Source organism: Carcharodon carcharias, chromosome 7 (assembly GCF_017639515.1).
Source record: "Carcharodon carcharias isolate sCarCar2 chromosome 7, sCarCar2.pri, whole genome shotgun sequence".
Classification (NCBI taxonomy): Eukaryota; Metazoa; Chordata; class Chondrichthyes; order Lamniformes; family Lamnidae; genus Carcharodon; species Carcharodon carcharias.
The window spans coordinates 144,107,834-144,396,191 of NC_054473.1; the positions used below are offsets into that span (position 1 = coordinate 144,107,834).

At 42.4% G+C, this 288,358-nt stretch overlaps 1 protein-coding gene across 2 annotated transcripts; it reads left to right on the forward strand.

The window, feature by feature from the left end:
• The first annotated feature begins 68,641 nt into the window (after nucleotides 1-68,641).
• si:ch211-212o1.2 (uncharacterized protein LOC492735 homolog) lies at nucleotides 68,642-191,250 on the forward strand. Of its 2 annotated transcripts, XM_041191769.1 has the most exons (6): nucleotides 68,642-69,578; nucleotides 99,046-99,165; nucleotides 148,743-148,834; nucleotides 166,249-166,393; nucleotides 186,313-186,525; nucleotides 188,198-191,250. In XM_041191769.1, exons 1-6 carry the CDS (start codon nucleotides 69,410-69,412, stop codon nucleotides 188,317-188,319), a joined length of 861 nt encoding a protein of 286 aa, XP_041047703.1. In that variant the 5' UTR covers nucleotides 68,642-69,409; the 3' UTR covers nucleotides 188,320-191,250. The 2 variants fall into 2 exon arrangements, with proteins under 2 accessions (XP_041047703.1, XP_041047704.1); XM_041191770.1 differs by lacking the exon at nucleotides 99,046-99,165.
• Nucleotides 191,251-288,358: the final 97,108 nt, after the last annotated feature.

Here is a 288,358-nt window from a genome sequence, read left to right on the forward strand (position 1 = left end):
AACACGGTAAAGGAAGCATCTGCAGTAAGTGTCAATGAAGGTGATGGTTGATGTATGGTGTTATTTGTTTTTAGTTCTCGACATCCACCAGAGGGAGACTTGGGCTAAGCCTTTGTTCAGTCTTATCTGATGGCTGGGAGGGAAGGGGTGATTATGGACCTAGCTTGAATTGCGAACAATTTTGCTCGGCCTCAAGAATAACTAGTTGTAACTTTCATTTATGAAGTCCTTATGCAAATATTCGAATCCTATTTCAACAGAACAGTAGCTGCTTTTTCTGCCTCTCCAGCAAGGAAATTTTTATGTGGTTGGGTCATTTGGCACCTCTTCAGTTTCCTGGTCTGAGTTTTTTGCAGTTGAACCTTTTTAATAATTTGTTCTTAGGATATAGGAGTTGCTGAAGGTCAATTATCTCTCTAAGTTACCTCAGAGAACATTAAGCATCAACCACATAATGTGGATCAAACCAAGTAGAGAAAATGGATCTTTACAAATAACCCTGCTTTGTGTACCATTGTAGAATTTTAACTCACAACTATTGCTATTGCTATTTCTGCACAATAATCAATACATTATTCTATCCTGTGTTATAGGTCTTCTTGCCTTTAGAAGGGGGAGGAGATGTCTAACTAGCCAGTTAGGAGTGAACACTGGAAAGGGTGGAATGAGAAATCATTATTAAGGTGATCAAGCACATTCTCTTCTTAGATCATGTACAATTTGTCATCTATACACACATGGAATCATTAGAGATGTAATTAGGCTGCCATTACTGGCAAGACATTTAAAGATCCCTTGTGTTTGAGGCTGGACCAAAGGGGAACACTACGTACTAGTAACAGATACTCCAGGGATGCCAACCTTCTTGATTGAACCACAATTAACTACATTTAAGGGAATTGAATTCTGTCATTATTGGTTTTAAATGAAATTGTACTTTTGTGTTGTATTATATAAATGGATGGTTATGGGTCCTCTTTGTGAATTTCTTGCATTTAATTTAGAAATGCTATAATTTGCGAGCATTGGAGTATATTCAAAATATTCACAATGTTCAAAATATTGACAATGGGAAAGATTTATGTATGAGTAAAATCTCATTAAAAAATTGTCAATTGAATACAATTGGACCATGAAAACAGCTGCCCATTGATGCAAAGATTGAAACCTAGGGCAGTTGGCAATGGAATACAACAACAGTGTACATTTGTGCCTTTAAAGCAGTAAAAACATCTCAAGGCACTTCACAGGAATGCTAACGTGGTGGGTAAAAAGACTGCCGCTTCTCTAAATTTCAGGTTAAGAGCCAAGGGAAGATTTAGATATTAAGGATCATATTGCCTTATTTAGAAATTGCAGTGGTTTGAGATGGCAGCTCACCACCACCTTCTCAAGGCAACTAGGGATGGGCAATAAATGCTGGCCCAGCCAGCGAAGCCCACATCCCATGAATTAATTTTTTAAAAAATTGCCACAAAGAAATGCTGAATGAGGAGAGGAGCATATTTGCCTATGAAGGACTGAGATGATGCTGAAAATCAGCAGTCAGACTGTATTCTGTATCCCATGAGGGGCAGAGTGAGTTCTATGGTCTCGGAGCTTTCCCTTAATAAGCAGACGCTTTGATGCTGCCTCTCTGGTTTAGATTTATATATCATTAGCCTCACCGAGAAGAAAATAGACACTAAGTAAAAAATACTATTAATGCACCAAATTAGCAAGAAACTGCAAATTGTATGAAGAAAAAATAAAATTGCTTCAAAAATTGCAACAATAGAAAAAAAAAGAATGAAAACAGGCCAAATAACTTACTTGACTGATCCTGATATTTGATCCTTTATTATATTAGTTCATACCACTACCAAACCCTGGACAGCAGCTCAACTCCTATCACTGGATCATTGTTTTTCTAATCATACTGTTGGCACCCCTGGTACTCACCACCTGGTTTCTGAGGAATTTCCTGTGGCTTTTCCTGATGGCTATGTGGGGAAAGGATGCAGATTTGAGTTCTATGGCTCATGGCCAATATTTTAGGCACACTGCCTGAATGATGGTGAGCAGAGTCACCATTTTCAACCTTTGTTGCATAAGGAACTTGTTGACCGAGCTGTTGAATGCAAGAGATGGTGATAGAAATCATAAAGGCTAGAAGATTCCCTCATTGTTACTTGTTGCTGCTTACGAAGTAAGTCAGAACCATTATGTCTTCCCATGTTCTTTGCTTCTCCTTGGGGTTGGACTGAACCAAATTTTTCACAACTCAGGATGTGGTTTTAAGTGCATGGATAGTTGTGACTCTGCTGGCACACACATCTCACTGGTCTCAGCTTGGACAATGACTGAGTCCTTGTTGAAGCAGCAAGCCCACCCTTCCGCCAGATTTCCAAGTACAATGTCACCCTTGTCAGCCAAAGATGGAATATAGGTTTCTCTATGTTTAAACTGTTTTTAGCTGGTTAGGCCCAAAATTTGGAAATCTAAATGCCTGTTTGTTCCTTATGGAATTCACACTCGGCAGCCCCCAATTCTCAATTAATGGCCGGCGCTGAAAGGCTCAGCACTGCCTGGATGGGGGTGGAAAGAGGGTGGGTGTGGAAAGAGGGTGGCTGATGACTTCAGCACCACGTGGGCCAGGGCTGACAGAAAGCTCCTGAAAGCAGACAGCTGCCTCAGGGAGCTGAAGACCTGAAACAGCAAAAATAAAGGCTTCAAAAGCTGAGAAAAAGAGTCCATGCATCATAGTCAGTCACCTGAAAATTTAACTAATGAAACTGCTGTCCACAGAAATTTATTTACATTTTATTTCATCACGGAAATCTCACCCCGCCCATGATGAGGTTTGTTGAAAAATGCGAAGGCCGCCTGGCCGATTCGCCCATCTGCCAAACCTAAGATTGGATGGGCTACATAAAATGACAGACAATTGCACAGTTAATGGGTTTAGTTGCCCTCTTAATTGTCGGCGGGTGCACTACTGGCTTTTGTGCATGCCCGCCGACTGCAATATCGCCCGTCATCTCACATGATTTCATGCCCAATCGGGTTAGGCGTGCGTCCGCCTGATCAGCGTAAAATTCAGCCCATAGTGTCCAAGCTTCAGCATGAAGAAGGAACCTGAAGAAGAAGAGAGTTGGTAATGCTAATTTATGCATGAAAATACCGTATCATCCAGCTTTTCTTTTAGCCTTGAAGATAAATTGCCAACTCTAAATAAATATTCCTTTTTCTTTATTCAGGTCTCTTCTGGATTAAAGTGATTGCTCCAGCTGCTTTCATTGAATAACATATCTTTTTCATTTCTTCGTTTCCCTATAACTAAAAGCCATAAACTATATTTTAATTGCTGAAGTCGCATTTTTACATGTCAATGTTGTTAGTATTTACTCATGACCTGAGCAAGGTAAGGATCACCTGCCATCTCACTTGAAACATGACTGAGAAGCTGTTGCACTGAACAGGGGTTGAATGCAATGTGAAGGATATGTAAAAATCACTTACAGAATTCCAATCCAAATTCTGTGATAAAGTCATGGGGCGGAATCGTCTGTGCCCACTGGCGTCGGGCGTGTTTGGTGGCTTGAGCGGACAATATGGTGAGGAGGCCAAAAATTGGTTTCACGATGTCGTGAAAACAGTTTGCGATCATCCACTCAATCTGTTGAATGCTGGGCCGCGTCTCCAGCAATCCGACATCGTTGTAATACATCTACATATCATTACAAGGCTAGCTCACTGGACTCATCCCCCCACGCTGGATCATCTGCCCACGTATGTGTTTCACAACACCACATAAGCAACATGCACCTGGCGAGCTGCACTTCACTCGGGACCTTGAGGTTTGTTTTGCCTACTTTGCTTCGGGCAGCACTCGCAGTCATCAGTGCCAGGCTTCACAGGCAGCACCACATCACTTTCAGGGGGGCTGAGGGCAGGTCGGTACCTACCAGACCACCCATAATGCAGGGGTAGCTTTGTACAGTTGCAGAGCTCAGGGTTGCTTGGGGAAGGAGGGGAAGTGGGCTCAGGCAAGGGAAGAGGCTGCAGGGTGAGGGCTGTACTCGCGACGGGGGGTATCCCAATGTGTGCGAGGGGGTATAAGGTGATCTGTGCAAGTGGCCTCAAGATGGTGAGGGTTGAGGAGGAAGTCTCCAGAGCAGATGAGGCCAGATGGAGATGTGAGGGTGTGTGTGAAAGAATGAATGGTGATGTCCCTTGAACTGGCAGTGAATGAGATGCCAGTGTTTGTGTGGTGAGCTTGAGTGTGTGAGTTTAGAGTGATGAGATGGTTGCCTTACCCTGGCTGCACGGATGAGTTCATTCATCCTCTATCTGCATTGGATGGCCAAACTCTTCTGTGCAGCATTGGCACTGATCACCACTGCCATTGCCTACCAAGCTGGAGTGGTAACATTGTTGTCCCTCCTGTGGCCAGAGCAGGGGTAGATGACATCATGGCGGTCCTCCACGGAATCCAAAAGGTGCTCGAGGGATGTGCCACTAAACCTGGGGGGCTGCAGTCTTTTTGCCTTTCGGGGCTATCCTGTCTTCCGTGCAGCAGTTGCGGGCTGGAAGCACTGAGAGGTGTGTGCACGGCTGCATTTATCTTTGGTGCCTGGCGTGCTGAAGCAGTGAGGTGATGTTGTGGCTGGTGAATGAGAGCCAGCCCAACATGGAAAAGGCGTGGTTCCCGGGAATGCATAATTAATGTGGCGAGTTTGGGGAGATATGATGTGAAAAGCCGCCATTGCGGCCGGCAGGTAAAACATCTTTTTACCCGCCCGCTACCACACTTAGTGCAAATCTGGGATGATTCTGCCCATGGAGTTTTTCTAGTTTAAAGTGATGACTACAAAATTAGCTCATGACATATGACTCAGACATGTATTCAAAAAATGACAAAAACATTTTATAAAGTGCCTTTCACAACTCCAGGATGTGGTATGGGGCTTCACAGCCAATGAATTACTTTGAAGTGTCACTGTTTCAATACGTGGCAGTCAATTTATGCACATCATCTCAACATTGTAACCACATAATCTGTTCTAATAGTGTTGTTGAGAGATAAGTGTTGGCCAAGATTGTTGGATAATTCCTGTGCTCTTTGCAGTTCTTTATCATCTTTTATGTCCACTTGAAGAGGCAGACAGGGCTCTGGTTTAATTTCTCATCTGAAAAACACATCCTCTGAAAATGCAGAACTGCACGAAATGTGAGTCTCGATTATGTGCTCAAGTGATGGGGCTGGATTTTATGGGACACTGCGATCCTCAGCTAAATGGTTGATGGGGAGCCCACCCACAATCCCGATGGCTGCCAGGCAGCAATTTAATGCCGGGAGTAATGCTAATTCCTTTAAGGCAAGACTTCCAACCCGATCTCAGGAGGAAGTCCAGCCTTAGAAAGTTGCTGGCCAATCTGATTGGCTGTAATTTCTGTAGTTCCTCCAGTGCCGTGGTCACTGCTGGGAATAAAGGCAGTCCCATCTCACTGAAGGGCCCAGTGAAGTCTGGGGTTTGGGGTCTTGGTGAGGCAAAAGGGGGGCTGGTTTCACCAGGGGTGCAGGGGGATAAAGTGGGGCATTGATCTTTGTGGGAGTGTGCCCCCCAATGGATGTTTACACCTTGCAGCTGAGCTTCCCACATGGCATGGGTCTTACACCCATTCGGGTAAAACACCAGTAGTGGTGGGATGAGGCCCTTAAGTGGCAATTAATTGGCAGTAAAATTTCAGACAGATTGGGGTGACGGGTAGGCAGCGGGAAGGCCATCCACTGGATCTTACTTGCCCCCCCCACCAACCCCCAATGCCTCCCACCACCACCTTCAAACCCATCAGCAGGGAGAGTAAAATCCAGCCCATGGGGCTTAAATCTGCAATATTTTGACTCAGAGGCAATGAAGAGCGCTATCAACTGAGCCAAGGTTGATAAAGAATAGTGTTCTGATATAGGTCATAAATCCTGAAACATTAACCTTACTTTCTTTCTCCAGATATGCTGTCTGACCTATTAAGTGTTTCCAACATTTTCTGTTTATTACAGAATGGGGTTTATTCGATCAATGTAGAACATCTGGCTTATTTACCCAAAATTTGGCTGAAAGCCATCTTGTGACATCCCAATGTCCTTGTTGGGTCATACATGTGGAAAGATGACTTTTATTTCATTGTCAACTGGAGTTTCACAAACCCTTTTAATAAAGGACTGTGGGTGGCGCCATATTCCAGTTCGCTCAGTTTTTAAACTGAGGAGAGAAGGTGTCTTTCACGACATGTAGTAAAAACATCAAAGCCTGCATTTGTGAGAAGTACTTCACCAATGCTTTTTCAATGTTTGAAGCAATACTCCCGTTGTCGGTGTTAAACCTTATGAGCAATTTGTTATCTTTTTTAGTAAACTATCACCACACCAAGTCTCAAGAACAGATCAGACTAAGTGAATGGCTAGCTGAAGGCCATAACATAACTGCTTGATGGTTTATGAAGGAGCTCATAATATAAGGTCTAGTAGCAGAGAGCTGCATTATGAATTGTGATGTACAGCTACTGTGATATGTGCAATTATAAATACAATGCAATTGTAGGACAACAATTGGTGAAATGCAGCTGATTAATTTTTAATTCACATTGACCATAATGGAAATGGTTTGTCCAGAAATAAAAAGTAAAATAACATTTGCTATCAAATTAATACAAATAATGCTAGTTTATGACACACTCTTAATATTACAATTCTTTAGGAAATAACCTAACTGCATTGGTCCACTTGAAATAATATTGTCAATTTGAAGCAAATCATTATGAAAGGATCTTTAACAAACATTTTATTTTAGAAGACTTTAGGACAATGCAGGATTTTCATCAGAATGACACTAAACTCCAAGGGCAGAATTTTACGCCAACAGGATTTTATGGTCCCACTGAAGTCAATGGACTTTTGAATGGCCGTAAAATTCCGCCCCAAGATATATCAGGGATGCCTGGGATGCCTATTAACAGCGCTTGGGCTTTGATTATGGCCACATTGGTAGATAAATACCTTATCCTTTCCCTACAGAAATGTTTATGCATATGATGCCACTATGGAGGTCTTGTGGCACAGAGGTAGTGTCCTTCCCTCTAAGCCAAACGCTCTGGGTTCAACTCCCACTCCAGGTCAATAAAGATGCATTCGTAACCTGACCAAACAGGTTGAGTATCAACTTGGAAATCTGACATATGGCAGGTGGTAGGTGGTAAGAGCAGCAGCGATTCCTAGTCAGCCATGTAATGGAAATAAAGCTCTACCATGGCTACAACATGCATGTAAAAGTGCATCTTTCCATAGAAATTTGGACTTCTTTGGAGGCCAGTTGCCTGCGTGATTGGTCTGGACCAGATTGGTGCCAACAGTAGGGGGTTTGTTCCTTATTCTGGCTGGGGTGGATTTAGCACCTGTCACCTTGCCCTACCTGTGGTGGTGCTGTGGGTAAGACCTGCTTTTAGAGAACAGAAGAAGAATGTCATTATGGGCAGAATTTTCCTGTTGGTGTGTGGGGTGGGCCCCGCATGCACCATGTAAAATGACGTGTGGTGACATCGGGCAAATGTCCCAATGTCACTGTGCACCATCATGATATTTCGATGGGCGGGCACGCGATGCTGTCCAATGCGCACCCGCCATTAATTAATGGGCCACTTAAGGCCCTTGACGCTCCAGTCAACCACAATTTTTCAGTGCCTGTGCAATCTTCGGGTTGGTGCACGGGCGCAATGGGCAGGCGGGTAGGACACATTTGTATAAACCTCATCCACGGGTGGGATAAGAGGGCTCAGTGGGGTCCTGAGTGTGCACTGTCAAACATTGATGTTTCAAAGTTACTGATATTTGCCTGTGTGATGTGCAATACTTCAAAATGCATACCAGCTGCTTGGTCTGGACTCACAACCTTCAGGTCAGCACTCTGCAGTGAGGAATCATTTTGGGCCTGCAGGTTTCTGGAAGCCTTCCCTTAGGTGCAGGCACAAGGGATGCAGGGCCAAGAGGTAGTCCAAGATGGAAGGGGCTGCAGAAGATGCCACTATCCTGCTGTCAGGGTTTACAGGCAGCGAAGCAGCTACCTCAATGTGACTGAGGTGCAGTGCCGAAGGAGGCTCCATCTCTCAAGGGAGACAGTCAACTATATCTGTCAGATGATTGGCCCTGAGATCTCTACTAACTGTGTGGGTGGACACCCCATGCCATTGGCTCTAAAGGTCACAGCTGCCGTCAACCTCTATGCTTCCAGGGGTTGGTGGGTGATCTTTGCGGTGTCTCCCAATCAGCTGTCCACACTTGTGTTAAGCAGGTTACAGACGCTCTGTTCAGACGGGCATTGACCTTCATCCACTTCCGTTGGGACCAGGCAAGCCAGGCACAGTGAGCCAGAGGCTTCGTGGCCATTGCTGGCTTCCCCTGTGTCCGGGGTGCTATAAACTGCACACATGTGGCCATCAAGGCGCCAGCAGGTGAGCCCGGTGCCTTCGTCAACAGGAAGGGCTTCCACTCCATGAATGTGCAGATAGTGTGTGATCACAGGATGCTGATTCTACAAGTCCGTGCAAAGTACCCAGGCAGCTCCCACAACACCTACATCCTCAGACACTCCCAGGTGCCGGGGCTCTTCAGTGCTCCAGCCCAGCTGGATGGATGGCTGCTGGGTGACAAAGGCCATCCCCTCAGAAGGTGGCTCATGACGCCTCTCCGCCATCCAAGAACAGAAACTGAGCGGCGCTACAATAGAAGCCATGCCTCCACAAGGGAGAGAGACATTGGTCTTCTCAAGATGAGCTTCCGATGCCTGGACCGCTCAGGGGATGCACTCCAGTATCCCCCAGATTGTGTCTTGCTGATAGTGGTTGCATGCTGCACTCTCCACAATCTTATGCTGGAAAGCGGGTATGAGAATGCACAGGGAAAAGCTGAGGGGTAGACGCTGACCCGGGCATACTCCAGGGAGGCACAGACAACCGGAGGCTTTAATCCAACGAACCTTCAGCTAGCACATCACATATGGACCTCCAGGACAAGCCTGGGCTGTATGCTCCATATTCGAGACCAAGTGCAAAATCTTCCTGGTTAGGAACATTAACTAAGGTCCTTGTTAATAAAGCTGAATGTCCCACAAAGCACATATTACATTATTAGAAACCGTACACCTGCAGAACAAACGAGGCAACCTCAGCCATGGTAACATACCTGAATTTATTTTTGCAAACAAAGAAACTTAATGAAACAAAATGAAAAAGGTGTTTAAAATCACACCAGCTCACAAAGACCTCATTGCAGGCCAATACAAAAGCACCAGTGATAAACCTGTGGTGTGTCTAAGGTGCCTTATGTTTACGCTTTTGGTTGCTATGGCTAGGTGCTGACCCCTCGCTGGGAGTGGTATCTGAGACAGTGAGACAGCCTGCTCACTCTGCTGTCTTGTTGGCCTTGATGACCTTGGCGGTCGTCCTTTGGCCCGTGGAGCCTGTGTTAGCCCTGCCTGGGAGGGAACTGCTGGTTCCACAGCTGGCATCTCCCCAGTCGTCGCAGACTCACCGGATGCAATGGTCACTGGGAGAGGGGCGGAGGAGCTGCCGCCCTCCTCCGGAGTACACTGAGAGGAGCCCGCAGAGATGACAGGCAGCTGCTACACTGACGTGAGGTTGCTTCAGACCTCCCTGCTCACCGTGGATGGATGGGCTCAGACCATCTCCCACACTGGCACTGACCAGCTGAGGTCAATGCCGATGTGAGGGCTTGCTGGTCCGAGGGCATCCCCTGGAAGCCCTGATTGGTCTCCTGGAGGAGCTTCTCCACGATAGTCGCCACTCTCTCCATGGAGGACGCACGGAGCTTGGACATGTGGCTCATTGCTTCGGCGATCACCCGCGTAGACTCCTCCACCATGGAGACCAGGCCAAGCATAGCCTCATGTATCTCCCCCAGACCAGGTCACATTTCCTGCCCCTGCTGCATCACGGACGACTCCAGGGGCACATCATCAGGCACCGACTGAGCATGTGCCTGGTCCCCTGCAGTCCTCCACCTGCTGGCACCATGGGCACTCTCTGTCTCTGCCAGCTCCTCCAGCGACTGTGAAGGGCCCTCACCGCTGTAACCTGGGACACCAACTGATGTTCTACTTCCCACTGAGGTGCTATTATCTGCACTGGTGCCTGCCTGGCAGAGATGGTGTGATGCTGGTGAGACTTCAGGCCCCTCAGGTGTGAGAAGGGGCCTCTGCTGCTCCTCCTCCCGGCCCTGCTCCGCTGATGCTGGAAGGAAGAACAAGGACAGTGGATCAGTTAGCGTGGAGACAAGGTCAATGTGCATCCGTGTCCCCCAGATCATTATGTGCTCATCCTTCCATAAGCAACGGTCAAGCCATGTTGCAAACTTCAATCACTGAACATTCAGCACTGCCATGGCTGCTGGGAGAACAATGGTGACCTCACTGCTGGGCAAACATACCTGCCCGTGGCACTCCAGCCTCACTGACACCAGTGGACCTGGGCCCATGGCACCTCTCCAAATCTAGGGCCTCCTGCTCGAAACAGCTGAGAATCGCTAAGTGTGCTGGGCCGCTGCCAGTCCTCACCCGCTCGGTGGCATTATGTGCTTTCTCCTCCTGAAAAGGAGAGAAGAGCATTGATTAGTGCTAATTCATGCAAGGCCCACCCCAACCAGAGTGATACATTGCAGGGCTCCAGTGCCTCCTCACCCCGCTGCTGCTGAACACTCACACAAAGACGCTGGGCCTGTCCCCACCCTCTCATCACCTTGGCCAAATGCTGCCTCCATCACGTTAGGCACCACAAGGTCTAACCTTCCATAGCAAGGAGGCGCAAGCATATGGAGCGCAGAGGGCAGCAGATCGATTGGTGCCACGCCACCTTGAAACTCCCCTCCTAGCATGTCATCACCCTGACTTGGACATGACCCGGAGTTCCAGCTCTGCACCTAGCTGCAGCTCCTCCAGGTTGCCCCCAAAACAGTAATGTGGGTCTCAGTGTACCACATGCTCCGGGAGCAGAACCCATCTCATCACCACCCTCTCAGGGTGACCTAGGCGCTGGCCCACCCAGCGAAGGACACATGCTGTCAGTGATTCAGTGCAGTCACTACATTCAAACTTGGGTGGGGGCTGGGGCACCAGGGGGGAAAGCCTACCTGCTGGGTTAAGTGACCAATGCCAACATGGTACTTGCCCTTCCTGAGCACAATAGGTCATTGAAGCGCTTGTGACACTGGATCAAGGTGCACCGCACCACATTGTGGGAGCCCACGATCTCCGCTACCTCCACCCAGGCATGGTTGGTCATGTTGCGGGGGGCCTCCTTCTCCTGTCCTGGGGTACCAGGGCCTCCCGCCGGGATGCCACCTCCTTGAGGAGGGCAGCAAGGTAATCATCGGAAAAACGAGGGGCACAGTGAACCCCTGCTCTACCCTCCTCCTGTCCTGCTCACCAGCAGCGCTCTGGGGAGCCCTTCCACTGGCCATGATTCACAGCCTTGGAAAGGCTGCAGCAACTTTTTAAAAAAGGCTGCGGGGTTGTCATTGGACCTGGGGGTCATTGCAGACCCGCTGCCACCCATCCACTCCTGCTGTCCTCGGGAACAACGATTCATGCTGGGCGGGCCTTAACTGGACCGTCCGCGTAAAATGGCGGTGCCCCCCCCACTGCAAAGCTCCCCCCACCCACCAGCCAGAAAATGCAGCCCTATATCTTTATTTTAATTCCCTTCTTGGAACAAGAAATCTTAAATTTAGAAAAAAAAATTCAAATTTGAATAGATATTAGGTACCATTTTAAATTTGTTGTCTTTGCACTTACTTAGGCTGTTTATATTTTGTCATGATTAAATGTTAAATATTAATGACATTATTTAAACAAGTCCTTTTTTAGCTCAGCAACATGAGGTGATTATTTGGGATTTGCAGTTTTGATTGAAACACATAAGATCCTGAGGGATCTTGTGGGAAAATCTGGAACTAGGGGTCACTATTTAAAAACAAGGTGTCACCCAATTTAGGCAGAGGTGAGGAGAAACTTTTTCTCTCAGAGGGCCTTGACTGTTGGGAACTCCCTTCCTCAAAAGACAGTGGAAACAGAGTCTTTAAATATTTTTAAGACAGAGGTAGATAGATTCTTGATAAGCAAGGGGGTTAAAGGCACTTGCAGGTCGGCAGGAATGTGGAGTTGAGGTTACATTAGATCAGCCATGATCTTATTGAATGGCGGTACAGGCTCGAGTGGCCAAGCGGCCTACTCCTGCTCCTAATTCCTATGTTCGTAGGATTGTTTCAGCATTCTTCAACAAAATTACAAGAGGACAGAAATAACGTGGTAAAATGTAGCATAACAATTGACATTGTGCAAAGGTCATCCAACTTACAGGCCTGAATTTGTCAGGCGGTGGGCGGTCTCAGCAGGAGTGGGCGGGGGCGGTCACGGAGCTGATCGCTGCCCGCAGTCAGCAATGCGCCGCCATTTTACATGGGCGAGCCAATATGCTAGCGGTAGCACTCAGTGCTACCTGTGCAGGTGAGGGGAGGATGGGGAGTTGGGGCCAGCGCTCTTTCACGCATGCGTGAGAAAGAACACTTCAATCTCCCTGAGCTTCAGGGAAATTGAAGGGCTCCTGAAATTACTAAGTAAAAGGTTTATAAATTTATTTAAACATGTCCCCTCCTGTGACTGTGTCACATGAGATGGGACATGTTTTTATATTTATGAAAAAAATTATGAAAAAAAGTACTTCAATTAATTTCTTAATGGCCTCAATTGGCTGTTTATATATCGGCAGGCACGCAGCCGGCTCTGGGACGTGTCCACCGAACGAAATATCGTGGGACTGCGCGATGACGTCAGGACGCACTCCCCACATTGAAAAATTCAGGCCACAGTTTTTAATCACCTGTTTTATTTTGTGCTTTTTTAAAAAAAATCATCCTGCAGCTGACACTCCACCACCAACACCCAGTAGCAGCAGTGTGTACCATCTACAAAAGGAACTGAAGGAACTCACCAAGGTTCCCTAGGCAACACCTTCCAAACCCACAACCATTAACATCTAGAAGGAGACACATGAGAACACCGCTGCCTGGAAGTTCCCCTCCAAGTCACTCACCATCCTGACTTGGAAATATATTGCCGTTCTTTCACTGTCGCTGGGTCAAAATCATGTAAGTCCCTCCATTAAACAGTGTGGATGTACCTATACCACAGGGACTGCAGCAGTTGGTCCATCTGAGATGGATTGCCTAGCCAGCGATGCCCACATTCCATAAATGAATAAGAGAACATGATGCATTTACTCCGTTACAATTTCTCCCTCTTCCCATACATCAGATAGACTATTGAAAACAGCAGCGGGATAAGCTGGCCTGCAGTAGTGTCGTACTGACTTTGTCAATGAATAGAAATGCTGCACCCCCAATTAAATAATGTGGAGCAGCAAAACTTTTTCAATATTCTGTGAAAAAAATGTTTTAAATTACAATGCAAGGCAATTCTGATTTGGACGTAAGCAATGTGCATTCAATAGAATGTGGAAATTCTGCTGAAGATCCAGTTAAGATCTTTAAAACAATCAGCATTGAGGAAGCTGAAGGGCTGTGGGTGTTAGACCAAAGCGCTGAAAGCGTATTGGCAACTGTTTTACTTTATATTGAATTAACTGGGGGGAAATATCAGACAAAGTGTAAAACAGGTTGTCAATTCGTTTACGACCATTTTGCACTAAGAGTTAAGGTGAATTTCACATCCATTAATAGAAAAGCCATCACCTAATACATGATTCATCTTCTTGATATCAACTATTCAAGACTGTAAACCTATTGCTTTGATGTAGTGTAATTCTGACAGTGCCATAGGCAGTTGTGAAGATAATACGAGTGCTCCCAAAAGCTCCTTTCACTTAGAAGGTAGCATGACTTTCCTGAAAAGACATTAACATTACCTGCATTTACCTCTTACCTGCATCCCCTCCTCCACTGTCCACTATCTTAATTCAGTTAGTGTCCAATGACCACTATACACAGAAGAAATACGTTTCTCACTGTCTTGTTATGCGTAACAACATCAAAGGCTAAATAATAAACAGGACAAGTCAACAAATGATCACAAACCTTTTCTCATTTGATAGCTGTCACGCTTCACTAAATCTACCTAGTGGGAGGGAAGGAAACTAAATCATAAGCACCAATTATTTAAAAGCATTCTAAAGTAGGACAGTTGGTCGTCTCAAGTGTTAGGACATATTACAGGCTATAAAAATGATTCAGGAGGCTAATCTGAAGGCAGGAGTTCCTGACCTCCTTATTCTGTCTCCTTGATTACCTCAGCCAGAGTCCCTGATGAGAATCATTTTAAGTACACAACAATAATCAGGGATCTTGGCTTCTAGTCCCTTGTTTAAAACAACAGTAGTCTTTTTTAAAAAAGATTATAAGGCAATATGATAAATAGATGTTAGGTTTAAGATTTTTAAATGTGGCTATGGTGCACACTTAATATTATTAGTCATACAGTGCTTTGAAATAAACACCATCAGGAATAACGTTAAATTTCACATTTGACAACAAATCTTAACACAGTGGAGCCAGACTATAGGAAGAAAACATTATAAGGTGACAAAGTCCTTCTTGCATACTCCAGAATAAAAAAACACTCTTATTTAAAACCATAATATACAATTTAATTTGCACCACCACCTGCTTCAAAAACATTAAAGATTGCCGTAATGTCTTTCTAATCTTGAAATATTTTGAAGGATGCTGAATGAAGATCAGAAAGCTCCCAATCACTTTTGTAAACACTGCCCCATCCACACATTCTATTCCCCTTTAACAGTTAATCAATGCAACATCAGCATAGGATCTATTTTATTGCTATTTGTTACAAAACAAATGTAAACCATTAAGTTAAATGGTCAGGGCATCAGATATTGGGGCAGGTTTTTCCCACGTCGGGCTGGCGTGGTGGGTGGGCCTGGGAATGGCTGTGAGACAGGCCACTGTCCGTGATTGGCCTCCAACTGCGATTTCATGCTGGCTGGCTAATTAACGGGCAGCCAGTGTGAAACACGTACTAATAGCCTCAGTGCTGCCAGGTTGGGGTTGGGAGGAGCACGAGAAGGCACAGAGCTGCCTCAGGTAGCTGAAAAATTTTAAATACAAAAATAAACTTTTTACAAATGATATAAACATGTCCTCACATGAAGAGGGACATGTAAAAAAGTACGTTAAAAATTTTAAACTTTTTTTTAGTAACCGTTAGAAACCTCATTCTGCCCATGGATGAGGTTTTGAGACAAATGCAAAGGCTGCCTTCCCTATTCGCCTGCCTGCCAATAGAATGATTGAGCAGGCAGCGAAAAATGTAAATTAGTTAATTGCTTAAGGGCCTTAATTGGCCTCTTAATTGTCGGCGGGTGTGCTGCTGCCACTCGCGCGCACCCACTGACTGAAAGATCGTGGGAGTGCACAATGATGTCAGAACGCTCCATCGACATCATCACGCACTAATTCACTCCTATTTGTGTAGGGCACGCACCCACCCGTGGGACAAAAAATTCTGCCATAGGTATTTTCCTTAATGGTTGAGTCACTCAAAGGTTTGAGTCTTCCGACTGCAGATATAAACAATGATGCAATAAGTGAGACACAATCTCAAATGTAGTATCAGGACAATATAGGGAAACTCCAGAATTCACTCTTTGAAATGCCTGAAGTTCTGCTCTTCATGTATCAGCTTTCTCAAGGGACGGAGACAAAATATATCACTGAGATCTAATACTTTCATGTAGCAGTTGATGGCTCAGTTCACAGGGGAAAACTTTTATTATTTTAATGATTTATGAAGCAGAGACATAGCAGGTTTAATTAGACCAGAAAGGATAGAGTTAACTGAAGGTACTTTGCAATTCAACAACCAACATCTAAAACATACTATTAAACTGCCATCTGTGAGAAAATCATGTCATCTATAACATACAGGATTATTGTGACATTATTTAGATTATATCTGTCATAGCACTTTAGAATTGAGATATTTTGTTGTTTTATACTGTCAGTGGGTTTTCAGTGTTGAATGCTGTAAGCCCTACTTCAGCTTTGTTTGGAACAATGAACATGTAAAGTTGTAATTCATCACTTTTTTTCTTTATGGAGTAGTAATTGTTTCAGTAAACTTTTTGATGCTAACTATTGGTTAATCTGTATGTGTGATGCACTTTAAATGCCATTAGTATCAATTGAGTTCAATTATCTTATTAACATGAATAACTGGAAATTAAAGAGCTTCCAATATTCTTCTTGTGATGAGAAGAAATTGTGGCGATTACTAACTCAGGTTATATTTGTTTAAATGTAAATACAGACACTGAATCTGAAAAAAAATCAGATGCTTGAGCGTGAGTGACTAAGCAAAGTAGATTTTACTTTTCTTAAAATAAAACAAGCACACCTTTATTTAACACAGTAGCCTTGCTTTTTCTGCTTGTAATCTGGGTGTTCACATTTTTCCTGGTATTGTTTGTATTGAGTCACTCTCAAACCTAAGCTCAGCTATCGAGTTGTACAACCACCTGGCAGAGGCAAACAGACCTATATTCTAGTTATTTCCCTGTAATCTACATTGATAGAAGACAGGGCAAAAAATCTGTGCCTTTCTAAAGGAAAAAGACCAGCTGAGAAATTGGATTTGCATTGAAAAGTGGACAGAAGGAATGTCTGTCTAAAACCAAAGCCTGAGGCTGGCTTCAAATTGAGCTTCAGGCCTCAATTCCGTAAATGCAGCAAATGTCAATTGGGCATCCTGCAGCTTGCTGGCCAGGGCCTTTGTACAATTGGCTGGATCAACCTCCAATTCGCAGGATAACTCTTACTCCTCTGAGCTCTACATTAAGTAAAAATAAACCTTTCCATCAATGACTCCACCCAGTTTCCACTGAATTTGGGAGCTGGGTCCTAAGAATCTGTTAGCCCACTGGTAGGTACATTGAAGGAGTCTATTTTGGATGGGTGCTCTGGGCTGAAAAATGTCACTAGCTTCTAATTTGATAGCCAGCACACTTCTGAGTGTGTGGGTTTGGGCATATGACACCATGCCCAAAATTCATCCCCCTTAACACATGTCAGACCCAGAAATTTGGTGGGACATGAGCCAATTTCTTCCTCAATATTTCTTACAATGAAGCTTTGATGTTGTTGCTTAGTTGAGGGGAAAATTGCTGTCATTTTTACACATATTTATATGTTTGCTATAAATAGTAAAACCTGAAAATCACACAAGTATAGAAACAGCTCATCTCGTTCATTGCCCATTGAAACCTACAGTATTCCGCTTATTACAGCATCTAAAGACCACTTAAATGGCTCCAGAGTTTTGCTTCCACTTCGCTACCCAGAAGACTATTTCAGGTATTAACCACTTTCTTTAAGAACTCATCTTTTAGTTGTACCTACGTTTGTTCCCCTACCATGCAGTCATCTTTTAAGTTGAAATGGTGCTTCAGTTTAACCTTTTTTGTTCCCCTTTAGCAGCATATACCTCTGTAAGATTCCATCTCAAGGGTTCAAGAGTTCAAGAATTTTAACCTTTCCTCATAACACTGATCCTATTCAGTCTCATCGCTATTCTCTCTCCATTTTTTTTAGTATTATTTGACCTCTCAAGAAAGCAGTAATTCATAGAAAAAGGACAAATGAAAACTGCAGAGGTAGGGGCAGCAAGTCTATGGAGAGATTTAGAAATGAAGTTGGGAGTTTTGAAATTGATCTATTGTGAGGCAGTGAACCAATGGTCGTTGCTGATCGTTGTGTGGACTTAGCTTGGAATAGGATGTAAGTGACAGGGTGCTGCATGAATTGAAGTTAGAAAATATTAATAATACATCCACTTTACTGAAAAGCTAAATTTTCAGCTGTGTTTTTCTAATTCTGACCAGAGGTGTGTGGCCATTCAAGTGCACTAGTGAACCATTTAAGGGCCATTTCCCACTGTTGCTGGCATTTTACCAGCATCGGCAGAAGCACCCACCATGTGAGTAAACTGTCAGGTAAACCCTGGCAGCTTCTCAGCAGGTTCAAAGGGGGTTAGAGGCCAGGGTGGGGTGGGGTGGAGGTGTTGGTGGAGGGAACTTTCCTTAATGGCCACTCCATTAATGGCTTACAGATGGACCCTGACGGCAATGCCTCTGATGCCACAGCTAGAGGGTTCACCTGTTCAATTGACAGACCCTGCCTGCCTGGCGCCTACACACTAAAAAAAACTGATGAAAGTCACTGACCTGAAACGTTAACTCTGTTTCTCTCTCCACAGATGCTGCCTGACCTGCTGAGTATTTCCAGCATTTTCTGTTTTCATTTCACATTTCCAGCATCTGCAATATTCTGCTTTTGAAATATAAAAAAATACTCCTCTGGCCTCTGTGACACCTCTTCTTTTTCCGACAGCCTCAGCAGTAGCCATCGCTTTCAGTGGTGCTGCCGAGGCTGCTGAGTTGTCGACCCTCCGGCTGGGCTGGCAGCTCTGGACAGTGGGCCGCCATCTTCAATTGGATAGCATTCCCAGCGGCAGCATTTTAACTGGCCGCTGCTGCTAATATCTTGCCTGGGATTCCACTGGCCTTCCACCCGGGCCCGCAAGCCACTTTCAGTTCTAGCAGTGAGATAACCCTGCATTTGAGAAAACCCTGTCCAATATTTTTCTGTTAGACCATTATAAGACAATATCATTCTAAGTGTGATGATTCGCATGTGCTGAAGTAGATATTGTGTTTGCTGTTTAATTTACTTTTTGCGGTAATTCTGCATTTCTATCTGATTGTGAATTTTATAACTGCAGATAAAACTGTTTAATTTAATTGGCTATCCAGCCTTTGACTTGAACTATCTATAATATGTTAAAGATATATGTCTCTTATAGGGTACATTTCTTCTAACTTGCTTCCGGTGTTAATTTCCCCATCACACTGTTCATAACTTACCTATTGCTATAAAACAGTGCAACTAAAGACCTGGCTAACTATGGTTCTGCATTGAATGACTTAAGGAGTTCTTGAGCATCAATAATTCAGGACCATATCATCTTGTCTTCCTCTTGTGCGTGAACACAATTACTTTTTCTGTTTCAGTGCTAATCAACGTTGTCAACAGTTTCCTTTGCTCAGGTATTATTGATTTTTTTAATCAAAAATCAGCAACCAGTTCTTCCAAAAGACCATCTCTGATTTGTCTGTCACTTGCAATTATTATTCCATTTGTAACCTTCCTTCCCTACAAAAGTCCTTGAACAAGTCATTGTCTCCCAACTTTGTGTTCATCACTTCCCTCCCTGTTCAAATCCCTCAGTCTGGATTTTCACCTTGCTCACAGCATCAAGAGCCCTGGCTAACCTCACCAACAATATTCTCTGAGATTGTGATAGCTACACATTATTCCTCCTTGATGTCTCCATAGTGTTCAACAAAGTTGAACATACCATCGTCGTCTGTGATCCAACTCTATGAGATTGCTTTTCCATTCCATTCCAACCTATGCCGAAACTGCGACTGCATTTACAGCTTATTCCCTTATCTACATGCTAATCTTCAATTACATTTTCTAAGTACACAAGGTCAGCTTTGTCACATATGTGGATGATTTGGCTTAAGGAGGGACAAAAATGGCAGCTCACCATCCTTGGATATAGAGATTTCAGGTAGGATAGGGAGGGGGATAAAAATGTGGGGGTGTAGCATTGTTGGTTAAAGCATCAATTACAGCTGTGAGGAGGGATGATATACTAAATGAAGCAACAAATGAGGCCATATGGGTTGAGCTCAGAAATAAAAAAGGGGCAGCAACACTGCTAGGAGTGTAGTATAGACCCCCAAATAGTGGAAGTGAGTTAGTAGAGCAAATATGTAGACAGATTTCTGAGTGCAAAAACAATAGGGCAGTAATCATTGGGGACTTCAACCACCCTAATATTAATTGGGATGTGAACAGTGTGAAGGGCACAGAGGGTGCAAAATCCTTGAACTCCTTTCAAGAGAACTTTTTTAGACAACACATAACAAGCCTAATGAGAGAGGGCACAGTTCTTGATTTAGTCTTAGGAAATGAAGCTGGGCAAGTGGATGAAGTAGCCATGGAGGACCATATAGTGACCATAATATAGTTAGATTTAGCATCATTATGGAAAAGGATAAAGAGAGAACAGGAGTAAAATTTCTAAATTGGGAGAAGACAAATTTTACAAAGCTGGGAGGTGAGCTGCTGAGAGTGGACTGGATACAGCTATTAGAAGGAAAAACTGTGTCAAATCTGTGGGAGGCATTCAAAGGCGAGATTCTACGGGCACAGTGTAGACATTCGTCACAAGGAAAAAGGGTGGTATTGCCAAATCTAGAGCCACCTGGTCATCCAGAAGCATACAGACAAAGATAAAGCAGAAACAGAAAGCTTATGACAATCACAAAAGACTTAGGGCTACATTTTTCAGTTGGCATGCTGGGGCAGGCCTGACACGCCAGCATGTAAAACGACACGCGATGACATCGGGTATGTGTCCCGACATCATTGCGATGTCTCATGAAATTTCATTCGGTGGGAGTGTGCCGGAGTCGGCTACACATCTGCCAATAGCTGATAGGCCATTACCGAATTAATTAATGCAATCGTTTACACTGCCTGTCCAACCTTAAGGCAGGCGAACTTAAGCCAAGCGGCCTTCACGTTTTTTAGGAAACCTCATCCACGAGCAGGATGAGGTTTCCTAAAGCTTTTACCACTTAAATAAAAAGTTTTTCTGAAATATAAAAACATGTCCCATCTCATAAGACAGTCACATGAGGGGGACATGTTTAATTAAATTTTCAAACCATTTATTTATTTATTTCAAAAGCGCTTCAATCTCCTCGGGGCAGCTCCGTGCCTCAGGGAGATTGAAGTGCTCTTTCGCGCACATGCTCTCCCTCCTCCCCCCGCCCGCACAGGTAGCACTGAGTGCTCCAGTTCGTGTCATACGCTGTCTGGGCCTCAGTTGGCCCGCCTGAATAAAATAATGGTGCAAAGACAACTGCGGGCAGCGGTCGGCTCCACGGCCGCCACCACCCGCTCCTGCAGAGTCCGCCTGCCGACTAAAACATTCAGGCCTTAACACTGTAGAAAGCCTAGAGTAGTATAGAAAGTACAGCAGTGGAGTAAAAATGGAAGTTAGGAAAGCAAAGAGAAGATAAGAATAAATATTGGCAGGTAAAATCAAAGAAAATCCTAAGATGTTTCACCAGTGCATTAAGAGCAAGAGAATAACTAAGGAAAGGGTAGGGCCTAGCAGAGATGCACATGGTAACTTGTGGTTTGATGCAGAAGATGTGGGCAGGATTCTCAATGAGTATTTTGTCTCTGTCTTCACTAAGGAGAGGGCTGATGCAGACATTCTAGTTAAAGAGGAGACTGTGAAATATTAGATATAATAAGCATAATGAGAGAGGATGTACTGGAGGGACTGGCATCATTGAAGGTGGATAAATTACCAGACGGATTACATCCCAGGCTGTTGAAGGAAGCCATGGAGGAAATAATGGATGCTCTGAGGATCATTTTCTAATCGTCACTTGATAAGGGCAAGGTCCCAGACGATTGGAGACCTGCGACTGCTGTACCATTACTTAAAAAAGGTGCAAGGGATAGACCAGAAAATTATAGGCCAGTCAGTCTGACTTCGGTGGTGGACAAGTTATTGGAAACAATTCTGAGAGACAAGATAAACTGTGGCTTGGAAAGGCATGGATTGATCAGGGATAGTCGGCATGATTTTGTTAGCGGAAAGTCGAGTCTTACTAACTGAATAGATTTTTTGAGGAGATACCAAGAAGGATTGATGAGGATAGTGTGGGGATGTTGTCAACATGGATTTCAGTAAGGTATTTGACAAGGTCCCACTGGTCAGGAACATGGGATCTCATGGGATACAGGGGAAGGTGGCAGGTTGGATCCAAAATTTCTTCAGTGACAGGAAACAAAGGGTAATTGTCGATGGATATATTTGTAAATGGAAAATGGTTTCTAGTGGTGTTCCACAGGAATCAGTGTTGAGGCTTTGCTGTTGTTGTACATATTAATGATTTAGACTTAAATGTGGGAGGCATGATTGGGAAATTTGCAGATGACATAAAAATTGTTTGTGTAATCAATCGTGAAGAGGATAGCTGCCGACTCCAGAATGATATCAATGGTTCAGTTGATTGGGTGGAGAAGTGGCAAATGGAATTCAATCTGGAAAAGTGTGAGGTAATTGCATTTGGGGAGGGCAAACAAAGCAAGGGAATATTCAATAAACGGGAAGTTATTGAGAGTGGTTGAGGAAGTGAGAGACCTTGGAGTGCATGTTCACAGGTCCTTGAAGGTGGCTGGACAGGTGGACAAGATGGTCAAGAAAGCATGTGCTTTCCCTTATTGGGTGAGGTATTGGAAACATAAGCAGGGATGTTATGATGGGACTGTATAAAATGAATGACCTTTTAGGCCACACCAAAATTTTGTGCACAGTTCTAGTCACCACTTTACAGGATATAATTGCTCTGGAGAGAGTGCAGAGGGGATTTACAAGGATGATGCCAGGGCTTGAAAATTGCAGCTATGAGGAGAGATTGGACAGGCTCGGGTAGTTTTCCTTAGAACAGAGGAGGCTTAACTGTGGCGTACAAAATTTTGAGAGGCCTAAATAGGGTAGACAGGAAAGGCGTGTTTCCCCTAGCTGAGGGGTCAATTACCAGAGAGCATAGAATGAAGGTGATTGGTAGAAGGATTAGAGGGAAGATAAGGAAAAATAGTTTCACCCAGAGGGTGTGGACATCTGGAATTCACTGTTTTTGTTGAGGCTGAAATGCTCAACTCATTTAAAGGTTACCTGGCTCTGCATCTGAAGTGCTGGAACCTGCAAGACTACGGACCAGGTGCTGGAAAGCGGGATTAAAATGAGTGGCTAGTTTATTTTTTCTCTTTTTGGCTGGTGCAGACAATGATGGGCTGAATAGCCTCTCTCTGCACCTTAATCTTTCTATGTTTCTATGGACACTCAGCTCTGCCACTCCACCGCTTCCCTCAATTCAACAATCAACTCTGCGCTAATAGACTACGGTCTGACATTAAGATGAGGCAGGATTTCTTCCAATTAGACAAGAGGAAAATCAAAGCCATTGTTTACAATTCATACTAAAAACTCTGATCCCTTTCTAGAGGATCAATCTTCTCCCTGTTTGCTCACTCAGGCTGAACCAAGCTGTTGAACCAGAGCTCAGCTTCAAACCAGTTTGTTTTTTCACTTTTACATGGGCTGTGGGCATCAATGGCCAGGCCAGCATTTGTTGCCCATCCCTAATTGCCCTCCAGAAGGGGCAGTGAGCCATCTTCTTGAACCACTACAGTCCATCTGGCGCAGGTACACCTACAGTGCTATTTGGAAGGGAGTTTGAGGATTTTGACCCAGCAACAGTTCAGGAAAGACGATGATGTGTGGCTTGAATGGGAATTTGCAGATGGTGGTGTTTCCATGCAATCTGCTGCCTTTGCCCTTTTAGGTGGTAGAGGTTGCGGGTTTGGAAGGTGCTGTTGCAGGAGTCTTGGTGAGTTGCTGCAGTGCAGTTTGTATATGGTGGAGGGAGTGAATGTTTGAGTTTGTGAATAGAGTGCCGATCAAGCGGGTTGCTTTCTCCTGGATGGTATTGAACTTTTTGAGTGTTGATGGAGCCACACTCATCAGAGTATTCCATCACACTCCTGCCTTGTGCCTTGTAGATTATGAACAGGCTTTGGAGTATGGGGAGCAGAGCTAAAAGAAGCCAATAACGTCTGCCTTGTACATTTTTTTGTCATTCTGTTTAGGGTCAGACGCAGAGGGTTTATAAGTCATAGATGTAAGATAATTTTCTTGATAAACTTAGCAATAGCTTTATTAATAGTTAATTTTGGACAACAAACAGGTAATCATAATACAATCTATGTATGGAGCATTTCAGCATTGAAGATGACGGACTGATTGAACCCTGGTCTTTGAATGGTTGACATCTAGACAGCAGTTTCTTACTATTGACTGCAGCCATAAGGAGAGCCAAACAGTTTCCTTATATTCACCTTTTACTGCATGTTTGGTGCACGATCACTTGCATGTTCTTCTTCAATCCTAAGCCTTGTCCATGTCAATAGAGACATAGAGTCATGGAGGTATACAGCACAGAAAAAGGCCCTTTGGCCCATTGAGTCTGTGCTGATCAGACAAGCACCAAACTATTCTAATCCCATTTTCCAGCACTAGGCCCGTAGCCTTCTATGCCATGGCATTGCTAGTACACATCCAAATACTTCTTAAATGTTATGAGAGTTTCTGCCTCTACCACCCTTTCAGGCAGTGAGTTCCAGATTCCTCCGGGTGAAAAAAATTCTTCCTCACATCTCCTCTAAAACTCCTGCCCCTTACCTTAAATCTATGCCCCCTGGTTATTGATCCCTCCACTAAGGGGAAAAGTTCCTTCCTGTCTACCCTATCTATGCCTCATAATTTTATACACCTCAATCATGTCCCCTCTCAATCTCCTCTGCTGCAGGGAAAATAATCCCAGACTATCCAATCTCTCCTCATAACTAAAACTCTCCAGCCCAGGCAATATCCTTGTAAATCTCCTCTGCACTCTCTCTAGTGCAATCACAAGCTTCCTATAATGTGGATTCCATAACTGAATGCAATACTCTAGCTGTGGCCTAACCAGCGTTTTATGCAGTTCCAGCACAACCTCCCTGCTCTTACATTCTATGCCTTGGCTAATAAAGGCAAGTGTCCCATATGCCTTTTTAACCACCTTATCTGCCTGTCCTGCTACTTTAAGGGACCAGTGGACATGCACACCAAGGTCCCTTTGATCCTCAGTTCTTCCCCAGAGTCCTACCATTCATCATGTACTCCCGTGCCTTGTTTGTCCTGCCCAAGTGCATCACCTCACAGGTTTTGGTAACCCCCAACCTTATTTGGAGTAAATAATTATGAAGTGTCTTATTCATAGCCCAAACTGTTTGTGTGGTCAGGACCATCTGTTGTGCATGTTCTGTTATCTTTCATTTTGGCTAATCCTAAATATCACCGTTTCCTTACCTGATGGTGATCTCATACTGCTGTTAGCTTCTTGCTGATGAACCAATTCAGATTGCAACAGTTTAGCCGTCCATGATTTTATGTGTTAAGCTTCCTTCTTTTTATCTCAAGGGAACTTTATCTTGCTTTTCTCCTTCAGATATCTGCAGTCATGGGTATTTATTCCCATGAAGTGTGGCTTGGCTTGAGGCATGTATCAGACTTTTAAAGGAATCATATATTCCTGGAAAACAATGTGATGCTCTGCTGCTTTTCATATATGCAAGAAATTATTCCAAGAATAAAATAATCAATGGAAAAGTTTTCCTGTTCATCATCCTGGACATATTACTGAAAGCTCTTCAAGGTATCACGGTTGGTGAAGATACTCTGGAGGTGCTACTTAAAGATGCCCTGAAGGCTTTATCTATAAATGCGCACCCAAGGGATTTTGTATTCAACTGTGACAGTGGTCTAGAATATGTTTAACCAAAAGACTAGGATAAGAAGGGTATAAATGACACAAAGATGCGACCTTTACCCAAATAATTATTTTGTTTTTATTTTGCATTGGTTTTCTGTGGCATTAAGGCTAACAATCACATTTGCATGAAAAATTAGAATCTAGATCCCCATAGAAAGATGTCAATATCTGGTAATACTATTTAATCATAAAAATGTTCATGTTTCCACATTTATCTTTTTGCTATCACTGATGTTGGTTTAACATCAGCTCCTAGTTTTGATTGACACTATCAATGACTGCGATCACTAATTTTCTCACATTAGATTTGTTTCCATTTCACTGTTTAACAGAATGCATTGGTGGCAATGAAATTAACATATGATTGGATCCTTTCAGTTCCACTGTTCAGCATGGTTGATTAGAATGTCTTGGCCTGTTAAGACCTGTTAAAGCATTTTCACCTAATTTGTGGACAACCTTGAAAGTATGCAAGCTGATAGTTTTGATTTTGGTTTTTGTAAATGTGCCTAACATTTTGGCTGGAATTTTCCAGCCCCTCACTCCGACGGGATCTTCCGGTCCCACCAATGTAAACAAAGATTTCAATGGCTTGCTGGCCCCGCCGTGGGGGACCCTACTACGGGGGATGCTGGAAGATTCCAGCCTTTGTGTTAGTGATCAGTGATCATTATAAGCAGACAGCACCCTTTAGATATAAATGAACGCATTTCTAGTTCCACCTAATTGTTCAAGCTTTACTTTATTTACAAGGAACATTGTCTAATTGCCTTTAGTTGTTTTAAAGTAGCAGGCCAGGCCTTGCAAAAAAAACAACCGAACTGTATCACTACCCTGCATTTATGCCTTAAGGGTACAAGTACAGTCTTTTTGGCATCAGCATCAAGTAATCCTATGATGCCAGTGCTGTATGAAGAATTGTATGTGTTGTCATTGTGAAGCTGTGTCGTGACATGATCATCGTGTTGTGGGAAAAGTGTGCTCCCTGACCAGAGAAAGACTATTCGCAGTCAGGATGGCTCAGTGAAAAATCACCTTTCTAGCCTGCCAGTTTTAAAAATATGTTGTGTGTCTAGCTTTGGTTGTTGTCAATTGCACAAGATACTTACATTGGCAGCTGGTGGAAATACAAAGCAGTTTCTGTTGCCTATCTTGAAATGGCCATCTTTAAACAAATGTGATCTCCATGTGGACTTGCATCCATTTAATTTCTGTCATTTTGACTTCATCAAAACCACTGTGTTCTTCATTAATTGGTTCTTTAGGGCCTCAAGTGCAGTTTGATGTTTCCACTCCCAGAACCAAGTGCCATTTTTCTTGTTAATTGCCACAATAACTGTGAGATTGTGACACAACAATTTACCATTCTCAGTAGTCTTCCACTTTCTTTTCGTAAACTTTGCACTCATCAGGGTGAGGAATGGTACTATTCAGGCTCTACAATACTGCTTTCCCTTTGAAGGTTTGCACTAGACTTTCCTTGAGTTATGTTCCTTATGTAACTGGGATGTGTACAGTTTACAGTTGCATATGATTTCATCAACAATTGGTCAGTAACACTGCACCCTAGAACTTACATAGATTTCTCACTCTATCAGGTCAAACCTCAAAATATCACACCAAACTACACTTGTAATATATTTATTTTAAATAATACAGCATCAGATCTTGGCAGTATGCTACACTGTATAAGGCAGCATTTTATTTAACATAATCTAGAATGCTTGCTAAAAAGCCAGTTGCTTTTCAACTTATCTCCTTCAAAAGCAACAATCTTCACAAAAGCTGCTTTTATGATGCCTGAAACTGCTTCTAATGTTGCCGGTTCCTGGAAGCTCAGTTCTGATGCAGCCAGCACCCATTCCCAAAGTAAATCTCCTGAAATCCAGTAAGGTCACTATGGGGTTGCCAGCAGCAATACAAGACTTACCTGTTGGTAGCCAGCAGTATTAGAATGGACATTCAGCAGTATAAAAGGAGCTTTAAAGTCTCTCTAAAGGTGCAAGTACTGGCGAGTTCCTTTAGTACTGGTGTTGTCGAGCCAACTGCAAGCCAAATGTAAAACTACCACTTGTTAAATCTGATGGCTCAAGTCCGGCAGCATACGGTAATTTAGCCATTCAAAAGATATTTAATTGAGTTTGTGGCTAGTGTATTATCTCTCAGTAATGATTTCCTCATGTCACTAATCTACTTGGTAAACAAAATAGGGTGAGTAAGAAGAAGGGATAAGTCTCTGAAACCAGAATTAAGATGAAATGACACTGCACATGCAGCTGAGCAATTGACCACAATTGATTGTACAACATGTTGATTATTCCAGGGAGGTATGTGAGGCTATCCTCATATTTTGCAATGAGGTTGTTCATGACAGTAGAATCCACACAAGCATGATTGCATTGCCTGACAGTATGTCCTTTAACAATCATGAGGAGTAGTGTTTAAGTGAACATGAGCCATGTATTTTGAAAGAAAACATGAGAAAGCATACCTTCCCTGTTAAGGTAATTTAAATTAACTTTGATGGCTTCATGATCCACTTGAAAACTTTCAAAGCATAACTGATATATAAAGTAGTATGCACACTCTGCTATTGGCTACCTGTCTTACAACAAGTGATGGCTCTGTGCCTTGAAGCTGTACACATCCAAATGATGCCAAATCAATTGAACCAGCGCTGGGAACTTCAATGTCACTAGACAGAAATCAGAAGTGTCCCTGTAGGAGGGAACCATTAAAATAATCAACCTATGTCCAATCAATCTAAAAGGAACTCTGTGTGAAACAAATCTGTTTTTTGTTGTATTAATAATTAAATAATGAACATCCTGAGGTGCTCAATGGTTGCAGAAGGCCACGAGCAAACTAGTGGACTCCAGAAGTTGTCTCTCTGGGGCCACCTGCCCATGGACAAGAATGTGAAATCTGCCAGGTCAATACTTTCTATGAGCCTTTGTGTCCTACATCTGTGTATGGTTATTTTGGACCTACAGGAAAGTCCTCCTACTTACCACACAACCAACCTGACTGGCTGAGAATCAGGATTGTGGGACTAAAGGGGAACCAGAGGTTGAGAAGCAGCACCCTTAAGTAGCAAAATAGGGGACTGCAACCTCTAACATTCTGCAGTACCACTTCTTCTAGGCCTCAGATAGGCCCTGTTGGAATCATTTTACACCCTGCTCCTCACCTCCCAGTTGTCTGCAACAAGACGTGCATATTAGAACAAATGTTTTAAAAGACTTTTAGTGTTGTGACTTTTAGTGATAGTTATGAAGCAGGCTTTCAGGTAAGTTTATATCAGAAGGCAATGTTTATTCACACAACACCCTGAAATGTAAACACAATAAAAAAAAACATACAGTCTCGCACATATAGAAACACGCACATGAACAAAGATGGATTCTAGAGATGAAGCAGGCATATAGGTTTTTAACAGAAATACAAGAAGCAAATCACCTGTTTAAATTTAGTCCTTTAAAATACAGGCATTGCAGGTCAGGATGGGTTCTCTCTCATGATTCTTTGGATGAATGGGAATTGTAGGTCTCTGGGTTTCCAGCCAAAATCATAGCAGAGTTTTTGTCTATATGAATCTTTGAAGGTTAAGTCAAATTAACCCCTTGATCTCACTGCCTGAGTTGACTGGTTGTATTATATTCTTGCTGGAGGAATGGTCCCTATTGTCCTATTGGTTTCCAGATTGACCAGTCTCTGGCTGGTTCTTGTAATAATAAGATTTGTTATCTCAAGTCAGTTTCAATCATGCGACCACAAGATCTTTTTTCTATTGTCCACACATAGGATTTAAAGTTAGAAGCCATTGCTACACAATGGGGGAAGATTAGTGGCTGTTCACACCTGCTTATGATAAACTGGTTTCTCCGCAACTCTCTTTGTTAAGTGTCATGCTTGTAGACACTGAGTCTGGGGGCTCTATTCATTTTGAGTTTTGGTAAGTATCCAGTCAATAAGGGATGTAAACTCACAAGTGGCTTCTCATTTTGAATGTCTTCAATCGAGGGAATTCCACTGTCATTTACATTTTAAGAACTTTCCAGGCACTTGAGTTAATTTTATGTCTGTGCAGAAATCACTAAAGGTCACTTCACCCCCAGTATCCATCTTTGCACCACATTGTCCACTTTTTAAAGTCAATTCCTAAAATTGAATAAAGTCTGTATCATGAAAGTTAGGAATATGATATCTCTACTGTGCATGATATGGCTTGGTACTATGTTAGTTGGCAAGATGGTATCTTTTGATTGAAGATGACAACCAGGAAATGAATGGTATTCTGGAGCCACATCCAGGTTATGAGATGGACCTTATGTCAATCTTAATTTTATCCAGGTTAAACATCAAAAGCTTCTTTGTGCTCATAGTCCTTTATCATCAATATTTCTCTGTTTTTTAAATATCGACACTAATCCAAAAGTAAGAATTATTCCAGAAACCCTGCAGAATATTCATTGTAAAACCTCTAGCCAAGGATTTTGTTTGCACAGAAAAGCAAATGCGCAATGAGTGGGCTCCTTGTGTTGAGGTTTCGCATAGAGCATAGACCATTCTGTCCACCAGTGCAGGACCTGAATTTAAATAAGTTACTTAGTGTTTCCTGTAATTCTGCCAAGTGTTCTATGTGGAGGCCTGTTCAAATGTAGCAGACACCACATTTCCAGCTTGAAATGAGTGTGAGTATTTTGCCCACTATGGTGCCCAAATAGTTCCCGAATAAGAGGTGCAGCTCAATCAAATTTCCAGGTCTCCATGTTTTTGCCATATGGCTGCTTGTGTTTTAATTGGCACTGCTTTCTTCCAAATGTGGCAAGCTAAAAACTATCTCAAGCCTATTTAAATTAATAAGAGTTCCAATTTTATTAGCATCCATGTCATGGTTTTCATGAGAAATTGTCATTCTCCCTGTTCTCTCTGCCTTGATGAGCTATATGTAGGTCAGCAGCAGTTGAATTGAAGAGCTCGACCTAACAGGCTTGCAGTCTTTATAAAACTTAACTTCAATTGGCAACTCCTTGATCTTTTCCAAAACCTTTCTTTTGAAATGATTCAGCACATTCTGTAGAACGTTAAGGAATTTTTAACCCTGAGAATCCTGGCAGCTAATGGCAGGTGAGGACTGCTGGACCCAGCAGCAAAGTGTCTTTCCAGTTACCTGCTAGATCCTGTTTACCAGCTTCACTTGCTGCCTGCTACTGCACACCCTCACCAGACATTCTGATCCCCCCGACTAACACTTCCAATCTCCCCCCAACAGTTCTGATCTCCTCTCGATTTCTCTGACCTCCCACTGATCCTTCCAATCTCTCCACAGCAGCCCCTCCAGCCTCACCACCAACACTTCCATTCTTCTCCATCACTCCTGGTTTTTCCCTGACCCTTCCAGTCTGCCACCAAACTCTTCTGCTCCGGTTTACTCCATCCCCATCTTAAATCTCCCCTCTGTTCCAGACCCTGATCTACACCCAAGCCCAGCCTCCGATGTCTCCTCAATCTTTCCTGCCCTCCCCAAATCCTTAGCCTTTTTGATCTCTCCATCCCCCCCCCACCCCCAAGCCCCCCCCACCCCTCTGCTCCCTGGCTATGGCCTGGTGTCAAAGGCCTGTTTGCCTATACATCCCCACCACCCACCCACCACCCCCCACAAGACCCCCACTCTACAACAATCTGCTAGCTGTGCAATTTGGCTGGCTGTGGCCAGGAAACTAGAATACAAAATGATAATCAGGTCCTGCTGTTAAATTCATTGAAACCTGGGCCAGAATTTTTCTCTCGTTGCGAGGGCTCAGCAGGAGCGGGCAGGGGCTTTTGGGAAGTTAACCACTGCCCGCAATCGGCTTTGTTCTGCGATTTCACACGGGCTGGCCAATTAAAGCCCGCTCTACGTGGATCACGAGCGGCACCGCTCAGCGGTACCTGTGCAGGCGGGAGGAGGAGGGAGAGTGGGCCTGGCACACATGCGTGCGAAAGAGTGCTTCAATCTCCCTGAGGCAAGGAGCTGCCTCAGGATGATTGAAGCGCTTTTTGAAAAAAATTAATAAAGACAGTGTCACATGAGCTGGGACATGTTTTTAAGTCAAAAATAAAGTTTTTATTTAATGTTTATTTGCTTTAGGAAACCATATACCACTTGTTGATGAGGTTTCCCAAAAAATGCAAAGGCCGCTTGGCCTTTTTGCCTGCCCGCTGACCATAAGGTTGGACGGGTAGCGTAAATTTGATTTTAATTAGCTTGTTAATGGCCTTAATAGGCCTTCTGATTATTGGCGGGCGCGCAGCCGACTCTGGCACGTGCTCGCCGAATGAAATATCGTGTGAATGCCTGATGGCGTTGGGACATGCCCGACGTCATCGCACATTATTTTATGCTTGGAAGCTTGGTGCAAACCCCTAAAAAACTAAGGAAATGATGAAAGATTGGGTAAAGCTGCACAGAAATTCTAGCCCTTGCGGTTAGCAGTATTGAGGGCAATTGGGCTTAAATTATGTTGCTGGGAGTTCTGTGCTATACTAACAATGGGAGCAGTCCTGGGCTTTCATCGTACTAGGCTTGAGCAGAACTGGAGTGGGAAGCATGGAGCTTGTCTTTGAGCTGCTATGGTTTAGCGACATTGTGAGGTCCTTTGTGATATCACTGTGAAGAGAAACCTGGGATTGGGCAGATCTGTTGTCAGTGGAGCTGAGGTACAACTGGGGATATGAATCAGGTTTTGATTATTGTTGCATTCAAGTGGCTGAATTTTCATGTCGTGGAGTGGGAAACAGGAGCCAGGCCAAAACCCAATCTTGAACCTGTCTCGGGGGAAACAGATCCTGACCTGGAATTTTGAATGGGGAACCCACTTAATTGGCATGGAGACAGGTTGTCTGTCCAATTCAGGATGGTGGGTGGGCTCTCAAAGCTGGAGGTCCAATCAGAGGGCTGGAGGGCTGCAGTATAACAGGGAGGGTGCTTCAAAAAGGTGCCCTCTCAGCCACTTTTGTAAAAGCCTAAATTTAAAAAATGCAGAAAGCAGCCACTGTGTGGCGGGTGGAGAGGATGGGGTAGCCCCTCTACACGCCGGCCTCTGGCTTGACCCCCACACAGGCAGGCATGGAGGGTTTTAGGCTTGCCTGGAGTGTTTGGTACTCCAGCCTGCCACAGGTAATCTGACACCCATCATGCTAGAATTGAGAATCCCAGACAGCCTCTTAATCACTGAGGCTCTTAATGACCTGAATTTCCTGCCCACCTTGTGGGGGTGGGTGCCTAGCCGGGCCCCAAATCGATGCGAGCTGAAGTGGCCAACACCAGGAATGGGGTTGGAAAACCAGCAGGCTGGCTGGCCTCATAATTTTTGGGCCTTCGATATTGACCTCAGCAAGGCTCAAAAATTCAGCCCCTGGTGTCTGTCCAGCATTAAGAAAGGGACAAGGCATGGGTTGCCCACTGTTCCATGTTGGCAGCATTGGTTTGTGACTTTTTAAGGGATCTGTGTAAGCATTGAATTTGGTGTTGTTAGGAATTAGAGATAGATTAAGTGAGTTATATTTGTATTTGTGGGTGTTAGGAGAGAGTTTTAACTTTAAAGTTTAAGGTTGATTTGTATTTCTGTAATGGTTTGTTAAGAAAAGGTCAAATTGAGTTTTAGTTTCACTTTAAAAAGGTGCCTGCATTTCTGATGAGAGTTTTACGACTTAAGAAGTTAAACAAACACAAGAATAGAGAAACTGGGCTGTTTCAGAGAGGCAGGTCCCTCCCACAGACATGCACAGAAAAACTAAAGAATCAATAGTTTTGAGTTCAGTTTGAAGCTAGGACTCCAGAGAGACTGGACACTGGGAGAGGGAACTGCAGAGCGAGAGCAGATTTCCCAAAGGAACCAAAAGGTCCCAAGACAAAAGGAGTGAGACAGAAATGGGAAAGTCCCAAGTGGACCTTCTAGTCCAAGGATTGACATAAGAACATAAGAAATAGGAGCGAGAAGAGATCATTTGGCCCCTCAAGCCTGCCCCGCCATTCAATAAGGTCCTGGAAAAAGTTCTGTTAACGAAGTTAAGCATGAGAGGCAGACATAAAGGGTTCAAGCTTTAGATTTAAAGAGACAAAAGCTGCAGAGAGCAGATGTAAAGCAAGAACAGCTTGCAAGAGGCCAGAAGGTTCAAAGAGACAACTGAAGGTCTGTAATTCTTTGCTACAGGCATGTGAAGCAGTGGTGTACTGTTGACAGCTGAGTCAGTGAGGGAGGATGCATGGAGGAAAGATTGAATGCATGTGGTGACCCAGAGGAGAGGAACATCAGAAGGAGAGTTTGAAACCCTGGAGGTGAACCCTTGTAGAAGGTGTCTGAGAGAAAGCGTCAGTTTGGGAGAAGATTCCAAAGCGAGTTCTTGGAGAGTGGAGATTGGAAACCCTCATGTGAAAGATGGAATTCAGTGAGATCGGTTGCCTCATGATGGGGCAAGCATCTGGGGGAAGTTGATGAGAGATCCATAGCATCTGTTTGAGGTGGCATCTGGCACTTGGTTTCAGAGTGTGGTGTGCCTGACCAATGATCACCAACTGGTTTGCATGGACTGTACTTTGAACATGAGAGTATAAGTTAGCTTTTGTAACTCGTGTTATCCTTTACAAATCTCTACATATCTGTAAAGATATAGTTCTGGGTGGAGGAGTACTGTAATATAATCCATCTTTTCTTGTTTAATAAATGTTTTATGCTTTTGTTAAAAGTTTATTAGCTGACTCTGGTGACTCTGTTCAGTAGCCCTTTTCCATGTCACTAAACAAACAAATCAAAGGTAAAATCTATCAAGCTGTATTCCACCCTGGGATCAGGCTTGTCCAGGGGTAACCTCAACTGGGATCATAACAGTGTCTGTGCCTGGTTCCTAGACATGTATTTCAGTATTTATTTCTCTCTCTCTCTTTCTCGCTCTCTATGTAATCACACACTCTCTCACAAAGACAGCTATAAGAACATTCTGATTAATAACTATGAACAAATCACAGATGGCAATTAAAGCTTTCAAAATTCAACTGGTTTCTTTCTTATTTGTGAAAAACAAATTAAATAAGGAAATATATTATGTGTTCCCTTCTATGTTTCTCTTTGTTCTGTGCCTGACATAGTGATGCGTTTATACAGCATATTAATATGCAAATAAGAATTTATAACAGGAAAAGGTTAGCACAAAAATGTGGCAGAAATGTACTAACAGAAAATCTGGTTGTGCAAACAGGAAGTGTGTGTGGTTGTAAATTTTTAGTAATATGTACAGACATTAATGAACAATTAACCTAAATATTTTGATGGCATTGGCAGGACATCAGAAACTTGTCATGTGGAGAAGACACTCTCTGGAACCAGACTTATACCTTCTCTCTATATTTAACTTTTTCTGCTAATTAGGGCAGAAGAAAATAGCTGGTAAGATGACATAAAAAGAAAGGGATAGAGGTGAAATCCGGCTCGGAGGAGAAAAAAGAGAGAAATGGGCAAGAAGTATGACAGGAATCACCAGGAGGCAAGGATCAGGAGATTGTAAAGCTGGTCATAATTTAGCTGCAGGGTTTTGGGCTAACACAGAGGGAGCAGAAAATCAGTGAGGAGTCGATAGAGTAAGTTAAACAGTCTGAGACTGGTTGTTTCCTGTAGTTGAACTGGAAAAAAAGTGCAATTAAGAGAATCAGTCAGTGTGCAGTCAGAGATGTGTTAGATGACTGGAGGCACTGATTCTACTGATCTATGAACAGTTTCTTCTGTTCCTTGTTGATCAAACAATGGAATGTTAGTGCTGTTGTTTTCAGCGTTTAGTGGAAATAATTTAATTATAACCATTGAGCCATTCCATTTATGAGGTCAGTGAATTAGTATATTGGAATTTTTTCACTATTATTTCCCATGTCCAAATTTGAGCTCTACTATAAATTACTACTTTATAGCGGCTTAAAAAAGCATACAAACAAATGCAGAGAACAACACTGAGAATAACATAATGGTGTCTGTCAATGAATACACTACAATTAATTGGATATCCAAGCCCATAGTCTTTCATTGCTATCTTGAGGTACATTTAATTGGATATGAAATCTAGGTGCAGAATTTGCCGTGCCCGCTGGCGTCAGGCGTGTTTGGCAGTGTGAGTGAACAATATGGCGAGAAGGCCAAAAATCGGAGTTTCCTCTGACCTTGATTGAAGGCCATGTGTTGTAGACTTCGTCAGCTGTTTCCCAGATGTGCCTGCGGAAGCAAGGGGAGATAATTAGTGCATGGCAGTGGCCTGTGAAACAGGACACACCACTCACAGCATGGCTGTCTGATAGATGTTGCATTGCTGGATCCTCACTTGGTAGAGCACCGCCGACCTCACTGTCAGCACAGGAAAGGTCCAGATCCTCGCCAGCCAGCTGGATGGCTCTGTTTTCAAAGTCCGTGAGGATCTTGATTTCAGGTATTCTTCCACCAGCCTGCGACCTCTCCCTGTTGTTGTGTGCCAGCTTGTCCTACATGGATAGAGATGTAGAGAGTGTAAGCAGGACGCCTGTCAGGCCAGATGATAAATATCCCTGGCCTGTGTAGGTGGTGAGTGGTCCCATGGATGGGATGAGGACAATAAAGGTGTGTGTGAGAGAGTGAATGGTGATGTCCCTTGAACCTGCAGTGAGTGAGGGCCCTGTGGATGTGTGATGGGTTTGTGAGCGTAGGAGTTGGAAGTGATGAGAAGAGTGACTTACCCTGGCAGAAGGGAAAAGATCATTCATCCTGTAGCAGCACTGGATAGCTGTCCTCTTTTGCAGGGCATTGGTGCTGACCACTGCTGCCACCGTGTCCCAAGGTGGCACTAGTGCGGCCAGAGCGGGCAGACATCATAGTGAGCCTCCATGGTGTCCAAAAGGCGCTTGAGGGACGCATCACTGAATCGCAGGGCTGCAGTCTTCTTGCCTTTTGGGGCCATGTCCTCCGTGCAGCAGTCATGGGCTGGAAGCACTGAGAGGTGTGCACTCTAAATATGGCAGCACCCGGCATGATGAAGCGGTGAGGTGATAACATTGGGGGGGGGGGGGGAGTTGCAATAAGCACCCACCCATCATCAAAACGGTGTGTTTCCCGGGAATGCATAATTAATGAGGTGGGATTGGCGTGATAGGGCATTAAAACCCGCCATTGTGGCCAGTGGAAAAAAAATGTTCCGCACTTAGTGTAAATCTGGGATGATTCTGCCCTATATCAGAAGTCCTACCCAGCATGCTGAGTAAATGTACCACATCGTGTGGTGCGAAGCCTTACAGTTAGGGAAGGTCCCAACTTCAGTTCCTAGCTTGCTTTGAGACTAATGGGGCTCAACTAGATTGAAACTGGCCTTGCAAAACTGACTTCAGTGATCTTAAAAGTGAACAAAAATGACCAATGTTAACTTCTGACCTCTATCCTTTATGCTGGAAACAAGGTGAAGCTGCCATTGAGATTTCCATGATCAAACAGCCCAGTGATATTCACGTCTAGTTCTACATATGAAATGAGGGGCTGGATTTTACGTGCCCTGCTGGGCATCTTTTTGGTGTTGGGATGGAGGGATGGGGGGGCAAGTAAAATAGGTTCCCGCCCACCCCTGAGCTGATCCCCATAATACCCCCAAAACCAGGAGCCACATGTAAGTAAATAATTAAAGGTCAATTAGACCTGTTAACAAGCCTAATATGTTGCCCATGCCAAACTGCAGCTGGCATGGGCAGATGGGTGGGAGTGGACATGCCAAATTTTAAGGCCTAGATGAAAAGGGATAGGAAGGAAGGGGAGGGCACCTCATTCCGGGGGTGGGGGGGGGGTCGTTGCCTTGCCTTGTGCTCATCATGGAGATCCCCTCACCCAGGCTGTCACACACACCCTCCTTTCTGTGCCGCCTGCTCTCCAAAACCTGGCCCTCCCTCCCTGAAAACCCTGGGACTTATTTTTCTTGGACAACCATGGGTCTTCTTCATCCTGCAGTCCTGGCACTGCCCACTACTGAACTCTGGTGCTGCTGGGACTGCTGGCCAATCAGATTGGCAATAACTCCTGAGGGTGGGACCTCCTCCCACTGAGGGGTGGAAGTCCCAGGCTCAATCAATTCAGCTCACCCCATCGTATAATGGCTGCAGGGCACTCTTTTTCGGTTGTGTCAGCTTCCGGCTAACTTTCCTTCGGGAGGGGGTGAGGGGCAAGGAGTCTGCCACTCTCCCTCCCTCCTTAAAATGTAGCCCATGGTATCATGGATGAAGTACTACATGTCCCATTTCAGCTAAAAGAACAACACTTGAAATCAGATTTAACCAAAAGAACTATAACATTAATTTGCAATGCTAGCTAATTCCCTAACATGTGCTATCTGACCTTCAACCCCCAGGTCAGGTGCCCTCATGTGTAGCATAGAGTGTCTCTTACAGCATCTAAGTACTGTATAGTATCTAATGTTCAAGCCCATACACACAATCAGCTATCACCATGACACCCCTCCCTTACCAGGCCAAAAACGTGTCCATGATTTTTCTGCTTGGACAATGTAGCTTAGACTCCATCCCTTACTAAACATTCTGCAATAACTTTGGAAAACAGACTGAGCAAATCATTGGGGAGGATTTTCCCCTCCTCGGCCAGGCGCGGTGAGCGGGCCCAGGAGCAGCTGTACAACAGTCCACCGCCCGCGATCGGGCCCCGACTGTGATTTCACGCTGTCGGGCAAACTAATGGCCAGCCAGAGCGCATCGCATGCTGCAACACTCAGTGCTGCCTGGGTGGGGGGGAGGGCGAGTGTGGAAATCAGCGCATGTGCGCTGGTGCACTCAGTGAAAGCTCCCTGAAGGCACAGAGCTGCCTGAGGGAGCTGAAGATTTTTAACATCAAAAATAAACAATTGAAAAATAAAGAAAACATGTCCCCTCATGTGACTCTGTCACATGAGCAGGGAGATGTTAAAAATGAGTTTTAAAAGTTTTTATTTTTTTAAATCACTGGTTGAAACCTCATCATGCCAGTGGATGAGGTTTCTCAAAAAATGCAAAGGCCGCTTGGCCTATTTGCCTGCCCGCCAACCGTTAGGTTGGACGGGCAGGGAAAAATTAAATTAAATTAATTAATTAATGGGCTTAACAGCCCTCTTAACTGTTGGTGGGCGTGCTGCCGACTCCCACGCACGCCCTCCGCCCAAAACATCACGCGAGTGTGTGATGACGTCGGGACGCTCACCCGACATCACTGGGCACCATTTTTCTCCCATTCGAGTTGAGTGCGCACCTGCTGACAAAAGAAAATCTCGGCTCATTATTTCCCTAACTTGCTGAGGAAATGGATTTCTACAATTATGAATGTCAGGTAAATCCGGTGCATCACTGTCCAAAATAGTTTCAGTCTTTTGTTCAGTATTTCACTTTCTGGAATTGCTATTTCCAATTTCATGTCCTGTCACTAAATCACATAAAATCTTCACATTGTTTTGGTGGTCTCCTCTCACGCTGTGATCTACATCCTGTCTCAGAAGCTCTGGTCATCACATCAGGGTTAGGAAGTGTTGTTATCCCCTCTGGAACCAATAGTTTTCCTTCTGGATAGTAAGCTGATCGTCTGTCGTCAGCATCGCTGGCTTGGGCTTCACGATTACTGGATGTCAGCTTCACCTCAGCCCCTACGTCTGGTTCATCTGCTGCTGTGTTTTTGTCACCAAGATACTTCCTGATACATGAAGAATTTCTGTCATACAGTACGCCTGGTGACTGCACAGTCACATTGTTTCCACTCTTGGTGATGACAGAAACAGCTTGGAGTAAAATGGTATATCCATCTTTCTCAGACTCTCCCGTCTCAGCAGTACTTCATCACCTGGCATCATATCAAACTGTCTAGCTCGCATTCTGTGGTCTGCATAAAACTTTGCAGTTCCCTTTTCTCAGCATCATGATCTTGAACATTCTGGTCAACACTGATGTCCCCCAGCTCTTCCATCTTGGTGCACATTTTGCGTTCAAATAGCAGCTCAGCCGGGCTCTTTCCCATTGTTGTGTATGGAGTTGCTCTATACATGGACACATACGACAGCAGTACCTCCTTCCAACCTTTTCCCTCAGCCTGAGCAATCCTCATCTACTTCTCTAAGGGTTGGTTTTGTTGTTCCACTTCCCCCTTTGCCTGTGGCCATTTAGTGGTCACTCTGTGACGGTGAATGCCTAGAACTCGCATGTAACCTGCAAAGGTCTGTGAAATGAATTGTGGCCCACTGTCTGAATACAAAGTAACTGGTAGACTGTATCTTGCAAATATTTCAGTCAATGCAGACACCATTTCCTTTGCTGTTGTAGACTTCATCACCTCATACTCATAATAAAGGCTGTAATAGTCAATCACCACTAGTATGGACTCTTCTGATGAAAGAAGTCAACTGCTCCATCCCCCCATGGTCCAGCCAGTAATGATGTGTAGTGTGCTGGTTCTGGTGGTTTGGCTCTGCTGACAAATTAAAATCTACGACAAACTGCTCCGTATCTTGCTCCATCCTTGGCCATCATACTTTGGTTTGTAAGTTTTACTTAGTACCAACCACTACCTAGTGACCCTCATGAGCTAGCATCACCAGTCTAGGCCTAAGCTTTTGTGGCACTACAAGTCAGCCTTTGTGAATACATTTCCCAATTGTGCAGTTTATTGTGCAATTTCCTAGTTTATCTCCGATATATGCCTGGAATGGGCAATCCTTCCAATTTCCAACTTGGATTCTCTGTCTACTGTCATCCAATGCTGGATCTCTCTCTGACTCTCTTTTAATCACTCTGGTTCTCATTACTATGTGTGTAGCATGAACTATCATAAACTGCATGAATATTTCAGCGTCCTTCTCTAGTGAGGATCTATGTGTTTGATCCTCCCTCAGTAGATGTGACAGTGGGTCAGCGATGTTCATCTTTCCAACAATGTGAATCACCTTGTATTTGTACTGCTGGAACATCAAAACCCAACTTTCCATTCTGTCACACGGTTTGGATCTGAGAGAATATATTATCTCTAATGGTTTGTCATCCATCACTAATTCAATGCTGAACAAATATGCATGGAATCTTTTACATGCCACACCAATCCTGGGGCCTCTTTCTCTGTTTGAGAATATCTCCTTGCCACACCTGTCAGAGTTCTCATATTGGCAATGATTCTCGGGCCTTCAGCTTGCATTTGCACCAGCACTGCTCCTAATCCTACTGGACTAGCATCTGCTATGACTTTTATGGTGCATTTGGATCATAGCATCCTAGGATTCAATCACTTGCCAAGCTGCCTCTCAAAGCTTTCTGTTCTTCATCAAATCTGAACCATTCATTCTTTCTGGTCAACTTCCTCAATGGATCAGCCATGGTAGTGAAGTTTGGGATATACTTTGTAAAATAGTTCACAAGTCCCAGAAAACTTCTTACTTCACTGGCATTTTGTGGTTGACGTATCTTTGCTATTGCTTCTACTTTGTCTTCAGCTGGATTGATCCCACCAATCATGACTTTATGCCCCATGAACTTTAGCTCTGTCACATCCACCAAGCACTTGTCTGCATTTACCATAAGATCTGCTGACTGCAATCTAGCCAATAATAATCTCAACCTCTCACTCTATTCCTCTCTGTTCGTTCCATGAATAATTTTGTCATATTAGATATTGGCTGTCCCTGAGATCCCTTCTATCACCTTATGGCTTTTGTGTTGATAAATCTCTGGTGCCTCATTGATGCCAATTAGCAATCTCTTGTATCAGTAAAGTTCATAATGAGTGACAAAAGTTTGTCACTTTCCTTGAATCAGGATGAAATTCCAGTTGGTGGTATCCCCATTTTAAGTCTAATTTGGAAAATACCTTGCTTGTTGACAACTCTCAAAAGACTCCATCCACAGTAGGAACTGAGTGATGTTCTCTCACTACCGCTTCTTTCACCCATCACATATCAACGCAGATGTCACCATTTGGTTTAGGCACAACCACAACAGGGCTCGCCCATGGTGTTTGTCCTTCAGCTGAGCGCTACGATGTCTTGGTCAATCAGTTCCTTAACTTTCCCTCTCAGGCCAAAAGGTGTTCTACATTCAGGATGAGTCACTGGCTTCATATTCTAACCAATGGTTAATCTCACTTGGCAGTTGTGTAATTTCCAAATTTCTTGAAACACTGCTCCAAATTCCTCTCTAAGCTTCGGATAGGATTGCACAGAATTCACTTTCAATCAGTTATGTAGCACGCCAAAGGCTTGGGCAGTTTCTCTGCTCTGAAGAGGCTCACCATCCTCCTGAATCACTACAAATTTTGTCTCTACATTTCAATTCCCAGCTCTCATATCCGCAATGAAGCATCCAACAGTTTGAAATGGGGTTTTCGATGTCAATGGATAGAGCTTTTTGACACATTTTTGAGATGTCCATTTGATTCTCTTTGTTTTCATTTTCTCCTACAGTGCTCTGTTGATGACATTACTATCTCTGCATCAATGCCTGAATCTACAATAATGCTTACTTCAACACCATCAACAATCACTGGAACTTTCTCGTGTTTGCTGCCGTTGACAGAGAACATGTATTCATGATTGCTTTTCATGTCCTCACTCTCTGCATTCTCTTCAACTCATCTCACAGTTGTGCTACTTTCATTTCTCTTTTCTTTACATGGTTTGCCAGGCATCCCTCTCTGTTCAGATTTGCTTCTGCACTTCTTGGAAAAGTGTTCTTTGCCTCCATATTTGCTGCATATCTTTTCAAAACATACAATCAGCTATCATCATTACACTACAGGGCTGCTGGAATGTGTGGAACCATCCTGTGTGACTACTGCATTATGAAAAAGGGAAGAAAAAGTGTTGTCATGAAGATCTGATGTATGAATATGTAATATTAATCTTTAATTTCATTGGCTGGTCAAATATATATTGAGCTTCTCTCAAAGGACTTTTTGAAAGCAAGCAGACACAGACTTAATATGGCTGCCACAGGTCACCTGACACATCTGGTATTACAAGTTGGTCAGTTTCTGGAGGTTTTCAATGTCAATTATAAGTAGGACATGCCAAGGCAAACCTCCTATGGAATTTCAGAGCTGCTGATATCAGGAATTACTTCCGGAATGAGCTGAACTGCAACTGGTTCTCACCATTTGTACTTCTATAAAGTTCCCTCTCAGTCAGAGACAGAAAATCTACTGGCACAATAGCTTTGTAGATGGTGTTAATATGTTCTTCCTAGCTTATCACAGGGAAGAATGGTCTATTCAGAAGTGATGGCTGGAACATTGAAGAAATTAATCACCTAGGCTATAATGCAATAGCCAAGGTTTGTCCACACATGAACTAATCAATTACCCAATGCTGTTCGCAACAGGCAAAGTACAGACTGTACCCAGCTAGGCTGTGCTTGCAAAACTCAAAACACAGCGTCCAACATTAGATATGATTCTGTGATTGGATAACATTTGCTAAATAATCTTCAATATGCTAAGAATTACACTGACAAGCAATTTAAGATTGTAAGTTGGCTTGCAATATGGTGCATTTACATGTACTGGAAGCTACACATATTAATATGCAGAGCCCTGTTCTTTGCAGACAAAAAGAACATGTACATACATTGCTCCTGTTTCAGCTAAACAAAATAAGTGACAGACATTTGCGGACTCATTCCTCAGGGCAATGTCTTGACCAATCAAGCTCAAGTTGCCTGGTTTAAATTTCAAACAATGCTTGGAAGTTAACTGTCAGTCAACACCACTGGTGCAATCTCCATGGCAATGCCATTTGCCAACCAATCAGCACTCTCTTCACCTTATTTCCCTCTTATATTGGTACTCTTGCGAGTGTCCTGCTGAATGCAAGATGAAAAGCTTAGACATGTCTCTTTTTTCAGAAATACACAAATTATCTTCTATGGAATGCCCAACTCATTACGGGGAGGGAGGTCATGCAATCCGAATAACCATTTTGAATTGCCTTTTATTAGAACACCCTGGTTGCTTTTGAGCAATCTAAAAGAAGGAGTCTTCAAAAGTAACACCATATCTCTCTTTCTCCCCTGTTCTCAAGTTCAGAGCCCTGTCTCTGTTACATTGTGTAATCCATCACAAAGATAGAGAGTTTCGAAAGGAACCTCAGATACAATCGCACCGACTTTTGGAAAAGACAGATTATAATTAAATTGCCAGAAGTGGCAGTTTACATTGACCTCAACCCCACTGGAATTTCAAGCCAATCATGAAAAAAATCTGCCTCAGCCACAAACGCCAGTAAAGGACTCAATCATTGAGCTCTCTATTTTTCCTGCCTTTTATCACTGAATTTTAAGTTGACCAAAAATTAACCTCCTCTACTGCATGACTTGTAATTTTGCATGTTTGTGTGTGTGTGTGTGTGTGTGTGTTGCAAAATTCAAACATGCTTACCTTTTTAAATATCTTTATATTTTTACCAGGGTGAGTGTTTTAGCACAATAGAAACTAACTCCTTTGCCTTTAAACTCAAGAATACCTGTTGGACTGAGTTTTTTGCAATCAGCAAATAAATGCTGAAGTACAGACCTTCATCCTCATAAATTACAAAAAACCCTATTACGATCAATCGAAGCATGGGAAAGAAAGGTCAAGTTCTGATGTGTCCTCACTGGTTGTAACAGTATAGACAAACATTACAATTAAAAACAACACAGATTTATGGGCTCTGAAACATTTGTAGATATTCTGGTGTATCATCCTCATAACTCCAACAGCAGCATGTCAGAACAGCCAGAAGGTAGGCCAGGACTTGGATAAACTGACTCTATTGAAGTAACTGAAACGGCCTGTTGTGGGAGGAGCTCCATCCACAGCAATGGTGACTATATTTATAAATAAGGGCCAGGACAGGAAACAAAGACTCTCTACACCAGCCATCCTGGGGCCTGGTGCAACCTAGTGTATGGTCAGTGGAGATATTGATTGGACCAGGAATACCTCCTGACAATTGGAGCCATATGCCCTACCTGGAGGTCCAGGCTGGGATTAAAGTCAGGGGCACTAAAAAAGGGAAAATGATTGTACAGCAGTGCATTATTATGAGGGCCATGGGGGGGAAGCTGTATACTTACAGTGGAGGAGGAGGAGGAGGAGGTGGGGTGGATAGCTCCTGGAATCTGCCTTAATTGGGCCACCTCCTCCAAATTTCTGATGTAGTTTCTGTAATGAACACTCCAGATACACCCCTAGTGGCATGGGTGCTTGCAGATGCCATTAAAAACAATGGAACTCTTCTTGACCTTGTGGACTTTGGCATCAGCAACAGAAGTCATGAGCAGGTACATCTCTTCACTTACTCCACCCCCCACCACCAACCAACTGCTTCATGGATTTTCAGGCCTCCATGTTTCATTATTTGAAGGCTAATAGCCAGGTTTCAATAAACTCTGCTAGTACAACATTGCATTTTGTAAAGAAATCCTTTTTTTTTGCCTTATGCCTCAAATTAAAAATTCTCAGTGCAGTGTTTGAAGCCCTTTATGGTTTTACTCCTCTCTTTCTCAGGTGCTCATTTTGTTTCATCTCTGTGAAGTGCCTTGGGATGTATTTTCTACATTGAAAGCTCTATGCAAATATAAAATGTTTTGTTTTCTGCAAGTTTGAAGTTTCCATCCTATGTTTCTCTGAGTGAAAATGTTTTCCATCCACCAGATGTGGCCTTACATCTCAACAGGGCCGACATTACAATCCAGCTTGTTGCGGCACTGGGAGAACATGATTGACCTTGCTCTATTATATCAAGATTTATTAGGTAGTGCATGAAATACTGGAATCTCAAAGGTTGGGGCAGATTTTCTTAAATGGTTGCTGACTGCTCTTAATGGTGTGCTTCTCTAAATGTGAAAAATGGTTGGGGACACTTTAGCCTGGTTAAGCAATCAGGCATTGTAAGTGTTGCTGCAGGAAGTCCTACAGCAAGTGATGACCCCACTTGGAGGAAAGGACCATCCTGCTATAAAAGACCATTGGAGCATTGTGGATGTTGGCGATGAAGCATGTCTAACCTTTGGCCTGAACTTGGGAATCAGATGAGGAAAATGTTTTCTACACCAAGTTATTAAGCAGGTGTCAACATCTAAACAGGTACACCATCATAGAGGAATAACACACTGTTTACCTTTCTAAATCCATAGGCATGTACAATTTCTTTGAAGACAATTGTATAATGTTGCGATTTCAAAGTGCTAATCATGTCTCCCAAGCATGAAATTGTCTGCTGTACAACTTCTTCTGTTCTTTAACCCTTTTCTACTCATGTCTTGTAACACTTGCATATTCATGGAGTATTGTCCTTTCTACCCATATATGGACTCAGAACTTCCAATCTCTGGATGGTCGTACCCCGGATGTATCCCCCAAGATGTGCTACGGGATCCCTTGGAAGTCCTGCATTGACTTTGTGAGAATTGCCTACGAAATTTGGACTTTTGATGGGCAACGTCCCTCCATCTGGAATCCTCTGAAAAAGTCTCCTATTCTGAGTTAGAGTTGGAGACTTTGGAAGGTTCTGACTCACTTACCTGGATAGTTACCCAGGAAATGTTAGGCAGAGAAAAACAGTTCTAACTCTTAGATAACTATACATAATCACTCGCACTGACCCTTGAACTTCCAACACCCCTGACATCCCTACTAACTGCCCGCCCTCCGATCCCCCCAACCCCCTGACTTCTCCTGACCCTCCAATTACCTCTGACCCTCCAGTACCCTGGCCTTCCGATTCCCCGATACTCCTACTCTCTCCCAACCCTCCGACTGCACCTGACCTGATCCAACCTCACCACCTTACTAACCCTACCCACCTACCATCCTACCCAGCCTGCCAACCTACCCAGCTGGCACCCAACCCACCCTGTCATGTACTACCCTGCCACCCTATCCACTTTGGCACCTACCACCCTACCCACCCCTGCACCTACAATCCTGCCACCCTACCCACGTACCTCACTCACACTTATTCACTAACATACTGAAAAAGTATTTAAATGTATCAACGCTTTTCACTGTGTTAGTGAATGAAGACTTACCAAAATACGGCCGCTAATGCTGTAAAAAGGGGGCACGGCTTGGCTTCCTCCAATTATCCCTTCCTACGAGGAATGATTCCCAGAACAGATATGTTCCACATTTCTAATGAGGCCCGATTCAGAAGTCCAAGACAGAAATGTGGAGCTCCAGCACTGTGTAAAAAAATGGAGTGGAATGGCAATCTGACGGTGATCGATACTGCTAGGAGGTTTTGGCCCATGGCGTCACATTGTGGTAGGGGAAGGCATGGTGACATGAATACAATAAATAATGCCCTGCACTAGTGGGGATTCTGGCCCCCAGCAGCTGGGGGCTTTCACCAAAATGAAAGTTGATGAAATAATTGACTCTGACAAACTATGCATCAATGATCAGCTTGTGATTTTAGTGGTTTGCTGTAATTTCTGCTTCTCAAAAAGTACAAATGAATTTGCTTCACTGTTTATATATTAAAAATAACACACATTATAAAATAATTTATTTTACTGCCGGAATTTGCAACACTCAGACAAACATTAACAAATTGCCAATTTAAAAACAGAAAATGCTGGAAATACTCAGCAGATCAGGCAGCATCTGTGAAGAGAGTGTCGTAGTTAATGTTTTTGGTCAAAGACCTTTCATCAGAACTGAGATTGCATAGGTTTTGAGCAAGTGGTGTGTGGGACAAGAACAAAAGGAAGGTCTGTGATAGGGTGGAAGGTAGGAGAGATTAAATGGCAGAAGAGTTAGTCTTATGGAGCCAAATCCCTTATTTTTGAAAACAAATACTGAATTGTGACACCATTTCACTAATGTTTCCGTACCCAATGCTTCCCCTTGGTTGCACCGTATGATAGATATACTCTGCAATCTAATTTCATGCTTACATATGCTTCCTAGTGCCATAATTACGTGCTGATAGGTTGCTGAGTGTCTTGGGGATGCCATTGTGCTCTGTGCAAAGAGACCTGTGACAGCTCAGTTTAGCTTTTGTTCCAGCCACGAGGTGGTCAACCCCTAGCTGACTTTTGATATTTGTATAGTTATTGAAGTAGGGGAAGTAATAGGGTCAGGACACGTTGTCATGATGAGGCACAGTTCCATCATCTGGGCATGCTTCTGTACTGGATACTGTCTCCTTATGTCTAATGATGTGCATGTCAATAAACCAGATGTTGCTGAAGTCCTCATGTATAGCTTTTTCCATTGTGGTCCTAAACTATCCAGTGCAGAAGAGAGAACTTGATGCGCACTGGACCGCTTGGCCCTTTAACAAAACAATCTGAGCATTTGTGAGAAATGGTGTAACTGACTTTAGGATTTCAGTAATGGAGGCTGCACTACAGAAATCCTAGGAGTTACCTTAAATACTCCATGGTGAACTGCACACAGTGCAGCAGAACACAGTTGTGTTAGTGGATTCTCCACAATTGACTGTCATTTGTTGAAGGTTGCTTTGGCACTCTCTTCGGTTACTGTAAAACCTTTGATTTTTCAAAATCGTACTTCCTTTAAGAGCGTGTGGGTAAGGATCTGTATCCCCCTCAGTTAAGGATGGATGAAAGCTGATCCTCCAGAAGGAACCTTCTGCTCTTCCTTTGTAACCACTCCTTCATTGTTATGACACAGCAGATAGAAAATGCTGAGCTGTTCAAATCCCAGAAGGAAGCTTTAAACAACTGTCACAACTAATTTTCAATTTGTATATTTTAAGGTGTGGGCTTTGAATCCAGTAATAATAAGGCCACCAAGTTTTAAGAGGTTTTTATAAAACTAAATTAAACATTTATTGCTAAAAGAAAACATTGTAAGCACATGCATATTTCTACAAATTACTGCTACAATAACTTATAAATCTCCTAGTTAATCTGATTCCCAGTTACAACTTCATTAAGGCAACAGTAAAACACATAGATTTTAAAAGACACAGGCAAAGTAAATGATACCCTGAACAGTTGAATTCAAAGTAAGTTCTCTTAACTTCAGTCCCTGGAGGCAACGGTTTGGCACATACAGGCTGAAGGCATTCCACATTTGTTGAATTTTAGACTGTCTACCCTTACACACAGCCTTTGCTCCTTTATACATTTTTTCCCCTTTGAATGCAAAGACTCACACAATGTCTTTGGACTTTACCTTCCTGATAATAAAAATCTCTCATAGCACTAAGTTTTACCAGTAATCTTTGGGAAAAATAAACACACTGTTTCTAAACTTCACCTGCCAGGTGACACATTTCACCTCTCCTTTGAAAACAATCTAGTTTTATTTAAAAATGCAAATGTCCTTTTACCCCCTACATTCTAAACATCCCCCATGTTTACATAAAAGCCTTCAGACCAGCTGCCTTTAATCCAATTAAGTCACACACACATGACTACTTTACAATAGATTCCAATAACATTATGAGAATTATTATATCTTCCTGACATTCATGCTTTCACTTGAGTAGAGGAAAGTGCACCATCTGTTTATTACCTACTGTACACTCTTCGACCTCAATCTAAAAGTCAAATGAACTGATACTTTGTTGATGAGGGCTGCTGCAAGTTATGAAATGCTGACTTCTACCTTCTCCTAGTCCCAAATTCAGCTTCAAACAAGGAAAAGATGCACATGGGTTGCAATGATGCTTTGATGACAACTATTTAGATTTATATTTCAGCAGTAACATAAAACTGTCCCCCTCTGTGTGTTTTAGTATCTGTGATTAAGGAACTGACTAAGAACAAAAGCATAGACTTTTATTACAAACCCTGAGCTGGGACCAGGCTTCCTACTTTTATTGGAACAAAGGAGCAGGAATAGGCCATTACCCCCTGAACCTGTTGTGCTGCTATTCAATGAGATCATGGCTGATCTGCAACCTAACTCCAGAAGCCCACTGTTGCTCCAAATCTCTTAATATGTTTGGCTAACAAATCTAACAATCTGAGATTTAAAATTTATAACTGATCTTGCATCAACTTCTGTTTGTGGAAGAGAGCTCCAAGCTTCTACCACCCTTTGGGAGTAGAAGTGTATAATGACTTGATGTACTGGACAGGTTTCAACAAGAAACAGATAAACTTTATTACAGAGAGCTTTTCAAATGCTACATGATTGAACAGGATCCTTAACAGGAAGCCCCGTCCCCGGATTACCCAAGCTTAGGGCTCATTGGTTAGAGCCTCCAAGAACATAATGTGACCCCTGATAGACAGTAGGAGAGGCTATACCTTCAGTTACTACATTTCCTCCACCTTTAGTTTTTAACAGTTTCTATTTACAGAGAACATTTGACTATCCAACAACATATAAAACTCAGGTGACTAAAGATCAAGTCTCTGAGAACCTTTCCTTATTTGGTTAGAACGGTGTAGCTCTAACACTGAGGTTCTTCTACAGGAACAACATGATCAGGAACTGTAGCACCAGATATATCATTAGAAAGGGGAAATTCAGGGTTAGCAACTCTTCAGAGACATCGGGCATGTCTATTCTAGGTCAATCTGTCATCTCAGGAATTGATAGCTCAACATTAATCACAGGTGGAATAGTAGGTAGTTGGAATGTCTCTCTGTCATGAAAATGGTCCATGTCTTTTCAAACAATTCCATCTTCCACTTGCACTTGGAAGAATAAGGGATCAGTTTCTGAGACAATGGTTCCAGGAACCCAATAAGGTCCACTTCCAAAATTCCACACAAATACTGTGTCTCCTACAGTGAATCTGTGAGCTTTGCTATGAATATCATGATTCAATCTTTGATTACTCTGATTCCTCTCTACCTTCCCCTCCAAGTTTGGAAATATCAGAATTAACCTTGTATTTAGGCAGCATTTCATCAATAATTCAGACATAGTTGAATGAGGCATTGTACAATAGCTAGAAGAAAGTGGGACAGTCGAGTTTCTAGACTACCCTCTAATAACGACTTCATCCCAGACTTGAAAGTTTGCACAGCTCTCTCAGCTAAACCATTTGATGAAGGATTGTGTGGGGCTGTTTTAATATGTATGATTCCATTTAAGCTCATGAATCTCTGAAACTGACTGTACCATTATCAGAAATGATTATTTCCAGTAGGCCATGTATGCTAAAACAATGACGCAGTTTCTCAATAGTTGCACTCGATGTTGGTGACCTGACTTCACACACATCCATCCATTTAGAATGTGCATCTACGATCAATAAAAATATGGCACCTAAGAATAGTCCTACATTATTAATATGCAGTGTAACCCAGGGTCGACCAGGCCACTCCCATGGATGCAGTAGAGCTGAAACAGGCAAACTTCTGTTGTTGCTTACACTGGAGACAGTGCTTGACCATGCTTTCAATGCCACTGTCAGTACCAGGCCACCAGACAGCTTCGCACAAGCATTTTCATCTTATATATGCCTGGATGAGCACTATGAAACCCTGTCAAGAATGGCTTTCTTCCCTGTGAAGGGACGACAACTCTTGATTCCCACAACAAGATTACATCTTGACAGCTTAGCTGTTTTTTGGGAATGGAATGGTCTTATCTCTTCAGATACAGTTGAATTTGACCACCCTTGCAATACAAGGTCTCGGACTTTCTACAAAATTGGATTTCTGTTCATCCAATTTCTAATTTGCTTCGTGTACACAGGCGAAGAATCCAAGAAATTCAGTAATAGCACAACTTCTTGTGGTACTAGAGCAAGTACAATGCTATCTGGTAACGGGAGACGACTGAGTGTGTCCACATTTGCAATATGTAAGCCAGGATGGCGCATAAAATATACTCATTGCAGATAATATCAAAGCCCAATGTTGTATTCTTGCTGATGTTATTGGCAGAATGGCCTTACTCTCACTAAATAAACCCAATAACGGTTTATGGTCCAGCACAATGGTGAAATGTTATACATGTAGATACTGGTGGAATTTCTTCATTCCGAATATCACTGATGAACCTCCCTTTTCTAGCTGAGAATAACCTTTCTCATTGTGGAGAGGGTTCCCGAGACATAGCCAATAGGCTTTTCTGATTTGATTTCTGGCTTTTCTTTTTCTGTTTGCCACAGAGTTTTTGTCTTGTCCTTCATTTTGATTTCACTGTCGGCCAAGTTTCTCTGGTTAAATCTTAACTCGGTTCAGTTTGGTACTTGAGCTACCCATGACTTCATTATCCACTCGCATCTTGAAAAGTTCCACGACTTTTCCTTCTAATGCCTCTTTTGTTTCATTCAACTGATTCTCTAGCTCTCTAGTCTCTTTCTTGGATCTCTTGCCTTCCTCCTGGAATATTGAAGATTGTTGACTCTTCTCTGCCAACTGTTCCTTCAATTTGTTCAGAGTGGCACTACATTCATTTTGTTTCTCTTCATTATTTTCCAGAGGAACCAACTCTGACCTAACCAGCTCTGACCTGAGGGATCCTTGCGTCATGTGAAGATCATTCAATTCTCCTTACCCATCCTGTCATATTTCTTTAGCAGCTCAGGAGCTCCTCCTGTTCTCAGGTGAAATATTTCAGACCAGTTAAGGTTGATTTTTTTGTAACCAGTCTTGGCCCAGAAGACTGGGTCCTTCACCTGGCACTGTTATCACTGGAAGTTGAGCTGTCTGTTGCCTATAAGACACAGGTACTGTGGTGATGCCTTTTGCTTGTATAGATTCTCCAGTGTATGTCTTCAATTTAGCGGTTGTCTGCTCCAGATTCATTGGCTGGGTACCTTAATTTAGGTAGTTAAATGTATGCTCTCCCACCACTGTGGTTGAGGCTCCTGTATCTATCTTCATTATTAGTGGCTTCCTTTTGACTTGGATTGTGACAGTGATAAGTTTGGCTTTTACAGCGGTGATGTTATCAGGGAATAGATGTCGGTATCGGCAGTTTCAGGTTCTGCTGTATTTTTCAATTCAGTCATGTTGGTTTGCTGCTTTACGTGCTGTTTCAACTTTGCACTGCATTGCCATACTACATGACCTTTCTTAATGCAGTAATGGCATTCTGCCTCCTTGAATCTGCAGGTGTTGGATACGTGGTCACCCCCATATCTATAACAAATTAACCTTGGAGTCACTGCTGAAGTGTTTCTACGAGCCCTTTTCGTGTTTCTAACAGCAGACGTTGTCTCTCGCTTTGCTGCTGTGTCTCTGGTTTTTATGCCTGGCCTGGTTGTAGGTTCTCACCTCACATGAAGACAGTGCCATGTTGTATGTGTTGTAAAGTCTCTCGCAGCACTTTCCAAAGCTAGTGTTATTTCCATGGTGCGCTTCAAATTGATGTCGACCTCTGCAAGTAAGCGGTGCTGAATGGCATGTCCTGAACTCCACAAACTAATCGGTCCCACAGCATATCATTTAGTATGGCCCGAAGTTGCAGTGCTCTGTCAACTGCTTCAACTTCGCTATATAGGTTGCAGTGGGCTCTCGCAGCCCGAAGTGTGGGATTAGATTTAAACCTCTGCATTGTTATGGAGGCTTCATCTGGAAAAATGTTTTTACAAGGTCCACTAATTCATTAAAGGACTTGGAATTGGATGCATTCAAGGTTGTCAGACTGTGGATGAGATTGTATGCTTTGGTACAGCATACACTCAAAGGGATTGCTTTCTGCTTTTCATCCATGGTAATGTTGTTTGTTACAAAATAAAAACCAAGACACTCTACATGCTGGTTCCAGTCTTCCATAGTCACATCGTAAGGATTGATTCTGTTGAAGAGTGGCACGACTGGTGAGTAGTCCTTTTTTATTCTTAAGATTCAATGTACTCATGTTAACAAGGTAAAGTGCAGCATCGGAGCTATTTTACCCTCGTCGCCAAATGTAATGACTTGACAGACAAGACAGGTTTCAACAGGAAACAGATAAACTTTATTACAGAGAGCTTTTCAGATGCTACATGCATGAACAGGATCCTCAACAGGAAGCACCCCCGCCACCCCCGGATTACCCATGTTTAGGGTTCATTGGTCAGGGCCTCCAAGAACATCACATGACACCTGATAGGCAGCAGGAGAGGCCGTACCTTCAGCTACTAAAAGTGTTTCCTAATTTCTCTCCTGAAGGACCTGACTGTAATCCTTAAACTATGGCTCCCAGTCCTAGACTCCCCAAACAATAGAAATAGTTTCTCCCAATCTACCATATCTGTTCCCCTTAATAGCTTGAAAATTTCAATCAAATCATCCCAAACCTCTTAAATTCCAGGGAATACAATTGTGATTTGTATAATCTTTCCTTGTAATTTAATACTTAGAGTCCAGGTGTCATTTTGGTAAACCTGCACTGTACTTTCCCCTTCCCTGTGCTGTCAGTGTACGCTCTGCCAAGGATCTCATGCAGCTACATTAGTGAAGGGGTAATGTAAGCAGGCAGGGACAGGATTTGAGGCTATGCCCCATCTCCTGCCCATCATAAACTCAGCTGGAATTTGGGATAGTCACATGATACAGCTGGCCACAGAAAGAATGCATTTCCTGTGATTTGCACTCCAACTAATGCTGTGCAACAGGAATGGCTGCGTGTTCCTTGTAACGAGTACTGCTCAAGGCTCTGAGGGATTTAAATTTAAAAAGGATTATTTCAGCAACATAGACAAATCACAGAGCAATTAATCCCATTATTTTCAATTGATGGATCCATCAATGTTTTTGTTGACTTCTCAATGGTTCTCAAACTCACTTATGCTGTTGTAGACAGCTGCTCTGTTGGTGACATGTAAATGCCCTGACACTGGTGTAAGGGGTGCAGCAATAGCTGGATGGAACTTCTGCTGTGCCCAAGACCCTTGCTTCTAAAAGGCTTCCCCTGGAATATCTGGGCTTGTTTTTTTCTAAACTAAGCAGAAGTGATACTCAAAATATCTTTGACAATTGAAATAATCATTTGGCAGTGAATTTACACAGAGTATAGCTTTAATTTTTAAGTAACAATAATTCTATAATGTACCTGCCTTAGAGTAAATTAGCTTATTTTTCAATATTTGTAGAACCACTAAATTAATCTAAATGTAGCACTGTATCAAATGGAAAGGGGAGGAGGAGCTGTTACACTTCTAGCTCTTAAACAATCAGCAAAGAAATAAAGTAACATTGCTGGCATCGTCAGAAAGCAGAAACCCTTAGTGCTATCAGCCTTTACAATCATTCATTCGAAAGCACCTTGCAAACCCACAATCTCCACCAACTAGAAGGACAAGGACAGCAGATATATGGGGACACTGCCACCTGGAAGTTCCTCTCCAAGCCCCACACCATCCTGACTTGGAACTATATTGCCGTTCCTTCACTCTCACTGGGTCAAAAATCTTTACCTACATCACGTGACTGCAGTGGTTCAAGATGGCAGCTCACCACCATCTTCTCAAGGCAATTAGGGATGGGCAATAAATGCTGGCCTAGCCAGTGACACCCACATCCCGTGAATGAATAAATAAACAAAAGGAAAGAAGCCAGATAGTAATTGGAAGGTCATCTGCAGACAAACAGCCAATGCTGGTGACTGTATTAAAGGGAGGAAATGAGAGAGAGAGTGGAGAGAGATGAGAGAAAGAATGGAGTCAGAGGGAAAAGAGATGAAATTACAGGCAAGGAGAGGCAATGGAAGAAATAGAGACAGGAAAAGAGATTGAGCAAGAGGGAATGAGACAGAATAATCAGATAATGAGGTAAAAAAACAATTTGCGTGATATAGAATAAGAGATTGAATAAGAATGGGAAGTACCTGGGCTATCCAGATTTTAATTAAAAAATTGGATGTCAATTCACAATCTTCCATCATTAACACACAAAGTGACCTATTGTCTATAAGACATTTGATAGGTACCGTTCCACATTACTCTTTTCCATTCAAAATTTCTGCCAGTATCTTTGATATAAAGAATGCTATATCTACCCATCTCAACAGAGGAGAAATATTATAAATCGTTCCACACTCGAAAATCTGTCACATTTGCATGAAATACATCACTGGACATAGTTTCATTTTTCTAAGCTCACCCAAAGATAGGAATTTCAAAACACACTGCTCCATTTTTAATTTTGTCAATGTTTTGTTTCCCGAATGATTTCTTCAGCCATGGGGTCGTTCATTTTAGTGCACAATTCCAAAACATCAAAACAAAATCTTATTTATTTGCTTAGCCAATTTGTTGCTCAGTTAGACTTATGAGTTCCTCTTTATCCGTTTCAGAACCCGATGCATCTTTCTGGGAGGCTCTACCATGACTAATTGCAGTGCGATTGATATTCTCTAAGTAGGAGTGCTGATATAAAAGGATGTGTGATCTGCTCTGCCTGATTTCCAATCCAATATGCTTAAATGCACCAGAAGCGTGACTTCCAATTTTAAACTCCGTTTTGAGCCCATTAATGACAACCACTTAAAATTCGTTATTACCACCCCACAAAAAAAATCTACATGCATCATAAAGACGCCTGCAAGTTTCCCTCCATGGTGTCAATAAAACATTGTTGGGTCTGCTTCCAAATGAAGACAGCCCAACTTTAACAAAACTGACCTCACTGAGAAACACTAAACTCTGGAAGTGTCATTTAAACTATATATGCATTTATTAGTTTCCAGAGAGTTCCTTCCCTGTTTGGCGCCTCTTTCAGTGGACGGAGAAAAACTTTCCTTTGAAGTTGATGTCCCTGCAAAAGGGCAGCTGTAAAATCAATGGAATAACAGTCCCAAGCATTTGTAGCTAACAGAGCCAAAAAGATCTTCAGTATAACTTTTTCTGCCATAGGTGAATCTACTCTTATATCCTGATCACCCAATTTTTCTTCAAACCCTCGTGCCACTAGCCTGGCTTTAGCTTTATAAGTCCTATCAGGAAGTACCTTTTCCATGCATATCCATCGATGAGACAGAGCTGGTTGTCCCCTATCTGGCGCCTCTCTGTATATCCCAAATTCTTACTAACTATGTAGTTCTTGCTGTTTGGCATAGTTTATGAACTTATCGTCTAATTTGTTTGAAGTTGCTAAGACTTTTGATCACATGGGCTTCTGTTCCTTGTAGCATTAGCAGTCTGTGCCACACTCCTGACCTTGTTAAGCTCTATCCTGCCTTTTATCACGTTCCAGACTGTTACTGTTTGATCTCGCTCTCCCATTTATAGATGTTCTTTCAATAGTTTGAGATCTCTTCTTAGAGGCATGTTCACTCCCAGACCTACTGTCTGAATTGATACTGCTTTTCCATACCTTCCATTTTTGTACTTCATGTTCCCAATCCATAGGCCTAACCTCCTGTCCTTCATCTCGTACATTTAAACAGTTTTTATGTTTTCCAGTGACCTTCTCTGCTCCACCTATAATTGTCACATTTGCCATTGAGTGTACCCTTCTGGCAAGTAAGTAACTTTAGTGCCAGCTTTCGGCAGTTGTCCTCTGGGACAAATTGCCTCATCGCGTTCGTCCAAATTACTGTCTCCATCTTCAGATACCCTGTCAACATCAGCTACCTGGTCCTCACAATCATGCAACATATGGGTATGAGAAGTACATAATTTGTCGTCCCTTCCTACAACACTTCCCAAACCCGCAAATTTGTAGTCCACGGCAACTAACCTTAATGAGATTACCCGAATAATCTGGTTCCCATGTTGTAAAATGACTGTTTTTACCATCTTTACCTATAACCTTTCCTGGGCCTTACCACTCGTTAAGTCCTTCCCTTTTATAGTGTACCATGTCTCCCTGACTGAAATTAATTTCCGCTGGTTGCACATTGTGTCTTAGAGCTCACCGAATTCTTTCTGAAACTTCAGCTTTAAGGAACGCTCTTCTATCTGTGTGCATTTAAATGCTGAGAAAAGGTAGAGCTAGTCGTAGTTCCCCCCCAAGCTGGAGGATGATCACTCAGGACTGAAGGAATTTTTGAGTTTCCACCAAAAAACCAACTATAGTCCCCAACCATCTGCAGTGAATTCATGGCATGGACAGCCCCATGTTAGAGTTGATTTTAATTTACAGCTTGGTCTATCTGCCAATATTTTATGAAGCATCTCATCTAGAGCCGTGTGATTCCTTTCACACACTCTGTTACTAAAGTGGCTTTCAGCTGTGGTGTTCATAACTATTACGTTTTTGCACATATCCCAGAACTCATCATTAGCAAACTCCCCCCCACTCCTCCCATTATCAGTGAGGAATTTCACTGATGGTCCCAATCCGGTCCCTATCTACTTCTCCATTTCCTGATCCACAATTACTTTCTCTTCTTTACTGTATATGATCATCGGCTGGCTAAACCTTGTTGCCAAATCTACGAAATGTAAAATAAAAATGCTCTTTTCTTTATCCCACACTTTTAAATCCATTGCCACATCTTCATTGAAATCTCTTGTTAAGGGTAGACGCACTATTGGCTGTGACAGTGTCCTTCTGTATTTCTTACATATATCACATCTATCGCTTATGTCCTCTATAAGTTTAGTGTACTCTCCATCCTTTATTCCTGTTTTCCTTCGCCAAATTTTTAATCTTTGTTAAGGAGGGTGGGCAAACTGCTGATGTAATTTTAACACAATTTGCTTTTTGTCTTCTAAATTCCTACCCCGTGCTAATAACACTTCTTTAATCTCCTTAGTAGAGAAGTTTACTTAATGGGCCGAATGGCCTCCTGCACTGTAAAGATACTATACTGGGATAAGTTAGGTTTTGTTAAAGGAATACAGTATTGTCCAGATTGCATAAATTGCAAATCCACAGGTTTTCCAAATACAATAGCCTTGTCGTTCTCCATGCCCAGCTTAATTTGTGCTTTCTTCATCGATGGCCTGCTCAACAGTAATAGTATTTCTCTAGACACTACATCTATGCTGATCAAATGATTGACTCCAGCTATCTTACAGGGAATCGTTAATCTTTTAAAATATTTTAGGATATTATCATCTCCAGATCTAAAACTGGTGGAACTCTCAAATCCTTTAACTGTATTCCGATCCTTGTAATTTAAGGAGTCCAGGTAGCATTTTAACCAGTCTGTTCCACAGACTGTAAACATGTACCCACTATCTAGCGCCACACAGTTGAAGGACTCTGCAACCAAGACATTCATCACCAGGCTGAAACTTATGCCCTCTCTTTGGTCAATATCTCCATTTTCTTCTTCTGAATCTTCTGTCTCATGTTTAATTTCGAACACCTTATTATATTATTTAGGACAATTCATTGCATAAAGGTATTTTGAATCACATCTAAAACACCCACTGACCTCACTCTGGGCATCTCCGGGCTCCATTCTTTTGTTGTAATTCCTCAAGTCTTTTTTTTTCTACCATAATTGTCAAAGTGTTTCTGTCCTCAGGGCTTCTAGTTACAAATCTCCTTTCATACCGACGCCTGGGTCCTGTTTTTAAACGATCTCACCATCCTGCTAACATTGTATCCTCCATTTTTTGTCTTACTGCGAATGACTCATTTGCACCACGAACACTGCTGGAAAGGAATATTTTCCAAGGAATCGTTTTAGAGCTTCTGACATCTGTTCTAGTAGTGTGTCTTTCTGCAAATTTAACTCCTGTCAGAACTAGAAGCCTGTCCATATTCAATACTCTGGCACAGTCTAGTAACTTAAATGCCAGCACTGATTGGAGATTTGATCTGATGGTTGCGGGATTGCTTAGCCCTGTCTGTCACTTGCTGCTTCTGCTGTTTGGCACGCAGGTAGTCCTGTGTTATAGCTTCACCAGGTAGACACCTCATTTTTAGCTATGCCTGGTGTTGCTCCTGGCATGCCCTCCGGCTTGATGGTAATGGTAGAGTGGGGGATATGGCGGGCCATGGGGTTACAGATTGGGTTTGAGTGCAATTCTGCTACTGACGATGGCCCACATGGATGCCCAATCTTGAGTTGCTAGATCTGTTTGAAATCTATCCCATTTAGCACGGCCGTAGTGCCACACAACACGATGGAGGGTATCCTCAAAGTGAAGGCGGGACTTCGTCTCCAGAATAAGTGTGCTGTGGTCACTCCTACCGATACTGTCATGGACAGATGCATCTGCAGCAGGCAGGTTGGTGAGGATGAGGTCAAGTATGTTTTTACCTCTTATTGGTTCCTTCACCACCTGCTGGTGCAGACCCAGTCTAGCAGCTATGTCATTTAGGACTTGGCCAGTAGTGGTGCTGGTAAGCCACTCATGGTGATGGACAGTGAAGTCCCCCACCCAGAGAACATTCTGTGCCCGTGCCACCCTCAGTGCTTCCTCCAAGTGGTGTTCAACATGGAGAGTACTGGTTCATCAGCTGAGGGAGGGCGGTATGTGGTAATCAGCAGGAGGTTTCCTTGACCATGTTTGACATGACTCCATGAGACTTCATGGGGTCTGGAGTCGATGTTGAGGATCCCCCGGGGCAACTCCCGCTCAACTGTATACCACCTCTGCTGGGTCTGTCCTGCCGGTGGGACAGGACATACCTAGGGATGTTGATGTTGGAGTCTGGGACATTATCTGTAAGATATGATTCTGTGAGTATGACTATGTCAGGCTTGACTAGTCTGTGGGACAGCTCTCCCAATTTTGGCATCAGGCCCAGATGTTACTAAGGAGAACTTTGCAGCGTCAGCTGGGCTGCAATTTCCGTTGTCGTTTCCGGTGCCTAGGTCGATGCCGGGTGGTCCGTCCGGTTTCATTGCTTTTTTGTGACTTTGTAGTGGTATGTTGCAACTGAGTGGCAATTGCTGTATGTCTGGAGTCACTTGGGCCAGGTAAGGAGGACAGAGTTCCCTAAAGGGCATTAGTGAACCAGGTGGGTTTTTACAACAATTAACAATGGTTTCATTGAATCTGCCGTGGTGGGATTTGAATCCGGGTCCCCAGAGCATTACCCTGGGTCTCTGGATTACTAGTCCAGTGATAATACCACTATGCCATCGCCTCCCCAATTCCATCTGCCATATTCTTGTCCACTCACTAAGTCTGTCAAAATCCTCCTGTAGCTGCTTTACATCTCCCTCACAACACACATTCCTGTATAGCTTTGATTCATCTGCAAATTTGGAAATATTAAATTTGGTCCCCACATCCAAATCATTGATATATATTGTGAACAGCAGGGGCCCAAGTACTGATCCTTGTGATACCCCACTAGTCATCGCCTGCCGACGCGAGAATGACCTGTTTATTCCCACTCTTTTCTGCCTGTTAGCCAATTCTTAATCCATGCCAGTACATTGCCTCCTATCCCATGTGCTTTTATTTTGCTAATGAATCTCCTGGACCTTATCAAAAACCTTCCGAAAATCAAGGTATACTATGTCCATCGACTGTCCTTTATCAATTTTATTAGCAACATCCTCAAAAAACTTCAAGTTTCTCAAACATGATTTCCCATTCGCAGATCCATGCTGACTATGCCCAATCAGATCATGATTGTCCAAGTATCCATTTATCATGTCCTTTATAATAGATTCTAGCATTTTCCCTAATATGAATGTAAGGCTAACAGGTCTGTAGTTCTCTGTTTTCTCTCTCCCTCCCTTCTTAAATAGTGGGGTGCCATTTGCTACCTTCCAATCTTCAGGAACCATTCCAGAATCTATAGAATTTTGGAAAATGATCACCAATGCATCCACTATCTCTATCTTTCAACACTCTGGGATACAGAATATCAGGCCCCGGAGGCTTATCAACTTTCAGTCCCATTAATTTCTCCAATACAACCTTCTTACTTATACTAATTTCCTTCAACTCCTCATTCTCCCTAGTCCCTTGACTCTCTGAATCTGGGAGATTGCCAGTATCTTCCTTAGTGAAAACAGGCACAAAGTAATTATTTAGCTTCTCTGCCATTTCCCTGTTCCCCATTATGAACTCTCCTGACTCTGCCTGTAATGGACCCACATTTGTCTTAGTCAAATGCTTCCTTTTTATATACCTATAGAAGCTTTTACAGTCCATTTTTATGTATTTTGCTAGATGGCATTCATATTCTATTCTCACTTTCTTTACCAGTTTCTTGGTCTTCCTTTGCTGTATTCTAAAAACCTCCCAATTCTATGTTTTACTACTACTTCTGGCAATTTTATAAGCCTTTATTTTAATCTTATACAATCCTTAACTTCCTTTGTCAGCCACGGTTGACTGACTTTTTTTGCACCTTAACGGAATGTATAGGTGCTGGAAGCTATGCTGTTCTTTTTGCAGTTCTTGAGTTTTGGAAAGCTGTCCACGGTATCAAATACTGTTCACTTTGATGTTAATCCAACAAATTAAATAATGGTGTTTGATTTTCTTTATTAGAACATAGATTGGATTTCCAATTACTAACAAAAAGATTTCTGAGCTCACATGCTATTTTGGATTTTCTGAATAATATGTTTTAACTTTGGGAGTCCTCAGCAATGGAGCGAATTAGAGACTCAGAAATTAAAGATGTTTAGAAGGCTGTAGCCTAATCTCAGAGTACAGTTTCTAATGGCAACTGAATCTGTGATCATATTACACGTTATCTCTCTGTATCATGTGCTCTGTTTCAATCAGTTCTCTGGCTTTTACTCCAGCAGATATCACACTGGAACATTCACGATTGGATACTAATCAAATCCAATCTTAGACTAAACACTGTGTTGCAACACTTCAGTAAAGGAGCACAGTGACCTGCTAAAGTGCCCCTACAAGCACTTCAGCAAGTTCAAAATAAAATTGACTGCAAATAAATGACTGATAAGAACGTGTGGAATAGAAGCAGGAATAGGTCACATGGCTGCTCAAGCCTGATGTCCCATTCAATAAAATCATGGCTGACCTTTAACCTCAACTCCACTTTCCTGCCTGATCCCCAAATCCCTTTATTCCCAGTGTATCCAATAGTCTACCCATAATTGGCCTTAAATGTACTCAACATCTGAGCTTTCAGAGTCCTCTGGGGTGCGGATTCCAAAGATTCACAATCCTCCAAGAAATTTCTCCTCAGCTCAGTTCTAAGTGGCCAACCTCTTATCCTGAGACTGGGCCCCCCTTAGTTCTAAATCTTTCAAGCCTTCTAAACCCTCAGCATCTGCCCTGTTCAACCCTCTCACAATCAATGAGATCACCTCTCATTCTCCTAAATTCCAAAGAATATAGGCCCTTTCTAGTCAATCTCTCCTCATAAGCCAACCCTTCTCAATCTACGACGATATGATAGAACTATTATGACAATAATTGTCTCAATTCTCCAGAACATTGGCTTCCTTGCAATCAAAGCCCTTTCCATCTACTTCATCTGTGAGTGCACTGGTATGTTGGACTGCAATTTGGCTCACGGAGCGTTACTTCTCAATCCTCACAGAAAGCTGACTACATATTCCATCACATCTCTACCCAAACAGCTAAGGTGGTAACATTGCTGACATTGGAATGTCCCATCTTGTTGTTTCCTTATCCGGTTTGACACCTTTTTCTATGCTTCATCATAATTTACCCATTTTCAACTCTCCTGCCTCCACTTTAAGGTCCTTGTTATCTATCACACTCTGGAGCTTCATTACGATTTCTTTGCTGAGAACTGCTTGTAACTCTTTGCTCAGTGTAGTGAATAACTTCTCCTCCATCACTTAAACGTTTATCTAAACTCCCCTAGCTCCTTTTTCACTTACTCCTCTTCCCCATGTACTCATTGAACATTATCCTACCCAGACCCACCGGCAGTCCTATGACTTTACCATCAAGGGACAGGCCTTACCAAATCCAAGGTTTTGATTTTGACAGGTTGATCTCTCACCTCATCTTTGTGTTGTTTTCCATCTACATATCCATGCCCACTGCACGATTCACAGTACCCTCCCCACCGACCCCTGTGCCACCCCCACCCCCTGATCCCAGAAAAACGCTTGCTCGAACTCCCTTAGCAATGCAGCCTCTAATTCCAATTCCCTACACTCTGGCCCTCTACTCTCTATGATACTGATGTTATTGTTGATTCTCTCAACAGATCTCATGACTTTTTTTGTGTACTTGCCTCCTTTCCCAGTCTCATATTCCTCCATTCCTCTTACAAACATATGAATTAGGAGCAGGAATAGGCCACTTGGCCCCTCGAGCCTACTCCGCCGTTCAATAAGATCATGGCTGATCTGAATGTAATCTCAACCCCACATTCCTGCTGACCCCCGATAATCTTTTACCCCCTTGTGAATCAAGAATCTATCTATCTCTGCCTTAAAATTATTCATAGACTCTGCTTCCACTGCCTTTTGAGGAAGAGAGTTCCAAAGATTCACAATGCTCTGGGAGAAAAAAATTTCTCCTCATCTCTGTCTTAAATGGGTGACCCCTTATCGCTAAACAGTGGCCCTCTAGTTCTAGATTCTCTCACAAGAGGAAACATCCTCTCCACATCCATCTTGTCAAGACCACTCAGGATCTTAAAGGTTTCAATTAAGTCGCTTCTTACCCTTCTAAATTCCAGTGGATACAAGCCTAACCTGTCCAGTCTTTCCACATAAGACAACCTGCCCATTCCTGGTATTAGTCTAGTAAACCTTCTCTGAACTGCTGCTAACACATTTACATCTTTCTTTAAATAAGGAGACCAGTACTGTACACAGTACCCCAGATGTGGTCTCACCAGTGCCCTATACAACTGAAGCATAACCTCCCTACTTTAGTAGTCAATTCCCCTCACAATAAATGATAATATTCTATTAGCTTTCCTAATTACTTGCTGTAACTGCATACTAACTGTTTTTGATTCATGTACTAGGACACCCAGCTCCCTCTGAATCTCAAGGCTCTGTAATCTCTCACCATTTAGATAATAAGCATATTTTTTATTTTTCCTGCCAAAATGAATGATTTCACATCTGCCTACATTATATTCCATTTACCAGGTCTTTGCCCACTCATTTAACCTATCTATGTCACTTTGGAGCCTCCTTACATCCTCTTCACAATTTACTTTCCTACCTATCTTGGTGTCGTCAGAAAATTTAGCCACCATTCCTTTGGTCCCTTCATCCAAGTCATTTATATAAATTGTAAAAGGTTGAGGCCCAGCACTGATCCCTGTGGCACACCACTTGTCACATCCTGCCAACCAGAAAAAGACCCATTTATGCCAACTCTCTGCATTCTGTTAGCTAACCAATCTTCTCTCCTTGCCAATATGTTACCCCCTACACATTAGCTTTTATTTTCTGCAAAAACCTTTGATGTGGCACTGTATCAAATGCCTTCTGGAAATCTAAGTATAGTACATCCACCGGTTCCCCTTTATCCACAGCACGTGTGACTCCTTCAGAGAACTCCAATAAATTAGTTAAACATGATTTCCCTTTTACAAAACCATGTTGACTCTGCCTGATTGCCCTGAATTTTTCTAAGTGGTCTGTGAAAACATCTTTAATAATAGCTTCTAACATTTTCCATTTGACAGATGTTAGGCTTGGTGGCCTATAGTTTCCTGCTCTCTGTTTCCCTCCCTCGTTGAATAAAGGAGTTATATTTGCTATTTTCCAATCTAGTAGAACTTTCCCCAAATCCATGGAGTTTTGGAAAATTAAAAACAGTGCATTAACTATCTCACTAGACACTTCTTTCAAGATCTTAGGTTGAAGTCCATCCAGACCTGGGGATTTGTCAGCTTGCAGCCTCAACAATTTGCTCAATACCACTTCCCTGGTGATTGTAATTTTCCTGAGTTCCTCTCTTCCTTCTATTTCCTGATCTACTGCTGTTTCTGGGATGTTACTTGTGTCCTCTATAGTGAAGACTGAAGCAAAATACCTGTTTAATTTGTCTACCATTTCCCTACCTTCCATTATCAATTCCCCAGATGTACTCAGTAGGACCAATGTTCACTTTGTTAACTCTTTTCTTATTTAAATATCTATAGAAACTCTTACTATCCGTCTTTATATTACTAGCTAGTTTTCTCTCATACTCCAATTTTTCCCTCATTATTAACCTTTTTGTTATTCTTTGCTATTATTTATATTCATTCCAATCTTCCGACCTGCCACCCGTCTTTCTGCTTTTTCTTTAAGCTTGATGCTGTCTTTAACTTCTTTAGTGAACCACGGATGGTGGACCCTCTCCTTGGAATTTTTCTTTCTCATTGGAATGTATACATTCTGTGTATTCTGAAATATCCCTTTAAATGTCTGCTACTGAACTTCTATTGACCTATCCCTCAACTTCATTTGCAAGTTCACTTTGGCTAGCTCTACTTTCATGCCCTCATAATTGGACGTGCTCATTTCTCCCTCAAAATGTATGTAAAATTCAATCATATTATGATCGCTGCTACCTAGGGGCGCCTTCACTAGGAGGTTATCAATTTATCCTATCTTGTTGCTCAATACCAGGTCTAGTGTAGCCTGCTGTCTGGTTGGCTCCAGAATGTGGTGTTCTAAGAAACTATCCTGAAAACATTCAATGAACTCCTCATCTACACTACCTTTGCCCATCTGATTTTTCCTGTCTATATGTAGATTAAAATCCTCCATAATTATTGCTGTACCTTTCTTGCAATCTCCCATTATCTCTTCATTTATGGTCTGTCCAACTGTGTGGGTACAATTAGAAGGCCTGTACACCACTCCCACAAGTGACTTCCTACCTTTATCATTCCTCACCTCAACCCAAACCTCTTCTACATCCTGATTTCCTGAACTTAGGTCATCCCTCTAATGTGCTAATGCCATCATTTATTACAGAGCTACTCCTCCACCTTTTCTTAACCTCCTGTCCTTCCTAAATGTCACATACGCTTCGATATTCAGGCCCTAATCTGTGTCATCCTCTGGCCATGTCTCAGTAATGGCTATCAGATCATACTTATTTATTTCCATTTGTGGTGTCAATTCATCTGTTTTGTTTCTAATGCTATGTGCATTTAGTTACAGAACCTTTAATTTTGTCCTTCGATTTTATTTGTGATACTCTTGATACAGCTTCTGCCTCAGTACCTGTTTGAAGGCTGCCAGATCTGACTTCAGGAAAGAGCTTCCTTTCCTTTGCATGGCCAATCCTTTCTGCTACTGCAGGATCATCACTGAGGGTAAAGCCAATCCCACACTCCAACCTTAGCCATTTTTTCTGACTCTCTCATTCTGCTCCTTTCGCCCACTCCTTCAGCACCAGATATAAGGATCTTAGGGACTTCCTTGTCTGAAAATCAAGACTGTTTGCCTTAACTCCTGTCTCCTCTTCCTCCCACTATAGACTTCCTGGTACAGCCTTTTCTTCATCTTATTCCTGACTCAAAGACTCATAGATGATTACAGCACAGGAGGAGGCCATTCAGCCCATCACGTCCACACCAGTTGACAAAGATCTGACTATACAGATCTCATTTTCCAGGGCTTGGCCCATAGCCCTGGAGGCTATGGAAATGCAAATGGATATCTAAATACTTCTTAAATGTTATGAGAGTTTCTGGCTCAACCACCCTTTCAGGCAGTGAGTTCCAGACTTCTACCACTCTCTAGATGAAAAAATTTCTCCTCAACTCTCCCCCTTAGCCTTCTACCTCTTACCTTAAATCTATGCCCCCCTGGTTTTTGATCCCTCTACTAATGGAAAAATGCTTTCCTATCCACCCTATGTCCTTTGTAATCTTATACACCTCTATCAGGTTCCCTCGCAACCTTTGCTGCTCCAAGGAAAATAACCCCAGCCTAAAATAACACCAGCCTATGCAATCTTTCCTCTTAGCTCAGACCTTCCAGCCCAGGCAGCATTCTGGTAAATCTCCTCTGCACCCTCTCCAGTGCAATCACATCCTTCCTATAATGTGGTGACCAGAACTGCACACAGTACTCCAGTAGTGTGCAGCATTTTATACAGTTCCAGCATAACCTCCCTGCTTTTATATTTTATGCTGCAGCTAATAAAGGCAAGTATCCCATATGCCTTCTTAACCACATTATCTACCTGCCCTGCTACCTTCAGGGATCCGTGGATATGCACACCAAGGTCCCTCTGGTCTTCAGTACTTTCCAGGGTCCTGCCATTCATAGGGTGATCCCTTGCATCATTAGCCCTCCCCAAGTGCATTACCTCATACTTTTCCAGGTTGAATTCCATTTGCCACTGCTCTGCCCACCTGACCAGTCCATTGATATCCTCCTGCTATCATCCTCACTATTTACTACCCTACCAATTTTCATGTTATCTGTGAACTTCTTAATCATATCCCCTACATTTAAGTCCAAATAATTTATGTACACCACAAACAGCGAGGGCTCCAGCACTGAGCCCTGTGGAACCCCACTGGAAACAGACTTCCAGTCACAGAAACATCCCTCTACCATCACCCTTTGCTTCCTGCCTCTCAGCCAATTTTGGATCCAAAATGCCACTTTGCCTTGGATCCCATGGGCTCTTACTTTCTTGACCAGTCTGCCATGAGGGGCCTTATCAAAAGCCTTGTTAAAAGTCCATGTAGACCACATCAAATGCATTACCCTCATCAATACTCTTGGTTACCTCCTCAAAAAAAAATCAAATTTGTCAAACACGATCATCTCTTAACAAATCCATGCTGACTTAATCCGTGTCTCTCCAAGTGCAGATACGTTCTGTCCCTCAGAATTCTTTCTAGTAACTTCCCCACCACTGAGATTAGACTGACTGGCCTGTAATTCCTGGTTTATCCTTTCCTCCCTTTTTTGATAATGGGACGATACCATTATCATTCCCCAGTCTTTCTTCTACCTCCTCCTCGGTCTCAGCAGTTTATCTACATGACACCTACCTGCCTCTCTCTCTTAACCTTGTTCCTTGCAAATCCTCCATATTCCCAACATTGCTTCAATGCTCACTGAATATCAATGATGGTCATCCTGCTCCAGTATCCCATAACTTCTGCCTCAATAGCAGATAGGTCAGCTCCCTAGAAATATTCAATTCCAGGTCTTATTTTACATCAAAATTGTTTAGGCTATAGCAAACTGCAAATACGTGGGACAGATTAGCTTGAGCTGTACTGAACAATCTCCCTGCACTACACAACGGGTGGTCAGGCTCCCTAAACACACCATCCTGCTGTAATGCCTCTCCGCCCAGCTGGGACTGCACTCATTTGCTACTCTTATTCACCCAGTCCGAGTGAGGGAATCACCTGCAGTAGCTTCTCTTCCCACATGCTTCCCAATTCCGGGAGACTCCTGGGCAATTTAGGAGTGCAGCTGTCCACAATCGGAGTTGGGACCTGAGCAAAGGAAGCATGAATTGCTCACTTTTACATTCCAGCCTCCCTTCAGACACAGAGCAACAATCTATCAGCCTTTTTAAGTGCTTCCGTAGCAGGGCAAATTATACTTTGAAACCAAAACGAGCATTTACTTCTGGGTTGGGCATGAAATGTCATAGAGAATGTAAAGAAGCCGTACATGCAAGCCTCCTGGAAACTTTTGTGAATTGAACCTGTTTATCCAAAGGGAAGGACATTGACTGATTTATGATCTAGAACTTTTGGAGTTAAGAGGAAGCTGGCTCCCCAACTTTCTTGCTGCTGACAGTGAGAAGCAGGACTTACACTCGGTTTAAAGTGCAGCAGACACTCCGCCCTTAGCCTGCACGCACGGGGCTGCACGTCTTTCCGTACCGGGAGGCTGGAGCTCTCCTCCGAGCCTGATCTTCAGCCTCTTCTCCCCCGGCCTCGCCGCCTTCGGAAGAATCGGCTTGGAGAGTGAGCGCTGCGGACGCCGCAGCCTGGCTGGCAGACTGAATGCGGGCTCCGTGCCCCTGCTGATCGAGACAAACTCCCGGGTCGCCAAGCAGCCGAGCCCGCGGGGGCGGGAAGGTCGGAGCCTCCGCCAGCCGCTCGGGCCGCCCGCCCGCCACCTTTCTCCGGATGGAGGAGACGGTCACTGCCCTGTCCGAGGCGGACATTCAACGGCGGTCCATGGCGGAGGAGGACCCGAACGGCAACGAGCACGGAGCCGGGGCGAGGAGCAGCACCGCGCCGCGCTGGGGACCGCAACACGCCGGGGCCAGGGAGTTGGCACATCTTTACTCGCCAGGTAAGCAGGGGTGGGGGAACCGGGCCAGCGGGGTAAAGGTACCACTGAGGGAGTCGGGGTACATCCACCCAGCCTGGGCCACGGCCAAAGGAACACAGCCCAGGAGCTGGCTGCATTCATCCAGCCAGGGGAGAGACCAGGGAGTGGCCACATCACAACATCTCCAGATGAGCCTGGGTCCCACACATGATATTATGTATAGCTGGGAAAGCCTGGGTAACTCGAGAACAGTGCAGCAATACCATTACAACAGGTAGTCTCTGGAAGTTTACACAGGAGGAAGCCATTTGGCCCATCCGGTTCTGCTGTCCCCTGGATCAAACCAAAGCTAATCCCATTGTCCCCTTCTTCACTCTTATAGCCATCTACTTCCCTCTAATTCAGAAGTTTAATTAGCTTTCTTTGAAAAGATGCAATGGTACATGTTTCAACGGCTTCTTACTGCCAAGGCATTCCAACTGAAAATAGACAAGAGATGACTTTAGTATTCTGATCTCCGTGGCATTGTCAGGATGTTCCCTTAGGAACTGCGACTCCATGTGAAGTTATTCCAATGTGCAGTATGGATAATTCTACAACAACATGCATAATGGTGGTAGTGCTCTATTCTTTGAGTCAAAAATTTGTGTGTTCAAGTCCCACTCCAGTGCACTGTAGAGGGAATGCTGCAATGTCAAGGGTGCCATTTTTGTGATGAGATATTAAACCAAGTCCCATCTGCCTTCACTGATGGAGCTTTCAGAGATCCCATGCCACTATCTTCAAGTGCAGGGGAGTTCTCTCTGTTCTGCCCAATAATTATGCTTCAACCAACACAAAAACAGATTATCTCTGGTCACTATCATACTGTTATTTTTGAGAGCATGTGCAAGTTAGCTGTGCAGTTCCTATATTATAAATGACTACACTTGAAAAAGACCTTTGGCTGTAAAGTGCTTTGAAAGGTCCTGATGCTGTGCAATGTACCATATAAATGTAAGTATTTCTTTAAAAAAAAAAATCTTGTTTATAATATTGCTGATGGAAAGTGGATTCTTAAAATGCAATTCATTAGTGGGACAGTTTGGGCATGTAACTTCTATGATTGCAACAGCTTGCAATTCTGTAGCACCTTTACCATAATAAAACTTCCCAAGGTACTTCACAGACGCATCATAATACAAAATATGGCGCCAAGTCATGTAAGATATTAGGGTAGATGGCCAAAAGCTTGGTCAAAGAGGTAGGATTTAAGGAATGTGTTAAAGGAGGAAAGGGAAGTAGAGAGCTAGAGAGACTTAGAAAGGAAATTCCAGAGCCTTGGGGCCTGGGCATTTGAAGGCATGGCCACCAGTGGTGGACCGATTAATGTCAGGGATACTCAAAAGGATGGAAATTGGAGGAGCCCAGAGAGTTGCAGGGCTGGAGGAGATTACAGAGACAGGTAGCAGTCAGACTGTGGAGGAATTTCAAAACAAACTTGAGAATTTTAAAATAGAGGTTGTGTTTAACTGGGAGCCAGTGTAGGTCACTAAGCAGAGGGGTGATGGGTAAATGGGACTTGGTGCAAGTTGGTACACAGGCAGCAGAGTTATGGTGAGTAGAATACACAAGACCAGATAGGATTGTATCAGAAGAGTCGAATCTGGAGGTGGTAAAACATTAATTTGGATTTTAGGAGCAGAAGAGTTAAGGTAGGACATCGACAGGTGATGTTACCGAGGTGGAAAAAGGCAATCTTTGTGGCAGCATGGATATGTGGTTGAAAGCTTATCTTTGGATTAAATATGCGACCAAGGTTGTGAACAATCTGGTTCAGCCTCAAATAGTTGCCAGGGAGAGGGATGGAATCGGTCGTGAAGGAATGGAGTTTGTGGCAGGGACTGAAAATTATCTACTTGAAACCTTGTATGTTGCATAGGAACAATGAATAAAAACAAATTACATCAAAAGTTTATGAACATTGTGGATATTAAATAGTGAGTACGAAGAGGCAAAAATGGACTCATCCAATGAAGGTGAGCAAGGATACTGTACATAGGGTTTCAGGTAATCTAGAATGAGTTTGGAGCTTTACATAAGTCTGTATAGTTTGCCTTCCCTCAGTACAGTTATGTGAAGTGAATTCAGTCCATCCACGTTATTGTAAGGGAATCCCTTTGGATTGCACTCCCTTCCTATCTTTGGTGTGAAAATACATTAACACTGGTGGTGGGAAGTGGATGAATGACTTCTTATTGTTTAGGATACTTCCACTTTACTGTAAAATGGAGAGCTTATCGATATAGGACTCTACAGAGGAGTCCTATAAACAATAAGCATTATTATTTGGAAAACAAATAGTCTTAATAAATAACTAACTACAAGGGATACACCTCTGAGTAACGTCGCAGTTCTCATTGACTTTGAATCTTTCAGTATTGTAGCTAAGCTATATATTTTTCTGAGTTCGACTTGTTCGGTCTCAATTTGTTATGCTGGAGGATCTCTGGTGTATCAAGCATCAGAGGTTGACAGAATCTCTGCCACCATAAAAAAATTAGGCTCTGACTTTTGACTTAATTTTAAATACGAAGAGCTGCAAATTTTATCTAATTTAAGAGCCTAACATTAAAACTGACAATTTTATTTAAATACATAGTCTAAATATAGAGCAAGACAAATACTACTTGTAATGATTAAATTAGGATTCTTCATCAGGCATGAGAATTGTTTTGCCTTTTAACTAAGATTAGATATCTGGTATTTTAAATATAGTTGAAGATGTCACTAATTACAGGGTTACATCCAATGTTGTCATTAAATTAATTCACTGCTCACTGTGGAAGTGAGACTGCAAAGATCACATTTAATTTCTGATCTGTGCTAAATTAGATGATCTCAGCTGGGGTGATAGTTGGGGCCAATAATTGGCCTCTGCACCTTTGGGCTATGGAGAGGAAAATCTCCCATGGTTCTAGTTCCTGATTGCAAATCCAATGCATCTGCCAAGAAAAGCATATGTATGGATGTTGGACAAGAATAGGATTAGACATGGTTATGATGCATCACAAAGTGAAATAAATTACAGAACTCCCTCATGTTCAGGTAAGGCATATGAATCTTTGAAGAGACAGACAGACAGGAAAGGACTAGATAGTCCATTGGGCCTATTCCAAACAGTCATGGTGCAACTAAACATCAAGGCCCACAGTAATGCTTCCAATCAGTAATTGCCTGGGAGAGGCGCAGTAACTGATTTAAAAAAAACATAAGCTAATTCAGGGGTTAAAACGTATTTGAGAAATTCACCTGGAAGCCCTGAAGATGATCAAAACAAGTTCTGGGAGATAATGGAAATTGTGAGGTACATCATCCAACATCCCAACTATCTTTCATACACAGTGATATCTGCAAGCAACTGATCCAGCTCCCTATTCAAGGCTTGCAGGGAACCCACACTTTACTGCATGAACTGGCAACTTGTTAAGACAGTTGCTGACTCTCTGCAAAAAGAAACTCCTGATATCTAACCTGGACTGTGCTTGCACACATGACACCTCTCCCCTCTTTCTCCACCCACCCAGCACTCTTTTACTTAAACCTTTTGAGCTCAAGTACTCAATCCACACTGTCTAAGCTTAGCCTGTTCATCATTTTCAATACTTGAATCAAATTACCTCAGTCTTTGCTATTCCAAAGTAAAAACACTCAACCCTCCTAAGCCTATAGGATCATTCCAGTGGCCTTACTTTGAACTTTTTCAAGGATCACTCTAATCCTCCATGTGAGTTGCCCAAAATTGTAAGCGGTATTCCAGATTAATCTTAACCAGGTCTGGAACAAGAACAAGTTTTTTTACTTTATACAAGATTGGCCATGCTATCTATCCTATTACTCCAATTGTCTTCACAATAGTCTCTTGGCCCTGGTGGTGCCCCTTTAGAGACCTGTATACTATAATGCTAAGTTCCAATTACGTTCAAAATACTGTACTCAACATTCTGTGCCAAGCATGGTAAATGTGTTTGGCACTTGTCCTATCCACGTACGAGGAGCTGCATTACACTTGAAGAATGATTATCTTAAGTTGTACCAGAAATTACTGAGTTCCTGTGGAACTATACACCAACGTGAATCAGCACTGTAAAGAGAGGAAAGTAAATTGAAGGAGCAAAAGAAAGATGAGTTCTGTGAAAACCAGAGTGTGATACTGTGTAAATTGGGAGATTTTAAGGTGCACAACAATTGAGTTTACTATGGGATAAACATACTTGAATGTGTTGATCAACTGCTGATAGCCCTTCCGATGGAACTGCCACACCTAGATACAATGAACACTCTGACAACCTAACATATTAATAACCTTTAGCTGGTATTTATTTGTAAGCTGATTAGGTAATTCAACTGGCATTGTATCAGTTTAATACATTATGCAAGGAATCAAACCTGATTTATTCAGGTTTGAATAAGTTAGTAATTAAAATGAGCTTCATGTAAAATGCACTAATATGCTGTTTCCCAAGACAGTGATTACTTTCATGCAGTTTTTAAAAGGCAGAATATTTTTAAAATTCACAATTTGCCACAACGAATGTGTGGTATGTGAGCCACTGTTTGTATGTAAAGTAACTAACACCGACATAACTTTGCAACCAGTTAGTTTAATTCCAAAGATCGACAAAGAAGTAACATTTTATATATAAAGAATGATTCACTATTTTATACCATACACAGTTCATTTAAATGTTTTATTCCAATAAACCAGCTATTTGATTGGAACTTGAATTTCAGCCTGATAAAACTATTTTATCCTAATTTTTTAAAATGAGATAGGATCACAGGATGACACATGACTTACTGATTTTTTTTTTGTAGAAGCTGGTGTAGAGTAAGAGCTTCTGAGTACAATCATGGTGTCATACCATTATTTATCCAGTCATTGGGCAGAGAAGCTCTCCCTTGGAGGAGCCATGCAATCAGCTTACAGGTGATGCTGAATTGAAAAAAAATCCCGATATTGTACATGACAGCCGACCTCAGGTAGCCTACTTAATTAAAATATTAAACTCTGAAGTTAGAGGAATACTTCTGACTGCCTAAATTGGAGAAAAAAACCCACAATTTTGCTACCATATAAAATGATTTGATGATCTTAATTCCTTGCTCTGTTGCTTTCAACTTGTTTCTAAATCCGCTGTGCTGCAGGTAGATTGAGTTTATTATAGATCCCACTCTTTGGCAGCCAGAGAAAAACTATTAACCAAGTGCTAGTTATAGGTTCTATGTTTTATTACAATAGTGATTGATACTGGAATGGAGCTCAGCTAAACACTTAACAATTGCAACCTGAAAGCCATTTATTAATCAGCCATCTTAAGCTTAGTGTGCTCTGGAGATGTAAGTTAGGTATATCGCACTTAAATTGTCATGTTCTACAAGGGTCTCTAATGATGTGCCATCAGTTTACAATTTCCTCCAATGTTTAGGAAAAGCATTAGGATGGTACCTACTTACAATAGAGTTGATCAAGTGAGGCAGCCTAATTACATTAGACTAGCTGTGCATGTGATGGATTTCTTAAGCCTTTTGTAATGGTGATTGAAAAGCATATTGGGATGGTGCATTGTAATAAACTATTAGTTTTAAAATTGTCTTTATGAAGTTTTACACAATTGATGAAAGAAGTATATATTTCTTTTGAATCAAGAACCTTGGATCCTGTGCTTTAGGTTTGTAGAAAGTTTTGGAATGCAAACCAACACTGGGCACACATCGGGGGAGTTGGTGGCATAGTGGTATTGTCACTGGACTATTATTCCAGAAGACCCAGGGTAATTCTCTGGGATTCGAATCCCACCATGGCAGATGGTGAAATTTGAATTCAATAAAAATCTGGAATTAAAAGTCTGATGATGACCATGGAACCATTGTCGATTGCCGTAAAAACCGTGACCAATAGAGAAGGCGATCTGTTACCCTTGCCTGGCCTACAGCATTGTGGTTGACTCTTAAATACCTTCTGAACAGGGCATTAAGGATGGGCAATAAATGCTGGCCTAGCCAGTGATGCCCACATCCCATGAACTAATAAAAAAAAAATAGTGTGGAAACTTATCCCCATAAAGAATAATTGAGGGTGGGAGCGTTTCTGAGACCCACACTTGCTGAAAACGTACCTGCCGGTGTAATCTTCTGGCCTCTGCATCTGCCATCCAGTTGAGGATGGTGGACAGGTTCCTGAAACCCAGGCCCAATCAGAGGGCCTGCAACCTTGGGAGGGCGGTACCTCCACTAACAGAGATGGCTGCTGCTGCTGCAGGATGGTCATCAGGACAGCCAGTCCATCTTGAGGATGGGGACGTATTTGCTCTTTTAAATTTAAATGTGGCAACAGCTGCCAGCCCACCCCCATGAAAGGGAAAACCTCTCCACAGCCAGACCTGAGGTCACAGCTATAGCTCCGTGATCCCTGTGCCTATGGTTGGGAATGTGAGTGGGTGGGAGAGAGGGGTGGGCTGGGGTAATTGGAAGAGGCCTTGGAAGCTGCATTTGGCACCTGCAAGGCTTTGACCTCTGCCAATGGGAAGATCCCGGTGGCATCCCCAATCTGCCCACTATTGGGCACTTAATAATGTAGATTGGCTACCCGCTGATGCTGGGTAGTTAGCCTTTGATGACCTGTCTCCAAGTTCACCTAGAGGCTGGTCCGCCATCATCAAGTTATGCCGTCATTTTCAAATTTTCTCCCAGTACTTTCCTCAAGCCCATCTCCGTGGCGCTGGGAAGATTCTAGCTTTAGTATATTTAGGCAGCAGAGGAAGATCAAGTAGAATGCAATCTGCCAGAAAAAATGGCAACTATTCTGGTTAATTGATCAAGGCTATGTTGCTTAGTGTCATTTTTTTTTTGGAAATGCTACTCAGAATCTAGTACCATGCATTATATATCTATCTGTCTCATGAGAATATTTAAAAATATAGCTGGCAACATAAAAAGCACCCCAAAGCCTTTTCTAAACATACAAATTGTTAAAGGTTAGACTGTCAGTAAAGGAGGTGGTAGTGTAGAGAAATTGGATAGGATAAAAATTGATAAAGGGAAGTTACTTGAAAGGTTAACAGTGTTCAAAATAGAAATAACACCTGTTCCAGATGGAACACATTCCAGGTTGCTGAAGGAAGTAAGGGTGGAAATAACAGCAGCTCTGGCCATAATCTTCCAATCCTTGAACATATATGAACATGCATTTGAACACACAAATTAGGAGTAGGAGCATGCTACTTTGAGCCTGCTTCTCCTTGAATGTGAGAGTGGTGCCTGAAGACTAGAGGATTGTAAATGTTATATTCCTGTTTTAAAAAGGGGAGAGGGATAAACCAGGCAACTACAGGCCAGTCAGCCTGACGTAGATCTGAAGAAGGGCCATATGGACTCAACATTAATTCTATTTCTCTCTCCACAGATGCTGCCAGATCTGTTGAGTTTTTCCAGCATTTTCTGTTTTTATTTCAGATTTCCAACATCCGCAGTATTTTGCTTTTAGCCTAATATAGATGATGGGGAAACATTTAGATACAGTAATCCGAGGAAAAAAGTGAATGATCACTTGGAAAATATGCATGAGCAATGATAGTCAATAGGGACTTGTTAAAGGCAAATCATGTTTGATTAACTTGATTGAGTTTTTCGACAAAGGTAGTGCAGTTGCTGTACATGGACTGTGACAGTAACAGTATACAGTCATGTGTAAAGGTTACTGGGAAATGGACATTTTTAAAAGAAAGTAAATCAACAACATGGAATTGACACTGTACCTTCATAAAGCGGATTGCGGAAAGTCAAGTTACTCCTTTCGTGGTTTCTAGACAGACCAAGATAGATGTGATAATATACTTCTGGGAAATTACTTAAAATGCAAGTTGCTTTCCCAGGTGCTATTTTACCACACCTCACAGTTTCAATGCAAGAGTTTTAATGAAGGCTGCTAGACCTGTCAGCCCCATGAAAATAGGATTTCAAGTAGTCATTCAGTGAGATGATCGTGGCTGGGTTGTTGATAGGATATCAAACATTTCCTCATTGTGTGTCAGTTACATTGGCTTCAACCCATTGTGTGAAAAATGGAATATATCAATATTGCCATCACATGACTGAAACTGACTGGAGAAGGTGCTGATTCCTTATTAATACATAAGGGAGCCCAGCAAGGCAGTTTGGGAACAGCACCTCAGAGTGAGGGATCACCAAGCAAAAAGAGAGAGCCTTGCCTTAAATAGACAGTCATCTCAGGTGGTGAAAAGGGGCTAATTTGTTTTACCTTCCAAGATAATATTTCTTCACTACAGGAGCTTAGCCACAATTTTGTCTGAAACAGCCAGAAATTTCCAACCTCCATTTGCCTTCATGGAACCAAGAGAGTTCTTTAAGTCTGCAACATTTTCAACCACCATCATAAGGACTGTAAACATGTGACCTGTTTCTTGTTACACTGTTAACAATCTAATTTCATGTTACATCTCCAGAAATCATCTTTTCTTTGTCTGTCGTGTGTGTGTCTGCATATTTGATGAGTAGGGGGTTGTTGTTTGTTTCCAGTATTGTGAAAATGAACAATTATCCTTTCTTTTGACTTAAACTTGCAAGAAAGTCTGTTCATGTCTGTTTTTTAAAGCCACAGCACTCTAAGGGTTAAAAAGCTCCTTTTCAAAAATATACCTTGTTGCGGTCAGCCAAGAGGTGCGAAAAGAGGGAAAATTATTCCATACTTCTCCCTGTCTGTTACAGATTGGGGGCTTGTGTCTGGAATCGGAAACATTAGACAATGATTAAGTTGGAAGCAGGAAGTGAAAATGGTTTCTGGAACTAAACAAAAGAGGAAAAATTGATCAGCAGAATTTCTCTTAGTTTCACTGTGCTAAATATTTAAGATGGCCACATTCAATGCTAAATCCTTTGCAGAACAGGATGAGGTAACTTGGACTGCATTAAAACATTAAATATTGAAGACCTAAGAGCTGTAGTCAAGCATTTAGACATAAATGTCAGAACCAAAGCAAGAAAGGTTAAAATCGCCCAAATTCTAGCTAATCATTTTGACATTGAGTCAGAGACCGAGGAAGCAAACTCAAAACCATAATCTGACAAAGCAGCATTAACGAGAATCCAAACGGAAAAGGGAATTGCCAACTAGAAAATGGCATTAGAGTTCCAAAGAGAAGAAAGAGATCGAGAAAGGGAAATATAAAAAGGGCAGAGAGAAGAAAGGGAATGAGAATGGGAGTGAGAAATGCAGCGAGAAAGAATAATTCAGCAGTTGGAACTGGCAAAGGAAAAACTGAAATTGAATAATGTGGGTGTCACTAGAAATTTTGCTTCTGGTTTTGACTCAGAGCCAAGTTTTGATTTTCAGAAACACTTGCGCCAAATTTAATGACGAGGAGGTCGAATTTGAGAAAATTACTGAGATTAAAATGGCCAAAAGAGTCTTGGACCCTACTCTTGCAGGGTGAATTAGTTGGGAAGGCTCTCAAAGCTTGTTCCATCTTATCAGAAGAAAGCTCTCTGGACTTTGAACAGATGGAAATTGCCATTTTAATGGTAGATGAGTTAGTACTGGAGGCATACTGCCAGAAAATCAGAAACTCCTGGAAAAAGCCTGCCTAGATCTACTTTGAATTTGAAAGAGAGGAACATATGGCTTTTGATCACAGGCTAAGATCTCTAAAATTAGACCCCTCTTTAGACCCTCTTATGAGAAATTATGGGAAGTAATTCTATTAAAGAATTTAAAAACAATTTCCCAGCTAACATAAGATCTCATATTGAGGAACAATGAGTTACAAGAGTGATACTGCTATCATGGCAGATGATTATGAGCTTATGCATAAACCCTTTAATCAACTAATAACCTGCAGAGGTCCGGGAAGTACAGGAAGTGGGAGAACAGTGGGAAATAGGGTAGTGGTGAAGGAGAAATAAGCTCAAAAGAGAAGAAGGGATAGAAAGGACAGACTGCACTCTGACTTGGGGGGACTTGCCCAACTTGCTGCTCTATGGCAAGCCCAGACATGCGAAAACAGACTGGCAGCACAAGAGTAAACCTGTGGGGGGACTCGGTGGTTAGACCATTGATTGAGGCCACGAAAGTTGTGAGTTTATGTTCAAGTGTAACAACCACAAACCCAAATTTTTGTCAAAGTTTTTTTGTTTAAAGGGACAATGACCCTCTAGCTTTTCTAAGAAACCCATAAAAGAGTTAAGTATTCTCAGAGATACTAGTTGCTTGTGAACAAAAACAGGAAATGCTGGAAAAACTCAGCATATCTAGCAGCATCTGTGGAGAAAGAAACAGAGTTAATGTTTTGAGTCCATATGACCCCTTCTTCAGAGCTGAAGAGAAGTGGAAATGTGATGAAATTTATATTGTTTAAGGGGGTGGGGCAGATGGAGCTGGATAGGAGGCCAGCGATAGGTGGGGACAAAGGGATTGACAAAGATGTCATGAACCAAAGGACAAAGGGAGTGGGAGTGTTAGTAGTAGTGGTTAGAGCTTAAACAAAAAGGTGCTGATAGTGGTATAAAGGAATGTAATAACAGCAGAACTAGGGTTGCATTATGTGAAAGAACAACATTGAACAAGTAACAGATGGCCCTCTATGGGATGGGGTGGGGGAGGGGTGGTGGTTGGGGGTGGTGGTGGGGATGGATAGAAAATGGGATAGAAGGTGGGATAAAAAAGGGGATAAAACCATGGATAAATTAATAAAACTAAAAATGAGTTGATGAAAAATAAAAATGAATGTAGAAAAAAGGAGGTGAGGATGGAGGAGGGAGTTCATGGTCTGAAGTTGTTGAACTCAATGTTAAGTCCGGAAGGCTGTAAAGTGCCTAGTCAGAAGATGAGGTGCTGTTCCTCCAGTTTGCGTTGAGCTTCACTGGAACATTGCAGCAGGCCAAGGACGGGCATGAGAGCAGGGTGGAGTGTTGAAATGGCAAGCAACAGGAAGGTCTGGGTCATGCTTGCGGACAGACCGGAGGTGCTCCACAAAGCAGTCACCCAGTCTGTGTTTGGTCTCCCCAATTTAGAGACTGCATTGGGAGCAGTGGATGCAGTAGACCAAATTGAGTGAAGTGCAAGTGAAGCACTTTCACCTGAAAGGAGTGTTGGGCCCTTGGATGGTGAGGAGGTAAAGTGTCAGGTATTGCATCTTCTGCGATTGCATGGGAAGGTGCTGTGGGAATGGAATGAAGTGTTGGGGGGTGATGGAGGAGTGGACCAGGGTGTCCCCGAGGGAACGGTCCCTACGGAATGCTGAGGGGGCAGGGGGTAGGTGGTAGGTGATGAGGGCAAGATGTTTGGTGGTGGCATCACGCTGAAGTTGGTGGAAATGGCAGAGGATGATCCTTTTAAATGTGGAGGCTGGTGGAGTGAAAACTGAGGACAAGTGGGACCATATCATGGTTCTGGGAGGGAGGGGAAGGCATGAGGGCAGAGGTGTGGGAGTTGGGTTGGACACGGCTGAGGGCCCTGTCAACCACAGTGGGGGGAATCCTCGGTTAGGGATGAAGGAAGATGGCAGAAGTGTCGTTTTGGAAAATGGCATCATCGGAACAGATGCTACGAGGCAAAGGAACTGAGAGATGGGATGGAGCCCTTACAGGAAGCAGGGTGTGAGGAGCTGTAGTCGAGGTAGCTGTGGGAGTCGGTAGGCTTGTAATGAATATTGGTGGATAGTCTATCACCAGAAATGGAGACGCAGAGGTCAAGAAAGGGAAGTGTCAGAGATGGACCGTACGAAGGTGATAGAAGTGTGGAAATCCCAGCCTTCGCCATGTATTCACTATACCCTCTGACCTTCCCCTCTCTGATGCTGAACGTTCTGTATTCAGCGAAGGACTGAGTTTCACACCCTTGCACCCTCACCTTAATGAATTTCAGGCTCTGCACAATGCTGAACTCTTATTTCGCCGCTTTGTCTCTATGCTCACTTCTTTGACCCTGTTACATGGATCCTTTCACCTACCTCCAGTATTCTCCCTCCACCTGGACCCCTTCCTCTGGCCTCTTACCTGCTCTTGATCTTTTCACTGAGAACTGTTGGCGTGACATCGGCTGGCTCAATTTCCCTGCCCCTCTCACCCACTCTAACCTGTCTCCTCCTGAACTCGCTGCACTCCATTCCCTTAGGTCCAACCCTGATTTTATCAAACCTGCTGACGAGGGTGGTGCTGTTGTTGTCTGGTGTTCTGACCTCTACCTCGCTGAGGCTGAGCACCTACCCTCAGACACTTATTTCTACCTCCCCGGACCATGATCCCACCACTGAACATCAAGCCGTTGTTTCCAGGACTGTCACTGACCTCATCTCCTTTGGAGATGTTCCGTCCACAGCTCACAACCCTGGACAGGCTGCTTCTACCTCCTTCTCAAAACCCACAAACAGGACTGTCCCGGTAGACCGATCGTGTCAGTCTGTTCCTGTCCCATGGAACTCATTTCTTCCTTTCTTGACTCTGTTCTCTCTTCCCACCTACATCTGTGATTCCTCCGATGCCTTACATCATATCAACAATTTCCTGGCCCTAATCACCACTTCTTCACCATGGACGTTCAATCCCTTTACACCTCCATCCCCCACCAGAATGGTCTGATGGCTCTCTGCTTCTTCCTTGATTAGAGGCCTGGACAATCCCCATCCACCACTGCTCTCCTCCGTCTGGCTGAACTTGTTCTCTCATTGAACAATTTCTCCTTAAACTTGTCCCTCTTCCTCCAAATAAATTGTGTGGTTATGGGTGCCTGCATGGGTCCCAGTTATGCCTGTCTCTTTGTGGGGTTTGTGGAATATTCCTTGTTCCAATCCTACTCAGGCCCCTTCCCATAACTCTTTTTTTCGATACATCGATGACTGTTTCAGTGCCACTTCATGCTCTGGTCTGGACCTGGAAAAATTTATCAACTTTACTTCCAATTTCCACCCCTCTATCACCTTCACATGGTCCACCTCCGAAATTTCCCTTCCCTCCCTTGATCTCTGTCTCCGTTTCTAGTAATAGACTATCCAACAATGTTCATTACAAGCCCACCGACTCCCACAGCTACCTTGATTACGTACCAGCAAAGGAGTCTTGGACCAGCACCTCAGGGAAAGACCACCCAGCAAAAGGAAAGAACTTTGCCCTGATTACGCAGTCATCTCAGGCAATGAAAAGGGGCTAATTTGTTTTACCTATCAAGATTACATTTTTTCACTACAAGAGCTTAGCCACAATTTCATCTGAAACAGTCAGAAATTTCCATCCTCCGGTTGTCTTCAGGGAGCCAAGAGCAAATCCTTCAGGCCTACGATGTTTTCAACCATCATCTTAAGGACTGTAAACAAGTAACCAGTTTCTTGTTACTCTTAGTATTCGAAGTGCATGTATGAAGTCATCTTATATATATGTGTGTGTGTGTTTACATTTCAGATGTTGTGAAAATAAACATTTATCCTTTCTTTTCATTTAAACTTACAAGGAAGCCTGTATCTTCTTCAATCACAACACTCAAAAGGTTTAAAACACTCCTTTTCAGAAATACATCTATTGGAATTAGCCAAGAGGTGAGTAAAAGGGGTTAATTACCCCACACCCCTCGCTATCCATAACAGGACTTTCAAAAGGTGCTTGATAAAATACCACATAATAGGCTTGTTAGCAAGATTGAACCCCATGGGATTACTGGGTAGTGGCAGCATGGATACAAACTTGACTCAGACAGGAAACGGAGAACAATGGGAAACACTTTTTCAGAATGGAGGGAAGCATATGTGGTGTTCTACAGGGGTTGGTAATAGACCACTGCTCTTTTTGATCGGGACCTGGGTATATGGGGCATAATTTTAAAGCTTGCAGAATTGTGTGAAACTCAAATGTGGTAAACAGTGAGGAGGATACGAACAGACATGAGGACATGGGCCAATGAAATGGGCATACACGTGGCAGATGTAATTCAATGCAGAAAATTGTGAAGTGATGAATTTTGCTGGAAATAATGAGAAAAGAAAGAATATAGTGTCTTTCACAGTCTTGTGACTTCCTGAAGTGCTTTATAGCCAAATAGGTACTTTTAAAATGTAGTTGTGGAATCTGAGGGGTGGAATCTATTGTCCTTCTTAGAGTATAGGAGGGCACCAGCTGTGACAACTTATTATGAAAATTAGCTGGACAGCTATTTGTAGATCTCTTCCTATCAGCTCCTCCAAGATGTTATTCAGAGTCTAATTTACCCTTATCTAGTTGAGAAGCTTGTGGTAATTTGATGTATTCTGAATAAGACGTTGAAGCCTCTGTGTAAAACAATGGATTTTTCAAAATAACTTTTCAAAATAATTTCTGCCCTCCTTAGCAGAAAGCACACAATAACTAGAGTATTGTGTTGTTTGTAGTTGCAACACATAACTTGCTGACTTATTTTGCATTCAGTATATCTTTGCTTTGAGTTCACTCTGAAGGTTAATGAAATTTTTGGGAGTCATGATACTTTGGCCTGGATTTTCACTCCCTGGTCAGGAATGCAGAGTTGGGACATTTCCTACTTCTACAAACCCAACCTTGGAGAAAGTGGCATGGAAGGTCGGATTTTCGTTTCGGGGGTGGTGGGGTTCCCTGAAAGTTGGGCTGTGCGACTCCAGAACTAGTGCAGAAGATGCCAGGTAAAGAGGTGGGCTGGGCGCAAGGCCTTCCTCCATGTAATAGTGCTGTGTCAAATTTTTAAAAAACAGGAAAACATAAAACAGCCGTCTAGCCCTCTCCCCTCAACACTGCCCATGCCCCATCCATGCCACCTCATGCCCACACCTATGTCCCTCTGCTGACCACCCTTGGCAACTTAGTACCAACTCATGCAAACCCAGTCCCTGCCCAACTCAACATCCTTTTCCCTTACACCTACCATGCCAACTCATCAAGTAACCACCATGGGCAGACTTCAGGACCCATGCTGATATTAAATAAAATAAAATTCCAAATGTTTATTCCAGACTGTATTTAAAAAAGAACATGTATTCATAAAAACCCACTTACTACATTTACATTCCTTCAATTACATAATAACAAGTATTTCATTCAATTGCATAATCCCTTATACAAGCAAGCATTGGAATTCATAGTCCCACTTCAAAGAATTCAAACCATTTGGAGCTGTCAATCAATCTGAAATGGCAGGCACCCAATTGGCATTATAGGAAGTTGTGAAATCAGTCAGGCAGCACTGATCCAGTGATGGTAGGCCAAAGGCTTATGTAAATAGACAGAGTGACATGACAAGCAGGTCATTTTTTTTTTTAGCAATCTAGACAGTTTTTTCAAAAAGTTTAAGGGCAGGAGTTTAAATGCCTTGACAGCTTGATAGCTCCCTTTGACAGTTCATCTTGACATTTGTTTTTGACAGTTCCAATGAGTTTATACACTTTTACACAATTCATGCCAACTTTAGCAATCCTAAAGGGCGCCTAACCTCTCCCAAAGGTGTCTCAGGACCATACCCAAAGTGATACCTTACCTCCACAAAAGGGTACCCTGGCTATCCAAACAAATCCACAAAGTTCAAACCTGCTTGTACCAGGTTTAATCTACGCACGGCAGGTTTCAGACACCTCCTCACACCAAAATGACACCTGAGTGGAGGAAGCTGCTGATTTCTATGGGCTGCTGCCTCCGCAAAATGAGCATGTGTGAATCTCGATTCAGGTCCATTCTTGCCCTTGTGAAAATGGTAGGTGCCATGTTCAGACATGGGACTCCTGGTTTCAGGCCTCTTCAGCCATTTGCAATGACGGAATGGCTCTCCGCTGTTGCAAAATTTCAGATCTTTCTTTCAATACTGGCCACATTTTAAGGGCTAAGTGACTGCTCTGTTGTAATCACACTCCATAATAATTTGAGCAGGTTAGTGTAGTAGATGGTCTGGCTTCAGCCACTGAATGATTTCAGTTTTATATGGTGTGAGTAGAATTACTTAGACTATTTTGTGACCTCATAATCCACCAGGGCCTGGATTTTGCAGTCACTGGTGAATGAACAGTGCTCACTTGCTCACATACATTCTTAGGGCTTCCACATGACAGTTTGCAGTAATTGGAGAGTCAAAACAGCATGGTGTCCCAGTGGGGGTTCTGAGACCTTTTGTGAATAGGACAATGGTGTGTCTCTGAAATCAATCAGATTGAAGAATCCTAACTGAGACATGTGGGCTATAATATTCTTCTCTGTATCGTTGCTGGTGTCGTGGAAGCCCAAAATTGCAAAGATGTCAGCTGAATTGCTTCTGACTGCTTCCGGTGTGGCCCATGTGGCACATCCTGATCGTATCGGTGCCAGCGGGAGTGTACTGTGCGTGTGCCGGAAACATGGAGGTTGAACAAGCAGCCTCTAATGTTGATTTTAGTGTACAAACTGCCATTTTGGCTTTCAGAGGTCCTGTTACTGCCCTCTTGTAACCACTGCCAGCTGAATATGTTCAGCTGCACAAGGGACCACTTCCTCCCACTCCTAACTCTTGCTGTTTATTGGGACTTCCAGGTGTAATGCTTTTGACTTTCTTTTGCTGCTGTTGAGTGTTATTGGAGAAGTGCAAAAAAGCCTTTTGAATTCACAAGGTCTGGACAAGGATGAGCAGGTCAGAGGAATTGGGAGGCTTATTAGGAGAGAGATAAAAACAAAAAAACTGCGGATGCTGGAAATCCAAAACAAAAACAGAATTACCTGGAAAAACTCAGCAGGTCTGGCAGCATCGGCGGAGAAGAAAAGAGTTGACGTTTCGAGTCCTCATGACCCTTCGACAGAACTTGCGTTCGAGTCCAAGAAAGAGTTGAAATATAAGCTGGTTTAAGGTGTGTGTGTGGGGGGCGGAGAGATAGAGAGACAAAGAGGTGGAGGGGGGGGGGGTGTGGTTGTAGGGACAAACAAGCAGTGATAGAAGCAGATCATCAAAAGATGTCAATGACAATAGTACAATAGAACACATAGGTGTTAAAATTAAAGTTGGTGATATTATCTAAACGAATGTGCTAATTAAGAATGGATGGTAGGGCACTCAAGGTATAGCTCTAGTGGGGGTTTTTTTTATATATAATGGAAATAGGTGGGAAAAGGAAAATCTTTATAATTTATTGGGAAAAAAAAAGGGAAGGGGGAAACAGAAAGGGGGTGGGGATGGGGGAGGGAGCTTACGACCTAAAGTTGTTGAATTCAATATTCAGTCCGGAAGGCTGTAAAGTCCCTAGTCGGAAGATGAGGTGTTGTTCCTCCAGTTTGCGTTGGGCTTCACTGGAACAATGCAGCAAGCCAAGGACAGACATGTGGGCAAGAGAGCAGGGTGGAGTGTTAAAATGGCAAGCGACAGGGAGGTTTGGGTCATTCTTGCGGACAGACCGCAGGTGTTCTGCAAAGCGGTCGCCCAGTTTACGTTTGGTCTCTCCAATGTAGAGGAGTAGACCAATGTGGTCTCCTCTACATTGGAGAGACCAAACGTAAACTGGGCGACCGCTTTGCAGAACACCTGCGGTCTGTCCGCAAGAATGACCCAAACCTCCCTTGCCATTTCAACACTCCACCCTGCTCTCTTGCCCACATGTCTGTCCTTGGCTTGCTGCATTGTTCCAGTGAAGCCCAACGCAAACTGGAGGAACAACACCTCATCTTCCGACTAGGGACTTTACAGCCTTCCGGACTGAATATTGAATTCAACAACTTTAGGTCGTAAGCTCCCTCCCCCATCCCCACCCCCTTTCTGTTTCCCCCTTCCCTTTTTTTTCCAATAAATTATAAAGATTTTCCTTTTCCCACCTCTTTCCATTATATATAAAAAAAAAACCCCACTAGAGCTATACCTTGAGTGCCCTACCATCCATTCTTAATTAGAACATTCGTTTAGATAATATCACCAACTTTAATTTTAACACCTATGTGTTCTATTGTACTATTGTCATTGACATCTTTTGATGATCTGCTTCTATCACTGCTTGTTTGTCCCTACAACCACACCACCCCCCCCTCCACCTCTTTGTCTCTCTATCTCTCCGCCCCCCACACACACACCTTAAACCAGCTTATATTTCAACTCTTTCTTGGACTCGAACGCAAGTTCTGTCGAAGGGTCATGAGGACTCGAAACGTCAACTCTTTTCTTCTCCGCCGATGCTGCCAGACCTGCTGAGTTTTTCCAGGTAATTCTGTTTTTGTTATTAGGAGAGAGCTTGCTTTTAGCAAGGAGGAACTCTATTTGCTGCTCCTCTTGGACTACAGTTAACTTGGAGCTGGAACAAGGGCAGCAGAGAGGGAGAAGGTGGACACTTAATAGAAGGCCCTACCCACCAAGGGTTTTCAGAGAGCTGCTCTTTTACCCCCATCTCAGCCAGGAGCAGTGTGTGACACCTGCGTTTCACCAAGGAGGTGGTGACTAGACTATGCCAGCTCCTACAACTAGATCTGTAGCCACGCAGCAGGGTGAGAACTGCACTGCCAGTGGCCCTCAGTTCTGCAGTGAATCCTTCCAGGTGGAAGCTGGCGATTTTTTCCAGTATTTTACTGTTTGCTGTGCATCGCTTCATCAGGAAGGTGACAGAACATAAGAAATAGGAGACACATAGTCACTCAAACCTCCCTGCCATTCAGTAAGATCATGGCTGATATGATCGAGGCCTCAACTCTATTTTCCTGCCTGTTCCCCATTGCCCTTGATTCCCTTGTTGATCAAAAATCTGTCTAACTCAGCCTTCAATATATTTAATGGCCCAGCCTCCACTGCTCACTGGGGTGGAGAATTCCTAAGATTTATGATCCTTGAGAAGAAATTTCTCCTCGCCTCCAATTGGTGACCACTTATTCTGAAACCAGTTCTGAATTTCCCCATGAGGGGAGGCATCCTTTCAGCATCTACCCTGTCAAGGCCCCTCAGAATCTCATCAGTTTCAATATGATCACCTCTCATTCTTCTGAACTCCAATGAGTGTAGGCCCATCCTCATAAGTCTCATAAGATTTTTCCACATAAGGCTCATCCCAGGAATCAACCTAGTGGATCGTCTCAGAATTGCCTCCAAAGCAAGTATTTCCCTCCATAAACAAGGAGAATAAAACTGTACACGGTACCCTTAAATGTGGTCTTGCCACTGCCTTGTACAATTTTAGCAAGACTTCACTACTTTTATATTGCATTCCCCTTGCAATAAAGGCCAACATTCCATTTGTCTTCCTTTATTACTTGCCGTAGCTGCATATTAACTCCTTGGATAGAATCTTCTGTTCAGCGTGCAGGCGTAAAATGATGCACGGTGACGTCAGGCATGCGTCCCGCGTCACTGCGCATCATTTCGATCTTCAGTTTGGCGGGCATGCACTGGAGTTGGCTGTGCACCCGCTGAACTGTCAAAGGCCTTGCCTCCTGACATTGAGAATCCAATGGCTTGTACTTACCCATGAGCCCACTCATGCAAGGTGATTACCACATGTTGGTCCTGAATCTATACCACCCTCTAAGGTACATGCATTGTAATGCTACAAATGTCAGATCAGTGACAGTACTTGGAAACATAGAAAATGTGCAGCATAGAGGGAGGCCATTCAATCCATCATGTCCTTGTTTTTCCAGCCTAATTCCACTTTCCAGTTCTTGGTCCATATCCTTGTAAGTTACTATGCTTCAAGTGCGCATCCAAGTATTTTTTTCAATGCTATGAGCGTTCCTATTGATACCAGACAGTGAGTTGCAAACCCTCACCCCCTCTGTGTGAAAACATTCTCCTTATCTCTCCTCTAATCCTTCAACCAATGATTTTAAATCTCTGCTGTTTGGTTATTCACCTCTCTGCTAAGGGAAATAAGTCCTTCCTATCCACTCTATCTAGGCCCCTCATAATTTTTTACACCTTAATTAAAAATCCCCTCAGCCTAATCTGTTTCAAAGAAAACCACCTCAGCCTATCCAACCTTTCCTTGTAACTAAAAATCTCCATTCCTGGCAACATTCTTGTAAACCTCCTCTGTACCCTCTCAAGTTCAATCACATCCTTCCTGTAATCCAGTGACTAGAATGGTATGCATTACTCCAGGTGTGGCCTAAATAGTGTTTTATATCATTCTGGCATTACCTCCCCGCTGTTATGTCTTATGCTTCGGCTTAATTATCTTAACCTGCCTGCCCTTCTTCCATTAGGGAAGCAGGTCCCTCTCTTCCTCAACCCTTTGTTTCCTGACACTGAGCCAATTTTTGGATCCAACTTGCCACTTTCGCTTGGATCTCATGGGTTTTTACATTTCAGATCAGCTTGCCATGTGGGACCTTGTCAAAAGTTGTACTAAAATCCATAAAAACTGTGTCAAACATGCTATCTTCATTGACCATACTTGTTACTACTTCAAAAAAAGTTCAATCGAGTTAGTTAGACATGACCTTCCTTTCTAAATGACTATTTGTACTGATCCTCAAATTTTTTTTGAATAATTTGCCTACCACCAGGTAGGCTGACAGGCCTGTACTTACTTGACCTATCCCTCCCTTCCTTTAAAAACAATGATATAATGTTAGTAGTCCTCTTCTGAGGACTGCTGCAGCCAGAGAGTTTGTTATTGCACTCATCCTTCATACTGTGGCTGCACTGGCTGGCTAGGCTGCAAATCTTGGGTATCTTGAAAGCAAAAATACAGAAGGAAAGGGGCAGGGCGGAAAGCAAGAGGTCCATAGTCTCACAATCTGCAGTTTTCACTTCATGTCAGATAGCAAGATGAGGGTGAAGTGGGATTTGAGAAGGGATTGTAAGGCAGGAACATATTATTATCCTGAATGTTCAGGATGTCAGATATAATTACCTCAGTCACATCTGGCTTCATGATGTGGAGTGTTGCTTCCTCCAAAGGGCTCAGGAGATATAGGTGTGCCTGTCCCCTGTCAGATCACTCCTGCACTTTGTTTATAAGTGATCTTGTTCTGCAAGAGGGAAGGAAGAATGTCAGTGAGTGCATTGCAATGTGTGTGATGAGACTGCCAGAGCTGAATAGCTGGAGCTATGTGGAAGCTGGGAGAGGTGCTTATGAGGCTGGCAGTGTTGGTAAGTGTGTGAGGGTGAAATCGAACATCTGAATGTTAGACATGCGTCCTGACTGAGACAGGAGAGTGATGGGGCTGTGGTGCATTGAGAAGCATGATAGGTTGGTGTTGTGGTGAGATATGTCATTTGAAGATGTGTTGATTGACCTTGGCCACTTGTGAGGTAATTGAATTTTATCCAGTACTGCAGCCAGGTTTTTGGAGTCAGACTCCAGCTATTGAACTTCCTGGCCACTGCAGGATGTGCTTTGAGGGCCCCCAGACCTTCCAGGGAAACATTAATCTCTCTTTTTTAGCTTCAATCACTAAGGCCTCCAACATGCATCCTAGGAATTGGGAGCCCTCTCTGTTCTGCAGCCCCATTACCAGTCCCTTTCTTCCACCAAAACTTTCCTGATACAGTTCTGGCAGCTGCTGTAGCCTGAGTGTATTTCCCTTCAAGAGGGACAGGCTGCTTTTAAGAAATGCAGGCTAACTGTATGCGGTGCTAGCCACACATACACTGCTGGGCTTCCTTCTGAGCATGCAGCCAGTCAGCAGTGCATTTGCACTGGGCTGCAGATACTAATCACGTTGATGAGCAGACAGCACAAAGTATGTTGTCTGCCTCAAAGAAACCTACTGCAGGGCAATCTCACATTGTGATCCCTATACTGGACCTGATTGAATTTTTCCCCTGTAGAGTCTAAACCAGCAAGTGCAGGTAGAATATCTTCAACATAAAATCCATCTTTGTAAAATAATAAATTCTTAGTGCCATAAAGATTGTTTGACAGTAATTAAGACTTAACGTACTATTAAAAATTCACTTAGTCTTGAATGGGCAAGTCCTAACTTTAATGGGTATCCAAATGTTAAGTAGTTAAACTTCAAGTCATTGCATGTTTGTGAATATTGTGTGACAAGGAACTGGTATAGCAAAGCTTTTGGAGGCGCAGGGGAACTCAGAGAGCAACTTCACTAATATCTGCATTTAACTGTACATGTGTGGTGGCTAGAATTTGCTGTCTAGTTTGCTCAGTTAGGGTAGGTGCTGATAGCCTCACTGTTATTTTCGGCACAAATTTTGTGCCAATGTGTGCAAGGCCTTTCGGGAAGATTTCTATGACCTCATGTATGGGTGGTACATCACACCATTTTAAGTTCATATGGCATAGAAGTTTCTCAGATTTGCTTTTCTTGCTGCACTGCAAGATGCTGTAAACATTGGGCACCAGATCTCCTCCTTTTTCCCCTCATTAATGTTTCATGCAGGCACTAGTCCCAGCTGACTCTCCAGGCGAGGGTTGATTCACACTACACTTTGAACATAAACGGATGCTAAGTCTACAGAAGAGTAAGGTGTATGTAAGAGTAAAGTGCGTCATATTTTCCAAGGCAAATAGAAGGGGATATGAGAATATAATATCAGTTGGTAACATTATTCATAATTAGCATAACCTGATGGATATTGTTTTACTATAGCATCATTTCTTCAAATTACTGTTGAATAATATATACTTTATTAGTAATAAACTCGTAATGGGTGTTGTAACTCCTTAGAGGAGAGTACATTGTTTTCAGTTAAATATTTTCTCATCACGCTGTGCAAATCTTTGGTTGAATTTATGCAGAAAATAAACAATCTGTCAATAATTAGCCAGTTGATACTAATTTTTAGTCCATTTCTGTTGTGTGTCTTGGCTATATGTAGTGCCATGATCTAAAGGAATTGACTGCCATTCCCAATTCAAGCCTCCTGGTAAATAAGGTAGTCAGGTTTTTATGACGTCACTGGGACCTGACACAGCATATGCTCAGAAAGATCCTGTCGGCTTGGGTGGCTCTCGTTGCTAGCACTCTGTGGAGCAGATGAAAAATATATCCTGGAGGCTGCAGGTTGGCCAGGTGAACTGGTGGATTTTAACCTGTTTCTTCTTCATGGCAGAAACCTGTGTGAAAATGGAACTGCGCAGTGAGAACTTCTTAAATTAATACATTGGCACAGGAATCTAGATTCAACCTATTTGGATCTGTTTTAATTGAACCATTCCATGATTAGGTTTGAGTAGATGGAGCTGCAGAAGAGAGCATTCCATTTTGAAGGCAACAGCTTAACTATAGATTGATGGGCAACTTGCATTGGAGCCTCATTCTTCACTGGAGCCAGCTAGCTGGGACAATGAGGATGTTAACAGTGCAAAATTCTGTTGTATTTAACGTCTGAAATTCAAATAGATATTTAAAAGTACCCTTGCCTGAGATCCACATCTTCCTGTTGCAAAATCTAAGTTTTGCAAACTCTTACTTCATATTTCTGATTCAGTTAATTTATGTCATTCTTGAAAGTGAAGAGCTGTACTGTTGAAAGCTGTATGTTGTGTGCAACTTCTAAGAAAACCTATAAGGATTTGCTGGGTAACATCTTTTTAAAATTAGTTTTTTTCATGGAGCTGCAAGCAATTTGGCACTTATTTCTCTGGAGTTTGAGAATTGTTTGTGAGAGTTGTATATATCCAATTCTACCTTGTGGCATTATGGCATCCACCAGGAACTGTCAGCTACACAGGAAAAGTAACAATAAAAGAAAATGGTCCAAAAAAAGTCCACAAGAGACAGAAAAATTGCATTTCATTCAACTGCTTTCCCATTGAATTTGGATTATTCTACAGCATTGTTTCTTCAACTAACGTTACAATTGTGAGGTTTGTAATATTATTATATTTTGGGACTGTAGCTTTAAACTTAGAATAAATTTAGGGGGTCATGTGAGCTGTTCTGCAAATCTGCATTACAATCAGCAAGTGTGGCTTGATTGTTGGAGGTCAGAGGCAGATTTAGATTGTTTTACTGAGAAGATGATGCAATTACAGTTGGAGGCAAAGGCAGCAGTCTGAGTTTACAATGAGTAGACTCTTGAGTCTCCCAAAGTCCCAGAAAGGTGTAAGCAAAATATTGCGGTTGTTGGAAATCTGAAATAAAAACAAAAATGCTGGAGAAACTCAGCAGGTCTGGCAGCATCTGTGGTCAGAGAGAGTTAACGTTTCGAGCCCGCATGACTCTTCTTCAGAAACGTTAACTCTGTTTTTCTCTCCACAGATGCTGCCAGACCTACTGAGTTTTTCCAGCATCTTTGTTATATCCCAGAAAGCTGCTGTTATTATCAGGTTGTAAGCAGTTGCACTGTCCATTTATTTTTAAGATGAAAGGGAGTTGGGATCGAGGATAGGTAATTAGCAATTCTGTCTGGATGCAAGGTTAATGTGTTTCACATTGCCATGGGGAAGAAGGCTGAGGAAGCCAATTTGAGATCTGGTAACAGGTTTTCCCACAAATTGATGAACATCATGGACAGATATCAGAATTCTGGGTGGTCAGCAAGGAGAAAACGTTACGTGGTTTTGAGAGCTACAACAGCCAGATGTGGGAGGGAGACAATTTCTAGCCAAAGAGCTGCATCCTACAGCCCATCTAAGGGTTCCAGACGATTTGTCCTGGCCTGGACAGGGGGAAGAGGAATCATCGGAACAAGCTGGTGGTGGGTTTAAGAGACTCTTTGAAAACTGAGGAAAGCCTAGAGACGGTGACTTGAAGTTACTACTTGGCAAAATGAGGATATGGAAACTCAATGGAAGCTGAGAGCAACTGTGCACTGCTTGCTATAAGGACTGTAATTCTGTGTGTGATGTGCAATAAGTGTTAAAGGGGGATGTTCTCTGTAGTTTGAAGTATAAGTTGCCTACAAAAAGAAAATTGTGTTTAGTCAAAAGTGCTTTTAGTCATTTGCTACGGGAAAAGTTATAAAATGGGAAACCTCGCTGTGTCATTCTTTCAGCTATTAACTGGAAGTTTGAATCTCATTTTAAAAGTTACCAGTCTTTACAGAGATCGTAACATTAATTTCAAAAATTGTGTGCTCTCACCTAAGTGATCTGGTCCTTTGTAAATTTGTAGTTTATCAGCATGAGTAGCCTTCACAGTATAACTGCAGCATAAACCACCCTTTTCTGTTTAAATTTTTGATCAGTTCAGGTTGCAAAATTGATCTTTGCCAACTTTCTTTTTAATTCATCCACAGGGTGTGGATGACGCTGCCCAGCCCTAGTTACCCTTGGGAAGTTGGTGGTGAGCCATATTCTTGAACTGCAAAAGTCCAAATGGTGAAGCTACTCCCACATGCTGTTGTTATTTAGGGGTTTCTCAGATTTTGACTCCATGATAAGGAACTTTAATATATTCCTAAATCAGCATGGTGTTTGACTTGGAGTTGGCCATGTTCCCATGCTCTTGCTGCCCTTGTCATTCTTGATGTAGATGTTGTGAGTTTGGGAGTTGCTATCAAAGAAACCTTAGTGAATTACTAGAGTCCATCTTGTAAATGGCACACACTACAGACATAGTGCATCAGTGGGGGAGGGAGTGAATGTTTAAGGTGGTGGATGGGTGTTTTTTTTTATTCATGGGATGTGAGCTTCACTGGCTAGGCCAGCATTTATTGCACATCCCTAGTGCCGTTGAGAAGGTAGTGGTGAGCTGCCTTCTTGGACCGCTGCAGTCCATGTGGTGTAGGTACACCCACAGTGCTGTTAAGGGAGTTCCAGGATTTTGACTCAGCGACAGTGAAGGAACGGTGATATATTTCCAAATCAGGATGGTGAGTGACTTGGAGGGGAACTTCTAGCTGGTGGTGTTCCCACTTATCTGCTGCCCTTGTAGGTGATAGTGGTCATGGGTTTGGAAGGTGCTGCCTAAAGGGCCTTGGTGAGTTCCTGCAATGCATCTTGTAGATGGTACACACAGCTGCTGTGCGTCAGTGGTGGAGGGATTGAATGTTTGTGGATGTGGTGTTTGCGGATGTGGTGCCAATCAAGTAGGCTGCCTTGCCCTGGACGGTGTTAAGCTTCTTCAGTGTTGTGGAGCTGCACTCATCCAGGCAAGTGGGGAGCATTCCATCACACTCCTGACTTGTACCTTGGACAGGCTTTGAGGAGTCAGGTGGTGACTTACTCGTCGCATGATTCCTAGCCTCTGACCTGCTTTTGTAGCCACAGTATTTATATGGCTAATCCAGTTCAGTTTCTGGTCAATGGTAACCCCTAGGATGTTGATAATGTAGGATTCAGCAATGGTAACTCCATTGAACATCAAGGGGCGATGGTTGGATTCTCTCTTCTTAGACATGGTCATTGCCTGACACTTGTGTGGCGCGAATGTTACTTGCCACTTGTCAGCCCAAGCCTGGGTATTATCCAGATCTTGCTGCATTTGGATATGGACTGCTTCAGTATCTGAGGAGTAGTGCATGGTGCTGAACATTGTGCAATCATAATGAACATCCCCACTTTTAACCGTATGATGGAAGGAAGGTCATTGATGAAGCAGCTGAAGATGGTTGGGTCAAGGACACTACCCTGAGGAACTTCTGCAGTGATGTCCTGGAGCTGAGATAATTGACTTCCAACAACCATCTTCCTTTGTGCTAGGTATGACTCCGACCAGTGGAGAATTTCCCCTGATTCCCATTGACTCTAGTCACAATCCAGCAGGCTGCTTTGACCTGAATAGAAAAGTGTCTCGAGTTTCTGGAGTGTTGTTTGAGTTGCACTCATTCAGGTGAGTGGGGAGTATTCCATAACACTCCTGACTTGTACCTTGTGGATGGTGGAAAGCTTTCAGGGAGTTAGATGAGTCACTTGGCACACAATACCCAGCCTCTGACCTACTGCAGATCATTGATGAAGCACCTGAAGATGGTTGGGCTATGGGCCACTGCCTTGAGAAACGCCTGCAGTGACATCCTGAGGTTGAGATAATTGACCTCAAACAAACACAACCATCTTCCTTTGCAAAGTATGGCTCCAGCCAGTGGAGAGTTTTCCCCTGATTCACATTGACTTAAATTTTACTAAGTCTCCATGATGCTTCACTTTGTCAAATGCTGCCTTGATGTCAAGGTTTGTCATTCTTATCTCATCTCTGAATTTCAGCTCTTTTGTCCATGTTTGCACCAAGTTGTAATAATGTCAGAAGCTGAGTGGCCTTGGCAGAACCCAAACTGAGCATCAGTGAACAGGTTATTGTTGACTTAAGTTGTTGTTAGTGCTTAATAGCACAGATGATGACGGCTCCCATCACTTTGCTGATTTGAGAGTATATTGATGAGGCAGTATTTGACTTGATTGGATATGGCCTGCTTTTTATGGACAGGACGTACCTGTGCAATTTTCCACTTTGTTGAGTAGATTGAGTAGTATTGTAGCTGTACTGGAAGAACTTGGAGGTACGGTTAGTTCTGGAGCACAAGTTTTCAGCACTACAACTGGGATGTTGTGGGACCCTATAGCTTCTGCTGTATGTCCCCCTGGTGCATTCAGCTATTTCTTAATAGTGTGTGGAGTGAATTGAAATGGCTGAAGTTGACATCTGTGATGGTGGGACTTTAGGAATAGGCCAAGATTGATCAGCCACTCAGCACTTCTAGATGAAGCTGGTTGCAAATGCATCAATCTTGTCTTCTGCACCCACGTGCTGGGCTCCCTCATCATTGGGGATGGGGATGTTCATGGAGTTGCCACCTCATTCTATCAGTGGTTTAATTTTCCACCACCAGTTATGGCATTGTGGCAGAAACGTGGAGCTTTGATTGGATCCATGGGTTGGATGGTTAGCTCTGTCTGTAGCATGCTGCTTCCACTGTTTTAACATGCATGTAGTTCTGTGCTGTAACTTCACTAGATTGGCACCTCATTTTTAGATTTGCCTAGTGATGCTCTTGGCATGCTGCTCTACACTTCTCATTGAATCAGGGTTGATCCCCTGGCTTGATGGTAAAGGTAGAGTGAAGGTTATGTTGGGGCCAGGATTCCCTTTCTGCTGCTCCCCCTCTCCATGGAAAGGTTAATTATCAGAAAGAAATCGCTGGCAATCTCGTTTCAGCGTTCAGGCTCCCAGAAATAGGTGTACTGGATTGGTCTTTAATCTTTTGGTTGTAAGTCTTTAACATGGAGTCTACTAGTTCTGTTAAATTTCACCTGAGACAGTTGATAAATCAAGACTATGCTGTGCATCCCTAGGTGACATTTTATTTACACAGCTTTTGGGTTAATTCCTGTATAACTTCTAATGGTTTTGTGCCATTTCTGTGTAAGCAGTTTCTTGTGCTTAAAAAATTGAAAAAGCACGAAAAAGCTGAAGTTTGAAGAGCCCAGTTAATTAATTGAAGAGCTTAACAGGACTAGGCCTGATTTAGTAGCTATAAACAATAAATGCCTCTTATTCTGTCCTAATCTGAACCAGCCTGAATTGGTTTGTCAGTGACTTTGCTTTGTATTTCCCTTTTAAGCCTGATTATGTCAGGGCATTTGCATCTGTGATTCATGGTGGCTTCAACGGGAGGCATTGAGTGCTGTCAAGGCAATCCATGGTAGAAAAAAATGGTCAATTAGTTAACCTAGGCCATCGTTTCGAGTTTCCTATTGCCTGAAAGGAGTGGTGTTGGTGGAGGTATGGAAGCAGTATGATGCCCTGCTTCTCAATCAGTGATTGCGCACAAAAAGCATAATGTGAGGGTGAAAGTACTTTTTTTTTCAAAGGTAAAATAAGTCTGGCTATCTGCAGTTTGCCTGCTGTGTTCAAGCCTACTGCAAACAAAAACACTTGGTTGGTAACCAGAAAATTGGGGGAAAAAAATCCATTGTGTTCAACCAGCCCAGTTTAAAAGCTGGTATCACTAATACGAAAACAATGTTTTTGCTCCCCTGCCTTAACTCAAAAGATTGTGGAAAAGCTCTACTGTTTTTGTACCAACAAGAAAAGCAGTAAAGCTGGTAAAACAAAATGAAAACAGGGTCTGACTTCTGTGCTTTTTTTTTTGATCCGTAAACCTATTTTAAAAAACTATATGGAGTGACTCTGGGAAAAGGCTAGCTATGCTATACATGGAAACAATTGGTCCAGAAACTGCAGGGGCAGCAGAGTTTTGATATATAATAAATTTAGCTCTGAAGAAGGGTCATACGGACTCAAAATGTTAACTCTGTTTCCCTCTCCACAGATGCTGTCAGACCTGCTGAGTTTTTCCAGCATTCTGTGTTTCTGTTTTTGTTTCAGATTTCCAGTAACCGCAGTATTTTGCTTTTATCGCAGTTTTATATTTGATTTCTTCAAATATCTGTTGACTGTCTTTGGAAATGTGTTTTTAGGTTGCTTAAAGAATTGCCTTGCTTGATTTCAAATTTAATTAAAATCCTAGTATAATAAAGAAACAATTCAGGGAGGGTCAAATCATCATTTAAAGTCAAATGTCTAATGTAAAAATAAAACCATCTCTTAACGAAGGAAACTGCTATAATGTAATGAAGAGAATCTGACTAGCTTGACAAGTTTTAATTGTTTCACCTACTGTAATTTTAAAAAATAACTCATTTTCCCCCTTTGTTCTCAGGTAAACGCTTACAAGAATGGATCTGCGTCATCTTATGTATATGTTTGGTGATGATCAACTTCTTTTTCCTGATGTTCCATTTTTCCATGGATCACTTTTTCAAATTAATAATAGCCATTTGTAAGTATTGTGCACACAACACTGTTGCATTACAAACTAACCATTTGGAAAAATTGTTACTATTGGTGAATTGCATGAGGCAGTGTGAATGTGTGTTGGATTTGAACAGACTAAGAGTAGGATTAAAACAAAAAACTGCGGATGCTGGAAATCCAAAACAAAAACAGAATTACCTGGAAAAACTCAGCAGGTCTGGCAGCATCGGCAGAGAAGAAAAGAGTTGACGTTTCGAGTCCTCGTGATCTTTCAACTGTTGAAGGGTCATGAGGACTCAAAACGTCAACTCTCTTCTTCTCTGCCGATGCTGCCAGACCTGCTGAGTTTTTCCAGGTAATTCTGTTTTTGTTAAGAGTAGGATTATACTTGCACCTCTCCTGATAAGGCTGCAGCTCCTCAGATGGAAGTCCTGTTTTCTTTCCCCATCCTTAAATGTGAATCATTAACTATTTCCTCTACCACTTGATTGTTTGCTGCTGTATAAATTGCACCGAAGGCTGCGTCATGTTGTGTAACAGCAGTATTACAGGGCGCAAGTGTTTCAAATTGGTGTTTGTGTTTTATCTCTAGAAGGGCTTTTACCACAATTGTGATGATCACTTTTTCTCTGGTAACCTATACTTTTGTGACTTTAACCAATTACTGTAGAAATTGTTGGTCCCAATGTATTTAACAGTTAGTTGCTTTTTATGTTTTTAATTGGCACAGAACTTTATTTGTATTCATTCATGGGATGTGGGCTTCGCTGGCTGGGCCATCATTTATTGCCCATCCCGAGTTGCTCTTAAGGAGGTGGCAGTGAGTTGCCTTCTTGAACCCCTGCAGTCCATGTGGCATAGGTACACCCACACTGCTAGGAAGGGAGTTCCAAGATTTTGACCCAGCAACAGTGACCTTAGTTGGACAGAATGGCCTCTCATATAATCCCAGTTTCCTGTAATCCGACTATAACATGCTTTTAGCCCATCCAACTCTGTCTTCTAGATCTTGTTTCAACATCCCGTCTTACCATTTATCATTATTTCCCAACCACAGTCCTATATATCTCTACTTTGCATTGAATCAGGAACTATTCTAGTTCTTTCTGATAGCTTTGACTGAATCATGATCCACTACATTACACTAAATGCATGATTCCACAAGTCTGTTTATGCAATTAAAACCAATTGGAGCAGGATCTTGAATAAACTAATGAGTTTACATAGGAAGATGTTAAAGCCTGGGTTTTAACAGTGAAGCATAGGAACACTTCGTGAAATGTGTATTTCAAAGCTCTTTAAATATACCTCGTTTATTCTTTACTATCCTGGAACAGTTTCTCCTATGAAGTGGCTTCACTTGCTCAATTTCTTTCAAGTCACTGATAGGCAACAGTGTTATTATACACAATTAATTTTAAGCCATTTTATATTGGCATCTGTTTTGTTTGGATCACAGGAGAGATAACAGTCAGACAGCTCCCAGTGTCTGCATTTCTTACATCTCTTGTCCTGATATCGATATAGTAGACCATTGAAGATGTATGCCTATGATCCTGTCATTGGGAAAAGGGAGCCAGTTTTAGCAATATAAGCTCAGGATGGTGAGAAATGGTCACACCCTCCTATTATGTGAATTGATCAATGCCTGTTGCTAGAGGGGAAGCTTCTTTAGCTAGTATTAATAGTGAAGTGCTTCTACTTAAGTTCTGGATGCTCGATGTTGTCAAGAATTTCAGTAGGCGTGCAGATCGATTTATCTGCTCAAGCTGGTCCTGAGTATACATTCTTTCCTTAATTGGAAAAAGGCAATGATTTATGAGTAGCTGTCTATCATTAAAAATAAATATTTAATACATAAAAATTTCCCATTTTGTCATAGCCAGCCAACGGGTGTATTATTAACAGTAAAATCCATCACTTTCTAGAGAATCAATTGACAAGAATTTTGAAAAAATTGCACCTGTGTGACATTGTAAGTCCAAGGTGGGGTCTCTCAGGTGTTTAGTTGTACAACAAACAGGAAAAATGTATTTGGTGTTTGTATAATTGGGGTGGATGCTGCATTTAATATTTTTACTCATTTGTTGGGCTTAGTTACTGAAATTGAACATTTAGTTATTTGATGAATCTGAGGTCATCTGAAGTGGGGAGCAAATTAATATGAAGTCCTGCAGTAAAGAAATATTTTTTAAATGCCAACAAAATATACTTATTGAAAGTTTGTTTTGGGTTGTTCCTGTTCTGTTTTGCTGCAGCAGTTATCCCTTCTGTGAATCTAACTTGGGCACATGCAGTACAATATCCTATGAATTCTCTCATCCACTGCCCTCCCACTCAACTTGGCTCCAATGTGGATTAAATTTGATTTTGGATTCTTCCTGCTCCAGTTATCTGACAGAACTAACACCAGACCTTTGCTGATGCCAGTGCATAGCCAAAGCCCAGTAATTGTGTCATCGGTTTTTTAAATGGTTAAAATTAAATTATTTGGCAACATTTTAGAATGGCCCCTCCCATAGAATTTGAGAATACGCTGGGTACTCAAATCCTCCAAAAAAATAATTTTTTTAAAAAAGTCTCAAAATAGAATGGCACAAAACTCGATCACATTCATGATGTAAATGGTATACCGTATCCTAAGGTGCTCATGAGCTAGGTCGCTTCCACTCAGGGAATAAATTTTGTATTCACTGCATTAACTTTACTCTCAAGGTTATATCCTCAAGGTATAGGCGCTATTGCTGATAAACTAAGTGTTTAAAAAAAAAAGTTATTTTATAATTAAACTGTCATTTCATATATCAAATTTTATTAAAACATGCAAGGATATATCTTAACTCTCTTTAGCTGATGCTTTATAATTGTTAAAAAAACTGCAGCCTTCCCATTTAGTGCCTAAAAGACTTTCCTCTGCTTCCTTTCACAACCCCAAGTTCCAGGAAGAAACTGATTCCCTACTCTTATTGACCATGATTTCTTCACAACCTCCAGCTCCTCCCTAGTTTCTCCCAGGCCTCCCTATGGAGCACAGCCAGCCAGCAGCAGTTCTTCCTTGATCTGTTCTCTAGCCCTGAAATAAAATTGCTTTTGGAATGAGCTGCTATTGCGCACACTTCTCTCGGACTCAGTGAGGAGTCTATTCTCGCAGAAAGAGCAAAATGATTAAAGCATTTATATAAAAAAAATCCCCATCTGAATCAAATACAGATGGCAGAAACGGAATATCCTTCAGGACACAGTTACACATGTGAAAACACATGAGATAGTCAACTCATGACCAGTCCTACATGTAAATACGTTTTTGTATTCAGCAGTGCCTGCAGGACATCTCTTCTCTTGCGTACTGGGAAATTGCACTGCGACAGGGAAAAGGCCAGTAGCAGTAACAGAGTGGGGGTGGGGTGGTGATGGTGATAAGACACAATCATGTGAACAATCCTTATGATGTGAAGCAATGGCTGTCCTTATTAGGAAATTTGCAAAATGCCAGGCTGCAGGTTGTAAATGAGTTATGTGAGAAGAATGGTATTTAAACTTAGAAACTTGAAAAAATAAATTAACTGTAATTAAACCAAGTGACTGTTTTTAACCTTACCACCTTTTTGAAAAAAATTGCTGGGGGTGGGGGTGGTGGCGGCTACTAACCTGTCAAGCCATGCAGATCCCGATGATGTGATTTTTGTATAGGCTTTTGAATGAATGCTCAATGCAATCTGCCTATAGCCAGGAGTGTCCCCTTTTAAATTCAAGATGGGGTTCTGATTATGGCATCAAGTTCTGATTGCAATTTTAACTGGGTGGCTTTTCCATCACACTGGAGAGAATTGGGACCCTCCAGAGAAGTGAAAACAGTTCCATTTTTTAACATTTCTTTATTGGCCAAGGGGAGTAAGAGTATTGCTCTGGGCCCCACAAGCTATGTTTAGGCTTTGCATAAGGGACACCATGGTGTGTTTTCTTTTGCAGTGTTCTGCTGCTAGGTTTTGTGTTTTAGTGAGTCGTAAAGGGTTGTTTAGTGGATTCATGCCGACAGAGAATTTAATTCAAATTGGGGAGTGTAATTTCAGAGTGAATCTTTAACAGGTGTCAGCATGGGAAAAGGTTGATAATTTCTGTCTGGCCAGTGTTGCAATCCACCCAGTTCCCTTCCTGCTGTTTTGTTCTTTCAGCCTTGAAGTTACTGGAGATCTTTTTAGATTTTAAAGGGAACACTTTTTTTTCTTTCAGGCAAAAGCTATAGAACTGATAATTGCACTTGTCATTGTTTTTGTTAAATGCACTAAAATTGGAGAAGGGTATCAGAACTGCAGCACACTACGTTTCTAATGAAAGGCAAATAAGTAAGCTTTACAGATTTCTGTGCACCACAGGCATTGTTAGCCTTCATTCAGTAGTGAGATGCTCCCTACAATCACTGACACAAGTTCTTTTCTTCTGTCAACACCCTGCCATTTTTGCCTCCCCTTGGGTGATGTCCTCTTGAGACCACAAGGAGTAGGTTCCATATATAGTTCTGCCTGCTGAAAACATGCTTTGCAGCTGGTGCACCCAAGGGTCAGGCTGTGACTAGGGCTCGAATTTGCTATCACACTTAACATTTGTCACAGGGAACTGAATGGCTTGCTTCCTAAAAAACTGTAGTTAACCTTATCCATGCCTCCACAACCGGTAGCTGCTGTCTTGAAATTAGGAATCGCTTTAAAATATAAAACTGATATAGAAGGTTTTAATAATTGCAATATTTTATTCTCTAGAAACTCCTGGCTGAAGGGTGCCTATCATGATAAGTCATAAACGATTAGGATTTTGGAAGGAGCTTCAATGCACTTTTGGGCCTTAGCGATCTCAGCTTTTCAGATGTGGGTAAAATAATAGTTGCACATCCAAGATTGTAGATGACACCAAGTTAGGGGGGCTAATACGTTGTGTATATGGGAGCAAAAGCTTTTAAAGGTTCATAGACTGATTAAATGTGTGGGGAAAACATTGGCAGATGGCAGAGTGACTAGTAGAGGTGGCCTGTGCCGAGGCTGCAGAGGGAGGCCCCTTGGAAGGCTGAGTAAGCTTGTGTAATTTAATGTCCTGCGGCTAGACAGACAAGTTCCAGCAATTGGGTGAACCATCCAGTGGTGGCATCGGAGCTGCAAGAATGGTCATTGCCACCGTGGGCCCCTCCGTGGGCCTTGGAGCATCCATTAAGAAAGGTCCCACTGCTCCCTGGGGACCCATTGGGAGGCCATCAAGGGTTACCTGGCAGTCTCCCCACACAGCGGTGGGCGGGCTGTCATGCTGGTCAAATCGCTGCAGCGATGGGAAGTGGTCTCTAATTGACATTAATTAGGTTAATTGGCTGCCCGCCTCCTCCATTCCTGCGGGTTAGAGTATCCCATGGCAGCGGGTACACAGGTTCTCCTCCCGACACTTCTGCAGTCAGTACGAGGCCTCCCGCATCCTAGCCCATCATCCAAGGGCTGTAAAATCCAGGCTCAGGTATTTTGGAGGAGCATTGAGAATTGTGTTATGATCTCGGTAGAGACCAGCAACTTTTTTTTGCAAATCCAAAAACTCAGGTAGTTACTAAAAGAACAAAGCCACAGTGTTCACTGTTTTAAAACAAAATGATTTTACCACACAAGAATGAAAGAACATGAATACTAATAACCGCACTCTATCTTAAAAAGTCAGTTACATTAAAGATAATAAAAGAACAATGAACACTGTTACTTATACTCTAACCCAAACTTCCTAACTCAAATTTCCTTCTACACACCTTGGACTTGCATCTCCGACAAACTAAAGTCAGATATCCATCAGAAATTGGAAGATTAACCACTTGGTCTGAGTACTCTTTTAAAGATTCATAAGGATTGAGAATTCTTGGTCATACTGCTTACTTCCGGTAAGATTGTCTCTTCAAAGCTCCTCCAGCTGTCCCATGGTTGTAGAATCCGAGTTCAAAACGGGTGTCGCTAGCATCTTAAGCATAGCCACCTTGGGTCAGAAGTCTCCTGTTTCTAATGTTCTTTAACTCTGGAGTCTTGCATCGAGGAACATTATTTTTTCTCTCTCTTCCCAGCTTAGCTGTTCCAGAAGTCCAATTCACTATTAATAGGGTCATTCATTTGTCAAAAGTTTTAAACTCTTTTAGCCAGCATACAGAATTTCAACCTAATTCTGCTTGGAAAAGCTGTTCTCTGCATCCAACTTGTTCTAAACTAAACTGCTTGAAAACAGAACCACATACACTGGAATCTACACCCTCCTGTAATTAACTTCTTGTTTACCCTTTTTTAATATTATTTTTCTCCAGGGCAGCTTAGTCATAAGATCAGTTACTGGAAGCAGGTTGCTTTTTACAAGAAATCATCTTCCAGAAAAACCTAGTTCTCAAAAGAATTATCACCCCAACATAAACTATATTGTTCCCCAAATGCACATGGGCCCTCACAGTGCCTACGTATGCAGACCAATAAAAGATAGTGCGTAGTTGCAAATATAATCCAAAGGCTTTCATCTCAAAGGGGTTGGAATATGAAAATAAGGAAGTGATACTTCAGTTGTGCAGACTTTTGGCCAGACCCCATCTGGACTACTACGTTCAGTTTTGGGCACTGAACTCGGGAAGGAGATATTGACTTTGAAGAGGTACAGTGTAAATTCATCAAAATGATATCAGGACTTAAAGGTTTAAATTATAATGACCTATTATATAAACCTGGTTTGTATTCCCTTAAATCTGGAAGGTCAAGGAATGATCTAATCCAGTGGTTGTCAAACCTTTTGGCTAAAGGGCATCTTTTCAAATGAATTAGTAATCTGTGTACACACAATTAAATTAAAATAATATGTAATACTCTTAATATGCAGCATTTTCATATTGTGAGTGCTCAATGCTTTTTAAAAAAAAAGATATTTACATACAGGGATCAGTGAAATGGGTGTTCCTGCTTCTCACTGCAGAGTCTCCCTGTCCTTGATGTGATAAAAACAAAAAAACTGCGGATGCTGGAAATCCAAAACAAAAACAGAATTACCTGGAAAAACTCAGCATGTCTGGCAGCATCGGCGGAGAAGAAAAGAGTTGACGTTTCGAGTCCTCATGACCCTTCGACAGAACTTGAGTTCGAGTCCAAGAAAGAGTTGAAATATAAGCTGGTTTAAGGTGTGTGTGTGGGGGGCGGAGAGAGAGAGGTGGGGGGGGTGTAGTTGTAGGGACAAACAAGCAGTGATACAATAGAACACATAGGTGTTAAAGTTAAAGTTGGTGATATTATCTAAATGAATGTGCTAATTAAGAATGGATGGTAGGGCACTCAAGGTATAGCTCTAGTGGGGTTTTTTTTTATAATGGAAATAGGTGGGAAAAGGAAAATCTTTATAATTTATTGGAAAAAAAAAGGAAGGGGGAAACAGAAAGGGGGTGGGGATGGGGGAGGGAGCTCACGACCTAAAGTTGTTGAATTCAATATTCAGTCCGGAAGGCTGTAAAGTCCCTAGTCGGAAGATGAGGTGTTGTTCCTCCAGTTTGCGTTGGGCTTCACTGGAACAATGCAGCAAGCCAAGGACAGACATGTGGGCAAGAGAGCAGGGTGGAGTGTTAAAATGGCAAGCGACAGGGAGGTTTGGGTCATTCTTGCGGACAGACCGCAGGTGTTCTGCAAAGCGGTCGCCCAGTTTACGTTTGGTCTCTCCAATGTAGAGGAGACCACATTGGGAGCAATGAATGCAGTAGACTAAGTTGGGGGAAATGCAAGTGAAATGCTGCTTCACTTGAAAGGAGTGTTTGGGTCCTTGGACGGTGAGGAGAGAGGAAGTGAAGGGGCAGGTGTTGCATCTTTTGCGTGGGCATGGGGTGGTGCCGTAGGAGAGGGTTGAGGAGTAGGGGGTGATGGAGGAGTGGACCAGGATGTCCCGGAGGGAGCGATCCCTACGGAATGCCGTTTGTTGACGTGATGTTTGATAAGGACAGTTGTAACTCATTCTCCACTTCCAGTTGGGACCTGTACTTTGCCTTCATTGCTGTCATAGCAGAAAATGATGTTTCATGCATGCATTTTGTTGGGAAAGGTAGCAACACTTCCAATGGCTTCTTTTACCAATTCTGAGTACTCTGCAGCAACAGATGACCAAAACTAGGGAGGTCTTTGTTCCTGAAGCTTTATTTGCACCAAGCGGTCACAGGACGGTTCCACCAGCTGCACTTCTTCTGGTTTTCCACTTAAGCAACAGGGTAACGTAACAAATGTTGAAAATGGATCCTAAGCGAATCATTCTCATCTGGGCTTGTGTTTTCAAAATAAACACTGAAGTGCTCTGTCAAAGTTGCGAGATGAGCAATGATCCCTTCTTTCAGCTGTCATTATGTTTGCTTCCAGAAACTCGGACACTCGTAGGAATCTGAAACTTGATTACACAGTGTAGTTTTGCAAATCTCAATTTTCTTCCTAATATTGAAACCCTGTCACTCACTACAGGAATGGTTGTATTGCCCCCTTGTATTGATAAATTAGGCCTATTTAACAGGGTTAAAATATCAACGAGGTGTGCAAGTTTAGTTTTCAATAATTGGTAAGAGATGTTTTTAACTACTTGCAGGATTGTGCACAGAAAGAAAAGCTTGAAGCTCTTCATAAAGCTCAAAAACTTTTTTCTAGGACTCTGCTGCAAGATAACCAATGTAATTCAGTGTAAAACAATGTTTCATCTCCTGCACCCTTTTATGAACACAGTTTTACAAATAAATTTGAATTCATAGGTCTGGACTTCACAAAATTCACAGCTGTGACAGCTGCATTTAACACAGCGTGTAATTTAAGTTTCATTCTTTTTGAAGCGAGAGCTTGATGATGCAGTGTACAAAAAATCACAATTGCTTGTGGGCTTACAGCTCTTATCCTTGCAACAAAAGCACTCCTGTGCCTGTTACAATCTATGTAAACAGCAACACATTTCTATCACTTAAGTCATTCTGATTCCATGAAATTATCTAATAACTTGAATATTTCCTCAACTGTTTCTTGTTCTAGTAATGCCTGACAAAGGAGGGTATCTTTTAAAGCTAATAATTGTGCTGCACATCAATGTCAGCTGTCTCATTACGCTGATTTGCAAACTGCTCATATTCACAAAGCCTTTCTATCAATTGACATTTCATATCTCTTGAAAATTCCTTGATTCGTCTACTAACTGTCAATAGAATGTAGGGTGGCCTTCAACTTCTGTGATCCTTCTTCCCTCACCATCACTTTGCAAATTTTTACAGCAGTTGAAAGGATCAGTTCCTCTCTGATCGTATGAGCTTTGTTGCTTTTAGCAATCCAAAATGCTTTTAAGAAGGATGCTTTCTGGGCCTTTTCCAGAATCAATACTATGTTTGTTTTAATTTTTGATGACTGTATCCCTTTTGCCATTCAAATAATTCTTTTGACTTATCTTTACTATCCGGATGTCTTGCAGTCTGTAGCATGAGTTTTGCTGGTTTCATTGCTTCATTGGATAAAACCTGTAAGCACATAACATTACAGCTATCCATTACTGAGCTCCAGAAATCCACATTTTATGTAACTCTCCTCTTACTTTTTGTTCATTGTTTTTTGTTACAAAACTCAGTGCTGCCCATAGCTTACTGTCATACCCACAGCTCACCACCACCTTCTCAAGGCCAATTAGGGATGGGCAATAAATGCTGGCCTAGCCAGCAATACCCACATCCCATGAATGAATAAAAAAAAAATTGTCATCCTGATGAAGCTGCTGAGTACTGTGAGGTCCTGGCCTGGGGTCTCCCATAAAAGGGGAACTGCTCTTCATTTACAATTGACCAAAAACAGCTGGCTTTATGTCACAATAAGATCTTCAGGTGCAGAACATCAATTTAAACTCTCACCTTGCAGCATAACTCCAGATTGGTTGAAAGACCCTGGCTGTCAAAAGTTCAGATGCTAGCGAACAAAACAGATTTTCAGCTGCTGTAACCAAATCTTCTTGTTAAATTTCCTTTTTGCCACCACACATACACACAGGGAAGAGGGCGGGGCAATTTTCAAACTGGTCCATATGATTAGAATGTACTGCTCAGATTGGCTCATTGATGAGTCATTGTGTGGCGATTGGATGCAGATCACATCATTCATTGGCCGCACATTAGTGCGCTTTTGGAATAATCCACTGAATGTGGTGACAGTCGAGTGAGGAGGTACTCATGTGGGTGATGGGCAGTCAGTTCAATAGTGGATTAATTTACAGGCTCTTGAATATGCTGCTAATGACTGTGCATATTTCATGGGCACCCTGGAGAGTGGCTACGGACCCCTGTTTGAGAACTATTGATCTAAAGGAGGTACTTAAAATAATAAAAGGATTCACTAGGGTAGATGCAGAGAAACTATTTCCTCTTAAGGAAATCTCGAACATGACAGCATACTCTTAAAATTAGAATGAAATCAGGAAGTCATTTTTCATGCAAAGGGCAGTGGAAATCTAGAATTCTCTTTCCTCAAAAGGCAGTAAGTAGGTGCTGGTTTAATTGAATTTTTCAATCCTTGGACTGATCTATTTTTGTGGGAATGTGGACAAAAGGCTGGCAAATGAAGTTGAGGTACAGATCAACCTTGATCAGGCACAAGGGGCTAAATAGCACACTCCTCTTCCTGCTTCCTTGTTGTGGTTTATGAAGACAGAATTGATCAAGGGTTTTAGTAAAAGAGGAATGTGTACAGTCAAATCAGTTTAACACGTGTCAGTAAAGCATGCCCTTTTTTCCAATCGGATGACTCGTTATAAATCTTGTTTCATACTGCCTCTTCCTGGTTTATTATGTGGAGTCACATAGAAAACTGTGACACAATACTGGTAGCTAAGTGAGTTTGTCAGAATCTCTGAACATTGGTAAAACTCAACTTGAAAACTGGCAACTGGACATAAGACACTAAATTGTATACAGTAAATGTTGTGTTATCCGGCACTCTACCAACTGGAGTTCTCTAGTAACCAGAATTTCTGACAGCTTGATTTTTGTTCTAAAAGCCAATCACTTTCAGTGTTCAGAGAATGCATTCTTTAAATAAAAAGCTGATAATAAAAGTAGATTGTAAATCTGCTAAGTTGTTCTTAGATTTTACATTGAAATTATTAAATTATTGGGTCAGTTTTTGGTTATTGTGCCTGAACAAAGATATACTGCATTTGTCTGCCTAGAGTAATGTAACTCCCCATTAACTGGCATTTTAGATTAACCGGCACCACCCATTCCCCAAGCATGCCTGATAAAGATTTTACTGTATATTCATTTAAAAACAGTGACTGGCAATGTTTTTACAGCTGCAACTAACTCTTGTGCTCGGCGAATAATAAATTGCCCAAGCTTCAATCTTGTGATTCATGACATCATGCAAACCTTTTAAATGTTGCATACTTGCACTATGCTCCCTGCTATTATCATGATCTGAGGAAAAATTGATTGGCTTAAATTCTAAATCTTAGAAACACTTGAATCACTGTCTCTGTATGCATCTCTCAGAAACTAATATCTAAATCTTTTTACCAGCCAGTGTGCATTCCCAACTCATACAATTAGCTCCCAACAGCCCTTGCAACAGTGTAATCTCTGACATGCTGAGAGTTATTCCACAGGAGATCTTCCAGTATCTATAATAATGCAGTTCTTGCTTTGCAATCAACTGTTAATTATTTTGTGATTAAGCGTGCCATGATTACATCACTGTCATTAGTTGTGTGGGTGTCTTCACACGTGAACACCATAGAGTGCTCTGCCTTATTGATGCCACAATGTGAGCTAGTGACATCGCAAGAACAAACTCAAAACTAAGATTACCCTGTGCAGTTTACTGCACATACCCTGATAACTGAATATCCTGAAGTGTGTCCAAGACTGGAATCTTATCTTTGGGTAAAGTAGACCATTAGCCTATGATGTCATGTCAGATAAAGTCACCTGAACTCCTAGGTTAGATTACTGCCTTGATATCACTGCCAGGTATCCATTATTCTTCACTTAGTACATTTTAGCTGCTGTTTTACCTCCATCTTTATAATTACAGAAAATCACTTCCATAACGTTGCTTACCAAGAAGTAAATTGAGCACAGTTTCGTGGGCTAAATTTTAACCCCCATAATGGGATCAGATTTTAAAATTTTCAAACCCAACATTAACTCATCCACTACTTGGTTTAGTGGGGGTCTGGTCACAAGTGAGCAGTTGCCCTACTCCCAGGAGATTCGTTGGCAATTTAAGTATCTTAATGAGCCTGGCAGCACCTGATTTAACCAGCTTTGTGGGTTCAGTAGTGGCTGTCGGGTTTCCAAGGCGTTGGGGGAAGCCCCGGAGCTGAAGGGAGGTGATGATGGCTTCGCGGAGCAGGTAATTATCTTTACAACACTGCGGGTGGGTCAGGAGAGACAGGAGTGCTTCCCTAACCTCATACAATGACACCTGGGATCATGGACCTGATCTACTTGCTCCTGCGGCCTGCTTCACAGTCTTCTCCGCCCAAGCCTGGCGGTCAGGATGACCTCTGGGATAGGGGAGGAGGAACCTGTTGAGGAGTAAAGATCAGTTAAAAATCCGCAGCTGCAGAGGGACCTGGATCTCTGGATTTTCCATCTGAAACTCCACAACTCACTCCTCTTAATGTCAGGCCATTCAGCACAGAATCAGGCCATTTGGCCCAGCTGGCCAATGCTGGCATTTATGCTCCACATGAGCTTTCTTCCGCTCTACTTCATTTAATCCTATCAGTATATTCTATTCTTTTCTCCCTCATGTGCGTATCTAGTGTCTACTTGAATGCATCTATGATAGTTACCTCAATTACACCATGTTCAACATTGTTACTCCTTATGGGGTAAGGAAGATTTTTCCACATTTCTTATTGATTTACTAGTGACTATCATATGACCATTAACTTTGGACTCCCCTCTTCTGTGATCTTGTTGCACCTTATTGCTGCAATGTCCATGTCTCTGTGGTAGCTCACATTGACTGCTGTTCTGACTCTGGGTTACTGTGTGTCTCTTTTCCCACTGCTCCAATACTGAGGGTGCAACCTGATGCAATCATGCTAAAGTCTCTGGAATTCCTTTGAAAAACTCTTCACCTTTCTTCATCTCTAGCTATTTTCAAAAGCTTCCTGGAAACCCATTTCTTCTACCTCTCCTGCAGTCACCTTCACTATGCTTTTCCCAATACCTGGTCACCCACCCCTCCCCCAGCATAGGAAGCACTTTGGAAAATTTTGCTGCATTATAGGTGCTAATCCAGGCAGGCCCTTCCATACAATGCTGAGGGAGTGCTGCTGTCAAAAACAATGAAAAATGAAACCAAATCTCTGTGTTCTCATTAGAAGGAAACATATATTGCAGCCCTCTTCAAAAAAGAACTTGAAGTTCCCCCAATGCCCTGAACAACAAGTTATCTTTCAAATACATCACTAGAACAGATTATCCAATTATCTCATTCCTATTTGTGGCACCTTGCTTTGTGTAAATTGGCTGCCGTGTTTCCTTGCATTACAACAGTAGCCACACTTCACAAACACTTCATTAACTCCGAAGTGCTTTGAAATAATCTGAGCCTGTGAAGTGTGTTATATGAATGGAAGTTCTTTCTTTTAAAGTTTGGTTTCTGTGGAATTACCTCTACCAATATTTTTGAGAAGCTCAGGATTTCTTTCTCCCTGAGAGAAACCATTCATTCAACTGCATCTGTTGCTTCCGCCAACTCTCACCACTCACTCTTAAACCCTCCATCTCTCTCCACTCTCCCCATACCAGCCTACTCCAAAATCATCTCATTCATGGGCTAAATGTTGGTCATTCAACACATTGCCTCTAAACTATTGACCACTCTGCTTTCCGCTAAGTTTCCCATGACAGCTGACGTTGTAAGTTTCTTTTCAGGCTTTGTCTTCCTACCTTTCAAAACAATTGCCATCACCCCTCTCCTTTAAAAAAAAACCCTCCCCTCTACCAGTGTTAATTGTAGCCCCATCACCAACCTTTTTTTTTTACACGGCCATTGAATGTGTTGTTACTTCCCAACTACTCTCTCTGGATTAATTCTCTCATGGAAGCTGATTGAGTCCACCTAACTTCGTTTATTTGGTTTGACTCAAAAGAGTTACAACATATTAATCAAGATGATTAGCTGGGGTCTGGGGTGCATCTTTATTGGCTAACTGATGTCTCACCACACTGGAAATGCACCCTGGAATTGTGACAGGCCAGTGCTTCCCAAATGTTTTCCCACCATGACCCCATTTTGAAGCTTAAGGATTGGCGTGACCCCAGGTGCCAACAAAAACAAAATAGCAGGATAGTAATATTAACATAAGGAGAAACAAAATTTCCACTTGTAAAAGGATCAAGAATGAGAGGGCACAGACTTAAAAGTAATTGGCAAAATAAGTAAAGGCAACATGAGGAAAATCTTTTTCATGCAGCCAGTGGTTAAAGTTTGGAATGCACTGCCTTAGAATGTGGTGGAGTTGGGTTCAATTGAGGCATTCAGAGGGGAGTTAGATTGGTATCTGAAAAGGAAGAACGTGCAGGCTTACAGGGAGAAGGCGGTGAAATGGCATTAGGTGAGCTGTTCATTCAGAGAGCCGGTTCAGACACAATGGGCCGAATGGCGACCTCCTGCACAACTCTATGATTCTGTTATTTATTTCTGTCAAGAAAGTCCCATCCTTGAGAGCTGCTGGCTAATCAGATTGGCTGGCAGCTGAGTATTCCCAGCAGCGCCAGAACTCAGTAGTGGCTGCTGCTGAGACTACAAGCATGCCTGAGGAGACGACCCATGGATGCTGGACTAACAGGCGAGTCTGGGGTTTTTGGCCAGGGAAGGATTGGGGACCCTAGAAATGGAGGGGGAGTGGGGGTCGGGCTCTGGAAGCCAAGGTGTAGGCAGAGAAGTGGGGTGGTGGGGGGAAAGGATACCATCTTGGTGGTGGAGTGGTGCCCTGATTGGTGCAGGACAACCTTCCATCCTCCCACCCCGACTCACCTTTTAGCCCGAGGTCATGAAAGAGCGGGCTCAGTCCTTTGTTCCCCCTCCTCCAGCTGCAAGTATTATTGTGACTGAGGTGGAAACAGGCCCTTAACTGGCTTGACACCTCATCCAACCGCAGTATTATGGAGGGGGGGGAGTGGAGGTTGGCCACTAATTCTATTTTACGTATATCCCCACCGCCCCCTCCCCTCCAGCTTTCAAATACACTGGCAGGGTGTGCTCAAAATCTGGCAGTTTGATTGATAATGCACATTTAATCTCCAATGTGACACCCAGGGTTGATAGATTTTGAAACCTGATGCAGACAAGAGAGCTAAATCCAGCTTGACACACCTGGCAAAAGGAATCATCATGTTCAATGAAAGTAGTGCGATGTCAGGATAGTCAGTCTTCACACTGAACCAGAATTCCACCAGAGAAACTCTGGAACTTGTTATTTGTAAAAAATCGATCAGATGAAATTGCAATAAGCCGTTCAACTTCAACTGCGGGCCAATCCAGGCTGACGTTGAAACAGGTTTTGGACCCAGTTGAACTTTGTCACATACAAATTAGGGAAAAAGGCTGCAAAGTGCACCTCCAGGTGGCTGAGATGGAGGGTCATCACATAATGGGATACTGTTTGATTTCACTGCCTGACAGATACTTGGAAAGTTGGGGGAAAGAGTCATAGTTTGACATCAGCATACACCACTCCTCTTCCAAAATGCAATTTCCTTCATGAATGCTGAGAGTTGATCACTCGGTTGAAGAATGTTGTATTCTTTCCTTGCGTACTTGCATTCAGTTCATTTAGTTTCTCCTATATAACTGTGATGTAAGCAAGGAGGCAAATCAGGTTTTGGTCACACAAAAAAAATCAATAAGTTCTGTTTTTTTGCAGCCCATTGCAAATGCAAGCAGCTGGTGCCTCAGTTCAAAAAGCCTTTGCAGTACTCATCCTCCTGATAGCCAGCGGACCTCAGTGTGAAACGATAACACGTTGTGATTGGACCCCATGTCTTCACAGGAATTTGCTAACGAACGCACATGAAGTGGCCGAGGTTTAATATAGTTCACCATTGGTGTGACCCGCTGCAATACTTAACCTGGCTCTGTGCTTGGTTCTTTAGTTGTTCCTTGTGAACAAACAAGGCGGAGCAACTCTCTTCACCAAGGCGCAAAGGCCTGACTTATGGCCTGTCATAGATGGAGCACCATCAGTTTAAAAAAGAAATCCAACCGTGCTCTCCTTGTATGCCTGTAAAACTCTGAATATTCCCTGTGCCATTTCATGGATGGGAAGTGGCAGACAGAACAGAGCATCTTCAAGAATCGTCTTCTAACACACGTAGCTCACCAAAGACAATGGGCTGGATTTTACGGCCACTGTCAAGTGCGTTTTTGGTGTGGGGGCGGGCAGGGGGCACGAAAAATGGTCGGTGGCTAGCCCACTGCCTTCCCTCCCACCCCTGACCCAGTCCCCATAATACCGGGGTTTTGGGGAGGGCTGTGGCGGGTGGGTAAGGCACCCACTAGCTGCCCATCCTTAGGGCTTTAAGTGGCAAATTATTGCCCACTTGAGGCCCTCAATCTACTTCTGCCGCCATAATATGCTGGCTGGCGGAAGACGGATTAGAGTTGACAGGCCGTTTTTTCACCAGCTTTGGTAAAAGGGCAGGAAGGAAAGGGGTTACCTCCTATGGGGGTGGGGGGCACCTTCTGTATATTAGGGGCATCACCCAACAATGTTAACCTCCCTTTGCACCCTCCTGCCTGACCTTTAAAACCCGCAGCTCTTAAGCCCCTTGCATCCCTCCCTAGGCTCCCTGATCTCCCCCCCCCCCCGTCCAAAGCCTCTGACTTACCCAAGTCCAGTGGCCATATCCTCTTCACCCCGGGGATTGCTTGCGATTACTAGAGGTGTTGGCCATTCAGATTGGCCAACAGCTCTCGAGGGCAGGACTTCTCAGTGGGGGGACAGAAATCCGACCCGCACCTTGTTGAGGCCAATTGGAGCACATTATGGCTGCAGGGTGGCCTTATTTAAATTTAATCGATTCGGGGCCAACTTTTTCTGGGGGCTTGAGCAGTACCCCCATCCCCCTGTAAAATTAAGGCCAATATGCGTGCAGCCCTCAGTGCACTCATCAATTTGAAGATCAAAAGCAGATGTGCACTTCAGCCGATCCACCAGCATGGTTTCCTGATCAGCTGCATTTGCCTCCGTTCTTTGATTCACTGTGTTTGAGGGGGCACAGTTCCAAGCCTATTTTTCTCTATCTCCCCAAAATTATTTTAACTGTTTATATTGCATCAAGTGAAACATAAGTTTCTGAAATGTGCAAGGCTGCTTTGCCCATGCATTCTGATAGCTCACCTCAAAATATGCTCTTTGAGCTTGTTCGGAGAGGGTTACAGCCCTCTTAAATTGAACTTGTTGCTGCGAAAGCTGCTTTTTTCAATGTTGGAAAAACGAGTGTGGTTTCCTGACATATTCCTTATGAACGGTCTCCAATTGTTGCTTATTTGGCTTCATGCTTTTGCTAGAAGCACTTTAAGACAAAGGAGACATTTTGGCCTTTCTTCAGATAGGACTAAAACACTTGTGAACCACTCAAGGAAAGGCTTATTGTATTTACGAATATGTTGTTTGTTTTCCATTTGCAAAAGAGTTGGAAGGCTCACTACTGGAGGTAAAAGCTCTGCATAAAAATATGACCATGGTGTTAGATGCAGTAATTATCAAAATGACTCTTGACCTGTTCAGCTCCAGATTAGAGAAGTATCATGCCAATGCCTGGCACTTTCTGCACAAGGGGTCCTTCCTGGCCCCACTTCCCTCATCCCAATCCTCCAGTTGCAGCAAGACCTGGCACTCCCACTCGCTGATCTTCCAAACGGTATTCCTATTGATGGATGTAACCCTGACATGAGTGGGGTCACTTGAATGTGCTATCCCCTCTTCTCCCAGCGAAATGGGGGCCAGAAAATAAATTGGGCACACCCATGGCAGGCACTGATGCTGCTAGCGTGGAGCTGGTTCATCCCCCCCAAAACCATCCCTCCCAGTGGACCAGGGGCAGAAAAAAAAGTCGTGTGCGCGGGTATAATGGGGTCTTGGAGCTAGCCTCAGGGCCTCCCTGAAAGAGTCTTTCCTCAGCAGCCGCCATTGCTGCATCGGGGCTGACTACTCCAATTGCTCATGGGTTTGAGACCCATGGTTTGGGAGCTCCTGATCTAGGCCCTAGAATGAAGCTACCAAAAATGTATGGCTGTGTATGTGAGCAGTAATTTATGCTGATTTTAACTCTTTCTCCACCCCCCCCCACCCCACCCACCCACCCACCCACCCATCTCCCTAAGCCATGCTTTGCCTCTAGCTTAGGGCCATAGCTTATGACCTGCTGTTAGACCTCAGCCAAGTGACAGTCATGAGCTAGGTGCCAGGAGGCACAAAAACAATCAGACAATGACACTTCTCCCCATTTTACACCCCCCGCTGCAAAAAAATATACAGCATTTATCTAGTGCCATTCTGACACTAGATGGAAATGGCATCTCTGCACCATGAGAAATATTTGTTGAAATATTTGTTCAAACATTAATGCTATGGAGTAAAAAGGAGCTAAATAAGTTTATTTGTTAGAAGCTGGTGGCAGGTAGTGCCTTCAGACTTGTAGCACAAGGGCACAGAAATCAATCATCAGGAGACAAAGCATTTGTGTCCTTCTCACCACTTTCTATTATATGGATTAGATCCAGGCTGCATATGCAACCGTTAGTTTCTCAGAAGTGCAGTTTATTGCAATGTTTTTTAATCTGTGGTTTTAGGCCAATGTTATATATAGCTCCTTTAAGTCAATAAGTTTCAAAATATAACAGAAGAATCTTTCTGCATCTTTGTACTTTTTATGTTTTTTCTCTCTTGTTTTAAGTTAGGGTCAAATACGTTCTGACCAAATCCTTCTGAGTAGAGGGGAACAAATTGAAAAAGTATTGGAACTCCTTTGGTGAAGTTGTTGCAATACTGATGTTGTCAGTTTGTTCTCCTTTATTATTTGTTATCATGGGATGTGGGCTTCGCTGCCTAGCATTTAGCCTTTATTGCCCATCCCTAATTCCCTTCACAGAGGGCATTTAAGAGTCAACCACACTGTTGCCAGGTAAGGGCAGCAGATTTCCTTCCCAACAACAATTGTTTTTACAACAAAGGTTGCCTAAACATGGTCATCATATTTTTATTGAATTCAAATTCCACCATCTGCTGTGGTAGGATTCGAACCGGGGTACCTCGAGCATTACCCTGGGGCTCTGAAATACTAAGCCAGTGACAATACCATTGTGCTACCACCTCCTCATATTGTCTCTGAGTTATTCCCTTGGGTGGTCCAGGTCAGGCGTTGCAGCAGTAGTGCTACTTCTAGTTCAGACAGTACGGGGTGCTGAATAGGAAACTTCAGCCATTGATTTCAAACGTTTTGGGATGTTCGCTTCCACTTCTGATGGTATGGAGTAATTTAGAGGCTGCTGAGTGCTGTTGGATCTCACCAGTTATATATTTCTGTATGATCTAAGTGTAAGCTACCTTTATGGCTCAGTGGTTATATTCAGTAAGTAACTGAGTTATACCAATCAAAAAGTCCCAGAACCGTGCTAATTTAGCTGGCTTCAGCAGAGGCAGTGGCAATTTTGCTGCAATCAGCCTTGATTCCCCTGGGTTAAAGCAGAGAAAATTAGCCAGAATTTCCAGATCTGATTGCCAGAAAGTACCTCTGCTTGAAGTATGAATGTTTAGATGTCATGTGAGGATGGGATATGATACAGTCAAGCTGCCACATGCACTGAAGAGTACAGCACGGATTCGCGAGAATGATACCAAGGGTTAAGTTGCAAGGAAAAGTTGCCTAAACTTAGCTTGTTTTCCCTTGAGCTTAGGAAGTTGAAGGTTGATCTAATCAAGGTATTTAAAATGATTAAAGAATTTCATAGGGTAGATTTAGAAAAAAACTATTCCCACTGGTAGAAGGATCCAGAACAAGGCAGCATAATCTTAAAATTAGAACTAGGCCTTTTGGGAGTGAAATCAGGAGTCACATTTTCACACAAAGGGCAGTGGAAATCTGGAACACTCTTCCCCCAAAGCTGTGGATGCATGGTCACATCAATAGATTTTAGACTCAAGGAGCTGAATGGACTACTCCTGTTTGTATAACTTTGATATTCACTCTCAAAGCTCACGCCTGAAGAATGGTCACTTTGGTGGGATTTCACTTTCAGAAGAGGAGAGCTGGGAATGTAGGAAAGAAATCCATTATATAAATCCCAGTTCTGTGTGCCCCTCTTCGCTGTTTGCCAGACACAATATGTATGCGGGCATCACCCCATGTTACTTCTGATAGCAAAAAAAAACCTAAACACCGCATTTCCTTTATAAAGAATAATGCATTTTGTACAAGGTTTATGTTTTGCTCTGATATTTCCGCCTGTTACCTTTTGGGTTTGAAAGCCACGAGGGAACCTGGAATTTGCAATTCCAGTGTTTCTTTTTAAAAAAGGAAGGAAATCAGAGAATAAAACAAAAACAACAGAAAATATCTTGATAGGATGGTAAGAGATAGCATTTGACAACCTGCTTTCTTCTAAAGAGTCCAATTTTTCTGTGTCTGTTTATATTGAATGCAGTGTAACATGACCCAGTGTTAACACAGGAGACATCAAATTCATTTTATGGTTGACTGATCTTCACCCAGCATAAACCCATTCAGATGCATGCTGGAAGTTGACTGTGGGCACATAGCATTCACCTATGTGGACTGGAAGAAGTAGCATCCAGTATTCTCAGCTCCTAAGGATGTTGCTGCTGCATATTTGGTTCATGTTGGTACACTGGAAAAGATAGTTGTTGAGTCTCTATATGAATGTCTGTCTGCTGCTGTCAAGATTAATTGAGATAAGAAAAGGGGGAGCACTTCCACACTGCTCTCAAACCCACTGACTGAGGTTTTGACAGCCTGCTTCTCTTGATACATCACCTGCACTATCCCACCTAACACTTGCAACTGGGATGCCTGTCATTTTGACAGGAGGAGGCAAAGTGTAAATGAATTTTAGCTTTTTAAAGGTTGAATGTACGGATATTGTACAGTGTTTAAACTTTTAACATTGTGATGCCATTTGAAGTATCAGTGTGTCCCTGGAGCAAACTGCAATACTAACTTCACTTCATTACTAATGAAAAGTGTGCATCCTGATACTGTACCTAGTTGACCTTGTAAAGTGTCATCAGTTACCTAGCGTAATGTAAGACTGGAATGTCTCATGTCTATATATAGTACAGTGCTGTAACTATGTCATAAATTCACTCATTAGAGAGGTCTTTGAGAAACAAATGTTAACACAAACAGCAAATGTACCCAAGATGTACCAACTAGTAGGTCATCAGTGCAAAATTTCAAATTATTTCAGTTAGTTTATTAATTACCATCAGCTTCAAAATTCCCTTTTTCCCCTATTATTTGTTTTTCTTATACTTTCAGGAAACTCAAATTTGGAATGAGCTTTCTGTCAAAGCTTAGTCTTCGCTGATAAAGGCAGTGTGGTCTCCAAAGGTTGGGGCCCATGGTGGCCCCGCAGGGATGTCAGGCTTACTTATCTTTAGACACAAGATCCTACAATCCAATGATTTCAGTCCCTGCTCGTGATATTATTTTGACTTGTGGCCTTTGATGTGCAGTTTTTGCTGTTATTGCTAGATGGAGCGCTTCCCAACTTGGAATTCTCTGTCCTCAGTGAAGAAGAAGGATAACATCATGTGACCTTTCTCATTCCACTTCAAAGTAATTCTTTTGTCAGCTGATTGTGGATTGACAATAGTGGCCAGGGAACAAGAGGCTTTGTGGGATGGAAAGTTCAAAGTGCCAGGGGAGAGATGATAGAAATATGAAAAGAAAAATAATGCTTTATTATAGCAGTGAAATTTGCTTGTTCATCGACTGTTACAGTACAGAAGAAGCCTTTTGACCCAGCGCTGGTTCTTTGGTACAGCTGTTCAGTTAGTTCTACTCTTCTACTCTTTCCCCATAGCCTTGTTTTTCCTTACACCTAATTCAAAAATTTATCCAATTCCCTTTTGAATGTTGCTATTGAATCTGTTTCCGCTACCCTTTCAGGCAATTTCAGGTCACAACTTATTTGTAAAACATAGTTTCCTCACGTCACTTCTTTTGCCAATCACCTTGAATTTGGGCCTCTAGTTACCAATTTTTTTTTTGCCAAAGGAAACAGTTTATCCTCATTTACTCTATTAAAACCCTGAGAGATTTTGAACGTTCCTTTTAAACCTCATAACATTCTTTGCTGTAAGATGAACAACCATAGCTTCTCCAGTCTCTCCATGTGGTTACTCATCGCTGGTACCATTCTAATAAATCTATGCTGCACTCTCTCAAAGGGCTTGACATTGTTCCTAAAGCAAGTATATAATAATTGTCCCTCCTTGCCTCCATTTAAAAAAATTTTGTTCGGTTTAATTTTGTGGCAGCATATCAGAGAACAGAGAGTGTATGTATGGGATGGGAGAAAGGGATACAGGAGGAGGGCAGAACTGGTCTTAGCTGTCTAGGCTCGCCCACACATAATGGCTACTTGGATGTATTTCAGGAGATCAACCACCATCTATGGAGCCAGACCCCAATAAGGTATACATTGAGAGGAGCGGAGATGGTGTAAGTTGAGTAAAACAAATGGGGCTTGATTTTTAGCACTGATTACAGCAAAGACTATGGGTCCCAACAACATTCAGGCTGTGGTACTGAAAACTTGTGCTACAGAAATAGCCATGCCCCCTAGTTAAGCTGTTCTAGTACACCTACAATACTGGCATCTACTTGACAACGTGCTAAATTGCCCAGGTACACCCTGCCACAAAAAGCAGGATATAGCCAGTCCGGCCAATTACCGCTCCATCTGACCACTCGTGATTATCAATTTAAGTGATGGAAATTGTTATTGACATTGCTATCAAGCGGCACTTACTCGGCAATAACCTATTCACTGATGCTCAGTTTGGGTTCCACCACAATCACTTGACTCTAGGCATTATTACAGCCCTTATGTCCCCAGATGGGACAAAAGACCTAAATTCCAGAGGTGAGGTAAGATTGGCTACCCTTGGCATCAAACCAGCATTTAACAGTGTGGCATCAAGGATCCCATGCAAAATTGAGCTCTAAGGGAAAACCCTGCAAACACTTGTTGGAGTCATACTTCGCACAATGGAAGATGGTTGTAGTTGTAGAGACTAATTATCTCAGCCCAAGGGCATTGCTGCAGGAGTTCCTCAGGGTAGTGTCCTCAGCCCAACCACCTTCAGCTGCTTCATCAATGACCTTCCCTCCAACGTATAGTTAGAGGTGGGGATGCCATTTTGTTTTCCAACTTGTAGAACACATTTAATTGGAAAGTTGTTTACGAATTTGAGGATATGGCTGTTTATGAGCTGGACTGGAAAATTGTTTTCATTGGTAGTAGGAATAGCTTTACTCATTTGATATATTCAATGTATTGAATAACTCAAGCTTACAAGATGACATTTTCTAAACATCTACGGGAAACTGTCCGCAAATAGCAATTTGACCTAATTTAAGTTTAAAGCACCCAGAAAGATATAATTGCACACTGTGCATATGTTTCTGGCATAATTACAATGACCTTAACCTTGTTGTTTATTCAAAGGAGCAAAATGCTTTGCATCCATTTGATTAGCCTAAAAGATAAAGCCTTTTAACTCTTTCCTAGTCAGATATCAGGAAGTTCTATTATTCCGGTTCTTTGGTGGGTGATGCACGGAAAGTTGTTAGAGTTCAGGGCGAGAATAAATGTTGGTGATTTATATAAACCCGAATTCCTAGTTTCAACCCCTGGCTCTTGTGAGTTAGCTGGTCTCATATTGGGCAGCATTTTAGTAATACAACAGGCCTCTGAGTTTGTCATCCAGAACTGGAAACAAGGATCGTCAGCTAAGGTTCCTACTCCTGTAATTATCCAGGGACTGCGTATATGTGGATTTTGGGTAAGGATAGGAATGTACTTTGCTGCAGTATCCTCCATGGTTAAATGGGTCATTGACATTCACAGTCTCACTCATGTAAAGAGTAGGCACATGGACCAGAACGTAGACTGCCATTGTCTATGACATCAGAGCTCAAAGAGTCAGTACCTTTAGGGCGAGAGAAAGTAAGTGCAGTCTTCAGCCTTTGAAGCTTATTCTGGGAACGAAGAGGAGCAAGCCTGTCTACCAAACTGAAAGCCTGTAGAGCAATAGTCCTGCCCACTCTGCCCTATGCATCTGAGATTTGGACTTTGTACCAGTGTCATGCCAAGAAGCTCAACGACTTTTACTTGAGTTGCCTTTGGAAGCTGTCTTCGGAAGCTTTTGAAGATGAGGTGGCAGGACAAAGTACCAGATACGGAGGCGCTTACCTAAGTGGGCATGCCAAGCATCCACACCATATTGAGGCAGTCACAACTGAGTTGGGCTGGTCATGTAGCCAGAATGCCTGACACTAGCTTACTAAAGTTAGTCTTCTTTGAAGAACTTGAGTCTGGGGTACGTTCTCATGTTTTTTTTTTAATTCTTTCATGGGATGTGTGTGTCACTGGCTAGGCCAGTATTTATTGCCCATCCCTAATTGCCCTTGAGAAGATGGTGGTGAGATGCCTTCTTGAACCGCTGCAGTCCATGTGGTGTGGGTACACCCATAGTGCTGTTAGGAAGGGGGTTCCAGGATTTTGACCCAGCAACAGTGAAGAACGGTGATATATTTCCAAGTCAGGCTAGTGAGTGGCTGGGAGTGGAGCTAGCATGGTGGTCAAAGGAAGCATTATAAGGACACTCTGAAGATTTCACTTAAGAGTATGATATTGACTTTGAGTCTTGGGATTGCTGCAACCAAATAAAAAACTCTCTACCTCTGACTTGTGCTCTTGAAATCAAACAGAGGTGGAGAGAAATGCAAGAAGAGGAAATTCTGAGCCAGCAACTCATCCAAAATTCAGTCATCTAAATTATCCTGTCCTTTTTGTAGCAAAACCTTGCGGGTGCTGATCAACCTTAGCAGTCACCTACTCACCCACCGGAACCCTGTTACCTATGAAGTTTGTGAGATTGTTGTGTCAGAACTTGCTCTTTAATTTAGGGTTAAATGGAGAAATGAAAGGGTCATTTGACCTATTCTGAATCTGCCCAACAATGAACTTGGGTGGGTTGGTTATTAAAGGTTAAAGCAGGGCCCAAGTTGTTTTACTGGGATGTTCACACCTGTAAACAATGACCAGAGGAGCTGTGCTGGCAGTGGATAGACTGTTAGGCCTGGATTTTCACTCTTGAGGCGTGTACGCAGAGTCGGGAAATATCCTGGCTCACTGCCTCCATCTTGGGGGGAAAAGTAACCTGAATGGGTGATCTTCATTCTGGGGGTGGGTGCGGGATGGAATCAGTCCAGCACCCCTGGACAGAGATCAGAGGCAGCCACAGGCTGCTGAGTGCCGAGGTGGGCTGTTTAAAAGGCCTGCCTCTGTTCTCTGGGACTTGGTTCCAGTTGTTTTCTCAAACATTAGGCCCTTGAGCCCTCATCCCTCCTCACCTCTCCATCCACTATACATGCCCTTACATGCTGACTCATGCCCAATGGCCTCCATACCATCAATGCCAACGCATGCACCCCCACCACCCCAAGTGGCCCCTCATACCCTCCACACAAATTCATGACCCACACTCATCCCCATGGTTCCTTATGCTCCTATGTAAACTTTGTGCCAATTCATGAGGCCAACCACTACCCTTTGCCCTTATTCCCTCCATGCCAACTTACCCTGTGGCCACCATGGGCAGATCTCTGGAGCCATGCTAAGATGAAATAAAATAAAATTCTAAGTATCCACTATAGACTTCACTATATAAAAAAAACCTCATTCATGAAAGCCCATTCAATACATTTAAATTCCCTCATGTACTTGATCCCTTGATCCCTGTATTGATAACTAAACATCATGACAGCTTTAATAACCTATTTAAGTTCTCAGTCAAACCATGAATGTACAAGCTCTCAAAGTGGTAATGATAGGTTGTGGAAAGCAGGCAATCATTAATATTAGAATGATAGCAATTAGGATTATGTCAACAAACATCTATTGAAACTACTAGAGCAGATGTTTCTTTTCAACTCTCAGGGGCAGGCAGATTTTTTCACTTTTTAGAAGGTTGACCATTTAAAAAAACTTGACAATTCTACAGACCTTATGTTCCTTTAAAGAGCATTTATGACTTCTCTAAAGATTTGTTACCCCCACACTGTTGAATAAGGCCCTTGTTCCAGAAAAAGTGGGGCCTGTTTGAGCACAACGCTGAGATAAAATGGCCCTGCTGAGTTCAGGTATTTAACATGTAGGAGTCATGTCCCACCTCTGTTACTACCCCCTCCCCACCCCCATTGGGAAAATGGTTTCTGACAGATATGGGGTCGGGACTTCTGGATCCAGGGTCTGGCCATTTTGCATGTGTTGCAAAGCCTCCATGACTCCAAGAAAATCCACGGCTTAGTTTCCAAGTGAAAGGAAGGTGTTAGGAATGTCAGGTTTTGTAAACAGTTATGCTTTAAAGCTTGGGGTCTAGAGGATACCTAATTTGCATTTCTACCTTGATACAAGGCCCATGTGCTTCATATTGCCATGGAGATGAGCTCTGAGGGAGGAAGAGTCCATAATGGGCCATTGGAGTATCAAGATACAGGGTTTTTAAGATATCCTTGAACCTCTCAGGCAGGTCAGTCTGCAAAAATCCAGGTGAGAGAAAGAGAGGGAAAGAGAGAGCAGATAGAGTCAGTTAGTCCTGCAGTTTAAGCACAGAAGATGCTGGCCCTGTCGGTCACCATTTGAAATGCAGGTAGGAGCTTACGCTCAGATTAAAGAGACTGAGTTCATGAGGAATTAAACGAGATTGGAAGATTCGCCGAGCTTGACTAGAGGGAAGAATCTCCAATTTGTTCCTCATTGAATCGGTTTGGGAATTAGAAGTTACCTGGTTAGGAAAAGGAAGCAAACCATTGGGAGCTCAGAATAGCTTTGGACTCGTTCCTAAAGAATGAAATATCCACTTAAGGGACAGAGTAAAGTATAACCATGGAGGGGGATTTTTCAGTTGTTTTAAGAGTTTATAGAGATCTTTTCTGTAGTTTAGAGCATAAGTTGCCTACTGAATAGTGTTTAGAAAGTGTTGCTTTTAGTTTGCTTATTACTGTAAAAGTCTTAATCTTGTTGGGTAATCCTTCCAGTCAGCCACCGTAAATTTAAATATCTTTCTAAAGGTTATCGGTCTCTATGAGGATTGAAACACCTACCAAACATTTTAGATAATGAATGTGGCCACTTTTGCCTCAAAGGATGAACAACATCCTAGAGAAGAAAAAAGGAAACGTTTACCAGCAAATATTGTTAAGGGTTATTTTATGCACTAAGCATGGGTTTGGACATCAATCAACTGTAATAATTCAGCTTTTCAAGATCAAAGTTGGATATAGATGAAGCTTTTTTATGTCAATCAGATCATTTAACTGTTTCTTGAATGGTACAAAGGATTTTTTTTTCCCTCCACTATCCTTTCTTTAATCCATTCTGCCTGTAGATCATGCTTTGTTTGAAAGGTTTCCTGGTATCAGTCCTACACTTGCTGTCTACTAGTTTGAAACATTGTGTCCATGTCCGACTGTCAAGAGTGGTAAGTTTGAAGTAGTGTTTCAAATTTACTTTCTCGGTCATTTATGAGCTAAGCCCAGAGATTCCAAACCTTTGTATAGTACTGGATCACAAACTCCACTCTTCTCCATCATATCCAGTTTGTTGATCAGATGACCACCTTCGAGAAGTCACCCACCTCCTGCATCTACCTCCCCCCGACACTGCAGAAACCTCAGTCCATTACTTTAATACTTCAAGACTCAATTTATCCAGTGCTCAGCTTGTTATCTTCCCTACTCCTCATTCTCTGCTGTCCGACTGTGGCCACTTATTTACCTGCTGTGCTACGCCCTTTTGAAAACACTTTTAGAGAGCCTTCTCTATTGTGCCTTCACCCTGTTATGTTTTATTATGGGGTCGCTTTGCTCACCGGTTACACGCTTATCTGTCGGCAGGTAAGTCGATTACAATATACAGCAAACGCAGAGACCAATATAAAATGAAGCACATACTATTTACACGTGTGCTTCTCCAACCAGACCCTACCCTAGACCAACATTAACGTGGTAGCCGACACTACACAGCTATTGGGTCCTACAGTCAGGTGCTGACATTCTCTTAAAGGTGCATTACACCTCAGCTTACCACACACCCTCTCTGACTCCTCCCCATCTCCTTGCTGCTTAATATCTAGGGCTCTTTAAAGTGCTGTGAGATATTACTTTGCACATATGAAAAACTTTAGAAGTGTAAGTGGCAGTTATGTATTTCTATGAGATCAGCTCTCATTTTTCCCACCTCCCCAACCCCTTCAAGGATGAAAACCCTACAGTTCCTTCAATCCAGCCTCATGGCCCTTTGATGTTAGGGATCAGGCTCAAAAGATTTTTTTAATGGCCTCCAAGAGCCTGAATTTCTCCCTTGTGTCTTGTTAATCAGAACTTACTGGAGCATTCATGGAAAAGTGGCTGACTTGTCTGACTTGTACCTACTGTTTTGACTTATATCATTCTATATGATAGACATTGATTGGATACATTGAATGTCCAATCTATTGAAAGCCTCTAGATTTCTTTTCAGTAATGTTCATGAGGTAATTCTGTCGCTTTTTTTCTTGTGTGTAGTACTTTTTAACTTGCCTGCATTCAATTTCATTTGCCATTGTTCTGCATGTTTTGCTATTCTGACTAATTTATTTTGTAATTCCCAAGCTGCTGTCCTATAGTATCCTGCTTCTGTTGGTTATGTTCTGAGAATTTGATCAATTTCCACTGGGCTCCTGAATGCAGCTTATTTATGTAAATGAGTAAAGTAAGGATCCCAGTAGCAATCCCTGAGGCATGCACTGAACACACATGTAGCTCCAAACAAGTTTCTGCTGCTCCGTACCCTTCAGCTAATTTCTTATTCATCCTTATCCAGGTTAATACTATCTGACAGATGCGATGGGAGGGGCAATAAGGTAACAAAGCTTCAGATCATTACTAAGATTGTAGTCAGTGAAGGACGCAGAGGAAAATGCTGTTTGTACTCTGAAAAGTTATGTATAAAATTTGCTTGAAACTTTGCTCACAAGAGCAAAGCTTCCCACAACCATCAAACCTTTACAAACTATCCCTCATCTATTTTAGCCAGAGGTGCTATATTTACTGTCTTTCTGTGTAAACACAGTTGATAAAATTAAAGATTTGGATGAAACATGCTATGTATATAGTTTGTCCCTTTGTCTCATGATTGACCATGTGTCACTCTGTCAGGTTTGGAAACATCTTGCCTATTTCAGAAATGCCTGCTGTGGCCTTCTGTGTTCATGCAGAATTTTTTTTCCCCATTGGACATTTTTATTTTGGTGTTTTTGATTTCTGTTGTTTCTATGTCTTCTATGTTTTGGGGATTACAGTGTGGTCTGTGGTGTTACAGTGCGGCAGGATGCCGGCATGATGCAATTGTTCTTTGAGGTGATGTTTTGATCTTGGTTATGTTGCATTCAACATAGGTGGTGGGAAGGGCGTTAATGAGCAGAGACCATGAAGGAAGACTGTATTTGATAAATAACTGTGTGAGCTACTCATATACACTGATCAGTGACTGGTTCAAGAGTTGCATTGGCAGAAGTCTAGAAGTATAAGCTTGAAGCACAACCTTTAATGTCAGATTAGCTACATGTATATTTTCTTGTGTGCACAGAGTACAATTGTATGTCACTTTTTTAAAAATCCACAGAAGCCTGTATCGGCTGAGTGGATAAATCCTCTGTCTGTGGTGTAATTTCTGCCCAGGTTCAAGTAAATTTAGCCAGTCAGCCACATAGCACTGAAATCACCTTGGATTTCCAAAACCTCTCCCCTACCCTGACCCCTTGCCTCCTAGTAAATCACATGCAGTAAAACTTGATGCCATACATCACATAGCTGAAGATACTTTTATATTCCATTCAGATTTCAAAAAGTTGGGCTCTGATATTTACAAGGGTTCGGGGGTGTGTCATAGTGGAAATGTGGGCAATGTGCAGAATTGAACAGCAGGATCTCATTGAATTTTTCTTTGTTTCCCAGTTGGTAGCTAGCCAGATTGAGAGAACGGCTGTGAGGCCGCAGCCAGGGAGCAGAGCAGAGAGGTGGGAGGAAGAAAGAGATCATGGTGGGGGAGTGTGTGGTGGATGCAAGTTGTGGTTTGAAGGGATGGAGTTGGAGGTATTGAAGAGAAAGCTGAGATTCAAAGAGTGATTTTTGGGAGTGATAAACCCTGAATTGTATGCTTCTTTTAAGCACCATGAAAGAGATGTACTGCAATCCCAATTAAATTCAAATGTTATCTTTTTACTGTAACCACAACTTGTGACCATGGTCATCATTTCTGTTGAAATGTAGTGAGCTCAGTGTGGTTTCTTTTGGCACGTCCATGTTGAAAGTAGGAAAATAAAAGAGGGTGCTGGTATAGAACCTGCTAACTTCTCTAGTTTTAATTTACTTCACAGAATCGCAGAATTGTTAGGGTGCAGAAGGAGGCTGTTTGGCCTGTTGTGTCCGCACTTGCTCTCTGAATGAACAGTTCACTTAGTGTCATTCTCCCACCTTCTCCCCTTAACCCTGCATATTCTTCCTTTTCAATCTAATTCCCTTTTTAAATGCTTCATTTGAACCTGCTTCCACCTCACTCTCAGGCAGTACATTCCAGATCTTAACCACTCGCTGCGTGAAAATGGTTTTTCTCATATTGCTTTTGGTTTGTGGCTTGGTTTCTACTATGAATACTATTTGGATCTCTCTTCCAGGAGCTTGTGGCCTGTTCTGGATTGGGAAGGTTTCCCACTACTTATGAGTGACTTAGGTCTAACTCTGGTATGTTTCTTCAAAAACTCCTTTATTTGCACTATATTACATTCTAGGCATCTAGGTAAGTACATCCTCGCTTGTACAGACTATTCCATCTTCTCTTCTCAGTCTCTTTTAGGTGACTGACAATGTCACTGTTACATCATGATACACATCACTATCTTATTACCATACTATTACCCATTATTCTACAGCTTTTGCTTCTTTAGCCAATTACTTTAAACCTGTACCTTCATTCTCAATCCTTTTATGGGAACAGTTTCTCCCTATCTACTCTGTCCAGTCCCCTTGTGATTTTGAACACCTCATTCAAATCTCCTCTCAGCTGCCTTTTCTCCAAGGAAACAGTCTCAACTTCTTCAACCTGTCAACATAGCTGAAGTTCCTCATCCCTGGAATCATTCTCGTGACCCTTTTCTGCACTCTCTCCAATGCCTTCACATCCTGCCTAAAGTGCAGTGACTAGAACTGGATGCAGTACTCCACCTGAGGCCAAGCTAGTGTCTTATACAAGTTCAACATAACCTCCTTGCTCTTGTACTATATGCCCCTATTAATAAAGCCTAGGATACTGTATGCTTTATTAACCATGCTCTCAACCTGTCCTGCCATCTTCAACGACTTATGCACACAGACACCCAGGTTACTCTGCTCCTGCAACCCCTCTAGGATTGCATCCTTTTTTCCCTTTCTGGTCACAGAAAGATTGGTTAACAGACCTGCTACGTTTCTGCATTTTGCTGTCTAAAAATAAATATTTAATTAAGGCAGCCCTAGCTATAATCATTTTATTGTCTCTTTTTTCTAAGAGCTCGCAAATGTGAAAACATATTGGTCTAGAATTCGCTGGAAAAATTGGCACATGCAGTTATTATTGTTTATTTAAAAAGAAAATGAGCAATTTGTGGCAAGGAAGAGAGCCCATGAGCTGTGAATCACCACATATTTCTGGGCAATTTGGACCACTTTGCTGTAGACTTACGAAAAAACTGGAGCTCACCATCACTCATCCTATGAGTTTTAAGAAATTGCTGATTTTTCACTGTTAAAACAAATTAAACTCTCCACAGAAGGTTAGGGCTGGCATTTAATGATTTAAGGATTCTGAATGGCACAATTAATGTTTCTGCATACGGTGCCTATAAGGGGATAGTTGAAGATGTGGATTATCAGTTCTGCAGGTAGTAAATTATTCCCAGAGGATTTTGAACTTTATTTTTTCTTTAAATTTTAATTTCTGCTCTTTCTCTCAAACCAGTCTTTCTTTCCTTCCCTTTTTTTGTATCTAATTTGACTCTAATTTATCTTAGTTCATTTTCTGTTGTTCAGATGTTTTTCTATATTCTAAAATTTCATTGGTTCAGGAGATAGGCCGTTTGTGCTGTTGTTTCCTAAGGTCCCAGATTCCCTGTTGATCTTGCTGTCAGTGTCGGCTCGCACTTTTGAGCTAAAGGGTGTGGAAGAAATCCAACTTGCTGCCCACAGCATTAAATTATTCCTGTACCCTGGCCACAACTACACCAACTGGCACCCATTTAAGCTGTTCATCACTTTTTGTTTCAGGGATTGCTTCCTATTGCTTGTTTGGAACTTTCTCTTCAAGACTCTGTCTCTCAGCCCTTCTGCCCTCCTGTAACTAATTGTATTGCTTTGGATTCGCTTTTTTTTTTGTCCCATTAAGGATCTTGTGCATCTAATTACTGTTTGTTTTTAATATGGTGTTCAAAACAGGCAATTCTTGAAGCAGGACAGTTTTTCTATGAACTGAAACCCATGCCTTTATACATGTTGTGAATGGAATTAATAATTGCCACTCATCTATAATATTATTCCATCTAAGACCATGTGCATGCGTACCACATTTGCCATCTTCCCTGAAGAGCAACTTTGTAAACTCTATACTAATAGATCATATCCAATGCACAGAAGAATAATTCACAGTAGGGTGATGTTTTTCTGGGCCTTGTGCCTGAGACAAAGTGTATTCCATTTTCAATAAAGAAGAGGAAAGAACTTGCATCTGTATAGCACTTTTCATGACTTGAGGCCATCCCAAAGCACTTCTCAGCCAACTAAGTAATTTTGGAGCATAGCTCCTGTTGTAATGTACAGAGAAATGGTAGCTAATTTGTGCACAGTAAGGTCCCACAAACATCAATGATATATTAGGGTGTATTTTTCTCCGTTGAATGTGCAGCACCAGCTGTTAATTAAATTTGCATGCACCTAAAGATTTTTTGTGGAATTTTGCACTGCATTTTTACTGCAATTAGAGAACCACTTCAGTGCAGCATCATCTACATGGCATCAGGGATCTGTGTGAGCAGTGGAAGCATCTATGTATCTCCTTAACCAAACGGATTGAAAAATCATCATAAGCAGTGCAAATGATCTGGTACTTCCTGGTTCAGTTAGAATATTCAATATCAAATCAGGTAAAGAAAACAGGATTGAAAGGTGGGATTAAGAGAGAAAGATAACAGAGCAGGAAAGTATAATTTTTTTCCCATATCTCCAACAATAATTAAAACTTGAAGTAATGAGACTCCACCCTTGTAGAAGTAAGTTTTCAATGCTAGAGAGGTAGATTAGTAGTAATTAAGACTTAGCACACCGTAAAAATTTAATTGCACTGGAATGGACAAGTCCTAACTTTTTCTGATGAGTTTAGTGAGCATGTATCAAGTAAGTACAGCAACTTCACGATTTCATGTTTAACTGCACATTTGCGATTACTGGAAGTTACTACTGTTGACTGAAGAATAAATAGTGGCTAGAACACTGGGAGAAGCCCCCTGCTTTCTTTTGAATTGTGCTGTGGGATCTTTTACATCCACCTGAGGGCAGATGGACTCGGTTTAATATCTCATCCAAAAGATAGCACCAGCAGATAAATGACTGTTTCATCTGCTTTGCATGGTGATTGAGGGAGCAGTGTTAGCTGGAATCATAGAATGGTTACAGCACAGAAGAAGGCCATTCAGCCTCCCAAGCCCATGGCATCTCTCTGCGAGAGCAATTTAGCTAGTCCCACTCACCCGTCCTTTCCATGTAGCACTGCACCCTTCAGGTGCTTATCTGTTTCCCATGTGCTGTCCTGATAGAATCTGCCTCTATCATGCTCCTAGTGCATTCCAGATCATAACCACTCACTGCATAAAAATTTTTTCCACCTGTTGTCTTTGGTTTGTTTGCCAATCACCTTAAAGCAGTGCTCTCTGGTTCTTTACGCTTCTGCCAATGGGAACAATTTTGCTCTTTCTACGCTGTCTAGACTTTTCTTGTGTTCGAACACCGATGTCAATTCTCCTCCCATCTTTCTCTCCCCAACCCCAGAAAAAATGCCCCAGCTTATTTAATCTTCATGTAATTGAAGTCCCTCATCCCTGGAACCATTCTTGTGAATCTTTTCTGCAACCTCTCTAAAGCTTTCACATCCTTCCTAAAGTGATCAGAATTTGAAGCGAAACCAGTGTTTTACCAGTGTCTGACACGGGGGGACACGGAGTGGAAATGCTGTAAGATCTGATTTGGGTTTATGGTGTACGAATGTAAACATTCAAAGTGTGGTAAATAAGATTGGTCAGCCGCAGGTGCAGGTAGCCACATAGAAATATGATATTGTGGTGATAATGCAGACCAGGATCAAAAAAGGGCAAAACTGTGTACTAAACATACTTAAAAGGTGTTCAAGGAAGATGTGGAAGGAAAGACAGGAAGAGGAATGACACTATTGATTAAGGAGAATATTACAGTGCTGGAGAGAGAGGATGTCTTGGGGAGTTTAAGTACAGAATCTCTCTGGTTAAAGTTAAGAAACAGTTGAGGTATGGTTACACTACTGGAGTCATTCTATAGGGCACAAACTAATGGGAAAGGTAAGGAGGAGCAAATATTTAGGGAAATAGAGTAGAAGAACTGCAGAGTAGTGACAATGGGGGGCTTTTAATTATTGTAATATAGACTGTTGTAAAGGGCAGAGAGGGCGAAGATTTTCTGAAGTGCTTTCAAGAGGGCTTTCTTGAGTAGTTTATTTCTGGCCCAGAAAGGAAAGAGGCATTGCAGGATCTGGTTCAAGTGTCTTTAGGAGAACAGAGAACAGTGATCATTATATCATAAGGTTTAGATTAGCAATTGAAAAGGACAAGGAGCAATCTATAGTTAAAACACCTAATTGGAGGAGGGCCAATTTCTATGGGATGAACGTACAAGTTCTACATACACATTAGAAGCAGGAGTAGGCCACTTGGCCTCTCGGATGAGAATGCATCAATCCCAGGTAAATTGCCATCAAAGGTTGGCAGGCAAAACAATAATCAAACGATGGTCTGTCTTTAAGGAGAAGATGGTTCAAGTACAATCATAGGGTGGTCACAGGACAGAAGGAGGTAATTCAACCTATGGGGTCCCTGCCAACTCTCTGCAAGAGCAACTCAACTAGTCCCACTCCCTCTGCCTTTATTTTGTAGCCTGATAAGTGTTTTCCATTCAGATAATTATTCACTTCCCTTTTGAAAGTCATGATTGAATCTGCCTCCACCAGCCACTCAGGGGGTGCATCCAAGGACCTAACCACTTGCTACATTTAAAAAAAAAAGTTCTTCCTCGTGTCACCTTTGGTTCTTCTGCCATTCCCCTTAAAATCAGTGTCTTCTGGTTCTCAACCTTTCTGCCAATGGGAACAGTTTCTCCCTATCCAAACAAATCTTCACTCAACCATTCCTTCTCTAAGAAGAGCCCCAGCTTCTCCAATCGATGGCTGTAACTGAAGTGTCTCACTCCTGGAATCATTCTTAGAAGTCTATCCTGCACCCGCTCCAGTGCCTTCACATTCTTCCTAAAGTGCGGTGCCTAGAATTGGACCCAATACCTTAGTTAAGGCTGAACCAGGAAGGTTCGCATAATTTCTGTGCTTTTTTCCTCCATGCCATTTTTATAACACCCGAGATCCTGTATGCCTTATTAACCACTTTCTAACCATCGCTACTACCTTCAATGATTTGTAAGCATATACCCCCAGGTCCCTCTGCTCCTCACCCCTTTTGAAATTGTACCCTTTATTTTGCATTGCCTTTCCTCCTCCCTGCAAAAATGTAGCGCTTCACACTTTTCTGCATTAAATTTCATCTGCTACATATCCACCCACTCCACCAGTCCGTCTGTGTCCTCTTGAAGTCTGCCTCTATCACCCTATAGTTCGCAATATTTCTAAGTTTCATGTCATCTGCAGATTTTGAAATTATGCCCTACTCTCCCAAATCTAGGTCTTTAATATATTAACAAAGATCAAGAAAATATATTGCTTCAGAAGTTAAAGTTCCTGTTTAGGTCTTCAAAAGTATTTTTTTTAAACTGAACAGATGAATCAGTGAGTTGAATGATGTATCTGGAAATATACTACATTTGAATATTAACTTACTGCCTTAATGATTAATCATTGGTTCTGCAGTGCTTAGTCCCATGCAGTGATTCTGTGGTTCTGTGCTGTGATTCCTCACATATCAAATTATTGATCTTGGCCATGTCATCCGGAGGAAGTGCTGAGCAGAGACTACTGCTTCTCTGCAGGAAATGAGGAAGCATCTGTTGCTGAATCAACTCTAAATCACCTCCCAATGACCAAGTCAAGGTCCATTGTCTTAGCTGGGGAAAAAATGTGGTTAGTGGGCAAATAAAATATAATGGATTGGGAACAGGAAGAAATTATATATTTTTAACCCAGTTTTGCCAGTTTTTTAAAAAAAAAATAATCAAACCCTCCATTCATTTTATATTAGAGAATTTAGAAACTATTGCTTATGCTGTTGTCTCTGGAAATACAGACTTGTCTCTGAAATAAGTCAAAGGCTCAAATAGACAAATTGAAAGCAATGTTCTTGCATCAAACACTGAATTTGTTTTTCACAAAATAAAACCTGAAGAAGACTCCCTATGTGAATGCTGATTTAATTCACACAACATTGTGCAAAGGTTGTTAGTTTATGATAACGTAATTCCTATATTTAAGAAAAGAGTCAGAACATGCTCAGGGAGTTATAAACCAGTCAGGGTTAATATCATTGGTAGGGAAAACAATAGAATCCCTATTAAAGGAGAGAATAGAAAAATGTATTTATAAAATAAAGAAAAATATACTGAGAAATAGTGTGGGTTTCCAAAGGGAGAATCTTGCTTGACCAATCTCATTGTATTTTTTGGAGAGGAAACAGAGAGTAGACAATGGTAATGTAGTAGATGTAATTTATCTGGATTTTCAAAAGGCCTTCGATAAGGTGCCCATAATAGACTAATGAATAAGTTCATGGCATGCTGAGTGAGAGGACAAGTGGCAGCATAGATTGCTAGCTGGCTTCAAGACAGAAAGTAGCGATTGGGAATAGAGGGTAGATATTCAGGCTGGCAGAAGATGGAAAGTGGTGTTCCACAAGGATTAGGGCAGGGATCACTGCTGTTCATGACTTACATTAATGATTTGTACTTTAGATTCAAAAATGCAATTTCTAAATTTTTGGAGGACACCAAATTTTGGGGTGGGGAGATAACATTGAAGAGAACTGTGACAAATTACAGGAGGATATTAATAAACTTGCAGAATGGGCAAATAATTGGCAAATGAAGTTCAACACAAAAAATGTGAGGCAGTACATTTTTGTAAGAAGAACAGGGAGGTCACTATTACTTGGAAAGTGAGAGTTTAAGTGGGGTAGAGGAACAAAGGGATTCCAGAGTATGAATACACCAATCGCTAAAAGTTGTACCACAGGTTAGCATGGCCGTAAAAAAAGCAAACTAAACATTAGGCTTTATTTCTAGAGGGATAGAATTGGAAAGTAGAGAAGTTGTGCTAGACAATTTCTGTAGATACAACCAGCCAAATCTAATTTTAGTCAGACCACACCTGGGGCTGAATTTTCCCCCCGTTGGGGGGGGGTTGTGCGGGAGCGAGCACAAACCCGATCGGTGCCCCCAAACGGGTCCACGCCGCCAATTTATGTGGGCAGACCAATTAAGGCCTGCTCGGAAGCGCTGAGCACTCCGTGTGGGGGTGGGGGGCCGGGTGGAATTCCCTGAGTCGGGTCCTGCGCTCTTTCGTGCGTACGCGCAGAAGAGGGCAGAAATCTCCTTGAGGCACTTGAGCCTCAGGGAGATCAGTTTAAGATTTTAAAATGTAAATTAAGGAAAAAAAACTTGTCCCCTCATGTGACGGTGTCGCATGAGCTGGGGCATGTCAGTGAATCTTTTTTATAATTTTAATTGAATTTTAAAACACATCATGAAACCTCATCCTGCCCATGGATGAGGTTTCATGGAAAATGCAAAGGCCACCTGGCCTATTCACCCACCTGCCAACCTTAAGGTTGGATGGGCAGCTCATTTAACTGTTTTAATTAGTTTTTAAAGAAGCCTTATAAGGCTTTTGACAGATTGGGTGCACAACCGAATCTGCTGCACGCCCGCCGAACTGAAAATCTAAATGACGCGTGGAGACGTTGGGATGCCAGCCTGACATCACTGTGCATCATTTTACCCATTGGCGAGTGGGCCTAGCCCCTGCTTGCCAACCGGAAATTTCTTCCCCTGGAGTTCTGCATGCAGTTTTGGTCACCATATTATGAAAAAGATATACAGCCACTAGGGAGAGTAGAGAAGATTTACAAAGATTATATCAGAAATGCTTGAGTATACATATTAGGAAAGTTTGAACAAGCTGGGTGTCTTTTAGAGTCGTAGAATCGTTATGGCACAGAACGAGGCCATTCAGCTCATCAAGTTCATGCCAGCTTGCTACTGAGCAGCCTAATTCATCCCATTCCCCCACTCAATCCTTGTAACCCTGCCAATTTATTTCCCATCAAATTTCCTTTGATGTCCAGAACCTTATGTCTGTGTCTCCTAGGCCAGAATTTTTAATCAGGGATTGGAAACTGGAAATGGGGGCTTGTTCAATGTCCTGACACTGCACAACATGCTTTGCACAGGCTCACTATAATTTTAAAAGCTTCAGTCAATCATAGGCCAGGGTGAATGGGCTCACCATTCAATCCAGGATGGCTGACAGGTTCTTGATGCTGAAAAGCCAATGGAAGGCCCACTGATACTTGGAGATCAACAACCCCACTGGCTGGGATTGGGAGCTGCTGATGTGAGAATGCAGACAGTGAGAAGAGGGCCTCGTAAGTTTACTTTCTTTTATAAAATACAACAGCAGCCTGGTTAGAACCCTGGAGGGGCAACCCCTTCAAAGAATGGCCAGCGGCCTTGTGAGAATGCAGACAGTGGGGTGAAGGCTAGATAAGTTTAATTTTTTTAATATAAAATGCAACAGTGGCCTGGGCTACCCCTCCAGAGAATGGCCAGCAGCCATTGTGGGCCCAGAGGGGGTGGGGTCATCATGTGAACAGTTGCAGCTTCTGTCCCTTCGTGCCCTGAGCACACCTCAGGCCTGGACATGGTCCAGGCTGATGTTGACTGCTTGCATCACCATCTGGAAATCTTAGTCAGAGTGGGAATAGGACCTTAATAGGCCTCATGATTACATTTGATTAATGGCAATTGTTGGGCTTATTGGTCCAGCCCCGGGCTGGCCTCCCCTAAAAATGGCACAGAGGCCGGTGGCACCACGTTGAGGACCCACCTGCCTCCGATTCAGTCCCTGATCTCTCAAAAATTCTGCCCCTAGTGTTGCAAGGATGGTGAATTGTGACAGTGAGATCCAAAAAACATACTGAACTGTTTAAAAAGGGCCTCTTCTTTTAAAACAAATACAAGGAAAGACACTGACCAGAATGGCTGCCACGAGACACCTGATGCCTGAGACTGTAAGTTGACCTACTCTGGAACTTGTATGGATTGCACTGCAGGCCTGCTGACATGTCACTCATGGAATTCTACACTTGGGGGGTGTCAGAGTCAACTTCAAAAAGTCACTCTTGAATGAAAGACATTAAAATCCAGCACTTTGCATTTCTAATCAACTGTAATCCTGTCAAGATAATGGGAACTGCGAACTAGCCAGATTCCTAACAGATATTCAAAGCCCCCTGTGGGGGACGAAATAACCCCATCTCCTGTTGGTTTCTACTATCTTGAAATGTGTCAAACGTTTGAGATGAAAGAGCAAAAATAACTTGTTTGACAACAATGACCGCAAGACATGTTTGACAGACCAAGTATCTCAGGCTACAAATTACCAATATTTATTTAGATAGAAAATTAGCAGAAGCAAAAGTCAAATAACATGACAGAGTTCATACACAGTAATTTCTTTATCTTAGAGATTCCCAAAGCAGCTCAAAACTTCACTCACTCCCATAGTTAAGAATAGGCTTGCACCTCCACCTGTCTCAGTTCGTCAGATGCATTGCGAAACAGATGTTCACTAAAGAAATCGTAATATGGGCCCCGTATATATTGTTTATATCTCTGAAGTCTAAATTGGATCAAAGGAATATCAAAAAGGATAACTTCACAATAGTCAAAGCAACCACTCAAAATAGCAGTCGATCTGTCAGGATTTCCTGGTAGATTATTAAAAGGCGACTCTTCTCATTCAAAGCAAGGCTAAATTTCCCACCAGGTGGGTAGGTATTCCCAAACTTATTAGCTCTGTCTCCTTGCAACTAGGTCATAACATTAAGTGTTCATGTCACCTATGTGAATTTGGCAGTTGACATCTGTTAGGCAGTGGTGATACATTTCCTCATTTGAAGTGACATTGACACACTATTTGGGAGATGTGCACACAGCAAGCAGTAAATAAACAAAAGTGGCCAACAGCTGGCTAGCTACCAAGATTTCATTGATTTTTATAGTTAGCAGACACTCCCGCTTAAAATGGCACAAACGATGCATTTTGCCAAAAGAAATACAACCATATTTCTAATCTTACAATCAGACCTGTTTATTATCAAATTATATTTACGTGGCCAGAGGTGTTACCACCTCCTCTCAGCTTTTCAATCATTTTGCAACTTTTCCAGTCACCATTTTTCATGGTTTTTTTTTGAGAATGCTAATCCAGTTTCTAGTTTTAATTCTTTTCGTTCATTCAAGGGATGTGGGCGCCACTGGCTGGGCCAGCATTTATTGCCCATCCCTAATTGCCCTTGAGAAGGTGGTGGTGAGTTGCCTTCATGAAGCACTGCAGCCCATTTAATATTTTACAGTCAGCTCTTCCTTTCTGATTTACTGTTGGCTCAAAAGCTCACTTTCTGCTTGGAGATAATGAAATGAATGAAAGGCGGGGAGGGGGGTGGGGGGGGGGGTGGGTTCATGCATACATTCAGCTAAGAGCTTTTAGGGAGGGAAGTGGAATTTTGACCCTGATGAGGGTTTTCAATACAACATTCAACATGGTTGTCATGGCTGCAACCTAGAGATTTCCTCACACTGTTCAAACTTAACACAAAATAGAACATTCTTGCATTTCCCAGCATTGTTAAAAGTTACCTTTTATAAATTCAAAGCAGCATCAGCAACAAAAAAAAGTTACAAACTTTGAAATTTTAAATGAGTATAAATTAGGAATTCATAGATGAAAAAAGACAGAAGTCCATCTAGTTTGCCTTCTCCCATCTTGTTAGTCAACTGATACAATGATATTGGAGTTGCTGACTAATCAATCTCTATCAATTAGTCTACAACAAACCAAGACGTGACATGAGGAAGACCACAGTGGTAGAGAGCTTTGGGAGCTGTAGGTTCAAAGCCAGCTGTTCCTCAAAAACATGCTACACTTAATCACGTCATGTCTCAGTTACACATGCTAGAAATCAAAATGCTATTTTCTGAAGTAAATCTATCTAATTTGCATTTGAACAAATCAATACTGACAGATTCCACTGTGTCCCTGTTTCATAGGTTGACCCCCCACTCACTGAAATATTGGCTGGATATTAATTTAAAGATAGGAAGGGAACAGGCACACTGGTTGAGGCCGGGAAGCCCGGAAAAGAAACATGTTTTCCAGATTCCTGCAGCGTTTACCATTACGGTATGGTTACCGTTTTTTTGTTTCAGATATCCAGCCATGGGTAGCCAGAGTTTTGATGGACTGGCTGGCTGCCAGGTGGATGGATCCTCAGCACCAGCCCACTGGTGGGGAAGAGTGGGTGTAGGGAGAGGGAGGAAGATCTGAGTCCAGAGATAGAGAAGATTTGGCAAGGTGATGGGGGAGGTGGAGAAGACCGAGGAGTCCTAGAAGAGGTGAATTAGGATCTAGAGCTGTAGCATTGGAACCTGGCACCTAGGGACTGGGGAGATCAGAGACCAGAGCAGGGGGTGAGATCAAAAAGACTTTATGAAGAGATGAGGAGGTCTCATGAAGGACGTTATGAATTGGGGCGGTAGGGAAGGATTAGAAGAATCAAGAGGTGTTTGTGGGGAGTTGGTGAAGCAGGGTATCCTGAATCCAACAATTAAGCAGAAAGGCACTTAGCTGCTGGATCCAACTGTCCTCACCTTCCTTTAGATACCCACTTTGCCAAGGCCTGGAAAACTCAACCAGCTGTGCTTAAATTTAAAATGGTGGTTAAATATGAGGCATGCAGCCTCAGTAGAATATTTAAATTTCCAACCCATCTCTGTTGAAATCGAAAATGGACACATTGGGGTCAGGATTTAGATTCTTAATATTTCAACAACACACCTGAAACAAACCCCCCTGTTTTTGGGGGCTAAGATTTCATCCATTGTTTCCACAGGTTCATTTTGAATACACACCTCTTCAAGTACAGACTCTGCCTTCTGTCCTGGACAAGGTGAAATAACTTGTCATGGCTTACCTTACCTAAAACAACAATCATATCCCTGTCAACATTCTCTTTTTTTTTTCCAGTGAGCACATATCCAATTTACATAATTGTCCTCATAATCAGGTCCCTTTCAAACTGTCAGTCATTCTGGTTGTTCTCTTCTGTATGCGTTCAGCAGCCATAAAGTCATTGTGGCACAGAAGAAAGCCATTCGGCATCGAGTCCATGTCCATTTCATTCCTCTGCTCTGTCCCTGCCGCCCTGCAAGTTTAGTTCCCTTAAGACCCTATCCAATTTTATTTTAAACCATTGATTGTCTCTGTTTCCACCATCCTTTATAGGCAGTAAGTTCCAGGTCATTACCACTTGCTGCATAAAAGAGGCTTTCATCACATCCTCCCCTGCATCGCTTTCCCAAAACCATAAATCTATGTCCCACAATCCTTGTACCATCAGCTAATGGGAACAGCTTTTCTTTGTCTACTTTATCTATATCATCTACCTGTCATAATCTTGAACACCTCTATTAAATCTCCCCTAAATCTCCTTTCCTCCAAGGCGAACAGCTCTAGCTTCTCCAACCTAACCTTGTAGTTAAAATCCCTCATCCCCGGAACCATCCTGGTACGTCTCCTCTGTGCCATCTCAAAGACCCTTGCATCCTTCCCAAAGTGTGGTGACCAGAACAGATTGCAATGCTCTAGTTGTGGCTTAACCAGAGCTTTGTAAAGATTCAGCATAACCCCTCTGCTATTGTACTTCATACCTGTACTTAAAAGCCTAAGATCTCAAATGTTTTGCAAACTACCCTCTTAACTTTTTTGTACAGTACTATGGCAAAAATTCTATGAAACCACATTTATTATAGCATAACGTTAATTAGAAGAAATGATATCTTGAGATGCAAAGCTGGAAATTCTGCAGGGGGTCTTTTATTCAGAATTGCTGTCCTACTTAAGTGTTTCATGGAATGTTGACTGGGCTTGTAGTAAGTTGCACAGTAAAATGCCAAAGTAACTTTGAGGATTTCATTCCCCAGGTTGTCAGTTTAAGTGAAGTCTGATAGTTGATCTTTAAGTAATTGTTTTCATATGTGGAAGAGAGACATTATAAATAAAAGCCTGGGTAATTCTTGCCTTACCAAGACAAAAATTTTTCTTTTTCACTATCTTATGAATGGTTCCCAGGAAATTTATAAATTCTTTTCATTTATGGCGTGCCATTTTTTTTTGATTGTAAAAGCTACAATAAAGAGTTTAATATTGCAGTGTAGCACTCCTATATTAGCTATTTAAATGCAAAGTCTACATAATGTACAATGTGATAGTAATTGTGATTGCGTCCCGAGTTAAGTCCCTCAGTTGAGGATAATTCTTTAGACAAGAAATATTTACAACTATAATTTAACATGATATGGTGTAGATCAGGGAAGGATTTTGCTTACATCCAGGACTCTGAAGGTTTATAGGCTCATTTGGGTTGGCAAAATCATCACTCCAGGACAACAATTTTTTTCATGCAACTATATTTACATGTGCTCTTCCTAGCTGGTTTTGACATGCTTAAGGAATGTGATTTGCATCTTCCAGCCACCTAATCATTTTTCCTGATTAAGCTCTTTTAACTTTTACCCACATTAATTGACTCACTGTTGCATATCCCAATCAGTAGCATAAACTAGTGCAATTCATCATTGACACCATTTTTAATTAAAATGTGTTATTTTCTCAGTTACACTCCTGTGACATGAAGCAAAAATGTTCCTGAAAATGCTTCCCAAGATCATTTATTTTAATATACACATATCATGTTAAAACTATCATTGCAACTGTTACTTTACCTAAGAATTAACTGGAAAACTTTACATAGGATGTAGCCACCCTTGCCATCACAGTGCATGTCATTTGTATGCTTGGCACCAGATTCCCAAAGCAACTGCTCTGCTCGGAGCTAGGCTGCGGCAGGAGACTCCCAGGGGGAGTCTCTTTAGAGATGTCATCGGAGCATCCCTGAAGAGGTCAAACATCCTCACTGACTCATGGGAGTCCCTGTCCTGTGACCACCCAAAATGGCGAAGGTTCATTCGGGAAGGCACCAAACACATTGAGAGACTTCATCAGGAATACAGAAATACGAATTGAGGCATTGGAGAGAGAACACAAACTTCCAAACGTTCGTCTACCCGATCCTTCAAGCATCACCTACCTGCATAGTTGACTTTTCAGCCACCTCAGAACCCATCGAGCCAGAGTGGAAGGAAGTCATCCTCAATTCCGAGGGACTGCTAAAGAAGAGGAGAAGATTCATGTAATACTTGCGTACAACACTGTCAGATTATTGCAGCTTTGAAAACTTTATAGGGATCTTTTAATGCATGGTTCAGCTTCTGTTTTGGACTGTAATCTCTGAGCCCTGCAATGTTAGATTTGGGGGGTACCCCACAGATGAGCGGGGAATCTCTCTTGGAAGTTCCCAGGTAAGTGTTTACTTGGCAGTTGCCCAGAGGTGCACACTTCCACTGGTCTGCTCTGCTCTGGGGAAAATCCGAAAATGTGGTTTAAATTGCAAACTTCAGATGGTTCCGCCAGGATTACACCAATAGTTGCTGAGAAAAAGTGAGAAGAATTAAAGCCTCTTCTAACTTCTGGGTAACTATTGTAAACACCCAGACCAACCCCAAGGGACTCCCCACCCCACTCCCACCCACAACCCCAACCCCCACCCCTGATATCCCCCTTTAAACTTATTTGTTTTACAGCAGCTAGTGCCATTAATAAAAGGGGGCATGGCCTCCTTGAGCCTGCTGAAGCTGCACTTCGCTGGGGCCTGTGAGGAGTCTTTTGCTGCAGGCCCCAAGCAGCTCCGGTGAATGAAAGGGTCAGCGTAATTTTCAAGGGCAGTTAAGTATGTATTTATTTCCTCTAATTTGTGAAGGCCATCTCTTTCTGACGCTATTTGGAAGTGATGGCCCATTATGTCAGTGAGGTTAAGTCTAAACTATTTGCTTCATTCGAGCCATGTTATGGAAAGATGAAAATAATGGCTAAGATAGTGCACATAAAAACAAGAACAGAAATACCCCACTTCAGATTTCCAGCATCGCTCGCACTTTGCTCTAAGCAAAAGTGCCTGAATGGGGTCTGCACCACTGGAGAACCATTCTAAATAAGGTGGTTTGCTGGCCACACTTTTCCTGAACTGAATTTTGCAGCAAACATCTAAACTATTTCACTGTTGTGCCTTTCACAAAACAATCGTCCAAGGGAGAAATTAAAAGCTTGTTTTTGAAAAATTACTGAGGGGCTTCAATTGAGGGAGCTAAATTTGCTTATGTTCAGCCTTTCCTTTATGTGGTAAACGTAGTTTGAGCAATTTTGAACTGTATACTCAGAAACATAAAATACAAGTCATCAACCTCCCTGCTGAACTGAAGTGGAAATATGCCCCATGTTGGTTAGAGCCTGAAATAGACCCAAATGCATAATGGTCATTTCTTTATGTTTATGGGGAATTGCCACAATCCGGGGCTTATAGAGTTCAGCAGGTTCTTCAATGCTTCCAAGTATGAGCAAGAAACCTCTTTCAATAAAATATTTGGAACATGCTGATGTATTTTTTTGTCCTTTTCACTTCCTGATGCTGATCACACTCTCAGTTGGTTGTGTGCTATAGGCCTAAGTGAGTTATTTTTCATCATTCCATGTTTATCAAAAAAAGGAGATATCAGTAAGAATTATATTTGGTTTAGTTTGCAATTACATTTTAAAACCCGAAAGTCATATATTTTATGAATTTTTAGGCTAAATCTGGCAGTATTTACATTTATTGATACTAAAAAAAAGAGAATTTTGAAATGCATTGGTAAAAGGGCCCAGATAAACCAGCTGAATTGGGGCCAGACACAGAGCTACGCACAGTTGAATCATTTTAATGAAAATGATCAGAGTTGAAGCAGCATGGCAGAACGAGTATGCCGGTGTAGCAGCAGGGAAGTTGTGGTGACATGGAGATGTAGGATGCAGGTTGGCACCCATAATTCCCGCACAGTTGTATGTCTCATTATTTTAAATCCACGTAACTCCACAACTGACATTTTTATTTTAAAAGTCCTCATTAAAATAATGAACTATTTTAGAAATGAAAGCAATAAAATTGTTTTTAACGATCTACAAATAGCAGTCTTTGATTTAAAAATTGTGTGGACTATGGTTGTATGATAAAAGCCCAGCTGAAATCTCCTTACCTTGGAGCTCCTCTTATGAGGTAAAGAATAACATCATGGTTTCCTCCCCTCTTTTGCCAGGAGGAACATAGTCAATAAACCCATGATTACTGTGAAATGCTAGTAGATTTCCTGTGGCACTGCTCACTGTGCATCAGATGACCCTATGGTACATGATACAGTGGGGCAACAACACCACCTGGTGCCCTGTAATCTGCAACTACAGTGCCACTAGGACCTGTTTACGTAGGGAATTTGTATTAAACCTGATGACCTAGGCAATTAAAATGTCAAAAATTGAGATTAAAATGTGGCCCAAAATTGTGACAACAGGAAGTGAAGTTTGTGGACAGGTAGTGCAGGTACTGAAAATTTTTAATAGAGTGCAGATGTTTTCCAAAAAAATCTCCAAATGAACACCATGGGCTGAATTCTCCGGCTGGCCGACGTGTAAAATGACGCGCGATGATGTCTGGCGGGCGTCCTGACATCACTGTGCATCATTGGATTTTCAGTTCGGCAGGTGTGCAGCCGACTTGGCTGTGCGCCCACCAAACTGTCAAAGGCCTATTAAGACCTGTTAAAAGCTAATTTAAACAGTTAAATGAGCTGCCCGTCCAACCCTAAAGTTAGCGGGTAGGTGAAGAGCCCAGGCGGCCTCCGCATTTTTCATGGAACCTCATCCACGGGTGGGATGAGGTTTCATGATGTGTTTTAAAAATGCAATAAAAAATTTTTAAAAATCATTTGCTATGTCCCAGCTCATGTGACACTGTCACACGAGGAGACATGTTTTAAAAGTTTTAAAATACTTTATTTAGAAATTTTAATCTTAAACAAATATCCCTCCATGCATACGTGAAAGAGCGCACTCGTAACTCAGTGAGTCCCCCCTCCCCCGCAGCCTGCACAGGGAGCGCTCAGCACTTCCCAGTGAGCGTCATGCTGGGCGGGCCTTAATTGGCCCGCTCATGTAAAATGGCGGCACGCACCCGACTGGGGGTGTCGATTGGGTTCGCGCAAGCTCCCACCTGCCCCAGCACAACCCTCCCGATGGGGGTCAAAATTCACCCCTATGTATTTTAACCAGGACATCTGAAAGAAAAGTTCCCAATTGGTTGGCCATGTGGCTTTAAGTTCTTGGCATTCTGTTTAAATTTATCAAATGAGGCCTTATGGCGGATTTCAGTTACTTCCATCATGCATGATCTGACTGACTTTTGTTTTTTCTTTTTTACAAAGTATTACAGTGAGTTCTGTGATACGAATATTCTACAATGAACATTTGGTTCCTATACTACTGGGATGGTCTTATATTGCAGAGTTGTGTTTCAAAGAGCGTTCATTATTAAGGTGATGCATCACGTGTTGATGTTAGCGATTGCTTTGTACTTATAACTTCCCTTCCTTGGAAACTGTCTGAGCTTGGCTGGGTTGAGGCATTGGACAACAACCGAACCCTTTCTCAGAAGGAGGAGAGGGAAAAGTCAAATATTGAGGAGGGGGAGAAGGAAAAGTCAAATATTGAACTGTGTAGGCCAGTGCAGCTTCTTAGTGTGGACTGCTACTTTATGCTGCTGATAGATTTAGAAAGATAGTACTGCTATTTACTGTGGAGGTAAGAGCAGAGAGCCAGAACGTAAAGAATCATTGTCCTTTGATTTAAGCTCCAGAAACTGCAAATGGAAAATTGCTTTTTCTACATTATGCCAAAATCCTATACATAGCTGAAACTGTTTAAGAATGATGCAGGTCTTTGCATGTTAAGAAATCATATTTTTCATTTGAATGAGATGCTTTGTCATATATTTATAAATTTAATTAGAAAAGTTTTTTTTTAAATACTTCCTACCTGATCTCCTGTCTATCCAGTTTACACTAACAATGAATGATCCCAGGTGAATTGCAGTGCTCTGTAGTTGCACCTTTTATGCAGTGCTTGCCTGGTGGCTTCGCTTGCTCTGCAGTTTTGCCCTCTGGAGGGGCCCCACTTGCCGTCCTCCTGAGAGACATAGCTGAGATCAAATGTTCTGGAAAAGGAGAAATAAAAACACAATTGCTGGCAAAAAGCATCTGATCAGACAGCATCTGTTAATAAGTGGTTATGATAATGTGGAAAATTGGGCTAGGTGGTAAGTGTGACAAATAACCCACGTCTCCAACATGTCAGTGCTTCATTGAATTCATTTTGTTGAGCTACCAAACTAACCAATTACAGCAAAAAAAATCTTTTTTTTTTTGGAAGCATTTTGTTTAGTTGCACTAAACATTTGATTTCAGTATGTGTTCACCTTGGATGCATTAACTTGAAAAACATTCTTGTTTAAAATAATTTGTGCATGTTTCAAGAATTCAATGTCTAGTTACTACTTCTATGAAAATTGTTTATTTTTGTTATGGTATTGAGAAATATATGAAATCAATTTGCTATTATTTAAAATTTGAATTTAGATACAGTACTTTGGGTAAAATTATGCTGTCTGAACATTCATAGCTTCAGTCTGTGAGCTCATTATGGATCTTCCAATCCTTTCCATATTTTCCAGTTGCTGGGATTGTTACTGCGGATTTTGCCTCCGGCCTGGTTCACTGGGGAGCAGACACCTGGGGTTCTGTTGATATCCCTGTCATTGGCAAGGTGAGGGCCGACTGGATGAATAGCATTTAATATGTGCATTGTCTTGTGAGCATGCTGACATCTGGGCCACAATTAAAAATTGTCTAAAAATAAGTGCTTTGTTTCTGTGACCCAGTCACATTGTTACCTTCTCTTCACACACACACACCCTGCAAATGTTTCTGATCTTGTATTTACACTCGAACGCTAATTCAGAGAGCTTCAATGTAAATTGGGCATGAAGTGACATGAACCAAATATACTGGTGACTCCTAGTGTGCTAACGTCAGAATCCACAGAGAATTGCACTATACAGAGCAAGACCCTTTGCTGAGAGGATCTTTTCTCGAAAGGCTATTTTAAATGACCCAAAGATTTTGTTTGTATCAGATTAATTGAAATCAGCTTGTGGCTTAACAGGGCACAGCTGAAAGCTGCTGCAAGAAGCAGCATTCTAATGTAAGGAAGTTAGGATGAAGCTTTTAAAAAGGCTAACTTGCAAGCTGCACTCCATAGGTCAACATTGTAACTCTTGATTTGTATCAAGCATTGTTTTTGTAATAATTCTGTTTTTGAACTGTTTCAATGATGTGACTCTTGTGTTTCTGAAATTGTTTGAAAACATGATGTTTTCTAAAAATTGCGAGAATTAACCTCGCCGATATTTGATGCCTTGAATTTGGTTTGTGGAGTTTTTGTCTTGCAATGTACTTCTGATGATGATCTCTTTGAATTGTTTTGTGTATCCTTATTATAGATCCAATAATCTAATTGGGTAGTAAACAGGCACTAATTAATCTCAGTTGTACTATGTCAGCTGTACCTGTCTCAGTTGTACCATTAGGGGAAGTACTGAGTAAAGGCCCCCACAGGGATGGGAAATTAAAAAATGAATTACACTGGACCATTCTCGTACACCTCTAGTGGGCTGATTTCAAAGTAGTGTTGACAAAGGCCTGTGAACAGGTTGTTTGCCCCTCCCCCACTCTGTTTTCCAGGGATGCTGTGTACTGTGTAGCAACGAGGCCCAAGAAGGGGACAGGAAGAAAATGGCTTAGAAAAGGAGTCCTTCCTTCAGAAAGTGACAGCTGAGGCAGAGGGCAAGACTGCATGTACTCAGTGCACCCTCCCGCTGGATAACTCAGCATGTTTTTTCTGAAGGGATGTGATCACGTTACCAACTCAGCCTCTCAATCTTGCAATCAGGGGAAATAATTGATGGGAATAAAATGTTTATAATGCAGCTGGTGGGGCTGATTAATTTTCAGAAAAATGCCTTCATGGAAAAGCCAGAAATATAGGCCCCAAAGCAATGCTGCCTATGTTTGAAGGAATGAAGGTAAAATGGACTAAAGTTCAACATGGAACTGTTTTTTTTTTCCTCCTGGACTGCAGAATAGTCCCCAGTGCAATGCCTCATTCTTAGAGACTGGTATACATTACAGGCTGGAATGCCAATGATTTGAGCTGAACTTGACTCCACCTTTATTGAATAGAAAGTGAATTTAATTACTTTGTGCAGTGAATATTATGTGATGAATATCTTTATCTATTTGTACAGTATAGCTAACAGCATCAGCTTCTGTTGCTTCAGGAAACTATAACTGCAACAAGTGAAAAGCAATAACAGTTTCAGACATTGTTTACAGACTGCTTTTTCCTCTGAGTGTTCCTGCTGGTGTCAAATACCAGATGGAGACTTGACTATTTTCAGTTACCTGAAGGGGTTCTTCCTTGCTATTCTAGTGTGCTGGCTCTACTGAAATGGATGAGGGCATTGCTCCAAGGAGGCCCATACCTAGGGTTTCTTTCAAAACAATATTTGCTTTTTTAAAGACGTTGGCCCAGATCTTCTGGTAGACGATCAACCCAAGGTGGTGCGTATTGGGACCATGCAGAAGTCCTAACCTCCGTGGGAATTGCCCAGGAAGTTCAAACTCCCAATGGGCAATTCCTCACTCCATTGGATGCTCCACAAAAGTCTCTGACTCTTGCGTTAGAGACTTCGGACAGTTCCATGGGACTTACTGGGTAGTTGCCCAAGGAATGTTAGACAGAAAAATCCTGGTCTAGCTCCTGGGTAACTACGGAACTGATCCCTCAATCATTTCCACTGAACTCTGACTTCTCCATCCTAGCCACCCCCCGCCCCACTAACTTGACTACCTCCCTGACCAATCCCAATCACCCTGATTACCCCTTGACCCGACCTGACCAGCCGAGCTGACTACCCTTCCTGACCTGACTACACCCCCTCCCCAACCCACCTGCCCATTCACCAACATTCTCACTGAACATTTAAATTTACCTTCTGGCAGCTCGTGCCATAAAAAGTTGTGGCTTGGCTTTCCCCTGATGCTATGACGCTGTGATGGAGTTCTTAGTTGGGACTGTATGTTCTGCATTTCTGAAAAGCTTGGCTCCGAAGATCAACCAGAAATGCAGAGCATTGCCTGGGAATTGAAAAGCTCGAGTGAAGTGGGAGTCTGATGATGATTGCTGCATTGTGGAAGATCTGGGCCATTAATTAATGTCCCAAAGATATGATCATTCATTGCATGTGTACAAATCCTCAACATTAACTGTGTTAAACTGCTCCTCTCCAAAGTTTCTCCAGCTTGTCTGGGGCAAGAATTCAGAATGATTAATATTTCCTTCATCAACATGTTTATGGCACTTTCTAATGCTTCACACTCAAATGTGTGATTTTAGCAGTTCTACTGGACCAGGATTTGACTTGGAACTGTAGCTGTCTATTTGGGGATAATGGGAAATGCCTCCCTATGGTCTCTGGTAGACAAAAGGCTATGTTGGGCATGTGGCTCAGTTGGGGCAATCTGAGGGAAGGAGAGGCAGCAGAGGAGGAACCTTTGGTGACAGTGTAATGTTGGTTAGGTTCAGGTAGGTGGCCAATGGAAAACAATGACATCTGCTTTGAATAATGTGATAACAATCAGTGACTAAACAGAAGCATTTACATGAACTAAACTCTTAGTCTAGGTATATTTGTGTGATCCAATCTGGAACAGGAATTTTACCAGCTTATCATACCCCCCTATTATCTTACACTTTAATCATCTATTTGAAGTGTAGCATCTACTAAAGTCTTGCGTAGCAACTGATTAACATCTGCTTATTTGCACATCTCTGGCATAGGCATCTTTTCTGTAACCGTAGAATGGTAACAGCACACAAGGAGGCCATTCGGCCCATCATATCTGTGTCGGATCTCTGTAAAAGCTACTTAGCTAGTCCCATTCCCCTACCGTTTCTCTGTAGCCCTGCAAATTTTTTCTCTTCGGATGATTACGGAATTCCCTTTTGAAAGCCACAATTGGATTTGCCTCCACCCCACTGTTGGGCAGTGCATTCCAAATCCTAGATCGCAGCATAAAAAGATTTTTCTTTGTAACACTTTTTTTCCCCCCAGTCACCTTAAATCAGTGTCCTCTGGCTCTTGACCCCTCTGTACTCCTGCCCAGAGCTCTTATACTTTTGAATACCGTCATCAAATTTCTTCTCAACCTTCTTTTCTCTAAGGAAAGCAGTCCCAGCTTCACCAATCCATCCAGGTAACTGAAGTCTTTTTTCCTGGAACTGTTCTCGTAAATCTTCTCTGCATCCTCTCCAATGCTTTCACATCCTTCCTAAAGTGGACCAGAACTGGATACACTACTCCAAACCAGTGTTTTATAAAGGTTTACCAGAACTTGCTTGCTTTTGTACTCCCAAAGCCCAAGATTCCATTTGCCTAGTTTAACTGCTTTTTCAACCTGCCATGCCACCTTCAATGAATTTATGCACATATACACCCAGGTCCCTCTGCCCCTGCACCTCCTTTTAGAAATGTTCCCTTTATATTGCCTTTCCTTCTACTTCCTACCAAAATGTACGTGCTAAAATTCATACTAAAGAGCAGTGCAGCATTGATAATACAGCTCTTGCCTATTTCAGCTTGTTCTACCCATTTGTGCAAGTAAGAAAACATTTTTAAACCAAAAACAATTTGGTAAATTGTGTTCTTACTGGATATAATTTGAGGAATGCAGAGATGCCGGGCGGAACTTTTCATTCTGGAGACCAAGTCCTTTTGCTGTCGGGAAAGTTGGCATGATTCCCACCAGGCAGCAGGACGGCTGAACACAGATGATCTTCTGCTTTTCAGCTCATTAATTATGCATCAAAGAGCTCAGCACCGTCACCCATTACCTCACGGGGTTGGGTCGAAGGTCCTGGCGCCATATTTTAAACAGCATCCAGACAAGCATTCTCTGGGAGGAGGACACCGAGGAGGTTTGTGCCCATGAAACCCAGGGAAGGGCCGTCCTCCAGTGCTGCGAATGGATGAATGACCTGCTCCAGGGTAAGTGAAACACCTACTCACTGCAAACCCTCATCCTCATAAGGGTATCAGGCAGTCTAAAGGTTAGAGGCTGCAGGGATGTCACACATGACCAAAGGATGGGACATCAGCGCTGAATGTCTGCCAGTCACTTTAAGATCACCATCTCATGTAAGTTCCTCAACAAACAGCATCTAAATCCCTTACTGGGGAGGGCTCAGCAGACACAACAGCCATGCATGCTTTTGAACTGCTTATTCATCCATTGTGCTCACAGTCAATACATTTGTCTTTATGCAGTTCAAGATTTCAAATAACAAAAGGGAGAGAGCCATGACCGGAGGGGGATCTCTGGAGTTATGCATCCTGTCATGGTTGAAAGAGCAGGCCACAGAGCTGGCTGGTGAGGATAGGGATCATTCCTCTGTGGAACACAAGATCACCCTCCCCAACAAGCCAGTGAAGATCCATGCAGCATACATCAACAACATTGGACAATGACTGTGAGTGATCTTTAATGTATGAGCCTGCTTAGTTGATCACTAATCCTCTCTTCTCTCTATTCTAGGTACCAGTAAGGGGAGGACTTCCTCCTAGCTCCTAGGCCACTCCTGAGGAGGAAGCAGAAATATCCTCCGAGGAAGGATTGTCACTGTGTTCACCTGTGCCTTCCATCAACTCAGATACACGTGCTTTGGTGGGACCTAGTTCTAGAGAGTGGGCTTGGGTTCACAATCTCGTGATCACCTCACCAATACGTGTCAATAGCTTGTGGAGGCAGTGATGGTCGAGGTCTTTGACACTCGGATGACTGCTGGAGACCAGGCCCCTGCTGAGTCCAATAACAAGCATCTGGAATTGACCCTAAGAGAAATGTTGGAGATGCAAAGGCAGCAGGAGAACATCAGGCCGAGTTGTCAGTGGTCGTCAGACTGGAATGAAGGATGGAGGAATCATTCCACGTTCTGTCTGATGTTGTAGCTCAGTATGTGAGCGCATTGGAAGGGTAGCAGCCACCTTAGAGACCCAGGTTCAGCAGGTTCTGCCAGATTCATGTTTGGGTCTGTACACCATCGCTGTAGCCATGGGTAGGTTTCAACAGTGGCTAAGCAAGAGGGGGACGGGGCACCGCCACCCCACCCCCTCCCCTCCCCCTTCCAGAAGCCCCTTCTCAAGGATTCAGGGAGGGGCCATTGGGCACCCAAAGAGAGGAGGAGTGCCAGCCACGCACCCCAGGAGCATCTCCAAGGGTGCTGTCCCACTCCAACTCCCCTCTGCCAGTGGCCCCATCAACTCCAGGTTAGGCCGAGGAGGGTCCACCTGCACCAGAGCAGGAGATGCATAGGCCAGGGTCCTCAAGGCTTATGGCCACCAGAGGACATCTGCCAAAGTCATCTTAGACAACAGGGCATTGCAGTCAGCAGGCTGCTTCCACCTCTGCTGCATATGTCAGGACTGCAACTAGATGTATTGGTAGGGGAAGAAAACCTAGGAAGTTTTGAATGCACACTGGTGGCACAAGTGTTCACTCATTGTTTTGACTTCTCACTTCTGTAAATATTTGTTGCATTAATCTTTGCCTAAGTCTCATGGATTCAATTGATATTCAATGTCCTCCAGTCATTTAAGGGTTCAAAACGTAGACCCCTCTCCACTGCCGACAAAGAACTCCCATCTGGATCTTCAGTTGCATAAATTCTCTCTCAATCCCAGCACAGTGAGTATCCTTTATTTTGACATCTGTGACTTCAGGAAATGCACGTCGTCTATGAGACTGATAACTGACCAATACACCTATAGGCTTCAATCTCGGGCAGACATGTTTTGAGCTCTGGTGAAATGCTCGTCAAGGTTAACGATTATTCTGCTGTCATGCTGATATCTGTTTGTGGATGTCACAAGTTGTCCTTGAGACTAACGTTATATTCGTTTCTCCAATGTATAGTTGGCAATAGCATTTACTTTGAGCGGGAGTTCATTAAAAAAGTAGTATTAGACTTTAAGCCCGTAGGCATCGATGCTTCTCTGCAGGTAAATGTCGTGTCTGCGTTTAAGGTTGAATGTCATTCCATGCTGACTTCCCACTCTCCCCCCGCATGACGCTGAACTAGGGAAGTAAGGATTGATTGGGAAACTTAGTTATCTGCAAGAGGGTTATGAGTGTGTGATGTCAGAGGCGTGGGCTCATCTTAATGAAGCCATCTCCTTCCCCGCAGTGATCTTATGTTGGACCTGGATGGATGCTTAGCAGTGCTCCTTATGTAAAGGTAGAGCTCACAAATTGATCTGGAATTCATTGCATGACAGTGCACTCATTGAATTAGGGCATATGGAATGGATTGGCCTTTGAGCTGGAACATGTTGCGTACTGTTATGCTCTCAAAGCCATACAATTGCAAATCTCCTAAGGCCTCAGCAGGTTCTATGGAGGGAAGATGTTGTTATTGGCTGCTGTGTCAATAATGACTGGGCCAGGTTTCTCCCTAATGCAAAGGTCTTCCAGGCCAGAAACTTGTCAGGCTTTTGATGATTGCAGGGTCCTTAGTATTTGAACCCATCAAACCATTACCCTGGTGGGGCACACTCTGAGGATAGTACTTCGCTGCATGACGTAGAGTTAAAGGTCAATGCGTCCTCATGTGTGAAAAGCGATTGGGGGGCAGTAGCAAGGTGGTGCCTCTACGATGGCATAGTGCTATCGTCGTTGGACTAGTAATTCAGAGGCCCGGGTAATGTTCTGGGGACCCAGGTTCAAACCCTGCCATGGGCAGATAGTGGAATTTGAAATCAATAAAAAACCTGGAATTAAAAGTCTAGTAATGACCATGAAACCATTGTCGGTTGTTGTTTAAAAAAAAAACCCATCTGGTTGACTAATGTCCTGTAGGGAAGGAAATCTGCCGTTCTTACCTGGTACATGTGACTCCAGACCCATGGCAAAGCAGTTGACTCTTTAAATGCCCTCTGAACAAGGGCAATTAGGAATGGGCAATAAATGTTGGCCTAGTCACTGACACTCATATCCCATGAATGAACAAAAAAAAAAATTATGCATTGATGAGAGCTGGCGATGTGACAAATGGAGCTCCCTCTTGAGACAACCAAGTGCAAAGTTTTAAAGATTGGCCTGTGCCTTACTGAGCTGATGTCACACTGACATGAGTGCATCCCTGTGTGATTTAGCATTTCAGCCATTTAAAAGCTGCCATGCACACTGACTTAGTGGGGACATGGGTGAAGGGACTGTGCTATGTTGAGTTGCTTAAGGACATGTACTAAGGGAGTGCTAATCACCTTTCACAGCAGCCACATGTTGCAAAGACTACTCTCCCTTCCAAGGATGACCCTATCATTAGGGCATAAGATGACTAATGCTACTTCCATGATCATTGTGAGATTTTTGAGCTTTCGTGAGATGTTCAAGCTGAGAATGAAGGCGTTGTTGCCCCTATGCATTGAAGGCTATAAGTTATTTTGGTGAAAACCTGCCTTCACCTTAATCTTACTGGAATCTTGTGGCTATAAGCTTGTCACGGGCACATCTGCCTCATCGTGCCCATGCAGTGGCATCCTCATGTTCCTTGTCTGAATCCTTGCTCTATTCACAGCCATCCCCTTCAACATCCGCCTCATCCAAGGAGATGCCTTACTCTTCAATTTCTCCCTCAGGCAACACATACCCCCCACCAGCAGCACAAGGTTATGCAGGGCACAGCAAACACACTCTCTCTGTGGTGAGTATTAGAGAGCACCGTCTAATCAGTCCAGACATCAGAAACGCATCTTCAGGAGCCCAAGCACTTGCTTTATTTAAGGACCTTGCGGCGGAATGTATAGCCTTGTATTTCTCCTCATCTGCACTAAGCGGACAACAAATGGGCTTCATCAGGTGGTCTTCTGGGGGTACCCTTTGTCCCCGAGGAGCCAACCCTCTAAGCACCGAGGTCCCTCAAAGATCTGTGGCACCTGTGAATGTGTCAAGATGTAAGAGACTTCAGAGCTCCCTGGGTACCCAGCATAAACATGTAGGATCTGCTTTCTGTGATCACAAATTAGCTGGACGTTCAGAGATTGAATTCACCAATTGGCACAGCTTTAAAAGACCATTGGTCTGAGGAGCAAGTGGCAACTGGACCACATGTAATCCCAGATGCTGTTGAGGAGGGAAACAATCTACAAAGACGTGTGGCAAGGGTCTATAGAAGACAGGGCTCACAAATGGAGATGAGCGAAAGACATTTATGTTTTTCTGCCTTTGTCATACCCCACCCTGGCAATGCAAGGTTGTGTGTTGCCTGAGGTAGAAATTGAGGAGCAAAGTGTCCCCTTGGATGAAGAGGATGTTGAAGGGGATGGCTCTGAATAGGGCGAGGATTCAGACAAGGCGCATGAGGGTTCCAATGCGTGGGCATGATGAGGCAGATGCATCCGTGACAAGCTTATAGCTACAAGATTCCAGGAAGATTTAAGGTAAAGACAGGTTTTCACCAAAGACACTTGTAGCCTTCAGTGCATAGGGCGCAACAACACCTTAATTCTCAGCTTGAACATCTCATGAAAGCTCAGAAACCTCTCAATGATCATGAAAGCAGCATTAGTCATCTTATGCCCTAATGATAGGGTCATTCTTGGAAGGGAGAGTAGTCATTGCAACATGTGGCTGCTGTGGAATATGATTTGTACTCCCTTAGTACATGTCCTTAAGTGACTCCACATAGTGAGGACGTGGGTGATGGGACTGTACTAAGTCAGTGTGTATGGCAGCTTTTTATGTCTTTGTCTTTAAGATAGCCATTTATGAATGTCATTGGCTGCTGCCAGAGACCTTTCAAGGCCACGTGTGCAGGAAACCTGAGATCAAAGTGAATCTCTCAGCTCTGGCAGCCTGCCTTGCATCATCCATATGGAACTGGACGCAATGGTCAACTGTATTGAAAAGGGTATCTATCACCTCCCTTGTGCATGTGTGTTGTCGATTGCAATTTTGCGCAAAGATCCCCAGTGGAGCCCTGGAAGGTCCTGCTGACAAAAAAAGTTCAGTACAGCAGTCACCTTCAAAGCAACTGGCATGGGATGCCCTCCAGATCCTGGCAGCATTAGTTCCTCCGGGAGAAGGTGGCAAATGTGAGCTACCACATCCCTGGACAAGTGAAGGTGCATGTGGCACTGTCTTTCATTCATCTCCATTTGTGAGCCGTGTCTTCTATACACCCTTGGTCATGCCACACATCTCTGGATTTTTTTACCTCCTCAACAGCATCTGGGATTACCTGTGGTCCAACTGCCACTTGCTCCTCAGGCCAACTGTCTTTTGAAGCTGTGCCAATTGGTGGTGGACCCTTCTCATTCTAATTACAGCTGTCAACAAGGCTGCATTGCCTGTAGCCTGCATTCTCACTCCTTGTATCTGCGAATAATTGGGTTTGACACATCATCAAGTAGCATCATTGCTACTTCCCCTTGAATGGTTCTCCTCCATCTCCAAGCAAGGGATCCAGTGTCACGCCCTTGGTCTGCCCTCCGTCTAGATGTGGCATTCCCCAGACCGCCCCTTGGAGACTAATAACATCCTGGAGGGCCACATGTGACTGAGCATCCCCCTTAGGGATGACTGCAGGTTCACAATGAGGTCTTGATGAGGATCACTATACATACCCATGTTCTATAACGCATAGGCCATTGTCAGCTCGCCTCTAGTAATCTAGACACTAACTTTTGATACTCTAGTCTTGTACTTAAGTCATGACTGTAAGCATGGTGCCTTGTAAGTTGTGACCGGTGCAATGGGAAAATAGTGTCCATTTAGCTTCTGTGCAGCAGTTGTAGCCCTTGATTGTTTGACCCTCCTTCCCTTTTCACATCCCTCTCTGAGGATCAGATAGCCATTAAGATCAACCGCACTGCAGCACCAAGTCTTAATAGATTCTCACCTGAATGCCCACCATTAGTAAAAGAGCAAAGCTTGTTCATTGCACAATAGACCCTTGAACCCAACACTCAGCTGAACCCTGTTCTCCTTGGCTTGAGCAGGAAACTGTGAAGTATCTCCCCCATGACTTTTCAGCCTTCTGACCTACAAAATCCAGATACGTCCCCTGAATGTTACTGACCCCTATGTTTCCCAAAACCATGACTCTAACCCCCAGGACCAAATGTCTTAGTTTACTGACCATGCTGTACACACCACTCTGTGCACAACCATCACTGCCCAGAGAGGCCTTCCCCTGCCCAAGACCGGGGCCAAAACGTGTGCCATGCAGCGCCCTCTATATGGTCCTTACAGCCCCTATTACAGCCTTTTAAATATGCCCCTGGCAGCGTGGCCTCAATCCCAGGACAGGCTTTCAAACTTTCATGGACAGTCTTTGACCCTTCCCCCAGTCCTGCCTCTGTCTCACCTATCCCCTCTCCGCATTTCTCACTAACACCCTCCGACCCACCCCACCCCAGGAACAGAAATCCAAACTATTTTCTGCTAGCTGGAAACTGACTTTTTTCATTCATACCAAATGAAGTGCTGCTGCCGGCCACAATTCCACCCATAGGATTTTATTGCTGCAAACTAACTGCCAGGCTGCAGGAGAATAAAATCAGTTGTGACACCAGAGTGGGGAGCAGGTTTCAGCAAGTCTAGATCACTGGTACCATAAGGATAGCTGGAAAGTAATGTTTTTAGGTAAAATGCCTGTGTTTTATCAGAATGGGATTTTTGCCAGTGCTCTCTTTATAAATTAAGCCACTTAACCATACAGTGTAACACTGAGTAATGAAGTTGCATGCTAGCTATGCACTATATTCACTAAAGCCTCCCAGCACATTGGATTAACACAGTGGGGACTTGATGTGATCCCTAATTGCCTCGGAGAACTGTACCAGCAGTTCTTACAGTCATTAGAATCTTTCGCACATAGGGTCCAACCATCAAACAATTAGACTCCACTTGTAGTTATATACAAGTTGGCATTAGTTACAAATTTGGATCAGAGTTATAGCTGGTGTAACTTTGAAAAGGACTTTGGTCTGGTTATTAGCCATGTACCATAAGTGGTCAGTCATTGTGCTAGGTTATCAACAACGCTCAGATACATCGAGAATATTTGATTATTAGTCAAAATGGGTTATTTTTACCCCTCGTTTATAACTCATCAGTAAATTCAAAGTTTGAATATTGTGTTACATTGTAGACATTAGTCTTCAAAAAGAGTTTGATACATTGGATAGAGCTCATAGAAGAGTTGCAAAGATGAAACTTCTACAACTGAGCTTATTTCAGGGAAGAAAACTTTGAGATGGAGGCTCCAACTCAGTGATGGATAATTTAAACTGATTAACCTACATAACAGATTGTGAGCATAAAAATAGTGAGCCTCCTGCAAGACTGCAGATTAGAATTTTTTTCAACTAGCAGAGTCATGAACATGTAAAATAGAATCAACAAAAGCAGTTAATATTAGGTTGATTGTCATAAAAGTGTTGGATAAATGCCTGCTGAAGAATAGCATTGAAGGTTTTAATGACAATGCTAAGGATAGAGGTAGATGATGAAATTATGTAACAAACCTATAGCGACGATGGAGGCGTTTGTGGAATGCAGCTGGTTAGAGTTGGATGGCTGAGTAATGATATTGAATTAATGTCTTTGTTTTGACTCCATACCTTTTGAGGGTAAGAACACTGTCAAGAACTTTATTTTCTTCTGTGCTCTATCTGTGCTAAACCATCTCCCTTAAGATTCAATGGCAATTCAATTGCATAGATTCAATGGCAAAGCAAAATGTACATAATGCATGGGGGTGGTGAAAGAGGTTTTGTGGCCTCATAACATTTACAGTTATCTAAATGCTGCAGTTATTACTTGCATTGGGATTTGGAATAACAACTTTCAGTATTTGACCTTGTTTATTGGACAGATACTGAATACTGACTGGAGGCAGACGTCTGCATAAACTCTGAGGCATTTGTCTTGTGACTCCTGACACAAACCAAATGCAGCCTCTGTTGAGCTGAAAACAAACTGGCTTGAGGAATGTTTTCCTATCGTAAGTTTGCTGAATTGTTGGAACAGATCAAACTAGGGCTGTATTGCTGTACTGTTATGGCCTTTTTTTTCTTTCTTTCTTTGACATTCAAATTTTCGGTTTGTCTTTCCGCTCTATTTGAAATTATTTGTTCTATGGGCTCCAACATGCTTCTGCTTTTAGTTTGCCCTTTGTGCACTCATAGATCATTTTTTATATTCTGTATTTTCTTAAGGGGCTGGCTGAAAACTTCCTTTGAGAACACCACCTCTTTGTCATAGTGACATTTAAAAAGTAAATACATTCATTAAAATAGAATTGCTGCAAAAGGGATATGCTCCATTTCAAAGCAGGAAGGTGAGGGAGAAGGTGACTTGAACTTTTTTGCAGAAGAGTATCACATGACCTCCATACTTCACCAATTTGTTTACTCCCTCTTCTCCATTCATCATTTGTTATCCTCATTGATGTGCCTCCTGATTCCTTGTTTCTGCTCAATCTTTTCACTGCCATTTGAGAAGCCACTGCCCAAGTCTTGTATAAGTTGCAGTGAGGAATCTGGTACAAGAGTTTCTGTATAACAATGATAATGTGCACCCAATTTTCTCTCGTGCTTTGAGTAAAGATGCAATACTTTTCACTCAATATTTTGATTGCCCAGATTAATACAGATTACTTTATGCACTCGCTATGCCACAGTTCTTTCCAGTCTCAACACTTTGAGCAAATGATGCACATAAAATGTCAAGATAGCAAACCATATTTGTGAGCAGGATTGTGAATTATTTTAATCGACAAATCAATCAATACATTTGTGTATACCACAAGCCTGTAGGAAGTATTTGGAGTGACTTACGTTTTAATGGAAAATTTGCTACTTACGGAAGGGTACTCACCTAGTTCATGGAAGATATAGGTACAGATATTTTCAATGGTTGCAGAGTCATACATGCCAGTCTTCTGTATTTAAAGTTTGGAGTGCCAGGAAACAACTCTATTCTCCACCTCACTACCTGCCCCCACTACATTCAAAAGTACGATTTGGATTCACTTTTGGCTCAGCTAAGGATTGAAGAGATTCAATGATGCTATTGTAAGGTTCATCAGTTCATGAAAGTGCATGCAGAAGTACTTTAATTAATTCTACTTGAGAGGCTAACAACATCATATCCTCCTTGATTGCTTGTTAAAGTTTAACTTAGCTGCCTTGTATGGAATCAATGGCCACTAAAAAAGCAGTCATTTGATTCTGGATTAATATATGAACTTGTGTTCCAATGGAGAAGTAGTGCAAAACTTCAGTGCATTTGGCAATGAGAGCAATTAGATTAATAATAATAGGAGCAAGCTTTTGGCTGAGTGGTACCTTTCCCACCTGTTAAGTTGGACCTACCTTATAGGTCTAATCTCCCTATTGGTCAGTATAAAAATGGTTACAACTGTAGGAGAGCTGTTCTTGGTGTGGCCTCAGACTGTTAATCAGCTTGCAAATCATTCCACTACCTCAAGCTATTGCCCAAGGGAAGAATGCAGATATGAAAATTATTACAATAATATCAATGTATACCAAGTGAAAAATAATCTCACTGTACACTAAATGAAGAGAATGGGCAAGTAACTGATATTTGTTTAAGGAAGAGAAGCATAATCTGGATAACTGTGGATCAGTTAGCCTAACATCAGTTATGAACAAATTCTTTCCATCGATAAAGCGTTGTACTCCAGGTGTCAGTGCTGGGAATGCTTTTGTTCTTTGTCTGTAAATAGATGATTTGGACTTTGAAAAATGGACACAATTTCTCATCTTATTAATGCAACTTATGCAAATGTCACACAAATCCTCCAATTTTGTTCTGCTTCTGGTCCTACTGATCTCCCGAAGACTAGTCCAGTTCCAAAATTTCAACCTCCCCAAACTCTCACGTTCTTTAGAAAATTAACACCTCCCAAATCCATGCAAATATTGTTGCAATTCCATGTCTGAACCTGTCGAAACGGGTTTCTGCTCTGTCACGTCACTGAATCAGTCATAATCAAATCCACCAGTGACATCCTATGTGACTGTGGTGCACTATCCAACTTCTCCTTCTCAATCTGTCTGCAAGCTTTGACCACACCATCCTCTTTGAACATATCTCCTGTGTTGCCTAGTTGAGTGAGATTGTCCTCACCTGGTGCCACTCTTGCCTATCCAGTCATATCCAGGGAATCTCCTGCAGTGGCTTCTCTTCCAGCTCCTGCACTGTTTGCAAACTCTTGTGACCCTGATCCCATAAATTCTCCATTATTAAGACTACCAATATGAGTGTCTCCACCCATTGACTGCTGAAATTCTCATCCATGCTTTTCTTAGTTTTAGACTCAAATATTACAATATTCTTCTGGCCAGGTTCCCACCTTCCATTCTCTGGGCTGAATTTTCCCCCCATCAGGGGCGAAGTTGAAGGACGGGCACGCACAGGCGCACTTCCAATCGGTGCCCCTGATTGGGGGGGTGGGGTGCCATTTTACATTAGCAGGCCAATTAAGGCCCGCCCAGCATGACATCCGCACAGAAGCGCCATGCGCTTCCTTTGGGGTGGGGGGTGGGTGGGGGGGCAGAATCCCAAAATCAAGAATGCGCTCTTTTGCGCATGTGCATGAAAGAGTGCACTCATCTCCCTAAGGCTAAGTGCAGCCTCAGGGAGATTGGCTCAAAATGTAAAAAACCTAAAAATAGAAAAGTAAAATTTCCCTAACATGTCCCCTCATGTGCAATATCACATGAGTTGGGACATGTCCATAATTTTCACAAAAACTTTATTAAAATTTTTAAAACCTACATGAAACCTCACCCATCCGTGGATGGGGCTTCATGATTTTTCTAGTTCGCAATGGGGCTCCTGGCCTGCCCGTCAACCTTAAGGTTGGACAGGCAGGTCCTTTAATTACTTAATTGACCCTGTCAATGGCCTCAATTGCCATTGACAGCTGATTTTGCTGCGTCCCCGCCTACCTGAAAATTTAAATGGGGTGCGGTGATGTCAGGAGTTCTCCCCGATGTCACCGCACGTCATTTTATGCGTCAGCGAGCGGACCCCGCCCCTGCTCACCACCACGCAAAATCCTGCTCTCTGTAAACTTAAGCTCAAAGAGGAGGTACCCATATGCTATCTTTCATCATTCCTCATTCACCCTGTACTTGTTGAGCTACATTGGCTGCTAGTCAGTGAATGCAGTCATCTTGAAATTCTCATCCTCATGTTCAAATCCCTCCGTGTCTTCCCCTTCCATAGCTATAATCTCTAGCTCCTCAAGCTTCTGAAAGTTCACTATTCCATCCACTCTGACCTCTTGTACATGCATCGCCCCTCAATCCCTACCTTCCCACCACCATTAGGAGGCATGCCACCAGCTGACTAGGCCCTAAGCTCTGGAATGCTTGCCATAAAGCTCTCCACCTCTCTGCCGCTTAAGACGCTTCTTTAAAAAACAGAACTTTATAGCACAGAAAGAAAGCAGTTGTGCGAACAGACCTACGCTATTTATGCTCTGTACCTCCTTCCACCTTGCCTCACCTTGCCTTGTCAACTTACCTTTTTGACAAAACATCTCTGTTTGATGCCATGTCAATTTTTGTATGGTTACTCTCGTATGAAATGCTTTGCAACGTTTTACTATGTTATAGGTGCAATATAAATGCAAATTGTTGCTGAATCGCAAATGATAAAAAACATAACCACATGGCTGGGTGCAGTTTTACCTGATAGTACCAGCCTGTAGAAAACAACAGGGAGGATAGGACACAGTGGAGTGTGTTCCCAAACATGTGCAGGTAGTGAACTCTAATCAAGTCATCTTTAGGGCACTGTCGACTATGGCTCCTTCATGCCTGCAAATATATATGCTACTCTTTAAACATCCTCCTTTTAAAAGCCACTTCACTTGAGTCCTGGCATATCCTGACCCTCTGGTCAGCAATGATTTTGTCCAGATGTGTCAATAATAGCTGTCTTGTGTGCCACCTAATGCACTCTTCTCTGGCCTAATTCCTTGGGGACAGATGTCCCCATCGTAGATCAAAGTGCAGAGGTTTGGGTGTCCACCAGCTGCCACAGTGTTCACTCTTTGAATTTTATGGGCATATTTTGCCGCTGCAAAAAGAGTGCAAAAGGTAAGCATTTTCTTTTGTCCTATGCCATGCAAATAAAACTCTGGTCAGCATGCAGCTCATAACGTGTGCGATGATAAAGTGATGAGACATGCAATTGCATTGCAAGTGAGGTTTTTAGTGGGGTGGATGTGTGTAAGAATGGAAATGAAAGAACGTGGCTGGGTGATTGGTGGGGATGTGGGATGTCAAGGGCATTGTCCTTGCTCCAGAGGATTGATGGCAAGGCCTGTCTACTTCCTTCTGTTCCCCCTGTGCTGCTCTCCTTGAGGCCCTGCACATAGCTTCCTTCCTTTGCTTCACTTCATTTACTAATGTTTCCACAGTTGCAGGTGGCAGATCTGCTCCTGCACATCTGCCAGACATTACATTTTAAAGCCTTTGTTGCTTTATTGCATATCTGTTTTTGAGCCTACCTGCTCTTTAAGCTGCTGCCGGCCTTTATATGCTGCAGAAGCACAATCCCGGCAAGAAAGTTCTGAACTTGGCGTGTTCCTGGCACCTGAATTTTGCACCAGTATTTTAATTAGACTGACCCAGGGAATTATGATGGGGACAAGTTTAGCCCAGTCATCATGACTTTCACAACACTTGCTGAGCACAGACATTGTATCAATTGGAAGTATAATGCTTGGTGGTTGGGAGTGTTGGGTGGGGCCTCTCAGAACATTTTATTGCCCAGAGGTGTCACGTACATAATTGTAAAGTATTGTGTTTCATGTTACCCTAATTCATATTCACAAAAATTGCTTCCAAAAATAATTTATTATTGTGACCAGATTCCCTTTCCTTCTAAGCAGCCTATCTTTGGAACAATTGATTTAGATGCAGTGCAAATGTACATGTCACTCTTTGGTTAATGCATTTGTAATATATGCAGTAAAAGTCCAGCATTCTGATGAAGTTTTTTTTTGCTTGTTTACAGGCATTTATAAGACCTTTTCGAGAGCATCATATTGATCCAACTGCAATAACCAGGCATGACTTCATTGAGACTAATGGAGATAACTGTATGCTTACTGTTATTCCACTGGCCCACATGGCCTACAAGTTTATCACTAACAGTCCAGGTAAGATCATGTCATTATTTATTGTGATCCATCATTTAATTGAACAAAAATGTCTTCAACTTCATGAAAGTTGAAGTTTTGATTCCTGGAATTAGGATTAATAGAATCCCACTGGCCTAACTACAAGATATAAAAGTTGTAAGGAGCTTGTTAGCGCTGTAATTAGAAGACTTCTGGACCCAGGTTTAATCCTCACTTGTAGGAGAGGGTGAATTACTATGTCACTAACAGAGAGGTCACCCATTCAACTTTCTCTCTGCTGCTTCCCCCACTTCTGCTTGCTCACCATGCCAGATATTCCCAGGCCAGAGCTCTGTCTGTTGGCCGCTTTCTAGTTTCTCCACCAGTTACTCATTCGTCCCACATTGAAGACTTTTCCAAGTTTATCTTGCTCCCCTGAACTCATTTCCACTCAACTGCTGACCACCCAATATTCCCTTTCTGGCCCCCCATGCCAGTTGATTTTGTAAGGGGTTGCCACTTTTCCTTCACTGTTTCACTCACTTTTTAAAATTGCGATCATCAGTTCACATCTCAGAAAAATGCATCCTCATCCCCTCTGCCTTTGTTAACTACTGCCTCATCTCCAACCTACTTCCCTCTCCAAACCACTTGAAACTTTTGCAACCTTCCTGACCCATGCTCATCTCTTCCCATAGCAATCCTATTTGGGTTTCCATACCCTACCCCACACACAACACAGAAATGCCCTAAATCCAAAGACAATTGTGGATTTTTCTTTTAACTCTGTTCACTTTCCAGTGTCAGCAGGAGTAAGATCAGACAAAGTCTTCTAGCGATCAGTTTTATTAACAATAAAATACACTAAGTTTGTAGATAAAAGTGCATGTATGCTTAAATCAGGAGTACAACTCAAAACTCTAAATGGTTAATTTCTTCTGTTTTGGGGAACTTTGTTGACATCCTTCTTGGTATAGTTTCTAGTCCGTTTCCCAGTCTGTTTCCTCTTTTCACTTTAGAATTTCTGCATTTGTACCATACACACTGGAAAAAACAAGCTGCTCCTGCTTTCCCCCTCTCTTTCCCATGGTTCAGACATCTGATGTGATAGCTTCTGATGTTTACAAAAATTTCCCACAGACTTTCAAACCCTCTATAGGCTTTATCATTACAAAATTACATTGTCTCAGCTAACCTCCTAAGCAGTCTGAAGCAATAAAAACATTTGAGCTTAGTCAACTTTTCCTAGATTGTTGTCATGAACAGTCAAGTCTAACAATTCTGTGTTCCGTCCTTTGTTGAACCAAACTGTTTCTTTAGAAGGTGATAAATTCATGCTGTAAATTACCAAAATTCTTCAACATGAGCAACATTAGCAGTGATTGTGGCTCACTTTCCCTTCCCCCTGTTGCTTCAGCCTTTGACATGGTCAGTTACACCATCTATTGTCCATCTTGATGGAACTGCCACCCCCAGGACCCGAATGTTGAAGCCAAAAAAATGCAAAAATTGATCAGTATTTCTTCACTTGTAAAAACATGCCTACGCGAATAATTGCTTTGTTGAAATCTGAATGATGGTAAAGATGGTAAATATTGCAATGCGAGTTGAGCAAACATGGAACTTGCTGACAAGAAAAGCCAAAAACCAAGGACAGATTATATGTAGAGAGGGAATGAGAGTGTCAACAGGTAGGAAGGAAGTTGACGATGCTCACTTGAACATTGATATGTTGTCTGTTGGTATAGCAGACTGGAGTCCTGCTTTAGTGACAACAGTTTGCAGAAGTAAAACAGCACATCTGTTGCTTAGGGGACTTGAGAAACATTGCACTTTACTGAGACCTCATCACTCACTGGAAAATCTCATAACAGTGTCACTCAGTGAAAAAGCATGAGCTGCCTTTGTGGTTTCGTGTATTACAATCATTTACATTAAAATCAGATTAAAACTTTGCTCGAGGTTAATGTTTCAACCTCTGACCAAACTGGTTAAGATTTTGCTGAAACTCCTCTTCCCATTAAAGCTTGCTGATTATTAAGAGAAAATGGGAATGCGGAGAATGAGGCCCTGGGACCGCCCGGCATCTTCCCTCCAACATTCAAACGTGGTCTGTTTTCCAATCCAGTTTCTGGTGTCTCTGCACTGGACACGGATGTCTAGAGCGAGAGCCAAGGAATGATTTTGAAGATGGGACTATGCAGCAGCTGATAGGATGTAGCCCAGAGCAGTGCCAGGCGAATCTGTCTCTATTTATTTTCTGTCATTGGCATTAATGAGGTAAGAAGCTAGCCGTAAGTATGTGTGTGGACTACAATTCCTCCAGCATGGTGGGCTGGTACTTTTAAAACCACCTCATAGCCATACCAAAATTTAAAGATGTGCAATTATGTAGCAACCACCAGAAGTCCCAAAGCTTTTGAAGTGGGGAATGCCACAGCCAGTTTGCACCTAGTAAGCTTCCACAAACAATGTAATAATGACCAGAATTTGTTTGGTATGATGTTGATTGAGGGATAAATATTGGCCAGGACACAAAGGGTTACTCGCCTGCTCTTCTTCAAAATAGCCCCATGGGATCTTATTCATCCAAAGGTCTGACAGGTCAGCATTTCCGTGGGGTGTCTGTCTGGACGGGAGTGGGACTTGAACTCACAACCGTCTGACTCCGAGGCTAGACTGCTAGCACCGGAGTCACTACTGACGCCTTTAACCTGTAGCCCTGGCTATTCATATAAAGAACCAGTGAGTGAGCTCCTTACTTGCATTGGCGATCATGGGCTGAGGGGAGCAGACGGATTTCACTGTTGTTGGTTAAAGCGAGTTAGCTCACTGTGTGCCCCTAGCTAGGCTTGTTAGTCAGTGGCATGCCTTGCATCAGAGAGAGTGTGTATATGGAAGGAGAGGGGGAAATATAATTGCTGCAGCAATCTGGTTGGAAAAGGAGCAATTCTTAGCTCTCTGTTAATATAATTTCTGAGCATTTCAATCCCTTCAAATTCCTTTTCTAAGGATTGCTTTCCTGGTGGAATAGCGGAATCTTACTATTCACATTGTGAAGATTTGACAGAGACTGAAACAGACCCGCTTTGTGAAATGATCATTTGTCAGTGAAGTGAGTGAATCTGAAAGGTGTTTTCTTCAGGTATGTTTTTGTAGCTGATCAGAGGCAGAGATATTGCTGAGACCACCCTGGGTGCTCGTTGATCCCACCACACATGAGACTCGGTCCCAAAAATAACTCATTTACTCGGCGCTTCCCTTTTTAACTTTGTGAATGCAGCATCAGTTCACGCACCCAGTTTGAATGTTTTGAAACTTATTCATTTTGGGGGCCCCCCTGTTGTTTGGGGGCCCCATGCCATGGCATGGTGTGTTTCATTGTCAATCCGCTCCTGCTCAGCGCCATGCTCTGGAATAGGTTGGGGCTTCGAATCCTACTGCACAGGCTTGAGCACACAATATAGGCTAACACCTTAGTGCAGTACTCAGAGTGTGCATGTGCCCATGTCGGGGTGTGTGCACGTGCATTTTTGATCGGTGCTGACTACACATTGGTGCAATGATTTACTATGAGCTGGTACGGCTTGAAGAAGCATATAAAACTGGGTAATTGTTGAGATAAACTTCTAAATGTATTTTATGGACTATTTGATTGCATTATACTTACAAGAGGAGCGCAATGATCCCATAGGGTTTATGGCATAATTGTGCTTATGTTTTCATTGAGAAAGCTGTGGATTTTAGTGTGTTCTTGGATATCTGGCATTCTATTGGGTCAAGGAATGAGGGATCATAGAAATGTAGGAACATAGGAACAGGAGTAGGCCATTCAGCCGGTGGAGCCTGCACCATCATTTAATTAGGTCATGGCTGATTTCCTACCTCAATGCCACTTTCCTGTGCTATCTCCATATCTCTTGATGTCATGAGTCTCCAGAAATCTATCGATTTCTGACTCAAACATGCTCAATGATTGAGTTTCCACATCCCTCTGGGATAGAGAATTCAAAGATTCACCATCCCCTGAGTGAAGAAATTCCTCCTCATCATCTCAGTCTTAAACGGCCTACCTGTTATCCTGAAATTATGTCCTCTGGTTTTGGTCTCACCAGCCAGGGGAAGCATCTACATCCAGCCTGTCACGCCCTGTAAGTATTTTGTAAGTTTCAATGAGGTCACCCCTCATTCTTTGAAATTCTAGGGTATTCAGATCCAGTCCCCTCAATTCCACCTCATACAACAATCCTGTTATCCCAGGGATAAATCTGGTGAACCTCTGTTGCACTCCCTCCATGACAGGTATATCCTGGATAAGGAGACCAATGCTCCAGGTGAGAGGTCCTCTCCAGGTGCGGGGGGTGTGAAGTAATCAAATCTAGTTTTCACATTATTGGAGATGTACTGCTTCCTTTGAGCCAATTGGCAACTTTGCTGTGATCAGTGGAGGTGTCAACCAAGTGACAGGAGGTGAGCACCCAGAGAAGTTAGCACTGATCATGTTAGCTTGGAAAGCTGCTGTTTTCCTTTGAGTTAGTGTTGCAGAGTTAGCATAAGTGGACCCAGTTCAGGTTCGGCAGCTGGACGTAAGGGGATGTGTGTTAGATTGGTTGAAGCCAGCTGGTCTGCACTGATAATTTTGGGTGGTGCACTAGTGATTGTGTACTCCACCACTTGAGCATATCACTTTTTCTCCTATGTTCCTGGCACTGGACATAGGATTGAACTTCAAGTGTTAAGGTTGGGCTCTGCATGGATTGAGTGGCTGGGGATTTTGGGGAAGTGCAATCCCTTGACATTGCGGTTTTTCTTTGTTAAAGGGACTATTTCCCCTTGTGAAAGAAAGCTGTTTTGGAAGCACTGGGTAGAGAAGCTGTAGGTGTTTTATTTTCACCTTGTCCTCGTTCTTTGGGACAATAAATTTACAGATATTGATGCTGGGGTCCAGAGTCTCCTAATTGGGCAGCTGGCCAAATCATGACTTCACCAGAAGCCCAGATAAACTTTAACCCTGGGCCACTTAAAAGGTCAGAATTCATTTGTGAAGCTTTGTACCAGATGTAGCTGTATTTTCGACCACTATCCTAATATGGTACGTAACACTTGGCAACAGCTGTGGTGCTCATAATAGTTTCGCTACTAAAACATCTAAAAATTCTGATGTTGCCAAAAAAAACTACACAGTAATCGTAGCACCAGGAAAATACACTGCTATCTCTGGGCCAGAGTCTCAACTGGGAGTGCCTGCATTTTTGGATAAGAGTCCGCTTGCTTTCAAAATCATGAGAAAGAATTAAGCCGCAACTAATAGTCAAGGGTGCCTGGTTGTCAACAAGATGAGGGCTGCTATTTTATACCATTGCTTTAGAAGCTGCGGCAGATGTGCCTTATTAAAACAATCTTAATTAATTTCCCCTCTTAGCCAAGCCTTTGCTTTGGAATCTATATTTTAAAGCAAACTTACCATGTCCTAAGTTCCAAGAATTTTTGTTTCCACTAATATTTTGATTCTTAAAATCACTGATATTTTAAAGGAAACTTACTGAGCAATCATTAGGATATTTGGAAGAAAGTACTTTTTTTTTTTGTTTCAAAATACCAAAACTTACATCAAGAATATGAGATGGTTCAACCGTAGTTATCATTATCACTTTTAAGAGGCAGCCTTCTTTGGAATTGCAGGATTGAGAGATATCCCTACAAGATAGGAAAGTTGATGTGTAGAATTTAGACTACGCATTGCCTTTAAGTTATAAGTAAGACACTCAAAAATTAAACAAATTGAGTGATGCACCTCATATTGTGAAATGTAGTTTTTGTTCTCATTTCTTTTTGAAGACATTGCATCATTTCCACAGGAATGCTGGCGGCATTCAGCTCTCTTACAGTCTCTATGCTGGCTCTGTGTTGTCAGGCTGCTTTCCTGGTATCCAGTCCTGGCTGAGCTGCAATTTCCTCCATTTAACATTAGGAAGACCAAAGCGGTTAGCTTTACTTTATACCATCCACACACACTGCTACTGATACAATCGCCTTCCTAGCCTATGCTGAACCAGACTGTTTGCAATTTTGGTGCCCTTTTTGACGCTGAGCTGGTTTTCTAACCCCATATACACTCTATCACAAAGGCCTATTTCCACTTCTATAACATCCCCTTCCTTCACACTTACTTCAGCCAGTTTTCCTCTGAAACCCTCATCGTTGTCACCTCTAGACCCTATATTGGTTCCAGATTCCTCAACATCCCAAATTCGCAATTGTTATCCTGATCTTTAAATTCATTCTTGACCTTGCCAATGAGACCCACAGTCTTCGAGAACTCACCGTTTCACCAGTTCCTTCATTGGACCTTAGGTGGCCTTCAGCCGTCTAGTCTCTGCATTGTGAAGTTGCTTCCCTTTCCCCTTTAAATCATTCCTTAAATCATGCCACTTTGACCAATCTTTTTGCCACGCCTCCTAATATCTTCCCCTTTAGCTCAGTATGGTATTGTCATTTTAGTGACGCACCTTGGGGTTTTTTCTGTGTTAAAGGCATAGTGTAAATGCTGTTATTGATGTGGTGATCCAGGTGAAGCTTGTCTAGACCACCTGACATCCTTTGGTGATGAAGCCTGAGTTTGACCAGCACCAGATTTGAAGCTCCTGACTGTTCTTCCTCTTAATGCCATCTCCAGTGAAGTAAAACATAGAGGAATAAAACACAGTGAAGGAAAACATTTTGCTAAAGCCCCATTTTGAAACATGTGAGAAAAGGGTTTAAACTTCATTTAAATAAACAATGGAATACCAAACTACATGCTTTCGTCAGTAAATATGGAGAATCTCAGATTCCATTTTATTTAATTTTATTCCTCTGCATCCATGTTAATTTATAGTGTTGAGTAGCTGGGGTTCCCTGCATCACCATCTGCTTGAAAGAAAAGGCAAAGAGAGACATAAAAGCCATTCACAAATCATTCCAAATACTCAGTGGGGGTTATCATACTGCCGTCATTGCAGTGATACTCTCAACCCATCCAAATGCTCAACAGGAGGACCATCATGCTGCTATCATTCCAGATTGTTTGTGCTCACAGCCATTCCAGATTGTTTGTAAAACCTTTCATTTATATGTAATCAGACTTCAAACAAGCAATGCTATATTTTTGCTGGCTGTGAGTGTGGATGATCCTGAACAATTCTGATCCTGTTCCAAATCTACTTGGAGTAATGTAGACAATTATGCAGCCTATGAACAGTGAGCTCAGTTGAAGTGGTCTGATTTTCAAAACCATGCAGTATGCGTATCAACATGAGTCACTACAATACGACGAGATAGCATCACCTCTCTCAGAATTTTCTTCCAGTTTACCTTATCTCACCTTTTTTCAAATTAATTTTATTATCATTCCATTAATTGCCCTGTTTCTGCTTTTCATCTTTAAATATTATTGATCCTCTTTTCTTACATGTATATTTCCTTTTATTGTATCGGTAAAAGCTGCACTTGGTTTCTTCACGCTAGAATGTCTCCACCAGAGAATACAATGAGATTCAAAAATAGTTTTCACCCACGTATGACCATCATGGGAAGGGAGGATCATGGATACAGGACCAATCAATGTTAAACAAAGAGCATCCCTTACTTAAACATAACGAGCATAACAAATACTTGCACCCAAAAGAGAGAGCTTTCTTCCACCAGTGACTTTGGGTGGTTACATGGTTACTATCACCAGGAATGGATGCAGTAGTAATAGACGAACGCACTCAACTAACAGAGTCTCTAAGCAGATTCCGTGAATACCACATACATCTTTTGTAACGATGAGAGCTTGGTGTGGAAAAAGAATTAGTGATCACTTGCTATGGAGCCATTTCTTGCTGTCTGAGTGGAGCAGTCCTTTTTTAGCAACTCCACTGTTTTTTGAATGTTCATTTCTCAGGGTATCTATCTGTTGTAAAAAGGCACTTCAGCCCTTTATGAAAGGGAAAATTGAGAGAGACCCAGAAGGTTTGTTTTGTATAGATCCACACAGCAGTATGGGAAAGAAACCACTTTTGCAGCTGGCTAGTGGTTTTATCACTGCAGTGTTAGCAAGAACTGGTTCACATCACATCAGAAAAAATCAGAACCAATTTTATATTCCTTAGATAACCAGATTGTACTGAAGACAAGCTCTCCTGTTTCTGGATCACAATAGAAATTGACATTTTTAATTGAAAACTCTTCACATGAATATATAAATACCACAAAAATGTGTGGCAGAAAGTAGACCTCAGCTAAAAAAAAATCCTGGAAGAACAATTCGTTCTTTCCTCCACAATAAATCAGCACTCCACCCCAGCCCCAACTTTAGATCTTTGACAGAGTTGATCGTGTCATTCTCCTGAACAGTGGTCTATGGTTCTTCACCATGGTGTTGGACTCTCATCGTTCGTTTGGTCCCAATGTAGCTGCAATCTCCTGCAATAACTTTTCCTCCAGGACTTTTTATGGTCAACCCCAGTGTGCCCTCAGCTTTCATTCATGGCCTTTTCTAACACTCTTCAGTATGTTGTCCTTCAATTAAAAAGCGTGGGATCAGATTTCATATGCATGGCAATGGTACATAGCTCTGCCTTTTCACTACTACCCCATTGATTCTCCATGTATTACTGTCTGCCAGGCTGCCATCCAGCGTTTAGTCATGAATTAACCAGAACTTCTGCAGTTCAGTATTGGAAAGATTGAAGACGTCTTGTTTGTTTAACTGCACTAGACATTATGCAGTCAATTCTCGATCTCATCGCCCTCTCAGGATACCTGCTGAAGCTCAGCTCCACAGTTTGCAATGTCTGTGTTTATTTGTCCCTGAGCTAAACTCCAAACTTCAAATCCACTACATCAGTAAGAGTCTGTACTTGCACCTCCAAAACATCTTCCATCTCTGCCCCTACCTCACCCTAGCTGTTACTGAAAAACTCATTCATGCCGTTGTCAATTCCAGGATTAATTTTTCAAATGCCTCCCTCACTGTTCTAGCTTCATAAAGTCCCACTTATCCAAAGCTCTACTGTTTGCATCTTAACTCAATTACCTATCGGCACAATTCTTGCCAAACTCAACTGGCTTCCCATTCTCTGCAGACCAGTTTCAGTTTGCTCACCCTTCTCTTCAAACCCCTCCCCTGCCTTGCACCATCCTGCCATTTCAGCATTCTGCAGCTCCCTGTCCCTGCTCATGCTCTCCTTTCGTTCAGCTCTGGCCTGCTGCTCACTATTTTGTTTTATCCTCTGTGACAGAGATTTCGGTCATCTTACCTCTACATTGTGGGGTTCACTTTCAAAAGCTTCCATAAAATTTCCCTCTTCTATGGCACCTTTAGTCATCAAGCCCCTTATTCTTGAATCTGATGCCTAATGACCCTTGAATGCTTTGCCTTATTAAAGGCTCTATATAAATGTAAGTTGCCTTAACTACTTGTGTTTAAATGGACTTTATTCAGTACATCCTTCCATGATGGGCTGTTAGAAACTGCTATTTTGTCCATCTTCAAACAAATAGATAGTAAAACATTTGGTTACCTGTATTTTCACATAAACTTTTCTCTGTCTAATTGATGCGTGTCTGAAATAACATGTTTAATGCACAACTTTTCTTCAAAAGACCCTGCGCTGGAAGTTGGAATTGAGTGAAATAGGGACTTTAACCTGCATTTCCCACTCATTGATATTGTGTGTTGGTATTCCAACATGGGATGTTATTGCACTGCATCCTGATACCACAAACGTAAGTCAAAGTGTATGAAACAGTGGAAAAACAATCTAGTAAACTGCAGATCACATAGGAAAGTAACCTTATCTTTATAGACGTGACAGAATGACAAAGGGCGTTTGTCGTAATATGGGTTGGCATTAGTCTAGTTTGTTTGTTTGACATATGCAAATTGGATCCATGGAGATGGGCCTTATTAGAGATTGGCACTGATTCAGCTTGTTTATTCAGTAGAAAGAATCAGTGTAAACTGGAGCATGGAAATGAACTGGCACTGGTCTCGTTTGTTTATTTGTTTGAAACACATATTGTAAGATGGGCCTTCTCACAAATTTTGTTTATTTGAGAGACATAGACACACGCTTGTGTTATTGTGTTAGAGAACCAAGTGCCAGTGCACAGATCCTGTGCATCTGGCGGCAGCCCCAAAATGAACTTGTTGAATTCATCAAGGCTATTCCTTTAACTAGCTCTTTCCTCAACCTCACAGGTCTCAAAAAATCTGCAGCAGTGACTTCAGGGTTGCTGCAGGCTGCCTAAGACCCCATGCTTTGGGAGCTGGCAGCACCATACGTGACATACCAGCAATATAAAAGCAGCTAGAATGTAAGCCACCCCTGCAGGGATGGCCTTACTAACAATAGCTGCTTGTTTTATTATTCTAATGCATTTCAAGTATTAAAAAGAATCCAAGGCATGCAGTTTTTAAAGTATGAATTTTATACTTTGTATTTATCAAATGCTGTCTTACTCCTCTTAAAGAAGAACCAAGCTGTTTAATTTTGAAAGGTTATTTGATTTGCCATTGTTCTCCTCTACAGTACACAGTGTGTCATTGAACCTTTTTGTCCTCCCTGCAGAAGTCCATTTAAATAGCAGTCCTTTGGTGAAAGCATCTCCCACTGAAGGGAATGGGTAGTGGTAATGAAGCTGGCACTTCTATCAGCATACTGTGTTCAGAGAGGTTGCTGTGGAAATACTGGACTTGCACAATCAGATCAGCTGAGTAACAGCAGTTCAAATAGACTCATTGTGCCAGCAGATGATGTCAGCTGCTCTGATAGTTTGATGTGAGCGGCTGCCTGTGAATTGCAAGCAATGTGTAATATTTCCCATTTCATTTTTAAATAATACCTGAATGATTCAAAATAATCTACTCCTGCTCAGTTGCACCCTTAACCACTTTCTAACAGTCTTCCTTGCAGTTCAGAATGACATGTGAGAGCGTATCGAATAATGTGGTTCAGGTCACACAGGAAAATTGGGGTGAGTTCTGGTGCCATTTCCTGTAAGGAGCATGGGGTCATATCCATTGGCCCATCAGCAACCAACAGGGGATGCATTCTCAATCAGATGTCCAGCTGCTAAGGCCTTTTTCCCAGGAGACAAGCATCCAGATGGTGTTGTTTGAATTCTGTTCCCCAGGGATAATCCCGTATGTGCTTGGAAAACTGATTCACCACATGTTCTTCCTCCTCTCTAGTTTTAAATGGACTTTTGATCTGACCCCCTCCTGTCTCCCACTACTCTTTGCAGGAAACATTATCAGGACCCCCCAGTAAGCAAAGCCTATGTAAAAAGTCGGGACTGTTTTGCCTGCAGAGTTATGGAATTCTTTTATCTAGCCCCCAGATGGGAAAGTGGATATAATATAGGTGGTCTTGTTCCTTCATCTTTCTGTGCTGACATTACAAAATTGAAACGGCTCACAGACTTCTGTTGAATTTTACAGCTACATCCCCCAGAGGATAAACTTTACTTTCAGAGCCAGGCCTACTTTTAAAAATTAAGAGCAGCAGCATCTTCAGTAATCTGCAAACTAACTAACTACCAAGGGGGAGCTTTGAATTACATGGTGTATGTTCTTTGCACGCAATAATTTGATGCTTTTTCAGTTGAGGGCCAACAACTCAGCAGGCATCAGACTCCTCTTCCAGCTTCGGAGAAGTGTTTGAAATTCTGGATAGGGTGGATAACCACAGAGGCTTCATCCCTTCCAAATTCCTCCTGTTTGGTCATTCCAAAGCATTCAAATAATCTATGAGAACTCCTGCTGAAAAAATCTACTGCTCCTGAAAGGAGAGTGGGTCAGCAGGTTGTACAAAGTAAAAGCTATAGTTGCCTGATGATATTTTGGTCAGGATTCTTTGAATCTTGGAGAGAAAGAGTTTAGTAGATTTATTTTTTTCCAAATTGGCATAAAAACACACCTGCATTTTGCTGAATCTTTTGGAACACACACAACCTAGTGCGTTCGTGACAATTTTAGTCAGATTTTAACTGGCATGTGCGTGTGTTAAGCCAAATGGTTTGTCAACTAAAATTCAGATGATGCTCCTAATTTGGTAACTGTTCATTGTATTAACTTCTGGGCACTTAAGACACCTCCGATTGTGTAAGTGCTTCAATTTGTTTTAAAATCACATGCTGCCCCATTTTAATTTAATTTTGGGTGCGAACTCAAAGTCAGCCCCATTAAAGTCAACACACTGAGGTCATTTTCACTTCCACTTGGGGAAGACATCACCTAACCTTCATATTCCCATGGGTATCAGTGGATATAAAAATTGGGCAGGTTTTATGCCCGGTGGGCAATCAACTTGCCAAGTTTACTGCCTAAGTATTGAAGGTGAAAAGTAGCCCCATTGATTTTAAAAGTACTTAAAGCTGGTTTCCTGGTGATGATTGTGAAGATGGCTTTTGGCAGTGACCAGGAGGGGTCATAGCATTTGTGGTCGAGTTACAGGGCAGGAGTGCAGCAACAGAGGAGGGTGAATTTATTGAAACCTATAAGTCACTGCTGGGCAAACCCTGTAAGTAGTCTCACCTGCTGTGATTGGATGCTGTCACCCTGAGCACCAGGGTGCTTCTACTTCCCAACACACTGCTGGCATATCTCAGTGCTACCCCTCACTCCCCCTCCCTGACTATGATTTTCTTAACATTGCTGATCCACCGAACACCCACCACTCTCGTTCCAGTACTTCTGCAATCCATCACGTTATTCTACTGCTGCCATTCCCATGTCCCTCCCTTCCAGTGTTTCCACAACCCAGGGTTTTCTCAATGCCTCCAAACGCATCTATTGCCCACAACTCTTAATTTCCCCCATGGTTTTTACTGATCCTAGCATTCCAATGCTATGTGACCTCGACTTATGCCTTAAAACTGTAGGAACACTATCTCAACACTAGTGACACCACCACTGTTACGTACAATATTTGACATCTTTCCCCGATCTTTTTGGAACATTTCCCCTACTGGTTTCCTCTGTTCCATTTTGTTGAAAAAAGGGTTCAATCTACTGTATATCACAGCATATAAGTAGACCTGGTGTATAAGTTGATCCCATTTTCCTTCCCCAAAAATCATGTTTTTGCATATGCTCAACATATAGGTCCACCCCCTTCTTCAGCCATGACCCGTGATATTTGCATTAGTAGTCAGCCTCAATTTTTCGCCCCACAAACGCATGTTTTACTTACCTGTACTTTGTAACTGGGCATAAAAGATCAAGCAGGCAATACAGGCTGTTTTGCGAAGGTGAGCAGGAGTTCAAGACATGCCCACGCTTTGCATTGGAAGCTGACAGCATTTGAAAATGGCGACCCCCCCACACTGGTATTTCACTTTTATACTTGGCATATAAGCTGACCCCTGCTTTTGGAGGGATTTTTCGAGGATTTAAAGGTCAACTTGTATGTTGACATCTATGTATCTGCATAGTTAAGCTAACTTTAAATCATTTCCATGTGAATTATCATATATTGATAGACTTTGAGCCAAAAAATCACAATCTACAATATTCTAATAAAAATGTGATTTGGCATTTGGCTATCGACTATTAATTAGACATAGTACTGTTCAATTGTGTTCTTCATGGGGTAAAACAATATGTTCACAGCCACTATCAGCAATGCCAAGGGAGATCTACTAGTATGAAGTTCAAAGCTCTTAGTATTTTGGTGGAAACTGTATTTTCATTGTCCCCCTTGTTTACATTCAGTGTATGAGTAATACCATGGCTAATGTTCTACAGGCAGTACTGATTTGAGCAGAATGTGTAGGTTGCAGCTAGAATACCAGTTGTATGCTTGTAACATGTCTGACAGCGAAGCTGATAAGAGCATTTGCTGAGGATGTGCAGTGTTAAGTAAAAGTGACACATAGGAATGCACTATTCAGCCACCCCAGCTGTTCTTCCATTATATTAGCCAACAGACCTTTGACTGATCCGTCAAATTTTCCATCTCATCCGCACCGATTCCCACCACGGGCAGGACCGGAAAATACTGGCCCATGGCTAATCAATACCTTAACTCTATTTACAGGCGTTTGGATCAAATTATTTAAGACCCTAGTACACAATTGTGTGGTGAAAAAGACAATTCGCTGCCTATTCAGTTTTCTTTTTGTGTTTCTTTCAATCCACATAAACTAACAAAAGGCACTTGTGCAGTGTATGTATTTTCTTTTCAATCTGAACAACACCTTTACAAATTGATTCTGTTTTACTTGTAAATTGTACATTTGAGAATAGTGTCTTTCAGCACAGTGTAGAACAAATGTGTATATATAATGGACACAGTTTTCAGCTTTCTGCTTTTTTCCCTCCCAGTAATGAGGTGTGGGAGGTATTTATAATTTTCAATCTGCTGCAGTCTCGCACAATCACAGTGATGACCAAGCCCTGACAGTAGAATGTATTGTGAGAAAGGTCAGGAATGTAATTAGCACAGCAAGTTTGGAGAAGTGGAACAGTGTCATGCTCAAAAATAACTGTAAACATCCGAGCCAACCAGGATTGGATTGACCCTGATTGTGTATGTGTGTCATTGTGAGCAAGCAAAGGCTCAGAGGAAATGCCTGTGAGAAAGATGTAACTCTGGACTATTGACTAGGATGTATGAAAATGTAATGTAGGTTCACTATCTGAAGTGAATATGTGTCAAGAATCATCTACTACTCCGATGAAATAGCTGATCAATTTTGACATACTTGATATTGATTGGTGGATTTAGGTAGGGTTAACACAGTCAGATGCGACATAAACTGTCAGTGGGACATGACGTAGGATAAGGCACAAGCTGGCAGCCAGGAAGAGAATGAAGAGATGAAGAAGAAGCTTCTACAGCCTTTCCTGACTAGGATCTGGCATCCTCTGGTGCTCATTAGGACATGCAGTAACTCAGAAACAGGATGATAGCTCCAGTGTTTTAGTGCTCAGCTGCAAACTACAACGATGTAAGTCTGATTCCGAGGGATGCCTGTCACTCAAATGTGGTTTGCCTTGGAGGGTGAATCTTCATTCTCCTCAGGTGAGCTGCAAGATAGGATGTATTACAAGACTTATTTTTGCCATGGGGAAGTGAAAAAATATGCTGATGTACCCTGCTTGAATTGTATGTTGCTGGGGTGATCTAGCTTCTTAGGTAGCGCTGTGCCTGCCACAATGCAGGGCAGCATTCTGCACTGAAACAGCAGTGTGCCCCTTGCTTGGCAGGTTATGTGCGACACTTATGCCTCCACTTGGCTGGTTCTGGTGCAGCAATGTGCTGAATATTATGATATAGCTCTTCCAGTTGTGGAGAGGTTTTCCTATACAATGGTCTTCAACTAGTTATATCCAGTGTGATATTTTTGCAGCCTTCAACACAGTTGACCACACCAACCTCCTCCAATGCCTTTTTGTTGTCTAGCTGAGTGGCACTTCCCTCACCTGCTTCCCTTCTTACCTATACAGTCATTGGCAGAGAATTTCCTCCAATGGCTTTTCTTCCTGCCCCCAGACCTGGAATCCCACAAGGATCTATCTTTAATCTTTCCTATTTTTTTAATTTACATGCTGCCCCTCGGTTTCTGCATCCAAATACACGCCAGATTACACATGTACACTGATGACATCCAGCTCTACCTCACTACCTCTCCCAATCCCTCCATTGCTTCAGTGTCATTAGACTGAGCAGTCTTATATGAGCCAAAATTTCCTTCAGTTAAACATTGGGAAGACCAAAGCCATTGTCTTCAACTCCAACCACACATTGTGTTCCTCAGCCACCAATTCTGTCCTCTGCCTGGCCAGTTCTCAGGTTGAACCAGGCTGACTGTTTGACTCCAAGGCAAGCTTCTGACTCCCAATCTGCTCTACCACAAAGACTGCCTACTTCTACCTACCTAATATCTGTTTCCACCTCTGCCCAGCCTGTCTGCTACTGGAACCCTCACCCACGTTTTTGTTACCAGCAGACTCAACTATTCCAATACTCTCCTGAACAGCCTCCCCCTTTTCACTCTCCATAAATACCCAAAATTATATTGTCCTTAACCTGTATCAAGTCCCATTCATCCATCACCCTTGTGCTCACTGACCTGCATGGCTCCCAGTCCAACAGCACCTCAATTTTAAAATTCTCACCCTTGTTCAAAACCCTCCATGGCCTCTGCCCTTCCTATGTTTGTAACCTCCTCCAGCCCTACAACTGTGTTCTTCCAAACCTGGCCTTTTGTGTATCCCTCACCTTTCTTGACCCCACCAATATGTGGCAGTACATTCAGCCATCCAGGATCTGAACTCTGCTATTCCCTCCCTAAATCTTTCTGCTCTTTACCTTTCCTCACTTAACGCACTTCAAAAAACCTACTTCTTTGATCAAGTTTCTAGTCCCCATCCTACCATCCCATCCTTTTGACTGGTGTCCTTTTTTTTTCTGATGAACACTCCTGTGAAGCACTTTGGGATGTATTACTGCACGAAAGGTAACAGATAAGTGCAGGTTGTTGCTGTAAATAGCAGGAAAATTTGAAAAGTTTTCTTAAAATAGAGAAAGTAATAATTACGGTAAGCACAGCTGTACTGAAGGTGGTGATGCAATGTACACAATTGTAGTAGCAATACGTTTCTGTTGTGACTCCACGTAAACTGCATTTAGAGTCTTGGTAAAACCATGAGGGTGAGTTGAAACTCAGGGTGGAGGGATTATCTTGAATTGCTCTGGGACACTTCCCAACTGCAATGCTGGAGGTATTGGATCAGGTTGCTGGTCCAACGTGTTGGCCATTGAGTAACATGTGACATGGAAATGTCTAAACTGAGAGAGAGTAAATTAAGTGAGGAAGTGTGGCAAAAGAATGTTGCACTTTAATGAAACCTATAAGGAGATGTAGGTTTATGAAAACACTTCAGTCAGGACATCATTTCTAAACCACATAACAGACAGCATCATTAAAGATGTGAATAACTTTAAGCTTCCATTCAAAATGCAAAGGGGACAAATTCAGTAAGATGTTGCACTTTAATGCAAACTGTGCAGCAGTAACAATACTGACCAATGCATTTTGTGGCATGGCAATGAATGTCAATTGTATTGTAGCATTCGGATTGACTGCACTAAGTGCTGATACAGTGCAATAAATAACACCCATTGAGACAATCTAGGCTTAGTATCAGGAAAAGCCTGCAATTTGTTTGTCTCTTATTTAATATTAGGGGACATTAACTTAGCTTTCTTCTTGGAAATGCTTGCGTACTGCCCAATACATGTTCAAACCATCTTGGGCATGCAGTGAACTCTAGCTGTGAGCAAGATAATCAAACTTAAACTTAAATACCATAAATGAGTTTTATTTGATCTGTACAAATGTACCTCAATAGGTAATATGCCAGTGGAGGCAAAAGTAGTTGCAGGCTTGGCTTCTTGTTATTTTGAATTTCATCATAAACAGCCTATTAAATAAAAATCACTTTATCTATTGAGTTATTATTTATATGTTTAGTTGACTTTCTCACAAGCAAGTTGCAAGAAGGTTCAAATTGTTCTTTTCTAGCACCATCTAGTGGCACTGTAACAATTTTTTTTTCAGTCAAGACCCAAGAAGACTTGCACGAAATTTCATTGATTATTATTTTTATTGCTAATGATTATTGATCTTTGTAAAGGATTTATTTGTATTTAATGCAGTGTCTTTACCAACCATTCATTCATTAAACCAAAAGATGATTCCTAAGATTTTTGATGGGGGCACATTTGATGAAAACAAAGTTAATATGAAAGTAACTCTCCTTTAAAGGCTGACATTTTATAGAATTGGATCTGATCTGTCAAAGACGCATTATAAATTGATAATTTAGTCTTTTACAGCTACCAGGTATCAATGTTCAGCTCATGGACCTGGGCTGTTGGCGAGACACTTGTTCAAGAAGAAGTTGAAAGAAGAAAACTGAATTGTGAAGATTGAGAGTCTATTTAGTTAAATATCCCAAACTACATATTAAAATCTAAACTCTTAACAGATTCTAATTATTTTTAAGGAAGCTACTATTATTTTATTAAGCATTTTATATATTCCCAGCTTGTTGCTAATTTCATATTCACATATCCTGCAACAAAATGCAATTCAGAAAGTAGGGTTGCACTTGAATTTACTTAATGACCTTGAATTAATAACCTTTTAATACTTAATGTTCTTTGCAGCTATTATAATGGATGTGTGATTTCTGTCAGATCTAGTTAAATGGGACTGTTTCTACAAATGTTGAGTGTGTGTTCTAAAGTAAAATTTGAGAAATGTAAATGTCAAGAAAATAGTATTGCTAAATAGTGCATTGTAATATTGTTATAATTACAGCTTTCTGTGGAAGTGCTACCTTATTCCTCAACAATAATATGGGCCTATCTTGTCCTCTCTTTCACCTCTGCTCACCCCACTCACCACGCACTAAACTTTATTATCTGACCAAGTATGTTATGAGTTGCTGAAGTTCCTATCAGCATATCCCTTTATCATACTTCGACATTTCAAGGGTTGTTAAATCCCAGTGCAGAATCTCATGTTCCTGAAGACTAAAGTACTTCAAATATTGTAACATAGCTGTGTTTTAACCACAGATTTATGTGGCAACTGCTGGAGTTTTTAATGAGGAATGATAACCTGAAGCATTCAACTCATTAAATACCAAATTATGATCTTGATGCCTTTCCGTCCACAGCCTAAACAGTTATTTTGGTTAGATTCTTAAAATTCCGTTTCTGCAGATTTTTACAGCTCAGTGCTTTAATATCAAATATTAGAAAATTATAGTGACTTTCATTCACAGCTGCTGCCTGGCCAAAAAACATTTGGGAATTTTGAAGGCTGCAAAGGACGTGCAGTACTCAGTAGGTTAACCATATAAAGAGTTGATGAAGTAGGCCTTTGAAACCAAACCGTGCTTTCATCCCAAAACACTGTGCAGGTCAGCAACCTCTTTCTTCTCTTCATGCAGACTCTCCTGACAGGGAAAGTGCTGTTGCTGAGAAAGGAATTCATCACTTCTGGTAAAGCACACCATTGTGCAACCACGTTCGACCATTAGATGGATTAAACATGAAATAGACTGAATATTTATTACTACAACACTAGTGAATGGTTGATTCAAGTCTGTATTTCTAATTTGTGATCAGAAATCTTTGATTTCTGAGTTGAAGAGCAGATTTTTGAATTGTTAGGTTCAACATCACTGACAGAACAAAGAGTGCGGCGTGTAGCATTTGGCAATTAAATTTATGATCTGCACTCCAGGAATGTGAATACTATTCCAAAAGTCCTTTTTTTACAACTGCAATGTTTAAAAAGGAATCACGTATATGTCTTTTCCATTGTTGCGCAATAATGTTTGAAATTGGGTTTGAGAACATGAAGAAGGCGAAGGATACTTCAAATGTCTGAGGAGAGAATAGCATAATTACAAAACAAAAAGTCATGTTTAGAATGTGAAAGGAGTTACGGGTGGGCTTTTCTACCACGGTACAATACAGAAACCAGTCCATGTTGATTGTACCTGTCAAGAGTTTTATTTGATTAAAGCAGACCTCCTGTTATTCTTGCTGAACAATTTTTATAAAATTGGAAATTCTTGTTCTTGTATTCCATTAGCTTAGTGGGAAATCCTGTAGAGATTAGAAATTGTCCTTGGGATTCTGTTAGCTTATTTTAACAAGATTTTACTGGACCGCGTGATTCTGCCCCATTTCCCATCACAATGTAATCCCATTGACTATTGTAAAGCATAGAAGCTATATTTGTAGTTCATGCATAGCTCTTGAAAGGTGATGCAAAGAGAGAGCATTTTTCCAGTTTATTAGCCAAAATTTATTTTTTCAATATTGGCAAATATGTGAGTGGCTAGTTTGATTGCTGTAAGACAGAGCTTCATTTGATTCCTCCTTTGTTTTCTTTTGCAGAAGCTGTCTGTGAAGCTTATGCCTGGGATTGTTATGTGTTCTGTTTAGGCATATTTGTGACAATGACCAATCAGATTCACAAATGGTCTCACACGTACTTCGGTCTGCCTCGCTGGGTCACTGTCTTACAGGACCTTCACATCATCTTGCCCAGAAAGCATCATCGAATCCATCATGTTGCCCCTCATGAAACTTACTTCTGCATTACCACAGGTGGGGTGAAAGTTGTAAATACTAATTCAGAACCGAAGAACAGAGACAGAAATTTGCACTGTCGACAAACTACTTCAAACCTTTATCCTTGAACTGGGACCATTTTAATTAAAATAGCAAGCCTTGGTTGCCTTGCCTTCATTGTTCAGTAATTTGCTTATGATCACTTTGACAGCAGAGCATTTAATCTATAAATGTAATCTTGCCCAAAAGTCAATGCAAATACTCTACTGAACACTGATGTTGATACAAGATCTGTAAGGCAAATTAGAAAATTGACTGAAGACTCTTTATTCCTGCTAGCAATGGCTGTAAAAAGGAAAGCAACCTCATCCCACTCCAGAGAGATATGAATAGCTGCCTAATTTATTTATTTATTTTGTATTCATGTCTGGCTGTGAAATATTAATGGGAGAATTTAGGTGTTGGTGATATCTTTACCTTTTGTTGATTGAAATTCATGTCCAAAAGTAGTTACCAGTCCGGCGCTTGCAGTCAAATGAAAAGGATCTGCTTTTGTCCTAAAAGTGGGTAACAATGTTGCCTCATTGCCATCTGAGCTAAAATGCTCCACAATGGGATCGATCACTTGTCATCATCCTGTGTGAAATAATCTTTTGTTACCCAAGCTCGACGGAGCATTGCAGAATTTCATTTTGTTTGGGTTATTGACTCACATGAGTGATGCAGTATAACAACCTGGGTTATCCCCAGGCCTCGATTTGGACAACAGTTATATCATCAGATTTGAAGGATAAGGCCATTTTGGTGCAACCTAATCTACGGCAAAAGTGATGTTCTGTGTATATCTTCTGCACAATAGCACCACACAACTAGTCAAGAGTATTAAACTGGTCCTAGCCAATCATCTCATTTAAGACTGAGTTGTCTTTAAACTAACTGCAGAATTTCCACTTTTTTGTTGAAGTATTTTTTTTCCAGCTGTCACAAAAAAGCCAGGCCCTAGTTTTACATCCAGAAGTCCCCAAACATCCTCCTTGTTGAGGAAGCTAGGTTCACTAACAGGCATTGGAAAAAATGATGAGTTGTTTTGTAGGACACCAACGATGAGTGTATTTACAAACAATCCACAGGGGAGAGCATCTGTTTCAAGGGAGAATGTGGCCTAACAGCCCTCTTCTCTCTCAGGAATGATATGTTCTCAGTTCTCAGTAAGCAACACTCTCCACATCGAATTATTAATAACCTACTGTCAGTAGTAACAAATAGACCTGCATAAAACAGAACCAGCAGAAAACAAGAAAAATTGGCTGCACAGGGATCAATCAGGGATTTGAAGCAGCCTTGAAATACTGTTTTTAGTTACAGCATTTTAAAATGACCATTTGTAAAAAAAAAAACAGGTTTTACATGTCTTTTGTTCAACTGCAACATGTTGAAATTCATTTTAAAATTGATTTGTAATATTCAACAATACTGGGTGATAGCCAAAGCCCAAATTCATGGGCTTATTCATTTAAGATTCTAGTAAGATATATTATTATAGAATGACATAAAAGTTGGCAAAGGAACAAAAGAGGCTTTGATGAGGAAAATTAACCTCATTTGTCCAAAACACTGACGTATAGAAGGTGCATAGAAGGTTTAAAAGTTTGTGATGTTTCTGAGACTACACAACCTGATTTATGTAAATCCTCTTTGTTGTGCTCAGGATGGCTGAATTACCTTCTAGAGAAGATTGGATTTTGGAAGAACTTTGAGTATCTCGTAACAAATTTAACTGGACACAAGCCACGGACTGATGATATGAAGTGGGCCTACAAGATGGAATAAAAGTCTGTAAGCTGATTGATGGTGTACTGGGCAACTGAAGAGGCTGAGCCATGCTTAAGAAGTGAAGAAGCTTCTGATTAATTTTGCTAAATCTTGACCAGCATCTAGAAACTTGCATCATTACAAGATGTGATGCATGTTCGAAAGACATTTTATTTGCAAATCGTTGTTGCCATTCAGATGAGCTGCTTACAATGTTGTAGAAATAAATTCTTTGCTTACCATTTTACTTTAATGCACAAGATGTTGACCATGTATATGTTATTTTGTACTCAGTATATAGCACCAGCAACATTTTAAGCAAATGAGAAGATCAGGGTCCCATTTTAATGATGAAATTTGAAAGACTGTGACAAAAGTAATTGCATACTGATCAGCCTTAAGCACTGTTGAAATGATTGCAATCTCAGTAAATTGAACAAGCTCATGTGGGCACTTCATACAAAGTTTATTTGAGCTTTGTACTTATGTAAAGTATTTTTTTGTTTTTCAGCATTGATATTGATGATTGCTTTATGTGAGGTCACACATCATAATATAGAACTAAGTCAGAGAAGCTTTCACACTCCTAATGTAGCCTCACAGTAACATCATGAATAAACAAGAGGATCACTAGAAAATTCTGCTGTTTACTTTGGTTGTGAAACAGCTCTGGTAAGGAACTGCAGCGATGAGTTAATAGGTCCATCTGGCAGTGGTTTTGCTTTTTAGCTTCTGTGGAGATGGATCTTATACCACAGCTACAGTGTAAAAAATATTTATTTGGTCCCAAAGGCAATGGAATAAATATCCTACATGGTTGTCTATATCCATGACAAGGACCTGTGTGGTCTACGTTTTATGGTCAGCGGCAAAGGAGCAGCAGTAGCTGCTGACCTCTTAAGAAAACTGCCCACAAAGATTTTTAAGTCTCAAGAGCGTAGATTTCCTGTTCTCAGACCTCAGTTTCAATTTGTGCCATCTACGGGGATCAGTGCCATCCGGCAACAAGGTAGACAGCTGGCAGGCTGATCATATCAGATTAAAGAATTCGCACAGACAGCAAAGCAGGAAGTAAAAAGGGAAATCGCGTTTAAACCATTGTACAGAAAGCTGAATAGAAATTGGGATATATACACAAGGCTAAGTGAGAAACAAATATCAGAACAGACGTTTTAAAAATATATTTTATTAGCATTCTGCAATTTTAAAATATTCTGAGACTCCACATATGTCAAATTAGTTTCTCAGGCCAGGGAGGTTGTTCAGCAATAATTATGACTTAACACACCATTAAAAACTCAAGTCTTGTTCTATCAGGAATTATCAATGTTTTTATTGGTTGTTAGCTGCAAGACTAATATATAAATGGTTGAAGCTCATGACAAATCAATGATTTCTAATGATTGCATTGGTGAAGACTGAAACAGCATAGCCTTTGGGGAGCAGGGTATCCCTAACAGAGTTTACAAATTCCTGCATTTAACTGCACTTGTGCAGTGCCCGAAATTGCTGTCAGCTTTCTACAGTAACAATAACAGTGCTGGCAATCTCACCATTATCCCTACTGTAAATTCCAGGCCTCACTCTCACTTTTTGCAGCAGCCATGGATGTTTATATTACTAGAGCTACTATTCAAACTTATCCTTCTTTTGATGTTGAACAGTCCATCCCATTTATAATGTGGAGTAGAGCTCCTAGAACTAATGCCAACACAAACAGCTGCACATATGCCATTTTTGCACAGTCCTGACTACAATTTTGTTTTCTGGCAATAGACTTTAAGTGAAGTTCTGTGTAAGCCAATATAGTTGCAGTCATAAATATGCCAATATCACATGCATATTTGGTGGCAGGCGCCTTTTGTATATGCTTCTGACAGTGCACAGAAAAGTTGTGTGATGGGTGCTGTCAGAAGCACTAGTTCTGGCTCATTTATAGTACAGTGCTGCTAATACAGTTAGAGATGAAACTAGTGATGGTACTGAAATATAAAAATAACATCGCTCGAGCGATGCCGATCTTGAAGTATCATAATCCGACTCTGGCAGCTGCAGTTAGGACACTCTTCTCTCTGACTCAAACACTTATCCCTCTGCTGTGTTCTGTACATTAGTTTAATGTGTGTCCTATCTCACACGTGCCTACGCTCTCAAATCTGCACCTGTCATCTGCTTCTTAGCCTTATGTTGAATATCCATCATAACCTGTAAGATAACTTTCTAGTTTAATCCCCCCTCCTCGGTTTCTTCTTCACCTGTTAACCTTCACAGTAGTCTCTATCAGTTTCTCTCAACATTGCTAATTTATCTAGGACTGTAGAAGATAGCCTCCTGTCACTTTGGTATCCTCATACCACACACATTAAATGTAATTACAAATGAAATTGTGTTCCAAAAATATCCTATATTGTGCTGTATGAACGGGGTAAGATCCGAATTATATTTCTACTTAGTTCCTGTTGAGCTATCAGGTCATCCTATTTGTGTGGATATAAATTCCACTGCCTCATCGTGCTATTTATTATACTGTTTCTCAAAAGTTGGCAGAATCCATAAGTTCATTCATGTATTCTTTTTTCATAAAGGATTCCTTTTTGTATCTTCTGAGGGACCATAAACCATATTTGTGGTTTGGTACATAGGGTTCGTTTAGTTTCCAAATGAAAATGATACAACCTGATGAGCAGGATCACTCATTGGGAGCTATTTAAGTGGAATGTCATTTGCCCCCAAGCTGACCAGGACTACAAGACTGCCTGTATTGAATGGGGGCCCTAATCATACTTTTGTTTTACTGTGATGTTGGTCACCCCACTGCTCCTTATTCTAATTTTAAAGCCAGGAATGCTTGAAAATGTGCTACTTTGAGCTGAAGGGGACTACACTTTGAATATGTATCAACGATCTTAAGTCGAGTTTATTAATAAACATTTCTTTGCCTTTCTCGGATTTTGAAAATTCAAGTTTGTTTTGTTTCTCCCTGTTGAAGTTTTTAGAGAGACTTTGCATTCTTCTTGATTTATTTTGCTTTATAAGAACCATTCATGTGTTTAACAATTTGGGTCATATTTAGGACTTTTATTATGAACCTCTTAGGTAATGATCCTTCATCTTAAATGAATTACTTGCCAATGTGAGTGAACTTATGATGTAAAATGAGCATGTATGCCTTTTTGAACGAGTGTTATGGGGCAGGGCCTGATTCTGCCCCATTTTTAGTTGCATTGTGGTTTCCAATTGTGATCTAGAGCCTCATGGGTGTCATTAGGACTTATTAAAATATGGAGGTGTGACTTTGGAGTCTACAGATTGCAATCTGCTGACTGCATGTCTAGATCTTGAGTCTGAACTACCTCGTTTCTCACTGATTCTCACCATTTCTTTTGGTTATAGGAGAGTCTCCCTACCAGCTTTATGGCCTGTGTTACAAATATTTAATTTCATGATTCATATGCTTTAGGAATGTAACTTTTAGTTTGTGGATTGAAATTTTTATATGTAAGATAAATGAAAATAACTGATGTGAAGCTGGTAAACAGACCTAAAGATTGCAATTCAAAGAGAAACATTCAAATAAATGTTTATTTAACAAGGACAGAATTGGAAATGGGAAAACAATAAATAATATGTGGTCCTCTCTTCATTTCATAATGGAGCCAGAGAGTCTGGTAGGGTTGCAATTGTCCGCATTAGAAATATAAATTAGTCACGTAATTTCCCCCAATCAAAGAGAGGTTGGAAAGCAACTGGTAAACAAGGGAAGGTCTTAAAGTATCCATATACTTTTCAGATCAAAGGTCAGACTTGAGAATTGGAGATAACAACTAGCTTGGATCTCTACCTGGGTCATCCCAGATGTGCCACATTTTTGTGGAAATGGATTGCAGGGAGGCTTTTTCTGGTTTTGGACTTAGCTGTGTGATTCCTCACAGAAGCAGTCAGATGGAGCCTGGAAACAGCTTTGAAAAAATCTCTCAGGAATTGTAGACTCATGACAAAGGCTATCAGAAACCAAGGGTGTTTTCTGTTTTGGAGTCACTAGGCAAGAAAGCAGTGAGGCCCATCCTTGAACTATGTTGTTTCCAATCATAAAGTGTTGCAGGAGAGCTGGAGGGTTGCCTAGCTGGATATTAGTGGAAGGACCCCAATAAATTTCATTCCTTGGAGATAGCAGGAACACTGAGGAGAATCAGTGAATTCTGGAGAACTGTGGCACCCTTTAGGTTTGTTTCAGGAGAACAGAGAGAACTGTCAAAATCCTGTAAAGTATAGGGGGATCTCTTAGGTTTAAATAAAAGCAGAACAGAAAGTGTTCTGAGATTTTTTTGGTTTAAAGGATATGTGTTTATGAAATATAGTGTTAAGTTAGCAGTGTTTGCTTTGTTTAACTCTTGTAAAAGTTTTTGTTTAAAACCTTAAACCTTATGGCATAATTCTTTCAGTTAATAACTAGGAATTTGAATTTCTTTTTCAAAGTTACTGTTCTCCATTGAAATCATGACACCTGCTCTGGAGGATAGGGCAGGGGGAAGTGATGGGGTGCACCTCTGATGCCTGAATTGTCTTGTCCAGTTCTCTGCATCTTGCGGACATCATGCATGGGTTTCTTCTGTAATAAGATTAAGAGAATTGTGTGAGGTATAGCATTCGTGGGGTTTCTCCCACACACCAAATAGCTTATGTAATAGATCATTGCCTTGCTAAAGTGGAGGAAGAGGATTTGGAGTTCTTCATGCAAGTAATTGCTGCAGTGAGATAGGAACTTGTACTGTTAGTTCTTGAGTTAACCACTTTGCTGTGTGAAGTGTTACTTGTAGAGCTATTAACTTTTTTGAGTTAACTGTTGATGCCAAGGAAGAGCAAAGTCAGTGGCCAGTGTACTACATGACCTGTACTTGCCAGGTTATTGAAGCTTTGCTAGCACTAGTCTAGGGGTATGAGACACCATTACCAGCCCCACTTGGCACAAGTTATTTTCCTCCAATGTGAACCCAGCAGTTTCTTTTTTGCTGCATTTCATACAGCAGTGTTTAAATGCTGGTCTCACTGAAATGTTTGTTTCAAGGAATGCTTTAAAAATGGTACAAAATCTTAGGCAAACCATTCATTAAATCTACTTGCTCCCTATGCTTTCCGACTTGCCTTCTGCTCTTGCATCCTGCTGCTGCGATCTTCACCCATTCTTGGCTTTTCAAAGGCAGCATTCCTTTTTCCGACCCTCCAACTCCAATCCCCACCCACCCCCAAACCCAACCCAATATTTCCATGGCCCCACTCCTTCTTTCAGCTGTGGTGCAATGCTATTCTGTTGTACATGAGTTGTGCTATTGAATCGATGGATATATTTGAGCTGCCACTGCCATTTGCCGTGGTGGAGATGTCCGACCTCCAGGGCACAGCTTTGATCTAAATAGCCTCTTGGATTTTTAAGGTTAATTTGTCCAGTAATCCAGATTTGTCAAATTCTTTAGATGAAATGAAAATGGCAGCTGCAATAAGAAACATTGTCAACAGACCACTCCTTTGTTGAGTTTACTGTTTCTTTTCTGCTGGTCAATGTAAAGCTAAATTAACAAATGGTGGAACGGAGAAGCTCGTAGGCAGGGCCTTTGTGCAGGGTGACTGGTTGGTGATCATCGTGTGGGGTAAGGCCATAGATGTATTTCAAGACACACATGAGGGTCATGAAATCAGTTAGCTTCAATGCAGGACCTGGTACAGAATGGAGGTGTAGACAGTCCTGTAAGAACCCAGCATTTTGGATGAGTTCTAGTTTGTGGGGCAGAAAAGCCTGCAGCCTCCACGAACCAATCAGAAGGGATGAGAAGATACGATGGCACATGGCTAATGTAGATAGAAGGCAGAGTGCAAAGCCCTAATTACCGAGGTGATTTACTATGCCTGCTTCCCATAGCAACTAATTGCAATGCTCTCATTTCCTATAGTGCCTTGCTATCACATTCTGCACTGCTGAGCTACAGCATTTTTATCTCCCATGGGCTTTACTACAATGCTGCTCTTTCTCACAGGGGTACTCTCATTTCCTGCAGTCTTTCCTTAGGATATAGTGCCTTACTTCACAGTGCCCTGCCTGTGCAATTCTCACTTCCTTCAATCACTCGATTTCTGATGATGCTTCGGTACAGCCTTATATACGTTTTGTCTCTCTTTCTCTTCTCTTTTACTGAAACACTTGCTATTTGCTAGGTTATGGTTTCACCTGTCAGGAGCTCTCTACTGCCTTGACAAAGCATCTTAACATTCATGTGTGAGCCTAGACCATGACTGACAGCAGGCCATTTAATGGTAGAAAATTATAGAGCTGAGTCCAATGCAATTGGTACCTGACATCTACATATGTACATTCGCCAGCTGGAGTCACTGAATAATATTCGGGAATGGGAATCATGGATAATTTTCCCCTCCTATTGTAGCAAAAAGTCCAAGCTACTAGAGACAATAATGGCACCCTGGCACAGCTGAAATAACTAATGCAGTCCAGACCAAGAATTAAATATGTCTTTATGGCTCAATGCTATAACATCTACCCACCAGGCTATTGGGGCAGCTGCTTGTGCTTCTTGCGCCAAATCTCTGCGATGCTTGCTGTTTCTCTTAGTGATGTACTTACACATGTCATGCTCTATTTTCTACCGATTTTACCAGGACACACTCATGCATGTAGTTATGTCTTGAACTTGCTACTGTGGTCTATTATTATTATTAATTATGAAACTGCCCCATTGTGCTCGTTTCTTACAGGGAGTCATGATAGACTTGTGGGAAAACTTGTTGCTTTCCAGTGTTGCAACACTGAAGCAGCCAAAAATTGTATTACGTTTTCTCACTTAACCACTTGAACTAATGCAGTAAATTATTTTAATTTCTATCTTAAAATTATCTGTATACGTGTGCATCCTTATGCTTATTTTAGGAAACAATGGTTGATGATTGTTAAGCTGCAAAATTGAAAATGAGCTTTAGTCTTGATGTGTTGAAAAGTGTGACCTCTATCTGGGAATCCATGAAACAAAAGATCACCATTACTGTGCTGCTGACTGAGGTGGGGAAGAAAAAGCAAATATGGTGCCGGTAAGGTGACGATGTCCCTTAAGTAAATCGAGTAAATTAAACTGTTAAACCTTGCAACAAAAGAAAAAAATCAACACATGGAATTACTGCTCCAAAGTGGAAAAAAGAGGCAACACAAGAAAAGGTAAACTCAATACCAAGTGACATGGCAACCCTTCAAGGGAGGCAGTGACATGGTAGTAATATCACTAGACTTGTAATCCAGAAGCACAGGCTAATGCTAATTATGTCACCATTAGCACCTCCTTTAGCCATATCATCACTATCAACACCCCTTCAATCTTTCGTTTATGATATCTTTTGCAATCCCTCCTTTGCCTCCACCTATCACTGGCCTTCTATCCAGCTTCACCTGTACCACCCCCCCTTAAAAGTATATATTTCACCACATTTCTACTTCTCTTTAGTTTTGAAGAGTCATCTGGACTCTCCACAGATGCTGTCAGACCTGAGTTTTTCCAGCATTTTTTTGTTTCAGATTTCCAGCATCTGTAGTGTTATGCTTTTTTCACTTTTACTAATGTCCTTTAGCGAAGGAAATTTTTTTTTACCTGGTCTGGTCTACATGTGACTCTAACCCCACAGCAATCTGGTTGACTGTTTAATGACTTCCAAAATGTTCAGTTGCATAAAACCACTGTGAAATCTAAAAGGGATAAAACTGGACAGACTACCTGGCATTGATACAGGCATTGGAAACGGCAACTGCAAACCTAGCCCTGTTGACCCTACAAAGTCCTCCTTATGAATACCTGCCAAAATTGGGAGAGCTGTCCTACAAAATAGTTAAACAACAGCCTGATATAGTTATACTCATGGAATCATACCTTATAGGCGATGTCTGTACACCACCACCACCATCCCTGGGTATGTCCTGTCCCACTGGCAGGACAGATCCACAAGAGGTGGCAGCATAGTGGTATAAAGTTGGGAGGGAGTTGCCCTGGGCGTCCTCAAGATTGGCTTCGGATTCCATGAAGTCTTGTGGCATCAGGTCAAACATAGGCAAGGAAGCCATACTGATTACCATGTACAGCTCCCCACCCCCTTCAGCTGATGAATCAGTACTCCTCTATGTTGAACACCAATTGGAAGAATCACTGAGGGTGATAAAGGCACAGAATGCGTTCTGGGTGAGGGATTTCATTGCCCATCACCAAGAATGGCTTGATAGTACCACTACAGACTGAGCTGGGCTTGGCCTAAATAGCCAAGTGGTTATGGTACTGGGTTTGTAAGCCCAAGATCAAGAGTTCAAATCTCACAATGGCAAACTATGCAACAATGTAACTTCATCTGAAACAGATGGAAACGGGTTTGTACTCGAAAGAGTTACAGTAAAATTCTGTTGTTTATTTAAAAGATTATCAAGAGTTCAAATCTCACAATGGCAAACTATGAAACAATGTAACTTCATCTGAATAGGAACAGATGGAAACGTGTTTGTACTCAAAAGAGTTACAGACTGAGCTGGGCTTGGTCTAAATAGCCAAGTGGTTATGGTACTGGGTTTGTAACCCCAAGATTAAGAGTTCAAATCTCACAATGGCAAACTATGAAACAATGTAACTTTATCTGAAACAGATGGAAACGTGTTTGTACTCGAAAGAGTTACAGACTGAGCTGTCTGTGGCTAAGTGCGCGACCAGATGTCCCTGGCGAGGGAGCACGCGGTGTCTGCCGTCATTCTTGAGGCCTTCCATAATCGGTGGGCACCGCGGGGACTGGGGTGTTTTGTTGACCCCTTTAATCACATTTTGATTTAAAGTTTGTAAGTTTCCTTTAAACTTTGTCCTTGGTTTTACAGCTGACCTGACTTAAGGGATAAATCAAGCACAACCCCTATTTTGTTAATTTAGTTTAATTGTTTTAACTCCAGAAGTGTTACAGACTGAGCTGGCCAAGTCCTAAAGGACATAGCTGCTGAACTGCATCTACGGCAAGTGGTGAGGGAACCAACAAAAGGGAAAAACATACTTGACCTCATCCTCACCAGCCTGCTTGCTGCAGATGCATCTGACCATGACAGTAGCAGTAGGAGTGACCACTGCACAGTTCTTGTGGAGGCAAAGTCCTGTCTTCACATTGAGGCTACCCTCCACACTGGTGCTATCACTGTGCTAAATAGGTTAGATTTTGAACAGATTTGGAAACTCAAGACTGGGCAACTATGAGGTGCTGTGGGCCATCATAAGCAGCAAAATTATACTAAGATTCTGCAACCCCCACCAGTTCTCGGTGGTGGTGGTTGATCCTGGTGTTCTTATACATTCAATTGAGTCTCGCAGTTTCTAAACTGCGCAATCTGTAACCTCATGGCCTGGCATATTCCCCCACTCTACTATTATCACCAAGTCAGGGGATCAACCCTGCTTCAATGAAGAGTGCAGGAGGGCATGCCTAGAGCAGTACAAGGCAAATCTAATAATGAGGTGTCAACCTAGTGAAGCTACAACACAGGACTACTTGCGTGCCAAACAGCATAAGCAGCAGGTGATAGAGCTAAGCAATTCCACAACCAATGGATCAGATCTAAGTTCTACAGTCCTGCCACATCCAGTTGTGAATGGCGGTGGGCAATTAAACACCTCAATGGAGACTCCATAACTATCCCCATCCTCAATGATGGGGCAGCCCAGCACATCAGTGCAGAAGACGCATTTGCAACAATCTTCAGCCAGAGATACTGAGGGGATGATCCGTCTTAGCTCCTCCTGATGTCACTAGCATCACAGATGCCATTCTTCAGCCAATTTGATTCACTCCATGTGATATCAAGAAATGGCTGAAGGCACTGGATACTGCAAAGGTTATGGGCTCTGACAATATTCTGGCCATTGTACTGAAGACTTTTGCTTCGGAACTTGCCATGCTCCTAGCTAAGCTGTTGCAGTACAGCTACAACACTGGCATCTACCTGGCTATGTGGAAAATTGCCCAGGTATGTCCTGTACACAAAAAGCAGGACAAATCCAACCAGACCAATTATCGCCCCACCAGTCTACTCTCCGTTATCAGTATAGTAATGGAAGGGGTCATCAACAGTATGATCAAGTGGCACTTGCTTAGCAATAACCTCACTGACATTCAGTTTGGATTCCACTGGGGCCACTCAGATTTTGACCTCATTACCGCCTTGGTTTAAACCTGGATAAAAGGGCTGAACTCCAGAGGTGAGGTGAGAGTGACTGCCCTTGACATCAAGTCAGGACTTGACCAAGTGTGGCATCAAGAAGCCCTAGCAAAATTGGGGTCAATGGGAATCGGGGGGAAGCTCTTTGCTGGTTGGAGTCATACCTTGTACGAAGGAAAATGGTTGTAGTTGTTGGAGGTCAATCATCTCAGCTCCAGGACTGCAGGAGTTCCTCAGGAGTGTCCTAGACCCAACCATCTTCAAATGCTTCATTTGACCTTCCATCGTAAGGTCAGAAGTGGGGATGTTTGCTGATGATTGCACAATGTTCAGCACCATTCGCGACTCCTCAGATACAGAAGCAGTCCATGTCCAAATGCAGCAAGACCTAGACAATATCCAGGCTTGGGCTGACAAATGGCAAGTAATATTCACACCACGCAAGTGTCAGGCAATGACCATCTCCAACACGAGAATCTAGACATTGCCCCTTGACATTCAATGGCATTACCATCACCAAATCACTCACTATCAATATCCTTGGGGTTACCATTGACTGGAAACTGAACTGGGCTAGCCATATAAAAAAAAATGTGGCTACAAGAGCTGGTCAGAGGCTAGGAATCCTGCAGCAAGTAACTCACCTCCTGACACCTCAAAGCCTGTCCACCATCTACAAGGCACAAGTCAGGAGTGCGATGAGCGCAGCTCTAACAACACTCAAGCAGGTCAACACCATCCAGAAAAAAGCAGCCCGCTTCATTGTGGATGGGGTGCCAAATACTCACTCCCTGCACCATTGATGCACAGTGTGTACCATCTACAAGATACGCTACAGGACCTCACCGAGGCTCCTTAGACAGCACCTTGCAAACCCATGACCACTAGAAGGACAATGGCAGCAGATAGATGGGAATACCACCAGCTACAAGTTCCCCTCGAAGCCTGTCACCGTCCTGACTTGGAAATAAATTGCCATTCCTTCACTGTCGCTGGGTCAAAATCCTGGACCGCTCTCCCTAACAGCACTGTGGATGTACCTGTACAACATGGACTGCAGTGGTTCAAGAAGGTAGCTCACCCCACCTTCTCAAGGGCAATTAGGGAAGGGCAAGAAATACTAACCTAACAGCGAAGCCCACATCCCATGAATGAATTAAAAAAAAACCCAGAATTGATCAATGAAAAGCAATTTTGATAAATGGATGATACAACTGATTTTAAGAGTGCCTGACAATGTTAAGCAATTTCAGAATATGCAATGCTTAATGGCTCCCGCCCAGCCCACCTGACGACTGGAAAATCCTGGCCCATATCTTACGAATTTGATGGAACTACCTTGTGCAGTAACTGAATTTTCCCTAATTGATTCATGAGGCAATTGGTTGCTGGCAGTAGACAGCCCAGACATTGAGCTGCATGGTGAATTGGATGACTTTGTTTAGTTCCCTTATTTGAAGGATTGGGACAGGATTTTCCCTTCGGTGAGCGGGGGGTGGGGCTTGCTTGCTGACGTGTAAAATGATGCACGGTGACATTAGGCAGAACTGCCGACGTCACCCTGCCCCATTTAAATTTTCAGGTGGGCGGGTGCTCAGCAAAATCAGCTGTGTGCCTACCGACCTGTCAATGGCCAATTGAGGCCATTGACAGTCATTTAAGTAATTAAAGGACCTGCCCGTCGAACCTTAAGGTTGGCGGGCAGGCCAGGAGCCCTGGCGGGCATTAGAAAAAGCATTGGAACCTCATACACGGGTGGGTTGAGATTTCATGTAGGTTTTTAAAAATTTAATTAAAGCGTTTTTAAAAGTTATGGACATGTTCCACCTCATGTGACAGTGTCACATGAGGGGATATGTCAGGGAATTTTTTTTTCTATTTTTAATGTTTCTTAATGTACAGCTGATCTCCCTGAGGCAGCACGTAGCCTCAGGGAGATGAGTGCACTCTTTCGTGCATATGCGCAAAAGAGTGCACTCTCGGCTGAGGGATTCCCCCCCCCCCATCCGCACAGGGAGCGCATAGCTCTTCCGTGCGAACGTCACGCTGGGCGAGCCTTAATTGGCTGGCCCACGTAAAATGATGGCGCACCCCCCCCCCCCCCCCCCCAGTCTGGGGTGTCAATCGGAGGCGCACCTCCGCGCACCCGCTCTTCAACTTCCCCCCTAATGGGGATAAAATTCTACTGTGTCTTCTCTCAAATTATGCTGGGAATTTGGAATTTCATTTGAGGGCAGGTTATGCTTCTTGCAGTTATTTATCTAAATTGTCTCCTTTCTAGTTTGTACAAGCTATAATGGTGGGGAATGGCTAAAAGATATGTAGTGATACCAATTTGAGCCACTTTATTGCTCATGATTATTGTCCTTATACTGTGTTTTGTATGTTCCTCACATGCAGAGCAACGTCGGAATGTTTACATCTAACGTATTTTCAATGCTGAAAGGAAGAGCTTTGCCTGTTGGTGCAAGTTGTCAAGCAGTGACTTCAAAATGCAATTGGAAACAAAATGTATGAAAGCAAGGATAATTGTACAAACCTAAGTTTAGGTTTATGTTGGCCTGTGGTATTTTGCTGACACCTATTGCTGTAATGAATGAATGGGAGAAGGGTTTGCTTCAAACTTTGTTCACTGTAGTTCATAATTGCCCGTAAAATGTAGAATAAATGGTTTTAATGCAAATTGCTTCACCACAATCTTTTGAACTAAACTTTTCCTCCACTAGCTGGTGCTAAAGCCATAGTAACGTGGTGAAACAAAAGCCCAGTATTTCTGAAACAATGCATTTGATGAAAGCAAAGTCTGATTATGCTCCTCTGAAGCACCTTGGGATATTTTACTGCTCTTAAAAGCACTAGATAGTGCAAGTTGTTATTGACTTCATTGTTCTGTGCTGCAATTACAAAATGTTTTCATTTGTTTCCCAGTCAGTCCCGTAAGAGAAAAGGAAAGACTTGCATTTAAATAGCACCTCTCATGACCACAGGATGTCACAAACTGCTTTATAGTCAAAGAAATACTTTTGAAGTGTAGACACTGTTGTAATGTAAAAAATGCGGCAGCCAATTTGCACACAGCAAGCTCCCACAAACAGAAACATGGTAATGACCAGATAATCTTTTTTGTGATATTTATTGCGGGATAAGTATTGACCAGGACACTGGGGATAACTCCCCAGCTATTTTTCACAATAGTGCCAAAGAATCTTTTACATTTACCTAAGAGGACAGTGTTCAGTTTATTGTCTTGTCTGAAAGACCTCACCTTCAAAGGTGTAGCACTCCCTCAGTACTGGTGTGTTAATCTTGATTTTTGTGCTCGAGTCCTGGAGTGGGACTTGAACCCACACCTTCTGACTGTTATGTCGAACAAAGGCATGTTCTATTCATAACTTCAAAGATGGACTGTATTCCTGTGGAAACCTCTGGAACTGTCTTTTCAGTTTTTAAAATAGACACTCCCAAGGTGGCTAAAATGGCTGCCAAATGGTCAGGTGACCTTTGCATCTTCAGCAAAGGCAGGGTTGGGGGTTGGAGGCGTACCCTTGAATGGACATGCCTAGAAAGCATTCCTTTGTGGAATTCACATCTGCCATTGTTCGAAGTTTACTCCAAACAATGAATCAATGGACTCCTGGGCTCTATTTCTCCAAGCTTTCAATTTCACAAAAGAGAGCTGACGAGAGCAGCTATCCACAGGTTAAGTATGAAAGATCACCATCCATCTCCTTTGTGTAGTGATGTCTTTGAATTTCCAAACCATTCTGATTAGACCATTCCAGTATTGGCCATGTGACCAAACCTGGCTGGTGGTAATGAGTTTTGATCTAAAGATCCAGAAAAGAGCTGGACAGTCTGCAGAAAACACCAAAAATGACAGCATCTGCAGCAAATGGCTGTGCCATCTTTGACTTTTAAGAACCTGAAGGCTGTAAACTGTCAAAAAGCCTCCCATCCTGATTCCTAAATCTAAGTCCACCTGAAAAGAAATTGAACATCATGATACAAAAGCCACAAGTGCCTAACTTTATGACCTGCTGCATTCATCTCTTCGAGGGAATCCTGCAATAATCATGAAATCCGACTCCAACTATCTGAACTCATCTAAAATACAATTTGTGAGTGGAAAAGACTTCTGTTTTCACCACACCTGCAAAGATTGTTTTCCTACAATGAGCTAGACACCATGAACTCTGAACTGTTCTTTTGTTTACATTTGTATGGGTGCTTTATTCTCTTTAATTTGTGTGTGTACGTGAATGATGAGTAATTGACATAGTGTTTAGACTCGGGGTGAGTGTGAGTAAATAACTCTCTTTATTTTTAAACCCATGAAAGTCTGCTGCTGGTTCTTTAAATTGACCACATGCTAATGGAGGCTTGGAAATGTCACACCTACCTTTCAAAAAAAGCCACAGTGATTATAGGCGGTAAGGAAAGGACATTTGGAGTTTTAGTTTATCTCTCCTCCCCTGTCCGTAACAGGACCGAGGCGAAAAGGCATGGAATTGAAATGTTAATTCTGTTTATCTCACCACAGTTGCCACTTGACCTGCTAAGTGTTTCCAATATTTTGCTTTTATTTTGCTGTTGATATTTTGCATTGGTGGCAATAAAGCCATCATTTAAAATATTTAATCATTTTATTGGCAGCATTCTAATGCCAGAAGCGTCAGGCTTTTAGTAAGAATTGGGCAAAATCCTGCAAAAAATGCAGGAGACAATCTGGCCCAGTGGTATAGCATGATCTGTATGCAAAAAGGTTAATTTTTCTTTTCATCCTCCTCCAATTTAATGTGAACAGTTGGAGTCCTGTCCTCCAGGCAAACTGCATGATATTCTGCATAATGGACTGAAGCTCCTTTGTTGTTTTATTCTATATCTAAGCAAAGTATACATAAAAGCAACCATGGCCATTAAAAAATACAGAAAGAAAACAAAATTATTGTTAGTGCTGTGATGAAAATTTATCTCCATTTTAAAATGGTTTCAAAAGTACAACTGAGCAATTTAACACCTCATGCCAAGTGAAATCACACATTTATTGTGTACATGATCACACCAGCCACCATCTTATTGAATGATGGAGCAGGTTCAATGGGCCGAATGGCCTACTCCTCCTACTTTTTATCTTTTTATGTTTCAATGTGTCTTGAGCATCATAAATCACCGCCACATTTTCCACATCCTCATTCTGTAGTCCAAGACTGTTTTACTCTTACCTACTGTAAACACTGATACAAAATAAGCATTCCTGACAGTCCCTTATTCTCAAGCGTAAATGATCCATTTCACCAAGTGGACCAAATCTTTTTTAAATCTCTTTTTACCTTAGTTGTGCTTTAAAACAAAAATAAGTTATCACAATATAAGCTGAGGTTGGAAAGAATATCAATTCTAACAAAGAATCATACCTGAAATGTTAACCTTTCACTCTCAAAATCTGATTAACATGCAGAGAATGTCTTGCATTTTCCATTTTCCATTCAGGTAAATATATTTCAAACATTTATTGGTGGTGGTTTGCAGCACTCCTTTTAAGGATTGCCTGTTGGGTTGCATGTATACCTGGTTTTCTTGAATGCAGCAAGTCCCATATTGCAGAGGGTCCTCAAACAGGCACATGTAAAGGCACTAATGCCTGTGGCAAACAAGGGCCCAGAATGCCTATTTTTTTTTTGCCTATGCTGACATAGCTGGTGGCAAGGTTATGGCTCACAATGAGTGTGGAATTCCTGGCTTAGAAGACCATTTAGTGCCCCAAAAGACAATACAGTGCAATTGAATTTCCAGGCCACCATCTATGAAGAGAACAAATGAGTTAATTTTTCAAGTTTTGATGAAGGGTCTAAAATGCTAACTCATCTGCTCATGCTGCTGAATTTGCAGGATTTTGTTTTGTTTCAGATCTCCAGCACCTGCTGTTATTTTACTTTTTGTTTATGAAGCCCATCAATCTCCTCAAATTGAGATTGCTCTAAAACAGGAGAATTCTGGTATGGAAGATGGCACGTTTTAAACACCAGCTGAGAATGCTAATTACTCGGACCTTTATTTTAATAGCGAGCCAGGTCCCCTCTCTTCCCTGCGTCAAATGTTAAAACTAAATTGTCATCAGATTTTACCCCGTCACTATTATTGCATCTGCTCAGAAAAACGGTGCTTTTAAAATTGATAGTGTTTAGACATAGCTGTCGTTGTTTCCTATTTGCTTATTCTGGATTCCGCTACCTCTTGGGACACCCTACCCATGTGCCCGAAGATCTGTGGGTTGAGAATCAGCCTGTTCAGTCACATGGAGACCCTTGGCAGAAACTCGCAACCCTGAGCAGATGTCACCCTCGAATCGAAGGACAGCTGACAACAATTTGCTTATGTCTTACAGCAGCATGAACTATTGCTAATATTAAAAAAGACAATGATAACAAGTATATGCAATAAATAAATTTAATATTCCCAATTATCTCGGCTTTAAAAAATTGTTTAATAAATGGATTGAAATATTAATGAATTGTTAGCTGTCACATCTTAAATATTTACCCAATATGGAGGCAAAAGTCCTGATTATCTACTTTTGAATAGACAGTTGCTCAGTGTTTACAGCAAGAAACTGATTACCTAAAGCCCAATTCTAGAAAATTTTATTTGAGACATAGCTACTCAGCAGAGCTTCTGCCATCACATGTGATTCTTACATGCAGGTTACACAGCAACTAAGGGATTGTATGAATATTAACTGAAGAAGAGCAATAAAATAGAAATTATCTCAAATTGGACAGTGACATCTCATCCCAGTTATTTCCTGTGGGCATTACATATGTAGATATGCCTCAAAATCATTAGGATGGAAGTTTGTGGTACTATTAAGTGAAATAAGGGTGATTAAAAAGGTGACTCTTTTGCTTTACAGTATATCAGAATTGTAGGAACGTGAAAATACCCCGTCAACATTGACTTCAGACTCTTGCATATGTGGATGGATATCGATTTGTAACCCAGATTCTTCACATTGTTTTAGCAAAGTTGAAATGTTGTTTTGAGACAGTCGCAAATATCTGGGGGAAAGAAATATGGTTAATAGAATGCAATGATAGCTTACAGCAGATAATCTGTTCTATAAATCAAACTCCTTGGGAGTGATTTTTCCAGGCCCCTGCTGTCGTATTTGAAGGCAGAGGGGAGGGGGCAGGTAAAATAAAGCGGGTGGCCATGCCCACCGCCTTCCTGCCCATCCCTGACCTTTGCTCCTTATTACGGATTGCAGTTTTCTTCCTATTTCCCTTAATCACCTGAAAGAGCCTCAATGACAACTCCCTGGTTATAAAATGTAAACAGCTCTTGCCTTGGTTTTTCTGTTTGCAATGAACACCAACACTTTTTATCAGAGCAAGTATTTATTTGCCCATGTTAAGGCATCAGGCAGCCCACCTGCCCTTAGGCCCATAGATGCCCTTAAGTGGACAATTAAATGCCACATAAAGGCCTCGCTCTGTTGCTGCTGCAATTGTTTGGCCAGTGGAGGAAAGTGGCCACCCTGGCAGCTATGGCAGTGCAGGCTGCTTTCGGGAAGAAAGGAGGGGATGCCTCCTTTGGGAGCATCCCCCTTCAAGATGGAACCCCTTTTTTGAGACCTCCTCGGCTCTAAAATCTGACCCCACCACCCCCATCCTCTGCACTCCCCTTTGCTATGGTCTTTAGTCCCTGCCTGACTAAAACTTCTGGATTTACCTTCAAGTCCAAGAGATATCTTCTTCCTTACTGGTGACTGGTTGTAGTCCCAGCAATGGTTACTGCTGTCTTTTGGTGCTGCTGGGACTACAGAGTTGCCGCCCAATGCGAATGGCCAGCAGCTCTCGAAGGCAGGACTTCCTGTCCCTGAGGAGCAGAATTCCCATTCTCACCCTATTAAGGCCACTCCCAGCATATGATCACTGCAAGGCAGCCAGATTTGAAATCGGTGCTAACTGAATTTAAGCTCGGTGGGGGGGTTGGGGGGGGTGTGAATGGTGGTGGTGGATGTGGCAGCAGGTGATTCGTTGTCCCAACATGCAAGTATATTTGTATTTTATATCTGTTTTTGGTTAAATAAAATACTACTTATTACCCGAACATTTGATAATTATTGTGCTGTGATTGAGGTACTGGACTAATAAGTCAGAAGTTGTTAATTCAAATATCAACTTGGCAAGTTCTGAAACTTAATTCAATAAATCTGGTCACTTGTGGTGAGCACCAGAGCAATGATACCTGGGGATTAACATCAAAAATATTTGCTCTAATAAAAAGTGTTGGTGTCCATTGCAAACATAAAAACCAAGGCAAAAGCTGTTTACGGTTTATAACCGGGGACACCGGGGAGTTGTCATTGCAGCTTTTTCAGGTGATTAAGCAAATTAGGAAGAAAACTACATTTTGCAAATATTTTTAAGGCACATGAAGAAATTATGTTTGTGTGAAAATTGGAATAATTCTGACAATTCTGGCCTGTGGATGAAGCTGAGTGTCATGGGGTGAATCAGGATGTACTAAAATCATCACATTTACTTGATTTGTTTTAACTTTTATTTTAGTTACTATCACTAATTTCATTACCTGCATCTTAGAACCTCTTCGGGTTTGAGTGTTTCGTAACTTGTTGATTGACCTTTAACGTCCTCATTAGTGACCTTTGCAAGCATTTCATTTAGCTTTTTATCAAAGGAAAGAAATCCATATACAGTTTCACGTGACACGTTATGAGGCTTGCTTCTAGGTGAAGAAAGAACCTTTGACAAAGAGGGCATCCTTGTGATTGTCCCGCGACTGCCAATACCGCTTGGGATCTGGCTAGAACGTGAATAGGAGGTGATATATTTATTCAGTTTAGACAGATTGACACTTCCTGGCACACTGTTCATTTTCTTATTTAGGTTGTCCATATTCCTAGAGGCTGATGTGTTAATTGGCAAACTTAACCTACTAAATGGTACTGATGATTTTAAAGTTGACTGCCCTGTAAGAATAAAAATGTATAATATTAACTATTATTTTAAATCAACACTGCATCCCGTAAGGAGCAATACTCTGTTGAAAACACATGCTATAGCATTTTGCATTTTTTTTCAAAAAATGTGAACACACCATGAAATTCCACTGGGCCCAAAATTCAACAAATACTTTCTCAGGAACGTAAACCTTTGTCACCTCTAAAGTTTGATTGCAACTAAAAAGTGAACAGTATTTGTTTTTTTCTATTTCATTTTCTTGACCCTCTTTCTCCTCTTAACTTGCCTCAGGTACAGTTCCACGTCTACCAGTGGTACTCTTTGTACAGGTGAGCAATGGAAACTATTAGAATGAACATCGACACTCTCAGGCTGCAAAGATAGACAATGAGTCTGATTTTAACCTCACCTGACATCATAAGAGCCTTGATGAATTCCTATAGTACATCTACAAGATGAACTGCAGGAGCTCACCAAAGCTCCTTAGGCAGCACCTTCCAAACCCACAACTGCTACCATGTGGAAGAACAAGGGCAGCAGACACATGGGAACACCAGCCCCTGGAAGTTCCCCTCCAAGCCACTCAACATCCTGACTTGCAGCTATATTGTTGTTCCTTCACTGTCAGTGGGTCAAAATCCTGGTACTCCCTGCCTAACAGCACTGTGGATCAAGAAGGCAGCTCACCATGTTATTCTCAGGGGAAATTAGGGATGGACAATAAACGCTGGCCTAGCCCACAATGCCCAAATCCCATCAGTGAATAAAAAAAACAAGGCAGACAATCTGTGTACACCAAGCTCCCCTAAATAACAATGCATTAAATAACCAAATAATTTGTATTTTCTTTGGTGATGTTAGTTGAGGGATATATATTGGCTGGGCACCAGCAGAACTCTCTTACACTTCTTCAAATACTACCACCAGCTCTTTTGCATCCACCTGAGAGAGTAGGGAGGGTCTTGTTTAAAGTCTCATCTGAAAAAGAGCGTCCCCGACAGTATAGAACCTCCTCACTACTGCACTGAAATGTCAGGCTAGACTACATGCTCAAATCTTTGGAACAGGGCTTGAACCCATGATCCGCTGACTGCCACCAATAGTGCTAGCATTGAGCCAAGTTTGACACCTGTGTTAAATATTGACAATGGAAGGCTGCTAATCGGGCTGCAGCATTGTTGCTTTGGTGCTGCACCTTGCACTCATGTCCAATGATCCGGAGTGGAAGCTTGTTATTTCTACCACTCTATAATTAGCAAAACTAAACCAATGAATAGAAACTAACAAAGACACTCATAATAATGATGCAGTTCAATTTGTCTTCGAGATTCTGCACTAAAATTCCAAAAATCACAAACTTGGAATTCTGAATCTGATATTTTATACTGGTGGTCAGAGTGTGAATGTCCCTAGATTGCCAGGTTGATGGACCCTCTCTGTTCCCCCTCTTCCCCAACTGTACAGCCAGAGAAAGTTGATATACATTCATATGCACAATGTAAGCGATTACATTCAGATCCACTCATTCCCTTACTCAATAAACCTCTTAGCCTGGCGACAGTCCATCAGACAAAATTAATTGGGAAAATTAAAAAATTGATTGCCACTAACTAGCTAGGTCCTTGCCATGATTACAATTTTCTTTCTTACTAGACTAGGAAATAACATATAAAACATCCATCAGCTTTTGTTGCCTCTGTTCCAGCTATAGACAGCAGATTCACTCCCTTCGACTGGATGAGCATGAAAAACAAATGTTGCAGTAGGCAGTAGAGAGAGACTGATAATGTTTTGCCTACATACGTACTTGCTTCTTTTCAAGGTTAATCCAAACTGAAAATGTTACCTATTTGCACAAAATTTTTGTAGTTGCAAATTAATTGCAAACAATTCATGCAAATTTAGGTTTTGCATTTCAAGTTAAAAGGATGTTCAGAAAGACAGAGAAACCGACAAAAACGAGCATAGTCGCAGAGGCAGAATGTAACCGTGAAAATTTCTCCCAATAGTACCACAGCAGCAAGAAAACATGGAGAATAGCAGAAGATGTAAATGAACTGGAAAGTGAAGATGAATTTGAAATAGTGAATATTCTGAATGATGACTTCCTTCAAAAATTCAGTAGGAAGGATGGAAAATATGTTCTCCTCGAAAAAGAATGTCAAGGCATTATTCAGGACTTTGATATACATGGCACTAATGTCCTAGGCCAGCTGAAGGTACTTTACATAAATAATTCCCCAGGGGGATAAATGGTATTTATCCCAGAATGTTGAGAGATTCCACAAAGCCAATAGAATTTTGATACAGGTCGAAGCAGTAAAATATAAATAAGAGGAGGTAACGATTAAACCTGAGAGTAAGATAAAAGCAGAAAATGCTGGAAATTTTTGCTATAGAACGAGAGAGAGCTTTGGTCACACTATACCTTGAGTACATTGTCCATTTCTGGTTGCTGAGAAGGAAGGGAAACATTCGGGCACTGACGGCAATGCAGATAAGAGCCATTAGGCTGATACTAATCTCAACTGTCTCAGTAATGAAGAGAGAATATAGGGACTTGGGCTTCTCAACCTGAAAAGGAGGCATCTGAGAGGCAATATACAAGATAGTAAATGGTATGAAAAAGGTTAATGGAATACTTTAAATAGGATGAGAAAAACACGAGGACACAAGTTCAAATTCACAAGAAGTATCTTTGGGACTGATATCAAAGGTTCTTTATACAGAAGGTGAACAACATGTGAAATGGACTTATGGGTTCAAAAACCCAGAAATCATTTAAGAAACAATGAGAATGCAATAATTGGGTTGCTTTAGATGGATGAAGATGGGTCAAATGCTCTTCCAATCTTTAAGTATTTTGTGTTATCCTGCAATTCAAAGATCATGCTAGCTGTAATACAACATTCAGAATAACAGGAAACCTTTGAGCAGCATGATTTATGAATGATTATCCATTATTTTGTTTGCAATTTTTTTCTTTTCCTTTTTTCCTTTCCCTTTATCCATTGTTCCCACCCTCTGTCTTCTTTCTTGAAGGCAATAATCCTTGTGGCATATAATTCCATCAGCAACTCTCTCTTACCTCACCCAAATGGTGATTCATCCTGGGCAAGCCTAGGGAGTGAGAGTTGGCAGATTATTAGGGGCATGTCAGTAGTCTAATTCTGTCCCTGTGAGACAACCAAAGAAGTTTTAATATGGGTTACCGGGTTAGGATCAGTAATGAACCTCCTTGTTTGATACTTCCTCTTCTTAGTCCAGGGACAATTAGGTCAAATTTATGACTACAGCCATTGCCCCAGTTGAGATCAGCTTGCTCAGTATGTGAACAAACCCACGACCCTCCTGGCCTACATGACTGAGCACAGTGCTGGTGTATTTACTCAAAGTGCCATCAGGATGCTTTTCAGCTATAATTGAAGAAGAGTTTAATTGCTTTAGAAACTAACAGTAGAATTATCAACTAATATAAATATGTGTACAATTACTATATTTACATGATGTAGCAATGCAAATCAAAAGATAATTTCTTTATATGAATCCTACCAATCTTTTTCGGGGACCTCTGAAGATAGCTTGCAAATTTCGGTAGGTGATCTCCAAACTGACTTCTTAAGGTTTCTGAAGATGGTTTTACCGTTACTTGCCGTTGATCTTCTGATGGGATTATCTTAGAAACTTTTTCTGGCAACTTTGAAAACAAAACGTTACTGTAATTTTACTAGATTTTATAATAACGTTAGCCTCTTTATGATCAAAATTCTGAGGGAGGTTGGGGTCAGTCAATTTTGTTGCATATATTTGGCCCAAAACAGGTGCAATAATAACCAATCTAGCAGTGGAAAGGCCTGTGCCCAATTTGAGTTGAGCACCTGGGCTACTGCCAAATTTAGTATGACTTTTTTTTTGGTTACACAGTGATAGCCTGAAATAGGCAGAGGCCTCACCTCAATATTAAAATGAGGCTCCTGGGCCCATTTCTCGATTAGTTCACAAAGCTTGTTTAAACTTTGCTGTGAAGGCTCTGACTATTTTTACAGGCTCCACAGCGGCCTAGCTAGCAGTCCTTTAAAGGATCATTGCAAGCCATGGAAGAACCCTGCAAGTAAGCTTCTCTTGTCTCCTCCTTACGTTTATAAACACAAAATTGGTCAGGCTCTGAGCAGGTAGCTGCACCATGTCATCTGATTGGCATTTGCAGCTCACAGTAATTATGATAATGAAGCCTGAGGACCAAGTGAGAGGGGTCCTGGGTTTCTCCATTTTGATGTGTGTTGAATTTGCCCTGCATGAATTGTGCCCAGTTTTGGATTCTAGAGAACTCTGGAGCCAGAGTATGTCCTTATTCATTTTGTTACCACAATTTCCAAATTGAATATTGATGCCAGATAATTATCTCAGTTCTGTTTTATTGATATTAAAGAACATTGCAATTTGTATATACCTGTGAAATGGAGATTATATTTCTAATAGAAAGGCACTTAGGCAGTTTTGAATTGCTTAAAAAAAGATTAACTTTGAAAGCAAACAATGCCTCTTTGAGGAAAGCATTATAGGAAGGAAGAATGAGAGGGGAGAATAGAAACAGGTTGAGAGTAAAGGGACTTTTGCTCTCTTGACATACCCTTGGGGAGTAAGCAGGAGTGAGAAGAGTGTAATAAGGATTATGAGTAAGATATAGGATAATGGAGAAAGGGGGAGGAGTGGATATGCAGGCTGAGTTGGTAGTTCAAAGGGGAACAAGAAGTAGTATTAGAATTCAAGGGACTGTAGAAATGGTCTTGGGACATAATGGGATTGAAGAGTTGCAGAGGAAGCCTGAGTGATTGGAGGAAGGAATGGGAAGAAAGGTGATGAGATCCACATTGTTATGGCATGGCGGATGATAAATGCCGAGCTGTTCAAATCCCAGAGGCAAACTTGAAACAGCTGCCAGAACAGTTTTTACAATTTGTATAGCATGAGGAGCTGTTTTGAAATCAAGGAATGATGACCCCAACTACTTATGATGATTTTATAGTAAAGTAAATATTTATTAAAAGAATGAAGAAAAACAAATAAAACACAATTACACTTAAACACACAAATTGCTTCCACAGTAAACAGTACTTTAAAACAGTTCCACAAATCTTAACTACCTTCGGAGATCAGCTTCCCCTTTGCTGTTCAGCCACTATACTTATAGATTTTAGTCCAGTAACTTTTACCACACAGTGCCTTTTCCTTGGGGTGTCCTCTGAGGCTGACAGCAACTATTCCTTTCAGTCTGGCCTTGTTCACACTGCCTGTGGGGGTTTCTGACCTGCCACCCTGTTGTCTTGTGGGAGATCTAAGCAGCCACCTCCTCACATAAGCTTCAGTATTCCCTTAAATGCATTATTTTCCTTTGATCTCTCTATTATCTCGACCAATCTCTTTGGAAATGCTTTCTTCCCTGAATTAATTAAATTGTTCTTTATTTTAGTTCTTAGACTTGTAAAAACAAACTTACCCTATCTTTGATTATTTTCTTACACATTTTTACAACCTGCATTTCCTTCTTTGAACTAAAACATCTCAATTCTTCTTTATTTTAGTTCTTAGACTTGTAAAAACAAACTTACCCTATCTTTGATTATTTTCTTACACATTTTTACAACCTGCATTTCCTTCTTTGAACTAAAACATCTCAATTCAAAACTACTCCTGTTATTGCTTCGTGTAAAATTCTGATTGAAGTTCCTCTTCGTTCATTAACATATCAAAACCACTGTTACTGTTGACTTTAGACCTTTGCTAGCACTCTAGCTCTTAATCCAATTACAGTCTGACATAAGAAAATATGCCAGAGTTACTACCAGAAGAAAAATATTAGAATTCCTTGTTTTCTTGGACAATATTTCCTCTACCAATCCCCACCACAAATACATCCTGTAGTCATTAATGACTTCTTTTCCTGCCACATCACACCATCCTACCCATTTGGAATAGGAGGGGTGAATTTCCTCACTGATTTAAGCACAGTAGCAGTGCTAAACAGCTAGGTATATAAGTACTGTTTTAAGTGATTGAAGAGTGTGCTGTTGCCCAGAGAGAGAACGGAAGAGAGGAAGAACATTGTGTATTAACTCGTGAGCCCTGCTCAGATTGTTTTAACTTCTGGAAGCACAGCTCTACAATCCTGGCAGTGTAGGAGATGGCAGGCAGTTCTAGTGCCAGCTCCCTGCCTCCAGGTAGCACAGTCCTGGCTGGCTTGGCGGTCCATATATCCAGGAATCTGTGCCTCCTGACTTTAGTCCCCTACAATACAGCTTGGACATCAATATCGCTGAAGTTAGTATCATTGTGATTAGGATGTAGAACTCATGACTACAAAGTCCAGTTAGGGTGAAAAGCACAGATGTGTTTAAGGTCATCTAAATAAACACATTAGGGAGAAGCGAATAGGGTATACTGATAGTGTTAGAAGAGAGCGCAAGAGGAGGGCCCAGAGCCAGACAGTCAGCAGCACCTAGGGGAGACTGCGAGAGGAGGACCCTGGGACAGGCAGTCAGTAGCACTTAACATCACAGGGGAAACATAAGTTCATTGGTTGGTGAAAAACTGCTGTTAGGGAGTGTCATCAAGTAGCTGAGAATTAGAAAAACACATTCTTTTTAAAAGGGCTATTTATATTTAATTAAGAAACACAAGCAATAGGGAAACAATGTTAAGTCATGGCCAGGTAAAATAAAGTTGCATAACTGAACCAAAACAAAATAAAAGTTAACACAAGGGAAGTAAATTGAAGCCATGGCAGGACAGCTCGGCAATGTGGAACGTATGTCCTGTAACATGTGGGAAGTTGTGGACACTATCAGTGTCCTAGATGACCACATATGCAGGAAGTGTCACCAGTTGCAGAACCTTGAGCTCTGGTTTCAGAGCTCAAGAGGCAGCTGGTGTCACTGTGGCGCATGCACGAGGCTGAGAGCTACATGGATAGCACGTTTAGAGAGGTGGTTACAGTGCAGCTTAGAAACCTGGAGGCAGAAGGGTGACCGCCAGGCAGTCCAAGAAAATTAGGCAGGTAGTGCAGGAGTCCCTTGGGGTCCTGCTCACCAATTGGTTTTCCGTTTTGGAAACCGATGAGGGTGTTGGTTTCTTGGAGGAGTGCAGTCAGAGCCAAGTTTGTGGCACCACCGGCAGCTCTGCTGTACAGGATTGGAGGAAGAAGAGGGGAAGAGCGGTAGTAATAGAGGATTCATTATTTAGGGAAACGGACAGGTATTTTTGTGGCTGTAGATGTGACTCCAATGTGGTATGTTGCCTCCCCGGTGCCAGGGTCAAGGATGTCATGGAATGGCTGCAGGAGGGTGATCAGCCAGAGGTCATGGTCCACGTTAGTACCAATGACTTAGGTAGGAAGGGGGTGAGGTCCTGAAAGCAGATTTTAGGGAGCTAGGAAAGCGATTGAAAAACAGGACCTCTAAAGCAAGAATCTCAGGATTACTCTAAGGCCCACGTGCAAGTGAGAATGGAAATAGGAGAATTGAGTAAATAAATGCATGGCTGGAAAGCTGATGAAGGACAGAGGGCATCAGATTTCTGAGGTATTGGGACTGGTTCTGAGGAAGGTGGGACCTGTACAAGCCAGACGGTCTACACCTTAACAGAACTGGGACGAATATCCTTGCAGGGAGATTTGCTATTGCTGTTGGGGGTTGGGGGGTTGGGGGGGGCGGAGGTGGTGGGGATTGGATTTAAACTAGATTGGCAGGGGGATGGGAACATGAGGGCAAATTCAGAGCAAGGAACAGGAGTTGGAGAATTAGTGAGTGAATCTGAAAGACAGAAGCAGCACAGGTTAAAAAGCACAGGAATTTGACTGTGTCAAAAGGTATATATGTAAATGCAGAGAGCATAGTAAATAAAACCAACAAGCTGAGGGCACAGATAAACACATGGCAGTATGATATCACCACTATAATTTGGCTTAAGGAGGGGCAAAAATGGCAGCTCAACATCCCTGGATATAGTTTTAAGGAAGGATAGAGAGAGGGATAAAGAAGATGGGTGTGTAGCATTATTGGTTAAAGAATCAATTGCAGCTGTGAGGAAGGATGATATTCTAAATGAATCATTGAATGAGGCCATATGGATTGAGTTCAGAAATAGAAAAGGGGCAGCAACGCTGCTAGGAGCGTACCATAGACCCCCATATAGTGGAAGGGAGTTAGAAGAGCAAATATGTAGACAGATTTCTGAGTACAAAAACAATAGGGCAGTAATCATTGGGGACTTCAACTATCCTTATATTAATTGGGATACGAACAGTGTGAAGGGCATAGATGATGCAAAATCCTTGGACTATTTTCAAGAGAACTTTCTTAGACAGCATGTAACAATCCTAATGAGAGGGGGCACAATTCTAGATTTAGTCTTAGGAAATGGAACTGGGCAAGTGGATGAAGTAGCAGTGGGGCATCATTTTGGAGATAGTGACCATAACATAGTTAGATTTAGCATCATTATGGAAAAGGATAAAGATGGAACAGTAGTGAAAGTTCTAAATTGGGGGAAGACAAATTTTACAAGGTTGAGAGGTGAGCTGGCGAGAGTGGACTGGATACAGCTATTAGAAGGAAAAACTGTCAAATCAGTGGGAGGCATTCAAAGGCGAGATTCTACAGGCACAGTGTAGACATGTCCTCACAAAAAAAAAGGGTGGTACTGCCAAATCTAGGGCCCCCTTGTTATCTAGAAGCATACAAGCCAAGAGAAAGCAGAAAAAGAAAGCTTATGTTTGTCACAAAAGACTTAATACCGTAGAAAGCCTAGAGTACAGAAAGTACAGGGGTGAGGTAAAAATGGAAATTAGGAAAGCAAAGAGAGGATATGAAAAAAATATTGACAGGTAAAATCAAAGAAATTCCTAAGATGTTTACCAGTACATTAAGCGCAAGAGAATAACTAAGGAAAAGGTAGGGCCTATCAGAGATGTACATGGTAACTTGTGGATTAATGCAGAAGATGTGGGCAGGGTTCTCAATGAGTACTTTGTCTCTGTCTTCACTAAGGAGAGGGATGATGCAGATGTTTCTACTTAAAGAGGAGAAGTGTGAAATATTTGATACAATAAGCATAGTAAGAGAGGAAGTACTGGAGGGACTGGCATCCTTGAAGGTGGATAAATAACCAGGGCCAGATGGATTGATCTCAGGCTGTTGAGGGAAGCCAGGGAGGAAATAGCAGATACTCTGAGGATCATTTTCCAATCCTCACTAGGTACATGTAAGGTACCAGAGGATTGGAGGTCTGCAAATGTTGTACCATTATTTAATAAGGGCACGAGGGAAAGGCCAGAAAATTATAGGCTGGTCAATCTGACTTTGGTGGTGGGCAAATTATTGGAAACAATTCTGACAGACAAGATAAACTGTGACTTAGAAAGGCTCAGATTGATCAGGGATAGTCAGCATGGTTTTGTTAGGGGATGATCGTGTTTTACAAACTTAATAGAATTTCTGAGGAAGTAACGAGTGTTGATGAGGATAGTGCAGTGAGGTGTTGTCTATGAGGATTTCAGTAAGACATTTGACAAAGTCCCACATGGCAGACTGGTCAGGAAAGTGAGATCTCATGGGATACAGGGGTAGGTGGCAGGCTGGATCCAAAATTTGTTCAGTGACAGGAAACAAAAGGTAATTGTCGAAGGATGTTTTTGTAAATGGAAAATGGTTTCTAGTGGTGTTCTACAGGAATCAGTGTTGGGGCCCTTGTTGTTTGTTGTATATATTAATGATTTACACTTAAATGTGGGAGGCATGATTGGGAAATTTGCAGATCACACAAAAATTGGCTGTGTAGTTGATAGTAAAGAGGATAGCTGCAAACTCCAGAATGATATCAATGGTTTAGTTGAATTGGCAGAGAAGTGGCAAATGGAATTCAATCTGGAAAAGTGAGGTAATGCATTTGGGGAGGGCAAACAAAACAAGGAAATATTCAAAAAATGGGAAGTCATTGTGAGGGGTTGAGGAAGTGAGAGACCTTGGAGTGCATGTCCACAGGTCCTTGAAGTTGGCAGGTCAGGTGGAGAAGATGGTCAAGAAAGCATATGGAATGCTTTCCTTTATTGGGCGAGGCATTGAATACAAATGCAGGGATGTAATGATGGAACTGTATAAAACACTGGTAAGGCCACAGCTGGAATTTTGTGTATATTTCTGGTCACCATATTACAGGAAATACATAATTGCTCCAGAGAGAGTGCAGAGGTTTACAAGAATGTTGCCAGGGCTTGAAAATTGCAGCTATGAGGAGAGACTGGATAGACTAGGGTTGTTTTCCTTAGAACAGAGAAGGCTCAGGGGTGACCCAGTTAATGTGTACAAAATGATGAGGGGCCTAGATAGGATAGAGAGGAAAGGCTTGTTTCCCCTAGCTGAGGAGTCAATTATCAGGAGGCAGAGATTTAAGGTGATTGGTAGATGGATTAGAAGGGACATGAGGAAAAGGTTTTTCACCTAGAAAGTGATGGGCATCTGGAATTCACTGCCTAAGTTGGTGGTTGAGACCGAAATGCTCGACTCATTTAAAAGGTACCTGGATCTGCATCTGAAGTGCTGTAACCTGCAAGGCTATGGACCAGGTGCTGGAAAATGGGATTAAAATGAGCAGCTAGTTTCTTTTTTCTCTTTTTGGCTGGTGCAGACACGATGGGCGGAATGGCCTCTTTCTGCACAATAACTTTTCTATGGTTCTATGCTTCTAGATGAGGAGTGGGAAGAGGCTCAAATGGAGCAGAAACATGACAAAGATAATTGGGGCAAATGACCTTTCCTCTGCTGTACATTCTATGTAATTCAATGCAACTTCTATATTCTTCTGCTAGATGGAGTCCTACATTGCTGCCCCCTGGGTATCAATGGTATTTGTGTGATCAATATTCTGCCCAAATGTAATCAAAATGTTAATAGGAAGTGCAAAGAAATGATTTGAAAGATAAATGGAAGGAAGAAGCGTTGTTGCTATTTTAGCTGCTTGCCTGCCAGAGTGCAAGGTGGGCAGTGTTTTTTTAAGATGGTACAGAAGTGCCCTGGAGCTTCTGCTGCTTACTCCTACTTTACACCAATAAGCCTAGCCAGGAAACTTGCATTGAATTCCTCCTGGCCACCTGTGATTTTCTTAAAGGGGCAGCAATGAGGAAATCGAAGGGAGAGAGAAAATCAGAACAGCACAAATGGAGAAGTAAAAAGAGTTAAAGGGAGAGAAGTAGAAGAAGGAGAGACAAAAGCAGAAGGGATGCAGAGAGAAACGGCAACACAAAGACAATGAGATAGGTAAGAGTGTAACCACATTGTCCCATTTCTTACTATGGGAGATTGACTCATGTAGCATAACTGTCTGATAATATTTTCTCAGTTGATATTAAACATATAAGCACATTTTGGTTGTTCAATCTAATATCTAATGATTTCCCCATAAACAATACAAATCCTATCCTATGTTTTAGTATAAACAACAACACTGTGGGTGGAATTTTACACTGCAGGATTTTACGATCCTCTGAAGTCTTTTGAATGGCTCGCTGCATTTTTCGCACCCGCCCTCGCTACGTCAGGGTTGTAAAATTCTGCCCGATAAAACTATGTACTTATTGCAAACTAGAATGATTATGCCCACCTTTCGCAGGTTAGTGAAGAACTTCTGAGTTGAAATGGTCTTTAATTTTTCCAGATTTTTTTCAACTTTTTCCTTCTCCATTCTCCTTGACTTTTCATTCAGGATATTCAAATGCTCTAAAGCTCGTGTTGTTTTCAATAGCTAAAGTTGGGATGAAGGGAAAGCAAGAAATGCATCTATAATACATTATCCTCATTCGTGGATCTCCTGAGTTCATGGATAATGCCAAAAAGGGAGCTGTCACTCATGGATAAAAATATGATAAGAGGGACAGAATAGTTGGCAAGCAATGCAGCATATGTCCAGAAGTACAGGATTGGTTCTGTTGTGTTTTCTTAGCCTCTGTGATAGCTACTACTGTGCACAAGGCATTGACCACTCAAGACAGGACCAGTAGCACAATAATGTAGATTCTTTATTCAAGGATGGTTCTGCATGTACACACAGGTCTTCACCGTACAGGTACCTTCTTCAGACTGCTAACATACAGAAGTCACATGGTATGTTACAACACATTCCTTACATCGCTACACATGAGAAACTTAACCACATCTCTTAAAGGTGAGTAGCATAAGGGTCTGGCACAAAAAAAGGTAATGTGGGACTGAGTACAGTACTACCCCGCAGTGACGTAAGACAGCACGTGAACCTCACCCAGGGTCAGTCTAGTGTTGGACAGAGCTGTGTGTACCGGCCAGCATGGAGACAGCTCCTAGCTTGTACCCTTTACTGTATATTTGTAAATAGTTCTAAGAGTCAATAAAGACTTACAGTTAATCTACATATCACTTTGAAGACTCCTTCAGACCGACTGAACTGTAACCAACACCCTACAGCATGGTGGCAGCTTGTGGACAAACCCAAAACCTCGCAGAAAATGCAGAGAAAAGCTAAAATGCTGGAAGACGAGAAAAATTTCAGCAAAGCAGACTGAGCTGAAAAGAAGCTCCTGGAGTTGTAGAGGAAAAATTGCCAGGAAAAAGCACCAAAGAAAGGTTTGAAAGCTGAGGGCAGAGATTTAAAATTCCTTACTGCAGCAGAAGACTCTGCCAAACCTCCTTTGGAAGTTCAACTTCTAATCCCAGAGTGCAGAGTCAAATTTTAAAACTCCAGGCTACAGCAAGTCTTGAGAAATCTTTAAATAATTCAGAGTCAGAAGTGCAGTTTAAAAAAATCCATCTCTAAAACCCGATCCCTGATCTTACTCCAAAAACTGAAAAATAATTAATTAAATAACCCAGGAGAATCACGACTTCTAAACTCAGCTGAGACAAAGCAAAATACAGGATTTGACAAATTTGCAACTTTAAAGTAAAATGTTGGGCAACAGGACACTGCGGGGAGTTGATCCAGGCAGCCATTGTTGAAAATTGTTTCTTTCAAGCTGAGCATGATCGTCATTGTAGCAGAGGCCAGCAAAACCAGCAAGCACAATTGAATGGTGACACCATCTTGAAATTCAAAAAGCTCTTAAAGCAGAACCTACAATTTTACATTTTTAACCATGGATCAGAATTCCACTCATCCAGAACAATTTGGACTTATCCAAGGGCTAAACCTAATGGAAAATTGGACAACCTGGGGAAGACAATTTCTAAACTACCAGAGTACATCAGGTCTAAGTGGAAAATCAGAAGAAGTCCAGGTTAATACTTTTTTAATATAAAAGCAAAATACTGCGGATGCTGGAAACTTGAAACAAAAACGAAAATTGCTGGAAAAACTCAGCAGCTCTAACGGCATCTGTGGAGCAAAAGACAGAGTTAATGTTTCGAGTCCAAAAGATTCTTCTTCAGAGCTGTTCTGAAGAAGAGTCATACAGACTCGAAACATTAACTCTGTCTTTCTCTCTGCAGATGCTGTCAGACCTGCTGAGTTTTTCTAGCAATTTTTGTTTTTGTTAATACTTTTTTATACTACTTCGGTGAACCTGCAGATGAAGTAATCCTAATGCAGTACATTGAAAAATCCTCAACCAGTCTTGATGAAACATAAAAAGCCTTTCATGTATACTTTAATCTTCAAATTGAGGAGAGCAAGTGCTTGAAAAGAGAGTAGAAAACCCCATAGTAAAGCTATGAAAGGGTGAAAGACATTACCCGAGCAAACCACACAAGGGCTTCAGAGAGGCAAAGAACTTCCACAAGGTCCAAAAATATATCTTTTTGGAAACTGCAGTACATTACCTGAACTGCAATAGCAGGTGGCAGTGCAAAGTGAGCAGCTGACTGTGAATGAAGGAAAGCTTTTTTTAATTCATTACAGGGCGTCGGTGTTGCTGGCTGGGCCAGCATTTATTGCCCATCTCTAATTGTCCTTGAGAAGGTGGTGGTGAGCTGCCTTCTTGAACCCACAGTGTAGATGCACCCACAGTGCTGTTAGGGAGGGAGTTCCAGGATTTTGATCCAGTGTCAGTGAACGAATGGCGATATGAGGATGGTGAGTGGCTTGGAGGGGAACTTTGAGGTGGTGGTATTCCCATGTATCTACTGCACTTGTCCTTCTAGATGGTAGTGGTCGTGGGTTTGGAAGGTACTGCCTAAGGAGGCTTGGTGAGTTCCTGCAGTGCATCTTGTAGATGGTACAAATTACTGCTACTGTTCATCGGTGGTGGAGTGGGGGTGGGGGGGGGTGGTGAATGTTTGTGAAAGGGGTGCCAATCAAGCGGGCTGCTTTGTCCTGGAATGTGTCAAGTCTCTTGAGTGCTTTTGGAGCTGCACTCATCCAGGCAAGTGGGGAATATTCCATCACACTCCTGACTTGTGTCTTGTAAATGGTGGACAGGCTTTGGGTGTCAGGAGGTGAGTTACTTGCCACAGAATTCCTAGCCTCAACCTGCTCTTGTAGCCACAGTATTTATATGGCTAGTCCAGTTCAGTTTCTGGTCAATGGTAACCCTCAGGATGTTGATGAAACCCAAAATACACAAACCCTGCAAAAGAAAAATGAAATAAGTTGGAAAATATTTGCATCAAAGCTGAATTGGAAGATTTGAAACAAAATTGAAGCTAAGTATATACCTTTGAAAATGCACAGTCAACTAAAGTTTTCAATGAACCAAACCATTTGAGATTTGAACAAACAAATTTCTGAGGCATCACAAAGGTCTCAGGAGGAAATAACAACTCTGAGTTACATCGTTGGCAAATCAAAGCAGAAGTTGAGAAAGCTCAACTAAAAATTCACCCAGAAAAACACAATAACAGGCAGAAAGTATCTTCAAAGAAGTTGCAGCTTTGAAAGAACTGAAGAACCAGTTTGCAGAGAAGACTCAGGAATGCTCTATATTCCAGGAGGAAGCAAAGAGGTACAGGAAAGAGACTACACAGCTGAAAAATAAAATGGTTGGACATTTGGAAGAAAACTTGGGAAAACATTACATTTCCAAAGTTATATATGAAGATATGAAAATTAGGAACCTATAATGACAAGAGCAAGTAGAACTTCTCACAAAAGAGCGTGAAGAGTCTCAGAAACAATTGGCAGAAGTGCAATTACAGAATGTGAGCTTGAAGGATAGCGCAGAGGAATTTTGCTCAGCTAAAGAAAAACTGATCAGCGTGGAGAACCAACTTTCACATATGAAAGGTGAGTTTGTAAAGGACAAACAAGAACTGATGAGAAAACTGGAATGTCATTCATGGGAAGTAGAACACTTGAAAGAGGACTTGAAACACTTAAATGACAAACTTGTAGAAGCACATTTAACAAAGGTAGATCTTCAATTAAAACTTAATGAACTTCAAGCATCAGAAGTCTCTAGTAAGCATCATACACAATGCATGGAACAGGAGAAAGAATTGCTGATGCATCAGAACAGTTGCTTGAAAGGAGAATTAGCAACCAAAACTGATGAACTTCTTGAACTTCTGTCCAATTTGAACAACATGAAGGTTGAGATACGCAATATCGAAGAGTAAATCCAGACTTTGAAAGCAGATAAGAGAAAAGCTATGAAACAGATTGATGATCTAATGAGTGAATTGAAAGAGTCCAAGGAACAGTGAGCGACCATGGAAGAAAGATTCCGAGCAGAACTGAAAGCCCAAGTGAAGTTGTCAAATTTATATAAGAGTTCCACAGATAACTCTGAAACAAAGACAACTCAACTTACCTGAGCTGAATGAAAAGATTTATAAGCTTGAAAAACAATGGGAAATAAAGATAGTACTCAAATATTTAGGTAACATTGTGAAACAAGTGGGAACGAGGGTTCCATTTTTGAAACATAAACTTCCACCTACGTCGTGGCAATTCAAACGATGACAGAAGAAGTGAAAAAAAAAAACAAGGAGACAAGCATAATGTTCGTCCATCCCGCAAGAAACAAGTTAGGGTAGCAATCATCGACCTGCACAATAGCCGAAACAACCAAGGGCAGTTCAATATGAAAGAATGAAAGAAAAGGATGAAAACATACCAGATGCCAGAACAACCTCCAAATCTACAGGAAGAACCAGCAGCGCCTACCGCTCCACTTGACAGTAGTGCGATCAAGATATAAAGGGTTACAAAGCCTCCAGACCACCTAAACCTTTGAATTCAAGAGTTGAAGGGGGAGATGGGGCAGTATAATGTAGCAAAGACAATGTAAACGTATGCTAGTAATAACAACATAACACATAAGGTAAACTATAATCATTTAAAATACATTGGACAAAGACTTGGGTGAAGTTTGTATAAGGGTCTGGCACATATAGAGTTAATGTGGGACCAAGTAGAATGCTACCAATACAGTGATGTAAGAGAACACATGACCCACATCCAGGGTCAGTGTAGTGTTGGACAGAGCTGTGTGTACCAGCAAGACTGGAGACAGCTCCTAGCTTGTACCCTTTACTGTATATTTATAAATAGTTCTATAAGTCAATACAGGCTTATAGTTAACCTACATATGCATACGAAGACTTCTTCAGACGTACCAAACTGTAACCAACACCCTACAATGTGCTGCACTACATCCCCCTTTTTCCAAATAAAAACAATCTCCCGCAAACAGAAAAAAGTTAACTATACACAATTCAATAACTGTCATAGGAGATAAATATACATGGTACAAAATAGAAACAGAAGCATGTAGACTCATCGATCATGAAAACATAAGGGTGGCTTAATCCAATGGCCTGATCTGGAAACAGGATAACAGTTCTTGGAATCCAGAATAGATTTGCAAGGACTCCTCCCTGTGGCAGTAAAATGTGCAGACCCTGCCCGAGACTTCATCTTTGATTTTGTCAAGTTTGCAATAGAGTCTTCCATCGAACTAGGATCATGGACTGTCCTGATCTGACATCTATTCCAATGCAGTGTAGCAGCAGTAGAAGTAGTAAACTCGTACAAATGTGGTTCTAGCTGAATACTGGAGACCTGTGTAGTACTCCATGTACCAGTTACAGGATTCTGTATGTGGGTCAACTTTTGCTGCCAGTAAATGCACTCTTGATCACCTATAGCTTCCAGTTGTGAGGGTTGTATTTCCATAAAATTAACCTCTCTTTGAAACTTATCTACTGCAAAATTGGTTTCATCACTTTTCTTCCTTAAGTCTTCATAATCTTTTTCAGTCTCCTGTCTTAGTTGAATTTAATTTTCTAATCTCTTCTTGTACTTCCCCTTATCTGCCTTGAGACAGTTGAGCTCCTGCTGCTCCTCCATCCTTGGTTCCCTCCTGTGTTAATGATCAATGTCATGTATTCTTATCGGGTTCAAATCCTTGCAATGCCTATAGTCAGTCATGCAAAAGCTGGTCCAGCCATTTGAATGATGTAAGAGGCTTAGGACTTCTATTATGATTGGTTGTATTTGCAAATAATCCTGATGGACCCTAAACATGGAATTGATGAACCATTATACTTGGTCAGTTGGGCGTTTGTCAGTGTTACCATGACTCGCCATTTACTTGGATACATATCCTTTAGTATGCGTAGTGGAAAAATGTTTTCACTGGCAGACATGTCGCCCACAGCACATGCAAACTTTCCTTCTGTGGACACAGAACACAAATAGACGGAAACGCTTCCAGTGAAGTAACCGAATCAATGTGTTCAGTGAAACTGACAACATGAAATGACTGTCACACTTTCCAACTCGAACTTGGACTCTCACCATCATCATCACTGGGATTGGCTTCATTTGAAACCTCAACGAAGTATCTGTTATGATGTGGAGCATGACTGCTAAGCTTGCCAGGGAGTGACTCCCTCTTACAGTCTGCCTGGCATTTGTCATGACTCTTACCAGTAGAATCTGGCTTGGCTTTCTGCTAGTGATGTTTCCAGTGACCCCTGACAACACATGCTCTTCAGATGTTGTTAAATGTGGACAATTCTTAAGCATCTGTAAAAGCCTGTGCCTTTTACTTTGTTTCCTGGACCCAGAATCCCTACTCAATGCACCCATGGTATTTACAGCACATAGGAATTGTAAACTCTGTTGGCCTGCACTAATAGTCTCAAATTTCCAACTGTCTTTGAGCAAGGCATCCATGACATACACCTTGGGTTTCTTTAGTCTAACCCTTGTGTATGCCTCATTGTTGTGGATCCAATCACTAGCTCGATGATAGGGTCTGCCAGTTCAGCCTCTGTGAAGTCACCCTCATGACATTTTCCTCAACATCGACTGACAAACTGGTCAACAGAATCAGTCTGCTGCTGTCAAAAAGACAAAAATTCGAGCATATGGACATGAAAATTGAGCTTGATTGGAAGTTGATCCTCTAACGTGGACCAGATTTTTGCAGGATTCTCCTGCTGTTCTTCGATGAGATCAGAAATATTAAGGCGACGTGAGCCTTCATTGCCAATGACTGTCACACTTTCCAACTCGAACTTGGACTCTCACCATCATCATCACTGGGATTGGCTTCATTTGAAACCTAAACGACGTATCTGTTATGATGTGGAGCATGACATGACTATCCTTACCATCTGCTTCTCCAGTTTTTGCTAGGTCTGCAAAAGAAAGCTAGAGTCCTTGCTTGAAAAGCTGAAATTCTGATAGCAGGTCCGCTGCTACCAGCTGACAGTAGAAACTCTCACTCTTGCAATGACTCACTGCCTTTAACTTTACTTGCAGTTAGAAGGAATCTCCTGCTGTCAGGTAAACAGAAATACTGCAGCAACAATTGCCAGCAGATCCACCTGTGACCACAGTATTGTGACATTCACAGCCCTTTAGATGGGTACTGACTGTTGCAGATCCAAGCAGGTGTAAGATGCTACAAGGCTAAACTAATCCTAAAAGAAAGAAGACAGTAATGGTACTTTTTTCTACACGGAAGATCACCTTATCCTCTGTTCAACTTTCTGATTGCAGCACAACTAACACTATGGCTTGCCAGCTTTTGCCGTTGATCTGGTAGCCCACTATCGTTATTTGATGCTGATTCTCTCAATGCATTTGAAAGGTTCTGTTTAAAAAGCACAGAATTGTTCTGCTCTTTGTCCTGCATGGTCAGATCTTCCCTAGTTGTTCCCGACGTGAGAAAGCTGACTCTCAGAATCTCCATGGACATGGAGCCTAACTGGAGTCTGTAACTGCCCAAGCTTACCCAGCTGCCTAACTGTTGCTGTTGTGTGAAGCAATGGAAACAAGATTCAGGGTCTTGAAGTTCCCGTAGAGTTGACAATGGTGGTGGAAGAGTACTTAATAAGAGTACTTAAAAAGGTGAGGCGTTGAAATTCCCACAAGCTGTTGCTATGGAGAAGGCACTGAGCACTCAAGACATGATCAACAACATGGATTCTTTCATCAATGATGGTTCTGCATGTACATACAAATCTTCACTGCACAAGCACCTCCTTCAGACTGCTAACATACAGAGGTCACATGGCATAGTGCAACAGCACATCCCTTACACTGCTGTACGAGAAACATAACCATGCTTTTTAAAGGTGTACCACAACAGGTTCTGTACCGTGTATTTGCACTTTGAATATATTGTTAATTATTATATGTCCTTAACCAATTAATACATTACTTTTTTACCTGTGAAATCTTTTTACCCCCAAATCCATGACCTCTTCCAGCTAGAAGGATGAGAGTGGCAGGTGGGTGGAAAAATCACCACCTGCAAATTTCCCCCCAAGTCACAAGCCTCCTGACTTGGAAATATATTAACTGTTCCTTCATTGTCATTTGGTCAAAATTCTGGAACTCTTTACTCAACCTACCTGTGGAATTACCATATGACTGTAGCAGTTCAAGGCAGCAGCTCATCATAACCTTCTCAAGGGCAGTTAAAGATGGACGATAAACGCTAGCACTACCAGTGATGCCTATATTCAATGAATGAATTAAAATGGCAGCATTTCCATGGGCAGAGAATGGAAATTACAGGGAGAGGGCTTTAAAAAGTCTAGAAAGGCTGATATTTCAACAACGAGATGGGGGCGGGGAAAGGTAGGTGGCTGCAACCAGTGAATATTTTGATAGACCGAGTTAACTGTCAGTATAAGGTATATGGCATTGATGTGAAAACTTGTGACACTTTTAAAGCATACCTTTCAGTGGAGAATCTGACTGAGACATCAATAGGAAGGGAGATGGGCATTGAAAGGATACAGAATAGAACACAAGGTTGTAGTAAGTCTGACCTATAAACGCTCCTGGATGGGACACAGCAAAAAGACAAAAACTGCTGAGTTTCCATGGGAGGAGACAGCAAAAAAATCTCTGCTATGCTGTACGAAGGGGGATGTAATTGGTGCTAAGTGCCCCCATTCTTACCCCCACAACTGCAAAAGTGTTGGGGAAAAAATACTTGTGGAGGATAAATGCTGACAACACTTGTTCAGTTTGAATGTCCTATTTCTATGTTGTAACGTTTATGTATTTCAACATATCAGAGTAGGCTGCTCTGCATTTTCTTCTTTGGGCACCATGGGCATCTGTGACTGTTCACCTTCTAAAATTAATAGCTGAATAAGTAACCCTTAATACTGCACTAAGGGGTTTGCTAACTTTGTATGTGACAATATATGCATCAAAATCTCGTCTAACAGTAATTATATGGGTGCAGAACTTTAATGCCCTTCTCTCCACTTTAACAGGATATTACCATCAGATCTATTACAGCAGCAGCCTGATGCCTTCTGGGAGACATCCCTCAGCCGCTAACCTAATTCACTTAATATGGTTACAGGGGAAATTGTACACAGTGTCTGTGAAAACCAGAAAGAGTATCTTCAACATCAGAAAACTGAAACTTCTCTGAAGATCAAGCAACAGAGCCACTGGGCAGGTACCCTGTTCGAGCCACAGGAGATGAAGAGATTGGTGGGAAGATTATTGGGTGCACCCTTTAAGTATCAGAAAGCCAGAAGCTTCCAATCCTTCTTTGTCTCCTTAATTCCAAGGGGTTTATGCTCACCCATTTTTACCTTCCTGCAGATCCATCCAGCAACGTGGACCAGAAGAGTGAGGAAGACAGACCATTCTCCATGACACGTCTCCAGCGTCCATTTGTTCAATCAGTTTCACAACCACACCTCTGATGCCTTCATACCCAACAAATGTTCACTGTCTTCAACCCAGTTATTCCCCCTCTCTGATCCTCATTTTCACCCATTAAGTCCAACTCAATATGGGTTAATCATCCATCACTAGATCTGGCTGGACAGCATTAAGATCTCCTCTACCTAAGCCTCTGCCTCCTTAAGTTTGCTCTTCTGCTCCTGTCACCTCTAAGATCAGTTACAAGAAGCTTATGAATTTCTTTGACTCCCAAGATAGAGTACATCTATGCAGATGCCTCTTGTTGCTTCCCTTCTCCATTCCCTTTCCCACAAAGTTGAACCTTCCCATTCCACCAAGCCATGAATACTGTTTGCCCCATCTCCTCCCATGCCCTCTCTGAGCTCATCTGATCAATGAGGTCCACCAACTCTTCCCTCAATGCCTTGCCACTAAACAGCTGACTACCCAAATTCCCTTCAGGGCTGCCTGGTAACATATACTGTAAGAGGTAACCCTTCATTTTCAAAAGTGAAAACAACAGCACACCCTAAAAAAAACCATTCAATTCCTGCAACTTAAAACTCCACATTCAATTTACCTTGCCTCTTCAAGCTCTCTGAATGAATTGTTGTCTCTTGATCCTTGCCCATCTCTCCTACACAGGCACAGGCAATAATGACTGAGCAAGTGATCTTAGCCTCAGGTCTTCATGGTGTAGCTAGCACAACAATTAGACCTAGGGAAACAGGAGTGTAACGTGGAACTCTTTGGCTTACATTTCAGTTTACATTTCTCTTTGGAACATCCCAAGTTTGCTACATTGCCTTGGAGATGGGCTTTGGGGATTAGGAATGTTCTGTTGGTTTAATTTATCTATGTGTGTGTATTCTTACAGAGGCAGGCAGTCAGCAGTTCAGTTTAGGAACAGACAGAGACAGTTGCAGCTACTGAGTCGTGGGAGCAAAAGAGATAAATGTTAGCGGGGCCTGCACCTTAAGCAGAGATAATACAAACTTTATCGTTCATCACACAGAATGCGGGTGGGAGCTCGAGTTCAGTTTGGAGCCAAAGCTTGTGGGGGAAAAGAGACTGGAAGATCTGCCTACCTATGAGCTAGAGGAAGACATCTATAGTAACATTCATAATGAAAACAAGCATTTAGCTTGGAGAATGCAGTGAAGGCTAAGGTTGAACTGAGAAATCCACAGTCATGAAGTTTTGGAGAAAAGTTGGAGGATCACTTAGACAAAAGTGAATGGAAGGACCCCCATGAAATCTCATATCTTGAAGAATAGCTGGAAAACTTAGAATAAATTAAAGTGAATTCTGCAGAGCTGTGGCATACTTTGTGAATTCCAAAAAGGGGAAGTGATTAGACTTGATGGCCGGGATTTTCCGGCCCTGTCGCAGGCGGAACCCGCCGCGGATGAGGTGGTGCCCCAGCCAGAAGCCCACTGACTTGTGGCTGGAATGGAAGATCCCGGCAGTGGGTGGATGCAGAAAATCCCACCCTAAGTCTTAACAAACTATATTGTTATGTTAGTAGTGCGTGCTTTGTTTAATTTTTGATAGCTATAGTAAAGTTTGTTTTTATTTAAAAATATGAAATCATGTGGCTTTTTTTCAGTTAATCACTGGATGTTTGAATTTCTCTTTAAACATTAACGGAGATTGTAACGAGTGATAAAAAGATATATTTGTAAAAAGAGGTTGTGTTTATCGTGAAAAACTAAATAATGTTGGCATAGTAAAAGTATATATAATTCTTCTTCTTCTTAGCCAGTCCCCTGGGGTTGAGGATGACTTGCTTCCACACTAAAAATGAGATCTCAGGTGACTGAAGAGTCCAACACGTGACCTACAGTCTCTGTCAAAGGTGGGGCAGATGGTGATAGGTGGGAAAGAGTGGGTGGGATGCCTGGATTGCCATGCGTTCCTTTCACTGTCAATGCTTGGCTTCAGCTAGCCCTTGGCGAAGAAACTGGAGGTGTTTAGCTCCTTCCCAGATTCTTCCCCTCCACTTCAGGCGGCCTTGGGCCAGGGATTCCCAGATGTTGGCGAGGATGTTGCACTTTTTCAAGGAGGCTTTGAGGGCATCCTTGAAGCGTTTCCTCTGCCCTCCTGGGGCTCACTTGCTGTGTCAAAGCTCTGAGTAAAGCGTTTGTTTTGGGAGTCTCATGTCAGGCATGAGGACGATGTGGCTCGCCCAGCGGAGCTGATGGAGCATGGTCAATGCTTCGATGTTGGGGATGTTGGCCTGAGTGAGAACACTGACATTGGTGCGCCTATCCTGTCGATGGATTTGCAGGATCTTGCAGAGGAAGCACTGGTGGTACTTCTCCACAGTTTGCTGGTGGCACTTCTCCACAGTTTTGAGGTGCCTGCTGTACATAGTCCACAACTCTGAGCCATATAGGGGGGTGGGTATCACTACTGCTCTGCTGGGTTTGAGGTCCTGGTCTTCAGCATATGCAATTATGTCTGAAGTGGAAGCAGCGGCCAGCCCAACTGTACATGGGGAATTTCTAAATGTAGTGTTTCTCAAATAAAAATATATAACTCAAATGAAGCAGATGACATTTAGGCATCTAGATGTCTGCTTGCATGATTGCCAATATTGCTGTAATTATTTGAAAGGTATTTTTACTACCACAGGTTAAATCTTTTTGAGTAAATTGGGAGGTTAGAGAAAAAAGCATGTGAAAATGTAGATTGATTCACAGAAGGGTCAAGAACCAGAGGGAGCAAATGTAATGTGACTGACAAAGGACCTGGGGTGACAGAAAAAACTTTGTTGGGCAGCAAATGGTTAGAACCTGGAATGCACTGCCTGAAAGCGTGGTTGAGGCAGATTCCATTGTGACTTTCAAAAGGGAATTGAATAAGTATCTGAAGGGAAAAGATTTTGCAGGGCTAAGGAGAAAAGTGTGGGACTAGCGGAGTTGTTCTGGCAGAGAGCTAGCAGAGACATGACAGGCTGAATGGCCTCCTTCCACATTGTAACTATTCCATGATTCTATAGTGGAAGAGGAATGTTTATTTGTTGCCACACTTACTGTGATGTAATAAAGGACATGCAACACAGACAGTTGGGAGTTCATCGTTCTTCAGCTGATTTTGTATATCCTGCTTGACACTGTTTAAAAATAAAATCAAAATACTGCAAATACTGGATATCTGAAATAAAAGCACAAAGTTCTGGAAATACTCAGCGGGTCTGACAACAACAGCGGACAGAGAAACAGAGTTAACATTTTGAGTCCAATATGTCTTTTTCAAAAGTAGTCATATTCGACCCGAGACGTCTTTGTCCACATAAGCTGTCAGACCTGCTGAGTATTTCCAGCACCTACTATTTTCAAGTAGGTTCTTTAAACAGGGCCCTTGGTAATACACACATTGGGATTTTCCCCAGAAGGGTGTTCTCGCAGTTACCATTATTAATAATAGCAGGGGGTGTAGGTCTATGTATGTGTTCACACACTGTGGACACATATATCACCAGTGTCACACATACCCGGCACTTTTCTCTCTCGTTGCTGACTTTAAGAACTCGTGCGTTCTTGCCGTCGATCCAGTCTGGATAAAAGCCTTCCATTTCCATAACACATTGGCCGCTGCCTTCTCTTCTGAAATGTTATAGCTTTCCTCTGGTCAGCCCCTTGTGACGTCTCCCGCCTCTGTCATCAGCCGCTGCGATGTGGCCAAGGTAAGGCCCTGTTCTGTTGCACATTTGGTGCCCTGTCATTGGTATCTATATGATAGAAGGTGCACAGACTCGTGCAATTCCAACTGCTAACTCGCAGTTCTAAAATATGATATCCATCTCCCCGTGATGCTAGCCAGTTGCGTTAGACCCTGATGCTGTGCCTGGGCTTAAATTTACCACCAAAAAAAGCAGTCAAATACCACCTGCAAAATTACAAGAGTGGAAAAGCAAACATAGCAACTAGTAAGAAATGCAACATAACTTATACAGATTAACACGATCTGCAATGTGAGAAGGCAATAACATTTTAGGGTAAATTTTATGAACTTTTTACTCTTTATTGGGACGTGAATGTCACTGGCTATGCTAGCATTTCTTATCCATTCCTAATTGCCCTTGAGAAGGTGGTGGTGAGCTGCCTTCTTGAACTGCTGCAGTCCATGTGGGGTACACTCACAGTGCTCTTAGGAAGGGAGTTCCAGGATTTTGACCCAGCAACAGTGAAGGAACAGCGAGATATTTACAATTCAGGATGGTGGGTGGCTTGGAGGGAAACTTGCCGGTGGTGGTGTTCCCAGCTATCTGCTACCCTTCTTCTAGATGGCAGTGGTTGTGGGTTTGGAAGGTGCTGTTGACGGAGCCTTGGTGAGTTGCTGCAGTGCATCTTGTATATGGTACGTACTGCTGCCACTGTGCGTCGGTGGTGGAGGGAATGAATGTTTAAGGTGGTGGATGGGGTGCCAATCATGCAGGCTGCTTTGTCCTGGAGAGTGTCAAGTTTCTTGAATGTTGTTAGAGCTGCACTCATCCAGGCAAGTGGAGAGTATTCCATTGCACTTGTAGATGGACTGGGTTGGGGAGGTAAGTTACCCTCCGCAGAATTCCCGGCCTCTAACCTGCTCTTGTAGCCACAATATTTATATGGCTGGTCCAGTTCAGTTTCTGGTCTATGGTAACTCCCAGGATGTTGATGGTGGGGGGATTCAGCCATGGTAAGGCCATTGAATGCTTAGGGCTGATGGTTAGATTATCATTGCCAAAACTTGTGTGGCATGAATGTTATTTGTCACTTATCAGCCCAAGCCTGAACGTTGTCCAGGCCTTGCTGTATAGGGACATGGACTGCTTCAGCATCTGAGGAGTTGAGAATGGCACTGAACATTGTGCAGTCAGCAGCGAATATCCATATATTGATGAAGCAGCTGAAGATACTTGTGCCTAGGACACTATTGTGAGGAACTTCTGCAGCAAAGTCCTAGGACTGAGATGACTGGCCTCCAAAAACTGCAACGGCCGTCATCCTTTGTGCTCAATATGACTCCAATCAGTGGAGAATTTTCCCCCTGATTCCCATTGACTTCAGTTTTGCTAGGGCTCCTTGATACCACACTTGATCAAATGCTGACTTGATGCCAACCCATTCTCTTGAGTTTAGCTGTTTTGTCCATGTTTGGACCAAGGCTGAAGTGAGATCAGAAACTAAGTGGCCCTGGCAAAACCCAGACTGAGAATTGGTGAGCAGTTTATTGCTGCTTGTTAGCACTGTCAACGACACATTCCATCACTTTGCTGATGACTGAGTGTAGACTGATGGGGTGCTAATTGGCCAGGTTGGATTTACCTGAGCAATTTTCCACATTGTCAGTGTTGTAGCTGTACTGGGACAGCTTGGCCAGGAATGTGGCTAGTTGTGGAGCATGTGTTCAGTATTACTGCCAGGATGTTGTCAGGGGCCATAGCCTTTGCACTATCCAGTGCCTTCAGCCATTTCTTGATATCACATGGGGTGAATCTAATTGGCTGAAGACTGGTATCTGTTGCTGGGGACTACAGGAAGAGGCTGAGGTGGATCATCCAATTGACACTTTTGGATGAAGATGGTTGCAAATGCTTCAGCCCTCTCTTTTGCTCTGATATGTTGGGCTCCCCCATCATTGAGGATGGAGATATTTGTGGAGCCTCCTCCTCAGGTTAGTTGTTTAATTTTCTACCAACATTCATGACTGGATGTGACAGGACTGCAGAACTTAGATCTGATCCTTTGGTTGTGGAATTGCTTAGCTCTGTTTATTGCATATTGCTTCTGCTGTTTAGCATGCAAGTAGTTCTGTGTTGTAGCTCTACTACATTACTCATTGAACCTCGGTTGGTTCTCTAGCTTTATAGTTAGGGTAGAGAGAGGGATCTGCCAGCAATATATTCATTCACAGTTAATATATTCATACAACAATGTAACATACTTGGTTGCATGACATTTTAGAGTACTTTGGCCCTATGATTTAAAAAAAAATGTAGGTCTTATATTGAAATTATAAACCAGAAACAAGCTGACTGTTCTGTTGAAGGGTCATGAGGACTCGAAACGTCAACTCTTTTCTTCTCCGCCGATGCTGCCAGACCTGCTGAGTTTTTCCAGGTAATTCTGTTTTTGAACAAGCTGATCAGCCCCTCCAATTCTAGTTGGACTTTATTCTCCACATGAACTGTTCTCCATCCCCTGACTCTGACATTCTACCTCTAACAAGCTTTCTCTTCTAGCAATCAGAGTCATGGTGTGATTGCTGTTTGCTAATGAGATTGCTGCAAATAGATGCCCCAAAAATGATCAGATTAGCCAATGAGGTTGCTAACCTGCATCGTATTGGCTAATCAACTGACTTAAAAGCAGCATCAATGTTTTCTTAAGGTGAATGTTGAGAGAATCCTGCTTATCAACAATCATATTTCAGCATATCTTGCCCAAAATTGACTTTAATTGAAAGAATGAATTTGTTTAATATTCTTCTGTAGTGTACTTTTCTGTACAATTAGGAAGTGGGTTTATATAACAGGAAAATAGAAAGTTAAATGAAAAACAAAACTGGTAAAATTATTACCTACAGACTGTGTATGATGTTAACTTTCCTCTTCGGGCACTGTGCCAGTTGGACATGGAACCTGAGACTAGATTGCCCAGGAGTACCATCCAGGGATGGAGCCAGCAGGTATGTTTCCTTGTCAGGAGCAGGCTATCATGAGACAAGAGCTACTATAATCCAATGAGCACTTTGTGGTGCATGAGCAGCCAACCAGCTCCCACAAGCTTCACTCTGCACCTAGGTCAAGGATAAGGATATATTTAAAAAAGTAGACATCTGGGGAAGCATGGGGTTAAGAAAGAGTAGGTTGGTGTGTGGTCTCTTTGGTATTCACTGTAGTAAAATAGATTATGCACTAACATTTTTGCTTTATTCATGATGGGGGTTAGAGTCATTCAATTCAATTTCACTTTATTGTCCTGCGGAAATTCATTTCAGGTATATTGCTTGTCTGTTAAAAAATTACATATAAATGAATAATAACAATAAAAAGAAAGACGATCAGCCTATTATAGAGGTCTAACTTTAATTAAAATATGTATTAAAAACTATTTTAATGCATTAAAAATATTCTGTCAGTGACCCCCACCTTAAATGCATATCGTCATCCATATATCAAACTTCTGTTAAAAGTTTTTATAGAGAAGGGCAAAAACGAATTCAGGAACCAATTTGTCCTGCAATCTGAGGGATTGTAGCCTTTTCCCTGAATACAACCAACAGTAATACTGAGACAAGGGGTGATTCTCATTGTTCATGACACTCCTAACTTATGCCAAAATTCTTTGAGAGCACATTTCAAGAAAGACTTGCTCTTCAAATACCATTCCTGCCTGGTTCATTAATCTCTGTACCCTTAAAGAGTCTACCTTCCTAAGGCAACTGTACCAGGAGAGATATGCAAAAAGGGTATCACTCTCAACTGCAGCCATATAGAAGAGTTTCATGATTGTGGATCTACTCAAAGGGATTTGAATTATCTGAAGTAGTGTAATGGTGTACATCCCTTGGCCACCACATCTGTATACTGTTCCCTCCAATTCAACTTATCATTTACTTTGATACAAAAACAGAATTACCTGGAAAAACTCAGCAGGTCTGGCAGCATCGGCAGAGAAGAAAAGAGTTGACGTTTCGAGTCCTCATGACCCTTCGACAGAACTGCCAGACCTGCTGAGTTTTTCCAGGTAATTCTGTTTTTGTTTTGGATTTCCAGCATCCGCAGTTTTTTTGTTTTTATTTACTTTGATACCTAGATACTTAGTGTAACTATTTCAATATCCACCATGAATCTTCAAGGGAACAATATTATTAATTGGCTTTTTCTTAGTCTATAACTAGTCTGTAACTACTTCTTTTGTCTTGTTTTGTCCTCTCGTAAGATTTCCCTCGGGTAATAATTATTGGCATGTCGGGGCAAAGAGGACTCGTGCTTACACAGGATTTATAATGGTTTGAGGAAATGCCCCTTTATTTGAAAGTGGGGAAATAAGGTATAAATGACTAGCATGAATGTAATTGTTGGCTTCGATATCACAATCTGGTTCATAAGAAAATAAATGTGCCTGACCGGAAACTTTTATCTCCCTTCCAAATAGGAATTATTCTCAACTCCCTTGTGTGCAATGGACTACTCAGCTAGTAGCTCACACTTCTAACTGTAACTTCTTTATGCCATGTCAAGGGCATTCTGCTACAGTGCTTTGTCTCCATTCATGAAGTCACGGAAGGTTGGGGTTCTATACAATGTCAAGTTCCAAGGCTGCCTTCCGACCAGTAGTTGTAAAGTACAGTGCAGGTCTTAAGAGCTGACTAAGGTGTTTGTTCCACCACCCATCTGAAACTATTTATCATCTGTGGCTCAGAAAGTAGTACTCTTGCATCTGAGTCAGAAGATTCTGAATTCAAATCTCACTCCAGAACTGAGCACAAAAATCAAGGCTCACACTTCATAAGAATATAAGAACTAGGAGCAGGAGTAGGCAATTCAGCCCCTCGAGCCTGCCCCACCATTCAATACAATCATGGCTGACCTCATTTTGACCTCAACTCCAATTTCCCGCCCTCTCCCCATAACCTTTCAACCTGTTACTAATTAAAAATCTGTTTACCTCCTCTTTCAATTTATTCAGCGTCCTGGCATCCACTGCACTCTGAGGTAGTGAATTCCACAGATTCACGACCCTTTGAGAAAAGTAATTCCTCCTCATCTCTAATTTAAATTTACCACCCCTTAGTCTAAAATTATGGCCTCCCTTTCTAGAATGTCCCACAAGGGGAAACGTCTGCTTCACGTCTACTTTGTCTGTCCCCTTTAACATCTTTTTGCCTCAATTAGATCTCCTCTCATCCTAAACTCTAGCGCGCATAGGCCTAAACTGCTCAATCTCTCTTCATAAGACAAGGCCCGCATCTCTGGAATCAATCTAGTAAACCTCCTCTGAACTGCCTCCAATGCAACTACATCCTTCCTCAAGTAAGGGGACCAAAACGGTGCACGGTACTGCAGGTACGATCTTACCAGTGCCTTGTACAGTTGCAACAACAATTCCCTATTTTTATACTTTATTCCTTTAGCAATAAATGCCAAAATTCCATTTGCCGTCCTTATTACCTGCTGTACCTGCATACTAGCTTTCAGCGATTCATGCACGAGGACACCCAGATCTCTCTGCACTGAAGCATTCTGAAGTTTCTCTCCATTTAAATAATAAGTCGCCTTTTTATCCTTCCAACCAAAATGGATAACATCACACTTATCCACGTTAAACTCCATCTGCCAAATTTTGGCCCATTGACCTAACCTGTCCATATCCATTTGTAAATTTCTTATTTCTTCATTGCAACTTACTTTCCCATCTATTTTGGTGTCATCTGCAAATTTAGCTATAGTACTTTCTATCCCTGAATCCAAGTCACTAATATAGATTGTAAATAATTGGGGCCCAAGGACCGAACCCTGTGGCACCCCACTAGTTAAGCTTGCCATCCAGAAAAACACCCATTTATCCCAACTCTCTGCTTTCCGTTGGTTAGCCAATTCTCTATCTGAGCTAATATATTACCCCTAACTCCATGTGATCTTATCTTGTGTATTAATCTTTTATGCAGCACCCTGTCAAATGCCTTCTGGAAGTCCAGATATCCTACATCTACAGGATCTCCATTATCCACTTTGCTTGTCACATCTTCAAAGAACTCTAGCAAATTAGTCAAACATGATTTACTCTTCATAAAACCATGCTGACTCTAATGGATTGCATTTTGATTTTCCAAATGCCCCATTACTACTTCCTTAATAATGGATTCCAGCAATTTCTCAGTGACAGACGTTAAACTAACTGGGCTATAGTTTCCTACTTTCTGCCTCCCCACCCTTTTTGAATAAGGGCATTATATTAGCATTTTTCCAATCCACTGGAACTTTTCCAGAATCCAGGGAATTTTGGAATATTATAGCCAATGCATCCACTACCTCCGCTGCCACTTCCTTTAAGACCCTGGGATGTGGGCCATCGGGTCCTGGGGACTTGTCACCCTTTAATCCCAATAGTTTGCTCAGTAATTTTTCTCTAATGATGGTGATTGTAACACTGAGGGGTTTCTGTACTGTTACAAGTGCCATTTGTTGGATGAGACTTTAAAATGAGGCCCTGTCAGCCCTCTCAGGTGAATGTAATGATCCCATGATGAATTGAGGATGACTTGCTTCCACTTCGATTTGATGGGTTCTGAAATTGTTGTTAAGTCCAATACACAATCTGCACATGCTGACACATACACGACTGGTGGTGCTTGAAGGATTGGGTAGATGGGTTGTTTGGAGATTTGTGCATTACCTCCGATGGCTCAACTTTGCCCCTGCACATTCCTGATGAAGTCTCTCAATGTGTTTGCTGCCATCTTGAATGAGCCTTCTCCATTTTGGTCTGTCACAAACTAGAGTCTCCCTTGAGTCAGTGTATATTTGACCTCTTCAGGGATGATTTGAGGACATTCCTAAAGCGTTTCCAATGTCTTCCAGGAAGTCTTCTTTTGCAATTGAGTTCTGAGTAGAACAGTTGCTTTGGGACTCTGGCATCAGGCATATGAACAACATGGCCCACCCAGCAGAGCTTGTTTCGAATGATTAGTGCCTTGATGCTAGGCAAGTTGGCTTGGGACGGATGTTTCTGTTAGACTGCGTTTCTTGCCACCAGATTTGATTTTTGTGAAGACACCACTTTTGATGTTTCTCCAGTGTTTTGAGGTGCCTATTGTGGTTGTCCAAGTCTCCAAAGTACATTGGAGTCTAGGAATCACTGCTGCTCAGTAAATATGACCTTAGTCTCGCTTTTGAGATCCTGGCCCTCAAATACTCTTTTATTCAGTTGGCTGAAGGCTGAGCTGGTACATTAGAGGAGATGATGAATTTCATCATCCATGCCTGCCTTTGTCAAGAAGATGCCCCCAAAATATGGAAAATGGCACACAATTTCCAGGATCTCACCGTTGATCTTAATTGATGCAGGGAAGTGTTTTGCTTTGGGAGCTTTTTTTTTTATTCATTCATGGGGTTTGGCCAGTGCTGGCTAGGCCAGCATTTATTGCCCATTCCTAATTGCACTTGAGAAGGTGGTGGTGAGCTGCCTTCTTGAACTGCTGCAGTCCATGTGGTGTATGTACACCTGCAGTGCTGTTAGGGAGGCAATTCCTGAATTTTGACCCAGCGACAGTGAAGGAACGGTGATATATTGTCATGAAAAGCCGATTACCACCACAAATTACTTACTGGCATATTGAACTTATGAAGGAAGACTTGTGTGTTTTTAAAGAAATACAAGCAAGGATATTGAGCAAGAGATGGCTGAAAATGTAAAGTGGCCACTTTCTGGAAAATTCAGTGGATTAAACTGACAGACCTGTCCTGACAGAATGTGGAATGTCGCACCTGAAAAGATTTCATGGCCTTCTTCAAGCAGAAACACTTGCAAGGGAGATAGGAAAGATGCAGAAGACTGAATTTTTATCTCCTGTGGTTGCAGAATCAAAAGACTGATTTGCACATCTCTGCAGTCACCTAAAAATCCATCTCCCATTGATTTATATCTTAGAATGTGTAAATAGTTCTTATGTAAATACAAGACGACTATTTCCTCCCCTGTAATACACAGGAAAAAATGGGTTAAAAAGCTGTGCAGTGCAGTGTGTGCTGGTGTGCTATGTGTGTGACAGCAAGAAGATCAACTTATTACCCCTGCAGTTGCAGGTGAGCTCTCTCTCTCTCTGTCTTTTTGTTGCTGGAGGAAAGGCTCAGCAGAAGCCACAATCAAAAAGGAAATAGGACAGCCTCTTCAGCTACCCTCAGAATCAAGTGTCTCCAAACTATCTGTGAAACTGCCAAAGTCAGCTCTACCAGTATCAGCCAACTTAATGGCTGCAACATACCGTCATCTATATCTCACGGACAAGCCAAAGACTGATTCGTATTTAAAAATAACTTTTATTTGGACTCTTAACATTTCATTCCTGATCTGTGTGTGTTGTTTTTTTTTTATTTTTTCTTGGGTTTTAGTAACTAATAAACTTATTCTTTCATTGACTCAAGAAAGCCAAATTAAATTGACCCCTTCTAAAAGTAAAAACATTTGGACTGGGAAAAGGTATCCACAGAGGTGGGGGTGGGGGAGGGGAGCGGGGGGGATAGCGTGGTGGGGTGGGGAAGGGATCCCTTTTAAATTAACCTTGTTGCGACCAACCAAGGGATTGAATAAAGAAGGGGAGCCAGCTCATTCCTCCTCACCCGGGAGCACAACAAAATTGGGGTACCTCGCCTGGGAACTGGTCATAATAATATTTCCAATTCAAGATGGTGAGTGGCTTGGAGGGGAACATGCAGGTGGTGGTGTTCCCATGTATCTGCTGCCCTTGTCCTTTTAGATGGTAATGGTCATAGACTTGGAAGGTGCTGTCTAAGGAGGCTTGGTGAGTTCCTGCAGTGCACTCTGTAGAGGGTACACAATGCTGCTACTGTGTATCATTAGTGGAGGGAGTGAATGTTTATGGAAGGAATGCCAATCAAACGGGCTGCTTTGTCCTGGATGGTGTCAATCTTCTTGAGTGGTGTGGAGCTGCACTCATCCAGTTAAATGGGAAATATTCCATCACACTCCTGACTTGTGTCTTGTAGAGGATGGACAGGTTTTGGGGAGTCAGGAGGTCAGTTACTCGCCGCAGGATTCCTAGATTCTGACCTGCTCTTGCGGCCACTGTGTTTATATGGTTAGTCCAGTTTGTTGATAGTGCCACAGGGAAGATCATTACAAGGATCCATCTGGTTGAAAGAGGAGCTTAGTTTTCTAGGCATTTAGTGAAAGGCCCATTTTCTCATATGCTGCAGGAAAGGAGACAACAATGACTTAAAGCTCAGTTTCTGAGTGAGTACACACACAGGTATTATCTGCATGTTGAAGCTCTATGACTCAGGTTGGGGAGGTTTTTTTTTTGGATTGAAGGTGGTGTAGGTTGAACGGGTTCCCAATTGTTCAGTAGATTATCTCCATGCCTGTGGGCAATTTGCTGGAGGTCAGGTGCAGAATTGCAGTAAGAAAAATAGGAAAGAGAGTTGGTGTAATTACAGCCTTGTTTGACCCCAGTTTTCACTGAGAAAGGGTTGGTCATTGTTCCATTGGTGAGGATTATGACATGCATATTCTTGTGGAGTAGCGGAGGATCATAACAAATTTCTGAGGTCAGCCAAATTTGAGGAGGATATGCAATTTGCCTTCACGGTTGACAGATCAAAGGTCTTTGTGAGGTTAATAAATATCTTGTACAAATGTTGATGCTGTTCCTTGCACTTTTCTTGACTTGCCACACAGTGAAAATCATGTCTGTTTTGCCTCTTGATGGGCAAAAACTGCACTGCGACTCTGGAAGGAGTTCCTCATCCACTGGGAGGAGGCAATTTAGGTGGATCCTTGCAATAATCTTCCTTGTGGCAGACAGCAGGGGGACTCCTCTGAAGTTATCATAATTGGAATTGTTTCCCTTCTTGAATTTAATCACAATATATACGTTTTTTTTAATGGAAGTTCGTGGTCTCAAGTGATCTGGATTGTCTATATCTTTAATACACATCCTCTTGCCTTGCCATAAGTTTCTGTGGGGTAACTTTGGTTTCTAATGAGCCAAGCTTAATTGAATTGCAACACTTTGGTACAAGTGATATGAAGATCCTTGCATAGCACAGTAATCAAACTCTTGAAATGTGAATTGCTATTCCTGATATATATTAATGGCCGAGAACTTGGTGTACAGGGCACAGCTACAAAATTTGTGGATGATGCAAAACTTGGAAGCAGTGTGAACAGTGCAGGTTAGTGTATAACTTGCAAACGACATAGGAAGTTGGTGTAATGTGCAGACAAGTGGCAGATGAAATTCAATGCAGAGAAGTGTGAAGTAATTCATTTGGAAGGAAGAATAAGGAGAGACAATAGAAAATAAAGGGTACAATTCTAAAAGGGGTACAGGAGCAGAGGGACCTGGGTGTATATGTGGCAATGAGGGTGGAAATACAGGTTGAGAGAGCAGTTAATAAAACATACAGTACACTAGACTTTATTAACAGGGGCATAGAGCACAAGAGCAACAAGGTTATCTTAAATATAGATAAAAACAAAAAACTGTGGATGCTGGAAATCTAAAACAAAAACAGAATTACCTGTTTCCCCCTTCCTTTTTTTTCCAATAAATTACATAGATTTTTCTTTTCCCACCTATTTCCATTATTTTTAAATATTTTAAAATCTTTTATGCTCTCCCCACCCCCACTAGAGCTATACCTTGAGTGCCCTACCATCCATTCTTAATTAGCACATTCGTTTAGATAATATCACCAACTTTAACACCTATGTGTTCTTTTGTTCTATTGTTGTTGACATCTTTTGATGATCTGCTTCTATCACTGCTTGTTTGTCCCTACAACCACACCACCCCCTCCACTTCTCTCTCTCTCTCTCTCTCTCCGCCCCCCCCACACACCTTAAACCAGTTTATATTTCAACTCTTTCTTGGACTCGAACTCAAGTGCTGTCGAAGGGTCATGAGGACTCGAAACGTCAACTCTTTTCTTCTCCGCCGATGCTGCCAGACCTGCTGAGTTTTTCCAGGTAATTCTGTTTTTGTTTTGGAATAAGACTAACAGGGCATAAAAGGTATAGATTTAAAAATAATGGAAATAGATGGGAAAAGAAAAATCTATATAAATTATTGGATAAAACAAAAGGGAGGGGGAAGAAATGGAAAGGGGGTGGGGATGGAGGAGGGAGTTCAAGATCTAAAGTTGTTGAATTCAAAATTCAGTCTGGAAGGCTGTAAAGTGCCTAGTCAGAAGATGAGATGCTGTTCCTCCAGTTTGCGTTGAGCTTCATTGGAACAATGCAACAAGCCAAGGACAGACATGTGGGCAAGAGAGCAGGGTGGAGTGTTAAAAAGGCAAGCGACAGGGAGGTTTGGGTCATTCTTCTGGACAGAGAGCAGGTGCTCTGCAAAGCGGTCGCCCAGTTTGTGTTTGTTCTCTCCAATGTAGAGGAGACCGCATTGGGAGCAACGAATGCAGTAGACTAAGTTGGGGGAAATGCAAGTGAAATGCTGCTTCACTTGAAAGGAGTGTTTGGGCCCTTGGACGGTGAGGAGAGAGGAAGTGAAGGAGCAGGTGTTGCATCTTTTGCATATGCATGGGGAGGTGCTGTAGGTGGGGGTTGAGGAGTAGGGGATGATGGAGGAGTGGATCAGGGTGTCCCGGAGGGAACGATCCCTACGGAATGCCGATGGGGGGGGTGAAGGGAAGATGTGTTTGGTGGTGGCATCATGCTGGAGTTGGCGGAACTGGCGGAGGATGATCCTTTGAATGCGGAGGCTGGTGGGGTGGAGGACAAGGGGGACCCTATCATGTTTCTGAGAGGGAGGAAAGGCATGAGGGCGGATGCGCGGGAGATGGGCCGGACACGGTTCAAGGCCCTGTCAACGACCGTGGGTGGAAAACCTCGGTTAAGGAAGAAGGAGGACGTGTCAGAGGAACTGTTCTTGAAGGTAGCATCATCAGAACAGATGCGACGGAGCAAAGGAACTGAGAGAATGGGATGGAGTCCTTACAGGAAGCGGGGTATGAGGAGCTGTAGTCGAGGTAGCTATGGTAGTCGGTAAGCTTGTAATGAATATTGGTGGACAGTCCATCACCAGAAATTGAGACAGAGAGGTCAAGGAAGGGAAGGGAAGTGTCAGAGATGGACCATGTGAAAATGATGGAGGGGTGGAGATTGGAAGCAAAATTAATAAATTTTTCCAGGTCCTGACGAGAGCATGAAGCAGCACCGAAGTAATCATTGATGTACCGGAGAAAGAGTTGTGGGAGGGGGCCGGAGTAGGACTGGAACAAGGAATCTTCCACATACGCCATAAAGAGACAGGCATAGCTGGGGCCCATGCGGGTACCCATAGCCACACCTTTTATTTGGAGGAAGTGAAAGGAGTTGTGCGGAGAAACTTTTTCACACAGTGAGTGATTAGGATTTAGAATGCAGTGCCTGAGAATATGATGGAGGCAGGTTCAATTGAGACATTCAAAAGAGAATTGGATTATTACCTGAAAAGGAAGAATGTGCAGGGTCACAGGGAGGAGGCAGGGGAATGGCATGAGGGAAGTGTGATGATATGTCTATAAGTATATATATTCTGTGTAGGTAAGGGTAAACTGTGTCTGTGTGTGTCGAGGGTTAATCAAAGATGAGGCTGTTGGAGTCAGATTGTCTGTAGAATCTAAGGGATGAAATGCTAAAGGTATTATAGAGTCATAGAGTTTTACAGCATGGAAAGAGGCCTTTTGGTCCATCGTGTCTGTGCCGGTCGTCAAGCCCCCATCTACTCTAACCCATTTTCCAGCATTATCCTTTTGCATTTTGTAATCAGGCCTTATGGTGGATCTTAATTTACAAGGAAACAGAGTAGATCTGAAATTAGCATTTGGGGGATAAGTTTGAAATTGATTTGTAGCTGTTGCATTTCAAAGGAGTCTCAAAGGTATAAAAGAACACTTGCATTTTAAAGGAGATTTGTGAGTAAACAGGGACAGACGTTTTAAATTTTATTGATCCAAAATAGAGGTAAGATAGGAACATGAAAGAAAGGTTTGAATATTTGGGAACCTGAGTTTCAAAGGGATATTTGAAGACAATGGAGAACTAAGATGAAAGGGGTGAGAAGGTATTTATGAAAACTGGTTTTTAGCTGTAAGGGTTTGCTGTGTGGAGAGAGTCCCATTGAATGTTAACTCCTGTGCTTCAGAGTGTGCTGAAAAGCTGTAAAGGTTTTTTTAACTGAAGAAAGCAACTCGGTTTTGAGCCAGGAGAATATTTGTCCTGAGAAACAGTTTGTTTTAAATCTCCCTTTGGAAAAACCACACCAGGGTGGATTTGTTCTGGGAAGTTGTGTATTGTACTTCTGTTTAAAGTGAAAGCAATTTCTTGGTTTGGGTACTATTTCCTGATTTTTACAGTTAAGAATCTATAAGGGCTGTTGCCAACAAGATGGTTTTATTGGGTACCTTTGATAAAGCATTTTGGGGTTACTTTGTACATTTTTTTTTCTAACGGTGTATCTTTTATCTTGTGTATTTAAGTTTTATTCTTATTTTCCTTTCCTTCTTAAAATTTGAAGAATTCAAAATGTTTCCTGTATAATAGAAACAAGAGTGAAGAAGCTACTTCACACAAAAGCGCATGACTCCAATGATAACTTTTAAAATTTGAAGAATTCAAAATGTTTCTAAAAGTTATCATTGGAGTCATGCGCTTTTGTGTGAAGTAGCTTCTTCACTCTTGTTTCTATTATACAGGAAATAAATTATGATCAGCTGAGATGGATTTCAATCTGAGATCTGGCTTGCTCAGAATTAACATCAGCTGTGATCATAACAGTAAGCTGCTCATTCGGAGAGTTGGCACAGACACAGCGGGCCAAATGGCCTCCTCTGTGCTGTAATTATCCTGTGATTCTATAAAGTGAGTAGGCGCTCTAACTTTTTGATTCTGACCCATCTGCAATTATACCTGGTGTAGTGCCGCAGTATCATGAGACAAGTTACAAAATGTGGTCCTGTATCTGTTAATGTCCATGTGCCTGTGGTTTCCGAGGTACACTCAAGCTTTCACAACAATGGCATCAGAAACAGCTATGAATTGACAGGTGGTTAACAACAGGTGGCCTGAGAACTATTGCTCCTTTATAAAATTTAGAATTGTGGGGTAGTTTTACAACATTTACTTTTACATTAAGTAATCGTGATGAGTACAGGACAATTTTCTTGTCCCTTTATTGTCCTTAACTTTCACAGTACAATTGCTCAAAGGAAGAAAGTAATGAGAGGCAGGTTATGTCAATGATTAAGCATTGGGAAGAACAAAGGACCAGTTTATGAATCTAGCACTCTTTCGGTAGAATCTTCCTGGGGTCTCAGAGACAGGTTTGGAGGTAGGACCTGGGGCAAAATCTGAAGATAGTGCTGGGCTCCTCGATGTATTCCTGGCACCAAGTTGAAGCCTGGCAGGTACCTGGAGGCAGCATCCTAGCAGCAGGCCCGACAACTTCTTTAAACCCCCCATCCTGAAGCCATGCAAATCAGAGGGCCACAGTTGTGGCCATAAGTAATCTGCTGTGGATGTTTCCCTTCCAGAGCTTCAGGGAGTGCTTCCATCTTGAGCTCCTTTTGCTGATGCCTACATGCTTCAGCAGTGCCCACCTCTCCTGTTGGCGCTTCTGGCCATCCACATCTTGGGCCCTTTTATTGGATCTCACACCTTGAGGACCAGCCTGGTGTCCTTAATTGGATGGCAAAAGTGGAAGTGGTCTCTTAATCGGATGCCTCCGGTAAGATTGCAGAGGTGGTCAGAATGCAGCCATCACTGAGGTTGTGTCCCAGAAATTGTCCCAATGCCTGAAAATTTTCTAAGACCAGGACATTCTACCCCGTATTTCCCTCAGTGTAAGTGCCGCTGGACAATACATATAAAAAGTAGGCTTTCAAGGCCAAAGGCAAAATCTAGCATAAAAACAGATAAATGAGTCTTAAATAAAGGTTCTGTACATCTGAGATTGATTGCCATCATATTTACTTGATGCACTATTAAGCAGCATTAGAAAAGTGTGAATAAAAGGTCAGGTTTGAATATCAGAGAATTCTGACTCAGAAACTGTCGCAATTATTCGTTTAAATTATACATACTGTTATGACCAGGTGAGGAGGAGTGAACCGGCTCCCTTCAATTCGGTCTCCTTGGTTGGTTACAATAAAAATTTTTAAATTTCTTTTCCTCGTGGATGCATTTTTCAAATCCAAATGTATTTTTTACTATCTGTACAGTGAACAATAAGAAGCCAATCACAAGCTTTTCTTGAACCATAGGAGGAGCAAGTTTATTAGCTACTAAACCTGAAGGAAAAAAAAATAGATGCGACATTACATACACACAGATATCAGAAGTAAGGAAAATTAGAGTACAAATAAAAGTTAAAAGAATATACAATTAGAAGTTCTTTGCTGGTATTTGAGGTGTAGATTATTAGACATTGTGGCTGATTGAAGTTATCTGGCTCCTTGGCACAGGTAAATGTAGAAGATGCTGCAATTCTTATAAGATTGTTGGGAGGTCTTGGGTATGCTGATTTCTTGAACTGAGTGCTGTGCTTATTCCCAGGGAGAGAGAGAGAAAGAGAGATAGAGAGAGAGAGAGAGAGATTCCTTACTGTTCCATTAGCAGCTTCTCCAGGGGCAGAATATTACACTCGGCATGCAGGCACGCGCCCAACACACCCAAGCGTAAAATGATGTGCAATGATGTCAGGCATGCATCCCGACATCATCGCGCAGTCTTGCGATATTTCGTTTGGTGGGAGCGTGCCGGAATCGGCTGCACACCCGCCAATAGTTAAAAGGCCTATTAGGGTCATTCATAATCTAAATAAATTCAAATTTATGTTGCCCATCCAACCTAACGATTGCCGGGCAGGTGAAAAGGCCAAGCGGCCTTTACATTTTTTAGGAAACCTCATCCATGAGCGGGATGAGATTTCCTAAAGCAAATAAACATTAAATCAAAACTTTATTTTTGAATTAAAACCATATTCCAACTCATGTGAAAGAGTCACATGAGGGGACATGTTTTATTAACTTTTTATTCTCTTTGTTTTTTTACACACTGCGCACCAGGCCCGGCTCTCCCCCCCACTTCCCCCCCTCCCCCCCCACCCCCCCTGCACAGCTAGCGCTCAGCACTGCAACTCAGGCTCCACACAGGGCAGGCCTTGATTGGCCCACCAGCATGAAATCGCGATGTGGAGCCGATCATGGGTAGCGGTCAGCTTCCTGACTGCCCATGCCTGCCCCCGCTGAGCCCACACGCCAAGAGCAAAATCCTGCCCCAGATTCCTCTGCCTCTGCTTGGCAAGCCCAGTTCTTAGAGTCCTGCTGGCTGTATATTCCAAAGGAATTCGATTACCAAGTCTGCTATAGTCATTGTTGTAGAACAAGTAAGCACATTTCGATATTTCATCTCAGAAACTTTTGACACATTTTAAAATAGTAGAAACCACCTGGAGATAGGGTTCTTTCATCCTCCATAGATTAATGACCTGACAGAAGAAATTCCTTCTCTGTCTTAAATGCTTATTTTGAAACTGTGCCCCCTAATTCTAGAATCCTACAGAGGGATAAACCTGGCAACTCTAAGCCAGTCAGTCTTATGTGGGTGGTGGGGAAGCTTATGGAGACAATAATCCGAGACACAACTAACTGTTTTACAAAAATAAGGGTTAATAGATGACAGCCAGCATGGAATTGGTAATGGCAAATCATGTTTGACTAATCTGATTGTGATCTTTGATGAAGTAATGAAGGAAGTGATAGAAGGCTGTGCAGTTATATTGTGTACATGAATCTTCATGAGGTGTTTGATGAAGTACTATATATTAGACTTGTCGGCAAAATTGAAACCTGTGGAATTAATGGGGCAGTGACGGCATGGATACAAAATTGTTTAAGAGATAGAAAGCAGAGAGTAGCAGTGAATGTTGTTTTTTAGACTGAAGGGAAGTATGTAGCCACGTACCTCAAGGGTCAATATTGGGACCACTAATTTTTTTGAGACGTCATAATGACATGTACTTAGGTATATGGGGCATAATTTCAAAATTTGCAGATGACACAAAACTCAAAAATGTAGTAAACAGTGAGGAGGATAGCAACAGACTTCAGGAGGAAATAGGCAAATTGTTGAAATGGGTAAGCACATGACATGCAATTTTATGCAGTGAAATATAAAGTGATCCATTTTGAGGGGAAGAATTAGGAGAGGCAATACAAACTAAATGGTACAATTTTAAAGAAGCATGAAGCCCAAAAACAAGGATGTTATGCTAAACATTTATAAATCACTGGCTAGGCCCCAGCTGGAGTATTGTGTCCAATTGTGTGTACCACCCTTTAGAAAGGATGTCAACATAAGGGTGAGAGCGTGAAAAGAAGATTTACAAGAATGGTACCAGTAATGTGCAACTTTAGATATGTTAAGAGATTAGAGAAGCTGATCTTGTTCTCTTTGGAGCAGAGAAGGTTAAGGGGGGATTCAGTGGAGATGTTCAAAGATCTTGATGGTTTGTGATAAAGTAAATATGGAGAAAGTGCTCCCAGTGGCAGATAGGTTGGTAAACAGAGGACACAGATTTAAGATAATTGTCAAAAGAACCAGATTTTCTTTTTCCGTAGCGAGCTGTTATGATCTGGAATGCTCTGCCTGAAAGGGCAGTGGAAGTACATTCAATAATAACTATCAAAAGGAGATTGGATAAAAACTTCAAGGGGAAATGTTGCAGGACAATGGGAAAAGGGCAAGCAAATTGGATTAATTGGATAGCTGTTTCAAAGAGTGAGAACAGATACAAAGATACAATGAACCAATGGTCTCCACCTGTGCTCTAATCATTCTATGATTCTATGAAAGGCACCTCAAGGACTGTTGGAGCTTGGCCTGAATAGCCAAGTGGTTATGGTACTGGGTTTGTAACCCCAAGATCAAGAGTTCAAATCTCACAATGGCAAACAATGTAACTTCATCTGAAACAGATGGAAACGTGTTTGTACTCGATTTAAAAGATTATCAAGAGTTCAAATCTCACAATGGCAAACTATGAAACAATGTAACTTCATCTGAAACAGATGGAAACAGGTTTACTCAAAAGAGTATCAAGAGTTCAAATCTCACAATGGCAAACTATGAAACAATGTAACTTCATCTGAAACAGATGGAAACAGGTTTACTCAAAAGAGTATCAAGAGTTCAAATCTCACAATGGCAAACTATGAAACAATGTAACTTCATCTGAAACAGATGGAAACAGGTTTACTCAAAAGAGTATCAAGAGTTCAAATCTCACAATGGCAAACAATGTAACTTCATCTGAAACAGATGGAAACAGGTTTACTCAAAAGAGTATCAAGAGTTCAAGGACTGTTGGTACTCCCACTAGAACTCCAAGTGTTGAGAATATAGACTAAGGTAACTGTACCCATTTTTGGCATATTTGTTTCTGTGCTGTGATCATTCTAGAGAAATAGTGAGAGAAACATGCCACAAGCTGCAGAATGCTTTTAAGATGAACTCCAAGAATACACCAGTGCTACCTGTAGATGTGAAGGTGAAAATGGTCTTGGTTTTTATGCTGTAGGATTAGTCCAGGCCACTGGGGTTCATCACATAAAATAAGTGACAGATGCTACATTTCCAGGGACAGCACCTTTGCAATTTTCCAAGTGGAAAGGACCAGTTGTTTAAGAGGATTTCAAACTTTTCCCAGCCAGTGGAGCTTCCACAAATGCATGGCATCATTGTTGGAAGCCATGTGGCCATCAGAGTTCAATGAGGACCCTCATCTTTTCATGAACAGGAAGGAGTTACGCTTCATAAATGTATAAGTGATTAGTGACCACTTAAAACTTAAGTCTGAATGCCGTGACTTGTTTACTCTGCAGCGCAGTCCACAATGTTGCAACAATTTGAAAGGTTGCACAGAGTTAGGAGACCAGGGACTACCATTCAAACGTGTGCTCAAGACATCTCTGTTCAGTCCAGATGAGGTGAACAAGACCATTACTGTGTGCCACATGTTTCAGAAGTGGTGACCATAAGTTAGTAAAGGAGGACCAGAGGCTCTTAGAAAGAGAAGGTCTACTTTAAGGGAGGTGATGCGCTTGCTGACTGAGTAGTGAAACTCCTTAATAATCAACTTTTTCAGTAAGGGACATCAACGTGCAACTGTGGTTTATCTGTGAAAGCATACATATTGTAACCCACATGAAGGTGCATTCCATATTTGTAAGTATGTATGTTTTAATAAATTGTAATTTAAGCAGAATTCTTGTTTTGTAATCTGTTGCAATATCCTGTATAATTTTCAACAGGACCCACTCCCTCATGATATTCTAATAGATAATAAAGCGTTCTCTTTTATTAGAAAAAGCAAATCTGTGTTCAGAAGACTGAAAAAGTATGTCTGGCAGCAGCATGGGATCAAACTCACAACATAGCTGACAGTGTATTGGGCTCCTTGATACACATGCAAGTCCTGGACCTGTTCCCACCATCACATTTGGCAGTTTGACAAGTTCTATCACTAACACCTGAGGCCCATTATGGACATCAGACAATCATTTAGTTTAATCAATGCAGACTCAAATCCATCAAGATCAAAGCCAGAAGTATGCCAGTGAAGTTGCTAAACCAGAAACAACTGCAAGATCCTTGAACGTGCCAAGACCACTGTGGTGAGGTTATGCTGATCAGAGCACAGCCACACTGGTACATTGTCTCCATAAGGAAGATCCCAAATGTTGAGAAGTATTCCGCACAGCTAGCTCTAACAAGGCAAGTGGAAGCAGATAGACAGCAATAGAAATTCAAGGATACATTTGAGTATAACCTCAAGCTATGTAATATCAAAGGTGACAGCAGGGAGTATCTTTTGGCTGATCACATAAGCTAGTGAACAGCTATCTATGGCGGTGTTCGGCTGCTTCGTGGCGCAGCACATGGATCTTTTGAAGGTGAAACAGCAACCGCATAATGTAACCAGCAGCAGCCTGTCACCTCAGACTGACTGTCTGGGAAACATGCGGGAGAGATTGCTTCTCTTGTTTTGGTCTCAGTAGTCATCAGCATGCTCTTCAGGAATGATCTCTTTCCAACAGAGGTTGTCATCTGAAAGTTCAAAGGGCTTTTGCTACATATACCCTCTAGGCTTCATAAAACTGGGAGTTAAAAATTTTGAGCTACAGGGAAAGTCTATTTTGCAATTAACCTAATTTATGTTTGTAATTTAGGTCAAATTAGCATAACTCATCCAAGCTTCTTAAAAATAGGGCTTAATATTTTGTGAGTTCTAGGGGAAGGCATGTTGTCTAATTACCTAATTTGCATGTGTTTTACATAATGACATCTCTAGCAATTATACCCTTCAAATTCTAGAAGGGAAGCATCATTTAGTTGATTAAATAGAAAAGTACATATTGACCTAGTTCTTCCCTCACCTATTCATTGCACCAACAAAGGATATTAACTCTACCTTCAGTCTCAGACCACATAACAGAAAATGTTCAATACACAGAGGAAACAGGTTTATTCCTCTTGTTAAGAGTGATTTTAAGCATCAAACTTTACTTAAAGACTTCTATTTGATGACTGATTGATCTAAGGTTTGATGGCTGTGTGTGACAAAACTGGACACCTTTTTGTTAATATCATCCCCTATAGTCCTGATAATTAATTAATCGTTGGTGCCATGAACAAATTCCCAAATCTCACAGAGAAAACGTGCTGTTACCTGTCAGCTGTTGGAGACAGAGAAGTGTTTTTCCTTTTTGTGTAAACAATTTCATGCTTCTTCATACCTTCTCCAATAACAGTGAGTGCTGCTGCCATTCTGTCTTCCTCAGTGGGATGGCCTGAACTTACAGGTTGCTTTGCCTCTTGTACTATTATCATCTGACAAAAAATCTGCTTCTATGAACAAGGGTGATCCTGCCAGTTTTTCTTCACTTTTCTACTGCTGTTTGGTGTCCCATGTGAGTGCTTGTGAAAGATGATAAAAAGAATCAAGTTTCCACGAACGATCAGGCTGGAGTGTGAATATGCAGCCTGTGAGATCATTGGAACTAACAGGCAATAGTCCTACGGTATTATTTTGAATTTTTTTTCGCTGTATTTCTTTTTGTTGGTCCTGCTTATGTGTTATAAGTTTTGCCATGTTTTTGATTGCTGTAAAGAAGTTGCATAATATAGCTCACATTTATATTTTGGCAAGTATTGAAATATTAGCGTCATAGGGATAGATAGGATTAAATGATCAATTTCACCCAAGCTAGGCATGTGACCTGTTTATGGAGAAGCAGAGTTCTTTGTTGGTGTCAAGAAATGGAAGCCTGAACTCCTACCTGATGACTTGAATTGTTTTCTGCTTTTTGGCAATTTCACTGGTTTAATTTTGCCTTCAAATTTATTTTGGCTTGGGTCAATGTTGATTTAAACTATGTTACTGGCTGCAAAATTTGGCTCTATAGTGCTTGAACTACTGGCCATACGGGTGCCAGATTAGGTGAAAAATGGCCTCAGAGCCACCACCTCTGGTATGGCCTGTGACATGTAGCATGTTGTTGAGGTTGTTAATGCAGGTGCTACATACGTGCGCCGGTAGTACGCAGAGCTTGTGAAGCCATTCCATGTCTAATACTGATTTGATGACTGATCTGTCATTTTTGACCTCATTGCTCCAAGTTAGCATCCTTTCTTAAACACGCACAGCATGTGTTCAGCAGCACAAGTGACTCCTCCCCTCCCTGACAATTAGCACTATTTAAAGACATGATCATCCATTTTGCAGGTTAGTTGCTTGTGATTTTCTATTGGCTTTGCTTTAATTTGTGGAAGTTCTGGAGGTTTGGAGGAGAGAGCAGTGCAGCATGTTGGGAAGGAGTTGGTTGCTGAAGCAAGAGCACTGAGCACGTTTCTTGCTGCCAGTTATGGGGGCTGCTGTTGCAGATCCCCTTGGCCTGCTGCAGTTGAGGCAGCGAAGAAGGCAAGCTGCTTGCAGAGAGGGCAGGAGGAGGATGTGGAGAAAGATTCTCAGCAGGAGGTATTATTCACTTAGAGTTTTCAGAGAGCATGACTCCTACCTAGTCCTAAGACAGGAGCAACTTGTTTGGCAGCTGCACTGCACCAAGGAGGGATCACAAAATTGTTTCATCTCTTGGAACCAGATCTGCAACCTCAGAGCAGGGTGTAGACAACAATGCCAGTGGCTGTTAATGTGACCATGACTGAATTTTTTTGGGAGCAGATCCTTCTAGATGATGTCGCAAACATAGTGCAGTTCGCTGTCCATTATTGCGTCCAGGAGATTACAGAATCTCTGCATGTCAAGAGAAGAGACTTAATTGCCTTCTCCCTAAATAGAAAGGAGCAGGAGGAGCATGGATGTGGCTTTGCTAGAATAGCAATGTTCTTCATGGTGCAAGGTGTCATTAACTGCACACATGTGGCTTTGTGACTACTGCATCTCAATGATGAGATGTGTTGAAACTGTAAAGGCTTCTACTCCATGAAGGTGCGGTTAATGTGTGACCACATCTACCACATCATGCTGGTGAGTGCCTGCTTCCCTGACAGCAGATATGATTCAAAATTAATAATACTTGAAATAAAAGTGGAAACTTTAATTACACGCAGCTTCCTTTAGCTCAGGTGATGCCTGGAGCCTGTGTCTGTCGGGGACCTGGGGCTGGGTTGAACTGGCCCAGCAGTGGGGAGATGATGGTATTGTGCTATTGTCACTGGGCTGGTAATCCAGGGACCCAGGGTAATGCTCTGGGACCTGGGTTTGAATCCCGCCACAGCAGATGGTAGAATTAAAAATCTGATGATGATTATGAAACCATTGCTGATTGTCGTAAAAATGTTAAGATAAAAGCAAAATACTGCAGATGCTGGAAACCTGAAACAAAAACAAAAAATGTTGGAAAAACTCAGCAGGTTTGATAGCTTCTGTGGAGAGAAAGACAGAGTTAACGTTTCGAGCCCGTATGACTCTTCTTCAGGGCTATTCAACATCTAACCATTATCACCATGATGGACCATCACAGTGTCCTCTTGACCACAAAGTGAAACAAAAGCCAGCACAAAGCAACCATTCCATACCCACCTGCTCTGAAGAAGAGCCATACGGACTCGAAACGTTAACTTTGTCTTTCTCTCCACAGATGCTGTCAGACCTCCTGAGTTTTTCCAGCATTTTTATGTTTTTGTATTGTAAAAACCTATTTAGTTCACCAGTGTCCTTTAGGGAAGGAAATCTGCTGTCCTTACCTGGTCTGGCCTACATTGTGACTCCATGTTGTTGACTCTCAAATGCCCCCTGAACAAGGACAATCAGGGATGGGCAATAAATGCTGGCCTAGCCAGTGACATCCACATTCCATGAACAAATAAAAAAACTCTTTTAGTCACCAGGTCAAGCCAGGAAGTTGCTGTTCAATGACCACTATATACCTGGTTGCTGATACCCCTCTGCAATCCAACCACATGTGGCATCACTAATATAACAAGAGCCATGTTGTCACAAGGAACATAATCGAGCAGACAACTGGGGTGCTGGAGCAACAGTTCCAGTTCCTCGGCAGTTCTGGGCAGCTCTCCAGTACTTGGAGTGGGTATCCCTATTCATGATGCTCATGATGCTCTGTTGCATTCTGCACAACCTGACCGGCATGAAGGAGCAGCCACTGCCATCAAGGAATTGGCTACCGCCTCAGGAGGAGAAGACTGAAGGGAGGACGCAGTTGGCACATCCATGTCTGTTAGTGAATCATTAAACTCCTGTTTCTCTGAATGAAACCCCAGATCCACATTGCTCAACTGTTCCACACCTGACCATCACCCCCTTGAAGGACCATCACAGTCTTCTTTTGACCACAAAGTGAAATAAAAGCCAGCACAAAGCAAACATTCCATACCCACCTTATCCAAGACAACATCTAATACTCCATACAATCTTCAACTAATCAAACTTGTGTGTTCCATTAGTGCCTGTCTTGTAAGTAGGTTCCTTTGCTTGGCCTGGTGCTACCCCCAGTGACTGCAGCATGGCTAGTGGAAGGCTGCAGACTGCAGATGGCCTTACAGGACACCCTTGAGATACTCAGGGCCTTGAAGGCCCACTTTCAGACTGCACCACCTCAGTATAGGTGGCAAACGTTTGAACTGGCTTACAGAGAGGCAGCGGTAGGGTCATAGGTGGAGTGGCACTGGTGGGAGCAAAAATGCTATCAATTTTTCTTTATTATTTTATGGGATGAGGGCAGCATTTGTTGCCCATTCCTAATTGCTCTTGAACTGAGTAGCTTGTTAGGCCATTTCAGAGGGCCACAAGAGTCAACCATGTTACTGTGGTCCTGGAGACAGGTAAGCCAAACTCAGTAAGGATAGCAAATTTCCTTCCCTAAAGGTTATTGGTGAACAGAGTTTTTACAACAATCAATGATAGTTTCATGGTCACCATTTCTAAGATTTTCAATTCCAGATTTATTAATTGAATTTAAATTCCACCAGCTGTGCTGGTGGGATTTGAACCTGTGTCAACACTGCATTAGCTTGGGTCTCTGGATTACTAGTCCACTACTATATTACCACCATGTCACCAAGATAGCAGGTTCATGGTGCCAACACAGTACTCCTGGGGCAGTGCCTCAGCAGCCCTAGTATTCTGCTGGAGCATAGATTGCTGGCCTGCAGCGAGACACTGAAAGCTGCTCTGAGCACTGGTATCTGCAGCCATGGTGGTAGGAGTGTGGGGCTGAGCTTGGATGCCAACAAGCTGAGATTTCATAAGGTCAGTCTGAGCTTCCACTGCAGTACTCGGACACTGTGTGCCTTCTGTTTGTGTTGCAATGGAAACTGAGAAATTGATCAGCAGATGCTGTGTGTTGGTTAGGTGTTCTCCTGGAGTTGGCCATCACATCCACTCTGGAAAGATTGAGCTCCAAGCAAGGGAAGCAAGAGGTGCATGGTTACACCATCTGCAGCTTGTGGATCATGGCATTTTGCGGGATCGGGGCACAGTGGGATTTGAGAAGGTGTATTCAGCAGGGACATCTCGTCACCCTCTGGCTTCAGCGACTCTGCAAGCTAGGGCCTCAGTAACCATTACTCCGATTATTCCCAGTGCCATCTCTTCCGTAAGGGTCAGCACATGCAGGCATGCTTGTTGCCTGCTGGTTTGCTGTTGCTGCTGCCACCTAATATAGACCATCTTGTCCTGCAAGAGGAAGGGAAGTGTGTCAGTGAGTGCAGTGTATCTAGGAGATGTACCTATCACACTTGAGTAGCTGGAAATGTGCAAGCTGAGATTTGAGTACATATTTTGCCTGCATCATTTTAGTAGGACATTGCATAATTCACATTTGATTGCAGTGCTTTATAATTTTTTCATAGCAAATGGGAGATATTCAATCCTTACCAACTTATTAATTGAAAGGTACAATGGAATCGATTAAGAAATAACCATTCAGGTTTATATCAGGATTGAGCTTTATTACTTCAGGATATGAAGGCACCAGGCTCATCTACAGCCTAAGAGAAGCTTTTACTTTTATTGAAATTAAAATGTCTCGGAGGGACTTGTAATTACTTCCACCACTGAAGGGAGCAGAGGCCATTTTTTTTGCTCCTGTTTGTCTGTAAACAATGGGCGGAATCTTCTACTCCCACCATTGGCGGGAATTGTGCTGGGTGGGGATGGAAGTTATGGTGGGAGTCCAAAAATCAACTTCCTGATGTTGGGAAATCAAGTTGGAATCACGTTCTCCTGGCTTTCATGGCAGGTTAACGGTGGGTCGACTTTCCCGCTGAAGATTGTCAGGAACCCATTCTTATTCTCATGAATGCTCATTACCAGAACAATAGACCAGAATCTTGTGGCTCTGTCAAATTTTGCGCCCCGCTAGCAGGAATTTACGCTGTCCAGTTACTCAATAAACATGGCCTGCACCTGGCAAGGGAGACTAATTGGACTTAACGGTCAGTCCTGGGGGTTGGAGGCTTGAAGGAAGTGGGGGGTGGGGGGGTGCTTGTTGGGGTTGAAGGCTCAAAGAGAGGGGGGGTGTTGAAGGTTTGAAAAGAGAAGGATTGAAGGTTCAAAGAAAGGGGGGTTTGAAGACTGGAAGAGAGGGGTGGTTGTGAGCAGGAACTGTGGGTGTGAGCAGGGAAAGGGAGAGTGTTTTATAGGTAGATGTCAATGGAGTCAATAGCAGAGTCATGCAGGAAGACCTGAGAGTATTGATGGACTGAAATGACGGTGACATTGAGAGGGGAAGAGGTATGCGGTAGCGTGGGAAGGTCAGGATGTGAGTATGGCAGGTGTAGTTCTCATTGGGAGGGTCATTAAGGGGGGCAAGAATGCTGGCATGGATAAAGAGAGTGGGGAGGACCAGGGTGGGCATATGCACTGTGACTGGTGTGGGCTCATTGGGGAGGGAAGGCATATCTAGATTAATGGTTATAGGATCCATATTGATTGGGGGAGGCTCAAGTGTTCCAGAGGGTAGCATGAAGGTCACATTGAGGGAATCTATCATGATGGGGGGGGAAGTTGGTGGGTGATAGGGGGAGAGTATAAGGTGGTGGAGAGAGTTTGAAAAGTGACGCAAATCTTCACGACAGGAAGGTAGCTCAGCAGCAGGGCAACACCCTCGATGTCCAACTACAAAACATCAAAGTGGGAGGAGGATCTTCTCGGGTGGGTGGAGCTGAAAGTCAGCACAACTGGCTAACTAAAGGGGAACCCAAATATTCATGTGGAGAATGTCTGAGAGCTTTGTTTTTTAGGAAATCTACACTATGGTAAAGCCCACATGGCAGCAAGTCTGGCCCAGAGTGTTCTCATTGCAACAGGATCCCAGCAAAATGTCTCGGAGGGACTTGTAATCACTTACACCACTGAAGAAGGAGGGCCGTTCACTCTGAGCTATTTGCCATTGGCTCCAGATAGAGTTAGGGTTGAAGGGTGGAAGGGAGATAGATGCCTACAAGGGGCATGCAGATGAATAGCAGCCAACCTGTGACTGCAAAGCACTATCCCCCCAGGGGAATGCACCTGCCTGACAACATAGCAACATAGAAACTCGGAGCAGGAGGAGGCCTTTCGGCCCTTCGAGCCTGCTCCACCATTTATTATGATCATGGCTGATCACCCAACTCAATAGCCTGCTCCCGCTTTCTCCCCAATAGAAACACTACGTACAGCATCTAAGAGCTCTGACTGAACTTCCCGTATGTCTCTTTCAATCTACAGAATATTTTCTGTGGCTGCATCCAGAGGCTCGTTATCTGTCTCTGACTTAACCAGGGCCTCTACTCCAGCAGTCCTCCAAGTGCCAGAGACCTTGGCTGTCACTGCTCCCGCCTGCTGTGGCCCATGTGTGTGGAGTGAGCACCGGAATGTGGCCCGAGTCCAAACTAGATCTATGGCCCACTGTGGTGTGTGGAGGGTGCAGGTGAATGCTTTGTTGGCTCAACAGGTGTGAAATTGTCATTATCTCCTTCCTCTGAGGTGTCCTGGGGACTGGGGCTTTCTTCTGTGGAGGCTGCTAGCCTCCTTCTCTTCCTGCTGGCACCTAGAATAGAGATAAGAGAGAATGAGTGACTGTCTAGGCTGGCTCAAACATTGCACTCGTCAATCACCTTGATTTTTTTAAGTTCTTGAAATAATTCATATTTCCTCACTAGATTCTAAAGGGAGGCTGGCCCCGCACTCGGAACAGACATGGTCTCTATCCTGGCCCGCCAGTTCAGCAGCCTGCTGCTCAAATAGAGTGAGTTGTTAGAGCACAGACATCCCACCTCTTGTCTTCTCTCTCCCCCTCCAGTTGTGGGCTGCTTACTCCTGCATAAAGATAGATAGATGGATTGTGAGCACGGTTGATGAAAGAGCAGGTCATAGGCTGCTTAATTCTCTGGCGAGTAACTGACTCCCTGACTCCCCAAAGCTGGACCAGCATGTGCAAGGCACAAGTGAGCAGTGTGATGGAATACTCTGCACTTGCCTGGATGAGTGCAGCTCCATAAACATTCAAGAAGCTTGAAACCATCCAGGACAAAGAGCTCGCTTGATTGGCACCCCATCCACTACCTTCAACATTCACTTCCTCTGCCACCGACGCACAGTGGCTGCAGTGTGTACCTTGTACAAGATGCATTGCAGCAACTCACCAAAGTTTCTTTGATATCACCTTCCAAACACGTGAGCTCTGCCAGCTGGATGGGCAAGGGCAGCAGGCACATAGGATCAGCACTACCTGCAAGTTTCCCACTACCCCACACCTCATGGCTGTGCCTTTACTGCGATTTGGTCAATATCCTGCAGTTGCCTCCCTAACAGCACATGGACTGCGGGGGTTCAAGTAGGTAGCACCCCACAACCTTCTCAAGGGCATTCAGGGATGGGCAACGCAAATGCTGGCCTTGATAGTGATGTCCATGTCCCATGACAGAATGAGTGATGATGTGAGTAGGAAGTTCACTTACCCTAGTGGGACGGATTAGATCATTGACCCGTTTCCTGCGCTGCAGGGCAGTCCTCCTTTGGACCCCACGGGCACTGACCATCCCCGCGACCTCCTCCCAGTCTGCTGTGGTCAGATGAAAAGGGCCTCCTGCTTCCATCCTTTGAAAAGAGGACATCTCTCACCTTTTCTTGATGGCACTGGAAGAGATTCTTCAGAGAGGTATTGCTGGATCATGGGGATGAAGGTTTTTGCCTTCTGCTGTACATCAATCTGCAAGGGTCCTGGTGCCATTGATGAAGGGCAGTTGGGTACTTTTTAAATGTGGCACCTGGACGTGATGACAGGTCAGCTGACTTCCTGCCCATCCCACCATGAGACTCGACATAAAGCGTGCGCATACATAAAATAATGAGGTGGCAGCGCATGATTGCATATAATCACTCGCCCTGTTCACTAGTGGGAGTCACTGTGACCTCCTGCTCTGGCCACGGAACTCAGGCCCGAAGCCAAAGATTCTGCCCAATATATCTCAAAAGCTAATTGATGGATTTCAGTAACACTTGGTACACATATAGGGTATGGCTCAAGGAAGAATTGATTAGTTTTTGGCGAAGATGCGGATCCAGATCCTGGAATTTTTAAATGATCCTTTAACATTGGGTAATAGGATGAATTGATTTTTTTTCAGAATGTTTTAGGTTGTTTTATTTGGAATGTTGTTGATTATTTTGGAATGTTGTGAATTGTCGCAGCTGCTGTGGCACAGGATTTGTCACAGCAGTCAAAATATGAACAGTTTTCAGAGCAGGTTGTTGGATGTGGATTGGCCTGAAATCTCCTCAGTGAGATAGAAGCTGTTAATAAAAATATTTTTGTAGTTACAGAGCATCAACCAAGCAGAAAAAAGCCTCAAGGAAGTGCCACGTAATTGTAATAATGTTGAGTGGCAGAGGTATGTGCTCTACTGAGTTCCCTCTTCACTTGTTGTATATTATGCAATAAGTTGTTTTTCATAGTTATTGTTTCTGATTTTTATTTTCTAATCATATATTACCATGATAATATGACTTGTGCATGTGGAATATTGATCTTTAACTTCATCAGCTGGCCAAATATATATTGAACTTTAAAAGGACTTTTAAAGCAGGCAAAGACACTGACTAAAGATGGGGGCCACAGGTCATCTGACATATCTGGTATTACAAGTTGGTCAGTTTCTGGAAGTTTCCAATGTGGACTACAATGAGAACATGCCAAAGCAAACCTCCTATGCACTTTCACACCTGCTGATGCCAAGAATTACTTCAAAGATGAACTGAAACATAACTGGCTCTTATTATTTGCATTTCTATAAAGCAACCTTACAGGCAGAGACAGAAAGTCTACTGGGACAATGGTTATATAGAACGTGTTGATATGTTCTTCCTAGCTCATCCCAGGGAAGAATGGTCTATTCAGAAGTGATGGCTGGGACAATAAAGAAATTAATCACTTAGGCCATAAAACAACAACCAAGATCTGTTTACACATGAGCTAATCAATTACCCTCTGTGGAATACTCATCAATAAGAGAAAGGTCATATGACCAGAATCACCATTTTAAGTGCTTTATATTACAACACCCTGGTTGCTTTTGGGCTGTCTAGAAGAAAAGGTCTGCAAATAGAGCAGTAACACAATCTCTCTCTCCCTGTTGTTCTCAGGTTTGGAACCCTATCTCGGTTACGTTTTGGAACACATCACGGAGTTAGAAAATTTCAGTTGAAATGAACCTCAGATGCAGTGACATCCACTTCTGGAAAAGACAGGTTACAGTTTGAAAGAGACTGTCTCCAGAAATTGCAGTTTACAATGGCTGGAACCCCACTGGAATTTCAAGACCACCGAGGGAAATATCTGCCTCAGCCACGAACAACAGTGAAGGACTCATAAACGCTATTTTTTTTGCCTTTTATTAATTAATTCCAACTCAGCCAATAGTTAACCTCTTCTACTATATAACTTGTAATTGTGTTTGTGTGTGTGTGTGTGTGTGTGTGTGTGTGTGGCCGGTGGCGGGGGGGGGGGGGGGGGGGGGGGGGTGGGTGGGGTGGGGGGAAGGCGGAACCTGTGTTTAACTTTTTAATTATCTTTATACCTTTGCCTGGATGGGTGTTAAGCACAATAAAAACTAATTCCTTTGTGTTTAAATGCAAGAAAGCCTGACAGACTGAGTCCTTTGCAATCAGCATGTAAATGGTTAAGTACAGACAATTAATACTTTCATCCTTGTAAATTAGAAAAACTCTGTTATGATCAAGTGAGGCATGGGAAAGAAAGGCCGAGTTCTGACATGCTCTCACTGGTAACAATATCAAATAATTGTGTGTCATGATAGCTCCCCAGAAATAGCAACCAGTCAGTTTTGATCATCAGGAGGTTGGTAACTTGTCCCATTATCAACCCTATTTGGACTTGCACTATCAAACCTTTTGTCATTTAATCTCTCCTGCCCTCTGCCCTATCACAGACCTTCCCTTTTGTTCGTCCCACCTATCCCCCACCCTTTCACTTGCTTAAAACCCTTGCAACTTTTTCCAGTTCTGATGGAAGGTCACAGACTTGAAACATCAACTGTTTCTCTCTCCATAGATGCTGTTAGACCTGCTGAGTTCTTTCAGTGTATTCAATTTTTTTATTGCCTTAAACCCATGTTTTGTGATGTGTATAGTAAGTGATAATATAAATATGAGTAAAAGGGCACTGAAGGGCATTGCACTTGGAGTCTGTGTTTTGCACCCTATGGTTAAATGAATTGACTGAATATTAAATACCTGTCTATCCTATACTTATGCTTTTATTCTCCTATGCCTCTTGCTTCCCCATTTACCCCACCCATGGGGTTCACAACCATGCACTGTTTACTCTTAGTCCACCTGTGGCTATGGTTGACCCCCGTTTAAATGTTGAGAAAGTTTACATAATATCAAGATATTTTCTGAAATTTTGCCCTATGGGCCTTCTAACTCTATTATCCAGCACAAATTGCTGATTTGCTACAGATGTGACTATGATGACACCTTTTAGCTATTTACATGAATTTTAGTAGAAAGTGCCTTAGATGCACTTTCCCAATGCCGACTAATATCTTACGCTTGGATGTACGGGGCGCGATTTCAACATTTGCAGATGGCACAAAACCTAGAAATATTGTGCACTGTAAGGAAGATGGAGATAAACTTCAAGAAGACATGGACTGGCTGGTGGAATGGGCAGACACTGGCAGATGGATTTTAATGCAGAGAAGTGTGAAGTGATGAATGTTGGTAGGAAGAACAAGAAGAGGTAATTAAAAAAACAAAGGATGCAGTTCTGTAGGGTGTAGAGAAACAGAGATACTGGGGTGTATATGTGCAGAAATTGTTGAAAGGGGCAGAGCAGGTTGAGAAAGTGGTTAAGAACACACAGGGGATCCTGGGCTTTATAAATAGCACTAGAGAGTATAAATGCAAGGAAGTAATGATGAACCTCCTCAAGAGCAATTAGGGATGGACAATAAATGCTGGCCTAGCCTGTAATACCCATATAAGAATTAGCAAAAACCTTTATAAAACACTGGTTTCACCTCAATTGAAGTATTCTGTACAATTCTTGATTTTAGAGAGGGGGTAGAACAAAACGATGAGAATGATTCCAGGGATGAGGGACTGCAGTTAATAGATTGGAGAAGTTGAGGTTGTTCTCCTTAGCGACAGAAGGTTGAGAGGAGATTTGATAGAAATGTTCAAAATCATGAAAAATCTAGACAGAGTAGATAGAGAGAAACTATTCACATTGATGGAAGGGGCCAATAACCATTGGACACTGATTTAAGAGAATTGGCAAAAGAGCCAATGGTGAGATGACGCAAATCTTTTTATGCAATGGGTGATTACGATCTGGAATGCATTTCCTGAGTGTTTGGTGGAGGGAGATTGTGGCTTTGAAAAGGGAATTAGACAAGCACCTGGAGGAGGGAAAAAAATTCTTGCAGGGCTATGGAGAAAAGATGAAGAGTGGGACTAACTGAGTTACTCTTGCAGAGTGCTAGCACAGACGTGAAGGGCCAAATGGTCTCCTTCTGTGCTGCAATCATTCTATGACTCTGTAATTTTCTTAGCAAACATCTACCACTAGTTAGGAACCAAGAAGTAAAGTAGCCACATTGATCAGAAAGCACTCATACACTGCTTTTTGTCTTACCATTTGCCAACAAATGCACTAAAAGTTAAAGTACACATGCATACAACAAGGAATGAATATTGAGATTACATACCAATGATGATGTATATTACTCTATTTTTATTTGCTAAAAGGAAATGTAATTGGTCAAGTCAGGATTCCGAATTAGCCATATCTGACTAGAGTCTAATGTACTGACCAACACTATACCAACTGGTGTTGGTTAAAGGTAAATGATGTGCACATTGATGGATAGGCTTGTGAATAATGATTTGTCATTCTTCAGAATCTTATTTACTAAACAGCATTGTTAGGAATATAGTTGGATCCAGAGTAATCACACCAGAATAGTTTGTTTGTCCTTTTTTACTCAGGCATAGAATTGATAAGCAAATTATTTCTAGTAAAGTTTCAAAGAGAGGAAGCAAAAAGTCAAGAGTTAGTATTTTATTCAGTCAAGTTCTTGTGTTGCATTATATAATGAGTTAAACTGCCATGTGTATGGGGGCTGGGGTTGGGAGGGGCAGGGAGAAGTTTGTGGCCAGGATTGCAGAAATACACTAACTAGCCTGCTGGTCAATAATAATTTATCATCACAGACTGCCTATAGGAGGGTCCAGTCGAATTTTGAAGACTGCTGTGTACTAAAATGGATTTGATTACCATGGGATGTAGTTGATTTCTCTAAGGGTGTAACTCCTGGAGTCACTTCATCACTTACAACTTATCAGATAGAGGAGACAAGATATTTGCGCTTTGTATTTCAAGAGGAGGCTGTAATTAAAGGAATGCTGAGTGATGGTTGCACTGTCAGACCCATATTTATAAGGAATGCACTTTAATTACATTGAAAGGATTCAAAGCACTAGTTACTGTTGATATAATTTGCGTCATCTAATAAATATCAAACCAGTGTAATTGCAAATCAACCTTTTCTTATTGAATGTTTATAATAGGTTTGAATTTGATGTGCACCATTAAAAGGATAAACCCTTTTGATACTTCAGTTAAGGACTTTTGTTTACTAAAATTAGCCTCCTCATAGTATTTCAATCTATGCTTTTCCCATTTGAAGAATCAAAACTGTTGTATTAGTTGTTAAAAGCCTGTTCTATCCTGCCACTTTATGAAAAAAGGGCTGGCAAGATCAAATGATCGAGTTAAGTGGATTTCACCAACACTTCAATCACAAGAGTCATCTTTATTTGACAAAACACAAAAGCACGCTCTACAGTGTAAACCCAGTCAAATTCAGGATAACAAATTAAGGAGAGACATAAATAAACATTCTACTTGATGGGTTTTACCTATATTTATAATTGTCAGAATCTTTCAAAATCCTAAGCTTGCCAAGTCCAGATGTTTGTAACAGCAGGGGGATATTTGTGATGCTTTGTGCGTGTGCTTCCAAGCAGTTATACGTCAAAATGTTAGGAGGTTCTTCCAGCTGACTTATAATTTTTAAAATAGTTTCTTTGCTTTGCTTAAAGAAAGGATATACAATTCAACGATCTCATAATATTTTCCTAAGTTTAGAGGATGAATGTGTGACCTACTGCCAGACTTGCAGCAAAATCAATCTGTCCTGATACCAACAGATGTGCAACGTTGCTTGGAGATGGTTCTTTCTCCAGTCTTCCTTCCTTCCCTTCGTGGAGAGGAACCCAGCCTCCCCTTGCACCTTTCTATAATAGTGCAGATGTGAAAAGGGACAGCAGGATAGGGAATTGTAACCGCATTGTTACATTCAGTAAGCTACCCCTCCATTAATATTTTCCATCGTGGAAAAATCAATTCGATGCCCTTCAACTTCAAGTAACCCATTCCTTTACAATAATTACAAATAGAAGTAAAGGGTAATATTTTGCACTTTGCTAAAGTTCAAAGTTCTCAATTCTTTTTTGTATAGGATTTAACCCATTTGTAAGTAGCAGTAAGTCCAGCTTGATGGAGTAGTGTTAAACAGAGCACTTACTTAGCTTGGGGTATTCGGTGAGTGAGGTAATTCGGTGAAGGGAGGGATGGGGTGATATTCTGCTCTTTTACAGAACAAGAAGTGATCTGAGAGTGGGTGCAGGAGACAATAAGACCTGAGAGCTGCAGTCCAAAGGCATTAATTAAGTAAGCAGATAAGTGATTGTTTGGTGAATTAAGGTTTTTTGTCTCTCTGAACTTGGGCTGTAGTTTAAACTAGTACCAGGAAAGTATATGCACTATTAAATTTATAGCTTAACTAGACAAACTTCTTGATGTAAATACAAATAATCATTGATTAAAGATTTTAATTAATTAAATAAATAAAATAAGGTATGGCAGAGCAGGGTGTGTTCTCATGGACTGCAGAATGTAGGAGTTTGTGGATGGAGAGACTGCCTAAACAAACACATCAGTAGGGGATATTTCCATTTTGAATCTCTACAGCTCAGAGTCATTGAGCTGGAGAGACTTGGACACATTAGGGAGGGGGAGGAGTTTCTGGGCCACTTTACACAGGATATAGTCACACCCCAGAGGAAAACACAGGTTCAGGTAAGGGAGGTTGTGACTGAAGAGAGATAGGAAGCAAGGATTTACAAGAGATTGAGAAGGAGGCCCCAAAGATACTGGTCCTGTCCACTGCATAGGATGTACTCATTACCTGTGTGGTCTGGGAGAAAGACTTTGGGGAGGACAGCCACAATGCAGACCAAGGCACTGCAGCTCAGAAGGCTGACAGGAGTTGGAGGAAGAGCAGAATAGAAATGTGGAAGTAATAGTGGGATAGATAGCACTTCTGCAGCCAAGAACAAGAACCTAGAAGGATGTGTTATCTACTTGGTGCCGGGGTAAAGGATATCTCATGACATCTGGAGAGAAACTTAGAAATATAAGGGGTAAATCCAGTTGTTATGGCCCATGTTAGAACACACGACATAGTTAGGAACAGGGAGGAGATCCTGCTGAAAGAATATCAGGAGTTAGGCTGTAAATTAGAAGGCAGGACCTCAAGAATAATAATCTCTGGATTATTATCCAAGCCACATACAAATTGGCATTGGAGCAGATAGATCAGGTGAATGAACACTTCGCTAAAGGGCTGGTGTGGGCAAAAGGGGTTCCTTTTTATGGAATACTGGCACCAGTTCTGGTCTAGGAAGGAACTGTATTAATGGAATGGACTCCACCTGAACTGGGATGGGACCCATGTCCCAGCAGAAAGGGTAAATAGGGTGGTGGCAAAGGCTTGGAAGGGCAGGTGACATGATGGAGGGGTCTACAAGAAATGTAAGCAGTCTAAATTTAAACAAATTAGTGCAGGAGAGCCTAGGAATGGATAAAGTAAAAGAGAATATGGATGGCAAGGGAATAAATAAAGTTAAAGAATGGGAGTCTAAAAAGATGATTAAACAGACTGAGAGGAAATCCTATTAAAAATTAGTTAAGATGTCTATACAGCAATGCACAGTCTTTGTACTAAAACAGGAGAGCTGGAGGCAATCATGCATTGGGAGGAACCAGGCATAGTGGGGATTACTGACTTATGGCTACAGAAAAAACCGGACTGGGAATTAAACATTACTTGGTATAGCATAACTAGATAAATTAGAGAGGGAAAATGGGGAGGTGGAGTAGCTGTACCTATTCAGGATAACATAATGGCAGTATGTAAAAGGGGCACAGCTATCTTCAAGACAAAACTAGAATTCACGTGGTTTAAGATAAAAAATAGTAAAGGATCAATCACACTAATAGGTGAAGTCTGCAGAGCATCTAATTGTGGAAGGGAGGTGGAAGAAGAAATGTGCAGTTAAATTAGGGAATTGAGTAAAAAAATATAGATTAATAATCATGGAGAATTTCAGTTACCCTGATATTAATTGTACCGAAGTGGTAGGTAAAGGGGATAAGGGAATGGAGTTCTTACAATGTGTAGGGGACTCATTTCTAACCCAATATGTAAAAATCCCAATGAGGAAAGATTCGCTATTGGATCTAGTAATAGAGAATGAACCAGAGGAGGTAAGGGAAGTAAAAGTAGGGGAACATCCAGTCAATAGTGACCATGATATAATATGCTTTAAAATAATGATAGAGAAGGGCCTAAGTAAGACGAAAACCATGTTAATAGATTGGAGCAAAACTGATTTTAAGGTGCTGAGATTAGAACTTGGGAAACTAAAATGGGCAACAATATTGGCAAATAACAGTGTAGAATAACAAGGGGAAACATTTCAACAGAGTGCAGGAAAAACACATTCCATTAAAACAAAAGAACAAATTAGGCACTAGTGGGTCTCCATTGATGAATAAAGGCATATGAGGAAAACAAATGCAGCTTTGGGGCAAACGAGTGCAGCTTTTGAATTGAGTGCATACCTGGGAGTTTGGTGAGTGAGGGAGTTAGGTGAGGAGGTGTTCCTTTACTTTTACTTTATCTAACTTTTTTACCCTGCAGAAACTCTACTACAGGGTAAGAAGCTAGCTGTTTGGTGAGTACCTGGTAAGTTGTTAAGGTCTATTCCAGTCCTAAAGTTTGAAGTAGTATATGAACTGGTGGTAAGGTTAATAAATTATATAGAAAAAGAAAATAAATAATTGAATAATATAATTAAGTAATTAATTAAAACACATTAAAGATGGCAGGACAGGTGATCTGTCAAGATTGCAGCATGTGGGAGCTCCTGGATGCCAGTGTGATCCAGGGCAAATATGTCTGCAGTGTTTGCAGCTTGAGAAGCTTTAGTTCAGTCATTGCGCTGGAGGATGAGCTGCGGACACTGCAACACAGCAAGGAGGGGAAAAGTTACCTGGACGCTTTATTCTAGGAGGCAGTCACACCACTTAGGATAGGGTCTTCTGATTTGGTCAGTGGTCAGGGACAAGATCATGTGACTCTGACTGATGCAGGTAGGGGGACCCAGAAGGCAGGAGTGCAGGAGCCTCAGTCTTTGCAATTGTCCAATCAATTTGAGGTTCCCTCAGCTTGGTTGGATATGAGTGGGGGCTGCAGGGTGGATGAATAAACTGACCATGGCACTGTGAAGCCATTCAAGTGGAGGGATCAAAAAGGAATTCAATGATAGTAGAGGACAGTATACTCAGGGGGTTTGACACTGATCTCTGTAGCAAATAGCAAGAGTCCAGAAGGCTTTGTTGCCTGCCCGGTACCAGGGTTCAGGACATTTGCTCAGGCTGGAGAGGAACTTGCAGTGGCAGGGGGAAGATCCAGTTTTTGTGTTCCATGTAGATACCAATGACATAGGTAGAACTGGGAAAGAGGTTTGGCATAGAAAGTATGGGGGACTAGGCATTAAATTAAAAAGCAGAAACTCAAAGGTAACAATCTCTGGATTATTAACTGAGCCACTTGCAAATTGGCATAGGGTACATACAATTAAAGAAATGAATTTCTATAATAGTGCAAAGACTAGTGTGGGAGACGTGGGTTCCAGTTTGTGGGGCATTAGCATCAGTACTGGGGAAAGCAGGGGCTGTACTGTTGGGACGGTCTACACCTGAATCATGTTGGGACCAGTGTTCTAGTGAGCTGCTTAACTAGAGAAATAGAGAGAGTCTTAAACTAGATAGTGGGGGTAAAGGATCAAATTTAGTAAGATGTGGTAAATCAAAGAGTAGAAACAAGGCAAGAAAGAAAGATGTTAATGTGGGAAATGATAAACAGACCATGACAGGAAGGGACAGAGAGTGAAAGGCGTACAAAGCAAGCAGTAAATCAGCAAATAAGGCTAGAGGTTACAAAAATAATTAAAGGACAAAACTAAAGGTTCTGTATCTAAATGCATTTGAAGTAAAACAGATCTACTGATAATGCAAATAGAAATAAATAAGTATGATCTGATAGCCATGGCTGCAGGATGAAATAGGTTGGGACCCAAATATTGAAGGGCACATGACATTTAGGGAGGACAGGAAGCTAGGAAAAGGTGCAGGGGTGGCACTGTTAATTAATGATGATATTAGCACAATGGAGAGGATGACATAAATCCAGAAAACCAGGATTTAGAAGTGGTTTGGGTAGAGATGAGAAATGATAAAGGCAAGGAGTCTTGTGGGAGTGGTGTATAGGCCCCCTGACAGTAACTATATTGGGTAGGACTGGGTATAAAGGAATAAATAATGGGAGCTTATCAGAAAGGTATGACGATACTCATTGGGGATTTTGATATACATATAGACTGGAAAAATCAGATGGGCAAAGATAGACTAGATGAGGAATTCATAGAATGTTTTTGGGATAGTTTCTTAGCACCAACCAGAGAGCAGGCTTTACTAGACCTGGTATTGTGCAATGAGATAGGATTAATTAATAACCTCATAGTGAAAGCACTCCTAGGTAGCAGCGATCATAACATGATTGAATTTTACATTTAGTTTGAGGGACAGAAGAATGGGTCTAAGACTAGTATTTTAAACTTAGATAAGAGCAATTATGAGTTCATGAAAGTAGAGCTAACTTAAGTGAACAGGCAAATTTGGTGAAGGGATAGGTCAGTAGAGATGCACTGGCAGACATTTAAGAGGATATTTTAGAATACACAGAATAGATACATTCCAACAAGAAAGAAAAAATCCAAGGAGAGGCCCACCATCCATAGTTAACTAGAAAGGTTAAAGATAGTATCAAACTTACAGAAAAAGCTTATAATTGTACAAAAATGGTGGCAGTTCAGAAGATTGGACAAAATATGAAAAACAGCAAAGAATAACCACAAGATTGATAAGGAAGGAAAAATTAAAGTATGAGAGCAAGTTAGAAATGTAAAGATAGTGAGAGTTTCTTTGGTTATTTAAAAAAGAGTTAACAAAGTGAGTGTTGGTCCTATGGACAGCGAGTCCGAGGAATTAATAATAGAAGTTAATGAGATGGCAGATGAATTGAGCAGGCATTTTCCATTGGTCTTCACTATAGAGGATACAAATAACATTCCAGAAATAGTTGTAAATCAGGAAATGGAAGGGAGGGAGGAAATCTGGAAAATTACAATTACCAGGGAAATGGTACTGAACAAATTGTTGGAGCTGCGGGCAAATCACAGGGTCCTGATGGAATTAATCCTAGGGTCTTAAAAGAAGTGGCTGGTGAGATAGTTGATGTGTTGGTTTTAATTGTCCAAAATTCCCTAGATTTGGAGGTGCCATTAGTTTGGAAAATACCAAATGAAACTCATTTGTTCAAAAAGGGAGGGAAACAAAAAGCAAGAAACTACAGGCCAGTTAGCTAAACATCTGTCACAGGGAAAATGTTAGAAGCTATTAAAAAGGTGGCTCCCAAAGCAAAGAAGTCTGCAGTGCCCAAGTTTAGTAATGCCTCACTGGGTCACCTTCTAGATGCCATTGAGAATTGCCGGGAGGTGCTCAACTCCTGTGATGGTAGAAGGAGGTCCACAAACCTCACAACTGTAGTTTTGGGAGGTGGTGGCCTCTGTGGTGACTGCCAACTCTGCACAGAGGAAATCAGCCACCCAGTGCAGGAAGTGGATGAATGATCTCATCCATTTCGCCAGAGTAAGCCAACAAGCTCATCACTCTCAACTCACTCTTACAATCCCCTCACACATTCGCAGAATGACACTCTGCAAGGATCTCACACACTGCCAGCTCAAGAGAAATAATTAGCTCACACACACCTTCAGATCTCCATCTAGGCTCATATTCTGTGTACCTCACATCCTCATCCTGTGCACAGCTCCACTCAGCACTCACACAAGGCTGGAATGCTTATCATTTTACTTGGCATATGTCCTGATCACACGCTTTCCATTTGTCTTTATGCAGGACAAGCTTGCCCACAATAGGAGGGAGAGGTCCCAGACTGGTGGTTGGATGCCTGGGTTAAAGGCGGTCATTCCCTATAAGGAGGGTGTTGTTGAACTGGCCAGAAAGGACCGAGACTGTGCCTGTGGTGACGGTTAGGTCAGCAGTGCATACTCAAGTGAGAACCCTTAACCAGCTGATCTTTCAGCCAATGATACTGTGAGCACATTGTCATGTCAAGTCAACTGTCATGCACAAATTACCTTTACTCTCTTTCATAGGCACCACAGCCAAATGCCCCAGAGGCACCAGGAGCCAGCCCCTCCTCTCCAGCCCTTCAGCATCTGAGATGAGGAGCATGAGGACACCACCACTGAAGACCCATCACAGCGCTCACCCACACCCTCCACCAGCACAGAGACACACATCTCGGTGGTACCTAGATTTAGAGCAGGCTCATGTTCACAATCTGGTAAGCAAAGCACAGAACCTGGGTCCATGGCAGGCAGAGGCAGGGCACCCAATGTCACCAGCGTTCAGAGGACTGCTGGAGGCCAGGATTCTGCTGAGTTCCAGTCAGATGATAAGCCTGCAGACTTGGTCCTTGCTCAAATGTTGGAGCTGTCACGACAGACAGGGGAATATCAGGCAGGGTTGTCAGCTGCATTCTGCAGATTGCAACACATGACAGAGGAGTCTGTCCATGTTCAGCCAGTGTAATAGTGCCGGCGCACTGAGTTCAACACTGGTCGGATGGCGGCTGCCATGGAGATCTTGGTCCAGGACATAGGCCCTGCACTGCTCCAGGATTTGTACTCCATCACTGTAGGCATTGGTGGCATCCATCAGTGGCTATGCGAGAAGGGGCTAGGGGACTTTGATCTCACTCCAGCTGCTCTTTCTCCTCAAGGATTCAGCTAGGCGCCCTCAGGCATCCATAGGCAGGAGAACCAGCAGCGGAACAGCCCATGGTCATTCACCTGTGTGACTCCTGGAATGTCCAGCCAATCCCAATGCTTTCAGCTTGCGACCCCATCACTTCTGGCTTCACAGTGCGAGGAGGGTGCACCTGCCCCACAGCAGGAGACTCAAAGCAGGCAAGGGCCCTCCAGGTCTCGGTCCTCCAGAGCATGTCTGCCAAAGTCATGACAGACAACTGGGTGTAGCAGTCAGCAGGCTGCCTCCACCTCCACTGTGGATATTGGGACTGTACCAAGATGTAGTGGTAGGGTTAGGAAGATCAAGAAATACTAGGAGCACAACGGTGGCATAGATGTTCACCAATGTTATTAAAACTACACCCATTCCACATCTCTTGTGTGTGCCTCATCTATGTTGAGCTGTGTTGTGGTCAATCAGATGTCACACCATGTTCCCTTCCTGCACTTATCACTGATTGCGCATCATGTGCCTCTGGTTGATGTTGTGTGCAGCATCTCATCACAGTGTGTGTCCCTTCACAGTTCATCACCGAAATCAGTGACGTCTCACCCTTAATGTTAAAAGTGCTTGGGTAAGGCATCACTTCTACATGCTTTGCAGGTTCAAGCGATGTTTATTCTTGTCTGTGTAAGATGGAGGCTCATGTAGTCTCCCGAATCATCTGCATTGTGGAAAGGTGAAGGTTTCATGTAGAAGGAGAGATGTGGATGCGCATGGAGACAGGTCATCTTTCCTTGAACTTCATGTACTCTTTGTCATCCATGAGGGTTTGCAATCTATAAGCCCAAACTCCTGCCAACCTTGCACATTGTCGATACTCCAAGTGTATATCTGCTAGGCTGACCAATAAGGATGCGCACCTTCCCACCTCAGTATGCCGGTGCTCTGTCCCTATTTTGTCCTGGTGCTCAAAGCTACAGCTTTAACCGTTTTGCACCTTGGAATTGTCTGCATAGTGCCCAGAAGGCAATCTTCAAAAAGAAGGGATGCAGCGCTGGCCCATTCATTCTGCTTAGCCTCCCCTTCCCCAAACACCCACCGAGCTCAGCGATGCTACATCTATATGTTTTTAATGGAACCATTGAGCATGGTCTCAATGCTCTTATGTTAGCCTGATGGGAAGACAATGCTCAGGACAGAAATGGGCTAGGAGCTAGGAGGTAATGCAGCTGATGTGTGCTTTTTATTATCAATGAAGATGGAACCTTGAGGACTTCATGGTGTGTCTGCATTTCCGGGGTTGCAAGGGCCAAGGCTGACCATTATGGGATACTGATGGTGTGGAAAAGTAGGCTTTTTCGTGTTTGTCAGGCAAATGTGTGAAAATGGTCATTGTCAGGTGTTTTATGTCCATAGGAAGGTCAGGCTAACTGCATCCCTAATTGAGAGTGGAGGGTCTCAATGTGATGGGGATTAAGGTCATGCTGAGGATGAGTGCTTTGAATAAGTCTTAACACCTGGTGAATGTCCTTGCCTGCTTTGGTCAACTCTTTCGAGTACAAACCCGTTTCCATCTGTTTCAGATGAAGTTACATTGTTTCATAGTTTGCTATTGTGAGATTTGAACTCTTGATCTTGGGGTTACAAACCCAGTACCATAACCACTTGGCTATTTAGGCCAAGCCTGCCTTGGTCAAGACTCACCGAGTGATATCACCATCAAAGTGACACATAAGGTGTTTTTCTATTGCTGGAGATAAAGATGAGGTGCTTTGTCAGACAGAAGGTACACTGTCCTGAGCCTACTCAGGACTGCAATGCTACTCCTGCCTCTTGTAGGTTGCCTTAGTGACTGGGATGCTCTACAGGTGCATTGAAAGAAAGATATGAGTGAGTATCAGCCTCCAAAGGTTCTCTTTCTATCGCTGATGAGTGAGTGACAGTGGGTTCAAGGGCTTGGTTACAGTCTAGGCAATTATTAACCAATACAATCCTGGCCATCGCAATGAGCACTCTTAGTTTCATAGTATGCTTCCCCTCTCTCCCCAACCCCATTTCAGTACACCTACTGCTATGAGAGGGACTTGGCCAGGCACTTGGATGTCCTGCATTTATTCAAGGCAATGGATTATTCATTGAATGGACTTTATGACTGCATCCCTTGGAATATTCTTGAGGGCACACACTCTCTGAGGGGATGAGATTCTTTTAGGGGGGCCTGGGAGTTCCAGTGACTGAACTTGGCAGCTGCAAGGTTCTGAGGTGGGGTTTCCAAGAAGCTTCTCCTGTTTGTCCAGGTGCTCACTTGTTTTTTGAGTTATTATAACACTGGGGAATTATCACAATTGGTACAATGGGTTATTGCAGGGAGATTGATGATTGGAATGCATCGGAATTAATTTTGCATGAATGTGCTATTTCATTGAAGGCTCCAGATTGCCTCTATAGTTATTGAGATTCTCCTAACGTCTCTTGGCTGTGTATTCCTCCTCATCTGGTAATACAGATCCCAGATGGGTGCGCCCCCAGTGCGGTGATCCACTCCTCCCAGAAGCTCTAAACATCCCTCCCCAGCAGCACTTTTTCTTAATGTTGCTTTCTTCTGCGCCATTGCTTGAAATTCCAAGATGGTGGTCCTCAGGTTTTATTACTAGACCAGCTTTGACCCTCCCTGTGTGACTGTCATGAGAGCATAATAATTCTCATAATATTTTCCTCGTTTATTATAAAGCAGGTTTATGGGGATAAGTAGTTGGGCTTGTCTGTGTGTGTGATTTAATTATATTTTGTAGGCAAGCAGACTGCAAGTTGAAGTTATCAAAACAAGTAAGGTGCAGAAAAGCCTTTAAAATGCTAAGTAGGTAAACATAGTTGGGGCCTTAGCATGTGAGGTGTGAAGGGAATTTGCATTTTTAGATCGATGAAGGGAGGTTTGAATTTCAAAGAGGTTAATGAGAATATTGGCAACATGAAAAGATTTATATTATGAGAAAGGTAACATTCCAAAGACTTAGACAAACAACGGAATTTACATATTAAAAAGAGAGAAACATATATAAAGGAGAATGAGGCTATGTGTCAGGAAAAGGCATTGTAAGGACTAACAGAAGTGTGTGAAATAGCCTTAATGAAGCCTCCAGTATTTTTGCTTAAGCCTGCTGTCTGCAGAAATTGAAGCTGGAGAAAACCATTTTGAATTCCACTGTCCAGAGTATTGGGTTAATTTGCTGGATCTGTTTAAAATCTAAAATCTATTTTTGGATTTTTGCCTTAAAGGGGGTGTAACTGGGAGTCAGGTTAATTAGGGATTTTAGGAATTGTTATAGTAGTAATTTGTAGACTCATAGACTCATAGGCCAGAATTTTCCTGTTGTAGTGCGGGGCCCGCCCCCGCACACCTGCGAGTAAAATGACACAGGGTGGCATCGGGCAAGCATCCCGACATCACGGCAATTGCTGTGTTCCCCCACCTCCAGGGTGCAATAGACTGCACACATGTGGCCATCAAGGCGCCAGCAGGTGAGCCCGGTGCCTTCAACAACAGGAAGGGCTTCCACTCCATGGATGTGCAGATAGTGTGTGATCACAGATAGTGTGTGATTCTACAAGTCTGTGTAAGGTACCCAGGCAGCTCCCACGATGCCCACATCCTCAGACACTCCCAGGTGCTGAGGCTCTTCAGTGCTCCAGCCTGGCTGGATGGATGGCTGCTGGGTGACAAGGGCTATCCCCTCAGAAGGTGGCTCATGACGCCTCTCCACCATCCAAGAACAGAAGCTGAGCAGTGGTACAATAGGAGCCACATCTCCACAAGGACTGTGGTGGAGAGAGCCATCAGTCTTATCAAGATGTGCTTCAGATGCCTGGACTGCTCAGGGGCCAAACTCCCATACCCCCCAGATTGTGTATCGCTGATGGTGGCTGCATGCTGCACTCTCCACAATCTGTCACTGGAAAGGGGTGACGCAGTGGATGAGGAAGACATGGATGCAGTTGCTCCGGATGCACATAATGAGTCCGGCAGTGAGACCGAGGATGAGCATGCACAGGAGAACGCTGAGGGGGTAGACACTAACCCGGACAATTTCCAGGGAGGCAGGGACACCCAGGAGGCTTTAATCCAAAGAACCTTCAGCTAGTCCACCACAGATGGACGTGCAGCACACGCCAGGGCTGCAGGCTCCACACTTGATATCTGAGTGCAAAATCTGCCTGGATAATAACATTAACTAAGGCCTTTGTCAATAAAGCTCAATGTTAAACAATTCACTCATAACATCATGGCTTCCTGTACACATGCAGTAGTAAGGAATCACCCTGAGGCATGGCAACATGTCAAATTTATTGAGTAAATAAAAGTAAATTCATAAAGCCAAACAAAAACAGTGTTGGACATCACACCAAGCCTTCGACTAAGTACTATGGGCCAACATAAAAGCACCAGTGAGAAACCCGTCGTGTGCCTAAGGTGCCTTAAATTTACACTTACAGGTGCTACGTCCAGGAGCTGTCCCCTCACAGGCACTGGCATCTGAGACAGCCTGCTGACTGCTGTCCTGTTGGTCGCAATGACCTTGGCGGATGTCCTCTGGCCCGTGGAGCCTGTGCTGGCCCCACCTGGAAGGGAGCAGCCAGTTCCACAGCTGGCATCACCCCAGTCGCTGTAACCTCTTGGATGCCACGGTCACTGCCAGAGGGGCGGAGGAGCTGCTGCCCTCATCCGGAGTGCCCTGAGATGAGCTCGCAGAGATGACAGGCAGTTGCTGCCCCTTTGGACCTCCCTGCTCACCGTAGATGTATGGTCATTGAGCTGGGATACTTGGTGCCCAGAACATCTCCCACACTGACACTGACCAGCTGTGGTCAATGCCGCTGTGAGGACTTGCATGTCCAAGCACAACCCCAGGAGGCCCTGATTGGTCTCCTGGAGGAGCCTCTCCATGAGAGTCACCACTCCCTCCAAGGAGGAAGCATGGCGCTCAGCCATGAGGCTTATTGCATCTGTGCTGCTCTGCGTGGACTCCTCCAGCACGGGCACTGTGCCATGCATAGCCTCATGTATCTCTGCCAGATTACCCCACATTTCCTGCTGCACTTCCAGCGTTCGCTGCCTCACAGACGACTCCAGAGGCACATCATCAGCTACTGACCAAGCATGTGCCTGGCTCCCAGCAGTCCTCCGGCTGCCGGTGCCCTGGGCACTCTCTGCCTCTGCCCGCACTTCAAGTGAGTGTGAAGTGCCCTCACCGCTGTGCCACGGGACATTAGCCGAAGATCTAATTCCCACCAAGGTGCTAGTATCTGTGCTGGTACCTGCCTGGCAGAGATGGTCTGACGCTGGTGAGTGCATTTGCTCGGGGGCTTCAGGGGTGAGAGGTGGGCCCTCTGTCTCCTCCTCCCAGCCCTGCTCCAGTGATGCTGAAAGGAAAATAAAGGACATTTGATTAGTTACAGTGCAGACAATGTCAACCTGCATGCTGCTCCCCCAGATCATTATGCGCTCATCCTTCCATAATCAAGGGTAAACCTACGTTGCTAACTTCAATCACGGAGCATTCAGCAGTGCCATGGCTTCTGTGGCGCACATGGTGACCTGAGTGCTCGCCAAACATACCTCCCCATGGCACCCCAGCCTCACCGCCACCAGTGGACCTGGGGGCATGGCGCCTCTCCAGATCCAATGCCTGCTGCTCATAAGCTGTTAGGGTGGCGAACTGGGCCTGTCCTCCTCCTGCCCGCATTCGTTCCGACAAATTGTGCACAGTCTTTTCCTGAAAAGGAGAGAGGAACATTGATTAGTCCAGCCTGCACCTGAATTCCCATCGCATCCCTGCCAACCCAGCCATAGTGAGACATTGCAGGACTCCAGTTCTTTGTCACCCCGCAGCTGTCGCACACTCACCCAAACAAGCCAGGGCTGACCGCCCCACACCCCTCATTGCCTAATGCTGCCTCCTTCACATGTGGCACCATAAGGTGTCTCTTTGCTAAGCAAGGAGGCACAAGCACACGGAGCGCAAACATCAGAAGATGGATTGGTGCCCCGTCAACTGGAAGCTCCCCTCCCAGCATGTTAGCACACTGACTTTGACATGCTTCTCAATTCCAGCACTCTGCCTAGGTGGAGATCCTTGACTTTCAACCCCATTCTATACTCTGGGTGTCAGTGTCACACATGCTGCGGATGCAGAATACATCCTAGCTCAACCCTCTCAGGGTGAACTGGGCATGAGCAATCTCTGGTGTCACACCCAGTGAGGGATACATGCCATGAGGGATTCAATGGTGTTACTGTATTCAGAGTTGGCAGGGGTGTGAAAGGGGAGGGGGTTTGGGGGAAAGGGTGATGGCTGCATTAAGTAACTTGAGGCAAAATGGTACTCTCCCTTCCCAAGCGCAGGAGAACATTGAACCTTTGGAGCCATGTGTGCCACACTACATCATGGGAGCTAACCTTCTTGGCCACCTCCTCCCATGCACGTTTGATCATGTGGGGGGGGCCTCCGCTTCCTGTCCCTCAGAAAAAGGACCTCCCGCCACGCTGCCACCTCCTCCAGGAGGGCAGTTAGGCACTCGTCTACCCTACCCTCTGGCCTGGCCTGTCCCAATGACCTACCTTCTGGACTTGCGCCACCAACATTGCCCCCCTGCAGAGCCCTTCTCCCAGCCATTGCGAGCAGCCTTTCCAAGGCTGCCAGGTCTTCCTTTATACAAGCCGCCGGGTCGCTATTGGACCTGGCGGGCTGAGTGCGCCCGTCCACTCCCGCTGTGCACGGGAGTTGTGAACTACACTGGGTGGGCCTTAATTGGCTTGTTCGGGTAAAATGGCGGTGTGGACCTAATCACGGGTGGCGATTGGGTCCGCGCTCGCCTGCACCTGCTCCCGACCTGCCCGCCTGACATGGGAAAAATTCTCCCTATAAACGTTTACAGCACAGAAGGAAGCAGTTTGGCTCATCATGTCCGTGCCAGTTAGCAAAGATCTGACTACACTAATCCCTTTTTCCAGTGCTTGGCCAATAGCCCTGGAGGCTATCGCAACTCAAGTGAATATCTAAATACTTCTTAAATGTTACGAGAGTTTCTGACTCAACCACCCTTTCAGGCAGTGAGTTCCAGACTCCCACCACCCTCTGGGTGAAAAAGTTTCTCCTTAACTCTCCCCTTAGCCTTCTACCTCTTACCTTAAATCTATGCCCCTGGCTATTGACCCCTCTACTAATGGAAAAAGTGCCTTCATATCCATCTTATCTATGCCCCTCTTAATCTTATACACCTCCATCAGGCCCCCTCTCAACCTTTGCTGCTCCAAGGAAACAACCCCAGCCTATCCACTCTTTCCAAATAGCTCAGACCATCCAGCCCAGACAGCATCCGGGTAAATCTCCTCTGCACCCTCTTCAATAAATCACATCTGTCCTATAATGTGGCGACCAGAACTGCAAGCAATACTGCAGTTGTGGCCTAACCAGCTTTTTATACATTTCCAGCATGACCTACTTGCTCTTGTATCCTATGCCTTGGCTAATAAAGGCAAGTATCCCATATGCCTTCTTAACCACCTTATCAACCTGTCCTGTTACCCTCAGGGATCTGTGGATATGCACACCAAAGACCTTCTGATCTTCAGTACTTTCCAGGGTCCTATCATTCATAGTGTAATCCCTTGCCTCTTTAACCCTCCCAAGCACATTACCTCACACTTTTCCATGTTGAATTCCATTTACCACTGCTCTGTCCACCTGACCAGTCCACTGATATCCTCCCGCAGTTTATGGCTATCCTCCTCACTGTTTACCACCCTGCCAATTTTACCACCCTACCATTTAAGTCCAAATCATTTATGTACACCACAAACAGCAAGGGCCCCAGCACCGAGCCCTGCGGAACCCCACAGGAAACAGACTTCCAGTCACAGAAACATCCCTCTACCATCAACTTCTGCTTTCTGCCTCAGCCAATTTTGGATCCAACGTGCCACTTTGCTTTGGATCCCATGGACTCTTACTTTTTTGACCAGTCTGCCATGAGGGAGCTTATCAAAAGCCTTGCTAAAGTCCACATAGACCACTTCAAATGCATTACCCTCATCAATACTCCTGGTTACCTCCTCAAAAATTTGATCAAATTTGTCAAACTCTACCTTCCCTTAACAAATCCATGCTGACTATCCCTGATTAATCCGCTTCTCTCCAAGTGCAGGTATATTCTGTCCCTCGGAATTCTTTCTAGTAACTTCCCTACCACCGAGGTTTGACTGACTGGCCTGTAATTTCCTGATCTATCCCTTCCTCCCTTTTTTAATAATGGGACAAATTAGCAGTCCTCTAGTCCTCTGGCACCTCACCTGTGGCCAGAGAAGATTTGAAAATTACTGCCGGGGCCCCTGATATCTTTTCCCTTGCCTCCCTCAACAGCCTGGGATATATTTCATCTGGGCCTACACATTTATCCACTATAAGGGCCGTTAAACCCGCTAGCACCTCCTCTCTCTCTATGTTAATTTCCTCTAATATTTCACAGTCCTCCACCTGATGTCTATACCTGCATCGTCCTTTTCCATTGTGAAGACTGACACAAAGTATTCATTGAGGACTGTACCCACGTCTTCTGGGTCCACACACATATTACCTCTATAGTCCCTAATTGGTTCTACTCTTTCCCTAGTTTTTCTCTTGCTCTTTATATATTTAAAAAACTCCTTTGGGTTTCCCTTTATTCTATCCACCAATGTTTTCTCATGCACTCTCTTAGCTTTCCTAATTTCCTCTTTAAGCTCCCCCTGCACTTTATATACCCCTCTAGGGACTCTGCCATATTGAACGATCGGTATCTATCATAAGCTTCTCTCTTTTTCTTAATTCTAACTTTTATGCCCCTTGACATCCAGGGTTCTATGGATGTGATCCCCGCTTTGTCTTTATGGGGACATATTTGCCCTGTACTCTCTCTATTTCCTCCTTGAATGCCCCCCACTGCTCTGACACATTTTTATCTGCAAGTAGTTGCTCCCAGTCCACTTGGGCCAAATTGTATCTCATCCTAGTAAAATTAGCCTTTCCCTAGTTTAGAACTTTTATTCCCGGTCCAACCTCATCCTTTTCCAAAACTATCCTAAATGCAACTGAGTTATGGTCACTATCTCCAAAATGCTTCCCTACTGATACACCTCCCACCTGCCCAGGCTCATTTCTGAATATTAGGTCCAGAACTGCCCCCTCTCTTGTTGGGCTTTCTATATACTGGCTAAAAAAGCTCTCCTGGATGCAACTTAAGAATTTTACTCCCTTCCTACCTTGCACACTAAAACTATCCCAGTTAATATTTGGGTAGTTAAAATCATCTACTATTACTGTCTTAGTATTCTTACACTTCGCTGAAATTTGTTCACATACTTGATCCTCTATCTCTCCCTGACTGTTTGGTGCCAATAGTACACACCCAACAGCGTGCTTGCTCCTTTTGTGTTTTTACTTTTACCTGTATGGCCTCATTTGATGATCCTTCCAAGATATCATCCTTCTTCACTGCTATATTTGATTCCTTGATCAATATTGTGACCCCACCCCCCCACCCCTCCTCTTCTGTCCCCTTCTCTATCTCATCTGAAAACCCTATAACCAGGAACATTGAGCTGCCAATCCTGCCCTTTTAGCCAAGTCTCAGTCATAGCTATGTTATCATACTCCCATGTGCCTATCTGTGCCCTTAGCTCGTCTGTCTTATTCCTCAGGCTCGTTGCATTAAAATATATTCCATTTATCCTTGCGAAACTCACTTCTTTCTTATCTAGCTTATGTTTCCCCTGTTCCAGTCTCACTTACTATCCTTTTAACTTCTAATTCTATCTCAGCTTCTCTCCCCTTTTCAGGATCCCAACTTCCTGCCAATTTAGTTTAAATCTGTCCCAAAAGCATTAGCAAACCTCCCTATGAGGATGTTGGTCCCATTCCTGTTCAGATGTAACCCTTCCAACTTGTACAGGTCCCACCTCCCCAAGAAATGGTCCCAATGCCCCAGGAATCTAAATCCCTCCCTCCTGCACCATCTCTCCAGCTATGCATTAATCTGCACTATTCTTCTGTTCCTGTTGTCACTACTCGGTGGCACTGGGAGTAATCTAGGGTTTACTACCTTTGAAGTCCTGCTTCTCAATTTCTTATCTAACTCCCCAAAGCCTGCTTGCAGGAACTCATTTCTCTTTTGTCCCATGTCATTGGTTCCAACATGGACAATGACCTCTGGCTGTTCACCCTCCCCCTTCAGAAAGCCCTGCAGCTGTTCCATGACATCCTTGACCCTGGCACCTAAGAGGCAATATACCATCCTGGAGTCACATCTACCGCAGCAGAAGCGCCTGTCTACTCCCCTCACTAATGAATCCCCTACCACTATTGCTCTTCCACACTTCTTCCTCCCCCCTGAGCAGCTGGACCATCCACAGTGCCTTGGTCTTGGCTCTGGTTGTCCTCCACAGAGGAACCGTCACTTTCACCATTTTCCAAGGCCGAAAAATGGTTTGCGAGCAAGTTGCACTCAGAGAATTCCCTCACTACCTGCCTGGTTCCCCTCTTCTGTCGGGTGGTCACCCATTCCCTCTCTGCAATTCTTTAAGCTGCAGGGTGACCATGTCTTGAAACGTGCTATCCACGGACCTTTCAGCCTCGTGAGTGTACCGTAGTGCCCCCAACTGCTGCTCAAGCTCCAAAGCATGAGCATCTAGGATTTCCAACATAGCACAGGACGTGCAAATCATGGGACTGAGCTCCCCAGATATACCTTAGCTAAATAGAATATGGACCCTTGCTTTTGTTTTACCCTTACTCCTACTAGAGTCTCGCTATTTTAACCTTTCGGGAAGTCTTGCAGTTCTAACCTCTCTGCCCAAAGTTTCAGTGTTTTAACCTCTCTCTCCCAAAGTCTCGCTGTTTTAACCTCTCTCTCCTGAAGTTTCACTGTTTTAACTTCTCTCTCCCAAAGTCTCGCTGTTTTAACCTCTCTCTCCCAAAGTCTCGCTGTTTTAACCTCTCTCTCCCAAAGTCTCGCTGTTTTAACCTCTCTCTCCCAAAGTCTCGCTGTTTTAACCTCTCTCTCCCAAAGTCTCGCTGTTTTAACCTCTCTCTCCCAAAGTCTCGCTGTTTTAACCTCTCTCTCCTGAAGTTTCACTGTTTTAACTTCTCTCTCCCAAAGCCTTGCTCTTGTAGTCCTATGTATGTACTTGAAATATTTTCTTATGTTAATAAATATTTTAATTTAGCTTTTTAAAAAAGTCTCTAAATTCTTGGTGGACTTATTACTTCTGAATTATAAATACAAATTGCAAAAGCGTTGTGATAGTGCAATCAAGTTTCTCTTGTGGATTTGATCTGCCTGGCACACATCACCTGCTGCATCATAACAGTGACTGTGGAAATCCCTCCCATCATCCCGAAGGAGCATAATGTTTAGGTTTCTCTCCCTCCCATATTCTCAGTCCTCCCTCTGTAATCCTTGATCCCATTGTAATTGTGGTTGATATCCCTGTGTTACCCCCTAAGTTGTTTGAGTTGAATATGCCTATGCCCCGTGTAGACCTTACCTCTTTCCATCTGGAGGCCTGCTGTACTGTCACATATAGAGACCCCTCCCCATAAGACCATTGTGTGCCTGCCCCTACACTACCTATTCCCCATCTGCAGGCTGAAAGTGCCTTTCCTGACTGTGACTGCGCCATCTGCAGCTGAGTACTATGCCAGGAGCCCCCCATGACCACTGTGCATGAGTTGATGACCATGCCCTGCGTACACTGTGCATAACTGACATTGGACTGACATACCCTCCACCCTCTCTGGACTGAGACAAGGATTGCCTTTGAAAGTTCAGCAATGTGAGCTGAAGTGCTTCTTCACTCTGGCCCTGACTCACTTCTGTAAGAGACAGTCTCCAAATTCTGGCCCTGACTTGCTTATGTCCTTCTGTAAGAGAGTCTCTCCCATTTCTGGAAGAGGATGCTCCCCACCCCACCCCTTCCTGGTCATGTGTCTGAGTGCACCCTTCCCCAGCCTTACCTCTTCCCTTGCCTCTGTCTTGTCTTCACACCAATCCCCCTCAGTCAAGCGTTTGCCCTCCAGCCCCTTTTCTTCTCTTTGTCTTGTCTTCCTTCCCCCTTCCCCCACCCCAACAAAGCCCTTGCCCTGCAGCACGTTACAACCCACCCTTGCCTTACCGTTAGTGTGGTAGAGAGAGCCTTGCCTCTGTAACCCCTCATTGACAGTGAGGTGGTGCTGCCAGCAAATCCAGCTCGGAGTTGGAGGTGCTGCACGAAGCAAGATAGGAGAACAAACCTCGAAGTCACGAGTGACGTGCAGGTCGCCGAGTGCTCATTGCTTATATGCGGTAGTGAATTACGTCGGTCTAATTAGATGCCGGCCTGGCTTTTTGACCCAGTGTGGGGGTGTGATTCTGGCAAGCTGCTTTGATAGTGAGCATTCATGATATTCTAATGTATTCCAATGGTGTTCCCAACATGGCGCAGTGGGAAAAATGCATCATCACTGATGGCGACAGCATAAGATTGCAACCTGTTTTCACGCCAACGGGAAGCCAACTTTTTGGCTCCTGTGATATTTTCCCTTCCCACCTGCCATTACACCCATTGCTTGTGGGACCGGAAAATCCCGCTGGTATAGCAGAGCACTTGGAAAAATTCAAGGCGATCAGGCAGAGTCAGCATGGTTTTGTGAAATGGAAATCGTGTTTAACCCATTTATTGGAGTTCTTCGAAGAAGTAACATGTGCTGTGGATAGAGGGGAACTGGTGGATACACTGTATTTAGGTTTCCAGAAGGCATTTGATAAGGTGCCACATCAAAGGTTATTGCGGAAAATAAAAACTCATGGTGTAGGGGGTTACATATTGGCATGGATAGAAGATTGGCTGGCTAACAGGAAACAGAGGGTAGGCATAAATGGGTCTTTTTCTCATTGGCAATATGTAATGAATGCTGTGCCACAGGGATCAGTGCTGGGGCCCCAACCTTTTACAATTTATATAAATGACTTGGATGAAGGGACCAAAGGTATGGTTGCTAAATTTTCTGATGACACAAAGATAGGTAGGATAGTAAGATGTGAAGAGGACACAAGGAGTCTATAAAGGTATATGAATAGATTAAGTGAGTGGGCAAAGACCTGGCAAATGGAGTATAATGTTGGAAAGTGTGAAATTGTCCATTTTCGCAGGAAGAATGAAAAGAAGTATATTATCTAAATGCTGAAAGATTGCAGAGCTCTGAGATGCAAAGGGATCTAGGTGTTCTAGAGCATGAATTGCAAAAAGCTAGTATGCAGTTACAGCAAGTAATTAAGAAAGCTAATAGAATGTTATCATTTATTGCAAGGTGAATTGAATGCAAGAGTAGGGAGGTTATGCTTCAGTTGTATAGGGCATTGGTGAGACCACATCTGGAGTACTGCGTACAGCATTGGTCTCCTTATTTAAAGGAGGATGTAAATGCATTGGAAGCAGTTTAGAGAAGATTTACTAAACTAATATCTGGAATGGGCAGGTTGTCTTATGAGGAAAGGCTGGACAGGCTAGGCTTGTATCCACTGGAATTTAGAAGACCGGCGGCTTGATTGAGACATATAAGATCATGAGGGGTCTTAACAGGGTTGAAGTGGAGAGGATGTTTCCTCTTGTGGGAGAATCTAGTACTCAGGCCACTGTTGAAAAATAAGAGGTCGCTCATTTAAGACAGAGATGAGGAGAATTCTTTTTAATTTCAGAGCGTTGTGAGTCTTTGGAACACTCTTCCTCAAAAAGTGGTGGAAGAAGAGTCTTTGAATATTTTTAAGGCAGAGGTAAATAGATCCTTGATGAGTAAGGGGGTAAAAAGTTATCAGGGGTAGGCAGGAATGCGGAGTTGAGGTTGAAATCAGATCAGCCATGATCTTACTGAATGGCAGAGCATGCTTGAGGAGTCGAGTGACCTACTCCTGCTCCTAATTCATATGTATGTTTGTATGTGCAAAATAATTAAGGGTTTGGAAAAAGGCAAATATTAAGTCTATAGACAGCAGAGGAATGCAGGATATGAGAGAATAAGATTAGGAGAGAAATAAAATCAATAGAAAGGCAAAGCAGGACTATGACTAAAACAAAGTAAAACATTTTACAGGCACATCAATAAAGAAAGGAAGCTGTGATGAGAATAGGACATACATGTGAATACCACAGCTAACATTAGAGGGATGGCAGAAATATTAAAGAATTATTTTCTTTCAATGTTTACCAAGGAAATAGAACAGGTAGGCGTGACATTGAATGCTGCGATGATTAATGAGATATAAGAGGGAATATATGGTTACGATGGTAGATTTAGATGAGGAAAAATGGGAGGAGGCTTGAGTGGAACATAAAAGCACCAGCATTGACTGGTTGGGCTGAATGGCCTGCTTATCTGTTGTATATCCTGTGTATATCTTATGTAATCCAATTCCATCTTCTTTAGGTCAGATGTACTCTTTTTCCCTTCTCTTCCGACACTTCTATGTGGTGCTAATTAAAATGAAGTTTCATCTCATCTTAATTCATTCCAGCTATGTGAAAGCAGGGAAGTGACCACAGTTGATTCCCGAAGACAGCTGAAGAACAGGTGGCCTCACATCTGGTGCTTGCTGCCAAGGACAGAAGATATGACCTTTAGCAAA

Bases quoted from the DNA above. Each gene is read 5' to 3' on its own strand.
- si:ch211-212o1.2 (XM_041191769.1), top strand. From the start codon at position 69,410: ATGGAGGAGACGGTCACTGCCCTGTCCGAGGCGGACATTCAACGGCGG. The intron at 69,579-99,045 runs GTAAGCAGGGGT...CTTTGTTCTCAG, and splicing joins GGCACATCTTTACTCGCCAG to GTAAACGCTTACAAGAATGG. The intron at 99,166-148,742 runs GTAAGTATTGTG...CATATTTTCCAG, and splicing joins CAAATTAATAATAGCCATTT to TTGCTGGGATTGTTACTGCG.